Raw genomic sequence first — 288,358 nt, forward strand, 5'->3', positions numbered from 1 at the left:
AGCACACACTCAGTCACAGGGAACATGTGGTGCTCGGATGGAGTTGAAATCCTTCTCAGGTTAAACATGGTCAACTAACAACCAGTCATAAAATTACTTTTAAGTACTTAAAATGTGAGTAAAAGTATCTTACTAGAGTATTACTTCAATAGAAGTTGTTTGTGCTTGAGACGACTAGAGGACAGAGAAGAAGTCCTCCATGATAGCATCAGTAATGTGACCAACTCTTCTTCTTCTGATTTTATTTGGTAGTAACGGGTAATGAAGATAGTTGGGGGAAATTCTAACAGTCACAGTGAGCTGTAATCAGATCTCAGGGCAGAAAGCTCATGATGAGAATGACAGGAAACAGGAAGCAGAGAGAAATCAGTACCAGCAGGTTTCAGATTATTTCCGTGACGCTTCGTCCTCTCCGTCGTCATGACTGACTTTGGAGGGTGAGCAAATTCATTTTTAACGATTAAATTGCACGTTGTCACCGAGGCAACCACCTGATTCAGGTCAAACAGACAAGAAAAGATCCCAGGAAAGTGTTGGATTTCAAACAAAGTGCCAGCTATTGATATTTGGAAGACGCTGCTCCACCGAAATAATCACATTAGACTCATTTTAACAAGATTAAAAAGTGTCAGCATGTGTTGTAGGGAAAGAAGAAAAAGAAATCCAAATGAAATAGAAAAGCTATAGCTCACTTGCAGTCTGTGGCCATGTGGCCCCCAGTTAATTTCAAGTGGAGCCACAATTATATTTTATTTTCTGGGTTTATTCCTCCTGAACATCAGGGGGCGTAATGGTTTTCATTTCAAAATAAATGTGTTTTGCTATGGAATTATATTAAGTTGACAATCTGTATCTGTAAATACAAAGCATACAGAAATAATTCATCACAACTTACTGATATGAAGTTGTGGGACACATGAAATTGATTGGACCACATGTGGCCCACGGACCATGGGTTGGAGACGCCTGGTTTATTTTATTAGATTTCTGTCTTCATGTCACATTGTCTGTATTATTTTCATAAACATTGAACTTATTCATTGTCATGTTTTGATATGTAATCCGAAATATCATTCCACATCCAAACCAGCCATCGTATTCTTTATACCTCTATATTGATTATGATCATAATCTATAATTGATTATGTTTCTCTATATCTTTACTATATGCCCATACCTTCTTATATGTGTATATATATATATATATATATATATGTATATATATATATATATATATATATATATATACATATATATGTATATATGTATATACACACACATATATATATATAGCTGTTATCAATCCATAGCATTTATTCAGTTTGAAAATCCTATGTTCCTGAAATGACAACAGTGACATATGGCATATTACACGTTACATATTACATATCTGTATACAGAGTTTTCAGCACCTGTGATCAGGAGCTGCTGTCTGACTCCAGCAGACATTACTTTGACAGATTCCGAGGGAAAAACAACTCACTGGCTGATTTTCATCTTCCTGATATGTGACTCCATGTTCCGTCCGCTGCTGTGACTGTGGTTTCACTGCCGCGTTGTAAAAGCCATATTTACATCATGCACACTGATTAAAATGTCACAGGTTCATGTGTCTGTGGGAGAATTGTAGCTTTGGGGGAGTAACAATCAAACCAGTTCAAACTTCATGACCTTTTTCATCACTGACACCAGCCTGCATGCCTTTACTGCTTTACATGATGAAACTATATATCCTGAAACAACATCACACCATTTCGTGATAATAATAATAATAATAATATATGAACACACTGTTTATTGAGTTTTGATGTGCATGTTGTCTGTTCAGCGATGATCTTCATACCATGATTAATATGATTAGGATTTGTTGTAACACTAAGTGTGTGAGGGGTAAAAAAAATATATATTAATCACAATTGAAACAATTGAAATTAAGTAATCAAACTTTTTTTGTTAAGTAAATAATTTAAGTAAAAAAAATAAAATTTAAAAATAGATTCCATTTTTTAAGAATAGTGCATGCTACAACCATATACATATATTAGTGTATGTAAATGTATTGAAATAAATATTTTTTTGTTTTTTTATTCATGTATGATTGTAAAATCAGTGTTGAAACCAATCTGACCACTTTTTTTACAGTAATGTAATATTTTAACTAGATATATGTGTTGTGTTGTAAAGATCTAGATAAAATGTATTTACTTGTTTTGTTCATTTCAAATGAACGAGGTAAAAATTAGTAGTAAAATGGTGTAATTATTAGTATTATTGTTCTAAGGTTTCAAACACTGTACTCATTTCAAATCATTTTACTGGACTTATTATATCTAAAATGTGGCGTTTCCTTTAAGTGTTTTTTGATGAGTGCACACTGTCCCCGGGTGGCTGTCCATTGTAATTACAGTTCTTGAAAGTTTTATTTTGATAGTTTCAAACGGAAGTTTACCGCCGACGAGTGGTGACAGTGAGTAACTGTACAGATTTAAACAGCTCATGAAAGGTTTCCAAAGGTGCAGTTACTCAACCTGACCGCTAGAGAAAGCTCTTGAAGCGCCAGGGACTACCTCAGGCAAATGCAGCATCCACACGACTTCCGTTAAAATAAAATAAAATAAAATAAAATAAAATAAAATAAAATAAAATAAAATAAAATAAAATAAAATAAAATAAAATAAAATAAAATAAAATAAAATAAAATAAAATAAAATAAAATAAGATAAAATAAAATAAAATAAAATAAAATAAAATACAAATAAAATAATAAAATTTACCTCATACATATACATACATAATTGTTGTACGCAATAGAAATATAAATTACTTTTATTTCATATATAGTCAAACAAAGAGAACTTGGCTTGTGACCCAAGGGTTGCCAGTTTGAGTGCCCGCCAGGTCAAGGTACCCAATCATCATTGGGTCTCCTCGGTCCCAAGTCCAGATAAATGGGAGAGGCGCATGCAGCATAAACATCTCTGCCAAATCAAATGTTGAGATCATCTGCTGTGGTGACCCCCAGAGAGGGAGCAGCTGAAATACATACACAAACCTTTTGTTTAAATACATGACATATATATTTCATTTTTTAAATATTTTTTAGTCTTTATGACTTACTTTTATAGGTTTTTTCTGATTATTTTGTCTATTTTAGCATTGACTCTTGACTGAATTTCAATTTATTTCTGTTGGTAGATCACTCTCTTATTTTGAAAATGATATCAACAAAAAATGTTATTAACTTTATGTCTATGTTATCCATTTTTATACGGTAATATACGATGCATCATATTGGTGATACAATATGATCGTGATCTTTATCATTGAAATAAGAGGTTTCATATTTTGATTTTTTACATTTCTTTATTTTATTTTCATGGAATGATGAATAAAAAAGATCTGAATAGAAAGAGAGAAGCACAATTCCAAGTTGAAAATGATTTATTTTTATTTTCATTATTATTATTCATTTAAATTAACAAACACTGCTATACATATTGCTGTTTTTTATTAATTTTGAATCATTTTAAACAGTTAAAGCGTTTGGAAAATAAAAAATAAGTAATAGTAGCTGAAAACAGGCAACAGACAGTAGATGACATGTTCAGTAGAAGAAGATCTACAGTCAATGGCTTTCCTATGTGAGTCGAGGGGCTTCAGGAGATTTCCACAGATATGCCCACAGTCATGGTTTTGGTTATCATTTCACCCTTTTTTTTTTCCCCTCAGTCATCCTGCTGCCCGACTGATGCTGATGTCAGTGAAATAGAAATATCTGACAAGTAGCAGCAGCTTGAATCAAATTCCAGAAAGTCTGTTTTCTGCATCCAGCGCAACAAACGTCTTCCAACCACAACTTTGATAACAAGACAGGGTTCAAACATGACACCCACTTTCACCCCTGACATTATATTCATTAGGAATGTTTGAAGTAAAAAACAAAAACATTTATTTATTTATTTATATATATATATATATATATATATATATATATTTATCACTGTTGTGTCCTTCTCAGTGCACGGTCCCTCATCCCTTTTAAAGATACACGCATGTACAAATAATGAAAAAAAGAAGTGCTTCATAGAACTTCAGAAATATTACATCTCGTCTTCAAGGTGTGTCCTCTTTCATGTCAGTCCAGCTGTAGAGAGAGTCTTCTTGTTTCCTTCCTTTAAAGTCAAAAAACGTGGACTGTGTCTGGCCCTTGTTTCAAGCCGACTCCGCTTCTGCCCAGTACCTCCATGTTGGCGTATGTTCATACACCCATAAATTAGCACATCTGACTTGAATTTAAACATCATTTCTTGACTAAAAGTGACAGATTTACAAACACAGTATAAACAGGGTTGACATCATTGGCAGCTGGCGACAGTCTAGACCACAGTGGCTTTTTGAAATCTGAGCAAAAAAAGAAAAGAAAAAGAATAGGAAAAAAAGAAAAGAAAAAACAAATCCCTCCTTTTCAGACAAAGACGCACAAATTACAGGATTACGTGTGTCACACAAAGTCTTTTTGGCTTTTTGAAAACCTGAACCGCCCACAGAGGAGAGAGGCAGTGTTGGAAAACTAAAAAAAGAAAAAGAAAAGTAAAAGACCTTTATTTAGAAATAAAGAAATACAGAATCCAGTGCAGGAGGGAGAGAAAATGTTGACGTGACACGATAAAGCATCATCACCCCGACCATAGACATGTACCGACAGTAGCCTGCAGTCCTGTGACGCTCTTAACCACAGGGGTTGGACTACACCAGAGATGACTCCCTGACATTAATGTAAATCACATACACAGGTTGTACAGTTCAGGTACAGAATCACTGAGGAAAAAAGCACAGCAATACGACTATAAAGTCAAGCCACTATGGCAAAAATTGAAGGTATATAGAGTATTAGATTGACTGAGAGTTGGCTCGTGTGGTTCGTCCGTCGCCCTGCAGCTGACAGCTTTGCTTTTCTACATGCAGATTAAAGGTGAGGGCAACGTCTCAACCCAACACTCTGCACAAAGTGAATCAGCACAGTCCACAGATACAGTTAAAAAGATGGAGAGAACAGCAGAAATGTGCACACACACACACACACACACACACTCTCATGGTAGTGATCTCATCGGAGCGAAGACAAATCTAGATGTTAATAAAAAAAGACAAGAGGAAGTCTTTGCTCATTGTCTCCTTCTCTCCTCAGAAAGACCTCGTTCAAAGATTTATTGATTCGTCTTGGCAGAGTGCAAGCGTCAGCATGGCTTTATTCAACAGGTTCAGAAATATATATATATATATATACATATATATATATATATATTAATTCAGAACACACGCTCTGGTTTTAAGTCACTAACTCACAATTGTCTGGCCCGGTAAACAAGTTGACACTTGAGATTGAAATGGCGAAGGGATGACACGCTTCAGGATTGGTGCACGCACTTCTACGAATAATAATAATAATAATAACAATAATAATAATATTTAGAAAAAAAAAAAATGTTTACACTGAAGCAGAACAAGAAGAAACACGTAGCCCTTGTGGGTCTCCCCCGCAGAGGGGAAACAGCTCACATGGTCAGCTTGGTCTGGACTTTTTCAATGTGCTCTTCAAAGGAAACCGAAGGGAGGCGAGCAGTCACCCCGCCAACCACAGTGTTTGTTTTTCTCAGCCTTGCTGAGTCGAGTCGAGCCGCGCCGAGCTGAGCCGGGCCCTCGCTCAGAGAGCTAGGAGGGTGGGGGAGTTGAGGGAGTCTGAGGACTGGTCGCCGCTGCTGCTGCTGCGCCGGTGAGCCTTGGAGCACGACTCGGAGGAAGGCGACGGGCTCTCGGGCTCCAGCATGCTCGGGTAGGTGAAAATGAGGCTCGGGGCGTTGGGCGTGGCAGCCGGGGTGGACGCCGCCACTACCGGTGTGTTCAGGCTGTCGCCATCCGTGCAGTATATCCCGCCACCGCCCAGGCAGATGGGTTTGATGACCGAGTGCTGAGGTTTACCCATGTCCCCCTCATCGTCATCGTCGTCGTCGTCGTCGTCGTCCTCTGGCTCCTGCTTCACCACCACATGGCTCATCCGGCTGCCCATGTTGTGTCGCATGGTCAGAGGGAGTGGGTTGCACTGCTCCTGGTGATGCTGGTGTCCTGATGACTGGTGGCGGTCCTCCATGGGCAGCTTGCACACGGGATTGTGGGCAACAAGCATGAACTCCAGCTTGTCTTTCTCCTTCTGCAGGGTCTCAATCTCCTTCTGCAGGTCTGCCTTCTCCTCCTCCAGCTTCTCCGTCTCCTGTTGACAAAAAAAAAAAAGAAGAAGAGGAAATGAGCACGGGCATGTACTTCAGCTCAACTGACCTCACCTTATACATGCTTTATATCACTGACACATGAGGTGCTTGTCTACTTCTTCCTTGTTTGTGTCACCTAAAGAAATCTGTAATCTGCAAAATAACACATATGGATCCACAACCGCTGTGTGTTGTGATGTAAAATGAGTTTTGAGTCAGAAAAGCCTCATGCATTGCTGAGAAAAAGCAGGAAATATCCTTTTGTTGTTGGAGTTTTCTTGCAAACGCAGATTAGTGTCAGGAACATGAACGCTCGGTGCTTGAATGCATACCTTGGCATCTGACTGTGCCCGCGGTTCTCTGTTAACAATGTTGTCAGGCAGTGTGGCATGTGTGCTTCTGTTATGTTGTTCCTCCGAAGCGTCAAAAGAGGGCACTGTTTGTTTGTGGTGGTTTCCAGACAGTGGCACAAGCGGCACATTAAATCAAGAATTTGTCACGGGCCATTTAGACTAACAACGTGTAATCTCTGAGCCTTCTGCTCGAATGTGAGCTTTTACATAATGACTTCACTGTTTGTGTCTGTGACAGATACAGGATCGGCAACAGTGTGTCATTATTAGTGTGTCACATAAAAGAAAAAAAAAAGACTGATCCCGTAAAAGCTGTTTTTCAGGCTCAGACACCGGGCGGATAATGATAAGCTGACATGCTGTCTGAAGACTTTGACTCGTGGGCAAAAGGTATGAGGAAGTTCTTACAAGAAGAAGGAGGAGGAGGAGGAGGAGGAGGAGGAGGAGGGGGAGTCCAGTGAGAAACATATGTATAGGAATGATATCAGTAAATCAAAGAGGAGTGTTTTTGCTGGAAAAACTGCACTTCCTTCTTTGGATTTAAAAAAAAACTGGCATGTGAAGAAGGAAGGGGCTTTTTTTTTTCCAGTGAGTGAAGGCGTATGTGTGTGCGTGCAAGCAGAATTTCTTCATGTGCGATTGTGAGACAAGCAATTTAGCCTTTTTATAAAAATGTCCTGCATTCATGGAGACAGCTGCCTGCAGCAAATTCCATTCCTGGGGGTTTTTAATGCCCGACAAGCTCAACCTCACTGTAATTCGGCTAATTAGTCCATTTAGATGCCGTTACTGTCTGCCAGGCAGGGCCAATGAGACAGCCCTACCTCTGTCTACAACTACCCGAGACAAAAAGCTTTTCATCGCCTGTCATCGTCTCACTCAGACCTTGCACTCAAGCGACGCGGTGCGAGTCAAACCAGTAATGTGAGGTTGTAAATTTAGGTGTGGAGTTCAATCAGTCATCAGAAATCTGGACTCCTGCCAGGCTTCCAAATAAACTCGATCTCCTGAGAACTGCGTGAAAATAAAATCTGCTCATAAAATCGTTTCTTCTGAATTTCTGCGACAAAAGAGCAAATTTAGCCAAAGAAGAAAAAAAAAAGGAAGCAGGGTGTCTAAGTTTTTTTAAACACTTACAATAGCACCCATTGAAACTGGGTTTTTTTAGAGACCCACTGTTTAAAGATGACAACCCACTTGCTGCAGCCCATTTCACATTATAAATTGTTTTTTATGGCCATATTATTATTATTTGGAACAGGTTAACCAGCTTTTTCCAACAGATAAATGTTTCATAAACCAGTCCTAGATTCATTTGACGCACGTTATTCAGTTCTGGAAATGTATTCCCCGACCAAACAAACTTTATTCAGCAACCATGCTGTGGGTCCTGACCCAGACAGTGGGAAAGACTCTACTAAAAGACAGATTTGTTCGGGTAGCCTTGAATTTATTGAGATTGAGATTTTGGACTCACCCCTTGCAGCATCTCTGTGAGCTCCCGTCTGCGGTTGCGGCATTTGGCAGCGGCTAACTTGTTCCGCTCGCGCCTCACCCTCCTTTTTTCCTCTTCCTCTGGGGTGAGCTGAGGACAAGGCAGAGAAAGAACACGGGCAGGTAAGGTGGGTTGTTTTTACAGACATACTACCGACATTAAAAGAAGAGCAAGAATGTAAACAAGAGGTGGATGATACAACTGGTGTCTGCACAGAGAGAAGAACCAAAAAAAGTATTTATTTGTTGTCCTATGATCCCAGGTCTCTCACCTGCTCGTCCCTCTTGCGTCGGCCTCTGGTGTCCCCGATGGAGCGGATGACCCCGGGTCGGGCCAGCGTGTTGTGTCCCAGCAGCCCCGGCCCACTGGTCAGGTGATGGCCGTACGGGTGGGAGCGGGAGTAAGGGTTGGACATGGAGGTGATGACTGTGGGCTGCACCATCCACTGCAGGTCTTGGCTGGTTGTGATTGCATTAATGGTGGGTATGAAGGCACTGTTGGAGCCGGGCATGTCGACCCTGTACTTCTGCAGAAGACAAGGTAACCCGTGATGAGGCGATGAAATAAGATTGTTGTGCATGTAAAATACAAGCCGCTAAAACATCCACCATCTCAGACATCACACGTTCTTATTCGATTCACACTTTTTCCACTTGTCAAGTTTACAGTCATGTTTCAGTCCACAGGGGCAAACTACTGTGTGTGAAAACCTATAGAGTGGAACAGTGACACATGCTGTGAATCATGTGGGAAAAGCCCAAGGTGTCCAGTGCATATTGCTTCACTACAATAACCAAAAGACACCAAAGGTGTTACACTCATCTGGAATGGAAATGACAGGGTGGTTTAAATACTCCATATGGAATCTTTAAAAAAAAACAAAAAACACAAAAAGTACCTTGAGAGTAAAACAAAGATCCTGAACCCAGATTTGGATGTGGATTATCACCAAAGTCTATAAATGTCATCCTTGGGTCATGACCTACATCCTCAAAATCAGATATGTAATCTGACGTGCAACAATAATTATTAACTGCTACAATCAACTTTAACCTTTAAAAAGAAACACATATGTATATTGTGACGTACTGTGATGCAGAGTGTGGCTTCAAACCTCTCAACTGATCCATACAGATATGTCATTTATATTATTTATACACTATGTCCGTATGCTGAGAGTTATATTGCCTTATGTAACCAATGTGGTGATATATTATTATCATTTTAAAGTGCCTATTTATCCTCTGAAATACCCATAGTAAAACATGTGTGTGTATAGGACACAGATGCGCAGTTTGGACTGTGCAGTGAATTCTTATATTGTCACACGCCCTGTAACATAAATGCACAAAAACAATTAAGTTGAGAATAATTTAGAATCAAATTTAGAATAAAATCTGACTAAAATGAAAGTGCAGACGAAGAAACTTGTGTATATGTTCATGTATGTTTATATGATGAGACACCCAAGTCATCCTCAATCATATATATGTTTATAAATATATATGTACATATGTATGTATGTATATATATATATATACATACATAACACATATATATATATATATATACATATATATGATTGAGGATGACTTGGGTGTCTCATTAGGTTTACTTTAGGTCTCTGGCGTCCACACAGACAGACGGGTGTCTCTGCCTTTGTGCGTAATTTACGCACGTCCCCATATGCCCGTTATTCCCGACTTTCCGTCGGATATCCTGGCAGTCTATTGGAAGTTTGTTTATCTGGTGAGTCATTGTGTATGGGATTTGTTAAGCACATGCGGAACGCAGTCAGTTCCAGTAAAGGGGGAAAGCAGCCAGCTGCAACAAGCCAGTTAACCAGAATTATGAGAGGAGGTTTCCTCTATTCTTTTTTTTTGTTTGTTTTGTTTCCATAAGATAATAATGTAAGTAAAGAACACATTGATGTGATGTATAATATAAAGTTAACATACATCCAAGTAAAAACAAGACACATTCAGTTGCTCCAGTAAAAAGAAAAAAAGAAAGCCTTGTTTTGAAATGTCTCCATAAAACCTAACACAGAGGTCATGTTCCAGGCGGCTGTAATGGGAAACATGCAGGCAGTCAGTGTGTGATTACAGGGAACCGGAGTAATAATGATAGATACGAGCCAAGAGACGTTTACTGTAAAATGTTGCGTGAGCCTGACGCAGCTTTTCCACGGAATGTCTCTCTGCTCGGACTCAGTTTGCGGGGGAAGCAGCGTAAACACCTCCACCCAGATGTATATCCTATTATTGATGAACATGAGGACACATAACCTCACGGTGACACACACATAAACACGCAGCGCTCGCTGTGTTTCACTCTGAGTGTGTGAAAGCAAAAGCGTGTGGTGAAATCGAGGGGAGGATGTTCAAGGTACTGCGTTTTTTTTACGCAATGCAAAATTGTTGGCATGTTCTCGGCATGTGAAGAAATAAATAAATAAATAAATATGACTTCAGATGTTGCGCGATCCCCACTATAGTGCCAAGTGCTGAGCCAACCATCCTAAAATCTGTAACGTCCATGTTGCAGCTGCACATATCCAAGAATTTCGTCAAGCAGCGCATACCTGTTGCATTCACCACCTTATAAACTTTAGCGCTGCGCACTTTACGATCAGATTAAAGTGGATTCCGCTCATAAAATATGCGCTATAGACATGCGTCGTTCTTAAATCAGACGCGTAAAAGCGCAGCTCAGCAAAGACGTGACACCTTCACGCACGCAGAGGAAAAGCCGAGTGGAACCATAACAGATTATCTGGATGTCTGTCGCTTTGCACATAGAACCCTCTGCGTATTTACGCAATCCTGCTCCATGATGGATGGAATCCGACTCAGTGAATCAGGCGCACACGTTTGCGCTGTGTCAACTTACTGCTACACACTGCGTGGTGGAATGCACATGGCATATGAGTCCACAAACAATTGTGCGGAGATCTAGTTTGTCTCGGGTGTTTTTCTGACTGTGTCAACGGGTTCATCCGTGTTTTCCCTCAAGACGCGACCACGCAGGATTGAAAAAAAGAAAAAGGATTGTGTAATAAAAACGCGACATCACTGTAGAATAAACAAATGTAATACATCAGCATGTTATTTGTGAAGCAACGTGGCAGCGCTTCCTTAATTAGTCGTACCTGGTAACTTGAGGTAGAGATCGGACTTCCGATCGTGCTGCTGCCGCTCGTGAAGGAGTCTGGCTGGGCCGGAGAGGTGCTGCTGCCGCGGGACGAGGTGTCGTAGTTCCCGGAGTAGTCCTGGTACATGATCCAGGAAAGAGGAAGAGTTCAGTGGGTAGATTGAGTTTTTTTTTTGTTTTGTTTTTTTGTTTTTTTTTCAAAAATCCTCGCCGATAAAAAGGCACGAACAGGAAAAAAATAGCAAAAAAAATCCCCTGTCTCGAGACGTTGTTAATTTTATCCAGAGAAGAGTTGGCAAAGACAAAGTGCAATTACGCTCCTTTAAGACTAAATTAAAGCATGTTACAGATACTGCAGCTTAGAATCAATATTTTTTGCTGTTTTCTCTGTGTGTGTATTGTTATTGAGTCACAGGCGGTTTTTTTAAAAAAAAAGAAAAAACAAAAAGAAGCTGAACTAAACTAAAGATCCTCTCAGGTTGCGCAAAGTTCAGGCTAAAGTCAGCAGCTTCACACCTTCAGCAGTCAAATCCAGCCGAGACAAGTCACTCTGCAGTTACAGGAGTGAGTCAACCTCCGCTCTAAAGCCTGATGACACGCTCTTCTCTCTGCTCTGTCTCTCTATCTGACGATCACGGAACAACACTCCGGCGTTTTTATTTTTTTTTCCCCCCCTTCTTCTTCTTCTTCTTCTTCTGCTTCTTTCCTCTTCTTTTCCTTTTCACCACTCTACCAACAGATGACTCACTTCAATGGCACTATGTAGAACTGCAGCGGCTTTTCAACACCAACGACACGGCCTACGTCACGTCTGGGCGTTGCGACTCCATCTCGGGGAGGGGTCGTTTCTGAAGAAGGCAGAGGAAAATAAAAGCTCCGCCGCGGCCGCGCGTCGCTCGGCGGACACTGGCGATAAAGTGTGAACGCGTGGAAACGCTCAAGTCAGTCAAAATACAAAAACACGCGCACGGAGAGGAGTATTTCGTTTTGTTCCGGACGTCAGCGCCCGCTGTGGACTTCACTGTTTGTCTCACTTGCTTCGGTCCATTGACGCAAGTTTCCTGAAATGGGCAGTTGCGTCAGAGAGAGCGCGTGTGGGTTTCCTTGGTAAAGAGAGCGTCAGAAACTGGAGGGATTCCCTCCCCTCGCGCCGCGAGCTGCTGTTACTTCTTCTCTTCTCACCGCGCGCGCACGGCCGCGTCCCGCCCAGCACCGATCCCGGTCCGGTTAAGTCGCCATTAGAGTATGGGCTTTTGGAGGTTTATATATGTGTAGGGAAACACTTTGGCTCTGCATTGACAGTTTGGACAACCTGTCTGTGAATCCTTTACCCAGAGCTTCCCTTATTAGGACCAGGTTTGGGCCCACATTAGGACAAAGTCTGGTCCTTTTTACGAATACAGGTCCTAAAAAAGTAGCAGAGACACAAAACGTGGACAGTTTTACCTGAATAAGTGCGTATTTCTACCACCAAGGTCCTCCATGACTTCAGAGGACGTTACATTGACTTACATTAATTTCCTGTAGGGGCGTACTTTAATGAAAAAGAGAAAACACTACATGAATCAAAAGGAGAGCAAAATCGACGTGGTGGGTGATCGATTAAAGATCAGACACGATGCTCTGTCCAGAGCTGAGAGAGAGACAGAGAGACAGGGAGACAAGAGTGTTGTCTCTTGCTGTTTCAAACTATGTTCAGAAAGGTTTGTCTCACCTGTGGAGAACACGTGAGTCCACACTGACTGTTTTATCTGGGGTCTGCTGTGCATGCACCACGTGAGTCTATGGTAAAGATTTTTGCACCTCAAAGGAACAGGAAATACATAACTTGACCGTTCACACTAAATTTAAATACAAATTACACCTAACTTTAGCCATAACTACTGCTGGCCTAATCCTTACCCTGACATGTCTTGCATTAAAATGTAATAATCTATGTTCATAATGAAGACACGCCCCCATAATGTGGCTGTGTGAACAGATTTAGGTCCCCACAATATGAGTAATAACTGGAACACACACACACACAGGGAGATAGATGTGCACAGTTAGGTCTCTGCATTGAATTCCACTCATTTGCACAGATTAAACAATGTCTTATCACTAACCTTAACCATAACCACTTCATATCTAACCCTAACCTTGTCCTGGCTCTACCAATTCCTCAGAAATAATGTCCTCCCTAGGACCAGGTTTTGGTTTCCAGGAGGCCTACTGGTCCTGACAAGGTGAGCGTGACAAGAACAGGTCACTGCATTGCTTTCCATCCATTTAGACAGCAGCCTCACCATAACAATAACCACAAATAACATCACTTTCAACCAGAGCCTGTATTTGATGAGGACCAGGCTTTGGGCTCTTTAATTGTAGCTATCATCTTAAATTCTTATCCTAACTTTAGTTCTTAAACCTAGAAATGTGGTTCTGCTTCATTAGGGCCAGGCTCTGGTCTGCAACCTGGTCAGGACTGCTGGACCAGAATAGGACGAGGCTATGTTGAGAGAGAAAGAGCATCAATTCATCTCCGGAAAGTTTCCAGTCTATATATTTTCCCCACATCTGCACCTGTGCTCGGCTTGAAACCAACAACTCATTGTCTGCCTGCTCCTGCTGATGTAAAAAAGCGCCCTAAATGATTGGAAGATTGGGCACGAGCAGTGTGTGTGTGTGTGTGTGGCTGGTCGTTGCACAAATGAGGATGAACACATAAATCATGATCCAGAACTGTGGTTCAGTGGTTGTTGAGTGTGCACCGCAGTGTGTCTCAGTGAAATGTGGGCTAATTGTAATTCGGACGCAGCTCACAAACAAGGGCGCAGCGCCCAGAATGTGACATGTTATGATATAAAATGGTGCATTAAATGTAATCCAATCGTCCACGGTTCCTATTTTAATCTCCATCACCATAACCGGCTCCGCTGATTCTCCTAAAGCTGTTTGCCGCGCAGATCAGAGCCAGAGAGAGAGAGAGAGAGAGTGTCTCTGTCAGAAAGTTCCAACAGCAGCAGCAGCAGCAAAGTGACGACAGAGAAGTGGAGCAGAGAGGAAATCAGGTACAGGCGTGGGGTTTTCTGAGGTGACCACTCATCGTTCCTTCCTCTGCTCGCTCATATCACACGGGGGCGTTCAAAGGGACTGCAGGGGCCCCATGCAGGCTAAAGGGACCTGGGTGGCCCTATACATCACACTTTCCTTTTTCACTCAATGACTCATAAGACCGCGTTGAGATAATTATATTTAATTGTAAGAGAGCAATATCAATAATGAATTGAATTAAAACATGTTAAAGCTGTGTGAAACTTTTAAATGTTAATAATAAACATGACTCTTTAGTGGTGTTTTGAATCTCTGAGACATTGACCTGAAGGAAGCACAACAAAAAACAAAAGCAGTGATACACAGAACTGGACAGATTCATGTCTATGAATTTTAGTTCAAATAAAATAAAAGGACGGAAAGAAACACACCAGTTAGAAGTTGCAAAAGAGAATTCTACTGTTAAAAATGTCCTAGGTTGACGGGATAATCACTGTGAGAAGCTGAGCTGTGTGAGATTACCTGGACAGGTTTCTCAGAATTCCTCAGGAGGGTGACAGAAGTTATTAAATTAAAAGAGATATAAATAACAAAGATTTATCTGTCAATAAGTAGAAAAAAGTAAAATCCCTCTCTCAGATCATTTACACTGTAGGCACATGTAGCCCCTCTGACCTTTGACCAGTCACTGATCTGCCGCTGCGTCTGTAAAGCGCTGCTCTGAGCTTCTGGTTGCCCCACAGGTGACAGATGTTCAATCAATCTTTATTTGAATGACATTAATTAACGATTAATGTTTATCATATGCCAGCGGCACAGCTTGTGAGCGGCGGCGGTGTTGCTAGGCGACGCCGCTTAAAACTGCCTGAGGAAATCCAATCTGCCATAGTCCTATAATTAATGCAGCAATATAATTTGAGATGCACCCATTGGTGTCAATTTGGGGGAAAGCAAGGTATGGCACTGTGACAGGCTCTGTTTCTGTGTTGGAGGCCAATTTTCGTCTTCAAGTGCAACGAGATATCAAAGCAGAGAAATTGGAATGCACAACAAACAGTGTAATATGTGACGCCTGTCAGTCACACTCTGTTGCTCCCATAGAGCATGTATAAGAAACAGGCTTAGTCTTATGTTTGCAGAAGGAAGTCCCATTTTAAAGCCCTCAAGATTTGCGACTCGCTGAAATCACCGGCAACAAGGAGGATTATCACACTGGTGTCGTGTTTTATCACTTCTAATTATGGTGCTTTTCCATTATGCAGTTCCAGCACTACCCGGCTTGACTATACTCTTTTTTTTTTTGCTTTTCCTTTCAGGATGATACCTGGTACTTACTCTGGTGTGGTTTTTATCTGAGCGTCAACAGACTGCCGGCCACTGATGTCCAACTGAACAATGCTGAAATGTCAAAAACTCTTAAGAATCCTGAAAACATGCGTTAATCTCCAAAATTTAGCAAGGAATTTGTAAAATCTCAATATTTAATAGAGGAGTCTGGTGCATTTAAAGCCGGCGATCGTGGGCCAAATCCCAAACCAATCAATCAAATTGAATTGAATTGGTGCTCAAATAATGTTTGGTAAATGAATTACTTACTTATGTACAATAATCTCAACTAAAAGGTTCAGAATTTTCTGCAAATTTCTGCAAACCTCTGGAACCGTGCGCAAAGAGCGCGTTGGGTGCGCGTGGATAACGCATGCACAAACAGACACAATGTCAATGCCACATTACAGATTCATGGACAAAACGCTGCTGTGGTGCAGTGGTCAGGCAGGTCAGGTTGTGGGGCCAGTGCATGTCGTGTTGTTGCTGTCCCTCCATCATAAGGAGCCAGCTGCATGTGTTGCATGTGTAGAACATCTCCTCCAGCCTGGTGTCAGTGCAGGTATTATGTTCACCGACAGACTCTAAGAAAGAGGCTTAAACCCGGCTGTGATACAGGTGAGTGTGACGCAAGAGGGGACGCTTGGCACTAATGCCGCCTGCAGGGGGCAAATCCTGTGGCTAAATCATTAATAAGACGGCCTGTATGTATTTTACATCATGACCTCAATGAACAATGACATCATCAAACCTGTAGCCCATGTTCATGTCATTGTTTGTTTTACCCCAGGAGTGGCAGTCATGGAATAAAAAGGCTTTCCAAGGTAAAATAGACAACATCTGGTCAGCATCTGGTCAGCATCTGCTCAGTCAGCATTCACAAGTCACAAGGAAGTGGAATTCCATCCACCGTCATATTAGAGAATGAAATCTTATTGCATTTAAACTGTCACTTAAACTTTACTAATGTTTAATGTCTGATTACATTTGATTGTGTTTGTTCTATGGTTTAATTCATGTTAAGTAATATTTAATATTTTGCTTCTGGACCTTATAAGTTTCTATTGACCTGTTATTTCAACTTTATAAATCAGCGGACACACATTAGCTCTGGCACAACGTTTTTAAATTGCGCACTGTCCCTGCAAGAATGAACAAAATATAAATGAAACTTACTTTACAATCGGTACAAACCTTTTAGAGTACACACTACACTGATAAACAAAGATGGTTGGATAAACAACACGAAGAAAAAAGACTCTCTATTAAAATAAAAAAGCACAGCACAGTTTCATTGAAAATGTTAACCTTAGTTTGAATGAACTTCATTCATTATTGTGTTTCAGTAGTGAAGTAGTCACTGAAGTTTCCCTCCCTTATTAGTTCATGGTCAGTTCTTATTTTTAAATATAATTACTGGGAATTTTGTTGAACTTTGTTGAACTTCATCGTATAATGTAGTTAAACTGAAAATAGAATTGGTTTGTTCAAACGTAAATGCTCATCCTGCACAAAATGCCAAACCTATAATATTATAAGACAATTCTATTTTATTTTTCTGTTGCTGTCCCTGATAAAGGTCCATTCCGCTCAAAAGTGCAAAAAAAAACAACACTCAAAGACAAAAGGCGTTGAATATGATATTTTTTTAATAGTGTGTTTTTGATCAATCAATCAATCTATCTATCTATCTATCTATCTATCTATCTATCCATCTATCTATCCATCTGTCTATCCATTTATCCATCTATCTATCATCTATCCTTCTATTCATCTGTCTATCTATCTATCTAACACATCAGGGGCCTCAACAACACTTGCTTTATCTGGTGTAATGCTTAAATTTCAGTGGCAGAGAGGTTCTTGGGGCCATACAACATAGTATAGGCCATAATCTTGCTCGTGTCCAAGTGGAAAAGGAACTTGGCTTGTAACTGGAGGGTTGCTTGTTTGAGTCCCTACAAGGTCAAAAAAGTTCTAGGAGGGTTTCTAGTAGAGGATGGGTTAAATGCAGAGAAGGAACTTCCCCTGCGGTACTGATAAAGGACCAATTTATTTATTTAAATGTACCTACGTTGCACCAAAATCTAAAGAAATAGTCCAACAATTGCATGCAGTAGTTTAGACAAACTAGCTGTGTTTGTAAGCATTTAATTTAAAGTAGACTCTCACAGAATTGTAATTTTTATTGGACTGAAGCTTCTGTTTGTCAAAAAAATGTCTAGAGCATTCAGCGCTAACAGTTTCCTGTTCACACATGTAATGAAAACAGTGGGGTTGTCGGAGGTTTATTAATAATTACTACATGAATTCGTTATTACTGCATCATGTGTTAGAGCGCCGACATCTCTGCGTTTTTGCCCTTGTCCTCCCGTCTTCCTCCCTGCAGTGTCACTCCGCTGTCTCGTTGTAATACCTTAACCTGGATAATAGCTGGGCATGATCAGCGCGGCTAATCTCGCAGCTCAAGCGCTGCCTGCAGCAGGACGCACGTAGGCACCAAAGTGCTGACGACGGAGGGAAGAGAGAAAGAGGGGGAGGCACGAGCGACAGACCAGGAGGATTTATTGTTGTGCTCGTGGCCTGTTAACACAGTCACCTTACGTTTATATCCAGTGACTTTTATTGGACCCACCTGTAGACTTGTTTTGTACACTGATCATATAAGAGGAAATACACCTAAGTCTACCTAAGTAACAATGTAAGGAGAATTCATTTGAAAAAAATGCAGTATATTGGAGTAAGATTGGGGAAGGTAGTGGGATAAATAAAAACTCAAGGAAACTCCACTAATAAAGTATTATTGCTATATTAAAGCAGAACGTTGCAAGTCTGGTCGCTTTTTCACCTTTTCTCTACGAAGCGCCCCCTAGAGTTTTGGAGTACATATCTTTACGACACCACTGTAAATGTTTGTTTTCAGTAGAGATTCTGTGTTTTTCAAATCTCGCCGTTTGAAAAAAGCGGGTCCATTTACTCGCGTGGGGCCCCTCGCTCGTTTCCTCTTCCTCACTTCCTCCAACAACGGTTTTCTCTGCTTTTTTTTCCCACCGGCTCTGCCGTGATGAACATCTAAAATAACGCTATCGCTGTCTTGATCTTATAGCCAGTACCCGGCTTAGGTGTGTGTAGTGCCGTGAAGCAATTTGTGTTTCTCGCGAGACCCGAGATTTCACGAGACCTGATTCTGAGGCCTCTGGATTAGTGAACCCTGATCTTGCAAGGCTGGTTTTCCGCTAACCGACAGTATAGGGGGAGTGGAGACCGTCCCCAGTCTCCTCGCATTAAGAAATTTAACCGTCACAGTGACTCTGAAGCTGTTGATTTAAGGTAAAAACTACTGCATAATTCTGCTTTAAATTACTGGCAGTGATACTTGACCGCCGGAATCACTTCAGGGTACAAGAAACTGCGTCTATCCACCACTGATCAACACAAACCCTTGTGTCATTGTCACCAACTCAATGTAATCCATGCCATATGACTTAGGTTGGTGTGAAAATGCAGTGGAAAACACTTGCTCTCTTGTCCCAGTGTATTGTGCAAATTGGACCTCTTTAAAAGAAATCTAATCAGCAGTTTAATCAGGACGCCCCCCTTTGTGCAGAAACATGGCTATAAAAAGAGGTTGGATACCAGACTGGCAGACAGCTCCAGTGAATTAAAGTAACCATCCTTCACTGATTTCATTTACCGGTTGCCTCGGTGACTCCTGTAAAGCAGTCAGGCACAACAGTGCAGAGGCATAATGTGATCTTTCTTGACCTCTTGAGTGTGGGATTGTTGAGAGAAGAATACGACGTCATTGGCTGCATATCCTCCAATAAGGCCATTAACATTCAGGTATGAAAAAAAAACAACCAAAAAAAAAAACAGCTGCTTGACATTTTCTCATTTTTGGTCCCATTCAAGTCAGACAGATGGCAAAGTGTGTGCCCTCAGACTAAAAATGATTAATATTCAAAAGTTTAGAAACGTGAATCATGTTAATATTATCATTCCACTCATATATCTGTGTGTTTAATATGAAAGTCACTAGCTGGTTAGCTTAGCCACAAGCAAATAGAAATTAGGGGGGGGTTGCTGATTACGACACAACATTTCCACTAGAAAAGTGCCACTAAATCCTACATACTGGTCCTTTAATTATTTTCTATCCTATGGATGGAGGCAGCTTAGCTCTCCCTCCATTTTCCAGTCATTATTCTCGCATATAAAAAAGCTGTCTGCTGGATGTAGCGTCATCATTTTGCCAGCACAGTCAAGTACCTGCAACTATACCTACATATATGAAAATGAATATGTAGGCATACAATAGCAGTAACAATATTATCCTTTAAATGTCATCAGTGATGCTAATATGCACATTTTCCTTGTAAGTATTCAAGCACTTAGGTGGGAGACCGATTGATTTTCCCACAAAGGAGAAGAGAAGAAGGGAGGTTTATTTTAATCACGGAGCTGGTTGCTAAATATGTCGTGTTGCCGCAGCATATTGATTATGCTAAGAGGCTCTGCTCATTTAAATAACAGTCGACGTGGTTGAAAGAGAAGGTGGTGATTGAGAGAACGGCTCACTTTCCTGCAGGGCTCAAGTGCTGCAACCTGAAACCTGCCCACACATGAGGCCAGATATGAAGCTGGATCATCCCCTTTGAAACTAATACACAGAAATCTATTCCTTAACATGAATTGTTTGCCAAAGCTCACAGTAAAAGAAGAGCAGGAGTGGAGTTTGTTGGCAGAATCACATGATTCAATAATTATGTAGAAAACATGGCGCTTTCTAGCACCACTCGATATCAGACACGTTGTTTTCCATGACTATTCCTCCTCAACGGGTTCGTCGTAGCACGGCTTATACGCGAAACACGCAAATACACAAACTAGTAGCGACGAGCAAAACAGATGTTTTCGTGGGGGGTGCCGTGCCAATCTACATCGGGCGATAGGCGACTGGACTGGACACTTCGCCAGTCCATCGCAGGGACACACACACACATAGAGACAAGCAACCATTCACTCTCACACTCACTCCTATGGTCAATTTTGTCCAGTTTACCTAATCCCCACATTGCATGTTTTTGGACTGTGGGAGGAAGCCGGAGAACCCAAAGAGAACCCACGCACACACGGGGAGAACATGCAAACTCCATGCAGAAAGGCCCCTGTTCCAACCGGGGCTCGAACCGCTGCAAGGCGAGAGTGCTAACCACAACAGCACCGTGTGGGCGTTGGGCAGTGTTGTCGCTAAATACACCAGACTAAGCACCAGGTACTATCATAATGGAAAAGTGCGATGTTGTCTTGCTTGTTTGCTGCTGATTCGCAACGGGTGTTTTAGTGATACTAAATTGGCACCAGTTCCTCATTCGTCAGCATCATGTGAGTCAGTTTGATGTTGTGCTGCATTTTTTTACTCTCCAGGCATCATGATGGAGAAGCACTTGAAACTTTAGACTCATTATGCTAAATTTAGCGACTTTTAAAAAAAAATATATATATATCTTTTGGGCTTTTTGCCTTTTAATGGATAAAACAGTGAAGCGTGAAAGGGGGGAAGACACGCAGCAAAGGACCACGGGTGGAATCCGGGTTTCTGCGATGGGCCCTTGGGCTCTACCAAGTGAACCATCTGGCGTCCCCAAAATGCACTGACTTTTACGATAAATAGTCAGGCAGTTGCGACATTAACAACCTGACGAGCAAAGCTTGTGTTTGCGCCGCTCCTTATGTAACTGCAGATTTCTCTGTGCAGCCTCGCGGCTCCAACACTGACAGAGATTTGACTTGTTATGGTTAAAGGCGTAGTTCAGGTTTTTGAAGTGTGTTTGAATAACGTATTGACACATAGTATGAGCTGACATCGCCGTGCACACGCAGACACAGGGGCGCTCGTCCTTGCGGATGGCTGCCGCTGTGGATAGAGGGAAAAACTACAACAGTGTCTATGATATTATAAGGATATGTTTACTGCGTTATTACGCCGTTACACGGCCTGTTCCAACTGCAAACCTACATTTAATTTAAACCCACTCACTCTCTTTAGCAAAAGTCCATTGAGAAGATATTGAATGGAGATAGCAGGAGGGTTTACAACCACTGTGTGATGTAAAACCGCTGATTTTCTGTGTGGAATTTGGTGTGGGCAAAGAGAAAGACACAAAACATTCTGTGTCTCAGGCTGGTTTCCAACATTGATAGAGTGTAGGGTGTGCACACAGTATGTCAGTGCCTCATATAACAGCATTTCATTTTGAATGTAGACTCTTTTTTTTTTTTTGGAAATTTCTATTGTACAGTATGAAAAAAAAAAAACTTTATTCTAAAGGAGATTAGAATAAAGAGATTAAAAAAAAAGAGGTTATACACACACACACACACAAACCTGTCGTAAGCACACGGTGCCTTCCAATCGAGCGGCTTGACAGTAACTTCACAAGCTTTAAGGCATCAGTTCCTGATACAATGGAAGGAAGTGCGTCACCGACACGCTGCAGCTCAAGACAAAGAAGAATGGAACACTGCTTGCGCAAAAACAGCAGAGAGAGAGAGAGAAGGGGAAATGTTGGAGCATGTGGTGGAAGAAGAAGAAGTGAACAAAAAAAAAAAAAACAGGGGTCTGAGAGGAGAGAAAAGCGAGAAGCTGGGGGACTTCTGAGCAGGCATGGAGCAGTCGACACGGCCACCTGCAGCTCACAAACAAACAGGACCCCGGCGTTCCTTCCACTTTTACTGGACTGCTTGTTTTCAGTGGAAGAACACAAAAGTCCCCTGCACGATAATAAGGAAACCAAGGAAAGGAAAATGCTGGCCGTGTGACAAAAATGTGCTTCATATCTGTGCTGCAAATGATTTTGTTTTGGTCTGTGTGAGTGTTGTTTTCTTCGCTGTATATAGTGTTTTCTGAGACACGGCTCTGTGCGGCCAGAGTGCACATACAATGGACAAGTTTATCTCACTCCGTCAACAAGGTTGCCAGCGTAATTTATGAGTATGCTGGTCTGAGAGCAGGCTGAGGGCTGTGCAGCTTGGAATGTTAATGGGTTTTGGTTGAGGAACTGAGTTTTTCATGCTGGTGGTTGACCCGAAGAGACATCACCCTCCTCTATGAACCAAGCTGATCTGACATTCAGGGCAAACGTTAAAAAAAAAAAAATATGAAAAAGAAACAAAGTCACCTTTAAAACATCACATGTGAGATTTTTTGGTGTGTTTGAGTTTCACTCCACTTCCCAGAACCTGTCAAAGGGAAGGTGTAGGTGGCAGAGTGACAGTGACATCATCTTATCTTTGCTTTGGAGGTGTTGATGTTTGACTGTCACGTCTTTTTGTTTTTGTTGAGCTGCCTTTTCCCCAGAGGCCTGGAAACACAAACATCCATTCACTTCCTGTTCACGGTAAGAGTTTTCCTGGGAAGCGATTGGTCCAAAAATGTTTCGAAACTGGAAGGTGAGTCATGTCATTACTGTAAAACGCGACAGACACATCTTCCCGGCACAAAAATATGGACTTAAAATACTGCATTACTCATACTACTACTACTACTATTGCTTCTACTGGTTAAATAAAGAGATATTTTAATGTGGTTGTAGGACGTACACACATAGTGATTACTGTTCTACTCAAACTAAAAACAAGACTAACAACAAGGCCACTTATATCTGCAATATCTCACAAATGTCTTTGCTTAGTTATCTAAGTACATAAAGTACATAAAGTCTGATCACACCTGGATCACACAGTGTCCACACCACCTCATAAAATCTCTTCAAATTAAAAGTCTGAATTGAATTTACTGCGTGACTCTTCAAAACAGCACAATGTGAATCAATTATTACCACCAGTTTGGTCGTAATGACAAAGAAAAATCAGGTCGTCTTAAAGGAAATTCAATATTTACTCTGCTTCTCAGTAATTTCGCTCATCATTTAACCGTTGGGGAAAATGACAGACGTGGACATTGTGAGTAAAGAGAGACCAGATGGTTCCATACAGACCACTTTCATGAGTCTTTTTGTTATTTCCTTGCTGTGTCGACTCTCTATTGTTGCTGTTGACATTTGTCAATTTTTTTTATTTTCTTAACCCTTAGAACACAGAGCATTTCAGCTGCTTTCCTCCATTACTATGTTTAAACATACTGTTTATACAGAGGCTATAAGAATGTGCAATATAGAAAACTATATAAACACACCTGAGCAAAAAGTACTCAAAATGTTTAAAATCGGACTGAATCTGCGAAATATGGCAATAAGCCACGGTTCAAAGTTCACTTGGCTCATTTTTATGAACAAAAAGAAAAGAAAAACAGTCTATTTTGTGACTTCTGCACAAAATTGATTGTTACTAAAAATGCGATATAAAATGAATCATAACATCGACTCAACAACACATAAGAAAAAAAATGCATTTTTTAAAGCCTGAATATGTGACCTATATACACACCCCCTAAATGTCCATATAAGGAGTTGTGTATTATTCCAACCCCCCCCCCAAAAAAATCATACTTATATTCAAGGTTTTCCTTTTAATGACATCATGTGTTTACTCGTATTATGCAGTTGTAGCTAACATATACTCCTCATTGCCGCGTGTTCTCCTGCCAAAGCTCTCTCTGGACTACAGTTCCCATGATGCCATGCAACATCATCACACAAGGTTTCATGTTATCGCTTTGACTGAGTGACACCGAGCAGTATAAATGCCTTTAAAACAACATCTTCATGGAAGAACAAATATGGGGGAAGTCATGTATAATGTGAGAGTCTCACATCCCATGTGGAAAAAAAGAGAACAAATGTGGTCAATAATCAAAGAGAAATGTGGAATTGTGTGGAAGAATGTGAAGGAAGGAGGCTGCGGCAGTGGGGGATCTTCTTCCTGGGGTCAACTCCTCCAGTGCGTCCATTCCTTCCAGCTCGATGGAGGCTTCATGTGAGTGTGGAATAGTGGAAAATTTAATTAGGCTGCCAAGGGGGGTTTGTGTCACTTGGCACGAGCCCCCCACCCCCCCCACCCTCATGCTACCACCATCGTGTTGCTCTCTGCCTTTTTTCCTCCTCCTCCTCCCCCTCCTCCTCCTCCCACCCTCACTTGTCATTTGCTTCTTTCTCATTTGTTGCAACAGCCCCGGCGCGTGCGTCTCCTTCTTCGTATTTTCACCCACAGCACATTTTTGCACGACCCATTGGGCCAAAGGAGCAGACAGAGGTCAACAGTTTACAGCCGCACAGATGTTGTGCTGAGAAAGCTGAGTCCTGAGGAGTCCAGGAGAGGAGGGCCGATCACCAGCAACACCAGCCGATGCTCTCTATCATGTTTAATCCCAGTATAGAGTGCGTTTAGAAATGAGCGGAATCGAATCGTGAAATTAAAAGCAGCGTCAAGCGTCACCAAACTTCATCGCGTGTCTGTTTCGCTCGCATCCTGTTGCACTGCGGCGGAAGTTCAGACACATTCAGCTTGGCCTTACGAGCGCTGTCGCTAAATGACCCGACCCGATTTTCGAAAATTCCACGCTAAATGTTGGAGATTAACGCATGATTTTGGGATTTTTGCATATTTTTAACTGATCTACAAACGTCTAGCTCACGACTCTTCCAGTGACGACACTCTCCAGGTACTACACTCGTGTCACACATATAATGACGTCTATAAGTTTATTTATAATAAAATAGATTACATATAGTTTCATGTGGACTATGTGTGTTCTTACGTATGTATCATTACGAGGACCAAAAGACATATAAATCATAGGGAGGGAGGACATTTTGTCTGGTCCTTACAACTTTAACGGGCCTTTGGGGCTTAAGACCTAGTTTTAGGGTTAGAATTAGGTTAAGGTTAGGCATTTAGTTGTGATGGTTAAGATGAGGGCAGGGACTAAGGAATGCATTATGGCCGTCCTTCTTACTTGGTCACGTGGCTGAATCACATCACTTCAGTTTCAAACAGAAAACTTTCCCTCGACTCGTCAGGAAACTCATCCCTTGTACGCTCTTCCAACTACTTCTGATGCTTGGATGTGTATTTGTTTTTTTGGACGGGGGTTGGTTCGCAGCGATAGGGAGCGGTGGTCGTGGCGATGGAGGGATAAAAGAGTTTAGTCACGTTACATGTACCTGTCTGCGCATGTCTTCACGCATGGCTGTCATCACACCTGACAGGTCTATCAGTGTCCACGGCTGTTTAGTACGCGTCTCCCGGTCTGACAGGCTGAACTGACAGCGCTGCGATGCAGACTGACAGCTCCTCAGGTCGCTGGTGGAGGGGAGGAGGGAAGGAGGGAAGGAGGGAAGGATGGAGGGGAAAATAGAGAGGGAGGAAACTGGGCGATGAGAGGGTGAGAGTAAAAGAACACACACACATCACATGCACATACAAACAAAAAGCCATAAATTAAGTAAAGTAAGCAAGGAAACACTGAATGATTAATTGAACATAACTATACTTATTGCTGTTCTACTAAATGACTATTTATGGTCTAATGTGAGTGATGTGTTTTAAAGGTGATATATGTAAAAAAAAATATTTTTTAAAAAGATATTGCATGATGTAGGTTGCCAGATTTTCCAAAAATTAAAAGCTGACCTTGACCTGACCTTGACCTGACCTTGACCTGTTGGAATTCAAACCATCATCTCACCTCATCTCATCTTCTTCTGTGGTTGAGATGCTCTTCAGAGGGGTTCTGAGACTTTTTTAGATTCAGCATCATTGACCAATTCCAGCACTCGCAGCTACCTGCATAACTTGTGTGTCCTCTTCTCAGTTTGCTATCATTTCAATTCAATTTTATTGGGACAGGGCAAAATCACAACATACATTATCTCAAGGCACTGTACATAATAAGGGCAAAAAAACCCTTAACAATATTATAGAGCAAAGAAACCCAATTAATTACACAATGAGCAAACACTAGACATCAGTGGAGAGAAACAAACAAGCTATGGGGAAATTAACTGTTAAACGATGAATTATCAATTTTTCTTCATAGAAAAGACAGTTTGGGGAACTGTAAGTACATTGAGACTCATCTTTTATGATGATTACACTGAACCAGGCCAAAAACACCTGTGGGGAGTGGTTTAGTTAAGGTGTTTAAATCAAATATCTATCGAGATCACACCCTGGAGAAAGGAGGAGGGATCACACACACACACACACACACACACAGAGGCAGCAAATCTGCCTTTATCTTGTCAAAAAGCCAACAACAACATTACGACATTAAGAAAGCCTTGATCACAGAAAAAACTGGAAAAGCAACATGATCCAGAGCAAAGACTGACTTGATCGGCTTAGTTATGCGCTCCCCTGACTGCGAAGTGTACGAGGAGTAATTACCAATTAACAATCAGGGTTTAACTAGATCCAGTTATTATCTGTAAGCAAAACGATCATGGGAGCACATTAGAATTCCCATGTTTCTAGAGTTTGTTATGGAAAAAAAGAAAAAAAGTAAGAGAGTAGAAGTAATTCTCAGATTTTCCCGACATCCCTGGGCCATTTTTTTTTTTTTTAACAAATTCCCAGATCAAACAGGCTGTAACAAAAGGCCCCAAATCCCTCTCCACTCTCCTCCTCCTCCTCCTGCTCTCTCTTTCCAAAATTAGTTAAGCCTCTCAGCTCCATCATCCTCAACACGGCTCACATACACACACAGTCCAGGGAAGATCACAGTGTGTGGGGGAGAAAAAAGGGAAACTCCATATGTCACTCTGAATTTGTACTTACAGGAGGAAAAAGTACTCCACCGTCAGAGTTTATGCTTTCATGGTCTCCTCCCACTTTTCAACTTCTACTCATCTTTTCTGGGAGAACATTTTAAAATGTTGGAGTACAAAAAAAAAAGGTGATGAGGATGATCAGGTCGCCCTCCATCCATGACAACTTTGTCCACTTGACTTTTCGGCGAAGTTTCTGGCGACGACGTCAGGGTGAGAGACACCAAAAACTAACTCTATGGTTGTAATGCAAGTATAAGGGCTTGTTGATCCTGTTTCACACACTTGTCAATTCTCCAGACTGGCAACTCCTCACTGCCTCCAAGCTCGCAGCTTTCAGGGTTGTCACCATGAGCAGTTCATGTTAATCTAAACCTAAGACGCATGTGTGTCTGCTCCCTTCACGCTAAGGACACCTGCTCCTGACATAGTCCCCATTCCCCCCTTGTCTCTGGAGCTATCGAGCGTTAGCGGCTGAAACCTAACAAATGGGACACATCATCAGTAGTTTCTCAAATGGAGTCCCAGTCGAGCAAAGTGTGAGACCATTAAAAACCCTCATCGGTTTAATTATTTCCCAGCCACAGATTCCAAGCGAATTATTCCGGCCTTTAACGATTCCATCCGAATGCTGTCAAGATCTCCTAAAGACGTCCGGATTAGTGGATTTGGAGTATTAGCGCAGAGAGTTGGCAGACCTCTGCACTGTGATTCAGCGGGCTGAGAAACACGTCTTCAAAAGGTACCTTTAAGCAGCACCTTCACAGGATCATTACACTGGATAAATCCATGTTAAGTTGCTTAAACGCGTGTAAAGGTGAGCCATGTTTGGGTACAGATACGTCTGAGTGCGAGTGAGGAGTGAGGAACTAAATGTGACTTCAGTGTCGCAACAGTTTAAGACACTTATTTACACATTTCTTAAAGGCCTTATGTCAACTTGGGTCAATGTCAAAGGACAGAGGACAACTTCAGGACTGAATACTTTGCTTTCAGTGGGATCATTTAAGCTCCACTTGAAGGTAATGATTCAATTACTTTCTGTTATGTTTCCACTCATGTGGACCATCAATTCAGATTTGGAAAGTTTCGATTCACACATCCACTGCAGATAGTGCAGCCAAAGCTTTTGGGCGTGATTGAGTCGTGGAATTGTGACCTGGAGGAACGAGGCCTCGTGCTTCACTGGGACAATCGTAACATCTTTATTTCATCAAGAAATCTGGCGCATCTACAACTGACCTCACTGCTTCATTTGTCGAACCCACAGTTTATTTTATATTTTATAATCTTAACCTAATACATTTTGACTCATACCTCAAAATAACAGAAAATAACAGCAACGCTTGTAGATTTAATGATTCATGATATGTTTGTTTTTTTTAAAAGGATGTTATTTAAGTTCTTTGGCCATTTCTGCCTGGTGAAATGATAACTTTTGGTGTTTTTTTTTACAATAATCTGTTTCAAAACAATACAATATTTGGACACATTTGAACCCATGACTTTAAGTCGAGGAATGAGCTGTTTGTGACTCCCAATTTCTCCAATCTCCTCTCCTCGATTTCAGTATTACACCACAGTTCTAAAGTCACATGCCTAAAAGTTTGCTGTTCTCAAAAAAATACCATGACTTAAGTACAATTATAGTCCAATCCGACAGACTAATTGTGGCATATCGGCCCAGGAAAAAAAATATTTTAGTTGTTTTTTTTCTATTTTTATTTACTGATACTGATTATAATCTATAAGCAATACAAAAAACATCAAGACGCCAAAAAACTATGTCTAGACTTGACTGTCAAGTTAAACTATCGTTTGCTCGTGCCTGTTTAAGATGCTTCCCATCACGCTGCTGCTGCTCCTCCTCTGAACTTCTTCCCCTCTCCAACATTCCTGCTCGTCCCGCGGGTGACAACAGAGATGTTTGGAAAGCAGGTCAGTAAAGGTTAGAGCAAAAAACAGACAAAAACATTCTTGCTATTTTAATTATTTTATTAAGAGCCCTGATGCTGTTAAACGCCCCACATACATTCACTCTATAGTTCTCAATTAGACCTGACAGTTGCTGCATTACCAACAATAAAAATAGCAAAGGGCTGCGCCTGAGGGCGAGAAGAACCCCTAACTATGACCCTAATATTTAATGATGAAAACAAGCACACACACACACACACACTCAGCCTTGTTCAAGCACATGCTAGTGCACATCCATGCATGGGCAAGTACACCCATGTACACACATACCCTGCCTCTCCGTGCTGTGGCTCTACGTCACACTTCACATATCAGGATCCTTCCCAAACCGCCATCCGCCGACTGACGTCAACGCCACATTAAGACATTACGGCACATGTGCACACATGTGAGCAGAGGACAGTAAGGTCCACATAGTGGGGTAGCGGCTAGCACTGTTGCCCTCTGCGTCGCGGGAAATCGGGAAATCCGACGTATCGCTGGAAGTGGTTCTCATCCATACGGAGCTCCCAAAGTAAACACTGAAACTCACCAAGCTGTGTCTGGTTTCCGGATGGCGGACCCACACACAGCGGCGGTTTCTTCTCTGCAGACGTTTCCACAAGAGATCCACAAATGCAAAGAGCAACTTGTGTCACAGCGCTCCGGGTGTCCACACACAAGAACTATAAGTCTTTCCTTCATTTTCAGCTCGAGCGTTGGAGCGTTTGACGTGTCGCATCGATCACAAATCGCATTTGTATGTGAACTGGTGTGAACACAGCAGACCTGGTCCAACTGAGGGTCTGTCTGTATGGAGTTGGCATGTGTGTGTGTGTGTGTGGGTTCTCCGCGGTCCCCAAAAGCATGCAGAGGTTACATGGACACACGGTAGGTGTGACTATGAGAGTGAATGATTGTTTGTCTACCCTAGTTGGAATTGGCTCTAGAGGATATGAATGAATGACTGAAAAGAAAATGGTGACCACTTCCTCCGGAAAAAACAAAAAACCTTTGCCTGCCAGCCAGGAACCACGTTCAGGTTCTCTTGCACATGTTACACTCTCACAAGTATTTATTTTCGTAGTTTTCAGACATGAAAATCGTTGCGAAATGAAAGTAGTCATTTGCAATGTCCAGTTGTGCTTTCACACATGAACGCACAGTTCAACGTGGAAGAAAACGCGGCAAATGAATTTCTAAAACATGTTTACAAGTGCAAACAAATGTCTGTTCACAGCTTAGTGCCCTTTGACATTCGACTGTTTGAAGCCAGCATCGTTGGCACACAATAGGAAAACAATAAAACAACGCTATCCAACAGAGATAGTGGGCAGTGGGCTACACGTCAAATTAAGTTCCTGTCAGTTTTCAAAATAAAGGCCCTTTTTTTTAGTGCTCTATAGCAATGGTGATATTCAGGAATTGGTGCAGCCAGTACGGTGACTGAAAGACTAGACTTCTCCAGCTAAGTGGCTTCTCTCTACAAGTACGATAAAAAAAAGTGAAGGGACTGACTGAAGAGGTAATAACTTCAAGGCCAAACAACATGGAATTCAGAGTCCGTGTGCAAATAAGCACACTGTCACTCTCACTCTACTCTTTCACTCTGCACACTCTCATACAGTTACACAGTAGTATGCACACACACACACACACTCACACTCACAACAGACACACACTCCCACAGGCAACTCTCCAGGTACGTCATTAAGCTGGAGAGCACTACAGCTTCCCGTTGGCAAAGGCTCCCTCTTGGAACTGAGGGATGAAGCTCTTGAAGTACGCCCTGGGTGGGAGACAAAGAGAGAGGGGTGGTGTGGGTGGTGGTGGGCAGAAAATTAAATATCCCAATGTGACAATCATTGTTTACACGGCTTCAAAGCATCGGACAAACTCACAAGGTCAGGCCCATTTCCAGTGCCTGTCAGACCTGGTATTAACAACCCTTATTGGGCTAAGTACAGGTCTGAACACTCCCAATCTGTCCTGAATGCATCCTTGGATCGAATCACGAAAAAGCACATTCTGAGGTGGTTTGAGGACTCGTGTGGCGCACATTCCTGAGCTGCAATAACCCACTGTGTCCTCAGGAAGGATTAGAAATTGCCCCCCGAGCTGACATCCTCTGATCTGTGGCAGTTTTTTTTATTTTTTTACACTATGCTAACTTATTTGCAGCCACTGCCAGAATATTGACACTGATCCGATCATCACGTTTGTGATTAACACACATTTGTTTTTCACATACTTGCAATTTATTTCATGTTACAGCAGCGTGAGTAGAGCTAATCTTGTCTTTTACGCTTGCAAACACAAACACACTGACAGTAGAGTCACGATATCAAGTGTGTATTTGAATAAAGGGTGGGGAAGCCAGATGTGATCACATGTGGTCACAGGGTGCATTTTAATGACAGGTGTGAACCGTCCAAATTAAAGTGCGGTTCACATTTGCTGCAGCGCATCTTCAATGCAACTTCTGTGACGTTACACGCGACACAATCACACAATCACACAAACTAGTGGCGAGCAAAGCGGCTGTTTTCGGTGTAACTGAATCAGAATCAGTCCATTAAAAAGATCAGTTCACCGGAGCGCAGTCTCCGTCTGACACAGTCACTGAACCTGAAAAACAGCTGAACGGGTTGTGATTTGGCTCGCGATCGCTGGCTTTCGGCAGTGCTGTCGCTCCATGCACCAGAATCCTCTGTTAAATATTGAGATTTCAGACATTTCCTTGTTAAATGTTGGTTTTCAGGAGTTTTTTTGATCTGATCTACAGTTCGGCAACGATTGGACATCACGCTCATGACTCTTCTAACACATTTTAGTATGGGCTCAGCGAGCTTGGAGCCTTGGCAGGTAACAGGTACTCTCACTCATGGAAAAGCAAAAAAGACGAGTCGAGTCGAGTCGAGCCGAGCGAGAACTGTATAATAGAAAAGTTCAATGCTGCATATACTACTTACTTTGCCCTCTTAGCCATCTCTGCCGTCCCAGCGTGGGCTATAGGGATAAGACTTCTGCACTTGAGAGTATAGCTGGCCACTGCTGGTGAAGTGGTACACAGACTGGAAAGTGAGTGTGGGCTGGTCCCTGGGGAAGTACAGCGGCAGATCCACTACCAGGAGCAGAGGAACAAGGAACAGCGTCAGGTGGGATCCGGGCAGATTGAGACACAGACTATGGTGCGAATGTACGACGGGGTTTTTGTCATTTCCTTACCGTGCACTAGGAAGCAAAAGTCCTTCCACATGAGCAGAAGGGTAAGCTTAGTGAAACCCTCTGCATCGTACTCCACCACCCCCCTGCAAACCACACACACACATGCACAATCATTGCAGCCAAAGTGCCATTGTGTCTCATTTTCACAAAAAATAAAATAAAAAAAGAGGCACTAGTGACAAATGAATGGCCACTGAACACGTCCACTCACATTCCAAAGTGGCTGAGGAAGGCAGCGATATATTCTCTCCTCTTGTGATAACCTTGGATAACATACTGCACCTAGAGAGAACAAATTGGAAAGGTCAGTGCATACAAAGACAAATAAACATGTACAGTGGGGAGATAAAGGCGATCTGAAACTGAGATAAAGAGGTTCACAAATGCAAATAATTGCATAGAATGTTTTTTTTTTATTTCAGGTCAGACAAAACATACAGTATTATGTGCCTTAGCTTGCAAGCAAAAGCATTTTTTAACACAAACCATATAAAAGGATAATAACAGCTGCAAACTGCACTTTGTGTTGTTTTCTAAGCTGCTCACTGACTGCACTAAAGCTCATACAGAAGATCAGCACGCAGGAGATGTCGATCCACTGCTGCCTCCATCAGTGATTTCAAATGTGCATTCGAAATGTGTTGTTCCAATTTACATCAGTGACACAAACTTACCAATCAAGGCAGCAGGAGATCAGGAACTCCCATGTCCCCAAAGATAAAAACACAGATTTTGTCTATGGAGTTTCCAGTCTTATTCATATTCTATATATCGTTCTTGATAGACTTAAAATCAACCATATTTTTACTGAGTTTGTTGGTAAGTGAAAGTGGTGTTGATATCAAACATGTTTGATATAATATATCAAAGGTTAAAAATGTAAACAAGGCTTCAATGTGTTGGCTACAGGCGGAAACGGCGGTGGTGCTGTTGCTGCGGCTAACGTGACAGTAATGCCAAAACATTGAAACATATTTAATTCTGAACGGTCAAAAGAGCATGACTTTATCAACCTTCATGTACTTGATATGAAGCAGCTTTATTTATTTGTTACATAACATTTTAATTTGAATTTTTTACTGTATCATCCTACCATCGTTATCATGGACATAATGCTATTGTAGTGCAGTAGTGTTTCCTCCTTTTTGGTGCTATGGAAATGGCCACCCTCGCTACTGTGCACATTATGCTGAAAGTCTTCCTGGTTAAGAAGTTTTTTCATGGTGGCTTTCACTTTAAAACCAGAGCACAAAAGCAGTAGGATGTGCAATCTTTGTACAGGTAAATTTAAATGCCACAAAAGTGCAAAGTCTTTAGCTCACCGCTTGACAGCCAAATATACTTATCTTAAAAATCCATCCATCCATTATCTACCGCGGGGGGTGCTGTGCCAATCTCAGCTGCGATAGGCAGAATAAACCCTATCTTAAAAGTCTCTACCAAAAATTAGACATGGACTTGCTTAATTTTTTTGCTAAAGCGCTTGAAGCAACGTGAATGTTCGGTGACCTTGTGCATTACAACAGGAAGGAGGAAGAGCAGTGTTGTGTTTTGTTTAAGGTAGGACGTCTCTACGTCTTTGTAGTGTCTACACTGACGTTAACAGCCCAGAGCAAGTGCTACTCGTCAGCAATGGCCGTATCCCATCATTTCCAACAAAAATCCCACGCTGAAATACTCGCTATGAGGCAACAAGTTTTCAAGATCACCTGAAAAACACGGCGAGAGGGGAAATTCGACAGGTGGAGACATTGAAAATTCACCCTCCCCCACTGTCTTCGGTGTCTTAAGGCAGGTGTGATTAATGATTATCTTAAGAAGCTCGGGGATTGCTTGACGGCTGAGTATCGTGGGCAGGTGAGACAGCCTGCAGTAAGCCAGTCAACCACACTGGTGATTGGCTGTTCAGCCCTTACAATAGGGCTGTGTGCCCTAAGCTCAGGGCTGATTATTAAACAAAACAGCCTGTAGACTTTCGCCAGTTTTAAATGAGGTTCACAAGTATTGTCAGCACTAACTACACCTGTTTAGACTATAATATGTCTGCTGCTTCATCTTACAGTAAGATGGGCTTTCTCTGACTGGAAACTGAATTTTATAAACTGCTCTCTGTCCTGCACCAAAGTAAATAGAGAAAATCAGGGTTAGGGTTCAGCAGGTGTAGATTTTGTTAGCGGAGTCTTCAGTTAACTTGCGTCCCCACTGGCAGGTAAGTATTCACTAAAAGAGAGAGCGTGCGATAAAAGCTGCCACTCAGGCAAACTTGACTGGGCTGTTGCGGCTCTTTTTCGTGTGCCTAATTTCACCCAAACTGTGTTTCTCACAGCAAAAACAGAGAGCGCAGTTTCAGTTTCTATATCCGTCGTAAATCACAACATCCTGTTACAGTTTCAAAGCAAAAGAACGCCACTGTTTATGTTTGATGTGATGTTTGATGTGCAGCTTCATCATGAAGAGTCCTGGTATTTAGTGACAGAAGAGTGACACTAAAATAGGTTATTGTTATGATTTACAAAGGCAAACTCTTTCTGAACTACAGAGCTGGGTGTGACACGGCAGATCACTGCTGATGCAGTCACGCACAGCACGCGCATCCAGCGTGAAGCCGCCTCAGGCTGGTTCTCGGAGATCGTTCGAAAAAAGTCAGTGGTCAGCTGGTCTATCACTTTATTAGCAGGTCTGACCAGAGCCACAGATAGAGCTGAAGATAGTTTTTGGTTTTTCACTGCAACTGCATGCTCGTGGTTCCAAAGAATAAAGTGATAATCATTGATTCACACAGTGGTGTGTCTCTGTAAGAGCTGCTCAGCACAGACACACACTATGACTCAGCCGCCTGTTGAGTTAGGTTGACACTGAACAGCGGCAATGGCAGTTTATTGTCCTGAAAATCAACAAGGCCACATATTCAATACGCTGTTTATTGAGTTACACTGACAGTGTGTGTTCCTGCTTCAAGGGAAGTGTGGATGACTGAACATTCACACCCATACTGGGCAAGGCTTTCCCGCCCCCGTCTCTGTCCCTGAAACTCAAAACCAAGGCCTCCTATTGGCTGCCTGGAGGTTTGAGTGATGCAAGACAGGTGATGTTGCTCTGCAGGTATTCAAACCTGTCCATACCCATTACTCCCTCCCTCGCTTGCCCATGTACCCATTTATTGTGTTGATGTAAGTGTCTGCGAAGGCTGTGATGCAATAGAGCTGAGAGTGCTTCCTGCTGCGTGATTAAGAAATCTCTCCTCTCTCGCTGTCACATACGCATTCGTTCACACCACCCCCAGCTTTCGACAATATAAAGAGTGACTCGTCTGACATCTATTCATCAATTCATTTTAAAAAAGATGTAAAAAGACCCGTGTCTCATGAGAACCTGAACCTGAAGAGAACCTGTAAATCAAACAAGAAAAAAAATGAAACCATAACTTTAAAAAACAATTTGGAAACATGGAATACAGAATGTAATGACCAATTTTCTCAAAAGAACTATAGCCTTATGTATGTCTGTCCATCCATTTACCTGCCAGTGTGTCTGTCCATGTGTCCTCCTGCTGTCTGTTCTTCTGTCTTTCTACCCATGTGACTTTTTCGTTCTCTTGCTCTCTTTTTGTCATGACAATACATGTGTTTGTTTTGTGTTAGACTTTGCCTGACTCGATGTAATGTAATGTTCTTTATTCCTATAGATTTTACGGCATGTATCTGTTCTGTATGATTTTTTCATGAATTCGAAAGTTATTTTGTTTATAGATAAAGTGATACTATTCAAAATAGTATATGAGTGATCATTTAAATATATAAAAAAGAAAAAAATTGTTAATGTTACAACAAAATTTTTGAACCAACAGAATTATATTATAGTGCTTTTTTGGCACATGCTCTTTTAAATCTTACTAAAATAATTGCAGTGCCTTTTGATTTGAATAATAAATTGTCATATTTCAATTTTGATTATTTAGCAATTAATTTTGCAAACCTCGGTCACCTTTTAACTCGCATTTGACAAACGTGGAGCGCTGGTATCTAAAAGCAACACTTTTAGAGAGTTCTTTTTTTTCTTTCTATTATTGAAAGGCATGTACAAAGGCAACAATGGTGATGTGATTTTGAAAAGAAATGTTCTCTAAATTATGGAAATGATTTAAAAGGGCTGAAATCCCTTTTTACAAGTAATATCTATCAAGAATGATCTTAATTTTACAGCTTCCTGAAAAATGAAATGTGTTTGTCTAACACTTCATACATAATACATGTAAGTGAAGTGTCGGGAAGTGGTGGATGGAGAGTAACCTGTCATACAACTGCTACATTCTCGCTCTCTTTTTTTTAATCATCACTGATGACCTGTATGCCAACAAGTATCACACTCAATCCACATTGGCTGAATTCCTTGTCTGGTGTCATTTCATCACTTGTGTGCATATCACACTCGGAGTGGAGGGGTGAGATTCTCACGGGGCCTATTATCTTAACAAGCTGATTTCTGTGAGTAAATTCCGTGCAGGTGCCAGGTGCTGCCCTCACCCAGCAGTCACAGTCACAGTCACAGTCATGGCTGAGGTATGTGGCTGCATAGTTGTGTCAAAACAAACATCGCATCAAAAACAATTGAGAGGAAACGACTGATCAGAAATGACTGAAGATCATGAAGAGCAAATGCAGCATTTCTTCACACACTACATATGTTAGAACATGTGAAGCTCCAGTGGTCTTTTCGTGTCTAAAAATATGGCTCCATGACACACAGGAGCCATAGTTAGCTCAATTCCTCCTCAAACACACTCTCAGTGCCTTTAACAGCGGTCTCCCACTCAATCGTGAGTCACTGCACCTGCTCCTACTAGGGTGGCCACATGTCCGGATTCAGGGAGGACAGTCTGGATTTCAAATACCCTGTCTGACGTCCGTCAGAGCCGCAGCCGGACGCTCAGTTGTCCTCCTTTACGGAGCTGCACTGGAATGCAGCACAACTTTCAATGCCTTGATGTGTATGGTAAAAAACAATTGGCTGAACGTGGTGCTGATCAAATATGTTGTAAATCATTGGTTAAAAACGTAAACAAGGCTTCCATGCGTTGGCTACGCAAGGAAAAGTCTGTGCTGCTGTTTGCAGGCTCGGTTTAACCTGACGGAGATGAATCATCTTTTAATTCTGAATGGTAAAAAGATCATGGCTTTATCAGCAACAGTAGTGAGGACGACCTTTGTGGGTTTTACACTAGTTGTCGCTGTGACGCTGATGTAAGTACTCGAGGAAAAAACATTGAAAAAACATGTTTCCGCAGACAAACATAAAAACGACAGACACGCCGCCTGTGCCACTTCCATTATGTAATAACTTTTTGAGAAGCAGTTATTGAAACAGATGTTTTGTTGTGAATAAATACAAATACTGTGAAGAAATACTTTTTCCTGTTCTTGTATGCATATATCATAAAATAATCACTGAATCACTGTATCATCATACCATCATTATCCTGGACAAAATTATATTGTAGTGTAGTAGTGTGTCCTCCTTTTTGGTGCTATGGAAATGGCCACCTTGCCTTTGATTTGCATATTTGTCCCACAAATGTGTCTCACATCGATGTAAAAACACACAGAAAAGCTCTGACGCTTTATCTAAAGTTCCTAAAGAAGAGAAAGTAGTATGACGTAGAGATTTTTTTTGGCTTCAGATGTAAACAAAAATGTACAGAATAAAGCCTTGTGTCCTATTTCCACACAAACCAAATAGTGACAGTGGACACATGAGCAAGGTACCCAACCACCCTGCAGTTACAGGCCCATTTCTCTTCCACTCGACCATGGGCTCTCATAGATATAAATATCTATTACTGAATAATTCCTGTGAATTGCAAATGCCAAAGATTATTTTAGCCCATTTATTCTAACTACTGGAAACCAATTATTGTTTAATGAGGGCATTAATTATATACAGTGAAATAAGTGCTACATTTCTTTCTCATTTATTCTGAATTTGAAAAACCATATTTGGGAACATCAGCTGTGGGAGCGATGAATGAGGTGCGTTGAAGATGTCTTCCATCCTGCAAAAATGGTGACGATGACATTATGAGTAAAACTAGCTTTTCAGGAGTAGTAGTACACGTCCGAAAATCTGCTGTGATCCACTGCACATCTGTACAGTCAGACCATTTTGGCAAACAGTTATGACGTGAGTGTGTATTTGAATAAAGAGCGGGGACAGCAGATCTGATCGTACGTGGTCACAAAGGACGAATCCAAGACTCATTTTAATTCTAAGTGTGAACAGTCCTAATTTGTGCTATCCACATGCCATCTCCCAGAAAAGTGTCTTAAACAACCAGCAAGATGAAGGTCAGTCAGGGACAACGTGTTCCAGACACACTAGACGTACTGGTCAGAGTCCAGGAGAAGAGGAAGATATGAAGGGTATGTATGTGCAGCAAGTGTGTGTGGTGACTGCGGGGGAGGGGCATTTCTCCTGAGGGATATGGCATCAGGTTGCGTCTACAATTCATATCTACCTGTCAGCCTGGGGAGGACAGGGAAAGCTCAGACAGCCGATGGAGGTCGGCCAGTACGCCCACGAAGGCAGATGCCAGAACACACATACACATATTACCACACATATCCATCCATCCATCAGTGGACGCATGCTCTGCTGCACAGAGGACTACAAACATGGAATAAATGATTCATACACCTCACATACTGCACACGAGAAGTAAGGAATACATTCAAATACGAAATAATGTAAACCGACGCAAACCATTGCCGTTTTTTAAGCCTTAAAATGCTTTTTCACTCTACAGCAAAGGTCCCCAACCACTGGCCCCCGGACCGGTCATTTGGTACCAGGCACATTTGTGAACAAACCAGGTGCGTGCTAGAAGATCAACTGCTGGAGATTTCAAATGGCCTTAAAAGTATGTTTCAACAGCTCTGGCGGTGTTCTGGATTAAGATCGAAGCAGAATAAGCACTGAATACCCTGCTTACATTTAACCATACTGTATCAGCTGAAAACACTTTTACCTTGTTGGTGAGTAACTGGCACACTTGAGGGACGTAGTCAATTAGGCAGCCACCACTAGGGAATGCTGGGATATGAAGTGCAGATGAGCCTCCAAGAGCACTGTGGGAGAATGGGGAAAGAAAAGACAATAGTTAGCCCTTAAGTTATCAGTTAAAGGACTATAGACCTGTAATATATGTAATAGTAAACTATTACTACTATTTTTTGGACAATTAACTTAAATATGCTGTCCCATATGGTCCAAAAGATTATCCTGTTTAATATGCTCAAATTACTTGATATAGACACGTATTGCTATGTATGTCATACAACTACAAGTGCAGCGTGTAAGAGGTAGTGACACCTAATGAAACTGTACCCACTACCCTTTCCACACACACACACCATGTGGTGTTCTTTGTATATCAAAAAGGATATTGCTCTCCTTTGTTGAAGTAATACGCTTCAATTTCAACATACACAACACATGCTCTGTCTGGTTTGTCCAATCTGGGCTACTGTAGAAACATGGCAGTGCAAGACGGTGGCCTCCACAAAGCATGACCCTTGTCTGAAGTACATATGAAGATTCTATTTTAAAGCTCTGAATATTTAAAAAAATGATTATACACTCATACAAACATACTATATGGATCATTAAAGGTTGTTTTTGGAAGTGCAAGTGTGTTTTGGCAAAGAATAAGCAGTATATTAATATGGATTGAACTTTTGCTGCACTGCTACTAAAGGAAATGACATATTTAGTGTTCTTGTGATATCACCCAGCCCTCACTGCTGTGTACTGAAGTTGTGGAATGTCAAAAATGAAGGCGTGACATATGCCTCTGGTATATCATTTTATACTCCTTCGTTTTTTTTTTTTTTAATGCATACGACGTCCTGATTCAGTCCTGCAGCACAGCTCCATTAGTGATTAGTACATGCTTGTTTAATCATGCTGCTGCAGCTCCCCGATGACTAACCACCCACAGTAGTCACTCCCTCGTTTTTTTTTTTCCCCTGATCTGGGGTAAAAACACTGGGAATACCCCGAGGACAGGTTAAAGGTCTTAAAGAACCGCTTATTGGCCTTTTAATGCTCCTTTCTAAGACACACAGAAGAAGATTTCTGCGGCTGCTTTCTATTTTTATTTCCTTCTTCATTATAACGATGCAGTCTCGGGACATTTGGACATGCTATTGTGTCATTTTAGAAATAATGCTTGAGTGGATGATGGGGTGTTTACCAGGTGAAGCGTGCATGATGGATGTAAATAGTATACTTCCTGTTTGATTATTCCAAATGTCAAAGAACACATATGTTGCGATACAGGCCCCGGGGCTTGTACTTTACTTGATCAGAAATCCTACGATGTAAAATTGTATGAAACAGTAAAACATGATGGTGTTGAGCAACAGACCATAATTATTATTTTACTTTTCTATATATTTATACCTCCTACAAATTAGCACACAATTTCAGCGATTATTACTTGTTTATTTCGTGTTTTTTGTTTTTCTAAACAATTTTAAAAATGATTTTTTGTGATTTGAAGTCTTTTGAGATGACGTGATTCCATCATCCAACCACAGCCTCTTTTTTTTTTTTTATCTCTTGGTGTTAAATATTTTCCACATTTGGTAATTTTGACCAGCATCAGTCCAGAGAAATACACAATTACTTGTGGGAGTATTAAGAAAGAAGGTGGAGCACCTCCTTGACATTTTTTACTGTCATCAACAAAAACCCACAAAGGTTTACAGGAAGAATTATGTTGCAACAGGGGTCAGGTTATGGTCAAACGTGGCTGGATAAGTGTACAAACACTTGGTCTGTGGTGTGTACGGCTACCATCCATTTTGATTCTGTCTTGTGTTTAAAAATGCAAATATTTTACTCTGTACTGACCCTTACATTTAATTGAAGGAGAGGATAGAGGCCCTTGTGTGCTCAGATAACGTGTGATACTGGTACTTTTTTTTGTTTTGGGTACATGTTATGTTCTTTTAAGAATGAGATCTATGAGATTTTATTAAGTCAGATTTATAGAAATTGCATGGTCCTTAATAAAGATAATGTAAACAATGTAATGACTGCTTTTCTTGTTGCTGTTTCTTCCTGGATAACTATTACTTTGAACTTGTGGATGTGTATACTGTTAGATGCTGTGGTGTCATCTTTGTATAATCTTATAAGCACTTATGGGCTGGACACTATTAAGTACTTTCACTCTCACGCTCACACCTACAGTTAATTTGGAGTGTCCAATTTTTTCACCTCACTGCCAGTTGAAAATAAATCCTGTATTTACTTTTATTCATTGTTTTTGTTTAAAAGTGCTTTTTGAACAGGAGTTACAACTAGGGTAGAGAGAATCAACTTCCTGTTTACGCTGAACACCGTTAGGACATTTTTATGACACTTTTGTGACGTCTTTAATGTTCTATGCCACAGCCTGACGGAGCAGTGGATGTGCTGAAACGGACAGGAAAGGGTTGGGTAAGCTAGTTAGGAGAGCCGGCTCGGCCCTGGACCGCGCTCTGGACTTGAGAGAGACGAGGACACAAAAACTGCTCTTTCAGCAGCCGACTGGTGTGCCCACAGTGTAGAACAGAGCGTTTCCGCAGGTCATTCATCCCCACTGCCATCAGAGTGTATAACACCAGCACTGTTAGTGCTAAATATATTAAATTCAAATGCAATCCAACTTGCAGTTTTCTAATAAACTCCACAGCCGTCATCTACAGTACAGCTTTGTGCGTCACAATTAGCATTATCCCGTGAATTTTGCTGCACGCCGGGAAACGGTCAATTGAAAATAGCTTACAGCAACGAGGAGAGAAGCTTTTGAAAATGAAAATCTAAACGATGCCCATCTATCCTCCCACAGATCTAAGAATAGCTCCATATCATTCAGATGGAAATGCGGACAGAGGCACAAAGTGGATGTCAGCGTGTTCATCATTCATTTGTGTCGATGGCAGGCATGTGAACAAATGTGATGCACTTTACATTTCAGCGCTTTTGCCTCCGAAACACTAATTTCAAGGAAGACTGATTAGACACTGGGTGCTTGTGCTACAAGCAAACAAAAGGCCTTTCAACATCCAAAAACCGGACAAGTTCCTACACTGGCTAAAACTGGTCTACAGCCTCAGGGTCAACATGTTCCAGTCAGGTCACAGGCTAACATCCCGTCCTTCAGTGGATGCAGACCTAGGACCTTTGTGCTGTGGGAGGATAATGAACTATCCATTACTTTAGATTCCACAGAGTGAAAATGAAAAAAAAAAAAGAGGAGCAAAAAGATTGCTAAAATAAATCCTGCAGAGAGTGCAATTGGGCCTTACAAGCATCATTAAAAACAACAAAATCACTACGGGCATTTCAGGCTAAACTTTTACAGACCCTTTCAAGCTAATAAAAATGTAATTACGCCAATACATAAAAACAATGCAATGAGAAAAGCTGCAAAACAGATAAAATGAATTAATAAAACAATATTTTGACTTAGCTGTTTTCCGATATGAACTTGGAAGAATACCCTTAGAATTGGAACATTCTCTAGAACTTGTCCATAATATTTTATGTTAATTTTTACGTCATTTTCATGTCACGTGTGCCAAGCTCTCACTGGTGCGTTCACAAGACACCAACAGTGAGGTTGCAGCGCTCTATCAATAAACCACATTATTACATTGCATTCTATCGAGAGGAAGACAAGAATTAGATAATGAAAACAATAATGACATTTCCTTTACTAGAGCACACGTTTTTCATAGTCATCTGGACCAAAGGAAGTCAGTACAAATAGAGCACTGTTTACTGAAAAGGCGATTTGTTATATAAATAGTGCAGTAAAACAGAAAGTGAATTTCATTCTCATACTCATCAAGTTCACACATCAGACACAGATCTGTGTTCTTCTGTGTTAGAGATTAATCCAACAATCTCCGGGGCTAATGGCAAAGTTCTTGTGTATAATTGTGTACACACAGATTTTTTTTTCTTTTATTTAAATGATACGTCACATTGATAAGATTCTACCTCAAATGTGTGAAACCGTTGGCCACACCGTTGTGTATCATAAATATCTTTTATCATTCCAAAGCATTTTTACTGTGAAATACCATCATGGATATCTTTATTTGCGATATCATAATAAAATAAGCCATGAGCTTCAGCCTTTTCCCTTTTTGGTCACTACTTTTGTGAAATGTATCTTGAACAAATAAATATAATTAATTATTTTTCATTCATAAGGAAAGTTTCTGCTTATCATATGGAAAGTTTGAGAGTTGTTCCAGCTTTGGCAGCTTTTTTAAAAAAAATTTTTTTATCATTTTTATCATGAACTATGGATCCTCCACCTTAAAAAGACCTAACAACCTCAACCACAGAATGCCGATAGGAGAGATCATTTGTCTCTTGAACAGAAGCCATGTTTCATTGCAGCAGACTCTAAAAAATTGCAGTTAGGTGCCAACAATGAGAGTCAAACATTTGAGACATCACAGCTCTTTTCAAGGTCAAGCTGACATGGAGAATGAAATAAAGGTATGATAAGTTAGATAAGAGAGATAACAAATAAAAGAAAACATCGTGAATTCAGGTGTGCAAATATTAAGCAACTTGCATAACCACTGCCCTGTAGTTGCATGCCTCTGCTGAACAAATAAGTTACATACATTATACAAACTCAGTACACGTTTGTTTTTCCAGATTCATATATATAACATGAACTTGAAAACATAGCGGCAATTACACAGACATCTTGTTATAAATGACGATCATTCCTCCTGAGCCAGACATATCATCAATGTGTGAAATTAGCCAAGTTTACCTTTAACCCTTTCACTTGAAGCACTGTTGATCAATAATTCCACAATCACCCATTCAGTACGGTCTAAATCAAGTGATCTGAGAAAGAATCGTCTCCTCTTGGCTCTGTTTACAGCCTCATAACTAAGGCTGTGGTTCGGCTGTGTTGTCACACCACAACAGACACTTGAAAAAAATCAGATGTACTCTCAAGGGAGATGATGGCAGTCCCCTCGCACAGTGGTTCACCACTGGAAATAACTGCTCCTTTATGCCTTTTTCTGCTTTTTTGTGGTAGTTTTGTAGATAACAAGCCTTCGTTTATAAGGGTAGATTTTGTTTTGCAGCCACATCGGTATTGTCTGCTCAGTGGAGAGGTTGCTTTGTTTTTTGTTACTGTCAGATGTTTCTCTGCACTATAGTCTCCCTGATCTTTAACCTCATGATTTGAATCTGCTATTTTGTATGATGTTTAAGAGTACACAAGTCTCAGGGAACAGGATTCTCTCTCCCTCAGGTGCCGTTTTTCTCTCTGTACCTGCGCTGCAAGGAAGCTGCGCTCGGCCAGGACAATTGATCACAGACAGATGAGGAATAGCTTACTTTCACATTGACTGGTCGTTGTATGTTACATCGGTTCATTAAAGGTCATTTCCACTGCATTTCCAATGTCTGTAATAGGGGAATACGAGCAGTGATCATGCAACAGTGCACCAAAGAAACTCAGTGTAGCTTATGTAAATGAAGTGGTGACTATCACCATGGTTTAAACCAAGTTAAATCTTGGCCATGGTACATACATAGTGACTTCCGTGCTCAAATCCCTGCACACTTCATTCTGTTGCAGTTTTTCTAAATATGAAGACCTCAGGTATTCGATTCAATTTTATTTGTATAGCGCCAAATCACAACATACATTATCTCAAGGCACTAAAATGGGGGACAGAGGAGAGGTCATAAAGGGGGGAGAGAAAGGACAAGAGGGAGATGAGGTAGAGACAGAAGAAAGAGACCAGGATGTTTTCTGAGTCAGTGATGACATGTTTACACAACAATGATGTAATTTATATAAGCAGCAGCAGAGATTGTTGATATAAAAAATATATATAAAATATAGAAAAAATATATATAAAAAAAATATATATATATACACATATGTATATACACATACATGCATACATATATATATATTATATGACTTTTAATTGTAGCATACTAATGATAATGTTGATGATATGTATGATAATAATGATAACAATAATAAAAACAATAGCCTCAAAAAGGTACGAGAATCACATTGCTTTAAATTGAGCTTTCCGTGGGTGGGTTCAGAATCTAGACACAAGTGGCAACCTGAAGTGTCCTTGCTTCTGTCTCCACTGGTGACACAGCTCTCAACACTACCCACTCTCTCTCACACACACACACACACACACACACACACATTCTGCAGTCATCATGCTGCCTAAGACAAGCCCTCTGAGCAGTGTGACCTACTGTATGACATATTTACACTAGACGATGTACATGCAACACATGTAAACAAAAACACACGTGTGCTAGTGCAGTGACAGGGGACTGCCTGTGACTTCATCAAGCACAGAGATTAGCCTGCGTGACTCAGGTATATGGTGACAAAGCTCTGTTTGTTTGTGTGTGGTTTGGCTCAAGTGTGTGTGTGTGTGTGTGTGTGTGTTTGTGTGTGCTTATAACATTGCAGTGACAGCGTGAGAGCAGAGAGAGGCTGGATAAAAAGAGGGCAGACATGATTCATTATCCAAGTGAAAGATAAGGCGAAGTAGGACTGTTTGGGGGATTGTGATGTTTAGTTTCAAAGCAGGGACATTTCCATTCTGATTGCTTTCTTCATTTACTAAGGCCCTGAGACTACTCAGAGGCCCACATACCACTCTACCACACTAAATGACATCCGTTTCGACCTCTGTGACACAAAAGAAGACACTTGGTTGACAGTAAAAGTTGTCAGTAACCTCTGCATCCTGGTATAATAGTGCAGAATTGTGCTCTTTTATCTTTATTCAACACCCACTCGGTGGGAACCAGATAAATCAGAGCCACTGAGAGTCACTGCACGTACTACTGTACAGGTGGCATTAATCATGAAACTAGAAAACACATAACTTTGCTCACACATGAATCACATTTTAAGAATATTAATATTAATATAATAATTATTTAGTCAATTAAGTTACAAATTAATCAATTAAGTTACCTGGTACCAAGTACTAGGCTAGTGGAAACGCTACTTAAACCGTGCCATGGCGAGGCGAGTAGAGCCGGTGGAAATGCGCCATTAGTCCACTCTTTTGTGACCCTCTTATCTAATCAGCATGAAACTAGACTCCTCCCCCTTTTATACATGCCAGAGCTGTTGCTTTGTCGTCTTTCTCTCTCCACTGCTTGAAGTGTGGTATGAGTGATTGAGAGGCTTGTATCCTCCCACAGCTGCAACTCTGTGTCAAATTTCACTACCAGACCACGTCCCCTGCACTACCCCCCACTCTCCCTCATTCAGCTCTCAGCCCACTTGTTGGCATATTTCAAAGTTGGGCATTGAGCGGAGTTACCCTCAGAAAACTTTAACAATAACTGTATTTGTGTGAACAAATGTGGCTGGATAATATCATTTGTTTTTAGCATCCGTCAAGTTGTTTTGCAGAAACAAATAAATAGTAATGATACATGGAGAAGAGTTTGTTTGCAAAAAAAAAAGCAACAACACAAAAGTCAAAATGTAATGCTGAAGTGTTCAAGGCAACAAGGAGGAGGAGGTAAGAAGTGGGTGTGAGCTGCTAAGCTGAAGTGTCTGTTCTGGCTGACTTCTCCTGACTGCAGCGTTAGTGGTGAATTTATTCAATCAGAGTGATGATATCTTACTATGACAAGATGTTCACAAAACCTTGAAAAACATTATTGCAAAGCAAGATTTTCAAAGACTATAAAACACCTCTACAGACCAGGGAGAAGGGACACACACAAACTGTACACCCACACAGGCACTTGCATGCAGACACACATCAGCAGGCAGGCAGGCAGGCACACACTCATACATACATATACAGTATATGCAAGCACCTGAAGGCAAATGCAGATACACAAACATTAGTGCACTGCAGCCTAAAACTGTCTCTCTGTGTTGATTTTTCTGAGCTCCTAAATCTGGTTTGGGGGCAGAGACAGTGCCCACTCGATTCTTTTATGCAATGCAGCAGGTTTTCTGGGGGAAGGAGAGACATATCAACTCATCTCATGGGCACAGTACAATCAGGTAAACGAGAAGCAACACTGAAAATGAAAGGCACAACGAGCGTGGTTAAAGAAAATGCACAATGAAGAAGAAATCAAAACTGCACATGTGGCTCCTTAACATGACTGTAAATGAGAGGCTTATTTTCTCTGCAGCTGCTGCACAGACACAAACTTACGCTTTTCACAAAAATTATGTCTGGCAAAAAAAGAGAAATACTGTAACAGCCGTATTCATAACTACATTTGCATCATGGCGGGATTGAGTGTGAGCATTTTCTTTCTGTAATGCAAAAACAGCCATAAAAAAACAATATACAGTATAACATCAAAATGGTTCACAGGCTGTTGAGGAATCATAGAAATCACCTTAAAACAGGCTCCTATTGGACCCCAACCCTAACCCCAATACCGGCTGTCAATCAGACAGTTTTGACGGTGTCCCCTCATATGTGCCATGCTAATTGATCAAAATGACATAATAATCTATATTGTAGAAAAAGGACCATAACTAGTGACTAGTCTTATTATTTCGGCATCTTAAAAAATAATAAGTTCAGGTTTCTTTGATCGTCTAAGAACAATTGCTTTGTGGACACATTTTTACAAAATGCTCTGATTGAACGAAGTGTGAAATCATTCAAAGATTAATTGTTAATCAAATGAACAAGCATTTAACAGCTTTAATTAGTATGGTGTCAGCCAAACGGTCACTTTATTCGGGTTTTGGGTCAGCTGAACAGCTTTTGACTCAGTAAAACGAGAATTATGATGTCAAAAGTCATTGATACCAGCTTTAAATACAGACCTTTTTGCTCCTGAATGACAAAAATGACTATTTATTTATTTTTATTTAGAGAAAGATTTCATGAATACACATTATATCGATGTGTAATTCATTTCTGTAGTTGCAGAAGTCTACAACAGGTCCATTAGAACTTTCCTCGCTGTTAACAGGGTGTTAATCAGAGTGTGATTTTTTTCTTACACTGGATTCCATATCTCTGTCTACAATATCTTAAACTGGAGTGTGTAGGGACCCAAGTCAGAGCACTCCCAACTGTACTCATAACACCCCATTGTTAAATATATAATTTGGTTTGCCAACACTTTCTACCCAAAGATGCCTCCAAAACAAGCCTTTTTATTTAATAAATGATCTTAAAAGTCATTTAAGATCAAGATGGGCGATAACACATCAGCTTGCTTGGACATAGGTTGTGGGGTCCCACAAGGGTCAGTACTGGGTCCATAACTGTTTATACTATACATTAATGACATATGCAAAGAATCCAATATTCTGAAATTAATACTTTTCGCAGATGACACTAATATTTTCTGTTCTGGGGAGGACTTAAACCAATTAGTGGAAACAGTCAATAATGAAATGGCCAAGCTTCATGTGTGGTTTAATATAAATAAACTATCACTAAATTTAGAGAAAACTAAATATATGCTGTATGGGAAAAAGTAAGCTGGCCAGGAGTGTGTCCATACTTTGGAAAGCACAAAAACTATTAAACCAGAAGGCACTATACTACTTGTATTGTGCACTAGTCTCTCCACACCTGCAATACTGTAAAAAGGTTTGGGGACACGCTTACAAAACCACTACTTATCCCCTGTTTTTCAAAAAAAAGAGCCTTGAGAATTCTCCATTATGCCAATTACAGAGAACATAAAAATCAACTATTTATCAAATCAAAAATACTCAAATTATATGACTTAATAAAATACCGCACAGTGCAGATGATGTACAGGGCTGCCAACAAAAGCCTCCCTCACAATCTACAGATATTATTCCTGACCAGAGGGGAGGGACACAATCTAAGAGGGAACATGATGTTCAGGCAGAGAAGGGTAAGAACTACATTAAAATCCTTTACTGTATTGGTCACGGGTGTCAGACAGCGGAATAATCTGGATGAGGAGATGAAAAAAATCAGCAAAACAGAGTGTATTTAAAAAGAAGTATGTAGAGATGACTATTAATCGATAAATCTGTAGACACCGTGTGGAGACGGCAGTGGAAGCAAATGTAACCAAACAAAAACAAGAAGCGAATGTACCCAAATAACAGTATCCAAGTTAATAGTTAACCTGATGAATTGACGTCTATTGATTGGATCATTTTGTGACTTTTGGGAAGTTGAACATGCCAGGCAACATGTCGAGACTGTCACTCAGGACGGAATATACAGACATACATGGAGTCTGATTGACTGTCTAGAGCTAGACTGCATCTCTGAGTGCTACCTGATGCTGAAACATGTTTTTGTCAAAATGTCATAAGAAAAAGAAAAATTACGTATCGTACGATGAATATATGTATTCTGTGGGTAATGGGGGCGGGACTAGATAAGCTTTTGCTTCTCCCGCTAAGATGATGTGTGATCTAACTGACATGACTGAAATAAATATATATATAAATAAAAATAAAAAAGTCTAAATAATGTTTACAAGGACCTACACCATAATACACACAATGTAGATTTTACTCTAGGCAGCTGAGTAAAACGTTGGATAACGTATGAATGCTTCATCTTAAGCGGGTGACTCTGTAAGCCAAGTGAGAAACTACCATTTGATCCCAGATAATCAATAATTTCCACAGAATAAGAAGCAAATACAGCGGTACAGTCCTAGCAAAGAAAGAGGCTGATGCAACAGTCAATGTCAACTGTACATTATTGGTAAAAATGTGGGTGTCTGTCTCTGTCAGGGTATTTCAGCATCATTTTTTATCCCCATTGCTGCTCTGTAAGGCAGAAAACATTACAGTGATGGTCCGTTTGAAGACATGGGAAGAAAAGTAACAGAGAGACAAAAGAAAAAGAGAGGAAGAGGGAATAGGAACAGAGGTAAAACACTGTAGCTCAGGGGGTTTGTGAGTCTGCGTTCAGAGCTTTTAGATCCGAGCCCCTGCTGAAGAGGAAAAGTGAGATATCAAACAGCTCAGGAGTGATGGGAGAGAGGAGTGGAGAGGTGGAGGAGAGAGAAAGAGGAGAGCGAGACAGAGAAAAGCTCTCCTCTGTGTGTGTGTTGTTTTTTCCCTTGCTGCTTCAGTCGAGCGAGGGACGACCTTGCTGGGTATAGCACAACGCTTCTCTCTCTTTCAAGTCCCACTCACTCTCTCTGTTCCCTTTGAGGATCAGCCAGAGGGATCGGCAGAGGGGAGAGAGCGATAGAAAAATGGAGAAAGATGGAGAGAGGAGAGACAGGCGGCAGACATATGAAAAAAAGAGGCGGAAGGTGGGGGGTGGTTGGAGTGATATGACAGAGAAGACCAGCGTTGGACTGGTGGATAAAAAAACAAAACCTGTTATGATCGCAGGTAAGGTTGGAGGATGAATGGAAAGAATAAAATCATAATTGAGCAAATGACAGAAGCAATGTTTCCACCAAGTGGTACAGTTTGGTTCAGTTTGGTACGATACGCAACTGTATTTGCATTTCTATTGTAAAATATTAAGAAGAGTACCACAATAACCAATCTGTAGGTTGTACACCTCCACACATGGAACGTCAACTTATACTTACAACTTCCACTAAAATATAAGTCCCCTCCTTAACTTATGATCAGTTAGTCGCCAAGGAGAACTTGTCTGGAATTAGATTTGTGTCAATATTTTCAAACAAACAAATCACCCAGTGAGGTCAAAGAACAAATGGGCGGCCCGCCATTTAGGAGGCTACCTGCTGACTAGCTACTGAGTTTTGGAGTGACAGCTCAATGGACTGGAAGTAGCCACAGGCTTGGAGTCGCTGTCAGTCTGGAACCTATAATTGTAAGTATCTAATGTTTGTCAGATAATACTTCCAATTACTTGTGTCAATGGGGAACAAGTTCCAGACCGACAGCGACTCCAAGCCTGTGGCTACTTCCAGTCCATTAAGCTGTCGCTAAGAGAGGGCCTGATTCGATATCAAATATTTGATATAAGACTTCATTTCAAACAATGTTCGAGGCCTGGAAATCAGTTACTTACTGTTTACTCTTGGCTCACTTTACATCGTTTTTGCAATTTGTGAATGTACTTTGTTTTCAAAGGAGTGACAATTATGATGCGTGAATGTAAAACACAAACAAGGTCTTCAAAGCCTCAAAGTGTCCATTACATTCAAGTCATTTCCAAATGAGTTCACACAATGCTGATTAAGCCTATTAGCTACCTTCCCTGTTTCTAAGTATAGCAGTGTTTCGTTCACCCTCCGACATTCCCATGCTGCACAGAGGAAGCAATTTATTTTATGTTGCGACTCACAGAGGCAAGACGGAAGCTACATTGCGCTAGTATGGCTGCACACAACTTGAGTATGGGTAGGTGACCTTTCTGCTCTAGTGGAATTAGATATTTTTAGGGTTGCAGTTGCTGAATGGGGATGAGGTCTTGTCCTGGCTCATTTTAAGATATTCCAGTGGAGAAGCATCCGTGTGCATGTATGTATCTAGTTAAGCAGTTAGAACATAACAAAGATGAATGGGGAAAATGTATTGGAGTCAAAGTATGACATTTATTTAGTAGATTTAGGGGAGTAGAAGTTACAGTTACAGTTACAGTTACCAACACTGTAATTTTAAGGACGTGTAGCTACAGCACAGCACATTTGAAAAGCTTTGAGGTGACATTTTATGAGCAGGAATGGTTCCACTTCTTACGCTGGATTGAGGGATTTTATCTTCTAAAATCACAAGTTAATAAACAGGTTACAAAAATGTGAACTATAATTGTTTTAAGTGAGGCTATACAAAGTGATATAAGGCACTCTTGTCTCTGGAAACACTGCGACAGATGACCACAGGGACTTGTATTGTTTATCTCACATTGTCATTATTATATTTCTTTTTGTTTGGATACGGACCCATGTGTCTGTAATACAACTGATTTGTGGATTACAATAAAGACAAGGGAGGGACAGAAGGATGTAGGACCTAAGATAAATAATTAAACAATGAAATGACAGAAAGATTAGAAACACAATAAAACCCAGAACGTTCTGACACTGAATAGATGGAGTTAATTAGACAACACTGGAATCCAGTGGTGTCAAAAATAAAGCTGAGCCAGCTGCAGTAGCTATCCACGGCTGTGACACCCACCGTTTCATAAAATCAAAACTGATTAAAACAATTCCACAACTGTTTTCATATGGAGGTTTTTCTTGGCATTTCAGGATATTGTGAATATCTGTGGTAGCTCAGATTAATGCGGACCCTCGTGAATGTTTTTGTCTGTATCTCATGCTTGCTAGAAACACAGAATTGCGCAGGCACACGATGCCACAAATGAGTTTTCCTCTTCACTGGAGCCAATGCAGCTATAATGGTCAGCTACACAAGACCAAAGGACTAACAAGGGTCAGTGAGGACGTGAAGGAAAACTAACAGGGTAACAGATCTGCGTAAACACGTATAACAAGAGGATGGCTCGCACACGTACGCATGCTAAATTAAGTGGCATCCGATAATGAATGCAACGCAGATGCGCCGATGCACAAACTCGCACACACATGCATGCCATCGTTTGTCTTCAAACAATGGAAGGGAAGACAAGACATACATTCTCGCCTTGGGTCATGAATTAACGCACTCCCACACAGCTGACAGAAAGGTGCACAAAAGCATGTAGAGGAGTACAGCACATTCATACTCTGGGTTGATATGCATACGTGGAGAGAACGACACACTGTTTAACAGGAGAATTAGACTGGTAAATGAGAGCCGGGCTCAGTGCAGCACGGTTAATATTCAACATTTTTAGATTATTCTTTGAGGGTTTATGTGACAAGGGATTGTTTTATAGCCTCTCCTTCTTTATCACCCTTCCCCAGCACTGTAGCTTCAACTATTCCTGTTATTCCCTCTGCTGCCTTTAGCCACCATCTGTCTGTTCTGCTCATGCAGCTGGCAGTGAGCAGAAGAGCCTCTAAAACCACTGCAACAGCTTCACTTATTCACTGCGGTCCATCAGTCCCTCTCACACACCTCTTTTACACCAAAAGTAGGAGGTATAAGTAGGTTTTTTAAATGTGGGCAAATTCTCTAAAACTCCCTTCTTACTGCGCACAGAGTTCGTCTCCCTATGGCGTTCGACGTCATAAAACACGCCATAAACAAACAGACACCAAACAGAAGAAAGCACCATGGCTGTATAACAATGGTTGCATTATATCTTTTAATTCACTCTCTCTTTTGAAGTTAGCCGCACCTCAGTGATTTTTCATTGCTCCTTAACACATGCAAAACATCACGCCATGTTGGAAAAGGTGCAGACAAGATGGTCGAACTAAAGGGGAAATTACAATGTTGATGTGGCTATTTATATCCCCGCTGACTGGAGCCAGGCCTGATAAAAACCTGCATTTGTTCCAGAGATATCTGACCTGGGAGTGAATACTGATTGTATCTACTACGGCAAAAAAGCTAGATGTTAGCAGGTGTTAATGGTGTTTTCAAAACAGGGCTATGCACATATCCTCATCATGAAACATGCCTATCTCCCCAATGAGGATACATGGATGGTTATTTTTACAGATTACAGATAGTCATTTTGACACGGCTACTTATCAATGCTCATTTTGATATTAGTCCACAGTATTCGGTGCTGAGGATGCCTGGAGGTACAGGATTGGGACACCCAGCTCTACAATAACAAGTGTTACTTTCAGTCTTTTGTACTTGTAAGTGTTTCATTAAGTTGGTCGTCCTTACCTATTTCCTCACAACTTTCAAGTGCTAGTCCGCCACGACAACTGGACAGTAAAAAACACAGTAGAAAATGTCAAATGTATATGTCTGAGAGCAGCAGCTCTGTCATCATTAAGGGAAGATTGGGAATTTGGAAATTCTAGCAAAGTTGGAATACATTTTAACAAAAATGTCAACAGCAGAACCTTTTGTCAGATGTGTATTGATATTTCAATACCGACCAGTGAGAAACTGGTACCAATTAAATAGCGGTTCATGACACTCCTTAAAAGTCCTTAAAGCAGCCCATTCCATGCTGAACTGGCATGTGAGCCGCACACAACATAAACGCCACTAAAATAATACATGAATCTTGTTTATTTGCATTTAGGGCTTAATCCAATGATATAAACATGATACAACCACCTGGAGGTTGTGCTACACTGAGGTTAACGGCACTGAGCTTTTTTTTTAATATTATTGCTTTGATTTGCTCTTCCACATGCAGAGCACGGATAAAATGAGGAATATGTAGGACATGCAGCAGGTAGGTGACCTTTCTGCTCTAGTGGAATTAGATATTTTTAGGGTTGCAGTTGCTGAATGGGGATGAGGTCTTGTCCTGGCTCATTTTAAGATATTCCAGTGGAGAAGCATCTGTGTGCATGTATGTATCTAGTTAAGCAATGGACTTGGAGAAGGAGAGACACGCAGATAGATGAATATGCATAAAGTGCCATGACTGGTAATGTATATGAAGAGATGATGTGGAAACATGCAGTAAATATGGCAGGAGGAAGAATCTGAGTGAAAAAGGAAGGCAGGGAAAAAAAAAGAGGAGCTGCAGAAGAACATGGAAGAGGAACATGGTGAGACAGGAGGGTAAGAGAGAGCCAGAAAGAGTGGTGGTGGTTGGGTCTCTTAACCTGGTGCGACGGAGCATGTGCTTGTAAATAAACATCAGCCTGAGATTATTCTGAGCACTAAAGCCAGACCATGGGGCCCTGAGGTCAGAGTGGGCCTGTACCTGGCTCTGTCTCTCTCTCTGTCTCTAACACACACACACACACACACACACACACACTCGACATTCATGACATGAGGGGACATTGCATTGACTTACATTCATATCCTGGAGACTTACTCTAACCATAACCACAATTACTACTGGCCTAATCCTAATCCTAACCCTAACCCTAATCTCAATCTCAGCCTAACCTTAAAACATACCTTCACCTTAAAATGTAGTAATTTACGTTATGGGGACTTGCTTTTTGTCCCCACAATGAAGACAAGTCCCCATAATGTGACTGTGTAAACAGGTTTAGGTCCCCACAACATTAGTAATACCTGGACACACACACACACACACACACACACACACACACACACACACACACACACACACACACACACACACACACACACACACACAGGTTTGTGTAGCTATTCTTCTTAGGACACTGCATTGACTTCCACTCACAGTTAACCTAACCCCGATCCAAATCTTAACCAGTACCTCTGATGAGGTATTATTATTTACATCCATCCACACCTATAGAAGACTGTGTTGAGAGAGCAAAGCCCGTTCAAATACTGGGGAGTGAACACAAACACATTAAAACTCAAATAAGTGATATATAAAAACACACACGCTTGCACGCACAAAATACATACCCATTTGCACACACACCACACACCTAAATGTATACTGACAAGTGCACTTGATTTGATAAAAGAAAATACGCGCCACAGAACATCACACACACAAAGAACTGCTAACACCCCAGATGTCTGCAGACATCCAGTCATCCCGAGTTCAGACGCTGTGTGTCATCCATCTAATTTTTGTGTTCTTCCCATATTGTTTTTTGAGGAACTGACTGATGTGTCCAGACACCAGGATGTGGGATTATTCACAATGACATAATATGTTGCAAGATTCACAGCACGCTCACACTACCCCGTCCACTCCAACTTGCACCCACGAAATCAGGGGTGGGCCCTGCATTACCTTTGGCTGATCCCTGTGCTTCTCTTCTTCTTCACTGTGATTCTCAAGGTATTTACTCTTTATGCATGAGTATGCATCATACTTTTATTCAAGAGGCCTTCACACCCTTGCGCATGTCAAAGATGCACACTGGACACCGATCAAAGCAGCTGTACACTGTGGTGAACGCAAGAAACTGTACAAATAACACAGATGTAACTTCTTGCATGTTTAGGTGGCGATAAATGAGATGCATGTACATTTTGCAGCACTTCTTGTGTCAATTATGAGGTAATATGACTCTATAATAAAATATATTATTGACACATTTAGGCTGGGACTCAAATAAGTGAAGTTTGGGAGAGATTGGACTTGAGATACCACAACTTCCAGTTTCATGGCAAAACCAGCAAACAAAGAACCAACTGCAAGGGCAACATGGTAGAATAATATAGTATAATCAAGGTCCGACAGCTTCTCACCAATTCTGAGGTTAATCTGATCAGCCTGTTAGAAGGAGCACACCTGAAAAGTAATTTCAGGTCAATATTGGCTCATGTACTGCATCTCTTTTGTTTATCATGTCAAGTTGAAGACAGACTAAACAATGTACACACAGGTTAAATCCAAAATAGAGTTACTCAATATCAGTATCTGCCGATATTGGCTTTAAAATGTATTTTTGGTTTGTGGCAAACACGCCTAGACTGCCTGATATGATTTTTTTCAGTTTTATTTTATTTTATTTTTATTATCTCCATGAAAAAAAAAGTTTACTGAACTGAAAAATGGGAAATAGCTGAGGTGAATGACTGATGGTATGTACTTACTGTTCAATGCTGGGGGAAAGGTAGAGTTTAGGAAAAACTTGAGTGGCCTCAGCGTCCTCAAAGCTCACCGACAAAAGGGCCACATCCTCTCCAGGGTCCAGAGCTGTGTCCTGAGAAAGGTAATGGCAGGCTGTTAATGTAATGTAGAGAAAATATAACATGTCCATAAAATGCCATTTACATTTAGCAATGCTAGCTGTGAGAATGCTGTGTAATGCTATTTGGTCATTCCACAACTTTTGGGATAGACAACTCACAGAACATCTGAGAGATGGAGACCACTTTTTAGAATCCCTACGTTTTCATTCAGGTTTTTTAGTATGAAGTTAAAAATCACAATATTTGCTCAATGGATGGTTGCCAGAAGACAAAGCTGAACATTTTCTGACTGTAGGTTGAACATTTGTAGTTGTGATTAAAATGTCTGGACAAGTTTTCCCCATTAAATATGGTTCAGACATTATGTTACCCTAAGGATGGTGTCATAACCTTGACCTTGACCTTAACCAGGAGAGGTAAAGTGTCCTCTCCACCCTAGTCCACCCTATCACAGGGCAGAGACAACCAGATAATTCAGACAAGGCTTCATCATTGTTGGAAGACGCAAGTGCAAACACAGGCTTGGGTCATACCATCCATGTTCCATGTGAGTAGCTATGTCTGTTTGGTATCCAAAGCATGTGCCCTCAATCTACATTCCATTCTAATAGGAGTGATTCCTCGCATGTACTTCGCCCCATTTGTATGTCCTTGTATTCCTTAGGTAATGGTTTGTACATGGGTACAATCTGTACATTTGAAACTGGACTGGACCGAGTGCTACAGGGAGCATGCTCAGTCAGGACATATGGTCCGTGCAGGTCACAAAATGTGGAGGTGCTCAACGTTTGTCTACAAAGGGTCAACACGCACCTTGGTGGACTAAGGCAAATGCCGAGATTTATGTCATGTGGACCCAAGTGGACCTCTGTGAACATATGGCTGTAGAAAGTATAGATCACACTCATCTATGTGTTCACAAGTGTGCAAGTCTACAAAATATTGAGAAGAAGAGAACACCAGAAGAAACATCTGCTTTGTTTCACGCCACATTAGCTTCAACAGCTGCACCATGAGGCTGAGCCGATGACTGGAAGCACCAATCAAGTCATGTGTGAGATGGAGGCAGAGGCCACCCGGAGCTGCTTGCTATAAACCTCCTCTGTCTCTTCGAGGTTCTAATATCTCATTCTGTGATGGTTTTCCTAGAGCATGCCCACTTCAGAGGCACTGTCATTAGTGTGATTCCACATCAAGTACCATTCTGGGCGCTCTTTGCCAACAGAGGCTCGACAGCGTTAATCAAATGTCTTACAGATGGTTTGAACTCATCCATTTGTTATAATTGCTGCCCACAATGGTGAGAGGAAATCTAACCACCATACATGATGGACAGAGACAGAATGGAACCAGTTTGCAGCTAACACGTGTGATCACTCCTATTTACTAATTACAAAAGATTTGGTCTGTTAGTCACAAAACCAAAGGGACCATTGGTTTGAGAAAAAACATGACTGAGTGGGTGGAAATGAAATTCCTTCAGTGAACAATTCAGCGTCAAATGAAGCTGAATTAATATTCTCTGCATGTGATCTAATGATTTGATTACTTTGATTACACACTAGTAATAATTGGAATTAAAGTTATTAATTTAAAGGGCAAGGTGTATGACTAAATTCAGGAGCACAGGTGACAGTTAACAAGAGCTTTATCTTAAGTGTGTAGTGTTAAAATGATTGGATTATTTTGAGGCCTGGTAAATTAGGGTATGTTCATATTGTCAACATCACTGTAAAAATGGAAAATGTAGAAGACCAAAACTAATTAATTCCTTGGTTTTGATTGTGGGATGCCCTTGTTGTGAGGTGTTAATTCACTTCACTTCAATTAAATTCAATTACATTTTATTTGTATAGCGTCAAATCACAGCAGACATTATGTCAAGGCACTGCACATAGACAACATCATCAAGAGCAGAGAAACCCAACAATTCACATGATGAGCAAGCACTAGGCATCAGTGGAAAGGAAAAAAGCTCCCTTTTAACAGGAAGAAATCTCTGACAGAACCAGACTCAAAGATGTGCAGCCATCTGCCTCAACCTGTTGGGGTGAAAGGAAAAATGGGGGACAGAGGAGAGGTGGGGGACAGAAAGGACAAGAGGGAGGTGAGGTAGAGACAGAAGAAATAGACCAGGAGCAGATATACAACAATTGTATCAAGTTATAAGTTTAGACAAGACAGTTCTGAGTCAATGATGAGTAATGGGCTCATTCGTCTATTGGCTTCTCCCTTTAAGGGTCACCATAGTGGATAATTTTCCTCCATCTTGCCCTATCCCTTGTGACCTCTTCTGTTACAACAACTGTCCTCATGCTCTCCTTCACAACATCCATGAAACCTTCTCTGTGGTTTTCCTCTTTTCCTCCTGCTCGGCAGCTCCTTATTCAACATCCTTTGTCCAATATGATCACTATCCCTCCCCTGCATGTGACCAACCACCTTAACCTTGCCTTTTTGAATTTATTTCCAAACAGTTCAACCTCGAATATGCTAATTTCTAATCCTGTCCATCCTGGTCACTCCCAATGAAAATCTTAAACAGTGCCACTGCCACCAAGCCATACCAAATAGCAGGTCTCACTACTGTCCCCTCTCTTGTGGTCACAGGTGTAAGTCAAAAGTCACTTGTGTAAATCATTACTGGTAAAACATGGCAAAATGGCTGCTGTACACATGGTCCATAGTAACTAGAAATCTCACTCGTAATTTTCTTTTCCCACAAATTTGCAATGCTAGACAGGAAGCTTGTATAAATACTGGGTAATCTAATGAGGACAAAAGCTGACCTTTTACCCTGCCTGCCTTGAATGTATTACTCTAATTGAAACAGAGGAGCTTTTCCCTCTGTGAATAAAAATCCCCAAATGGCCATGAATGTTTCTGTGCACACGTACACAATTGTTAGCCTGTTTAATACAATGCACTTGAGGGCAACTGCTGCTTACGTCGGTTAATAGTTAAGAATGAACATTTAAAGCCTTTGCTCCACAGGCCATAGTTGTGAACTTAACGAAGGGACTTCTCCTGCTAAGTAATGAGCACAGCTCCACCTGGGTTGGAGGACTGCAAGTCAAGGAGGGCCCCCAGCAGGGATGTTAGTTGGACACTGAGGCTGAATGTACTACATGCCCTCAGAGAGAGTGACTCAAGTGCTCAGGATTAAAGCACAGCTATGTGTGTTCAGCCATCAAGGTTAGCGAGTGCCTTCAAGTCAGGTCCCTTTCACGTGGCAACTACCCCGCGTCTTCATGGTCCTTTTTCTTTCGGACATATGTGCATAAACACACGCATACCCACAGACACTTTTCCTTGTGTCCGTTCTAGTGTCTCCTGATGCCCTGGCCTCTGGCGTCTCCTCTGTGTCCCATGTGACAGGTTGGAGATGTGACAGCTGTCCTTATGCCAGACCAAGTCTGGCCAAAGTCATGACACACACATAAACACACTCATCTGCAAATGCTATACAGGGGCTGGACTGCAGGGCTAGCACGGAGGAGGTAAGGGCACTTTGTGCGCCTTCTTCGCCCAACTTTAAATGTCATGTCCAACCATAATGGGGCAATTTGACTGACAGCAGGGCTGTTGTGCAAGGACAAGTCCAGCTTTGAGGCGAGCAGCTTTGAGTGCCCCTGTACATAGGATGGAAACAGTCCTGCTTCACCTTTGAAAAACGGCATCCAGTAAAGATATTTCGACGAACTCTAGTACTCAAGTGCTAACAATATTCATTTATACAAGATGTTGTATATAAATACAACAAAAAACAATGGTTAGAATATATCCGCTATATCAATTCAAGGCGGATTGGGTGCGCTCAGAATTTTGCTTAGTGAAATCTACAGTATATGCGATTGGATACAGGGGAATAGGTAGAAAGCATGCACTGTAACATCAGAGCAACATGGTGGTGAAAATCTAGACTAAAACTATTGGCAAAATGTAACAGCTACAGTTTAGAAAAACAGAGATAGAAAACTAGTATCATGGTGCATTTTTAGCAACAAGTGCAGCTACAACTGTACTAATTTTTGATCAGACACATACATTGTGTATGGGTGTGTTTAGGGTCTAACATCATGGAAACAGTAGAGTATTGTTAAACAGTACATGTAATCTGCCAAAACTCAAAGATTAAAGAGTTCCCAGAGATCTCAATGACATGCTCTATCCTGTATGATTCACTTTGTGGTTTCTGGCAATGTAGCGTACCCATGTTTAGTCTTTGATGTCCATTATTCAAACCCGACTATTGCTGAATCCATTCACATTTCTGTTATGTCTGATAAAGCTTACAGCTTAATTTGTTTCCAAAACACTTTGGATTGTTATTTATTCCTATAAATCCTCTTCATGTCCAGACAGCCATCAATAAAAGTTAATCTAATGTAGGAGTAGGAGTGTGGAAAAGATTGCAACAGCTGCAACCGATACACCCCGCCACCTTCTGTCTGCTCTCTTATCAAAGCCATGCCCTCAAAACCCACAAAACCTGCATTGCTTGAAGCTGAGTGGAGGAGAGAGCCGTGATCGCATCATGTCTGACTTACCTTGAAGAAAAGTAATACAAAGGAATTGTGCCAGTAGGCAGGTGGGTTCATGAGAGGTACATTGGCAAATCAATCTGTAAGGTCCAAACAAAATAATTATGTAATAAGTCGTGTAATCAGTATTACTACAGTGTTGCCAGGACTACAGACACTGAATTATTTCTCCCCTAACAACTTTGTTTATTGATGCTATCAGGGTATAACGATTTCTACAAATAAGCTAAGCTTTATAACCAGACAAATGTTATTTGATTTGTCTGAAAAAGCAAATTGCTTGCTTTTCTGAAGTTCATGAGTCTGATGGTTTCTAAAAAAATGTACTGCTCCAGCTCATAAAAGCTCCAAAATTGTGAAAAAGAAAAATTGTTTTGTATACTGTATGTTTCATTATGCATGGATAACTTCTTCCTCGTTCATTGTGAACTCAAACATGCCTGACATACACAGTTACTTGTTTGTGTCAGTCTTTTCACTTTTGAATTTGACTGACTTAAGCCATCTTTCCCTCAAAATGAGAAGCATAGGGTTCAAAGTGGCAGCAGCCAAAATATCTCATTGCATGACATGAAATGTTCGGATTGAGAGAGAGAGAGAGAGAGAGAGAGAGAGAGAAGTTTATTGTTCCTAATGATGCGTCAGCCGTGCTGCTGCTTGTGGGTAGGGGGGTGTAATCAAGGGGCAAGGATGATCCTGCAACCGCAAGAACAAGTCAGCACTACCAAACTGGCACACATGTCTTAGTGTCCTGTTCAAAAATATCTGCCGTGACCCTTGTCTGTCTCTCTTTTCCTCCAACTCCAAAACAAACTCTCAGCAGCTCTTGCTCTACCTCAGGCTGACATAGGACAAGCATGGTGGATGATTAACCATGCAACTTTGTGTCGCCACATACTTGTACCCATGGACCAGGACTTAATTCTGTCATGAGGACAATTGGAGAGAGATTATGTGGCATTCAGGCTCCACCTGGGACCGTACTGTTGGAACAGCACCCAAACACACACAAACACTGCCCTGTTGCCACAGTCAAAAGCCTTTGTTCAAGGGGTGTGTTTGCAAACTGAAGAATAAGAGTGTGCTTATCCGTGTGCCTCTCTGTTGAGCATACAGGCCTTACAGAAAGATGGGTGTGGTAACAAATCATACTCTGTGTAGTTGTGAGAAATTTCCAGACCCAAAGTGTTTGTGTTCAGTACTAGAAGAGTTACAGACATTAACTTAACACTGTAGATTAAAGGCCTTTGCATATTAACTGTGACATGGCTAAGCAAAAATGAGATCAACTTGGAGGTGAATTTCAATACATTTTCAGTATTCTAGTTACTTAATGTATATACTATGTAGTGTATTTCACGTTTATAATATTAATCATAAATATCTTCTATAGTGTACATTCATAGATGTGAAAATGCATGTTTACTATTTATTAACTTCTTATTTACACGTCTTTGCACACATACCACATTGTGGGACCAATAGGATTATCTTATCTTATCAATGATGAGCTGATGTTATTGACTATATATAAACAAATGGATGTAGCCTTTTAGGTTTCTCCTGAAGCCAGCCAGGAAAATTAGGATATATAGGAGGTGACATTTGAATGGAAGTCTACGGGGAAATGTTCAATAGCACATGGTGTCAATTTTATAAATAAGAATCCAGTGCAGACAAAAAAAGATATATGGCATAAGGATGGGCAGCAAGAATGGGCAGAAAGAATTTAGTTATGCATGTTTGCAGATCAAATTTAGGAGATTTCTTGAATGCATCTTGACATTGCTCCTCTTAGCTTAACATGCTGTGAACCCTGCATTACTTAAACTAGCTCTCATGGGCCAGAATTTAGTATAAAAATTATAATTTTTGCGAGAAATGCCCACCCCTGGTGGACACCAGTGTGACTGACAGCTGGTATCATCCAATTTGACCCTGGTTGCAGATGACGTCCCAGAATTCCACTAGCAATGTGAGCAAATGTCTTATAGGTGATGTTGCCCATTACTCAGTCATTTATATAACATTTTGACTTTTTAAAAAATAATTTTTTTAATGAAATGTCATCAAAACATGCATTCCGATTGGTCATTTGAGTAGCTGTCCGAAGCAAAACTTTGAGCATACTGAGCATTCTGTCACGTCTTCTCGGCCAGAGAAAGAAACTTGCCTTCTCCACCTCCTCCAATATCTCCTTAGTAGTCTTGTGGAGTTTGGCTCCCTGTAGCCCTAGGTCTTTTTTGGGAGACGTGACGTTGAGCCCCCAACAAAGCCTCTGGCTTCCACCTCCACAGGATAAAGCTTCGCAGACCATCCGCCTTCCCTGCCCTCTGTTACAAAGTCTGTAATACTTTGCCCTCTTCATTTTGTGGGAAACCTCTAACCCCTCTTCCCATGGCACTGTTAGCTCTGTTAGAAGGGCAGAACTTCCAGCTGAAGTCCACAGACATAAATAACATCTACAAAACATGGGTCAATCAATGTGTCACTGCTAAGGGTACGTTGTCACTACAAATTCATACAAGTCAGAAGTACACCGTGTTGTAAAATAAGGATCCAGTGATCCCCATAAACCTTTACTGCTTCCATATATTAAGGTATTTATATTTGCTTCTTGCACTAAGTAGAGGCAGGTTGTGATTTCCTCATCAGTCCACGCTCACTACTTTCTCCGTCCACCATTTTTCAGTCATGTGATTTCCAAACGCCATCCCTCAAATCTTTTTCCATGGCACTTATTTGCAATAACCTTTTATCAATATTTTTTAAATCAAACGTTTATGTTTCCATTCACATTACGAGCACATATGTTTTCAAAAAATAAAGAGAAGCAGGATGAGATATTTGTAGCAATAACAGGCAGATGACCAAAAGAAGTGTGGGGATCACGTGAGTCATACGTGTGACTGTCAGTGTGACACAGATAGCATGTCGCTGCAATGATGTGGCCTTCACTGTCCCAATTGTCTGAATCTTAAGTGTGTGATTCTCGGGCATGAAGCCACTGAGTGACTCAAGTATGTTTGGATATGGATAACTGCACGTCTGTGTGTTCCAAAGAATGAATGAATGCATGAACTGTATTCTTCTACTGAATGATCACCAAGTCAAATTCCAGATGCATTCCTCGACCAAAAAGATCTAAAGTCAAAGGTATATCCTGTAGGGATGTGCCTTTTGTAGCAAAAAACTATAAATTCGCCTGGATAATTTGACGAATATTTGAATATTCTAAACCCTAGCACATGACACCTAGTGGAAATAATGCAGGTATCACAATGTACTGAGCTAACAGAAGCAGCAGACAGAATGCATTCAAAGATCCTGGTAAATGTCAAATTGAGCTTAGAGAAACAGCTACATTCAAAAAACCTTGTACATTTCATCACTGCAAACACAACGCTTGCTGCTGTTACCACCTTGTGATAATAGATTGACATTTTATAATGAAATACTCATGCCCATCCCTAATATCTTGTATATTGTGACATAACCTTACAATATTACTGCTATTACTGTATGTGATGAAATGTAAATTACTATTGATTTGCCATGTTGCCTAGCCATAGTTGCAAGACTACCATAACTGACAAAGTGCATACTAGTTCCTGGGGCTTGAAAATATCGTTAGACATTTATGACCATGGTCTGCTGACAGTGGCAGATTCACTCTTCATCTTTACTACTTTGTGTAATACACAACTGTAATCTATGAAAACCCAAGGGAGCCACAAAAACATAAAAATATCCCACACAACTTCCTTATTATTCCCCCAAGATGGTTAAAGTATCTGAATGGAATTAATGGGTGATGGAAAACAGTATCTTGTGTCTTCATTCATGGTTTACAATCATGAATGAAAGTAATTTGGATGCTTGATACACTCAAATGACTTGGGGAAAATATAAGACATCAGCAGAGTCAGGTTCATCTTCACTGCGGGATTTTTGAAGTCATTGATAAGCCAATGTTAAGCAAAGGCCAATACTTGTACAAATGAGCAAAGACAGGCAACATATAGAGACACAATTTCACCCTGAAAGCATTAATGTGTTAATAAAAGAGGTACAGGAGGCAGACCGAGGTGCCGAGGAATAGAAAACTGAATCAAAGCGGAATAACACCTGGGTTGAAGTGAGAAAATACACACACATACAGTGTTATGGAAAAACAATATATACAACAATATAATTTAATATAGAGTGAGGTCAGAAAGTAGGCCAAATGGAAGTAATTCCACGGAGGCGTGGAGAAAGTGTGGTGTGGGGGACGAAGGAAGAAGAGTGAAGGGGGGATGCTGGAAACCTCTGATGCTCAGCTGGGGGTAGAAGCAGGTGGGTGGGAATCTTCGTTTGGAGATTCAGTGTGGGTGGTTATGGGGAAAGGAGGAGGTTGTTGGTGGATCTCGTGCTCGCCGAGGGAGAGGAGGAGGGCGTGACCTTTGGTATCAAGGATTCGTATTGGGGTCACTCACTCGCCACTCGTCCTCCTCCTCTCTAACTCATCTTCCTCATCTCCTTTGACATTTCCTTCCACTCTTCAAAAAGGAGGGTGGCCGAAACTGCCAGTGTTACACATCTTTTGAGAAGAATGTGACATCTCATCACTTCCTAAGATAGAAAATGAGCACTTTATCTATTTGTGTATGTACTGATAGGGATGTAAAGAACATTGTTAAAATAGCGTAGGGAGAAATGTATGGAGTACCATTCCCACTGGTCAAAAACCCTGTTTAATTCTGCATTTAAATGGCATTTGGACCAGTAGAAATCTTAAAAATCAGCATTCACTCGCAGGACAAATGACAGAATGGATTTTATCGGCTTGACTGGCATAAGTGGCAATGCAAGAGCCGTGTGAATGTGCTATACTTTCTTCTAAGTCTGCTTCAATTTTGGCAGCACTGCATATTCCAGTATCATTCAGAGTTTGAACGAAGGACCAACGTGAAACAACTTTAACTTTGTGACTGTGCTCCATTGGGTTTCTTTTTCTTCTTCCTTTGAGTTGTTTAGTTTCTGGCTTGTTTGCAATGTTGCATTTCACGCAAAGGTGGTAGCGGTGATGGTGTCAGTTTTTGTCAGACTTTTTTCTCCTGGGTGTACCAACTCATTTTAGCGAGAACTAGGCTTAAGAAAACAAACATGACAAAGTAAAGCTGAAACACAAAGAACAAAAATGGGTTTAATAAAGGCCTCAAGTGTCATCACCATCACGATGACACATACTGAGTAAATACGGCATGCTTTATAACTGCATGTCATGAGGGCGAGAAGTGACTAAGTTACTGCTTGGAATAGTATGTTGTTTATCATGTGCAAACGATTATCAATTCACGTGCGTCAGAGGACGTTCTGTGATATTAGTCACTGCGTAAGCTCTCACACCTTGTAGTGATATGATAGAGTGAGACTTAATAGGCCAAATGTGTGTCATCATCAATGGGATGTAAGGGCACTGAGCTTTCGCCGATACATTTTCACCTCTGATGAAGGATGACTTGCTTCAACGCTACATGAAAGACGATTTAGATTTGAAATGTTGCAAGGGAGGCAAAGAACACAACAAAAAACAAAAAAAAATCAATACTGAAGAAAAGGGTTTAAAGATCAAGAGGCTCTTGTTTTCTCTTGTTGTTACCACCTCCTCATCATGTGGCGAAGCCCTGGTGCCACTAGTCATGTGTCACAACATGAAATGACGGAGAAAGCTTGACTCCTCCACCTCAGGGCATGACCTTTCTTACAGCCTGGTCTGTCAGTGCTGCACCAGGGTTGTTAGTGCAAGTGACGGGTAAGGCAGGGGAGAGTTTCTGAAACTACAAGCGGAATGAGAACAAGTGGCAAGTGGGCAAGATTTTAAGTAAACTGCCATTCCCTGGTTAAAAATGTAGTTAGGTTAACGCCAAGTTTACACTGCACAACTTGCAGAGTAGTAGGATTATTGTGTATCTTACATTACACAACAAGCTGTCTTGTGATCTTTGCAGTTATTGAGAGTTCTGATGCCAGATCTGTGACTGGGAGGTCACACACTACACAATCTTTCACCAGGACGAGCTTTCACCTGGTATCTCTAATCACAAAAACACATTGAGAAATAATGGAAGGATTTAACTTGGTTTCAGTTCTACAGGTCGACACCTGAATTATTTTGTGGCAGTATATAATCTCTGTCATGCGTTTTAAGAATTAAATGGTTTTACAGAAAAAATATCATGCTTTTTCATAGTGTCAACATCCTCTCTATAAAAACACACAGCATTGTGTCACATTGTTAAAGCTGCAGTGCCTAACGTTGGCCTGTTGTTGCTGCCTGTTTGTTTTTTTGCGAAGAGAAATGATGTAACATTATTTATATGCTGCATCCTTCATCTTACACAGGCTCAAGCAATACTCTCAGACCTGACTGAGGGAGCATTTGTGTGCATACAGCAGCAGCAGCAGCACAGAGGGGGGCAGTGACAAGAAGCATGCATCCTATCAAACTTTTTTGCGCAGTAGAATTCACTTCTTAAACTTTTTGTGGCACTTGTTTGGGGGAATTCTGCTGTTGCCTCCATCTGTTTTGACACAGAATGAAACACTTCCTGTGCGCAGCAGGGGGATGTTGCTGGACGACACGAGACCTAAACACAGCTATCCTAAGAAACACAGAGTACCCAAAATACAAAAAGTACACTTTAAATATTTTCTACTTGTGGACTGTTACAGCCAAGTAGCTGATGTCATGTTATTTCAAGTCCTGCCTGATTTTCCTGCTTAAGCTGCCCGGCCCTCACAGGTGAAAAAAAAAAAAACAGGAGAATGAGGAAGGTGTGTATCAGTCACAGTATGCCCACATAGTCTTCACACCTGATGTGGAATATGTGATCCTCTGCTCTTCTGCATGAACACATGTTCTGACCTGTAAATGGTTCTCAACACGTTCAAAATACTGTACATCTCTAGGTCGGTTTGCCTTGAGATGTTGCCATAGCCACCTCCTCAGAAACTAAAAACAAGTTGAGTTCAGCAGATGGGTGCTACTGGAGTTCAACACTGTTATATCATGAGTTCAGATGTTTACATTTGGCTTCTTGGGTATTTCAGGGTGTAGGCATCACTCACCACAAATTGATATTTACAAGAACATGGATAAAATACTTTCTGGTTTCCACAGGCTTTCTATTTGTAGGATTATGGTGAAGCCTGCAGCCTTTCCACCTGTCTACATGCTCAGTCATACCTATTCCAGCCAGTATGGTTGAGTCATACTGAATTTTGTCATACTGTCATCTCCTTGACTGCATGCTAATAAAGAATAATACTTACTTAACTTTTATTTAAAGAGAGGGCAGCAGCATAATTATATATATAAAAAAAATAAACAGATAAAGTTAAAGTTACACAAAACATTCGCACATAGACGAGGTAGACTGAAAGGATTTCACCAGAGCATTGAACTCATTCAATGTAACAAGGGCCTGGATTTGAGTACTCATTGAAAACCCTGTATATACACATGCAGCACTTAACTTGGGTTGTTTACGATGTCCTGGAAACATGCCCATTTGTACAATCCCCCATCATATTCACAACATTTTCAAGGTCCAGTATGTCAGAATTAGTTTCTAATTGTGAAACCATGTCAGGGAACTATGGTGGCCTTTGAATACCACAAACTCTCCAGCTCAGTGAAAACTGAGTAAACAAAGCTAAACATACAAGATGTTTTTAATTCTAGCCCCCTGACAAGGTCACCTGCCAAGTTTGAAGTCTGTCAAGACAAGGATGATTAACAGACAGACAGATGTTCCATGCATTTATAGATAGATATTCCTAATTTCCACCCAAAACAAGTGACCCTATGTAAAGGAAATAAGACTTGCAGGGGGCAGCCCATGGCCAGGTGGAAAGTAAAATTGGCTTGGCGTCAAAAAGAGCATCTGGCATTAAAAATCACGGCCAAATCAAATGTGCGGATCACTGAAAAAGCAAGTGAAGCAACCCCCTTGAGAGTAAGGGAGAACCAAAAAGTTTATTTTATATTATTAAATTATAGATAACACTACAGGGGATGGTGCATTAATCACACTAAATAACAAGTGTTTCTTCTTTCTTTTTTTTCATAGAACAAACTACAGCATACTTTTAAGCTTAAAATCTCTAATATCCATCAGGATTCATTTAATTTAGTTTTCACACCATCATAATTTAATTAAACTAACCCACAGTTCAAACATCAGAATACTTTATTTATTAATCCCCGGGGGGAAATTATTTTTGTTCCAGATGCTCCGTGCAGTGAAGTGGAGGCATATGCTCAATAAAACATAGAACAAACAAGAGTTTAGCATAACAAAAGTCTCACCTAACAAAATCTACAACTGCTTAAGTCTTAGATATTTGAAGGATATATTACTGCTGTAGTCAGCATTTTTGCAGCTCCATTATGAATCAAATGTTACTCCAACAGGTGCTTTTTCATGGCGAACTCAGAGATCAGATGCATTCCCTAATGACTAAAAACATTAAATTGTGTGCATTACTCCTGAATATGACTTGTTTACACGCCAGCTTGCAGGTGCCCTTTGATTTTTAAGGGCTAGAGCCACAGTTTGTGTGTCCACTTTCCGTGATAGTCTGAAACATGAGCGAGATGAAAGCACGTTACCATTAACAAGAGCAGCTTCATCCAGACTCCATTTAATTTTTTTTTCTCTGAAGGCTGGAAGCTTTGGTGAGCCAGATGTTGAACCACCTGGCACTCAGAAACACATCTGGCCTCTACACAGAGCTGGTAAGCAACACAAGTCAGATACAAGGTTCTGGACGAGGAGGACAAACAATGAGGCTTCATCACCATTGACTACGAACTTAAATTCTGCAGGTACTTCTTAAATGTACTTACATGTACAATAAGCAACATTCAGCCTAACAGGATACAAATATACTGTATTGTAGCATTATGTCTTGGGCAGACATCACACTCCCTCTGTGTGCTCTGTTTTGCTGGTCTGCCTGTTGCATTTACTCACTGAAACTGTTGAACCCTGTATATAAACATGAAGCACTTGACATGGGTTGTTTACCACGCCCATTTGCACAAATAATATTCACCCCATCATATTCAAAACAAGGTCCAGCGTGTCAGAATGATTACATGTTTTTACTTTTGATGATTAAAGGCGACATAGACCGGAAGCTCCAATTCACGCTGCGTTTGTGTGTGTGTATCTGCGTCATTACCTCGTTTATGAAACCCTAAAGTTTCAGAACAACAGTTCAGCCACTGCTGAGAAAATAGTGTTGTATTGTTTTCCTGGGCTCTGCGAAGCGGATCGGCACTTCCTTAATTTGATGTCGTCATCAGAAATCCTCCTGGTGCGGGCACTAGTCTGGGCACATCCGGATGCATACATTCAACCGCAGAAGAAGAACAACTACTCTCGTTGTAGCTGCTGAGATGCAGAGCATCCACCGTGCCAGAGGGGGAGCTGTGTATCTGAGGGTGTGGTTTTGGTCTGAAACAGCACGGCTGACGAGAGCGTCAGTGAGGAGATATTTTGATCGGCTCGTTTGCAGCGATTAGGAGGTTTTTAATCATGAAAACAAGTTAATATATGTAAGTAGACCTCCATAACTAACATATACGTGTGATACAAACATTCTATGTCGCCTTTAAAGAACATCATGAATGATGATTTGAATACTATACTATAACATTATTGACTATATAATATTAGATCACGAGATATTACATGCCAAACAATTGTAGGCCAAACATTTCATTTGATCGCTAATGAATTTTGTCATTTTAGTTTGAAATACATTTCTTAAAATGTTAATAGTGATCTTATATGAACTCAAGAAGTGATTTAACGATTTCTTACAATTTCTTACAACAGCTCAAAACCCACCGACCCACTCCATCCTCCTATTTTGCAATTGCATCCAGCATCTTGCAACAGAGGAGTTTCAGTTCGCTGTGTCAGCAAAGTAAAGAGAGTTCCCTCTACTTTCCTGCAGTCACAAGACAACACAGGGGCAAATATCAACCACATCCATAACAATTTGACAATGTCATTGATTAGAAAAAAACTATTTGAAATAAAGATGATCTAGCCGTAAAATCGGTCATTTCACTTTTGTTGTAACATTAACATAAAAATATCATCTTGAGAATGTAAATGAACACTTTAATACCTTCTGCTTTTCTCTTTAAGAGCTGTTTCATTTGACATTTAAATTCATCTTCGAGAGCTTTAACACATCCAACGTTTAAAAAGCCACATAATTGTTTATCTGCGTGGAAGCACTGGCTGGCCTTTTCAGACTTCACTCATACACTGCATTAGTGAAGCCCAAACTGGCAATTACTTGACAATGTCTTTTGGGCAACTTGCTTTCCGACTAAGTGCCACATCTCAACGCTAACACTCGGCAACAGAACTTTTAAAATGCACAATGAAAACAAAATGAATGCATTTTGACATAAGCCGTCTTAATGTGAATTCATTCAAAATCTACCCTGAAGTTTAGCTACGTGTTTGCGGACTTTGTTTTATGACTATTCCAATGATGGCATAAAGCGCCTTTGTTAAGAAGAGGAAACAACCAACTGCTCCAATATGCTCAACAAACACTGAAGAATTTTGGTCTCATTTTGGACAGTATCACTTGCCCTGCTCGTCGATGATGCCTCCTCTGCTGCCTAGTTTGAGCTAACAGCTAAACTAAGGTGTGTTTGCAGATTGGTTTGTTACCTTTGCCATGATTGGTGCAGAACCCGAAATACTCCCACACACACAATTCTTGTTCTGATAGCCAACCCAGGAGGACGGTTCAGTTTATGTCCTGGCATTCAAAAGGGTTCCAAGGCCAAGCTAAGCTCATAAAACCCTATATCTATTTCAGATGACCTGATGCGCTTCTGGGCTGTAGATTTTGAACTTGTAAAGGTTTTAAGGTTTGGATTTGAACTTCTCCAATTTCAAACTGCTTTCTGAACAAAAAGTGAGAGCCCAATCAATCACTATATTCAGTGTATGCTCTAGTACTCTGAGATGTACTAGTGTTACAGGAAAGCAGAGATAGTTCAAATTGTTCAGATTGTTCAATATCTGTTAGACTGATATATCGTCATGAGCATTCTACACTCCTCATACATTTTAGAGCCTCTGAAATGGAGAAGTATGAAAATGCTTCAACTTCTTTTTCCTGTTAAGGGCTATGGGGGAGCCAGAGCCAATCCAAGCTGGCATCAGGGAAATACGGCTTGCACCGCGTGGCCCTAGCTGTTGCAATAGCAGTCATTAGAGGTTACATTCACACTACTATGTGACTACAAGAAAGCATCAGAACCCTCACAGAAACACTACTATGATTTTGCTTTCAAACTAATCAACACCGATCATGATATGATTCCCGTCCACACCAACTTGACATATCAGAGTGCTTTCATAAATTAGAAAAGTTTGAAAAAGTTGCTAGCTATGTACTTTTAGAGTGCTGTGTGGCTGTGTTTTAATCCGGATGAGCAGAAATTGATAAAACAATGACACAGTTGTCTTTTATTGGGTTCCTGATTGGTTCTTATCAGTCGCAACTTGACTATGATGGGGCTTTTCCATTATACAGTTCTAGCACTACTCGTCTCTACTCGGCTTAGTTTGGTATCAGGCACATCCTTTTCCATTACTATATTACCTCCTCAATGTGGATGGGGTTGTTTTAGCATGGCTACACGGAACTGCCCTTACGTAATTTTATACGCAACACACAAAAACTAGTGACGTGGAAAGCGGATGCAGCATATCAGTTTCTTCGTTTTCTGGGCTTCAAAAAAACAAATCATCCAGTCCTTAGACCTAAGAAGAAGGTCTAAATCTCTACTCATCCCACAGTGAGTCTTTTCATTGCTTCCCAGGAGATATAACCAACCGTTAATACTTGGCCTCAGGTGACATCAGTGACTCTTAACAACTGCTGGTGCACTAAAATTAACATTTGAACACCTTAATTACAATTGATCTCTCAAGTGATTCCGAAAGTCTTCAACAACTTCACAGATGTTAAATACCCGGGGCTCAGTCAGCACCAAAGAAGTATCTTGAAAGAGAGGCGCAGCAATTTACAATGATCTATAAAACTGTTGAACACAACTCAAAAGCAACATGCCAAATAACCATGACAGAAAAGTATTCTCAGAGTATTAACATGGCAAGAAAAAAAAAGAGTTTTGCATAATGCCAGGATGAGTTGAACAACAATATAAAAAGAAACAGAAGAGGCAGAGTTAGGGGAAGGAGCAGCACACCACTCTGGGCATTATGGGAGTAACCTGCAATTATTTTATAGCTCTTAAGATTCCTGAGCTCTTAGTCAGTGTTTACCGTGCAAGGGCATGGCAAGGCCACAAATTACAACCACTTGCTTTGGCACCAAACGCTCAATAGTCACGCACAGACCCAAGCTTTCTCTCCAAATAGTAGTAAAGCTAAGAATAGACAGACAAGAAGGCAATGAACTGAAGGTGACAATTAGATGCAGGAATGGCATGATACCACTTGTGCCGTGTCCCATAGGATAGCATTATTGCATCCTTGAGTAACCGATAACAGATATCAGTCAGATGTTTGAACTGTATATATATATATATATATATATACATATATATGTATGTATGTATATTTATGTATATAGATCTATATAAAGTGGTTAAATACTACATCAGACCATAGACTATATCAGATATGGAGGTCGCTTTCTTGTTTGAAAAGGGAGGCTTTGGCATACATATATATACATACATACAGTATATATATATATATATATATATATACATATATATATAAATCTCAAGATTTTCAGTTTGAATACATCCTATTCCATTGAAGAAACCTGAAACTAGCATCTGAGCCCATTAACTCCTCAGGAAAGTGTTTACTGATTCATTCATGTGAGAAGTGGACTAATACCTCCATAAACCTCCATTTAGGTGGCTATAACTGCAGATATCAGTCCAACTGCCAAGGCCTCACTTTTCAAACAGGAAAGCTACCTCCATATCTGATACAGTCTATGGTCTGATGTAGTATTTAACCACTTTTAAACACCTTCGTTGTTAATTAGCCATGTTTGCGAACATATTTAACACGTACCTGTAATCAGCCATTTGAAAAACACGACACTTTGCCTTTTTTTTCCCCACAGCATGCTGCTTGATTATAATTGACCTTTTCATGACATTCACAGTTGATGGATCATAATGGATTTTAACTGTTTTTCTTTTTTTAAAAAAAATCTCATCCACTGAGCTTTTGGTATCAGACATATACTGATTTCCTGAGATCAGAATCTGATTTGAGGCCATGTGGTTAAAACCACTGCCAGTGGTCAAACCAACCAAGCACAAATGCACAGAAGACAAAAATGCAATCACATTTTCTGCCTTGGTCATGACACAGCATCTGACACAACAAAGAGTATTGACAGCACAGCCTGCTATATTGAGTGACTGACGGCCATTTTAATTATAGCCTAAATGGACCCTAAATGGTGGGTGCTGCAGTCACTCTCAATGACGTAAAAAGCCACATTCACATGTTGCAAAGGACAAACATATGTGCATGGGTGAGATAACATGCCTATGTGTGCATTCATGTATGTGTGGGTGTTAATAGGGTGGCGACAAGGTTGTTTTCCAGGTCTGTGTGCTTAGAGAATTGCGAAAGACCCATCTCGTGACGCACCAGACTATCTTCAGCCACGACTTCTCCAAAATCTCAACTGCCACATAGAGGCTGGACGTAAGCTGGACAGAAAAACCGCAACAACGACAGCCTCAGGAGCGGTTGAGAAAGGAGCAACAATTATGTGGCAACCGGGAAGCTAGGGTAACCACAGCTGCTGCAGCCTGATGAGGTTTTTCAATCATCTCTTGGGATGCTGTTGTAGCCACCAAACATGTCCTTTCATAAAAAAGTGCATTTTTACTTATCTGTGTTTAGCAAGAGTATTTAGTACTGGTGGTTGTGTGAAGTGCTGACACTCAGTCAGCGCTAACTGTGCTGTACAAGTCCCCAGACTCACTCCCTTCTACCTTCACTGAAAACATTGATGCCGGTGGAGGGACAAAATGCTTACCTCATAAAATCTACACCTGCTTAAGTCTATGACATCTTAATATATTCTCTTGTTTTCTGACAGGAAAGTGACGTTTGCAAACCACCTGCTCTGCTGCACCAAAGTTAGCATTTTTAAGCTTGCAGCGACCCAGGAGCTGCTGGTTTACTGATGCCTCACTTGGTAAGTTTGTGTCACTGAAGTAAATATACCTAAAGATTTCAAACCCCAAAATCACAAATAACACATATGAATTTACTGATGGAGGCAGCAGTGAATCAACAACTCCTGTTATGGTGTTAAATTGTGAATTTTCTCAATGGACTTTGGTGCAAGGAGTTGGTAGATTACAAAGCACAGCAAAATTCAGTATCCAGTCTGAAAAGGCTGCCCCAATGGCAAGATAAAATGGCATACATTATATATTCAACTAATTCTACAGATATCGTAGACTGAATCATATATTAGATAAACCTTTCGTCTAAAATCTGCTTTTTTCCCCCCTGTATCTCAACTGGTCTTATTTGATGATTCACTTTGGGCAAATTGCAATCCAAAACCATAACCATGTTGTTCTTGAGGGGCGTATGACTTATACACAGACATGTATTAACAATGTATTCCACTGAAAATGCCTGCAGCATGTGTGTGTTCATTTCACAGCAATCAAGTACAAATGTGTATTCTTGTAATTTATTCTAATACATTAATGAAATCAACCACATTATACAGCTAAAATGTGAATGATTCTCAAATCTGAACTGAAGGATATAATGCTTCCAATTCTATGTTGACCATGATTTGTCTGCTTCACTCTAAACTCAGTTAAAATGCATTACATATATTCAGCCACATCATTGATAATGAGATCATTAGTTGGCCATGGCTGGGTGCTGCTAATGGTTTTGATCTATTTTAAAACATTACTTGGAGACAAACAACATCAATATCAGCCAACGAAGAAATGCAAAGAAGTGAAGAGTGGGTTGGTAAAATCAGTTGTTATAAACAACACCCACTTAAACAGCCCTCTGAATTAATCAACAATGACCTCTCACTAACGCTGGCAGTTTGATCCCTTCATAAACCATTTAACACCAACACTAAAAACTGTTATGTGGGCTATAGGTTACAGGGATGTTTTTCTCTTTTTAGAGGTGGAATTGTGTGCAGGGAAAAAAAAAACAAAACATTAGGGTAAAGCGGCAGAAGCTTTAATCTTTCAAATTACATTTTAACTCTGATTTTACAAGCCCTAGAGCAATTTAGCAGCTTAACAACATGGATGCAGAGATATATTGAACACATATATTGTATATTTAAAGATAAACATAACATAGTTGTGGTATATGGGTAAACTCACCAATCCAAGCCAATTTAAAACAGATTTGTTAACCCTTTTACTTTTTGTGATTTTGCAGTTTTGGGGTTTTATTATTATTTGTACCTTTCTATTTTAACTTTAGTCTATGTATTCACTTTGATTTCTGAAAAGTTTGTCCTTTGGTGCTTCCTCATTAATTAAAATCATAGCACATTACATGATTATCCTAATTAAAAAAAGAAATGCATTATTGTGCAATCACAAGAAATGCAAGGGAAATGAACATGGAAAGTATATGCAAAAAAAAGATGTGGATTTCACATCAGTCAAGCTGGATAGTGCGCAGTGCGGAAATCAGGAGAAGAATACACAATTCACGCTATTTGCTTCAGTCACTCCAGTTTAAATATTACAACAACCTAAAACCTGAGACTAAGACAGCTATTCTTATTGGGCATTATTCATTTATCAAAAAGAAAACTAGCTTGGCTGAGGAATGTGATTCCTTCGCAATGCTAATTCCAACTGCTATTTGGATGAAAGAACATGAAAACATGATAAGAAATGAAAGGGAAGTACAGAAATAATCAAGTCACTGATGGCGCTGGCACCACAAATTAAAAGACGGACTGAAAGCCCGAGGCTCTGCTTCACCCTGACCCTCCTCCTGTCAGCTGCTGCCTGTGGAGCTTTTAAGGTTAATGTGTGTGTATAATAATTAGAGTACAAATAATTAGATGTAAGCGCTCTTGTTGCGAGCATGCACAGCTTGAACAGACAAAATGAAGTTACAGGGATGCCCAGGGCTCAATGCAGACGTCCCTCGGGCCAGTTCTGAAGGAAACAGAGATGACCTGAGGGAGTGGAATACCAGTTGCTAAGCAGTGGAGAAAAAAAAAAGATGCACTAATACAAACATGGTTAAATAGGAACATTTTGAGATTTTGGGAAACATTCCAAGGCAACATCTGTGTTCAATTGAAACCAGCCTTTGCAATTAAAACTGTCCAGCATTCCAGGTCCTTATAAGAAGTAACCTGCGTCAATATGAACTAGAGTGCTCTTTTATTTTTCAGTCCAAACCAACAGAGTCAGAGAGAATACTGACCAAACCCAACACATGTCCTGTATTTTGTCCGAGTTTGACAAATACCCGATGCAGGTAGAGTAAAGTGTACTCTGACTGTAATGCCAGTGATTGTAGCCTTGATCTATATTATGGGAAATGACATAAGTTATAGCTACAACCAGCAGGAAGTAACTACTAGCTCCATAAACACACGTGCAGATACACACACGTTATGAGTTATCAGAGGCACTTACAACATAATAAAAATGAAGACTCACTCAGATCTTCTTTATGAACTCTTGTTGAACTGTAACTACTGATAACTATTTAGATTCCTAACATGGCGGCTTATTTTGAGTTGTCATTGAGGAAAAGGATAACATTGGTTGGGAATCCATGCTCATATATTAACACACCTGAAAGCTGATTTTATCCTCTGTATAGTTGTTTGCTTAGTTTCAGGAGGTAGTACTATTGAAAAACAACAATGGTGAGTTGCAAATCTGTAGTTCATGACCTCAGAAATTCCAAGTTCTGACTACAAATGGAACGCACCATTAGGCTGTGACTGAAAGGAACCAATCACTCAGCAGCTGTGGGTAGCTGTGTCATGCAAAGGTCTCTGTTACTGCCCACTAAAATGCAGCCCTGGAGTTCATTCATTCATTGTCTACCACATTATCGTCCACATGAGGGTCATGGGGGCAGCCCTGAATTTTTCTAAGGAAAATGGAGCCTGGGGCATTTTAACACTTCTTTGATTTAGGGGCTCTAAAACACCAGAGTTTTCAAAAAGCTGCACAGTTTGCTTAGCTTAGCACAGAGGCTGGACAAAGCAAAACTGTCTCTATTTAATAATAATAAAAAAAATCCAACCTGCCTAACAGTGCTGCTGAAGCATAATGTGCAGTTATGAAAGTGTAACCACAATGGAAATAATTTGCTGTTTCACAGGGAGTTGTGTGCCAAAGTATTACTTGACTGGAAGCAGCATTGCTACATTCTGGATTCTCCCGTGGATGAATGGTAACAGCTCAGAGCTATTCCCAAGGCTTCCATTGTACAGTATGTAGGGCGGGAACAATTACTTGATTAATCAATTACTAAATGAATGATCAACTATTTTGATAATCGATTTATCGGATTGAGTGTTTTTTTTTTTAAAGAATTAAAACACGTTTTCAGATTTTTCAGCATCTTGAATGTGAATATTTTCTGGTTTCTTTGCTCCATTTAAGAAAGAAGTCATTAAAACAGGATAATCTGGGTTTGTAGAGAAAACAAGATGACATCATCATCATTGCATCAACACGATCATCATTTTCTGATATTTTATGGACCAATTATGGATTATTAAAATAATCCATTATAAAAATAATGGTTAGTAACGACCAGTCCATGTGTGAACATGATGACTCCTGTTCCCTGAACCACTAATTCACTTCAATCAATGTCACCAAATCTGACCCACTGAAACAACCATGATTGCTTATTTTATATCCATATCACCTGGCCCTAATTTCTAACATGCAAACTAACTTAAATGACAGGAAGTATAAAACCGTGCAAATATTTCACAATAAACCCTTGATTTACCAAAAAATCATATATCAATTAAAAAAGTCTTATGTTTATGACATATCTGACAGATAAAGGCGTAAAAAACATGGTCAAAGATCATTTTCACTGTCTATTTTTTACTGTGGACCGCACACAGCTTGTGGAGAAAACAGGTGAGTGCTCTGGACAAAAAAAGGGCAGTGTGACTCACTTACATGAGATGAGCTCATATAGTGGCTGCTTAAATAAAAAGCAAGAGGTTCCCCGCACACGTGTTGCACCCGCTTCCAATGTTGCCCACGTCTCGTACTTAAATATCCAGATGCAAAAGTGGTATTGATCCTATCAGCTAACTCTCAGCAAATGAGGCGAAATGAGTCAACACTTACAGTCCCAAAAACTAGCAATGAGACACGTACGCTGGGAGGCGCAGTGGAACAGTAAGTGTTTTTTATAGCTTTAAAATACACATAACATGGTGTTCATGAATATGAATACTTATGCTCTTCCATCGTATACATGGAAGAGCCAATGTGGAGAGAGAGATGGAAATCACTTTGGAGCTGGTGACATGGGTCAGCGCTTGTAGGGGAAACAAAGCTCAAGTGGAGCGAGAGACGAGGGCTCAGTTGCGAATGTGGCGTCACTCCGTGCTGATCAGTGTAGACATTTAGACACAAGCCGCCACTGCACATGTATTATGCGCTCTACGGGGCGAGGATGAGGACAAACAGACAAAATGGCCACAGAAGGTCACGGTTTGTGATTAAAAGGAAAATAAATAAATTACTTCGATCATGTTTTTCTGAAGTAGGCCTGAAGTGTTTGTTGATGTCAAATTGAAATTGCATAATTGAAACAATGCAATTTGCAAATACCTCTTTGTTTAAGTGTTTGTTGTTTTTGGGACTGAATTTAAAACCACAAATAAGCGAAACAAATCTGTTAACTATTATTGTTATCTGACATTTTATCATGATAATTATCATTTGAAACTGTTATATCATCATATGGTTTTATTTTTGGCCAGGTCACCAAGACTTAGTTCTATGCCAATTAATACATACATGATATACATGCTACATGTAGGGTAGTGACGGAGATAACATTTGGGACGGACAGGCTTAAAACAGATGAAAATAGAGTACAAATGAGCCTTTACACAGCACTAACTGTACTTCCTGTTACCTCAATATCAACTGTAATGCACATAGCAAATGTGCAACCACATTTCCATACTTCCGAATTACCTCCTATTCCTATTACCGAACCTAGCTTCCAAATGGATCGACATCCCCATCGACATCTGGACAGCAGAAAACCGCTAGATGTGTTCAGGCTTATCAGGAAATAAGATATATTATGTACATGTTGCAGGATTGGTGGTGCCTTGTTTTATTGCCCTCCATGATACACTTGAGTTTTCAGCAACCAACCGTATGACCAGACCAACAGATAAATATTAAATATTGGGAGGTCAAAGACCATTGCTTAATGAGAGGGCATGATTGAAGGCAATTTTAAACTGGTGACGATCCAAAGGTCAAGGTACAATCACTAAAAAAGAGCCCGAGAGAACTACATGCCCTTGAATGGGGGAAGAAAGCTGCCAACACACATCTGTGTGCATTTCACTTCCCTTCATCTCTGCTCTCTGTGTCCTTCCCACTCTCTCATTTTGACTATGACTGCTCCCCTTTTCAAATAAATAAATAAATGAACAAACAAACAAACAAACTCAAATTCCTCCCCCTCCCCGAGGCTGGGCAGTCCATGCAGGAAGGTAAACATGTCCACTGTGGTGAGCTCAGACATTGTGGACGCTTCGCTCCAGGTAACAGTCGTCCTCCACAGCTCTGCCTGCGCCCACCAGCAACATCTCAGCATTCACGAGCTGTGCTGTGCAGAGTAGCCGATGTCTGAACAGATTTCCGCTTCAGTGCCAAGCCCTCCCTCCTCAAGCAAGGACATCCATGGATTTGATGGGAGGTTGATTCAAATGAGGGTCAACAGTCTGACCTCTACCTACAGTACCTGGCTGACGGCTTAAACTCCATCAGCAGAGCATCTTCTCTTTTACTAAAAGGTTGTTATTATTTTTTTTTTTACTTGTAAAGAAGAGCAGCTATTTAATAGATTGCAATGTACTGTGAAGACTTAGATATGATTTAGACCAAAAAACCCCCTTTCTTTGGTGTTGGGAAGTTGCTCTCTGTGTCAGTAAAGATGAGGAACAGATCCATGAGTCTGAATCAATTGGCAACTGATCAGAACGCTGCGCATAAGAAGCTGAACTCCTGTTGTGAAGCCTCCAGAATCATGATTTGGTGTCATCTCCTATGTTTCTTACTTATGGTCCTTTATGTACTATTAAAAAGAAAATATTTACTGACATTATAATTAAACATAATTATAATTAAACATAATAATAAACTAATTTTCACAACCAGTCGAGTCACCCCCTTGTGGCTATTCAATATATTCTAATTTTTATATATAGGGGCTATGGCCTGAACCCAAAAATATGCTGTAATTCCTAAAAACAAATTCAGTGTATTGTTTCACAATAGTTGGTGTTTTCTTTAGCAATGTAATTATAATAGGGCCTCCAGATCAATATGAAAGAGCCATCGAAGATACAAAGAAAATCTTCCTTCCTTAGCATTTTTCTCCCGTCTCTCACTGACCTGTGTCTCAGATATTTTTCACATATCATCTTGAATTTAACAGGCATGCAGTTCCAATGTTGCTTGACATAGCATATCAGTACGTGTATGTGCCTAACCAGTCAGAAAGCATTGTAGGAGTGAATTAACTGCACATCAGTTGCTCTACAACAGCACGTATATGAAACTACAAGTGATGAAATGTGCCAAGGAAAAATAAATAAAAAAAATAAAAAAACACTGCACAAGCAGAACTAATTGCACAACAACTGTCAAACTGAAAATTTAGGTCATGAATATGGCGTATAGAACATTGGTGTTATTAAGAGTCCAGCCTATACAGTATGCTGCATAATCCCATTCCTAATGCGTAGGTGGACAAGGTGTGGGCTCGTGTTCATTACTTTCTTCTCTGCAAGTCGATACTCTTTCCTAAGTCTTCAAGCTCTGGCACGGTGATACTATGTATACCCCAGCTGCCAAACCCAGCACAGTGCTGTGACTGTGTGTGTGTGTGTGTGTGAAGTGGAGAACACAATATGATCAGGGTGACGGGAATGCACACTGACATCCAAGCTTTAGTAATGAAAAAACGAAATATTACAGTTCCTCTACAGACAACATTGTGTCAGTGGCTGCATGGCTACCACCGGCCGAAGGTGTCAGTGTGTCTGCCTTGTTTTTGGAAACCTTTGCATGGAAACCTACAGCAAGTGACAGCATGTTTGTCTGGAAAAAAAATAAAATGTCACCACTCGTGCTTCTAATCAGGGCTGAGTCGAGAGACTTTCCTGCCTCTGGACATGCAGGCAAAAAAATAAGAATTCTGTCATGAAATGAGGAGGCCGCTCAAAGACTGAGAGAGAGAGAGAGAGAGAGGGAGAGAGGGAGGGAGAGACAGGAGTCTCAGTGCCCCAGCTCGGAGAAACGTGGGGACAACTGGGCTGATGTGAGGCTGATGGTGGTTGCTGTTTCCCTTATGTTTACCATCATTTCTCTTCACAAACAGCGGCAAGGCTGGAAAAGGCCAGAGAGCCAGAGCCTCCAGCGTGTGCAGTAGTGATGGGGAGATTGAAAGAAGGGTATAGGCTGATGAGAGAGAGAGAAGAAGGGGGTGGAATTCGGCTAAGCTGCCTCCAGACAACACACGGCTCAGAGCAGATCGAGAGTGACGGCTTGCTGATTAGTCAACTCACAGCCCCCAAGACTGGAGACTACACACACACACACACACACACACACTCGTGCGCACAAACACACTCCTCTACATTTAAATAAGCCCTGTTGTTACCACTGCACACAGACACAAATTCACACACATGTAAACAGATAATATGTTATAATGTATGACAGAGGCATGTCATGATAAACTCTACCTCAAGACTAACGCTACATCCACACTACATTTTTGTTTTAAATAGGTATAAATCATATAAATCATCCACACTACCAGTGTTTTAGAGCCCCAGAACTGAAACTTTTTATTTGAAAAATGCAGGGGCTGTGTTTGAATGAGCAAAAACGATCCAATGCAGTAAGAAGCAGTTTGAATTTAGAATTAGTTTTATTTGTACGCACTGGTAAGATGTCGGTGAACAATAAAGAGATGTTCTGCAGTTGGTGTCTGAAGAAGTTACCAAGAGTGTTTGGTGACAAATCATAGGATTTAGTGGAGGCTGTACACAGAGGGATGCAGCAGTGCCCCTCTTTTGTCCCCTCATCAAATGACTGGAATTAAAGAAGGTGGCTTATATTTTAGCGGAATTTCTAAGTGATGCTTACAGTCAAATGCAGAGGAGAGAATCAATATTCTGTTTACAACAGCATGCGCTAGTCAGTGTCTTTGAATAGTCATATTTGTATGGACCCAGAGCTGATTGCTTTTATCTAGGTAGTAAGGATGTAACTTATACCAGGTCTGCCACACTGTCCGTAGCATGTACTGTATACAGTACAGTAGATTCACATGAAGTGAAGGAGGTGTGCAAAGCTTGAAACTAAGTTCAATTGTGTTTGTGTTACCTTGAGGAGATAGACGGGGATGTTGCTGAAGTCCACCGGGAGTTTAAGAAGGAATCGGGCAGAAAACTCTCCTGTCTGTAGAACAAGAAGGTGTAGTGTATAATATGAATGTCTTACATATGTACAAAACATTAAAAACCTCTGTCCTGAGAGAGTTGATGTAGTGTGTAGATGTCATTTTTTGTTTGCAAGGACTAAATTGCTTTTTTTTACTAGTCTGACAGCACAGATGTGTCTGCTGTTTATGTGTGTGTGTGTGTGTGTGAGAGTCTTTTTCTGTCTATCTGAGGTGGAGAGAGGAAGAGGAGAGATGAGTTTGCATGTATCATGCGGATGTGATATTAAATAAGATTTTATGTTGATTAAAGTTAATATTGTGGCAATGGCGACAGAACAATCAACAAATGTAAACATACAGGGAAACTGCAGCGGGTAAGAAGATGCCAGCTTCTGATTGAATTGTGGTCACAAATGTACATGAAGTGGCCACAGCGCCCCTCCCAAAAAAAATGTGTGGTTTCTGTGATCACTTTTCGAACACTGAAAACATGGCTGCCAGCCGGCATGAGTCTTGGTTCTGAAAACAAGTGGGACATCATGTCCTTACCCAGCTGTTCTTGCGTCCAGCATAGATCTCCATGTTGCGGCCATAGTTGGGATCCTCCAGCAGACTGTCATACTCAAAGAGCAGCCTGGAGCTCTCATGCAGACGCTGGCACTGGTAGCTGTGGTACTGTTGGAGAAGCTCCTTCACCAGCTGGAGCAAACATTCAGGATTCCCTGCATCCCACTGGACCAGGTGCTGAAGAAAACAAGAAGTGGCTTGAAGAAGATTTTTTTTTTTTTTTTGAGAGGTCAACCAATGATTTTAAAAACAATAAAATGGATTGGCATCAACTCAGTTTCTGTTAAAGTACATTTAGCTAGATATGGTGTAATTGGCACAGAGAAATTTGTCTAAATGTTATTAAATACTAATATCTCTATAACATCAAAGTTAGCAGGTTTTAGGTTTTGTAGTTTGTTTTTGTTTTAAATACAGATACCACTGCTAAAGTTGACCAACTCCCATTTCCTGTAGAGGAGTTTGCTTTTCTGTGGTTTTCCTCTGGTGAGTTGTGTTCAATGACACAAAGGTGCTGTTAACCATCGTGGTGGAGCAGAAGCTCAACACTCACCAAAGTAAAGTACAGTGGAGAGCAATGACAATGTTACAGTGGCTACACTTCAGTTCCTCTTTAAAAATGAACAATTTTAGATCACTGCTTGAATGGTGTGTGCCATAACGCCACAGTGAGAAAGGTGCACACTCTTGGACTCGACTACTGAAAAAGAATTAATTAAAATTGCAAAAGTAGCACATTCACCCTGGCATCATGTCACTCTTTCCAAAAATGAAGTTAGATCGAATGTATATGACCTGTGCTTCGTTTGAATAAATTCAAACACCGTCCCCCTCCCCATGCTGCCCTCCCTGCTGCCCTAATACACTATAAAAATCACAGTTTTCATTACTTCATTAACCATTTTAATTTTAAGTGTTACCTTATTAACAGTGACGCCAGCATTAGAATATTCATAACACTGAGAGTAGGATGTAATAAACTTGCCCTGAACAGGAAATCACTGACCTTATGTAAACCCTTTGTACACTCAAACGGGTATTTAAATTGGCACTTATGAGATGGCAGCATTTGAATTTTAAGCAGGGAATCACAGTTTGAAGGTGAACTTTACATACCACCACATGCAAAATATTATTGGAATTCGAATAAAAAGTGACAGCCCAGCTGATGAAAACTCAAATAAAAGCAGATGAAATTCATGTCCGCTGGAGAGTCATTGTAGTGGGAGTGAATGCCAATTGTGTCAATTTGCATTTCAGACAAAAGGACAACTAAGAGGATATTTTTATTAAATGTATTTTAATAGCAGCATCCTAACTCGACACACTGTCTACATTTAAAAGTAGTAGTACATTACTTAAATAAAAATGACTGTTTAGATCACACAAAGTGATTTGTTTTATGCCGTGATGGATGGAGTGTAACTGAAAATACAAAAAAAGTAACCACTGAAAGTTTTAGGAGTGAATTATGCTGCTGTATACATAAAAATACTCCCTTAGTCAGGTCTGATAGTATTGCTGGACAAGGCACATTTTCAGATCAAGTATGCAGTATACAAACAATGTTAGATTATTTCTGTTAACAAAGACCAAACAGAGGGAGGATAACATCACATTTTAAAAAAAAAGAATTACCAAAAGTTTTTTTTTCTTTTACTTTTTTCTTGAGAGTGGTTTCAGCTGTTTTTTTGGATTTGTTTTATAGGCACACAAATCACATAGAAAACTATGGAATTTTACTATAGTACTATAGTATACAGTAGCATAGGGATAGTTGATGATACTATTGTATGAGATAATGGTTGAGTCTGGAAGAAAAATGTTACAGCAATCTGAGAAATGGTACTTCCCTTGACCAGAACAGAAGGAAAAGGGTTGTGCTCAAGGATGTCCTGTTGCCACAGAGTGATTTAGGATGAAATGGAAAATTACTGAACCTGAGCTCTTCTATGCGATACACCTCTGACCTCTGCCGCCATACTGACTGATAGCTGTACGCAGAGATACAAATATAGGTTTGTTTTTTTTATCACGTGACAATCAGGAACAAGCTGATACCAATTTCTGTATCACAAAACAAGAAACCACAAACAACAATCACAAAATGGAGTCACAAAATGTCATCAAGTAAACAATGGACAGTCTATTTTTAATAGGAATAAAAGATGTCATATGCATTTGGTGCAGGGCCGTACTGAAACGTGACTTTTCACTAGAAAGAGTACAAGAGAGAACACAGCCTCTACAAGCTGCATACCTCTTTTATTTGCAGCTACTACTTTCATCTGAATCAAACAATTATAACTTGCACACACCGTAATTATGCCACAAAAACAGTCAAGTAGAGATTTTCACTCGCTATAAAGTGATTGCGGCTCCTGCCTTGTAAGTGAAAGGTTGTTTTAAAATGACTTGATTTCCTGTGTCTGCCGTCTATGTGTTATTTTTGAAGTTACAGCCCACTCAGTTTTTTTTTTTTGATTAGTTGAAATCAAAAGTTACTTTCAAGCATGAAAAGGAAAAGAACAAATATAGAATGTGCCCTCACTTTATGGCAAATGAAAAGCTATATTTTGCTGGTTGTGTTTGCCCTTTACAGGTATTTCAACAGATGAACAGAAGATTAGCTTCAATCTAGGGAATAACATGAAGTAATGCAGAGACATAAGGATAATTGCAAAGTGTCTGTGTTATTTGTGAAGTGTCAAAGTTATACCCGTTTTATTCAATAAAAGCAGCTAGGGAAGTACATCAATGGGGCAATATAGCTTTAAGAGGCTGCACAGGCTCCTGCTAATGGTGATGGGTTTCTGGTGGACGATCATTTTTGGGAACGCTGTTGGTAAATGCATATGACGTATTATCTTCTTGTTAAAAGGCTGGCGGAGCATTCTTCCAATCAGAGACCGCAGGAAAGGTTACTTCTCTTTCCTTAGAAGTTGGTGCAAAAACTGTGTGTGTTTGTGTGTGTGTGGTTTTAAATATATAGTTTGAGTTTCTTGCTGTTGGGATGTATGATGCAGTTGGGATGTATGACATATGGTGTTTTTCTACTGTTCCAGTACTGTTTTTTTTTTTTTGCTTTTCTATTAGGTATAGTACCTGGTACTTTTTTAGTACCTGCTCTGGTGAGGTTCCAAGCGAGCTGAGCACAATGCCGAACTGTAGATCATTTAAAAAGACTTAAAAATCAGGAAAATGTGTGTCAATCTCCAAAATTTAGCAAAGATATTTCTAAACGCTTAATATTTAACAGAGGAGGCTGGTGTATCTAGTGAACGCGCTGCCAAAAGTCTGCGATCCCTAGCCGAATCACAACCTTATTTCAGTTCAGCTCAGGTCATGCGGGAAGTACTGACCTAATCTTTTTAATTAATTGATTCTAATGATTCAGTACACCAAAAATAACTGCTTTACAAGTCACTAGTTTGGGTGTGTCGTGTATTAAACAACGTCATGGCAGTTTCATACAGTGCTATGATGACTCCACCCACATGGAGAAACAGGAATATGTTTGCTGCTTCATCTCATCATTAGACAGCCTTTAATGACTGTTGTGTTGATCACTCCAAAGCCATAGAGAAAATCAGTGACTATACATCTCCGCACACAGTAGTTGCCATCAGTAAGGTCAAATGTATTATTGTATGACTTCCGTGTTTGAATTCCTTATTCAGATTTGAATCAGTAACACAAACTTACCAAATGAGGCAGCAATAGACTAGCAGCTGCTGTGTGTAGTGGAATTTGGTGTGGCATGTTTCCAGTCAGAAAAGGCATAACCTTAAGCTACTATAGATTTAAGCAAGTGGGTATTTTATTGAGTGAACATTTTGTTAAGTGGCTAGTTTGTGTTTTTCCTTGTATTTCCACTGGCAGCTATGTTTTTTAATGATGGTGTCCGTGTCTCAGGCTGGTTCCCAGCAACTGTGACACAATGGGGGAAGTCTGCATTGGCAAAAACATGATTTACCAATTTAAAGAATTTATCAGCATGTTTGAACTTTAAAATGACTCCAACTGTGATCTATGCTTGGGATAAGTGACCTTTAAAATACACCACACACAAAGGTTGTTAATATAAGTATGACTAAATGCATGAGAAGTGTGGAAACTTTCTCTTTCCAGGTGAAAGTGGATGAAGATAATGACATCAACTATTACAACATACAAAGACTCATCTGTGGCTTGGCTTGGGGGACAAGTCTCTGGGCAGACCCAGAGAAGAAAAGTGAAAGCTATCCTTTTGCCCCAACTGATTCTGAAAGTGAAATAACTGCAATACCAAAGTAAATGTGAAACTACAGTTGTCTCGCTGCCGAGCTCCAAGCAGTTACACACAGGTCATCCCGAAGGATGAGTAAATCAGATAGTCATTCTAGTGTGTACTGAGAGGGTTAGGGTGGGTAGTTTCATAGGTAATGGATGCATTATAAGCATTGCTACCCACTGAACTGAGCTGTCAAAAGCAGGATGTCTATAACTTGCTTTAGCTTGTCTGTCTTTTTCTCTGGCAGTTAATATCAGCCCACTGGAGAAAGCTTCCATTGTTTGAAAGCAACACCCCCCCACTATGGAAGGAGGAGGGGGTGGTGGTGGTTGGTAGCAAGGGTAGGCTAAACGGAGACCGTGACCTCATCGTCCTGATCCACCACAGGTTACCAGCAATGCCGGGATTCCCGAAACGAGGAGGCGACGCAAACAAGGATGGGCATTGTCCAACAGAGGCAGTCAGTGCCCAGAGGAATGGAGCAAAGTGAAACTGAGGAGACACTCAGAAAGTGCTGTGTCAGGACTGTGACACAGAATATCAGTGGTACTACACTGTACAAGGACAGACAGGGAAGAGGTGGGAAGGGGGGGGGGACAAATTAAATCTAGAACTAAGACAAGTAGGTCAATGACAATGGAAAAAAACTGTCTCAAAGGTTTGTGTCTGTGGCAGTAATGACACTGTTAACTCAAGAGAACTCTTTCATTAAAATAAGTGATGTGACGTGAGCTGCTTTTCTTTGTTTTCGTAAGACAACAGTTTCCCAGAAAGAGCACAGACAGTACACAGGTTTATGTATGTCTATCTGACAGTGGTTTTGTGTCGTACCTCCCACCACTGGCTGGCAGCAGGCTTTTGAGCCATCTGGATACAACTCCAAGAAATATATATGGAGACATCTGGAAATTATTTTTGTGAGAGACTTCCAGTTTTGCATTTCCGGTCAGTAGTTGTGTAGCTTTACGCAGAAGGCAGGAAAACAACTTTGACAGATAACATTGCTTCTAGAAAAGAGGTATTTGAGGTCAGGGGTTGCTATAACAGAAACAGCACTTCCATGATTTAATTTCATTCATTCATTCATTCAACCATCCTCACCGAGCAACATCACAAAATAATTAGACACCTTCCTCATGTCTTCCCACTTCCCAGTAACATTACACATATGTAAAACTGACCTTATCTGGCTATAACTGTTTGTTATTGATTGTAAAAAAAAAGGCAACTCACTGTGTTCACAGATTCATGAAAAGTGCTGAAACAAAACATGAAGTCAGACTCCTAGTAAATTATATTGTACTGAATGTTCTGACTTTGCATTAACAAGGTGAAGCTTGAGTGATGCAAACGAAGAAGAATCATACTCCAAGGGGGGGAGGGGCCAGAGAATCACTGAGCCAAAAAGCAATGTCCATGTGTTGCACACGGTGTTGATGTTTTGTGTGTAGACATGCACGTCTGTACAGAGCCTTCACCGAATTGATTTTATACGCTCTGCTGAAGGCTGTGCTAAAACAGATCTACATGGTTTTGTCATGAATAGGATTAGCCCTGCGGGAAGTGTAAAGATTGGATCCAAAAGGAAAAATAAAAACAAAATATAGTTGCAATCTCCGCTATTTGAGAGCTGAGATTCAACATTTGATGAAATTAAATGGGGAAAAACGGAAAGGAACAACTTTCTTACAGATGCTTTAACCACAGGGGGTAAATATTGTAGCCTTCAATGAGACATTATTTTTGTCACACTGGCTAAACCTATGTTAAATGATTAAGCCTAAACATGGCTCATAATAAGACCCGTCACAAGTACATAAACCACTGATACATTATTTTTGACTTTTTTTTTAAGGAACTGGTTTATAATCATATTATACTGACATTAGAACTTAATTCAGTAAAAATGTCAAACAAAATATGTTGGATTAGCTTTAGGATTCATTAGTTTTGGTGTTAATGTAGCAGTGTGTCCAAGTCAGTGAAGATAAACATTACAGAAAATAGAGCACACAAAAACTTGTTGCGAAATAGCATTTAAGATATGTTTATGGTTCTTCTTCTTTCAGCTTCTCCCTTTAGTCCTTCTGGTTAAAAAAAAAACACAATGGCGATTTATTTTTAGGTTATGATTCCTCTAGAGGAGTCATATTATCTAAGAAAGACCAAGTGATTACAACTAAAACAATATGAAGCCATGACCTGTTAGTTACTGGTTTCTTGATACTATTTGATAGACAGTATGGACTGTTTGCTTTGCCTGTATCTCTGATAACTTAACATCTGATGACTCAATATTTTATCTGGTTATTAAAAGAGTTTAAATGACACACTCACTCATCATCTATGACTTTATTCTCCATGATTCAATTCGGAATGACAGGTAGATTAACTTTGTCTTCTTCCGAAACATCCATGTCTGGCTGACTATAGAGCCTATAGACATGCAGATAAAAAGAGTTGTGTTGCTTTAGGTGAAATGCTCATGTCAGCATGCTAACATATAGCTAATACCATGACTAATTTAAACTGTCTCTGGTATGAAGTTAATAATTAAAAAAATGACATACAAATAATTTCAGCATACACAGTTGGACAGTTCAGTCAGCGTTAAGGTGCAGTTTTAATCAAGTCTGATATGATGAAATTTACTTGAGGACAAGGGGCAAACTCAGATGACAGAAACATTGTTTTCATTTAAGATCAAAATGTGTTCCTAAATTAGGAGTCTTCACACTGAATTGATGCAAGTTGACAGAATTATGTCATCCTGTGCCATTCGTCTGTACCATCTTCGATCCAATGTTTATCTTTGGCCAATGACAGAGAGTTTGGCATCTGAAAATGAAAGATAATTAAATAGGCCAAGAGAAAATATTTGTTTTTACGTCTTAAATGTGATTTTTATAGATGCTGGCAACCTGATCCAATAAATCGTGGAAGACTTGAAAGTGTGGGGCATTAAAAAAAACTCCAAGTATTAAATTAATCTCTGTTAGTCTCTAATTCAAGTGTGGGCTCACACCCTGTTTTGCCCCCGGAGAGTGCCAAGTCTAAGATCACGCTAAATTGCTCTTGTCATGTGTTGAAGGTACTTGGCATTCTCAGCCCTGGGTTTTTTTCCACTGTGATCTGAATGGTTTGTATCCAACGTGGTACAACTTGTTGACAGAAATAGTACTTTTCTGACAACTTTACATGTGGCTCAGTAACTTCTTTAGCGTTCTCCAAAACCACAGTGGGATGATACTATTGTCTCCTCTTAGAATTGGCACACAAGTCTCTTGTTTTCTTCCATCCATCGACTGGTGTTAAGAAATTGCCAAGCCCCATTTCACCTAGCAAACAATAGCCTGTCCACTAAAAGCATTCCCAGACCTGTCAGTGAACACTGCCAATAATAAACTTTAATAAAAGCTGGAACATAGTATTCCCCAAAGCAGGAAGGAAACAGCAACAACAGTTGGTACACTATGCCCAGGTTGACATAATCGTGCTTTATGAGCCACCTGAGGTCCATTGTTAGAACAGTAACAGGGAATGAGCTGGAGCTGCAGATAGGAAGGGCTCTCCAGTGCTTTCGGGATTAGCGGTGGGTAATGTGAAGCCAGGAATGTATTCTTTTCCTTAAAGGGAGAATACTTCAGTTGGCTTTACATCCCGTTTTCTTAATGGAAGATGCTTCTGTGTCAAAATTGCATGCATTGTCTCTGTGCAAGACCCTAACAAACTCCTGTAAACAGAGGATGGAAATCCACAGTCGTTGGAATATGGTTAAAAGACATGAAAGCATTTCAGGACGGGGCAGGTGTTACTCTATTTCATAAAGAACAAATCCAGGTAGATAACCAAAACTAACAATGCTTAAAAATAATCTTTCAACACATGTAATTGGAAGGTGCTTCATAATTTGCATCTGAATTAGTTGCACCTTCCCCCCGTATATTTGAAACATGTCTGGTGTGCAAAGACCTTTACTCCACCCAAGGCCTGCTTTTGAAAAACTCCAAGAAGTGGGCTGAGAGCTGAGAGAGAGAAGGAGTGAGGCATCGTGAGGAGCATTGCAGGGGGGTGTGGTCCGGTATTGAAATCTGACACCAAGTTGCAGCTGTGTGAGGTGCTCAGTAAGATAAGCTTCTAAAATGCTCACATCACGTTTCAAGCGAGGGAGAGAGAAGGTGACGGAGGACACCTCCCGCATTTATAAAAGGGAAGGAGTCTGGGACAACAAGCCTCATACTGGTTGATGAAGAGGGTGATGGCAGAGTGCACCAGTGACACAATTTGAATGCAGTAGCTGGTGTTTGATTAGAGAGGCAGTAGATGTGCCAATTTTTATCAGAACATGTATAATTTTAATAAGGAGTTGGCCATTCAACTGATAAGGGGTGAGCAATATGAGCTTAAAACTATGTCACATGATACTACAAAAAAAAAAAAAACACATTTGTGAAAGATATTTCACAGAACCTCAAAATAAAAGTGTCTGTGTTGCTATGGAATAATATATAGTTAATAATAATATAAAAATGTATTTATTATACAAACAACTGTTATAAAAACACATACAGTATGACTTGATATTCAGTGGCCAAATGAAGTCAATTGGAGAGCAGCAACTTTGAGACCTCTGTTTTACACTAAACTGTGAAATTTTCACCTGGATCAGCAAATAGCAATAATAATAATAACAAAAAAATGCTTCTGGGGTTTAGTTACACTTTAAGTATAGGTTGATCATATATGTATATCTATACATATAGATATACATACATATTCTGTATGTATATGTGTATATATATAGATATAGATATGCATTAATAGTAAATTTATGTCTTATTCATTTATTATTTTAACAAAAAAACAGGTAAATAGTGAGATTTCTGGTTTAGACGGTGCGCAGATCCTGCTTCTGTGCCACTGACAGCTGAGAAGTTTAAGAAAGATAAGAGGGAACATGTTGATGCTGTATCTGGAGAAGCCATCAGGTCTAACTTTACAACTCAGTCACATGTACATTGAGACTGGGGAATTCCCAAAATATTTAATGCCTGCAGGCATCGGTGGACAAGTCCAGACCAGACAAATGATACGTTCCAGACAAAGACAGGGATGCAGGGGCAGATGAAAAGTAGTATTCGGAGTTAAGAAAAGAGGGGCACTTACAAACAACTGGTCTCACATACAGCACACTAGCTATTAGGAGCTGGAGAATAAAATTCTTCCATGGATCTGATATCTATCAAATGCTTATGAATCTACACAGAAAAGTCAGTAAGCAGACAGTGAAGAAGAAAACAGGTCACCTGTAACTATTTGTCTCAAGCTCAGTCATGCTGATGCCATGTTATAGTGTTAGCGTAAAATACATGATGATAAACAATTTTAATTGTTGATGGGGAATTATCATGATAATTATGTGAATGAAATGGAGAAAAACATGAATATATCATGTGATTATCACTGTACACAGACACACAAAACTTAGCGTTGAAGGTGGTTTCAGCCCCTTTAAGTCTTGTCGTGGTATGTGTGCATTTGTCACATGGGCTCCGTTGGTTGCATGTGTGCCCGCTATCAGTCTGACGAAATTCTGTGGGAAATGGTGCTGTTGTTCCTTTTCCTGGTTTCCTTAGCAATATGTTGTTGGAGTTGACAAATTTCTTCCATTTGACTGTCCTACGCCCTCTGATGCAACGTCTTTCTGAGATCATATCTGTGCCTTGATGTCACCATGCACGAACTAGAGCTCTTGGCCTTTTTCAACAAATCCTCTTCAGTGATCTAATGTTTGCACGATTTCAACTTAAGAGGCCAATTTGTTCAATACCACCAAGTGGCAACTGGTATTGGCGTCACCCATAAGAATCTGAACTTCTCTTTTCAAGCCTCCAGAATCTGAATTTGGCCAGCGCCATGTGGAGGTTTTGCAAGTGGAAGTTCAGACACTGGTGTCCACACCTATGTGCTGTTCTTTATCATCCATTTCCTCTTACATCATTCTCCATTGACTGACTGGAACTTAGTGTGTGATACAATTAACTTATCACGGAAACATTTACTAATGTGAATCGATTGAGAAGTAGGGTAATTTTTTTCAAACATCCTCTAGTGCCTAGTCAGTGTGTTGCTACCTCCAGGTTGGCTTAAGCACAGAAACTGTCCACTTATATGTACATATATAAATACACTACCAGTCAAAAGTTTGGACACACCTTCTCATTTAAAGTTTTTTCTTTATTTTCATGAGTATTTACATTGGAGATTCTCACAGGCATCAAAACTATGAATGAACACATATGGAATTATGTAGTAAACAAAAAAGTGTGAAATAACTCAAAACATGTTTTATATTTTAGATTCTTCAAAGTAGCCACCCTTTGCTTTGTTGACAGCACCACAAACCCATGGCCTCGCTCAATGAGCTTCATGATGTAGTGACCTGAAATGGTTTAACTTCACAAGTGTGCCTTGTCAGGGTTCATTTTTGGAATTTATTGCCTTCTTAATGGGGTTGGGACCATCATTTGTGTTGTGCAGAAGTAATGATGGACAACAGTCCAGTTTGCAATCGCAAGTTAACAGCACCTCTGATTAGAGCCCAGATGAATGCCACACAGAGTTCTAGTAGCAGACACATGTCGACATCGACTGTTCAGAGGAGACTATGCGAATCAGGCCTTCATGGTCAAATAGCTGCTAAAAATCTAAAAAAAACTAAGGAAAAGCAACAAGCCAAAGAGATTTGTTTGGGTCAAGAAACACAAGGAGTGGACATTAGACCAGTGGAAATATGTGCTTTGGTCTGATGAGTCCAAATTTGAGATCTTTGGTTCCACCCGCCTTTGTGTGATGCAGAAAAGGTGAACGGATGGTCTCTGCATGCATCGTACCGTGAAGCATGGAGGAGGAGGTGTGATGGTTTGGGGGTGCTCTGCTAGTGACACTGTTGGGGATTTATTCAAATTGAAGGCACACTGAACCAGCATGACTACCACAGCATCCTGTTTGCATTTAGTTGGACCATCATTTATTTTTCAAAAGGACAATGACTCCAACACGCCTCCAGGCTGTGTCAAGGCTTTTTGACCAAGAAGGAGAGTGATGGAGTGCTGCGCCAGATGATCTGGCCTTCACAGTCACCTGACCAAAACCCAATGATGATGGGTCAAGATGGTTTGGCATGAGATAGATCGCAGAGTGAAGGCAAAAGGGCCAAAAAGTGCTCAGCATCTCTGGGAACTCCTTCAAGACTGTTGGAAAACCATTTCAGGTGACTACCTCATGAAGCTCATTGAGAGAATGCCACAAGTGTGCAAAGCAGTAATCGAAGCAAAGGGTGGCTATTTTGAAGAATCTAAAATACAAAACAGGTTTTGAGATATTTCACACTTTTTTGTTTACTACATAGTTACCATGTGCGTTCATTCATAGTTGTGATGATTTCAGTGAGAATCTACAATGCAAATAGTCATGAAAATAAAGAAAAAACATTAAATGAGAAGGTGTGTTGACGCCTTTGACTGGTAATGTATATATACACTCACTTTACATATTTTTATTTTCCACATGACAGGCAGTGTCTACAACAAATCAGGACAGGGGACTGGGAATTGATAGAATCACATGTGAACTGAATGTAGTACTTGCAAATGCATATATCTGTACCAAATGTGTAGTTCTTTCATCATAACTTACTAAATTGGGGCAGAAAAAATGCTGATGTGAAGCAACAGTGCATCTTCCGCGTAACAGTTCTCTCCCTTCCTCTCACAGACTTTGTCATTTCCTGCTCTCTAGTCATTTTTCCCAGCAAGTCGTGGGTATTACTGCTGTTGTATTACTGTCACTAAGTTCACTGCTGAAGTTATTTTATACACATTCTCCTCCACCACATGAGAACAGTTGAACAGAATGGTTGATCCTGGTTTGTACTTTTACATTGGATAAAGGCAGAGGTTATGCTATGTGGCCTTTATATTTGTAATGGTGTGACTGTGTTGACCTAAAGTTACTGTTTGGGATGTGGTCTTCCTATAAACTTTGTGATTGCTTTGATAATTATTTAAAAAAACAAAAAAAACTTTTGGAGTGTTTGAATGGGTTTGCCTCATGAAGATGGTAAACAACCCAATATGAATGCAGTTTTATTTTAAAGGAAAATAATGTATAAATTAAACATTAAATACACAATAGGTAATCAAAAAAACAAAATGAACAAACTCAGATGAACCGGTTGAAAAATAAACTTAGCAGCATTTATCTCATGTCTAAGAATGTGAAAAATGTCAAAAGTAATAAATTGCCATAGTCCTGGCAGCTTCTCCCACTCTGTCTCTTTGTTTCTTTGTCTCTCACACTGGATTCACACAAACATGTAATGTTAACACTTGGCAGTGGGTGGGTCTGACTTGGTGCTCGAGGTTGTAATGTTAACTACACGGCAGGAGTTGGTAATGTTGCTACAGTGATGATGATGTGATGTCCGTTGTATCTCCCCACTGTTGGCTGCACTTTAATGGACAGAAACATTGGTACCGGGGAGTGTTTGGGCTAAATGGTAAACATGATTTGATTGGCTAGCGCTTGAAGTGCAGTAAGAGTACCTTATTACAGCACCTGCAATGAGAAGAGTCCGTCTGCAAGATGCAAGACAGAGGGGGATCTCAGAGGCAGGACTTGTGTTCATGAGGCCTCTACGTATACACACAGCGGGTACAGTTAAACTGTCAATGGCTCATTTCATCATCTATGGAGAAAACACACAATTGAAATAAAACTTTTTTCTGTGTCATTTGAGGCAAGAAATGTGTCATTTAGAATTTTAAAATGGTTTATTTATAGTTTACATCTGTAGGGCAAACTATAAATATGTAAAATAATGTGGACGTTTTGCGCTCACAGTGCCCAGCACAGAGCAGCGTTACCTTGGTACCTCTTGTGTGGTTTTGTGTAATTTCATGGGTCCAGCATCTGAGATCCACCTCCCTTGTGTGGCTTTGTGTGATTTGATGGGTCAATTCTACCCATGAGATGCAACTCCTTCATGCATACGGATACACTAGCCTGCAATGGGGATTTTCCTCTTAGCTGCAACTGGTGTCAGATTCACTACCAGACCTACCCCCCTGCTATGTAAAAGATTTGTACACTGACTGACACTTTGTTAGGTACATACACCTGTTCAACTGCTTATTAATGCAAATCTTTAATGAACTAATCACATGGCAGTAAGTAAATGAATGTAAGCATGTAGACATGGTCAAGAAAGTGATTAAAGTGACTTTGAACATGCCATGCCATGGTTGGTGGACTGAGTACTTCACAAAATGATAATTCACACGCAACCGTCTCTACAGTTTACAGAGAATGGTCCAAAAAACAAAACAAAACATATCGAGTGAGCAGCAGTTTTCTGAGAGAAAATGTCTTGTTGATGTCAAAGTAGAGTGACCAGACTGGTTTGAAATGATGGAAAGGCAACATTATCTTGCAACGGTCCGTCAAATATCCACTCATTATAGCCAAGGAGATCATCTGTGAGCGCACAACATGTTGAATCGTAAAGCAAGGTGTACTGCATTTGAGAGCATCATCATATCAAGGTTTCAGAAACACTGATCAACATTTTCTGACATTTTATGGACAGAATATAATCGATCAATATTAATTGATTATGAAAATAATTACAACTTGGACATTTTGACAAGTTAGGTTCACTAAAAATAAAAGAAATGATAGTTCTATTTTCTGTTCTGTACTGTTACCTTCATGTTCATGTTTAATAAATGAGTCTATGTTTCAGGATATGGTAACCAGAATCATGCAATTACATTACATTTAACATGTGTGTTCACTACATGCACATTTTTGCACTGTCCCTTTTTTCTGTCATGGATAAGAAACCTGTTCAAGGCCTGATGTGGCCCAGTGGGGAAAAACACATGTCTAAACAGAGAAGCTAATGATAGCCTTGGCTGGCTGTAAACAAGAGCAATGTGCTGCTGAGGTATCAGGAATTCAACCAGCCACGGACAGAGGATCCAGAATTAGCCCCAGCAAATAGATTAAAATAAAAATAACGCAGCCTGCTAATGAACTATGTTGACTTTTTATACATTAGTGGTTTACAATATTTCACTTGCCACTAAACATGAGGAATCATTTGTTACTTCAAAAAATAGTACATATAGGGAACTGCTCCATTAGTTGTAAAAATAATTCCTCACAGTGATGGTAACAGTGTTCCGTGGAATATGGGTATGTGTGGGTGTGTGTGTGTGTGGTGGTGGGGGGGGGTCTAAGTTATTGCTGGGAATTTAGACCTTTTAAAGGGGGATGTACAGGAAACCAGGAGAGAGTGGGAGAGATTCTCAGACAGCGAGACAGCCGAAGGAGAGTTATGAAAACCTTAACAGCAAAACACAGCTAGACCGTAAAGTGAGAAAATAAACAAGCAACAAGCTGCCAGGCACTGGCTCAGAAGAGGTAATTCCCCTCATGAGCACAGCTGGATTTATGAGAGGGTGAGCAATACTCCCCCTCTTTACTCCCAGACCCTGACACAAGCAGGGGAATTTAGCTTCTCTGTGCTAGTCTGCTTCAAAAATAGCACTGGTTAACTAAAATCGTACTAGCATAACAGCGACGACGACAACAATGAGGAAGTACTCTATAGATTCTCCTTGAATGCAGAAAAGACCAAGGAGATGATCATTGACCCGAGGAAGAAGACAGTGCAGCACATACCACTGTGCATATGTGAGACAGAAGTGGACAATGTGAAAACCTTCAAATTCCTCGGGACTTACATCAGCGAGGACCTCACTTGGTCTCACAACGCACAGCAAAGGATTAAAAAAGCCCAGCAGCGACTGTACTTCCTGAGAAAGCTGAGAAAATTTGGAATGTCATCCAAAATCCTCAGCAACTTCTACAGGTGTACGGTCGAGAGCATCCTCACCAGTTCCATCACAGTTTGGTATGGAAACTGCACTGCCCAAGACAGGAAGGCCCTCCAGCGGGTGGTCAAAACTGCACAGTCCATCTCTGAAGCAGCCTTCCACTCACTTCAGAACATCTACTCCACCAGGGCCACCAGAAGAGCCCACAACATCATCAAAGACAGCACACACCCACAGCACAGACTCTTCACGCTGCAATCTCCTAAAGTCAAAATATATACTTAGTCGTAGTAGTTGTAAGATCAGCCAGTAGTTGGTGCAGTGACAGCATTTCAGGTCAGACAGTCAAGATAACAGTCGGTCGATAAGCTTCCGACGGTGTTTACCAAACCTGGAAATGGTTGTCCACAAATCAAAATTATTCAGTTTTAATGATTTCTTTGTTACATGGAGCAACGAAAAAAAAATCTAATTGACTAATCGATTATCAATTGATTAATAATCGAATTATCGCTCCCTGTTAGTGACAACTAACCTGGCTTATATTTTAGTGGAAGTTGTAGGGGACATTCTGTGCATATGGTCCATTAGGTCAAGCTATGGGTGTAGCATACACCATTAAATGTGACTACTGTTCTTGTCTCAGTATACAGTAGTGTAGAAACTGATTTATGGAATGAAGTGTGCCATTTCGGGTTTATGTTAGCATACTGAGTGTCAATCTGAGGCTTTGTGTCATCCATTAACGTTAAATTTAAATTAGTTTAGCTAATCAAGCACAAAATTGGTCACATTGGACACATCAAGTTTTTGTTGGTGTTGTATTATTATTTATTTAAACTGGGAGTGAGAACTGGGTAGGTCCTTGGCCAGCTTGGGTCCGACTCTGGTCTAACAAAATGTAAACACGCAGTAGTAATTCGATTCCTGACCACATTATCTGGGTGTGTTAGTCTGACTTAGAGAAATTAGATTTAGTACTATTTAGTTATGTTGGACTAACATGTTAAATCCAATCCAACCCAAGCCAACTTTACATGGGTAAAAGTAACAGCCATACAATAGACCACAAAAGCCAATGAAAAGAGATGCGTTTTAAGAAGAGATTTTAAAACACAACCTGTCTAATGTGCGCAGATCATTCAACCGTTAAGCGGCTACAACAGCAAACACACGGTCCCCTCTGAGCTTGCATTTCATTTTTAGCGAACTAGGAGCAGCTGATCAGGTGACCTGAGTGAGTGAAGGTGTGTGAAGGTGTAGCAGCTCAGAGAGGTAGGGCAGGGCAAGGCCATTAAGGGATTTAAAAACAAATAAAAGTAAAATCCTAACATGTATGGGCAGCCAGTGGAGTGACGCTAAAATGGGGAAAATGTGCTCATATTCACGAATGCCAGCTTTGCACCATCTGAAGATGAGCAACCCAATAATCCCCACATAAAGTGCATTACAGTGATCCAGCCAAGGGGTGACAAAGGAGTGGATTACTGTTTTCAAAGTGCTGCTGTGAGAGAATTGGCTTTATTTTGTCCAGCTGCCTCAACTGGAAAAAGCTTGATTCCACAATAGTCCCAATCTGACTGTTGAACTTCTGTTGAGTCCATTTTTAATCCTACGTTATTGATGGTTGGCTTGATACACTAAGACATACGGGGGGGAGTCCCAGTACCAAAAACCATGACTTCTTTTAACTCACAATTTAAAAGGTTAAGAACCATACAGGCCTTTATGTCATCAAGACACCTAAGAAATTATTGGATGAAATAGGCTTTTTTTTTTCTTGTGGAGTGTGGAAATGACATGCCTCCTAAGTATAGAGCCAAGTGGGAGCAGATAGAGAGAAGTGTAGAGGGCCTAAAACTGAGTCCTGAGGGACGCCACACGAGAAAGGAGCAGAGGAGGATACAGTGTCCCCAAGGTTGACACAGAACGTTTGATCTGCCAAGTAGGACCTGAACCACTCCAGTATTGTAGGAGTACAGGACTGCCCACCCACTGCTCTAAGCGAGAGATTGAGTTCTCATGGTCCACTGTGTTAAAAGCAGCAATTACATCTAAAAGCACAAGAATAATACAGTCACCAGAGTCAGCAGCTAAAAGGATATCATTAAAAGCAGATTTTGTGCTGTGCTGCTTGAAAACCTTGAGAATAGTGTGCATATATTTTAAAGTACAAGTTTTTCTTTTCTAATGTCATGTAAATGTAGTGAGTGAAAAAATATGGATACAGTATGCATTCATATTAAGAAAATGTACATTATTATATGTGCAATGTTGATATTCCTTATATTTTGTAATTGCTGACATTTCCAAATGAAACAATAATAACTGAGAAAAAAAAATGAACATTTCAGTTTTATTGTAGCACCTTAAAAGATTACAACCCAACCCATGGGAACTATTGCAAATTGCTGAGTCAAACACTTCACTGCAAACTTAACTTAACTTTGCAGTCTCCCAACAAAAACTGCACGGCTGTTTTCAGTATATACGCTCATTAATTATAAATGAATTAGCTAATACCAATGTAACAGGAGGGATTACTTGTTGAAAAAGTTGACTTACAGCCCATCAAGATAAGATAAGATAAGATAATCTTTTATTAGTCCTGCAACAGGGAAATGTGCATTGTTACAGCAGCAAAGACAATCAGGGTAAAGGTAATACATAAAAAATAACATTAATAAATAAAGAATGTGGTTAGCTAGCCTGTGCACAAATAAACCTCCTGGTCGGTGAACACATATTCTAAATCTGATATACTGTGAGCAAATTTTGAAAAAATAAATAAATACATATTTTGTGAAAACTTTGTGATTGTGTGAGCCTTGCCCAGTGCAACATATGCACTGCTTTACTGTCATAGTAGCATAATGTTGACTGATTGAAAATGAAATGTAGGTCAGGCTGAAATGAGCATACATATAATTCAGTAACAGCCTTGTTGTTATGATTGCAGAGATTTTATGACTTGGCCACAGAGAGTGAGTTGCACTTTGATCAGTATAAAAGTGCCTTTTGGAAACGGTTGTGGAACTTCAAATTAAAGTTGTTTTTATGTATGCGTCAGCTGAACATTCCAGCAGTAGCAACATGGGGGCACATTTTAAGTTATCTTATAGTGTAATAGTGTATAGTGTAATGTTAAGTGAAATAAGGCCTAATGTTAAAGCTGGATGACTTTATTGATCCAAGATTAAGATTTCATTGGCCCAAACCTGATAATTACTTAACTTCATTTTCCACAATAACAACTTTTGTCTGACACTTAATAATTATGCCTTTGTAAAACTCAACGGCAATCACTTAACAACTCATGATCCCAAAACACCAAGCTCAGACTGTCAAAGTGAAAAACAAGAAGGCTGGAGAATGAAACATGAACACAGCTCATCTGGAACGTATCATCTCCTTGAAGCTACTTTTTTCTCAAGCAGCAACTTGTAACAGTATATAAACATTAAAACCACACCTTGTTGGAAACTTAACACTGCTGATGCAATCAGAGCCTGAAAACCAGTTCTCAAAGTTGCAAAGTCTGGATACAACTGACTCTGCATTTTCTGCTAAAAAGTTATAACACAATGCAGCGCTGGAAACACAATGTTAATGTTTTGAAGTTATGACTACACAAATGGAGGACAAACTAATGCCACAAATTTCCCTTCAAGGTAGAATTTCCTCTAACATTTCCATCTGAATGCTGGGTAATATTGCTGGTTTTTATGAACAGCCCTGCAGCACAATTCATGTGTTTAAAAAAATGTCCATGTGAATCACTGTTTCACAATTGAAGTAACAGAAAATAACTGAGTTCATGACGCGATGAAATGCAAATGCTAATTATTACACCTTTGTTATTGCAGCCTTCTAACACCACATCCCTAAAGCTGTTAACACATTTGCTTGCTTTGTCAAAGGGTGTGTGGCACTGCTTCATTCAGCTCCTCCCTCACTTGAGACGTGTAAAGATATGATCATTAATTTGAGGCATCTGTCTGACAGTTAGGATCACTCAGTGGCACTAATCTGACAGGATCTGGCTTCAACGAGCAGAAAGGAATAAAAGTGTTTTCATATAGTAATAAGTATTGTACATAATAACAGCAATTAGCCTTTTAAATTCCTCCTGGGAATAAACAGCACCCAATACCTGTTTTCAGATTAAAAAACACACACAAAAAAAACTGTTGCTGCACTTGAGTTTTATAATGAAACAAAAACAAATCAAAGCCTAGAATGTTTGCTATAATGCTGCATTCGAGATCTGTAGTCACTGTCACTGTTTGCCCTGTGCTGACTTGCAAATGATCTATTAAGCTTCCACATGCACTTGCTGCACTTAATTTATGGAGTAATTCAGGCTTTTGTGTGTGGCTATATGAGACAGTGGTGTGTAGTCAGGACTAACTACACTGGGCGTGCCTCAACAACCAGCTCACTCACACCATGTTGATCGTGATTGTCAATTTTTCTTTGATGTTAGACAGCCTTTTCTGGCTGGAGACTGCAGATTATGTCGCTGAGTAAAGTGCTCAGTCCCCAGAGTCCAGAGAGAAAATCAGATATGTCATTCTGCTGTTTCAAATAGATGTACCTTAGTGACACAAACTTACCAAATGGGACAGGTTTGTTTATCAACAAGGAAGAAAACAATGGTCTTGTTTTTTTCTTCACAAGTCCCTACCTACAAACTAAAAACATTGGTTATCTCCATGGACTTTGGTGCAGAGAGCGAACAGTTAAGAAGCTTCAGTGTCCAGGCAGAGAAGGCTGTCTGATGTTGAGATAAAATGGCAAATAAAATCCTAAGTTATTGTAGGCTTAGGCAGGTATGGATTTCATGAAGTGATCCCGATAAAATCTTATTAAATTTAGTCTTAAGCAATAAATCAAGTGGCTAAAATCAGTTTTCCTTGTCTTATATTCAGTAAGCATGATCGTCTGTGTCTCACACTGTTTCCTTGGTGATGTGTCAATAACGTCTGGTTAGTTTATATAGTTTCTCATGCTGCCTTCTCATGTGGATGTCGGAATGTGACTTCTGTGGACATTGGCCTTCTCAAATACAAAATATCCAGATGTGTGTGAAAGCAGCTTAAAATCATTAGATAAGGCAAGATGCTCACCGGTAGCTCTGAGGGTTCGGGGAGAAACTCGCCATCTTCACCAAAAATGAAATCTGGAGGTAATTCTGGGAACTGTGCATTGAATATGATATCCCCTGTGAAAAAGAAAAAAAAAAGAGAAGACAATGAGCTGGTTATTGTCCATCATCACTTCCTAAGTCTGACTTAGATTTCATCGGTACATTGGTACAGTGAAACAAGAGAAACTGTGGTGGCAACAGTTTGATGAAAGGCTCGTTATGGTAGTTTTTTTTTTCTTCTTCTTCTTTTTTTTAAGTGACTGAACAAAATAAACCAAAACATATTTGAACTTCAAAGCCATTCAGATCCTGACAAACAGGTCTGTTGTGTATAAACAAATGCATTTGAATCTAGTATACTTGGTTTTGCTTTTTATTCTGTCAAAGTAATACACGGAATAAAAAAAAGCTTATACCAACCAATTAAAAGAGCTGCACTCAGGTAAAATAAAACAAAAACAATAGCTGGAAATGGCCCTCACTGAGGCAAAGACAAAGAGTCATAACACAATTAAATAACACACATTGCTTAGACTGGTTCACAATGTTCTCTTATCATGTTACACAATTCTATTTATGTCTGCAAGACTGTTCTGTTCTGCTTTTTTTCTTTTTCCCTCATTGTTCTAGCGACAGCAAGAAGAGACAAACATACACATGTGGAAGTGTTTTCCCAGTGGAGAAGAGTCAAACGAGGAGAGGATGAGCTGTAAATCTGTTAGAAACTACTGGAACTTTGTCAGATATGTACTGGCACGGATCCAGACAAAAAAAAAAAACAAAAAAAAACAAGGCTCCTCAGTGCAACAGGTTAGAACATAAGACACCACTTTTCTTGTGCAGTCTGAGTGGCTCCATAGTCCACTGCATAACATGGCTTTGTCAAAGTTTGTCTTCTACTCCAGTCGGAGACGTTATTGAAGACATGGGGTCATAATATACAGTATAAAACAACAAAGGCTGCAATTTTTTTGTTTAGTAGAACCAGCTTCAGTGGTGAGGTGGAGGGAGCTTGGGCAGCATTAAGGGCCAATGGTTTTACTCTAAAGGAACTTTCACCAGAGTCTTATTTGTTTCTTACTTCCATATGTGAATTTCTGGTGAAAGACAAAGTAGCAACAGGTCGTGACATCACTCAAAATAATCAGAATATCCGTGTTCAAGCCTAGATTCACATTGTGGCTGGCGCTATGTTAACGTTTAGCAAACGGAAGCTCAGGCTGGCTCCTATTGGACGATACTAGCTATCAATCACATTGGTGTCCAAATATCTCACATACAACATTGTGCACCATAATCTATTAAAGAAGAAACCACAGATTGAAACCATTAACTCTTCAGGAAAATGTTAACTGATATTATGAAGCAAAAGAAAATTAGAAGCTTATTTTCGCATAGACCACTATTTAAATATATAGTAACTAGCAGTGTTGCTCTCGAGTGGCTATTCCATTTCTTACCATTTCCTGGTTGGCATCAGGAGGGAAGTGGAATACAAGATCTTTTTTTTTTTGAAATACAGTCTATGAAAGGGAATTAGTCAGAGCATTTGTCAAATCAGTAGGGCTAAACAATTTAGGTAAAGTCAAGCTTCAACAATTTTTTTTTTTGTCTTCGTACATATTTGATATGGCATAAAATGTTTTCACTCCTATTCTTCAGGGCTTGGGAACATCACTACAAGTATACTAAATTAACCCAATGGGGAGCAATGGGGACAGCCCTTGGCCAGTTGAGATTGAACCCAGCAACCCTCCAGTTACAGGCCAAGTTTCCTTTCCACTATAGGCTATAAGGTGCCCAACAAAATATTCACTATGTTAGAGGTTTGGTGGAGCATTACCACACCATCAAAATGGTAACTACTACACTCTAATACAAGGATGGGAAATTGTGATCAGTATTTTATAAACACCAAAGTTGATGATGTCCTCATAACCCTGATATTCAGTTCACAGTCAGAGAGAAGCCCCCCAAAAAAACACAAGTTTAAAAACATACGTTCTACTTTATATCACCTCCAAGGTAAAGATAGTCTCAATGACTTGGCTCAATCACAACAAACAAAATCCAGTATTTATTTCAATTGTTCCTGGTAAATCCAACCACCCATTAGAGTTCATGGGCTTTACAAGAACAACACTGGTGTTGAGGTAAAGTAAGGACTGAAATGTCATCCTGTAATCACCCCGATGTTGACAACCACTCTTACATGTCACTACATGACTGTGTTGCATTGCTTATTATTTACACCTGACATATACGCATTCCTCAAGTCTGGCCACAACATCCTGAGATGGGTCACAGTAATTTCTGCACAAATAGCGTTTTAGACTATTATGCAAACTAAGTTAAACAGCTTCCTCTTAGAAACCACAGGTTTTTTCCCCCAGTGCACAAGCGTCTTTCACCAAATACAACTGCTTGACACAAACGATAAAGAATGGGACAATATGAGAAATAGGCTTTAAATATGCCTTTAACTCTAAAATCTCGACTAGCACTGAATATGCTTTTAATTCTAAAAAGCTGTACAACACATTGAAATCACTTTATCTTACATTTTGTTTTTTTAATAGCAGAATCCACTTCTGAAACTTTTTCTACTTAATTTTTATACTGTAAACTTTCAATAAGATCAAGTCACAAGGTTGAAGTCACAAATGTGCCACAAACAACCAGAAGTGCAACACAAAATAGAAGAAAGCTGCATAGACGGCACTGACAATTATGTAGTAATATTTTTATTTTTATTTTTTTCTTTAACTATTGTTTTAGTCCACATGCATTTACTGGATCACGTGCTGAGCAATTACGGAATAAATTTAACTGCGTTTTAATTTTTTTAATTTATTTTGCTAGATAAGTCAAGGTTCAGTTCAATACACGCTGTATAGTAGATTAAAAATGTTAATGGCTCTAAATCAATTTTTCGTGTGCGATACCGACACAGTAATTTCACACCTTTTAAACTACAAAGCAGTTAAGGACACATTTGTAACATGCATTTTAAAATTCTGCTGCTGCTGATTTATTTTCAAGTCTGCAAGACGTGACTCGTGCAATAAATGGGATGTTCGGACATCCGATTTTGCATTTTTCTCTTTCCAAAAATCCACTGATCAGCTCATCCCTATTATTAAGCATTACGTGACAACATCAACACATTCACCACTCTGTATCCCATTGCAAGGATGATAACTCAAAGATATTTTATGTTTCAGTTGTTTATGTGTAACGTTTACAGGAATTAAACTGCAGCCTTTAAGCTTCATTAATGCAGTTGTTTCAAATTGTGATTTCCATTTAAAAAAGGATTAATTGTTCAGCCCTGAAGCTGGACACATTTCTTCCCATTGCAGACACAGATTGTAAGCAGGTATTTGGCAGGTTTTTTGACCAATGGAAAAGAGGCTTAAAACTGTATGTTGGCAAGATAGAAAGCATATTTCATAGAAAGCACATTTCAAGTTATTCATGTGAGAATATGAATAAGAAAAAGAAAAAGCGAGGCGAATCCTACGGATGAAAATTTGACTAAAGTGAAAAAAAAAAAATAATAATAAAAATAAATAAATAATATGATGCATTGCCCTCTATTGATTGGATTATTTGTGACTTTTGGGAAGTTGAATATGCCAGGCAACAAGTCGAGAATGTGACGCGCGACGGAACATCATGGACACATGAATAAACACACATGGAGTCGGAGTTGACTGTCTAGAGCAAGACCATATCTCTGAGTGCTATCGGATGCTGAAACATGTTTTCTTTGTCAAAATGTCATAAAAAAAAAGAGAGGAAACGAAATATATGATGATAATGGGGGCGGGACTAGTTAAGCTTTGCTTCTCCCGCATTCCCTTTCGGTTATGTATATTATGTGAACTGCACTGTTATGTTTAAATAAATAAATAAATAAATAAAAAAAAATAAATAAATAAAAAGAAAAGTTATTCATGTGAGAATATGAATATTTTACCCGATTCACAATCATCCTGATAAAAGAAATTCAATTTATTATGATGTGCAAAAAAGTTGGATATTGTCTCATGAGACCGTTTGAACACACATTGACTTACATTTAGTGTTTACATCTGCACATTACTCAGAGAGTGTTCAAAGAACTTGTGAACTCGTTAGTCATCCTCCACAAAAACCTGAATCACTTATGGAGCTGACAGATTTAGCATTCGCTGACAACGTCCTGAAGTGGGTTAAAAAAAGGGGGAAGACACTGTCTGAAACTGCACACAAATAATCTACAAGTGCAACTGACTACATGGCTTTACTATGAAAACTGGTCAGGTACATCAGGTACGTGAGCTTGACATGGTTTTGTAGGCCCTAAAATGAGTAATTTCCAAAGAATGACAAAAAAAACTTTGTTTCCAAAGCCTTGCACTTACATGACAAATGAATTCCTTTGTGAAAGAGATGAGTGTGTGTGTGTGTGTGTGTGTGTGTGTGTACAGATTGGTCTCGTGAGTCACCACAATTACAGTAAAAGTAAGTAAAAATCAATCCAAGTCATGATTATAGTCACTTAACAAGTTGGGCACCTTTGAAGGCACGTTCATGAGGAAAAGTCTCTGATGTGGGAACTTGATTCAGAAGTGAGCAAGTGTTACGGTAAAAGTTCAGCGGTACAAACAACAACATCATGTTACTGGTATAATTTCAGTGATTATGGCAGCGCCACCACCATCATCAGAAAATATTCTTGTTGTTTTAGTTTTGTCAGTGGGTTAGGTCTTACTGTTTGCCAAGTTTATGGTGCCAATAGGTTTGTTGCAATGAATTTATGACTAGGTGATATAAAATGTTTAATGGTGTTGATATACACAATCAGTCTTAATCTTGGGTACGTGCACAGCTCTACTACATACAGTTCTAGCACTACTCCGCTCGACTGGTCTCTACTTGGTTTACTTGTTTTTCCATTAGTGATAGTACCGGGTACTTTTTTTGGTAAAAATAAAAATCAGAGCCCACAGAGAAAATTTGCATTTTTAGCTTGTGGGAAAATGTGTCGCTGGTCTACTACTGCCTCATTTGGTACGTTTGTGTCACTGGGTAAATCTGAACAGAGGATTTCAAAGACTAAAGTCACAAAACAAAACAATTGAAACTACTGATGATGCAGGGGATCAAGAACTCCATTGTTCTGCAATGCAAATTATGGATTTGCTCAATGGATTTTAGTGAACGGTTTACAATGCAAAAATTCAAGTTTCCTATAAAGGCTGTCCAACAGGAAGGTAGTGTAAGTGGCTAAAATCAGTTTTTCCCAGTGTCCCCCTGGTAACCATGTTTTCACTGACAGTGTGCCTGCCTGTCTCCTGCTGTCTCTCAGCACAGTGTGTGCCTCATACAACCCAATTCCAAAACCTGAACAAGCTCTTTAATAAACATTACAAAAGATGATCATCAAATTGTTTCTGCACCAGCCTGAAAGATTTATTCATATTCATATCTGTATCACATCTTCAATCTTGTGTCAACAAGTATATGTTTATTTCCGCCAGAACAAATGCATCTTCTAAAAAAACACATATATATATGTATAAATAAAAAAAACAGAGCCGACAAGGACAATATAAATACCATGAAAACATTGTGTGCCACTTAAATAATAATATCCACTTACCACATTGAACCATCAGAACATTTAAAGTAAGTACTTCATATGACCCCACTTCAAAAATCACTGAATCACTTAAAACTGACCTACAGTGAGACAGAAGTGGCTCTCTCAAAACTAAACTGGCTAAACTTTGTTCATTTGAAATAACATTAATTCAGGATTGAAATGATTTCATTCTTGGCAGCTCATAGCCAAGAGGATAGGAAATGGACTTCCCAGGATGGACGTGCCCCTGAGCAAGGCACCCAAATCCCCCATCACTCCCCGGGTGCAGATAAGTACTGCCCAGTGCTCCTTCAGTTTCAGTAGAATTCTCCTGAAACTTTTCATGAAAGTGTCTTTGGGCTTTCAGTCATAGTCCAACCCGTTTGCAGTTCTTTCTTTTTACTAGCTCAATGTTGCTGTAGCTTCTGTCTGTCTTGACATAAAACAAATCACTTCCTGCCTGACTTTATTTAACCAGTATTAAAAACAGCGAGTGAGAGAGTGCTCACTTACATTTTAGAGTTTCTCCAGCATACGGGATATGAAGTTTGAAGCGATCACAACAGGGACCAGGGGTCAGAGATGTACATCTGAATATGAGGTAAATTAGGAAACGACAAAGAAAGGTCAGCAGTCAACCTTGAATATTCAGAGCAAAAGGTAAAAAAGGTATCCACATGGTTTATGTTTATTTAAAATACACAATATTACTGAACACAATATAAAGTTGGAAATATCTCACAGCACCAATACACTGCTTTCATTTAATACCAAATACTGTTTAAATGGAGTTATGACAACAATGAAATTCATTTAATGCATGGATTACGCGTGTTAAAATAATTCATATTATGCTCACTTAAATTGTATGCACCTGGTGACAGTGTTATCAGTGTTTTTTTTGTTGTTTTTTATATAATGAACTAATACCCAGCTAGCATGTCCATGTGGCCCCATAAGGTTTATATATTTTTTTTCTTCTCATGAGTATATCTTCAATATAAAATGTAATATTTTGATTGACACTGTGTTTAGCTATTAACAAAAACAAAAAAACAGGGGAACTACCCCTCACCCAGTTTTGAGGTCTGTTACACGGAGACAGTTGGTAGAGTCCAGTCCCACTCGGCCGTTCCGCACTACACTGCAGAGCAGGGGCCGCAGTTCAGGTGAGATGCGGTGCAGTGCAACCTCAGGGGACATGTTATTCATTTTATCCACTCCGAGGAATCTGTGGAGATACAGAAACACAGAAATGCTTTAACATGACTTATCACAATCATTCTTCTCAAAGCATTGATGAAACAGTCCTAAGTTTCTGTACCATTAAAATTAGATCTGCACTAGGGCTGGGTGATGATTAAAAACATTATCATGAAATGAAAAGAGTGAAAGCTTAGAACCAGTCAATTGTGGTTTTTGTTAAACACACTGCTGGTTCTCAATTTATAAACCTTATATTGATATTCATTATATGTTTACATCATGTAAAATGGAATGATAACACTTTTTTGTGTTATGATATCAATATGATACCAATATCTTAAACTCGAGTATATGCCAATATTAATATCAGTCCGATTTCATACCATAAAGCTCTTTAAAACACATTTGTGCCTTTTTAAGCTATTACAAAGACATAATTATCCAGCTGTGTAACACATATTATTCTCACATAAATCAGAATTAAATAGTCCACAACATAACTCAGCTAAAATGTTGTTGCTGATTTTGATTTACATTTTACAGTCTGTGTATACAGAAGCATGCGATATAAAGGATTTTTGGATTGTATCGGATTTAAACATTTTATCGGTGCTATATATGATCCAGTGATTTTGACCAGTATCAGACCAATACTAATCCTGAGTAACATATCGGCTCATCCCTAGGGTAAAGATATTGATTCGCTTTTGTATGGAAAAGATGATAAAAAACATAATAATACAAAGACGTGTGCTACTTTGTTATTATTTGTTTTGTTTATGCTTTAAATTTGTCAATTCACACTGGTGTTCCTGGAAAGTGGATTAAACCACATCTCTGTAAACGACCGAGAAGTGTCAAGAGACATTTATGCTGAGAATAAAATACCCATTTTCTTTAAGAGACAATCAAGCCTAATTTACCCAATTAACTTAGCCAATGAAGTGACTTAATTTGAAGTCGGCACAGTGCCTGGAAAAGGCATAATGTTACACCACTACAGACTGATATCTAACCCCTCAGTTATATCAATACGCTTAAGCATCGTATCGTTAGTCACTACTAGCCTGCCACAGGATGCGTCAACCCGCCACAATTCAAACACTTATCTCTCTTGAAATATGACATGAAATATGACCTGAAAGTACCTGAAAGAGCAGGAAATACAATTATCTCAGCGTTAACTCCAATGTTTACTTCATGCTCTCACAATTTCCGGTTTCTGATGTTTGGGTCCTTTCCATGGACCCTTACTTAGCTGTCTGTGATTCAGCCTGTTGAAAAAAGGAGTCATTTCATTTCCATAGACAAATTTCTAAGTTATTTATCGTCAATCATAAAGTAATTGTCATTAAATATAATTATAGATCAATAATGTTTCAATACTAAATGCGTTCGTAATGATTTAGTGACAATAATGAGTCTGGCAATGGCTACCAAATTATCCAGCTGATATACCGTGAACTTCGAACTTCACTTCTGTTGTCAGTTGTCAGCAGTCTTCTTCTAAAGATCAAGTTATAATTCCAGGTAACTATTATATATCTCAAATACACACTCAACACACTTTATTTGACATAACACATAACACATATTCCCTTTGAGTGGATGGCATTTTGTTTCTTATTTTCAGAGTTAAAAAAAGATCTTTGTCCGGCTAAACACGAGCAGCAGTTTTAAATTTAGTTTGCTATTCCAATATTCGCGACTTTCACCTGATAAAAAATGGATTTGTTACATGCACAATAAGAATTTTCCTGAAAAGCATATTGTATGATTCAGTTATTATTATAAATGTAGGTTAGGGTCATCAATGGTTGTATCTCACAGGTAAGCACATCAAAACAAATGCATTGTTTATTTTGCTCTGTTTTCAGCCTTTGGTAAATCTACTGTACTCACTAATAACAGACCTGTTATTATGTGAGATGGCTGCAAATAACTGCTGTTTTGATTCTCAGCTAGTCACTGATTATTGAAACACTTAATTGATTTATCAATAATAAATTACTCAGTGGAGCTAGCCACCTATCCATCTTCAGTTTGCGTACATACAATTGTGCGAGAGACCTAGTGAAGGGACATACGTAACTCTGGAAGGGTTGGATGCATTGCATTAGGATCACAGCTGTTACATGAAATACATTTTTTACATTAGCTGAGGAGATTACATTAGCTGTAATATGTAATCAGCCACGTTTGTGTAATCCTGACTACTGCAGCTTTAAGTACTTAAGTATGTGTAGACACACATTGTATCAGTACCAGCAGTCAGACCAGTGGTGTTTCAATTGAGAGCAGCTGGTCTGATTCACACGTGGATATTCCACTTTTCTGTGGGTGAATCAGAATCAGAATAACTCAATGCAATCATGAGCATGAGGGTTTGACTTGTTTGTTTGAAATTAAGTTACAATATATTGTTAGGTTAGGAAATGTTACTGATGGTGAAGGTTTGTGTGTGTGTGTGTGTGTGTGTGTGTGTGTGTTAGTGTACCTCATTAGGGCATTTTCTTGCATAAACACTGACCTTATCAGGACCAGTCCTCATGGAGACCAAAACCTGGTCCTAATTTCCGAGGAACTGGTTAAGTTTAGGGCCAAGATTTGAATTGTGGTTAGATTAAGGTTAAGTTAGGGGTTAGGGTTAGGCTATCCAACTGAGTGGAAATCAATGCAGTGTCCTAAGTGTAAACGTGTGTGTTTAAGTTTGTTTGTGTGTTTTGGAGGGGGTTAACAATTAATCGATTATTATTCGATTACTAAGTTAATTGACAACTGTTTTGATAATCGATCAATCGGTTTGAAGCTTTTTATCATGATTAAAACAAGATTTCTTATTGTTTAAGCTTTTTAAATATGAACATTTTCTTCATTTCTTTGCTCTGGATAGCAAAGAAATCATTAAAAGTTAGTCATTTTGGTTTGTGGACAAAACAAGACATTTGAGAACATCGTCATTTCCAGGTTTGGCAAACACCGATTAATATTCTTCAGCACAGCAGACGTCGGTTGGTGTTGTTGATCAATAATTCAATAATAACCTTTCAGCATAATGCAAATTAAGTGATCTGAGAGTGAACAACACCTCTGCACCTCCTCGTGCCTCACAGAACAGACAGAGACAGACAACACCCCTGTTGGCTGTTCTGCTACATCTACTCTGCATACAGATCCGTTTGACAGAATGAATTGTACTCCAGCAACAACTCTCTATGCTACATAGTTAGCAAACAAAAATAAATAGTCTAAAAGAGTGTCAGACAGTAAGTGCAATTAAAGTGTGCTGGATTGGTGGAGAGTTTCAGAGATGCAGAGAGAACTGCAATTTTGAAATGTTAGTATTTTAATAACCTACTAATCCACTCTTTTTTTATAGATCCAGGCAGCTTTAAATCATCATCTTGTTTATTCATTAGCAAGATAAAGTTTAGTGTTTTACTGAGGCTGAAGGAAACCTTTTGTTAAGTGGTTAATGTGTAATGATTAAACACATTTTACATTACACTTGCTTAGGTCGGTCAGCTGTTGCGTAATATTTCAGTTTTAAAGGGGAAACTTAGGAAGGTTTTCTGCTGTTGCAAATGGATGCACAATGCGGGACTGGTAATATTCTGCTTCTGTTGAAGAGTGGAGGGTTTCGAGGCTAGTTTTTCATGCCTGCAGAGAGAAAACAATATCCTGTGCGATAGAAGAGAGAATTGAGCCATCCTGCATTCCACGCATCCTACAGCCAGCAGCCAGGCTTTTCAAGTCTTCCTCTGCCTAGGAAAAGATTTAAAGAGATTAACACACTAGCATTAGCTCCGATACAAGCTGAGGATTGAATTAATTAAAGACTTTGCCGGGCTGCAGTGCGTTCATGTGGCGTCGCATTGAAATGCCTCCTATCCTCTTCCACCCCCAGTAAGACTGGAACCTTTCCAACTTAGCCAGCGATGAATGCTCTATTTTTACCCTCTTCCTTGTTTCACTTGAGCTCATGCTAATGTGGGAGATAAATAAAATCAATGATTTTTGATTGGAAGCTGTAGGGAAACTAGTTTTCATATTTTGCCTGAAATGCCCCACAACATTTTCCATGTGATTTAGATTTTGTCCTGGTTTGTTTGTGAGTTGGTTTCACAGAGAGTTGGATAAATGTTGATATATTAAAGACAAAAAAAGGCTTGAATGCTCAGTTGTTACTGTCAAAATAATAAATGTGTTTGTTTTTTGAGCAGATCATGACCACAGAAGCTTTTGATGTGATGGTGGTTGGCTCCTGTATGACCGACTTAGTGAGGTGAGTACATTTCACCCTTATTTAACCCTGTCTATTCAATCATTATTGGAGAGTTTTATCACTTCTCTGTGTCTGATCATGAAACAAACTTAGATTTTTAGAGGAGGCGTAGTATAAAACCTCCAGCTAGATCTGGTTCAGGAAACCCCTCTGCTTCCTCAAGTGCGCCCAACAGGAAGCAATGGGCATTTGTTCGTTGCCATATGAGGACATGTATTTCAGAAATGTAGAGCAGTGCTTTTAGGGATGCTGGACAAAATGTCTGAGACTGATTTGACTAATATGGTTAATTGATTTTGAAATGTGTATTAATCTGCGTTTATAATCATCTCCATATTTAATTTAAATTTTCATGTTTTGTCTCTGCCTTCACCATTTTAAATGGATGGCTGCGGTAGTATGACGTAGTAGTCGCATCTTATAGTGCTCCATGCACTCCTCTGTGCTGAGAAGCACAGGCACAAGCAGATTTTAGCCAATAAACAAAATGCTCCTCTTGTTAAATAAATGCCAGTGTAAGTGTTTGCCAGCTTAAAAATATGTTTGCCAATTTGTCTCACAGTTAGACTGCTTTTTGTAAAGAAAACATGTTCGGATTTACCTCAGGTGACACACTTACTACAGTAGACCAGCAACCTGTGTCCCAGCAAGCAAAAACATGCTGATTTTCTCTATGGACTTCGGTGTGGGGGATAGTGAGAGGCCAACAAATGTTTCCAGCCAAATGCAAGACATATTCTTATAGGTAGAAAAAAAACTTCCTGTGTGAGGTTAGATGGTAAAACAAGCGTAGGAGAGGGGTAAGTCATACTGATCAATTGTCTTTGTTTAAAACATTGTTTCCCTTTATTATTTTTAACTGTAACAGCCTTTACTTTCCGTCAGGGGTTTTATTCTGACATACACACTTGTGGAAAATATGGCTTAAGGGCTGAAGTGTGTTTTCCATCAAGGTTTGAAATGGACTGTGTTGCTCTGTCTGTTCAAGAATAGAGGAAGTGGTCTAATCTTAGATAATGCTCCTGTATTTTCAGCACTCCAGTGCTAAAAGCCCAAACTATTACAGGGAGAACATCTTTGGTCTAATATTGTTTGGCCCAACAGCTTTTAGACCATTAGACAATAATGGTGGGCAGATTGTCAGGTTTCTAATCCTTTGAATTAAGAAACACTTTATTGCCACATTTGCAGGAGCTGCCTTTCTAAAATGTTAAAATCGAAGGTCATAAATGAAATGACCACAGGTGTGAATTAGCCACAGTAACTTCCAAAGATCTCACTGAAATGTGGAGACAATCTGTTGTAATTACTCTTATGTCAGTGTCAGTGTTGCGTCATGTGTGTACGTGGTAAGATTTGTTGAGCCAAGTAGGATGCATTCCCACAAATCATTAGTCATCAGCTTCAGCACAATGGGTTAACTGAAAACAATACGTCAATGTAATTTACCCTAGCCTTAGTGAGGAATGACACAATCACTAAGTAAATACTAAATCCTGTGTAAGAAGTCTTCATGGGGTCAGTGTGAAGAGACTTGATTGTTGGGCTTGTGTTACAGTTTTTTTATCAAGGATTTTGTGTATATTATCGTTGAAGAATAGGGAAAAGAAATAACCTGGGTGTCAGCAAAATGAGAGCTGAATTAACTAACACAATGTGTTTGTGGGTGGATGGGTGGGGAATCATTCATCTGGTGTCAAGCTGCAATGACTAATCAGTGATTCACTGATTACTAAATTAATCACATGCTATCTTGAGTGTGATAATTAAAACAAGTTTGCTGTTTTCTTTCACCTGCTTCAATGTGAATATGTTCTGGTTTATTTGATCCGTATAACAAAGAAATCATTCAAGTTTAATGACTTTGTTTCGGGGACAAAACAAGTCAATTGAGAACAATATCATTTACAAACACTGATCAACATTTTGAAAAATTGTATGGACTAAACACCTAATCGATTAATGAAGAAAATAAACAGCAGATTAATCAATTATGAAAATAATCGAAAATCCTTTGCCACTGGTCAAAAAACCCACTAACACATTTTTGATGAGTTACATTTAAATGTGAAAGTTATAGTCATTTAAAGCCATATCAGGCAAACACTGTTCCAAGCAGTCTATTTTAATTGAATTAGTATTTAAATTGAATGCACCTGCTTTAGCACATCCTACTCATGATACATGGTTACGGCAAATACTGTGCATTTAATAATCTTATTTATGTGGGTTTACCTGTGTTTAAAAAAACGACAACTTTCAGTATAAAGTATTTTCTCTCAAACTGTTTCACCAGTTCTCATCAAAAACACATTCCTACTCCTACTGTTGCTTTCTTTTTAAATTGGTTTTAGCACTCATTAGCCGTTCAGCCAATTACTTTTTGCTTTGAAGGACAGAAGAAGTCAATTACGAATAACAAGCTAACGGGAATTTGGAGTGTGTGTTTGTGTGTGTGACCTTGTCAGGACCAGTGCTCCTCATGGAGACAAAAACCTGGTCCAAATGATGCAGAAACTCATTACTGAGGAAGTTCAGGACTAAGATTTAAATTGTGGTTAAGTTAAGTTAAGGTTAGGGTTAGGCCTGAACTGGTTATGGTTAAGGTTAGTGATAAGGCTATGTTTAGGCTGTCTAAATGAATGGAAGTCCCTGCAGTGTCCTGTGCAAACCCGTGTGTGTGTGTGTTGTGCACATGCCTGCAGCAGATTGTGAGGACATTTGCAGTGGTCCTCACTACCTATAATACCTTTGTGAGGGTTAAGACTTGGTTATAGGGTATCTCACACACACACACACACACACACACTCAGGTGTATCAAAGATCTCAGTCAGTCAGGCTGCATGGAGCTGATTTACAGCGTGTTGTAAACGGTTGTTTAATAATCTACTCTCCTGCACACACAGGAGAAGCAGAATTGTTCCGCCTTTAGATGTCATTCTTAAAGCCTACCAGTGCCCCCTACTGCTACAGTTTTCTGAGTGTAGACACTTCACACGGGCTCACGGAGCACAGAGTTTCCAAATTTATTGAGCAGGTGAAAAACAAAATCAGCACAGGATTATTTTACGTAAAAGTTCAGTAAGTTTTTTTTAATGTTTTTATGAGTTGCAATTAGGGTTAGAATGGTGTCATCATTACCTCACAATTCATTGTGTCAGCAGCGATCACTTAGTTGGAAACTAGTCTGCATCAGCTCTAATGATGAACACTTTTCCTTTTCAGTCCACTCTCATCTGCAGTTTTTATTATAATATCTGCCTCAGTTGTTTTTTGAATATTATTGCTATAGTGTCATGCTATCAGTATTATTGTCATAATTTCCCTACAAAAAAAACAGTTTTGTGTGCTAGATTATCAGCTAATTCAAATTATTTAAAATTTTAAATAATGAAAATATATTCATGTATCTTTTAACTTTTGTTATCTTTTATATATATATTTTTTGTGTCCAGCTTTTCACATATTTACGACCAGTATTTGCTGCTTGCCATGCTCTTCTGTGAGAGTAAAACGACATTTCATTAACCAAAAACTTTGGTGAATTGCCAAAAAATAAGTTCATTAACGGATCCTGAAAATCAAGGTTTGTTACATGTAAATTAGAAATTAGTAAGTTAATATATTTAAGAAACGATATTTCCCTCCTTCTCAAATTACAGCTATTAAGAAAATCAAAGCCACATGTAAGCATCACATTGTTGAATTTTCATTTTTGTTTTGCAGTAGAATTTGTGTGTACCTTGAGAGAACTGAATCTAAATATAAAACAAATATCATCAAAATGTATGGAAATCATATGAAAAACACAAGACAGTATAATGCAAGATCACCTGAAAACCATCTAAAGTTCATACATGACCATCTCAAGGAATAAACCCATAAAAACAAGAGAGATACACTGTATGTCAAATTCATAAGAAGAAAAAAATTAAACGTATATTTTTTTTAAAACTGAAAATTGTACAGTAGTGTAGTGTATATTTATATTTATAAGTGCACAGTGCAGTAATCACATCTAAATTCAGGCTAATATTTGCTGTTGCAGACAAAAGAGACTCTGCTCTCTGTCTGCAGGTGATGATTGGGATAAAATATGCTTGGTCTTCCTCAGGACCTGCTCAGAATAGAGTTGCAATCATTTTGTTGGCCTCTTTAACAAACTAACCATAGTGGCTACATTTATGTTTACATGTCCCGCCACCATACAGACGGACAGAACAGACAGACAGTGAAACTACTGAGGGGTACACGAGTGAGCTCAGCTCACTGTCTAAGCTTCTCAACATTGCTCTGACCACACTGACAGGACTCAAATTTTTCATCATTCCCGTGTCTCATTTTGCAAGTGGTACGTGCACTTTGGAGGCCGAGTTTGGAACTGGAAAGACAAGCTCCTGCTTAAACTTTTCATGGACAAACTTGTTTTTGTCCACGTCTACTTCCCCTGCTGAGGAATGGCTTCAATGGGGGCGGGAGGTGAGGGAAATGAGAGCCAGCCTGAAAGCAAACATTTCACGTCACTGAACACCTGCTTTGGCCTTTTGGTTCCGTGGGAGAAAATGCACTGAGGTTACACTTTAGCACATAACTGCGCTGTTTGTTTGGTGCACTCACCACAGACAACAATAGCCAAGTGTCTCTCTGGGAATGAAGAAACGTGGGTGGGTTTATTTAAGAATTTGGAAATCTGTTTATCTTACCTGCCAGTCATCCGGCCTCAGGTGGCTCTTAGCCAAGTTTGGAGTCATTAAGTTAAAAGTGGATGTTGATGACAGTGTTTCTATGACAGACAAAGGTTGTGCTGATCAATCGATGTCTTATGAATGTGTTAAATACTGAGCTATAGGCCTGTTGGTGTATTTTATCTTAATACTTTCAATATTTATGCTAAATCAAGCTTCCTCTCAGTCAGCGAAACACTTCATTTAATATATGTGTTGATTAGCTCAGTATTCGGAATATTCTCAAAGCTATAAGTCAGTACAAAGTTAGAGAACTTTGAATTATTGGGTTATAAAAGTGGACTTTTCAAATACATGTAAACGTGTTAGTCCTGAAATCCAATTTCTCAAAGTAGGACCAACATACCCATAAAAAAAGGACAAAATCCAGACTGGTGCATTTCTGGTGCTTGGTCTCTGACGTAATAAATCAAGAAGGAAGTGCCTTATATGGTCAACACTTAATTCAATCATATGAAACTTTCATGTCACTATTAACCTAACCATAATACTGTAATTGCATGTATAGTATAATCGTAGAAATTAGCTTTTAAAATGACTATAAAACAGACTGAAGTCACTTTACATGACACTCTAAAAATGGTAAGATACAGGCTCCATTATGAGGCACATCAAAATAAATCAATTGGACTGTACATGACACTTTTTGTGCTCACCACTGTAAAATGTTGCCAATATTTCACATTCATGATTTTCCCGGCAAAGGAATTTCCACTTTATAACTCATTGTGAGTGAATTTTATCACATAACATCAAACATGTGTCTAAACCCCAGCTGGTGAAACATAGTGCCCTAAAATTTGATTCATTTTGTAGTGAAAGCACAACTTTTCCCACCAACAGTCACACAGGGGTGACACAGGTGGGAATAATTTAGTTATACAGCTGTGTGTGTATGAGTGTGTGCAGGCATGCATGCGTGTCTACGACCTTTGTTCCGTTTCCTTCTCACCACATTTTATCCTGACTGACCCTACATCCTGTTTTAGCTTTGGGCATTTTTGTGTTTTCACACGCCGGTGCAAAAACAGCAGCATTTATAACAACCTCCAGTGTTTTGCCACCAGCGTCTCAGTTACTGGAAATCCTGGGAGTGAGTGAACTTACTGTAACAGCACACCTGACACACACACACATAGATTGTCACACACAGGCATAAAGAAGCATCAACAGGGTGAAAAACAAGTTTATGACCCACATTTTGCCCTCCGCAAAACCCCGATGGCCCTGGGTAGTGCTGGTGCGGGGCCAAACCACAGTGTCTCGATGTACGGTATGGAGCTGTCTGCATTCACCCCCAACCCCCGCTCCCCCTGTTACTCACCACACAGCCTGGCTCTGTGATTGGACGAATCAGGGAGCAGACAGCTCCTCCTGAGGGTACCCACCTGTGGGATATCAACCTTGAGGGGAGGGGCAGGACTTTACCTAACCCTGATGAGTCAGACGTTACTGTTGTTCTCTTGTGGCCAGTGTCAAGTTGAGACATCTGTGGGTTTTGCTGGTTGCATCATTGTGCAAATTTGGAGACACTTTATGGGTTTACCTGACTAAATGTTTGTTTCAAATATCAAATAACGACTTCTTAAGAGTTTTTAAGTGATGACAAGATACATGTTTTATTTTTAACCTGTCCTGTCTAGTACCCAGGGCATGTAATATGATTGACTGCATGCCTTTTGGTGTCGGACAGATTTGATATGTGCAGGACGAGTCTGGGATACTCATAACTGCAGTATTTTTATTTATTTGTTTTATGATTATGTGTTGCGGGCAGCCGGACCGGACAGGGGGACAGGGAGTGGACTGACAAGGGGATGGGGAGTGAGCGGAGAGGAGGAAGGGAGGGGGAGTGAGAGAGAGAGAGAGCGAGAGAGAGGGAGAAAAAAGAAGAGAGAAGGAGATCGAGAGTGAGAGAGAGGGAGAGCAAGGTGGACAACAGTATAATACATGGGTTAGTACCATTAAATTGAGATGATATAAAGTAGACAGAACATACCTGATAAGACAGAACCTAGGCAACTTAAGGGTGACATTAGTGTGTTAGTAACAGGTTAATAACATTGAACAGTTGAAATTATTTAGCGTATACAGAACATACTTTCAGGTACAGTTTATATAGTAATTGTTAATGACCACATCAAGAGAGTATGTCCGGGCTTACAACAGTTATATCAGTTAAATTTAATTTATCTTAGCGTGTTAGTGTGTGTGTGTGTGTTCGTGTATATCAGTGTATATGTGCAGGAGTTGTCATTAGGTATGATTGGAATTGGGGTGGGGGACCGTGCCAATGTCCGGTCCGTCCCCAGCGACGGCCGAAAATCATCCAGGCGCCTAAGGCGCCCAGTAGTCGTACCGGGCAGGAGAGGCCCACATCCACCACTCCCAGGATAGCAACGCATCCGCCCCGCAGGGGGCCCGTCGGAGGAATGCGGGGGGAAAGCCCCCCCCACCCAGGGTCGACCCGAGGGGGCCGGCGGCGACAAGACCACGGACAGAGGCCGAACCACCCCACACCCAGGCAGGCCGCAGAGGCCCAGGGCCTCCGCACCCAGAGCCCGCCAGCGCCCAAGGGCAAGATACATGTTTTAAACTACGAAGCACTTAACAACCCGTCTGTGCTGATGTATTTGCCATTTCAGAAATGAATAGTTGAAATGCTATTGCTGAACATTTATAATATACAATTGCTGTATATCCGCTGCTGGTCTCTTTCTTGTGTCTCTCTTCTCCCTCTTGTCCTTTCTCTCCCCCCACGATGCCTGTTGTTTGCTCATTGTATGAATTGTTGGGTTTCTCTGCTCTCGATGACCTTGTCTATGTACAGTGCCTTGAGATAGTGTATGTTGTGATTTGGCACTATACAAATAAAATTGAATTGAATTTGTACAGTGAGTACTTACTAAAGCATCTGTGTGATACGTAGGCCTTTTGGATCCTATTTTTCTTTTTCTGTTATCAGTCCAGCGACTATGACCAGTATCATACCAATACTGTTACTGAGTATCGTATTGGCTCGTCCCTATCAAGTGCCAACCATTCATAACATCACCCGTAGGAATCTTGCAAATGTGATCTTGCAACCAGGCTCCTATAGAGCTCTCGTAGCTGATGTCACGCAATCCCATCATGCAGCACTGTGAACCAAAACAACCCCATCTTAGTATGAAACGCACTGATCAAATCAGCTGGAGCTTTTCCTGCCAACATGGCAGAGTAAACAAACTCTAAGACAAATTCTGGCGCGCCAAATTGACTATGCTAGCTTTCAATCACACTGGTGTTCACTCATATTTACTGTACTGTATTGACTTCTTTCCTCTAAATGGGAATATAATTTACAACATGGACATCATGTGCTATTGAATAAGACCTGAGATTAGTGATTGAGAAAGAAATGAGTGAGAAGGGCTTATTTGTTCTATCATGGTAACTATAACTGGTACCATCCCCTGGTGGCTATTCACTATATTTTCGCTTCTGAATTGGCGTTCTCTTTTTAAACACGGTCTTTGATCTCTCTTTAAGAGTGGTGAAGCAGTTTGGTTTCATTTTCTTGTTTTAATGAAACAAAAATGGCACAGGGGAAAAACAATGAAGGAGAAAAGTTCTTCCTGCCCAATGCACAATGGACAGATTTGTGTTAACCTCTCCATGGAAGACCTTTATAAGACCAAAAGATGTAATGCTCTACAGACTGTATGTGTGTTTTTGCACATTTTGCAGTGATAAATAGCTTAACCAGGGAGGGATTTGGCTCTGAAGGTTATCTTCACATTTTGGCATCGCCTTCCTTAGTGTCAAGAACTCTCACATTACCAAAATAGAAACATTTTTGGAACAAGTTTGAAGGAGTTTGAAGGACAATGTTGAAACTTTAGCTACAGTTTGAAGTTTAGATTAATAAATGTGAACTAAAATTGAAAATCTGTGAGGAGCACTCTATAATTATGTATTTGAGCAATCCTTAGAGGGTCTTTTTATGAATGGGTACTTCTTTGTAGTCATTGTTGGTTTTTTTTCCCCTCAGCCAGGCACCAAGGCTACCTAAAGCAGGAGAAACCATCCATGGTCACAAGTTCTTTATTGGTTTTGGAGGAAAGGGGGCCAACCAGTGCATCCAGGCTGCTAGGCTTGGGGCCAATACTGCCATGGTCTGCAAGGTATGACAGCACAGTCAAGTTTGCTGCTAATGCACTGTATTAGTTTGTCTTACAGTCAGTACATTAACATGATTGCAGTCGTATGACTAAAATAGGACTTGTAAACATACATGTAAACATATCGTACTAAATCAAGTTTCCCAAAGTCGGACTAGCACACCCAAATAATCCAAACAAATTGCACTCTGTCAGTTTAAATAATTAAATATTTTGTAATAGATGGTAGAAATGGCAGTTGATATGGTACCAACTAGCTGGATATGGACGAAGTCTGGGACATATTGCACACTTTATTTAGTAAATCGATCCCCAGTCGAATTAAATGACGTACTCCACCTCGCGTAAGTGCATGTCTAAATCAAATAATATTTCTTGTCCGGCTTTTGGCTTCTTTAGGTCTTAGTCAGGCATGAGCTACAATAGTCCAATAACGAGTTAACTACTCAGTGAAACCTTAAAGTTCGTTCACTTCTCTATGCCTCATTTTGTCTTGATCAATACTATACAGTGTGAAGACGCCCACCTACGCTTGCACGCCTTCAAAAAAGGGCTATTCCCATACCATGCAACCCAGTGTCTCCAATCACTGCGCTCAGTGTGGCTTTTCACCCTGTGCACTAAAGCACCAAAGCCCCACCTCTGTCAGAATAAAGCGGCCCGATCGATAGCAACCCAGTGCGGGAGGAGTTCTCCGGGAATGGGGAAGACCCAAAAATAGACAACCCGGTCTTGTCAAAAACATCCAAGACAGAATGCTGCTCTTCAAAGAGAATGGGGGCCATGAAGCCAATACCAGTCCAACTAACAATCAACAAGCAAAAAGTGCCCGCATTTTGGCATGTTTTTTGAAAAGCGTGGGTTCGAAGTAGGCGCCTCGGGGCAAGGTGGGGACCCCTTCCACAACCCGAAGTAGTTACAGATGTGGACATCCCAGTGCGGATCAGGGGAAGAGTGAAAGGAGGGAAGAAAATGATAGCGAGGTTGGCATGAGGGGGCGTAAAGGCGGGGTTATCGTGTCTTGAAGGCTTGGCGCAGCTGGTCGTGTGTTTACGCACGTGTGTGCGTTTGTGGAATTGGTGTGTTCGTCTTTGCACATTTTTGGCGGCGGCATCGTGCCAGTATTCTGGCAGGGCACAGGAAAATCAAACCCAACTGAGATTTGAGTATAGCACTTTTCAAAAGTTGCCGCTAACCAAGTCTGACCCCGCTTGACACTCCCTTTTTTAAAATCGTTTCGCCTTCCATCTTTTTCTAGGTCGGAAAAGATTTCTTTGGAGACAATTACATCCAGAATTTCAAGGACAACGGTGTGCACACAGGTAAGATGGAGTTTCTGTTTGCCCTTCGTGCTTCATTGGTTCTCTTTACAATTGCATTGCAGAAAGTTCACATTCAGAGCACAGTGCTATTGTTGTTGTTTTTTTTTTTCTCAATAACCCTGGGCTTTTTCTTACACTGGAAAGTTTGTCTGTTGTTGTTGCCACTGATTAAGTTATTTGATTGTTATCAATTTGCTTTTCAAGAGTTGTTGTCGCGGTACACGCGAAAGATATTCAGCAAGTGCCAAACAATAGTAACCTGAACTACTCAAGAACTCTGAATTTATTTGCTTTGAAGTCTGTTTTGTACATTCAATGTTTTCTTCTGTCTCAGGCTTTGTTGGTCAGGCCTCTGATGCAGCCACAGGAGCCGCCTCCATCATCGTGAACGATGCAGGTAAATGCTTTTGCTTCCATGTGTTTGAGTCGTAGAATGGCTTTTTATATACACTTTACCAAAGGAGCATGAAAGAGCATAAAGACATTCATATTTGTCTGGCTATAACACACATGCACACACCTACATCTACATCTACAATGACAGCACAAAAAGCATTAACGTGTAGTGGGCCAGCTTTAAAAGCAGTGTACCCAAAGGTTCACTGATAGACAAACAGTGTTTGCTTTCTCTGCCCTGTTTCCTCCTCCACTTTGTCTGGATGACATGAGATTACTGTTTATGTTGTGTATATTTATTGTGCAAAGATGACAACACAACCTTTTTTTGGGCTCAAATTCATTTCATAAATTCAGAAACACACTCTTTCCAAGTGAAGGTAATACACTTCCATAGGCACCTGTGTGTGTGTGTGTGTGTGTGTGTGTGTGTGTGTGTGTGTGTGTGTGTGTATTGCTGATCCTACACTGTTTGCACAGTGCAATTTTCTCTCTTTTTAATGAATGAGAATTATGAAATGAATTCATGAAATTTCTTTCAGCAAAACTATCTCATATGTCCATAAAAAACAGCCATTTTTCCAAGTGAACGTGATACACTTCCAAAGGCACCAGTTAAGGCATTGCGGACTTTGACTTGGTTTTAGATAAGACATGCAAGAGATGTCAGTATATCTCTAAATCGCTTATCTATTGTAACGTTTGCTTGACAGGCTTCAAATTTGGCAGGTGACTTACTAAGGGCACCAGTGTGTGCAGTGGTTTATATGTATATACTATATATATATAGCTATATCTTTACTGGAAGTAGGGCATTAATGTTTGTCAATAAAGTAGAGTCGACAAGTCGTTTGGTGACGTCATCACACAGCGGAGGAACAATGAGCAACTTTTATTAAAAGTTCTCTGTAACATTAACAATCAATATATATAGTAAAATACATTTCCGAAAACCCCCCACCAAAGCTCAGCATCCCCGTCGTACCCACTCCCGGGGCCGATGGACTTGACGGTGTTGCCTCCATCCCCAGGTACACACCCACTCGCCCAGTGCCAAACTCAGAACCTCTAACCCCATTGCGGTGTGGTGACCGTGGCCCAGCCGCCCTCCACGCGCCAACCGGGTACCCAACTCTCAACTAAATCAGAGAGATTGCAGAGGGGGATAGCATTGTGTACACAAGAGCACACACAGGGAAAGGGGAAGAAAACATGGCACCTTTCGACTCCTTGGACAACTTGTCGACTTGTGTCACTGATGTCAACACGTCAACACATTGCATTTTCTGTGAATGCCCTACATCAGGCATATCCAAAGTACGGCCCACGGGCCAGTCACGGCCCTCAATGAGATTTAGAATGCCCTGAAGCTTCAGTTTTATAATGTATTATTTATGGCTAGGTACAGACTTGGACACTGGTCCAGGGTCACATGTTGCTTCCATTAGCTTAGAGTGCCAGGTTTGTTCACTACTGCGTGGCCTAGATGTGGTTACATTGACATTTAAAAATGTTAATTAAACTGTGCATTTGCATGCAAAAGTTACTGTTAAAATAAAGGTCTGAAGTTACTATTAGCCCCCGGACATCTTCACGTTATCAAATCTGGTACTCGTTGAAAAAAGTTTGGACATCCCTGCCCTGCATTGAAGACACAACTGTCTGTCTGTTCCTCACATAACTGTCTAATGTGTGCAGCGCTAACTTTGATGATATTTGGATAAGAAATGTAAGAGGTACAATCACTGCATTAGTTGAATGTATTAAATAATTTCAGCTACCTTTTTGTCTTGACGATGACTGAATCTGATGATTGACAACAAAAACAACTGCTTGCATTTATTGATCTAGTTGGAATTTCTAGTATCGCTATTTCAAATGTTTACAGTCTCTCACTGTCTTGGTCCTTATCTTCTTGTCATATATGAAAAACGGTTCTACACAACCCATACACAGTCTCCCGTAGCAACACTTCAAAAGTAGCACAATTCCGAAGGAAAACCACCGACCTGGCAACCCTAAATAATGTCACAATTTTTTTGACAACTTAATCCTAATTGCTATTATTGTCTGGGCAGGTGAGAATGTCATTGTGATCGTAGCTGGTGCCAACATGCTGCTGGGTAGTGAGGAGCTGCAGAAAGCTCTACCAGCCATCACTCATGCTAAAGTGCTCGTGTGTCAACTGGAAGTCAGTCCACAGACGTCTCTGCTAGCACTACGCATGGCTCAGGAAAACAAAGGTCAGTGAGCGTCTTTCTACCGCGTTGTTTCCACATCATGTGTACATCATGTGTTTCCACTGTGCATCATATCAACCTCTCACCTATGTTTATTTGTTTGCTCTTGAAAAGACTCCATCAGCCTTTTATTTGTATCAGTGGATGAGTTAAAGGTCCAGTTTGCAAAATCAGCCTTACAAAATGTCAGGAAACAAATAATATTTTAATATATGCCTTTATGGATCCAAGTGCTGGGTGGTATACCGGTTCGTGACAAATGGAACGTGGCACAGCAAAACAGCCTTTTCACTGCTGCATCACACATACTAGCTCAAGAAGTGACTGTGGTGGTGATTGCAGAAATTAGCATGATTTACTCCACCAACTTAGCAGAACACACGTGTACCAAGAATGTATGTCGTTACGTCCTAACCCACAAATACTCTCTTCACTTCTTATGCACTCATGCATAAAAAATACCGTTGTATGCCGTGAAACTGTTTAGATTTTGAAAAATGCTGTGATATGTGCATTGACACTTAACTCATTGCTGTTTTCATAATCTATTTTTCATAATCCTTTAAGTCTCTTCGCTGCCTGTTACACAAACCCTCAATAGTGTCATAAAATGTCGTTTTCTCTTAGTTTTAATCATGAAAGACCTGTACAACAATTTGACAGTGATAGGGAGATTGAAATTTTACTGGAACACATCGTGGCATTTAAGTGATATAACACTCAAACTAAAACTTTTGTTTAGAAAGCCTTATCATATGGCGGCTTCTTGGTGGCTGTAAAGTTTGGTCCATAAGGGAGAACAGACGCTGTGATCAGTGTTGTTGGAGATATATGGAATAGATGCATAGAAAGTTCTCAAACCACTTCTGCTATATAAGCCACTTCTATGCCGGCCATCTGCATGCTCAGTGTGTTCCAAACTCTCATGGTTTTGCCAAAAATATCTCTGAATCCTCATGAGCGAGTACATTGAACCTGCTCCTATTTCAGCTATTGGAGTGCTTTTTTTTTTTTGGCAAAAATTACATAACATAATAAGTATTTAGACTTACGAACATAAAGTAACATCAAACATTAAAGGGATTGTTCAGGTTTTTTGAAGTACGGTCGTAACAATGAATTACTCGTGCATGTCGTCACTTTTTTTTTTACTCTGCCTCTGTGGTAGCTCACCTAATAAAACATGCACCAGCTTAAATGTTTGCCTCTTTATCCCACAATGTTATGTTGTGGTTGTTAAAATCCATTGTTTGGATTCAATTAAGTGACACAAACCAAAGGAGACAGCAGTCGACCGGCAGCTCCGGTGTCCAAGTAGACTAAAAATGCAGATTTTCTCAATGGACTTGTATGTGGTTGATTGAGCGGTTTGCAAACGTCAGTTTCTAGTTTGAAAAGTTGGTAACATGTTCTTGAGAAATTGTGTAGTTAAGTGGTCATAGTTGCTCTTTGTGTCCCTGCTAGCAGCCATGTTTTCAATGAGAGCGAACCTTCCGTGTGGCAGGCTGGTTGTTGGCTCTGACTATGTCAGTACTCATACAAAAACAGTATTTAAAATGTGTATTTAAAAGGTTTCCATTTATTCTTCAATTCAGTTCAATTCAATTCACTGAGGGCTTTTAGTATTCCTCACTTGGAGCTCATGGATTCTATGGCAGAGTGTATAATGTGAGCTGCTCTTTGACTAAATTTACTGATTTGACATGAAACATTGGTTTATCTACTTTGTTTTCACCTTTGTGGTGATTAAGTTAAGAGTTAGTAAAGACACTGTTAACTTAATCACCAATCTGGCAAAGTTACAAAACAAAGGTGTGAATATTTCTGAATCTTCCAATTCAATTGTGATTCCTTAGGTCACAATTTAAAAAAACTGATTAAAAAAAACGATTTCCGATTCATCATCAATCTGAATAACTAACTAATAAACTAAAAGTTTTGTCCTCATGAAGTCAGAGTACAGTATTTGCAAGATTGGGTAGTTTGTTTAGTTTTCTTGGGACGTAAACACAAGCAAATCCAAGGAAAAATTAAGCTAAACTTGCATAAGTATCTTGGGTATAAAAGTATTATGTGAGGGTTTGACATACTGCGGCTCAATTGTAATAATAAAACTGACGCCTTGATTTTCTACTACACTGTAAGGGTGTAGGCCTTTTGAAATGAAATGGGCTATGCCAATCAAAACTGAAGCCGTATTTAAAAAAATATATTTTTTCGAGGGTTTAAATCGATTTAGAATCTTTGAGGATAGGAGTCACGTGTTATACATGAACTGACACCTCTTTTTGACACCTCTATTACATAGCCCCATGTGGTTTTATTGCAACCTGCAGAGATTTTAACTAACCTGGTATTTACTCAATATATCTCTTGATTGCAATCTGTGAGATTAAAAAATACAGGATCCCACATTTCCACTTCCTGTTATCAAGTTAAGTGTGAGTTTGCTTTTCTGTATCTCTCTCCCTGCTGCTCATATTCCACTTCAAGCACCATATCCTAAATCCAAATATCTAAAAGCCAATAAAATCCGTGTTGTCCTGTTTTTCGACCACCGTGTGCCCTCTGTCCTTTTTTTTTGTTTTTGATAATCAGGTTACTGAGCTAATCATCTTTAACAGCACTCTATTATTAGAAGCCCTCTGCGTCATTCAAGACGTCTGGGGAGCCTCGCGTCCGTGTCATCAGGGTGGTAAACGCTCGCTGCATGCTGCCAGAATGAAAGAGTCGCAGCCATAGCCCTGTTGCAGATGGGATACCCAGATGGCCTCACCGCCACTCCCCCATCCACACCGTGTCGATCCTACCAAGAGATCGGGCTTGGCAAGCGATGCCAGGAGAGAGGCAAGGCGCATGAAGACGCTTGGAAGATAACACCACCTTAACAGTGCCGCATCGAAGCGTTGCATAAATTGAGCTCTTCAGAGAAAATGGGTGTTAATGGGTTTGTCGGCAAAAGATTTAATGACGCGCGGGTGAAGCGCCGCTCACATTACGCAAATGTCACCAGCAAGCCACACGTACTGAGGGTGGCAGCTCTCAGAGATCCTTCTTCCTTTTAATTATTTCAGAAGAAAACATGTATATGTAATGTATTGTTATACTATTTGATATAGAGAAGCTGAAGCAATAAATCATGTGGAATTTCAGGGAGTAATGGATTTTTCACTCCTTTTTCCTTGTTCCGTCTATACCTCATCGTCCTCCCCCTCTTCCTTGTCTGAGCAAGAAGCCACTTCTCACCAGATGCAATTAGAGCCTCTTAAAGCCCTTTCACACACTCACTGATGACTCATTTGTTTTATGTGTGTGTGTGTGTGTCTGTGTGTTGACAGTGTACTTGTATTTGCCGCCTCTTTAGGACCTTTTACGGCATAAACACTAACCTTGTCGGGACCAGTAGTCCTCATAGAAATCAAGACCTGGTCCTAATGAGGCAGTAATCATCTCTGAGGAACTGGTTAAGTTTAGGGTTAAGATTGTGGTAAAGGTCAGGGATAACAGGATAACGCATTGGTTAGCCTGTCGAAATGAATGGAATTCAGTGGGAGTTCTTAAAAAAAGTAGGTACGCAAACGTGTGTTTAATTGTGTGTGTGTGTGTGTGTGTATGAGTGACCTCCGTCTCACTCTATTTCCCCACTTTATGGCCACTGTTTCCATACATCTTTGCTCCCTAAAGTGCACCGTAGCAGCTGTTGCTGCACTGTGAGGGCTGCCCTGGCAGCTCACCGTGCGGTCAGACGTCGAATCTAGGCAGTGAAAAAGTCCAGAGTCATGACACGCACTCGCGCCTATGTGTGAACTCAGCCAGACGTGACTCAGTGTGCATGCACCACTGTGAGGATGTGTGTGTTTGTGTAGGAGTTTCAGTGGTTTCACTTCACACCTGGACAGCGAAACAAAGCAACCGGACACAAAAAACACCACTGAGTGTGTGACGTCCACAGGAGAAGCCCCCTGCATCGTGGGGACAGATTCCTTCTGTATTAGAGATTTAACTCAAGCTGCTCTTGTGTGCATATTGATGAGTCTCACCTCAGCGCTCCTGTTGCACATTTACTTCATGAGCACAGTCTGCACCCTGGTTTGCTGTTTTACATTTATTCAAATCATGGTAAACATTTTTGCATTATGTGCAGAAAAAAAACAAAGCATTTGCACATATCATGTCACCACTTTGTTGTTCTCAGTTATTCAAAGCAAATTGATCACCCAGACATGGAGGGGTCAGTGATGGTGTATAATAATAATAATAATAATAGCTGGACCAGGCCTGACCATGGCTGACAAAAGACTCAGATTTAGGACACCACACAAAGAGGGTTGAGGCAATATTCAGCTTACTGAGGCCAAAAATACAGATACAATTCTTACTCTACACAATGTTTTAATAAACCTTGCTGTGAGACAGGCCTTTTAGAGTTTTAACCCTGTTATGAGGGCACATCAGTGTGGTTTATTTGGCATGTTTTAAACCCTGCAACTTGTTTTCTATGGCGAGAATGTTGACACTAATCTTTCCCTCGCCCATACTGTACCTGGTGCTTTTTATTACATTACATTACAGTACATTACATGTCATTTAGCAGATGCTTTTATCCAAAGCGACTTACAGTAAGTGCATTTAAACATTTGGGTACAAATAAGAGGTAGAAGTAAGTAAGAGCTTCAAGTAAGCCAAACTATGAAGTGCTAGTCATAAGTGCGATATATAAGTTTGTTTGTTTTTTTTTGTTTTTTTGTCGTCGTCGTCGTCTTAGTCAAGGTAGAGTCGGAAGAAATGTGCTTTTGTGCTTCACCTTAACCACAGGTTACTTACTCACTGTGCCTGTTACATTCATATCAAGGAAATGCTAATCATCAACCTCGTTTTCTCAAGGCAATCACATGCGTTATCACATTAAAATGCATGTCGGTACATCAAGTAAATCATTTACCTTTTGTTTAAAAGTTGGCCTCACATGTATCTGTGGATTGCAAAAGTGTACGCATGTGATGTGACGGCAGCAGATGAAAACGTCATACATCAGACTGATCGTGCACATGGCGACACATATAAATAGGATTATTGGCACTAATCTGAGTAACGCAACAGCATGAGTCAGCCTTTCCCCATGATGCAGTAATAGCCTACGTGACACACAGTACATGGCCTGTTAATGCCACTGAATTGCTCCACATATGTTTTGACAGTGTCTCCGTTTCACAGCGTAATCGAGGACAGGGTTGAAACGTGTCACTGTACTCATTGTTGTCATGTTTGACATTCATGCTTCGACAGAACATACTGGGAACATGTGACTGTTGTAGTGGTTCTAGTGGTCACTTCACTGGCTCCCGGTTTGTTTTCAGATTGATTTTAAAATCATTGTGTTTGTTTTTAAATGTCTTCATGGTCTTGCCCCACATTGTCTGTCTGACCTGCTTCAGTTGTACGCTCCCTCGCACTCTTTCAGGTCAGCAGATCAGTCATTGTTAGTCGTCCCCAAGACAAAGAGGAAGATTAGAGGTGACTAGAGTTGCCTTTGCACGTCAGACAGGCCGACTCACTTCCTGTTTTTAAGTCCTCTCTTAAAACACTCTCTCTCTCTCTTTGGCTTTTAACTCCAAAGAGATTTTACTGTGGCTGATGGCTGGTGTATATGATGCTGATTGAACCTTTGGATGAAAACAAAAATATGTAATCTGGCGATTAATTAAATCATGTGATTTATTTTTTTATGGCAAAAATCACCCTGAAAAATGTATTTTCAGTTCAATTTATTTGTATAGCAGGGTGAAAGGAAAAATGGGGGACAGAGGAGGGGGGGGGAGAAAGGACAAGAGGGAGGTGAGGTAGAGACAGAAGAAAGAGACCAGGAGCAGACATACAACTATTGTATCAAGTTATAACTTTGTACAGGAGTCAGTTTATAGAACTGCGACGTCATTTTAACTATTAAACAAAAGGCTCACCTAATAAAGTGTATATCAGATGAAGGGTGTGCCTGCTAAGAATGTGTTTGCTGCTCTGTGTTGCCATAACTGAAGTTTGTTTTGCTTTGAAAACCACTCTCACCAAATCACACATACATTTTAGTATGTATATACATTATAGCACTCCATACCTGGCTAATTTGTTTAACAAATCTCAGTCGCTCCTGTCCACCAAGATTCATGGAAACGCATGCTTTTCCATGATCGTCTTAATCTACAGTATATGACACCGTAAGAATAATAACCAGAGGGCTGAGGAAAGGTTCAGAGGAAAGACAGAGAAGGTATTTCAGGAGACGTCGCACTCGTCTCAGAATATGAAATGATGAGGAGGAATCCAGTGAACCCACAAATTGTGAGAAAGAGACTGTTAAAAAGTGTCAGATTTATAATGGCATGACCTTGACTCATGTGAGTATACATAGTTGGGCCAGTGTGTGTGTTTGTGTGTGTGTCTTAAAAAGAGTGAGATAATTTCCATTTCCCAATATCCAACTCAAAGCGCCAGGTGGCCAAAGCCCTGCACAAACCCACACAGCTGCGCTCTTGTGTGCCCACGCAAACACACACGTACACACACACACACACACACACTTTTACACCACAGACTTTGATGTCTCACACGCTGAACATATATTTCACACACATGCACGCATCCATGAGGCTTTAAATTGTACACAGACGTATCTGAATTAATCACGCCATCAAGCCGAGCTCATCTGCACACAGCCACATGAAATCATTGTATTAGATGCATAAATGCTCTATGCTCATGAATATATGAGAGACAGCGACGCACAGCACATACAGTCGCAATCACAAAAGCCTCGTTCAGACCTGGAATTACAGCTCCAGTGTGCAGGTTATGTCGGCAAAAACTGCCAGCGTCGCTACAGGGAGAATAAATAAATAAATAAGAATAAATATGAAGGAATGAACGGCTCAAAAACAAGCCGTTGGAAGTAAAAACAGGCATGAGCTGAGCGTTTGAGTGACAGAGGCATTGCTGTGAGGAAGGCGTGTCCTCTCCTGCCGCAACTGTGTCTCTCACACACACAGACATGCAGAGAGGCTGTCTGAACGAGTCAGGACTATAAGGATTAGGAGGAAACTTTTTTGTGAGCGCTTACTCGCACTTTCCGCCAAGGAGTCGAGCAGTGATATCATAGATCCTCTAGATCTAGATCCATATTCTAACTATTCGCTGCCACCTCATCTTCTTCCTGTACTAGCGTAGATCCGGAGAGATGGAAGCTCACTGAAGGACACGGTGGAAGGCAAGAGTTTAAAAAGCTAACAGTTGGTCAGGCAGTGGCTGCAGTTTAAACGAGGCCCAAATGTGTCCACATCACATACCACCATGTGTCTTTTTTGTGATCAGAACTCAGGACGCATTCAGTGACAATTGGGAGCTTTCAGACAGGATCTGGACGTGATCAGATCTCTCAGGACAGATGTTAATACCAGGTCTGCATGGGGTCGTACACACACCCACACACAGAGAAAAGGTCACAACTCCAATCACCCACACACTGACACACATGTGCCGTAAAGGCTTATGAGCCATGTACTTTCTCTTTTCAACCACACACACACACACACAGAGTAATGGAACTGTGGGGGTTACAGTTTACTAAAGAGAGCTACCGGATGTAAGGCCTTTTATTTTTCTGGAGGGTTATTTTCTAGGGAGTGCTAATTTAATCGTTTAAAAGGAGTCTTTTTATAGAAGCTTATCCACATGAGTTCTGCCTGTGAGTGCAATCCCCAGCAGTAGCCTGGTACTGAAGCCCATGTTCCTATTGCAGCTTTAATTAATGCAATGGCAGACCTCGTCAATGAGGCTTAGCAAATGGGGAAAAAAAAAACAAAAAAACATCACACCGTTTTTAAATGAGTCACTGAGGGACAGACACATAAATGTATCGTTTAAAAGACATGCCAATGACTGCACTGGGTTTATTATTGAGGACAATTATATTATTATAGTATATCGTAGCTCTAGCTAATGATCACATGTTGTGGTGAAGGTACGATGACAATGAAATGGATTACAGCCTGGTTTCTGTTTACAGTAAAGACAATATTCAACCCAGCACCAGACATTCCTGACATGGATCCAGAGTTCTACAGTCTCTCTGATGTGTTCTGCTGTAATGAGACTGAGGTGAGGAATCTCTCACACACACATGCATGCACACACAGCTATCCCTATAAGGACTCTCATTGACTTCCATTCATTTGGACAGCTTAAACAAAGAGTTATCCCTGACCTTATCCATAACCAGTTGATGCCTAACCCTAACTTTAACCTACCCACTATTCAAATCTAAGCCCTTAAAGGCGACATAGACCGGAAGCTTCAATTAACGCTGCTGTTGTGTGTGTATCTGCGTCATTACCTCGTTTATGAAACCCTAACGTTTCAGAACAAACAGTTCAGCCACTGCTGAGAAAACAGGGTTTTATTGTTTTCCTGAGATCTGCAAAGTGGAAAGGCATTTCCCTTCACCACTCCTCTCACCAACGTAGCGCCTCCTGTTGCGGGCACTAGTCCGGGCACATCCGGTTGCGTACATTCAGACGCAGAAGAAGAAGAACTACTCTCGTTGTAGCTGCTGAGATGCAGAACATCCACCGTGCCAGAGGGGGAGCTGTGTATCTGTCTATCTATTACGTCACTTCCAGGTACCTGGCCAATCACAGGACAGTGGGAAAGCTCTCGTTGGCTGGCCAATCACAACACAGTCTGCATTCTGGGGTGTGGTTTTGGTCTGAAACAGCGCGGCTGACGAGAGCGTCAGTGAGGAGATATTTCGATCGGCTCGTTTGCAGCGATTAGGAGGTTTTTCACCATGAAAACAAGTTAATGTATGTAAGTAGACCTCCATAATTAACATATATGTGTGATACGAGCATTCGATGTCACCTTTGACCTGTTCCTCAGAAATTAGGTTCTGCCTCATTAGGACCAGGTTTTGGTCTCCATGAGGACTACTGGTCCTGCAAAGGTCAGTGTTTATGACAGAAAAGGTCCCAAAGAGGTGAACATTACAAGCACACATCTTTTCATGCCTTCATAGTGATTCAACTCGACCTCACGGTTGATGACCTCCATTGGCCCATCAACTCCCTCTGTAGCCTTTGGCCAAACTCTCAGGTATGAGGGTGAGAAACTGTTTAACTCCCTTCTTTTACAGTAAAGCTTGTCATGGAGGCTTGTGTCAACTGTCAGGTGTGATGACAGACGAGCGTCGAGGCAGGAATAGATGGGAATCACAGTGAAAACAACAGGGCAGATGTGCTCTGTGGCTGAGTCAGCCTCTGCCTCGGGGAGAAGGTGGATGTGAGTTTGCAGAGGAGCTTGTATTTGATGTATTAACACAGGGGCGGAGAGACACCATCACCAGGTGTGGGGACATGAAAGGGAGAGTTGAGGAAAGAGTAGCATGTCTCTCTCCCTCTCTCTCTCTCACGCTCTCTCTCTCTCTCTCTCTCCCTCCCTCCCTCCCTCCTAACAGAGTCAAGTTTAGGTCGTGGAGGTAGAAATGTTGCATAGAAAGAAAACTAAAAATATTTTTAATTCAAGGACATGATAACTTCAGCTTCTCATGACTCATGACTCTCTCATGCACATTCTAGCAGTGATTAGATCGCACGTTGCCCGTGCACAGCACACAGGAAGTGATGCGCTCAATGTCAGGACTGACGGAGGCAACATTGAGCAAGTGAAGTGAGACGTTCGCAAACAGGTCGGCGTGTGACAGAAAACACAAAGAATCACCCACGGAAAGTTTCAGGAGTGAGTTCTACTGCACATTCAACAGTTAGATGGAATCAATTCATCCAGCAGTCCTGCCACTGTATACATGCAAACGCTCCCTCAGTCATAGTTTTGCTTGTTTTAACCATAAAAGCGCCAGAAAATGTCCTGTGAGTAAGTGCTTTGGCCCATTTTTCCAGAATAACTTTCAATATCTGGCAGTTATTTCCAATTTATTACATGTTAAAATAGTGTATTCACAATTTATAGTGAAGAATAGTGAAGTTTTTTTAACACTATAATTATACATCAACACCAGATTTTGCATGTTAAATTTGATATTTATATATATGTATGTATATATATACATATGTATATACATATATATGTATGTGTATGTGTAAATATATATATATATGTATATGTATGTATATATGTATATATATACATATATATATATATGTATATATATATACATACAAAACAGATCTCTGGGTCAGAGGTTACTAATCTGGGTATTTCTAAAAGAAGTGGTTATGGTATTTGTATTGGTTTTGTGTGTGTGTGTGTGTGTGAGAGAGAGAGAGAGAGAGAGAGAGAGAGAGAGAGAGAGAGAGAGAGAGAGAGAGAGAGAGAGAGAGAGAGAGAGAGAGAGAGAGAGAGAGAATACAACTGGACTTTTCTCATATTCCCGTACACAGAGGGAGATAGACTGATTCTCTGCCCTTGTGTTGTGTGTTGTGCGTGAAGCTGATGACTAACAACACAGCTTTTTATTCTCTTTTAGTATCTGACATCACCATGGATATGCTTAGCACTTTATTTTTGAACTGTGCAAGGTCATTGTTCACACTGACGGATCACAAAAGCTGAGGAGATCATGTCATCGAACCCTTATTCACCAGTCAACTGTCATCAGTGATTTGACCTTCTCGTGTTGGGGTTAAAGCCTGCACACATTCCACATACTGTGTGTGTGTGTGTGTGTGGTCTGACTGTACCACAGTCAGGTTGAAGGGTAAGGGTGGGTGATATGGGGGCTCAACAGTGACAACGTGCAGGTAACTCTTTGATCCTCAGGTCCTGCATACAGCGCTGAAGTGTTTTACAGTGAAAGGAATTATCTTTGATGTCCAGCGGAGGACCTCACACACCAAAATGGAAACACATTTTTTTATCATCCTTTTTTTTACATCTTTAAAAATAGTTTCCTAACCCAGAATTAAAAAAAACATAAATGGCTAAAAGAAGCAGTTACTAATGTTTTTTGGAAGTAGTGTTTTCTGCAACCCAGGGTTTGGAAAAGACATTTTTCAGTCTCATTTGAAGCATGTTAATTTGAAGGCTCACATTTGTGCTATGTCCTGTTTTTGGAGACTCTATCCTGAAATAGAGAGATTGTCCGTATATATAGATATTATTATTATTGTTGTTATAATTACTATTATTATTATTATTATTAATGTTAATAGTAGTAGTAGTAGTCAAATAACCTTTACTAAACCATTAACCATTGAGACTATAGGTGTCTTTTACAGTGTCACCGAATAATGAATTGCAGTAAAATGTACTTAAATTAAAATATTCATGAAATATTTCAAATGTTCAAAAACTAATTATCGACAAGAATAAACAATAAAATATAAAATTATACATAGCATTCAGTGTGAATCACATAAAACACACACAGCCAGATCCAGTCAGGCTGAATAATCTACTTGGGATTTTTCTGACATATTGTGATTACAATTTGACTTTGAGGGTTATAGTTTTTAAGTAGAGCTTCAGGTCAACATTTACCCTATTGTGGATTCAACATGAGGTGGAGCATTAAAAATATTAAAGAGCCTGTGAAGAACGTTCAGCGTTCCTTGTCTTCACACATTGTATATGTTAGAAAATAGTGGCTGAAACCACATGAACCATTTCCTCAATTCTGTAAAAAAAATTTAGAATAGAATAGAATGGAATAGAAGCTGAGCTGGAGCAAGAAAATTGATTTGGTCTCACAATGATGATATACTGTGCATATAAATATATATATCCATATATACTGTATATGGGTTAACTAAATTATAGTATAATAATAATGTATAGAATATAAGATAAAGAAAAATGTCTTTTTAAAATTTTTTTTTTTTTTCAGGATGTAGGTTCATGGATAAGGAGGTAGTAAATCCAAAAATGGCTTTATAGACGAGATTTTTCCATGAGTTTTTTCTGTTTTTTTTCTTCACTAAATTAACTCACTGACAGCAGCTTTAAACACAACGGGACCCGTGTTTAATCTCACACAAATAGTACACTTCATCAACTAAATACAAAGTCAAAGAAACGGGTTTCTCGAAAGCCTCTGCTTGTAAATAAACTTTCCATACAATTGCCTTTCAAGTACAGAAAATTACAGCCTGTGGATCTTTATGAGCAGTGATGTCAGTGACTGTGGAGAAAACGTCTGTGGTTTCCCTGTAGCTCCTCAAACATCAGCTGTTAAGTCCTGCTTTGTCACTCTTTAGTCATTGTGGAGCCAGATGACACAGTCTGACTCACACTAGGACCGTTAATAATGATAATAATAATAATAATAATAATAACACACAAGCAACACTGTCATGGGCTACTGATAAACCGTCACTACACAATAGCGGTGTGTTTCCATTTGAAGAAAACACACCCAAACCAAAGACGTTGCTTTGGTAATGCACAGTTTTCACACAGACTGTGGCGCTGGGTTTGTAACTTATTTATCCACCCATTATCCCACACCAGTGCTGGTTTTACTCTGCCTTTAATTTTAATTCCTAACCTCTGATTAACTTGGCTTCCTGAAGAGAGAGACACAGAATAAAAAAAACAAAGTCAAATAACTGTAAATAAAGAGTAATTATTTAGTAGATTTTTTTTTAATAGACTCTTTTTTTATTGAATCACCTCTTCTATCTACCAATGTGTTTGATGATTTAATTATTTATCTAATTTCATAATAACTTAGTTTACTTTAATTATATGTAATTGAACACTATAGACCATGATATGATTTTCTTCTACATCAGTATAACAAAGGTTCAGTATCAGTGTGATATTTCGGCAGTGTGCAACCACACAAAAGCAAAATGATACGTTTAGTAACACGTATTTGTGTGAACAAGCGTTTTATAAGGTCATATAAATGGTTTACTAGTTGTTAATTACTATTTTACAAGGACCTTAAAATGAAGTGTTACTGTAGAATGTTTCATTTGTCAAATCTACATCAAGTGTGACTGTTTTAATTATAATAATAGAGTCATAGAAACTGCACTACATGAGTGTTTTATTGACTCAATGTATTTTATACATATTTTTACAAGTCCTCTATTTCTGCCCAGTTGATCATTTGAACTTAATTAAAAATATAGACTGAAATCAGTGTAAATAATCAATTAAATTGACATGAGGTAAGTATGATTTTTTGTTTTTATGTATCTAAAGATAATACATTTTGGTTGATTATTACATATTGCACCATATGATTTCTGTTTAATCATAAAACAATGCAACTGCCACGTTTTCTAATACCCACTGTAATAAAAAAAAGTATTATAGAACATATATATATACATATGTATATATTATATTGTTTTTCTGGCACCGTATCATCTGATTGTGAGTGTATTTTTTTGATCTGTTATTGTTTTTACATTCTGATCCTACTACTATATATTTAAAAAAAAAAAGCTGCATCATATTTAATTATGATGATTTGAATATTTAAATGAAGGTCGCGTGTGTGATTACACAGAACAAAATCATTATGTTCCTGGTTTCTCTGCACAGGCTGAGCTGCTGACCGGTTCCTCTGTAGCCAACTTGGAGGAAGCGCATCGCGCCGGTCAGGAACTGCTGAAACGAGGCTGTGCCTCAGTCATCATCACCTTGGGTCCGCAGGGCTGCGTGGTGTTCAAGGCACAGGAGTCTGATCCAAAATATGTACCAGCTCTTGCCGTCACAGCAGTGGACAGTACAGTAAGAAAAACACATTTCATACGTACTATTACCTGTTAGACTGCTGTTAAATTATCACAATTTATAAACATTATATAAATGATCTGAATTTATGTAATGTTATGTTAGGTTAGTTTTGTTATTAAATTGTCTCTCTTGTTTTATTCAGATAAAACAAGTTCTCTGTTTTCGTATTCTTAAATGTAAATATGTTATGGTTTCTTTGCTCCTATTGCTCCATCTACATTTTTAATAGTTTATTAATAGACAGATTAATCAAGAATGAACAACAGTCATTACTTGCAGCCATTTTATCTTAAAATTAAACATTCATGGAAGGTGAAATCCTACTGATTTTGCTGAATCCATTTTTAAATATGTAAGATTAACTCAAATGTCCAGAGAATTAGCTTTGGACATATTCCACAGTTTGCCATTTCTAAATAACAGTTGCAGCAGGACATTGTCTGGGTCAGGCTCATTCACAGAAACAGCAGAATCTCTGAATCATCCAGGTGAGTGTGTGAAGCCTGGATTGCACTGGAAGAATGCGAAACATCGTCTGTGCTTTGAAGTTCAGACAAAAATGTCCAAATTTCTATAGCAACAATGCAGACAGTCACACAAAAATCTCAGTGAAAGCAGCATTTCTTTTCTTTTTAATGCCACCATTAGTGAAACATGTGCTTTTTATTGTCATGTCTAGACAACTATTGCATGTGTTTCCTTAATATGTGTGTCATGCATCGGTGTTTAGCTTAGGATGAATCACCCCGGTGAGTTTTGTTTTTTTCTTCTTCAGCCATGATCAGGTCTGATAGTTTCTTATGGAATTAGATTTGTGTCAGTGTTTTCGAACGACACTTTTTAACAAGCAAGTAGAATATTGATTTAATCATTCAAAAGTATTGCGTTTTATTCAATACTCCCTGATTTGTTCTTTGTGCCGTGGTCGGGCCTTAGGAAGCTGCTTGCTGATTGGCCTCTGAAGTTTTGGAACGCAGCTTTACACTACAGTTTTGCCATTCACCCAATTCACTCATTCACTCACACTTTCACACAGCGCATCTATGTGCGGCACATTTTCTGTCACACATCTTGCGTACCCAGTCACACGCTGTCGGCGCAACTGTCAGGAGCAACATGGGGTTAAGTGTCTCGCCCAAGGACACATTGACACAAGGCGAGAATAATATATTGATTTAAAAATGATTTAAAAAAATAAATAAACAATGTAATCTGGCCCACACTGTATAACAGACAATGTAAGGACTTTTATTTACAGCAAAAACATCCTGCAACAAAACAACGTCACAGAAAATCTTCATGACTGCTTTTACTTTTTGTGTTATACAGATCAGTCGGTTGCTCAAGTGGAACACTGTAAGAGCATTCGGGCGGGGATGTGGTGACCACCGGCTGTTTCCCCTCCCCGACTCTAATCTTTGAAAGCGGCCACTGCCACTTGACTCATTTCGCACCGGCCCGTGTGGTTTGATTTCGTCACCGGAGCCTCGGTTCCGCGTTTGCGTATCCGGTCTCTCAGGGTTTCTGTGAGGCCTATGTTCAACCGACCAAATGCGTCATTGCACAAAGGTGTTAATCACCTCTTTGTTATTACCAGGTTTTGATTAAAGCTTCTCGGTTGTTGGTGTAATGGATTCTTTGACTGAATAGTTCCCCCAGGGACTTTTATTGTGCTTTAGTATCCCAAAGAGTTGGCTATCAGGCTGTGTAGTAAAGGCTGGAGGGGGAAGTAGTTACGCGCATGCGGTCTGAGAAAAAAACCCACATTAGATATTGTGAAAGTGAGGGAAAAAAAGAGACACACACACACACATACACCAAAGGAAGTGCAGCAGCTAGAGCACACAGCAGCGTGTTATCTACGTGTTATTATCCAAGGTCACTTTTTGGCCTTTTAAGAACAAAGGGCTTGGCTCTCTTAGCGGTGCGTGACCTCTTCTCGTGCCCCCACGTTTCAAAGCAGACAGACATAACTTCAACATATTCACCCTCCTCTTAAATCCGTCCTCTTCCCAAAAGCCCCCAGGAGAACTCACCCACCACCCCCATCCTCTGCCGTGACTCACCTCTTGGGCCTGCATCAGTCAGCAGAAAGCTGTGGTCGGGCCTGCTGTATGTCCCCACACACACACACACACACACACACACACACACCACCCCTTCTGTTCTTTGATGGGCCCCATAAATTCTGGAGCGTTAAACTCTTTTGGACATCATAATCCTCTCTTCCAGTAAGGCCCTTTCTTTTTTACTGGTGAAAGAAAAAAGAAAAAGAAAAACACAGGTTGTTATCAAGGTCATTATTCACTTCTCTGAGATTAATCTACTTATTCAGGCCTCTTACGTGCGATTGTGCTTCCTCTACTGTTATACCTTGTTGACTTGTTACGTTTTTATTTGATTTTGTGCGACTGGCCTCAGTATTCTCAGCGCCAGGATTCCTCTCGCTGTTACGTATTTGGAAATTCTGCGGTTTTATCGGATCGTCAATTGAAGCCATTTTCTCCACTGTGACTTTTTCAATATCAACACAGTGAGTCACATGCGGTTTCTGGCTATTTTAGCTACCGTTGGTGCTGCGGGTGGCTTGAAAAGTGACTTCAATACAATTATAACACTTTACATTACAGTACAGTAATAATAAGGCAATTAGAATAGTCATTATGTTCTAAGAGGGAGGTCATTTCACAGTAATTCCATCTTGTTTTTATGGTAATCTCCATGTAATTAATTGGTAATAACTAGCAAAATATGTGTGGGACATAAGGGAGGATGACTTTCATGCAAAGGTATTATAGCTGATGGCAGCTTCTCATTACCAATTGTAGGTAGCATAATTATGCAATGGACCTTTAACATATAGCGTTTTGGTATAAAAGCCATCTTGTAGATGTGCTTGGGTGCTGTAGCAGGTCTGTAGCGCCTCCAAAAAAAAAAAATGAAAGAGAAAAAAAGAAAATTGCTTTTCGGTAAGGCTTCTGTAAACCATCTTTAAAATACTCTTTATAAATATCATGTGACTCCACTTTTCTGGTTAAATACTAGGGATGTCACTTTTTCCCAAAATGAATATGACGTGACATGCAATTCCTACAAAGATATTTGGATATCAGCCGCACCCATATATGACATTAGTTATTAGTCACACGAGTTTGAACACTCAGGTGGAGCTAACAGCTAAGCTAACGGGTGAGTCAGCAGAGTTGTTGTGTTACTTTGCACCCAAAAATGTCCACAGTTATTTATGTATGTAATGGATCTATGGCCAAGCTGCTCACACAGCGCCCTCTGCTGGACCATGGAGAGTAATCACTTCAGACAGTCTGCTGCATTTCTAGACTGCATTTTTTTTTTTTAAGGTTTGAGTTTAAACTTTACACCCCACATTTGAACAGATATACAAATCTTGGATAAATTGTGATACCTCTATTAGATACCAATTGAGGTATTAATTATCTATTTTTTTTTTATATTTTTTAAATATAATCTGGATTGGCTCTACGATTGAATTGTATTATAACCATTTCTTTTTTTCTCATTTTTTCACAGTAAATCACTTTTCCCAGATGAATTGTGTCTAATAGATTCATGTAGTCTGGGCAATGAATCATTTAGCTGTAGCTATTTCATCATCTGCACCTCCTGCCTCTGTCCCAATGACACATTTTCAATGGCACAGGCAATAATGGACTGAGTCAGGGTTGTGAATAACAAAGCAAATCCACTCATCTGCTGTGGGTCTCCCGCATCAACCCTGCTGTATCCACTGGTCTTCCTTTTGTCTTAAATTGAGTGCAGGCTTCCCTCGCTGAGATCAGAGCCTCGGCTGCTTTTGTGTTAGACGTTAGATGAGGTTACAATACACACACACACACACACACACACACACAGGATCGTGCAGCGATCCTTTTAAGGACTCACATTGACATCTATTCATTTGGACAGTGTTATCCCTCACCTTAACCATAACCAGTTCATGTCTAACCCTAACCTTAATCTAACCACAATTCAAATCTTAGCCCTAAACTTAAACTGTTCCTTTAGAATTGAGATTATGTCTCATCGGGACCATGTTTTGGTCTCCATGAGGACTACTGGTCCTGACAAGGTCAGTGTTTATTCCAGAAGGTTCCTAAAGAGGTAACAAATACAAGCACACACAAAAAAACAGCCTCACAGCCCCAGCAAGGCTTGGGTGGCCTTGCTTTCCACTGCTGCGGGAGGTCCACTGTGTAGGGGGAAAGGGTAGACGGTGCTTTCTAAAGCAGACATTACAGCTGTACGGTCAAATTACTCCCAGTCCTTCTCTATGACTGGATTGAGGGCCAGTTGCGTGATTCCTTCCTGGAAACTCAAACGAAGGGAATACCACCCGAGCACTGCATTCTCTCCCCATCTCCTTCCAACCCTCAGTCAGCATGATGACACAATGAGAAAACGATGGGACCACATCACCGTCATTTAATGGGCTGCACATGACCACAGCAGCTGCTGTTCAGCAGCACAGATGTTGTTTAGCCGCTTATTAGCACTGCACAGTCAAAGTCCTGCCTGCTCTAAAGACAAAGAGACTTGATTTGATGCAACTAACGCTTCATCCATAATCATGTGTTTTAATTTGAAAACAGCATTTCCAGATTAATAACAATCTGCGTTTCAGCTCTGTAGCAGAGGCTGTCACATGACCATCCAGGTACACTGGTGTAAACAGGAAGTTGCTTCTCTCTTCTGCAGTTGTTTGCTTAATTTTTTCTTTTCTTGCACTTTATTTATTAGTGATATTTTTCAAACCTGTATTTCACTGAACGATATTGTGACTTTTGATTTGTTTTTGTAAGTCTATGGTTGATTTTTTTTTTACACCGAACCAATCAGAACATGCTATTGAAGATGTTACATTTAGTTTAGTTGCATTATAAAGTTTAGACTCCCTCTCGTCTCCAGTGTCGCTGTACTCAGGTATTTTCTTGTCCCTTTATTTAGTAAAATGACTGAGCGCCAGTTCATCATCACCACCAGCCGACTCCACCCTTTTCTTCTTTTCCGTATATTTTTTTTTGTTTCTGGTCCCTATAATTTATTTGCTGAATCGCACCATACGCACAAAACTCACCTTCTTATTATTCGCAATCTTGTGCTGTTTATTCACATCAGTGTTTATGTGCAAAGGTCTCGGGTGTTAACAGAGCCTTTCATTCACAGCTGAAAGGTGTGACCAATAAGAACCAATGAGGAAGCAGATGTGGTACCTGTGTCATGATTTTAAAAAAATAGGCTCATAAATGATATCTGGATATTGTGTATATCCCAATATATCTCACTTATCCAGTGTACTCCTTGTGCCAGTCCCAAACCCTGGATAAATCAAACGTGTGGAGAAGCTGAAAGAAAGAAAAAGTGTAATTCACAAATGTATTCAAGATAGTAAATGCATTATTAATGCGAAGCTTGTCTCAGCCCTATTTCAGATGTCTCAATTTATGCCTCTCCACACTAAAATGTGCCATTCCCAAAATCAGGTGTATTCTGGAGCAGAATTTTCACATTTTTAAAACAAATTTTAAACAATGAGATTAAAATTCGGAGTTCGGAGTAGTGTGGATGTTGCCACTGTCACAGTTCCTGGAGGCTTGAAAGGATCAGTGGATGCAGAAGAGTGTAATTTCAATATCAACACAATACGTGGAGCTCCCTCTGCCATTTTCTGTAGGTTTTGTGTGTTTTTTTTTTCCTATTTATTTTGTTGTGTTTGTCACTGTGATGTGTCTCCACTGCACTTTACAAAGATCACTTGTCAATCAAAGTGCGTGGGCGCCGATGCCGCTGCCGCTGCCGTCTTTGTCCTTGGATTTTGTGTTGACGGACTTCACAGTTAGTGTATGCGTCTTTGTTTGTCTGTGCAGCCATGGCAGTTATTACTGTCTGTGTAAATTATTCAGCTCTACTGTTCATTCCAAACACACACCACTCACTCCTGCTGCTGTCATAAAAAAGGTCACTTCCCCTAGTGTTTTGACAATGAAGACTTACTGGAGAAAAACATGTTCCAAACAGAAAGTAAAACGCGTCCTTGATGGATTTAAATTTCTTCTTCTGGCTTCTCCCTTTAGGGGGTGCCACAGCTGATCATCTGCCTTCATCTCGTCCTCTCCCTTGTGTCCCCTTCTGTGACACCAACTGTCACTGTCCTCATGTCTTCCTTCACAACATCCATAAACCTTTTCTGAGGTCTTCCTCTTTTCCTTCTGCCCGGCAGCTCCATCTCCAACATCCTTTGTCGTATATAATCACTATCCCTCCTCAGCACGTGACCAAACCATCGATTGAAACTAATTTAGAATTTTTTTTTTTTAAATGCATCTCCAATTCAGATTCTAGATTTACTCTCCAATTGTGGAGACATTTTTGAGAGGGGTACATGGCAGCTTGTTGTATTTTTTTTCTAACTCTTGGGAACCTGGTTTTCAAATTGCGACAAGCTGCATTATTACTGGACACTGTAAATGAAAAATGATCCTGACTGTACCATCGTTATCAGTAATTCCATTATTCATTCATTAATTATTCTCCACATTGAGGGTTGTGGGGGAACTGGAGCCAATCTCAGAGATGAACAACCATTCACTCTCACATCACACCTACGGTCAATTTATGCTATTCCAATATACAGTTCTAGTACGGCTTGGCTCAACTCACTTTGACTTGATTCTACTTGTTTGTTTGTTTTTTTGCTTTTCCATTAGAGATAGCACCTGGGTATCTGGTGCTTTTTTTGGTTCCTGCTCTGGTGAGGTTCCAAGTGATACTAAAACGTCCGACACAAGAATCAAACGAACAAAGTTTAAAAGACTTAAAAATCGGTCGAAGTACTGAACAATTCTGTGATTTTTTTAAATTAACTTTAAATTCTAATGATCCAATACACTGAAAACAACTGCTTGCCGTGTTTGTGTCGCGTATAAAAGGACGTCACGGCAGTTTTCATACCGTGCTATGACAAGCCCGTCCACGTTGACGAGGTACTATAGTAATGTGAAGCGACGTGCCTGATACCAAAAGTAGCAGAGAGAGTAGAGCCGAGTCGTGCTCGAACTGTATAATCGAAAAGCACCATGAGTGTACAATTAACCTCTGTACATGTTGAACCTGGACCTTCTTGCTGTGAGGCAAAGGTGCTAGCCACTACCCTGCCCTGTGAAGCCATTATTTCACTTTTAAAATATTCCCTTAATCTATCACGGTCATTTTATGATTTAATATCACACATTTCGCACTTTATTTGACTGAAAGCATAAAAGCACATTCCCTCTCCGATCAAATGCCGGCATTTCAGTGTCTCACTGTAAGCACATCGTAGAGCAGAGGACTTGTTAATCCATCCTCTCCTCATTTGTCGAGCTCCGCGCAGACACGTCTGCCGTCCTAATTCCTAACCAGGCGGACGAACGCCACCGAGGTCAAGACGCAGCAGACAGCATGACAGCTCGTCTGCAACAAGCGCTTGTGTCACTTGACTGGCAGGTCTGTAGATCTAACCTTCACCACAGTGTGTTGAGGGCAGCGGCGGTGGGGCTGAAGGGGGTAGAGCCTGTCAGCCTCATTAAACTTCATTTATTAGATCCAGTAGCGTCACATGTCAGTCTCAGGGAGGGAGACGCTAGTAAGGCAGAGGAAGGTTGGACAGTGGCTCATACAGTACTGCTTAAGTGAAGTCTCTCTACTTATAACCTCCACCAAGGAGGGTATGTTTGAACTTTTTATTGGAAGACTGGGACATGAGCCAGGTTAGAAGTCTAGGGATGGCTCAGTTCTACCATTTTATAGTAAAGTACTATTTATTACTGACAGCTGTTTACTTTCACTTTACACCAAGGCCTTACATTATTGTGATTTAGCAGTATTTTTCGAACACAATGTACTGTATTCTACTATAACTTAACAGACGTTACATCATACAGTGTTTTACTGTGATATAGCAGTATTTCTCTTGCACAAATACTGTATTGTACTGTAACTTAACAGTAATTATATCCTACAGTGTATTACTGTGATTTAGCAGTATTTCTCTTGCACAAATACTGTATTGTACTGTAACTTAACAGAAATTATATCATACAGTGTATTACTATGATTTAGCAGTATGTTCTTGTACAAATACTGTAATTTGCTGTAACTTTACAGAAATTATATCATCTGTATCTTGACAGTAATTATATCCTACAGTGTATTACTGTGATTTAGCAGTATTTTCTTATGTAAATGCAGATTCTAATGTCGCCATCCAGCCAATAGGAGCACCCGCTCTCTCTTTTCTCGAAAGTGTCATTCTCTCTCAGATCATGTCATTTACATTGTGCTGAAAGGTTATTATGGAATTATCAATCAGAAATGCCAAATCATTTATGCCTGCTTTACCTTTAATGACATGATTTGTGCTAATGCATTGTTCATCTAGCCATAAATGGCCATTTCCTTTTTGCCCAAAAGAACTCCACAAAGCCATCATGATTACCGGAGCATGGGACTACTCTATATACACCCTGTGCTTATTGAAACATGCATGTAATATTTATGGATCTTATTGGATTTCACTTATTTCTTTATCCAATTTCTGATCCAGTTATTGGCACATACATAGAGTCGTCACATTTACCATGACCTCAGACCATCATCTTTATTATCAGGTATTCATTATTACTGAGGAATTGTTTACCTACACATGATCTATCAAATATGAAAGAAGAATGTTATAAAAGAGTATTTAATCGTAGGACGAGACAAGAAAAGATTATCAGAGCATTTATTGTGTACCTTAGTACCTTATTTTTGACCTTTTATTAATACCTTATCTTTGACATTCAAGACTAATTCATCCATTCATCCATCAACACAGTTATGTTTTACTTATAGAATCAGACGATGAAGAAAACTGACACCAGTTCATAATAAACATTGCACACATGTCCTACAGTTGAGTTTCAGCATTTTCTAAATATAGACATAACATCATGTCTCTTTTGCCACACCTTACAAATACTAGTATTAACCAGTTTGGCCACACCTAGTTTTAGTCTGACCAGACAACATCATGAGATGCTGTGTCTGCACAGATTTGGTACGAGATTAGCAGATGCAAATATGGAAGAAAAGCAAACTGCCATCATAATAATGTTAATACTGGGATTATACAAACCACAATCTATTTTTCTACCACTGAATACAACTGTTAATTGACTTTATACACAATGCGTCACTTACAACTGCTAAAATACAAGCCAGTAAACGTCTGCGCACTGCCTTCACTATATCATATAATTCGGCGATAAATACTCCTGGTAACTTCTGCAGACGACGACTGTCGAAACATCTCTGCAGTAACAGTTTATTTACAGATTATTGAAAACCAGGAAGTGACCTTGTGTAAAGTCCATTCTCAGCTCTGCGCTTCATCAGTCATTGACTGCCGAGCATCAAAACCCCAACACCCACCCAAACTGGAGTGGTATCATCGTTTCAGCTGCAGTGTGTGTGTGTGTGTGTGTGTGTGAACTGAGCCAAACCAGTGGAGCAGCTTCACCAAGGCCTCCTTTCCAAACACTGGCTGTGTCACAGCCCAGCCCAACTACCAGACAGGAGACATAAACATAACACGGCTTTAAACAGGGAAATCCAGCAGTCCTGTGAGATGTTTCGACTCTGATCTCACTCTTTCCATCGCTCCGTTGAATCCTGCAGTCACACAAGTGTGGTGTGCACTGGGGTGGGGGTGGGGGTGGGGGTGCAAACGTGCCCTTTTCAAATGTCAAATCCGAGCACTTTATTTCTTTGTTTGTAACAGTCCTGTCGCTGAACAAAGATAGCTTTACAGTTTACAGGGCCACATTTTTCTCTGGAGGGCCACACTGACTTAGATAAAGTAAGTGCAGAGCCACACATCAACAAATCCCACATTTGTTCAGACCAGATTGTTTTTTGTGTCTTTATGGTTCAAAACAAAACATTTATTTTATGATATGAAGAAAGACAACATTGTATATCTTAGTGATAATGTTACAGTGGTTTTACTTCAGTTTCTCTTTAATGGCTCGATGGTTTTGATTGATGGAATAAATGACATTGAGCTCTTTTCTAAGTTTTAACTAACTAAGAATGGCTACAACATGAATGGGCTTTGTCGTATAGCGCTGAAAATGGTTTGCATCGCTGGCAAGAAATAGAGTAGACGAATAAGAAATTAGTTTGGTTATGTACCCTTATGGTGCATTCCAGTTTAAGTCAAAGTCGGAGTTAATTTCCGACACTACAGTTTTTGCCATTCACCCATTTCACATTCTGTTGTGTGTGTTATTCTTATCGTGTGCCCTAGATACGTTTGTATCTACAGATTTTTCTGACTCGTCAACCGGAATGTAATTAACCCTGAGTTCGTGGGACCTGGGAATAAATGATTCCCACTGGTTTAAACCCAGGATTAACCATGATTTCGACCAGTGGGAATAGGGTAATGGACTGTATTCAGATTACCAAGATGAAGTGACTCATATCTGATTTACTCCAACGATGTGAAATCAGATCAGATTGTTTCAGGTCTGATCATCAATTCTGATTCTGAAAGTGTAACTAAAGCTCCTCTCCTGCAGCTTACTGGGCCCCATGGCTAATTTTGAAAAATGCCAAAGAAGTGGGCTGAGACCGGAGTGAGAGAGGGAAGGAGGGAGGGAGTGGTTCTGTTATGCGGAGAAGTTTGCTTGGAAACTGTGTTTTTGTTGCTTATACACAGGCCTTTTGAAGACCAGGTAGCGTGTAGGATGAGGTTTCCATGTCCAAAAAAACGATAAAGATAGATTTGTAGAATCACCTTTGTTTTAGTTGCTCGAAATACCCTTCTTGTTGCAAGTCCAGACACACGACGACAGTAACGAAGAGTTGAAAAATTATAGAATATAGAGGCCTGGTGTGGAGCCCAACCAACCACTCAGGACTACATCTGTACCTGCCAGCACATCTGGTGTCTACTAGTACACTTATACTCTTAATACTACTATTAATCAAGCTAAGGCCGCAGTCCGACTAAGACAGGCAATCGGACAACTTGCCTAGTTCGTGAGACTAATTACACGGAGCATGGCTCTTGTGGTTGCTGTGTTGTCCGAAGAAAAACACCGCCACCATATGATTTCTGGCAACAGTACTGCAGTTTAATATCCTTCTACTTCCGGGTCAAAGACCAGGGAGGACATTTTGGTGCATGTGCAGAACGCCTAAGCATATAGGCGTACCCAAATGTTTAAATGCACTTTTGTAAGTCGCTTTGGATAAAAGCGTCTGCTAAATGACATGTAATGTAATGTAATGTAATATACATGCAGGAGTAATCAGACTATGAATCGTATTATATAGGTATGTTAGTCCAACTAAGACTAGCTCTATTTTAGTCCCGACTAACGTGTTTACATGATATTAAGAAGTCCAAATTGTCAGATTGCATGTAAATGCATTGACATAATAGTGATAGTTCATAATGCTGTCTTTTGTCGTCTCATAGATCTGGTCCTGAGGCTGCACCCTGTTGCCCTTGTGTGGTTTAGGTGACAAACATGTAATCTGTGCCGTGCCCTGCAGACGCCTCGTCCAACACAGACTATGTTCGGCCCTCTATGCCCAACTGGGGTCAGTGTCAGGGGTTTTTTGTCACTTCCCTCTTCTTCACTCTGATGAAAGGGTTACTTTGAGGCTAAAGGTGGGGGTGATGGGGGTGGAGGAATGGACTCACAGAGGTGCTCAGTGCAGTGAACTCTTTCTGAGAGCCAAAGTGATGAGTAATGGAGCAGACTTGTGAGAACCGGTGTCAGGGGGGGGCATTTGTGGTTAAACATGAGCATGTCGCCACATACCATTGTGCCTCTTCCCATCAGCTCCTTCCCTCCACTTGGTGTCCCCTCCCAACCAAACCTCCCTCCAGGGCGTAGACACCACATTCCATCTCTATCAATAGATGAGCAGGAAAAAAAAGTGGGAGAGATTAATGTGTTCATAGCCAAAACCAGAGCTGCTGGCAGTTATGGTGAAGCCACTGGTGGGTGATTACAGCATGCATGTGCTATTCAGCTGTCTGTGGAAAACTATTAGGCACTTCTTTGTCTTTGATTCTTCAATAGAAGACATATTTCTGGAAGTAATAAATTGGTTTTAGTACCTTCATGAAGGAGAATAAGTCAGAAAGGACACCTTTTGATTAAATATATTAAATCAGAAGAAATGTAGGTCATTGCCCCAGGAACAAATTACTAGATTGTGGTGTTTATCCAAATATGGAACGGTCAAAGCCAGAGTTGTGCGGTGCTTTCATTTAAATGTAGTCATTATATTCACATCTTATATTAAAGTGTATATATATATATATATATATATATATATATATATACATATGTTCATTTTCTGTATACAACTTAAGTGAGTCATTTAAAGACATAACACCTTTTTCACAGTCAGATATATTCTTTTAAAATATTAAAGGATGTGATTGTAGTAATACATTCATGTAATGCATAATGACAGCTTTGTGAACATAATTACTGTAGAGCATTAAAAGATACTACAGATGTTTCTTTCCAACAGCTGACTGAGAGTTTCGCACAGGGCAGATGTTCAGGAACACATAGTTTGGATACAGCTGGCAAATGCCACAGCACCCCCTACTGTTCAGAGTTATTGGAATTTCAAAATGAACTCTCCCATGATGTCTTCATTTGGTTTCTACCCACACTGTGTGATGAAATGTTTTAAAAATTCCATCCCACTCATCACAGAGTCAGATGGAATGATTGTACTCAGTAGAAATGTGAGTTAAGCACTGTTTATATGATGTATGTTTTTTTACAGGGAGCTGGAGACAGCTTCATCGGAGCACTGGCTTTTTACATGGCTCATTATCCCACAATGCCTCTGGAGGAGATGGCACAGAGAGCCAATCGGGTGGCAGGAGTGAGCGTGCAGGCTGTGGGCGCGCAGACGTCGTTCCCCTTCAAAAAGGACCTTCCAGCTCAACTGTTCTGAGAACAGCTCATCAGCTGCTTCATCAGCTGCTTGGACCATTTAAAGCTGCTTTAGATAAACCATTAAACAGATCATATTACCTTGTTTTAATATGACTGACTCATTATCATGGATTTACATTTCTGTACAGATCTGATCAAAAACCATATTGTATTCTGTATAGTAACTGCATCGTATGGTGACTAGTTTGACAATAAATACTTTGTGGATGCTTGGCTGCATCCACATTCGAATCCAAGAACAAATCTTCAGAGTGCACAGGAGAACGTTGATCACAAATGTTGACTGTATGATCCACAAGAACAGAAATAGTCCCTTTCAACCTTGTAGGTTTCTGTCCATATATTTTTGCGTGTCGTTAAATTGATCTGATTTTCTTCTTCTCAAAAAACAGGACGTGTTTGTTCACTGTAAAGAGAGGGAAAAAAAGTTTTCAATGCAGGTCACAGAGTTTGAATGGGACATACAGTAAATACAGTGTAAAGCAATGAAAATGATCTATTCTGACTTCAATCTGCTGGAAAATGTGTTACTAACCACTTCAAAAAGTCAAAGTGTTTAAGTGTTTCAAATCTATCTGCTCTGAAACACCAGGGGCGCTTACACACATATATGCTTTAGAGGGGACCAAAGCAGGTTCATCTGTGTTTGTGCATAATATTAACGTAAACACTCTGGTATCAAACCACATGTTGAACAAACATGTAGAAAGCAATATTTTAGTCACAGTTTAACATTATACTGTTCACAAACGCAAAAGCATGGTTTAGCTACAGTACTGCTCTCCGTCTCCCCCCTTCACTTTCAGTGGTACCTGCAGCCTCACAGCAAGAGTCGGCTCTTCTTGCTGCTGAACCTGTCACTTTAAACTAAAAGCTTCGCCTTTCTGACATAAAACAGTGGTGAATTATTTAAGTAAACATCAGCAAAAATGAGAGAGAAATGACATTTATTTGGCAACGTTTTCCAGAGGAGACAGAAATATCATGTCCCAGTCAGTATTTTACCTAATGGATCGTGTTTACGCAGCACCAGTTTATCTCGGAGACGGTTCCTCTTGGTGTTGAAGACGTAACCTGTTCCTGCAGCGCTCATCATCTGCACCAGGATGGTTCTGACAGGAGAGGGACAAAACACTGGTGAAGACAAAAGCCACCACAAGACTACGCTGTAGATGAAGTGATTGGAGTTGCCCTGTGCTGTTCATTTCAAACAGTGTCGCCCACTTCCACTTACTTTGACTTTGCCTTGGCCACTGACATGAAAGAAAACAGAGGACATGTGTGTGAATGACTAAGTTCATCACTATGTTTGACACCACTGACACACACTGTACATGCAGACAAATCTAACAATGCAATTAGAATAATCAGGCTGTGATTACTAAATTAATTGCCAACTCTTCTGATCTTTTAAGATTGTTCAGCTTCTTTAATGTGAATTATTGCTCCATATACTTCAAGAAATCATTACAACTGAATCATTTTTGGTCTGTGGAGAAAACAAGATATTTGAGAACATCATTATTTTCAGATTTGAAAAACACTGATCAACATTTTTAAACATTTTATAGACCAAAAGATTACTCCATAAACCGAAAAAATAATTGACAGATGAATCATTTGTGAAATGAATCGTTAGTTGCAGCCCTAATATGCACTATATGTGACCTATGCTTTAGACCTTACTGTTAATGGATTCAGTAATATCAATTGAGATCCTGAAGTTCTCATCCTTGCATTGAAATAAGAGTTCTTAATATTATTATGGTGACATAAAAAAAACTCAGTTTTAGCTCAATAATTAGCCTTTTCCATAGCAGTCATTTTGACAGGTTATGGTGGGGAAAACCACAGGTGTAAATAATCAAATTATAGATATATAGATGATCTTTTCTTTGTTAACGCGACATAAATTTGTTTCCAATGATTTCAGCATGTATCAACCTGTAGACATGTTTGCAGATTGAATCCACCTACGCCACTCACACTTCAACAAACAAAAACAAAACATTAATAGAAATTCTTTAAGAAATGTTAAGGTTATTGTACTTTTCTTTGTCCCTCGTTTACGTCTGAGTGTTTGGAGGATTAGCAGTGAACGAACAGCTAAGGTTAACCGCTTTGCACGACAGAGGCTACGTGTGATTGATATCGCGTTTACATCTTTGAGTGCTGCACAAACATCAGTAAAATAAAGGTCTCTGCAGACACTGAAACATCTCGTGCACTGGTCACACACTGTGATGCTAACATCAGTTCATACCAGCAGATTTGAACGTTTAGCTCCGTCAGAGACACACTACTTAGCGCGTGCCACACTCTCTGAAGAATTCTTATGTTCACTATATTCAAAATACTCACAATTCACAGTCGTAAGAAACATTTTTGAAGACTTAATACAGCTACTTTCACACTGTTGTATACACACACAAGCAATGGAAGTCACATTGAGGATTTTTTAACATCCGGTTTTTACAACCACTTCCGGATTCTCTTAAAGGCGCAGCACAGAAAACCCCCGAAATGTTTTCAGAGAAGCCAGTGCAGAATGGAGAAGCACAATACAAATGATTGATTGATTGATTGATTTTTATTTTTATTTTTAAAGAAACTATTTTTATTTTTTATTTTTATTTTTTTAATTTTATTTTATTTTTTTTTATTATTATTATTTTTTTTTTTTTTTATTTCTAAAGGCTTCAGTGCACAATGAATAGTACACTAATGGCACTTTTCCATTATACAGTTCTAGCAATACTCGGCTCTACTCTATTCAGTTTGATATCAGACACATGGTTTTCCATTACTATAGAATGTCTCTTAATTACAGACTACTAACTTTTCCCAACAGTTTTGGCATCAAGATTAAAAGAAGGCATATCTAATACCATCAGTTTCTACAAACATCCGGTTTCCTTAAAGGAATATCTATCCATAATATTTATCCAATTGGTTTTGGATGTTATTGAATACAATCATGTAATACTCAGTCGAGCATGCATTTACTGTTAACACATTGAGACACTTGAATAAGTTTGTGGACAGGATCATTATGTTACACTCTCAAGTTAACTGCTGTGTTTCCCTCTCAGAAGACACATGTCCCAGATTCAAGGCAGAAAGAGGCATCAGACAGGGATGCAGCATCTCACCTCACACAAATACACAAACCAGTGACGTGATGGATTGGCGCAACCGGACTGTGAACATGACGGATGACGAAGTGAGCTAGGGATGGGAGCAGAAGGCGGGAAATATGAAGGATGGAAGAAAGTGGTTGGGATAAAAGCAAAGGAAACAATAACAAAGAGCACAGGAAGCAGAAGTAAAAAAGAGCAGACAAGCAATCAAAATGAGAAACAGAGCATTCAGGTAGTTGAAAAAACATCATTCATTAGACACACTAATCCAGTGTAAAAGATGTCAAACAATAGTTAGAAAAACTATGAGAACAACTAAACGTGTTGCTTACTGGGAAGCAACAAAAAAGCCCTCTGTACACGGGTATTTATGAGACAGGTCTCGCGGTGAGCTATATAGTGTATCCACAGAGTCTCTCTCATGTACAGTAGACTTGCAGCTGATGTTTTCCAACAGAAATACAGGATTGACTTTGTCTTCACTGATCTAGTGCAAACGTAGGGAGAGAGCGCCAATCACAAACACATTTGGAAGAAAGAGCAGCAACTGGAAACATTCTCTTACGTCATAAAATATTAGGAAATCTATTGATTGAAATGTGTAATGAGGATTGAAGTCTTTACCGCAACAGCGCAATTTTTCCGATGGCACAAACCGTCATGTAATTACGGTAATGCAATGTGCACTTGCACAAACGTGTCGTCTGCAATACGCTTGGTGTTAAAGGGTTAAATTAGCGAGACAGAGTGATAAAATACCTGATATATTCCTGACCCTACACTCTCTGAACAATCAGTGGCCGGCAGTCTGTTGACGCCACATTTTAGTATCGGCTCAGCTGGTTTGGAACCTCACGAGCTGAGGTACTATCCCTAAAAAGTGAATAGAGACGTGGAATAGCATCATCATTTCCACCGTTTAATGTGAGATTTATCATAATTATTTGAAATGTATACAATATATAGTTATTATTCTCAGGTAAATACATCAGCCCATACTGGATTTCATTCATGAGGTCAGAACATGGATGAAAATAAAACAGAAGTCATAGTGTTTGGTCACTCGGATTGAGCGGCTGTGGGTGCACTGGGTCCAAAGAATCCACACATTCTGGCCCCAAGAATCCGTGCTTTCTGTTAAAAGCCTTGGCTTGCACTTTGACGGTGCTTTCAAAATCAACAAACATCTCGGCCGTTGCCAAGTCAAGCTTGAACAAAGGCCAAACAAAATTGCCATGGTGAAGGTCCATCTCCCTCACAAGGTCTTAGCGACACTAATCCCTTCTTTTATAACATCTCGGCTGGATTATTGTAATTCTCTCTATGTTGGGTTATATGGAGGGCTGAAAATGCCAAAATTAAATAAATACATAAATACATAAATACACCATTAAATAGTAACTAAAATGTGTCATTAATTCATTTAAATTGGAATTAAATACAGAAATGTGTTATTAAATGTGTCATAATTAATTAAACGGCCAATTAATTTTATGTAAAAAAAACATATAATTACTCCACTATTTAATGAATTATCTCATAATTTATTTCATCTGTCAAACTCGCCCATCAAAGTCAGTGGGTGGATTTCTAACACCTGATTAGTTACCCTGCACATTAAATCAAGGCAAATTGATGCCAGATAATGGATTGATTGCTTATTGGACATTGCACATAGCTTCTTATTTCCTTTTGTATATGTAGTATTTTATAGTGTTCATGGTTCCAAGGCATTATCTGGGTAGAGTCCCTTATGGCTGAGGCTGCATGTTCCATCATGAGGGGGTTCCCAGATCTTTTCCCTTGGCGAAAAACGAGAGCCTTTGCTGTAAACCCTGAGTTTCTGTATTGACTACAATTAACCACAGTGATAAAATGACACTAACCCAATAATGAATGAGATCAAAGTGCTTTAGTGGCTGAGAAGACGAAGGAGACCAAGACAAAAATCCGACCAAGGACGATGCCAGGATCATATGTTGCCATTGTACGTGTCTAAAACCACAGCTACGCATGAGCTCATGTTTCTGAATCAAAAACGTGCATATCAGTGTGGTGGTGTTTATATTGCTTGTGGCACTTTTGGCTGAAGTGTGGGTGATTTCCAGGTTTATGAACCTACAAATAAATATGTCCAAATAAAATCTCAAACAAAGCATATAGAAGGTTAAAGTCTGAGGGCATTAAGTTATCATACACCTTTAGAACAGCTTATTTGTTGCATTTGAAACCACTGTGTATCACATCTTTGCATTGTTTTGTAAAAATGTATGAACACTAAGACAAAACATTTCGGTTAAAGTGACACTGAGACAGTTTGAGACAAATTTTTATTGCGCAAATAAGACATCAGTTGTCTTTTCATCAACCTGGTGAGCTGTTTTTAATCCTGTCCATGTCCCTGTAAACCTCATCCGTCTCCTTTGGGAGAGTGGGCACTTAGATCCTACAGTACATATTTGTTATTCATTTGTGATATTACATTGGCGGTTGCTATGAGAGCAAAACTAAGCATCTGTTGAGAATTTCTGACCAAGATTGGATCGCCTGATACAGCCCATGGTGGATGTGGTCATGTAACGTCAGCAGGGAGTCTGAAAGCAGGCTTCGTCAGTTCTACTATTTTTTCTGTTATTTGATGTCACAATTGTTGATTTCGTATTTAGTCGCATCAACAAACAAGCAATTCAACTGAGCCATCATGGAAAAAGATCAAAAAGATCTGACACATCAGCGAGGCAACTCAAATTTCATTTATGGGCAGGAAGGGAAAGAATAAAGGACACACTGGAATGTCCCTTAACCTCAGTGAAAGCTTGTGTCTCAGAACCAGTTGAATGGCTTGAAAAAAAGTGTCACTGTGGAATTCCCCTTTACCAGAAACGACACAGTCTTTTGTCTCTTCACAGTGAAACACTGGCGCAGGGAGAATGTATCTGACGGGTCCTTTTTCATGATGAGAGTGGCTGCAAATTTGATTAATAACCAAAAGCTACAGCAATTCTAGCTCCAATCCAGTGGTTCTCAAACTTTTTTATACAGAGTACCACCGGAGAAGCTCTTGAAGTAACTCCATTATCACCAACTTTGAAATAAAAAGAGCCATGTTCCGTCTAATTTGTCTCACGATGAAACATGTGACCCATCTCGCCGTTCACTGTTTGTCTGTGACGTAAAGGTCAACAGGAAACTGATATGACATCCTCATAGTTGAATTTGATTTTCCTGCTGTTCCTGTTCCATGCTGTTTGATGTGGTCAGTAAAGGATTCCAGCTCCTGTGTTCTAATCTTAACCCGGGTGTCATCCACATATCTAAACAAGTGGCTAGGTGCAGGTCTAGGCCAAAGCTCTGCTTCTACCTCTTCCATGTAGAAGTTGGCCACTATGGGAGATACAGGTGACCCCATAGCACACCTATGTTTCTGCTTTGTAATAATGGAAGTAGGTGGTGGTCAGGCAAAGGTCAAGCAGGGAGAAGATCTGGTCTGGAGTGAGCTTGGTCCTGTCAAAGAGAGTGGTGTCTTTCCATGAGCCAGATACTATGCTAGTTGAAACTAGTTTTTTCCATCAATGATGATTGATGGAAAAAAGAATAATCAGAGTGGATATAATAGACTTTTCCACTAAAAAGAAAGAAAAGAAAAATCAATCAAGCTGATGGCTTTGGCCTCAGTTCCTCTGAGGCTAAATTAACACTCAAATGTGAATTTGTTTTTCCTCATTTGGTTTCCTGACGATAGGCCGCCAAATCTCGGAGCGTATACTGAGACACTGAGCCCAAACTGCCCATCCTCTCAATGGCAACAAGTCTGAGTTGTGCTGAAAATATAACGGATTGTGTAAGTGACAGAGGAGCTGGCAGGCAGCAGGTTGTAAGGGAAAAGAGAGAGAGCAGGGAACGTGAAGTGGGAGAAGAAAAGAGTAGCTCACGTCAGGAGTGGCAGTGGAGAGTGTTGCTGAGTGGGTGGGGCGATGGAGGAGGAGGAGAAGGAAAAGAGTCGGAGTTTGTGGTCTCAGCCTTTTCTTTTTTTCGGAGCCGTCCCTCAGTGACGCAGGCTCGTCCACACACACATCCTGACAGCTGCTCCCTGCCTGGTTACAGCAGTGCTCCGCGGCCTGTCCAATAACATTCATGTGCATTTCTGCTTTTAAGCATGGCTTTTCCCCACCGGCTTCACCAATACAACTCCATTTGGGATAATTAGTACATGTTCCACTCAGCTACTTTTCATTTCCCATCTAATCCATGCAGCTGCGGGACCATAGTGTCGCTTACGCAGTCTTTTTTTCTTTCATTTTCAATTTTCTTTTAATGATACAGCGATAAAACAATCTGTGAAAGCAAATAAGCCTTTTTGTCTTACTCCACTCGCCTCAGACATTGTTCTTCCTGAGTGACGGCACGCAGACCAAAATACACCGGATGTTCCAGAGATAGTTTCTGGTCACAGAAACACACCAGCCCCTCTTTATATATCACTTAGCGTAGCACAGAAGTAATAATGACATGTTTCCTTTTCAAGGGCCCTCTTTAAAAAGAACACACACTTAATGAGGCCATTCGACTTAGTTTGACTTAGATAATGAAAGTGGATTAACACAAATGTACAATACACACTTGATTATGTTGACAAAATATTGTTATATTGATGGTTATATGAAAGTACTGTAAATACATACTTCAATGAAGGCTTTTTTATTGTGTCATGCAAGGAAAATACACTTTTATTTAGAAACACCAGAGTCGAGGACAACGAGGAACTCAGATTAGAATAATCATCGTAAAAAGGGATTAAAATGATGGAGCAATTGAAAACAGAGGTTTAATATCTGGTTAGGATAAGGGTCAGATAGATGATTAAAATAAACAAATAAATAAATAAGTCATTAAATAAGACAGGGCCTCAAGAATGACAATTCATTTATAGAGCACATTTAAAAAACAACAGTTGACCAAATGGCTGTACAGTAGTAAAATTAAATAAATAAACATATACGACAATAATAAACAACAAACAAAAGTGATTTAAAAGATAAAGCGGTGTTCTTTAACAGATGCTGGCGTATTTCCACCGGCTCTACTCGCCTCGCCTCGGCGCGGCAGTCTGACCACTCATCGCATAGTACCTACTCAGCACGCTTTTGGAACCTCGCCTGAGCAGGTACTAAAAATAGTACCTGGAAACGCTACTTAAACCGTGGTGCGGCGTGGCGAGGCGTGTCGAGCCGGCGGAAATGCGCCATAACTGTCTCAACAAAGGGTTTGAGCGCCTAACACCATCACAGTGGGTGTCATGATGACTCACACAGAGGCTTCTCCCCGTCTTACATTAGCTCAGTGCCCTGTTAAATACAATATCACAATCTTTCCAGTCAAAGTGAAGCTCCTCATATAGTTCCGTGTGTGTGGGATTACCCCTGGGGTTCTCGGGAGGAGGGAGGACAGTCACACGGCCTCAAACCCCCTAGCTTTGTTGCAACGCGTCATCATTTCAGAATTTATTCATAATTTCAACACAAGACAGTCGCAGGTGAGACCTTGTCGGTAATTCAGGGTCGTTTCTCAGTGGACTTTCCTCTGTAGTGGTTGTGACATAATGTCGAAATGTTTGATAACCTGGAATAAACCAAATGGAACATTTAGAGAATGGTCATTTAAGCTGCTGCGGTCTTTCATATCCCTTAAGCTGACAAAAGTTGGTCATTAAACTCTCGAGCTGTGCTAAAGGGGAAAAGGTCAAGAAACATAAACAAAGATAATTAAGATTCATCATCTGACAAACCAATAATGTACTCAGTGATCTAACTGTTGGTCCAGGTGACAAAAGAAAGATGAATAAACTCTTAATGAATCCATCTCAGAGAGACGTGATCTTACTGTCTGTGTCTTTAGAGTTTCATCCAAGTCACTGAAGGAACAAGTGATAGTTAAAAATTGTGCAGAAAGAGAAGATTAGAGCCACTTCACAAAAGGCTCACCTAGTGTTAAGATGACATTTAGACAGCCTTTTTTGATTAGAAACGTAAGTCGTTGACTTTTCTTTTGGCTTTTCTGCTCCACTGCTGCCTCATTTGATATGGTTGTGTCAATTGAACAAATCAAAATGAAGGATTATATTTCCTCTAGAGGGCGTATCTTTAGTACGTATATGACTATATTACTCATTGTGTCGCCGATGAGGGGTATGGATGACGAGCGGCATTCTCAATATTGACGTATGGCCTCCGTGACTTTGCGTCACTTGACGCTCTTCAAAACCGTCCGCCATTTAAATGCCCATCTAGACTCTTCTCTCGCGACTGATTGGACTATTAACTCTTTAACACAATGTCTGGTCATCATAAGCTCTCCTGCGAGGTGCTTAATGGGGGATGAAATGAAAGGAGGCTTTGTCAATTTCCGTCTTTTGCGTATAAATGTGCCTTAACACGTTTTTGAACTTGCTGACGAGGCAGCAGTGGTGCAGCAACTCCTGATGCAACAGCTCGGATTTACAAAGCAACACGGTGTTGATGCTGACTTTAATAAGAAGAATGGAGATTATATACAATAAAACTCTGCGTCAAATGTACAAGAACTGAATAAATTACCAGTATACAGTATGTATAAATGACTACAATAAATGAACTGTGTTTAACCTGCGTTAGACATTTGATTGAATGTACATGTGCAGCACGACTATCCACGAAAGCACAGTTTTTATATTTTAATATAGTACTATTGCAGAGCGCTCTACCTCAATTATAATAATTACAAAATAAAAGAACTCATCAGTGACTTCAGACGGGCTCCACAGAACCACCGTCAATGATCGAAGTTTCTGGGTGTGCCCTTCACAGACGACCTTCCGTGGACTCTAAACACCACCCGCATCACAAAGGAAGCCCAACAGTGTCTGTACTTTCTGCGTCACAGAGAGCATCCTCAGCAGCGCCACCACAGCACTGTTTGGCAAACTGCACACTAGACAGCACTCTTTATCTTCCCTTCAACTGCCTCACTTACTTTGCTAACAGCTAGTGCTCTGTCACAAGTCGTTTGGTCTGCTAGTGTCATGTCTGACTGATGTTCTGTCTGTCTGCTCCAAGCAGATATTGCACCTTCCGACTGTTTTCGTCTCTACTGTCTTACACTGAATGTTCAGTAGCGCCAGTGTGATCCTGTTGAAATGCTGTTTCCTTTGTTTCCAGTTCATCTGCGACGGTTGGTACCACGGACAGCTCCGTCCCTCCCTCATATACGAGGGCCGCGTGGATTTGAAGTGTGGTATCGTGTGGTTGTGTGCAGTCCTGACACGTAGTTAACAATGACTTTGTATGGAATTAGATTTGTGTCGAACAACACTTCTTCAGAAGCAAATCAAATATTGATTTAATCATTCAAAATGATTGTATCCTATTGTTTGAAAATACACTTTTTGTGCTCCCTGGTTTGTTCTTTGCCTTAAGGAGCTGCCTGCTGATTGGCTACTGAGTTTAATGGAGCTTAATGGACTGGAAGTCCTCACAGGCTTGGAGTCGCTGTCTGTCTGGAATTCGTTCCCAAATCGACATCCAACTAGTATATAAGTATATATATAAGTATATAAGTGTGTTATTTTTAAATATTAGAATTCTGATTTACAGAAATGACACAATCTTATCAAATGAGGCAGCAGTATACCAACAGCTCCAAAAAAATGCTGGTTTTCTCTATGAATGTTGGTGCACAAACTTCAGTATCTAATGGCAAAATAAAGCATAGATCAGATGAGGAGGATATTGTGCACTTAAGCTGGCAACATTTATTAGGTAAACCCTTTGTTAAGTGGCTCAGTTTTGTTTTCCTGGTACAAAGTTTCGACTGAGCCTCACCTACTCCTTTCAGGTTATAGCCTCTCCCCTGTTTGTCCTTGTGAGAAGTAAATGTCATCTTTGAGTTGCATTCAGGGCAGTGACTTTTCCAGTTTGTGTCAGCTGCCAGTTGCTTAACAACTCCGGTTCCGAGGGAAAAAGCCACACACGAATAACAAAATAATTAAATTTACAAATGCTCAAGATCCTAATAAACTCGGCAGCTCTGAAAATGCTGAAGTCAAGCTCAACTGTGGACGTACACCTCTGATAATTTGTAGGTGGATGATTTTGTGGACTTTTATTATTCCCCGCCCACAGCTTCACTTCCTTTGCGGCACTGGACCAAAAATCCAGCTCTTATGTCCCCACAAAACCAACTTCGGGTAAAGATCAGTATCAGTGAGGCTGTTCCAGAAAATGCAGCTTGATCCCATCACACTCGGGTCTCTTCTCTGAGTCTGGAGCTTTGGAGGCAACTTGCCCGTGTCTGTGTAGCTTAATCCAGCTGTCTAAAGATCCTTGGGGGGAAAAAACATGGGGATTCTGACCCATGTTTTTCTGACTGTTCATGTTTTGCTATTCCCATGAGGCGTTGCATTCTGTTGTTTACATATCTCATTTTCGTTTGCGTGCGTGTAAATCCACTTTGAACATGGTGATTTAATTACTATCCTCTGTTCAGTTGAACAAAAACAAACACCATCTGAATCTTATGTAATCCTTATTTAAAAGCCACAGGTAGGAGCCGGTGCGGGCACAAATAATAAGAGCAAAACGCTCTGACTTGTCTTTCCACTTGCGTCGACGATGTCACGCACTGATGTGCATGCGGTCGCTATGGTTACACCAATCATGTTTTAGTGGAGCCCCCAGATTGGATTTCCACTGAGGCAACATGAATATGAAGGTGAGCTCATATCATCCAAAAAGTTGGGTGACAATGATTAAAAAAAATGATTCGTCTTTATGTTGAAATCATTATGTGCATGTGGATCGTACAATGTTGTGCAAGACTTTTTTTTAGAGTAAGAGTAATTAAATGTTTCCCAAAGTGTGGGGCAAAATGTCCCCTTGTGACTTCCTGCTTGTCTAAAATCAACACAGGTCTAAATATAGGCCTGCACGACAAAAGACCGCTACTTTACACAGTCGCTCTAATGATTATGGTGTTGTTAGGAGTAATGTTATAAAACAGGCAGGCAGTGTGTCCTCCTCCCATCTGTTCTCTCTCCTCTGTCTCTATTTCTCCGTGTTCCATGACGCAAAGCCTGAGTGGGAGTGGACAAACCTTCTGCTCCCTGAGAGGACTGAGTGGGCTGCCGCCATCCGCTGTGCACGCACCAGAGATGGAGGCAGAGATGGAGGTATATGGTGGAAGAGAGGGAGGGGAGGCAATTAAACAGCAGTGAGTTTAAAGCTTAGAGAAGACGATGAAAAAAAGCCAATAATGTGGATGAATGGGAACAGGAAAGAGGAGAGTGAGCTGCAGCACAGATGATGGGATCATTGGAGGGAAGGGAGACGTGAATGAGTGAGAAAATGCAAAAAAAAAAAAGGAGGAAATGAGGGGGAGGGGAGGGGAGAAGGATAAGAGGGGGATGAGAGCCTCATAATGGTTGAGCTAAGGACAGAGGAGCGGAAGCAGGCGGACGAGAGACAAAAATGAAGGACTGGTGAACAAAGAAAAACACCAGGGATGATAATATGAGGCCTTTAATGACATCTTAATGGAAATGAGAGAATGAAGCCTTGTTCAAAACACTCAAACTGGTTACAGTGTCTAGTGAATGACTCCATTCACGTGTACAGCATAACCTAATACACCTGATTATTCAGGTTTTCATGGGCATTGCCTGGAAACTAAAGTCTGTAAATCCACTCGCTCTCCGGCACCAAACTCAACAGAGAAAATTTGCTAAGTTTGGGGTCACTTGGGTAAATCCAAATGAAACGTTTCAAACACAGAAGTCCCAAAATAACCGTTTTGGTTTGACTTCTGGAGCAGCAGTGGATCAGGAGCTCTGTATGTTCTCTATGGACTTGAATGTGGTAGTGTGAGGGGCATACAAAGTCACACAAAGTCCCGAGTTAAAGCGCCAAACATGTAAGATAATGTTAAGCAGGTGTATATTTTATAGAGTGAGCACTTTGTTAAGTGGCTAAAATCCTCTTTCATACTTAAATTTAAGTTAAAGACAATAAACACCATTACCATTGCCACTGGTTGTTCTGCCCTGCAGTGTTTGGTTGCAAATGCGTCAGAGACAAAACAAACCCGAGGAAGAAGAAAACAACAACACAACAGAGCTAAAAAGTACTGTTTGCACACCCATGTCCTGGACCTTGCATTCCCGTCAATGCAATTAGTAGCCGAAGTCAATCAAAACAGACTGCACTGCAGAGTCTGGTTTGACCTTGGAAGGAATTCTGATTAAACACATACTTCCCACTTGAAACCTTTAAGGCAACAGCCTACATTTTTATGTTTAATCTTAAATTCCAATGTGAAATATACATTTACATTTGACCAACTTCTATCGTTTACTTTCTGACATTATTATTCGTCATTTTTGTTGACACTGGTGCTTTTGTCCATGGAAAATCAATTCCTCTTATGCATCTTAAGTTGAATTTTTTTTGTGGCACTTTTCTGACCTTTTTTTGAAATTCTTACCATGTCATTATAAACTTATATCACAAACTAATAGTTTTTTTTTTTCCCTCCAATTTCCCCTTCCACGCCTCGGCTATAGAAGTGCTACATTCAAGCAAGCTTGCGAACCATGGCACACTTTATTTCCAATGACCTGTAATGTGCAGGGTGGTCATTCACTCTAGACTATGCCCTCGCGCAGGCTATTGAAAACAACAGGTTTCAGAGCACAGAAGTGCTGCTGACACATTCGCTCTGAAAGGGGCAAAAGGGTACGGAGGAAGTAATTTTTTTTTTCTTTTTATGCCAAAGATGAAGTGAAACAGCAAGATATGCCTTTGTGGATTCATACCTAAGAGCGACATGTCGTCATTTCTCCAACTGTTCATGCGAAAAAGGGCTGATATCTGCAGCTTTAAAGCCGCAGTAGGCAGGATTGCTGGGAGAAGTTTCATCTACATTTTTGGGCTCACGACTTTTATTTCAAACGTGACCGATGACTCAAGGCAATCACTTCTGAATCGCACGACACTGACACACATTTTGTTGCGCTTTTATTGTGCGCGACGACTGACTACATACTGTACATCAATGGACGACAAAGTCAAATGACAAATCACAGTCACATGGTACGCTATAATAACAAAGCACACTAACACACACATAGTGTATATTAAAGCAACAATCTGGATTGTACTTTGGCCATTGTATTATAAAAGCAGAGAAGACACAATTTCTTGCACCCTTTATCTCACTGCATTTCTTAAAATATGTCTTATACATTAACAAGAAATGTCTTTTTTGGACCTTTTTTCGACCAAACTCCACCTATGGCCATTTACTCTATTGGAACTCCCTCCCTCCCTCCCTCAGCTCTCAGCCCACTTCTTGGTATTTTTCAAAATCCGGCATTGGGCAGATTTATCTTCAGAATGGGGTGTTTAGTTACCCTGTAAGTGTGTTATTTCCTTACTTAGTAATTTATTACTATTATTACTATTACTACTTACTAATTAATTACTAATAAAAAGGAAATTGCTTGGAATAAGTAATAAATTATCAGCCACCGTGGATGAGTGTGACTAAGTGCATTACCACTAATAAAAGTGATTTCCTCCTTGCTGTAGTACTTATATTGTATTATGTTTATGCTAAATGTCTTTTCTTAGTTGTCCAAAATGTTTAATGACAATAATGATTATAGACGTATGTATGTATATATACGTATGTGCGAGTGTGTGTATACATATACTATATACATGTATACCTGATTTCAACACTATATAGCCATGAATGAGTAACTCTCTCATCCCTCCATCTCCTCCTGCTGCTTATCTTTAGTAACTCAACCCCCCTCATGGTCCGACCAGTGGCTATTTTACAGTCTGGCTAAATCGAGCTCTGAGGTAACAAGTGACACCTTCTGTTTCCAGGCTTCCGGTCGCTAGGCAACCTCAGCAATTATGGCGCCTGCCGAGAGAGGAAAGAGAGGAAGTGGCACCCAGAAGTCCCCCCCCCGCCTCTGATCATCTTGGCCACGGCCAGTGCGACTTCATCCTTCATCTTACCATAGCAAGGCAGTGACGAGAACTGCTGGAACATGCTGAGTTTCCCACTGCTCTCATTAAAGCAGCTCTATTTTCTGTATTGTCAAGACGCAGTAGTCGGGTAAGGACATCTCAACGACTGCACCAAAACACTCTGCTGCCCCCTGTTGTTCATTACCAAATAAAACGCACTCTCTACACTACATTCACCTGCCAGTTTCCAGCTTAGGATTTTAGATGAAAGCACATGATTGGTTTATTAAATATTCAGAGAAGATAAGAATGTGATGCAGTAGAATGAAGTAATAATACTTAAATATGATTACCCGTAGAACACATTTCAGCTGCTTTTTTCCATTACTGTGTTAAAATGTATATATGTACAGAGGCTATGAGAACGTGCAATATAGAGCATCTTATATGATTTTTTTACAGAACATAAACAAACCTGAGCAAAAGCTACTCATTTTTTTGTATTCGTAAAATATGGAAATACGTCAAAGTTCAAAAGAAAAATGTTTTTTTGTTGACTCAACAACACATAATATGCCTGAATATGTGACCTATTAACACATGCCTCCCATAGGAACTTGTGTATTATTCCCACAGCAATTTACCATGGGTGTGCCTGTGGCACAGATCCGTGCTGCGTGAGCACTAAGGGTTAATTACGAGAGTGTAGGCTGGATATTGTATTATATTATGAATACTATGGGTATGAATGGTATATATATATACACTGTATATACGTATATATAAGCATTCATTTTCCCTTCTCTGTTTTCAGTCATACTTCATCCCGTTGCCTAGTGAAGCGCCATCGCACGTCACTAGCACAGTGGTCCTGTTACCTTTTGGCTTAAAATGAATCACTTCCTGTGCGCAGTGCGGGAATGTCCCCAGGCAAAACAAGAGCTAACCACCGCTATATTGCAAAAACAGAGAGTCATGTGGAGCTGATACACTTTATCCAAAGTGTGTGAACTCATTGGACAATGGTCAGAATGAAGCAGAGATTATTTTATTTTTTATAATACTGAAAAGTTACACACTGTAGCTTTAAAGGCTTTGAAGATGTTTGTTCTGTTTTATGTGAAATAAACTTCATCCATCCATCCATTATCTACCACTTTATCCTCCACCGGAGGGTCACACAGGGCGGTAGACCCTGGACAGGTCATAAATAAACTAATACGTCTCAAAATTCTTTTATACTATTCCCTTTCATACTCAAGTTTAGTAGATATTTGGATACTTTTCCAGTATTATTTCCAGTCATTTTCTGGTGAGGCTCTTGTTTTCCACTTCTCCATACACCACAAGTGAAAGAGCGCACAAAGTTAGTTGAGCAAGTTTCCTCCCGCTGGCATGTTGGTGCATCAGTAAAAGCCTTACAGTACACAGATATGAGATACTCTATCACATAATGACTAATTCAGCTTTTCATACTTTAGGTAAACTTTGCTGTTAATGCTTGTAGACAGAATCAACAGTGGGCCAAACCTTTGCCTGAGGATCTTAACGTTAAAGTTCCATTGGCAAAGAAACTTTAATCCCTAAGGAGAATTTAAGTGATCCAACTCGTAATTATGGATAAAAGCCTGGCAGCTATGTATTATAAGATGGGTCCATGTGTACAAAATTGATGCATGATCTGCCACAGATGAAAAAAAAAGAGTTCCCTTGAAATAATTTGATAAATATTACAAAATATCTAAAAACTATTGCAAAAAAATTTATGTAATTATTGGATATTGACAATATCCGGCACATCGGGGCCATAACTTCCTTGCGGTTGACAAGTCTCTTCAAATGTTTAGTTCATTATCTGTTGACAATGTTTATTGTCAAGTCAACAATGAGTTGACAATTTGTTGCTCATCTGTTGACCGACTACCCTATAGTTGATAATCTCCAGACGATTAGTATTGCAACTGAATATGTGTTGATTACTGTTAGAAAGTCAACAATGCACTCAAAATAAAGTCTAAATAAAGTGATCGCTGGTAAACCAACACCTGATAAACACCTGATAAACCAAAAACAGCCTGATCTAACAAGGGAAAAAACACAGTTACTTCGCTGCAATGAAAATAGAGCTGTTGGTGTTACATTTGTTCATTCTGAACCTTGTTGTTATTTGGTGACATAACTCTCAATTATTTGAGGCAACATTCCCACACAGACGAGAAGGGTGTACGAGCAAGTGAGAGCAAGCAATTCACCAAGCAGCCAACACCAGGTCAAGAACAAATATCACTGTGTTTATTTTAACATTTTAATTCACGGTCTTTTAACCCAATAACATTTTTACAGTTTTTAATGGAGATTACATTATGGGTAGGTTTACTTCTTTCTTACCTTTTGTCCTACATTAACCAAAATAATACTCGATACACTTATAATCTTCGGTCTCGGGATTTGTTCTTGCTGTCTGTCCCAAAAGTCAAAATTGAACTGGGAAAGAAGGCGTTTAGTTTGCTGCTCCCTCTGCCATTGAACACTTTTAAGGGGAAATTGGATGACCTGGAGGCAGAAACTTGCAGTTTTGGATGCAAAGTGATTTTAATGTTGTTGTCCACCCTGTGTTTGTGTGTATGTATGACTATGCTGCTGCCTGTCTTGGCCACAACACTCTTGATTTTTAATCTCAATAAGTCTTTTAAATAAAAACGAAAAATAAAATAAGGTAACTATGGTTCAGAAGTGTGAGCTCATGTGGTTCACAAACATTGTAAAAAAGTGCAACACACGATGTGATGTAAGCCATTAATTAAGTCAACAGTGAAGATGAGCCCTGTTTTTTCACCCCAGTCTGTAGACAGAAGGTGAGTGGGTGCACTGTGCACTGTAATTTAAATAGGGGGACCTCACACCCACAGGTGTATAATGTTGACAGTAACATGTTTACAGGTTACTGTCTGCGGTAAACAAAACAGTCAGAATACAAGACAACAGTGTCCAAAAACATGCAGCGCAAAGAGGCATCATTCAGGGATGAAGATGAGATTGAACCCCCCCCAAAATAAAACAGGAAGTAGTAATGAAGTGAAGAATGCATACATTTATATACATTTTTAAGAATGAAAGAATACTGGAGTCAATTGTAATCTGCAAAAAACTGAAATATGCACTCAATCATTCACAGAGAGGAATAATAAAGATCTCCATTAAGGAGTCATATGTTATGGAAGAGGATTAGTACTACATGTTATTATAATAATAATAACAAAAACCGTAGTAATAATAATAACAACAATAATAATATTATTAGTATTAATAATAACAACACTAATAATAATAATAATAATAAAGTCAGAGATCTGAGATTAAAGTCAAAATGTTGTGATTGATTCTCAGAAAAAATTTTGGCATTCTGTTAGTTTTCTCGGAATGTTGACTTTAATCACAGAATTCTGACTTTAGAAGTGAGAATTCTAAGATTAAAGGAACAAAATACTAAAAATGTGACCTTAATCCTGTCCAGTATAACATTGTATTGGACTCTAATTTAAATAATGAGTGTTTCCCATGTGTGGTTTAAAGTTTCAAAAGTTCAAAATAGAAAAAATGTAAATGTCCAGCTAGTCAGACATTTGTCTCACAGTCTGAAATGTGCTGGGTTTAATATTTCACAGCAAAAAAAACATCAACGAGCTAAAACAAGAAGCAACGCAAGTATATTAAAATGTCAAACAGTAATATAGCACTGATGAAAATGTGCTTTAAAAGGCCAACGTGTTGCCGCTAACATCATATGGAAAAGGGTGCGCACTTATGTTGAAATTCTAGTCTTTTTCAGCGGAAAGTAAACATATCTATGAAAAAGTTCAATCTAAAAAGGGGCAATGTTTCCATGTTGGGTTTGCTGTATGACAAAAGGGAGTGACTGTTTCTCCCTCAGTGATGTCATGTGTTGAAGGTCACCATGGTTTTGACCACAAGACTGACTTGTGGTCAAAGCAGTTATCTTTAGCAACTGCTGTTTAACCTGTAACCAAGATCATTTCTGTTTTTCTTTCCTTTAGAATCATCAAAAATCTCAGTCAGTCACTCATTGTCCGAAGCCGTGACTTCATACCTTGATATGGCACATTTAGTCACCCTTTTGTGTAACAGTGTCACATGATATTTTACCCTGAAAAACACAGTTCATCACTTTATTTTAATCTACGACAGCATATTCTGTATTTTAAAAGCTTCAGGAGTCTTCATCCCTAATCCCTCCCACAGTGGCCAACCAAGGAACCAATATGTGAAAATGTTTTATGAATTAATAGATTTTATCTCGTGGATATGAACGTACATAACCATGTAAAAATTAATTTTTATGTTATAGTGGGGCCACACGGTTGGCGCTTTTGCCTTTGCAGCAAGAAGACCTGGGTTCCTCCCACAATCCAAAAAACATGCAACATGGGGATTAAATAACAGGACCCCCTAAATTGACCATAGGTATGAATCTGAGAGTGAATGCTTGTTTGTCTCTATATGTGGCCCTGCCTTTCGCCCTATGTCAGCTGAGATTGGCAACCCCCACGACCCTCCGGTGGACGATAAAGCGGTAGATGATGGATGAATTCAATGTATATAAATGTATAACATACAATTAGTTAAATTAGTACAATTATATGCAATTAGCAGCTCATCTTAACCAAGTTTACATGTTTGCTGCAATTGGATATATGATTTGACAATTAATAAAGTGACCAGCAAGTGTATTGCTGGGAAAAACAGTGCTGGATTGGGAGACTTTAATATGACCTTCAGTAACTTATCAGAAGACGTTATAGCACAGTAAACTATCTGTATCACTGAAAGTGTATAGTAATGCTGTAAGGTAAACGATATGAAATGCTGGTTTACAGATATGTATCAATATGATGATATACGGTAAGCAGCGATTTGCTATTTTATATCAGTTTTCCTCCATTTATGATCATCACAGTCATTCTTCCTGTCAGGCTGTGTTGCCACAGGCCAAGTCCACTGTTGTGTAAACCAGCCTCTGTGAAGCAAGGCAAAAGAGAGAAGCGGGGAGTGTTGCGTAAGCCAGTCCGTGTTTTTTTCTTTGTGTGTGTGTGTGTGTGTGTTTAAAAAACCACACAGTGAAGAGAAAATAGCAGCCTGCGAGACTAAAAGTAGCCTCTCCATCACAGATGGCCCCCACGCTTTTCCGCCAGTGGGTCAGTGGGTGAGGGAAGAGTGGAGGGGATTGGAGGCAAGAGGAGAGGAGGCTGTGGCTGTCCGCCGCCATCCCGGGGAGAGAGTGTGGGCGACGCAGGCAGCAGGAAAGAGAAAGACAAGGACTTCCAAGGCCAAGTGGGCCGAGGTTTTGCAGTATGTGCTGCTAAAAACAGACACGATGACGCTCACAGGTCGGCCGGCCTCGTTTGTCATCAACTATTTCAGCAATGTTAAACAACTGATGAAGGAGCAGGAAAAATGTTGACATCATGGCCGCATGCTCACATCAGGTTTTAGCCCCCACATTCTTCCTTCTACAGTTATCAAAACAGACAAAGCTGTTTCCTGGACATAGGGTTAAACCATATATGGACAGTCAGAAGGCAAACCTGGGCCAAAGTGGCTGATGGATGATGTCAGAGCATCACCTTTAGTGTCTTGTCTGGTTCTGCTCCTGGTTAGAGTAGTCTATTTTCTTTTTTCTTGAAGGGTTTCACAGTGTCCAACATTCATTTAAAGTAAAAAACTAAAACAAAAAATAAAACCTGAATTCAATAAAGCACAGAGATTCAGAGGATAGTAGAGAATGCATTTAAAGCAATGGTGATGTGGGAAAAATGGCATTTGTTATTAAATAAAATGACATGATGTTAATTTGAATTTGCTGGTGTAAGTAAGTGTTTAATTTGTTCATATGATATAATGAGTTTAAACAAATGTTCACATATTAGGCAACCTAACATTCTGTGTTGAAACAACATTTTAATTAAGTTGAGTTTACTAGCATTTTTATTGTGTTTTCAAACAAATCCCCAAAAGTTACCCACTGCTGCTTTAAGTTCTTTCTGAAGTCTAACTTTTCCTTATCTTTTTTTAATTCTGTGTTACACTACATTTGTTTTATGCACTGAATTTGTGTTTTTTAACACCCTTATTTATTTATTTATTTTATGACCTGTCTGTTTTATCTGTTGGTGCTGTGAAGCGCTGTGTAATGTGAAAGTTTTAAAAGTGCTCCATAAATAAAGTTTATTATTGTGCCACTTGGTAATGTACAGTATGTAATCTTAGAAGAAGAAGAAAAAAAATCAAATCACGTCCAAGTGTCACAAAATAATGTTCAAACACCACATCCCACACACACATCTGCTCCGTGCAATATCACCGAGTTGCCAGCAGAGAGCAAACAAGATGACAGCTGACTCAGGAGCTGTGTTTGCTGTACAGCACATGCTGCAGTCATGATGTATAGTATTTCCTATGGAAGTATAAACTTCTTGTATTTATATAATTAGTCACACCAGAACATGTCCAACTATATCAACACATCACTGCAATTCACACTGTCAATAAAATCACATGAATGAGATCCTGTCTTCAAACACTAGAGACTGTGTGCGTTTGTGCATGTGTGTGTGCGTGTGTGTGTTCTTGTATGGGTACCATTGTGAGGACCAAGAAAACTTATGAACCATATGGGGACATTAAGGCTTAAATGGCTTATTGGGGAATAGGGTTAAACATTTAGTTGTGATGATTTAGGTTATAGTACAGAAATGCATTATGTCTACGATGTCCTCAGTAGAATGCTGCATGAGAATGTGTGTGTGTGTGTGTTCCAGGTATTACTCATATTGTGCGGATCTAAATCTGTTTACACGGTCACATTATGGGGACTTGTTTTCCATATGGGGACAAAAAGCCCGTCCCCATAATATAATGATTACAGTTGAACGTGAAGACATGTTAGGATGAGGTTAGGGTTAGGCCAAAGTAGTTATGGTTAAGGTTAGAGCAAGTCTCCAGGTCAATGTAACGTCCTCTGAAGTCATGGAAACCATGTGTGTGTGTGTGTGAACTTGTATGTATATATTTATAAGGACTGGGCACAGGATGAGGCTCTCTGTCAGATCCCCAAGGTGTGACAAGGTCTTCTTGCTTGGGGACTTCAACGCTTGTGTGTTGCAGAACCGTGAGCTGGGACTGGTCAGGCCAACTCAAATGGCATGAGGTTCTGTGCTGAGCACAACCTGCCCACAACCAACACCATCTTCCAGAAAAAAGAGTTAGGCATTTAGTTGTGGTTATAGATAAAGGTGAAGTCCTCACTAAGAATGCTGTACAAAAAAAAAAAAACCCAAACCCATATAGATTGCATGTGTTTGCAATTAGAAAATTGTCAAAGTCTGTCCTTTTAGTCTACATTTTCTACAATAAGCATAATACTAACTGAAAAAGAGTTTCCCTACAGGGACATTTCAGTTTTTTTTTAATCCATCTAAATTAATCTCGAAGTTTACTGAGTTAATCTCACTTAATCCTTTCAAACCATGAATGCAAAAACTGGAAAGAGGATTCCCTGAGACATGTTTGCTGTTTTTAGTTGAGCTAGTTATAAATGTTGATTTTTTTTTTTTTTTTAGTCTTCTGTTGTCTTTTATGTCTGGAATTAGATGTTTTATTGTGTTGCTATCTGTCTGTCTTGAGTGTTTTTTTTATTATTTAACAATAAAAATGTCAGCGATTTCAACTCCTTAAAGGTGTGTATGTAAGATTTTCTTTAATAATAAATAATATTATGATATGACATAAAATAATGTATCAATGTATATGTATATATATATATATACATATATATATATATATACATTGACCATGACAATAATAGTTATGTGTGTTCCCAGTTGAGAATACTAAAATTAAAAGGGCATGTTCAAGGACAGAATGCATGTTTACCAAAATGTTTAAAAAGTTTAAAACAATGGATTTTATATGGATTTATATGTTCAGTTAAACCCTTGGAACTCATGTTCCTTTCTCAGTCATAATACATTTACCTCTAAAAGAATGCAAATGCTGCCCTCTTGTGGCCAAAAATAATCAAGTCAGAGAAAAGAAAACAAAAACAAAAATGAAGTGAGTCTCCTTGGTAATTTGACAAGGGCTGTTCATGATCATATAATGCATGTTTTCTCTTCTCCTTAGTGAGACACTTAACAGGGTGCATTCAAAAAGACACACCCTCACAGCTCACACAGGTATTGGATATTGTTGCTGACTTGCTGGCTATATTCAGAAGCAAATAGGATTTGCAGTGTCACAGCTTCCTTAGAGAGTTTAGTAGGTCACTGACCACAGAGGGTTTGGATAAGAAAGCCCTCTCTCACACCAACATTTGCGCCTTTAAAATCACCTCCTATTTGCCGCTACTGTGCAAATAAGGAATATCATGTGTGTATGCTTTTCCATTTGAGTGTAAAGCTAATTTTGCTGTTCTGTTAAGGACAACGTGGCCAGTGGCAGTGCTGCAGTTTGCTCTCATTTACTCAGTGTTGTGTGAGGACAAGCTTTTAAACATCAACATTGTGTATACATGTGTGTATACATGTGTGTATACATGTGTGTACATTTCAGTATATAGCCACTGTGGCCTAGATAAAAGTGTTTATTTGGCATCTATGCAGTAACCTGCTCTCATTTTTCTCAGCGTTGATTATATTAATATTATCAATACAACGACCACTACAGCCCATGACCGAAAGGGAATTGGGCTTGTAACCAGAGAGTCATCAGTTCAAATCCATGAGCAAGGTACCCAGCCCTCCATTGCTCCCCAGGTGTGCTGCCCACTGCTCCTGCACCCAGTTTGTGTGTGTCCATTAAATTCAGTAGTCAAATTCACTATCACTGATCGATGTGTAATTCTAATTCTTCTACTAATTGTAATCATTTAATTTAGTCTATTAGTAGATCTAAGTCTACTTTGTCAGACATAGCACCTAACAAGATACTCGGGGACAGAAACAAGACAACATTATGGCTCAGTAGGCAAAATAAAAGTTAAAAACAATAGAACATTACACAAGTGCAAGCGAGAGGAAATAATAAAAAAATAAAGACAAAAAATAAAATGAAAGTAATAAAAACAGAGAAACCAGAGATGCATATGGACATTTTGTATTCCTCAGTGAACTTTAAGATGATGGAGGTTGTTATTGTTTGATCCAGGAAGAGGGAGACCAGAAGAGGGAGACCAGCTTAAAGAAATGAACTGTTTGGTGTTTGGTTACCCATTATTTTAAAATATTTTGGGTACAATTTAAAATAAATGCTGCTGCAGTGCAGTAATATGTGTATATGTGTATGTATGTGTGCAGCATGCACTTATGCATTGGCAGCTTAGAGAAGATTGTGTCTGCAGTGACATCATTGAAACTGGATGCCCCACTTACATCAATTACACCTTTGCCCACACCCACTTACGCACACCCTCCTGCCCTCTGCAATTACAGCGCTAGGAAGGAAAATGATGGAAAGACATATTTTACTTTACACAGCGGGCACGAGTGTTTACAATAAAAAGGATTTGAATGATTTCCAGTTTGCTCTGCTATGTGATTGTAATGTATCTGCTTATGGTAAAAAGAAATGATAAGAGCCAGATTTAAGCTCCAATGTGTAAAATCTATCTATCTATCTATCTATCTATCTATCTATCTATCTATCTATCTATCTATCTATCTATCTATCTATCTATCTATCTATTTTCCATTATACAGTTCTAGAACGGCTCAACTCAGCTTGACTCTACTTGTTTTTTTTCTCCATTCTGGATAGTACCTGTACCAGTGGCCACCGATTGGATAGAGGGTGTCATAAGAGTCATAAGCGTGATGTCCTACTTAGTGTTTGATGGGGGTGACTTATGCATTCACACGGCAGATGCCAATGTGCTTGGTGTGTCTGATAAAGCACAGGGCTTCTCAGGTGTTGATGCGTGTCAGACAATGGTGGCGTCTGACGCTATTTGTTTTCAGGCTGAATTGTGTCTGTGTAAGCTTAGAGTGTTTACTGACACTATAAGGGTTAATTGCTCAGGCTCAGTTGTCATAAGTTCATATGAGGGAGTTAAGCTGGTAACGGCTTCTCTCCTCATTAAAGTGTTTTAATGTTGACTCTATTCAAACATATCTCACCATGCTAATTATACCAGCTCAATATTCCCATGGTTAGAGCCCTTGGTAAACTACAGTGGAGAAGTTAACTGCAAATAGAAACTACTTAATTTGACTGTGTATTGCATGCAATGTTAGCTCTCACCTGCAGTTTACTTAGGGAAATGTACAAGTACTTTTGACTCCATAACATTTATTCTGTGAAATTGAGATGGCGAAGTTGTGTGTTGCAGCTAATTTCCCCCAACCTCACCATTACCCTTCAAAATATGTTGGAGAAACTATGAAGCCTTGAGTTAGCACCAAAACTCCACACATGTTTAGTTTGTCCATTGTGGGCGATTGTAAAAACATGGCAACATCAGGTGATTGTAAATATTTTCTGCCAAAAGCAAAATGATTTTAATTATGTTTTACACATTGGACCTTTAAAGATGCAGTTTCATATTTACAATTAAGATTTTGTTTGACAAATAATACATAATGTTCTGACATAATGCAATGATCTCATCAGTAAATGACAAACCTGAAACTGGCTGCATCTTAAACAAATACACCCATAAACTTCACATCATGTCATTAATCTATTAATAATATTGCAGGACTGGTGCTATATTTTTTCTTTTCAAATACTGCACTGATACTACACAAAGGATGGTGCAACATTTTGGTAAAGAGTCTCCTTAACTGGGTTATAAAACCATAAAATGTCAACTTTTGAGGCAGCGTTGGATGATGAATAATAATCATTTAATGAAAACTTTATGAAACACAGTTGTTATTAATTACATATAAGATTGTTTTTGTTATTATTATTATTACTTTATTTAAATTTAGATTTTTCTAAATGCTATATAGATAGCGTTATAATTATTACAACAACAGCAATAATAATAATAATAACAATAATGATAATAATAATTTGACATTTGTGATATTCAATTTTTTAACCAATTCATTATGATTTTTTGATTTCACCTTTTAACTTATTTTGTCTTTTTAAAGTTTGCTCTTTTAAAATAAATTGTTATGGGCTGCATTTTTTGACTTTGTATTGATTTATTCCATCTTTGTCACTTTGCTGTTTTAATTGTCTTTGGACAGAACTTTTATTCTAACTTTGTGTATGAAAAGTGCTTTATAAATAAAACTACCTTGTCCTGTAATGTGTTTATTGAATGTTTATATCACTTGTAAGTGCTAAACCAAGGAGTTTAGCAGTTGATTGATTGATTCCATCCTGACAAATTACATTCGATTTTTTGAAATTTGTTGACAAACTTTTACAGTGGTAGTCCCGACCCAGCCTCTGAGAATCAGTGTTTCAGTGTGTATAAATAATGTTTTAAAACAGGAAGTAAACAGAGAAGATGTGGCTTTATCTCCCAGCCATACTCCCGGAGTGGGGGGGTGTGTGACGTCACTTAGTGGTGCAGCCAATCAGAGCGCAGTACGCTCAGGCTCCGGCAGCGCTGCGTGTGTCTGGCTGTGTAGCTGCTGCACAGTTGGCTGTGTGTATGTGTGTGAGTGTACGTGTGTGTGAGTGTCTGAATGCCTGCGACTTGGTTATTATGATTATGAGTATTATTTTGAGTTTTCTTCCCCCCTCTGAATGAAGCTGTGGGAGTGAAGTAGCGGTATGTGCGGTGAGTCCCTTTAGAGGAAAAAAAAAACACATGAAGAAAAACAGCAACGTAGACTCCAATGAACTCGAAAATAACAAGTTTTGCTCCGCGCAGCCTGTGAAAACAAGCCACAACTACGCACTTTCACCGGTGTCGCCGTATCATGTTTGCGACTCGAGCTAACTTTGGGCTAAGAGTGTGCAGCTGCTCACCGTTTTTTTTTTTTCGTCGGCAGTTAAAAGTCAGGTCTTAACAACCCCGCGTGCCTTCTTTTTAAACGTGTAAAAGTCGCGTATGTCACCTAAACAAGTTGTAACGTAGTAGTAATAAGAATAATAACAGAATAGGATAAGCCATAAGCTACTCAAAGAAAACATGCTGAAGACGCTGACGAAGAAGCTAAGAAGACATTCCCTCAATGAGATTCATCCTTTCCAGCTGAAGGTAAGTTGGACTGGGTTTATTACGTTGTCATATTATTATTGTTATTATTATAATATTATTATTTGTATTATTATGAAAGCACAATTTAAAGGCATTCGATGTAGTTGTGAGTACGCCTAAAGCTGCATGTAGCGTATTAGCCTTTGACTTTGTCTTGTGACTTGGTCATTTGTAGGCCAGTTGACTGCGCAGCTTTAACACTACTCAGCTCGTACGTTTTAACCTTGCGGCGAACAGGGTTATAGTGAGTTCATTAACACACACGTACACTCGCTCGCTCTCTCTCTCAAACACACACATACGCGCACACACACACGCTGTAACTGCCTAACCCCAAACCACAGTTCACCGCTAACCATGACCAAATCCTCAGAAATTAAGTTCTGACCCATTAGGACCAGGTTTTGGTCCCCAGGAGCACTACTGGTTTATGTGGTTATGCCAAAAATGTCCTAAAGATACAGTAAAAGACAAGTCCCCTTAATCCCCTTAATGTGTCTGTATAAGTAGATGTAGGTCCCCACAACAGGAATACCTGAAACACACACACAGGTGTTCACAGCTATTCTTGTTATGATACTATATTGACTTCCATTCATTTAGACAGCCCTTTGATAGAAGGTTTTGGTTATGGTGTACTAACCCAAAATTATTAACCAAACTTCCAACTTGTCTAAGTCCCATCATACAAATTCCAAGTTGAAATGCTAAGTAAGTGTCCTATGGGCTTTACACTTTCATTATTGGAGCGAGTCTATGTTAAATTGGCCAATATCTCGAACCTTACCTAAAACCTAACCTTAACCAAAACCAGTTCATGCCTAATTTACTCATCACCTCTTATCTTAACCAGAGCCTCAGGAAATGAGGAAAAAAATGCTGCTGGTGTTGTTTGTTTTTCCTTTCCATTCCTGTTGTCTTGGAGTGAAAATTAATTGGTTGTAATATCTCTGCCTTTGATATACATGCATGTGCTGTGTGGAGACATGTCTGCATCTGAGAATGTCAACCCTTTCATTTAACATGTTAGAAGGAACTTACTCATCGTGGTTGACTTGCAAGACCAAGCCAGTTGTTTACCAGAAACAGGAGATCCACACGTTGCCGTACAAACCCATCAGCATGTGGCGTGACAACACTCTCGCATATGGACACACCGCGACTCATAAACAGTACCTTTTTGTTGTCATTTGAGAAAGTAAATCTAGAGAAAATACATCCACAACTTTGGTTAGGTACAGTTCACATTTGAATTAATATCAGCACCAGTACTGGCACCATTCTCTTTGTAATAACAAAAACATGTTGCTTAAGTTGTGTAAATTAAGTTAGACATGAAATAAAATAGGCCTTTGCAAGATCATATTAATTGCATTGAAAACAGGGTTGTTTTAGATTAAAGAAAAAAACTAAACAGAAAGCCTGTTGGGTTGATGTTGGGCTTGGTTTGTACTCACTTGGACTTAATCTGCTGCTGGAACTGGAGAAGTTTATGATTCTCAAAATGTGTCTCGGATAAATTTAACGTGAATCAGAACTCAGTAGCAAGGACATAATTCCTTTGCTAATATTTATTTGTTAGTTCAGTCCTCAATCTCACCTGTTTATACTAATCAACAACTGAAGTTAACAAAACCCTTTACTGTTACAGCCTGTAATTATCTCATCATCTAGATTTTCACACTCCAGATTTCCACAATAGATTTAGTGTCAGTGCCCCTCAGTTGTTATGCCTTTTCAGTTTGCATAATGCCACTTTTTGGTCAGTAGAAGGGTGAATTGTATCCTTCATGGGTCACTAACTCACTCCATCCAAAACACTGTTGTGCGTCAATGAACTGTATAGTCGCATGGCAGCCATTTAGTGCCAAAGCGTTCCACTTCAAAGGCCTGGCCATGGACTACAGAGGAAAGTGTGCCATCCTCATTGTCTACCTTTGTTTTTTTTGTTGCTCTGCTCAGTGGAAGGATTCTCTCTGCTGGAAGTGGTTATTGTAATGTTGAAATATGAATAGTGAATGAGTAGTGAGCCATCTTTACCCTGGCACAAGATGTTTTCTGAGTCATACAGAATTCCCATTGGAAAAAGTCCTGATCAGGTTTATTGTTCAATGTTATTATCAGCTGTTAGTTTAAAAAAATGCATGCAACTTTAGTGTTGTCAGTTGAAGTAAATGACTGCATATAAAGCTGGACAACATGACCATATGGAGACAAAAAACAAAAAAACAAACTAACAAACTACTCCCAACTATTCCCAGAAATGTTAGTCCATAGAATTGAATCATCAAACTTCAAATAATCATAATACAAACTCAACGGGAACAATAGTCCTCACACTTCGTGCCAGGAGCCGTTGGCTTTCATGCTTGGGCCCTAAAGAACGCATCAGTGTGTATCATATCACATCCACATGTACAATCTCATCAGAGTATGACATAACATTCAGCTGTGCATAATTTCCTGGTATGCTTGGTTTGAAAGTTGCAGTAGGCAGGATTGCTGGAAAATAGTTTCATGTTGTTGAGTTTCATCTGCAAAATATTAAAATAGTGTGCAGCAGTGGTCGTTGGCTGAAGGCTGAATGATAGGATAGGGACTTAAGTACTCTTAGACTAGAGTTACAGTCACTAGTAAAGATTACTTAGCGAAGATTCACTGGAGTGTGAGGGGGAAGTAAATCAGCCCCCTTGTGACCCCGTGCTGTGTGTTTTTATGAGACGGGGAATTAAATGTGTCAGTGTCTGTGTGAAAGGACAGAGCCATGCTGAAATGTGTGTGAGCTGGGCAGTGTGTGTGTGCACTGTGACATTGTCAATGATCCAGCTTAGCAAGCAGCTCAGCGTTCCGAGGAACTGACAAGGATTTCATTGAACTGTTGTTGACACACAAACACACAACTCTTTGACGGCCTTTGCATGTTTGCACAAAAGCAGCCTTGCCGTTTCATGGAGTGTCACTTTCACTTTGCTTAGGTGTATCAGCCGAGTGAATGTATCACACAGGCTGCAAGCTACTAGCCCTGATAAAAATGATGAATCGTCAACTTTCTCTAAATCATAAGGCTGTGATATTAACTCAATCAACTGTTACTGCACATGACTGAGATTAATATGCAAGTTTGGAGAATTGTGAACACAAATATACCATTTGTGGACATTTTGCCCATACACAAATAATAACAAACTGTATATTTGGTCACTGTATTAATGTAATTAGGGCTGCAGCTTTATTATACCGGTATGCCATATCACAATATAAATTTTGGATACATATATGTCACCTGCAGGATCCTGAGCATGTTGTATCTCCTACAAATTGCTCACTATGGCTGCCTCTTTTGTTAGGTTTGTGTTACTCTGGTAAGTCTGTAAATGCTGGTTTTCTGTTTGGACTCTGTTGTGGGTGAATGGGTGATTTACGAAGCAACACAGTAGGGATGCACCGATCTGATCAAACCTCCAATACTGATATCTGAGGTTTAGAACTGGCCGATCCCGATCCGATACAGAAAAACAGTGTGGAATTTTGGTAGCAAATGGTAGGTCTCATTGTGTGAAAAAGACTGGGCTTATTCTTTTTTCAGACTTGACTTAAACATTTATTTCATATTTTTTAAAAACATATGAGCAGATAGAAATGTACGGAATTACTTATTTATTTAATAACTGTGCACCAGTACAGCAATCTTAAATAAACCAATAGCTTCACAAGCTTGATAGACATTCAAAATAAACAGTACAACAATTATTTTAACAATTATTTTAACACAAAAGCAGCTGAATAAATCATAGCTTCTAGATAGGTGTCCCTCGTTCACAACGTATTGTATGCACAACGCAGCCTAGACTACGCACTCTCATGTTCTCCGTCGCCTTTCGCATGTTGCTGGTGTTGTCCCTCAGAATCGCATGGACTTTGCTCACAGGAATTTGACACTTGTCAAACATTTCCATTAGGGTAACTGCAATCGCATCACTGGTGTGACACACGGAGGTTTGTTGCGTCTAACATTGCACTGTGTGGCACGTAACTCTCATCCAGCCATCATGCTGTTAAACTTAAAAGTGACACAGGGGAAACGTCAGAGCTCCAGATATCTCTAGTTAAACTCAGAGCTTTGACATATTTTATATTCTCTAATATGTGAATGTATACTTCACTGCAGTTCAGGTAGAGCCGTCTTGGACAAATAAATCCCCTGTCCCCGACAGCTTGCCTATCCATAGCGATGACCACTCCTTGGAACATTTACTGCGCAGGTATTGCAAGTAGCCGTCAAGTTTGTAGATCGGCCGCTATGGATCCGCCCATTGTCACCGATACCCGATCTAGGATTTTCTTCAATATCGGGACCGATACTGATACAAATATGGGATCGGTGCATCCCTTCAACACAGACCTCAGTTTCTTTTGGAAAAGGCTGTCCTTTTGCGACCCTACTGTGGCAGTTTTAGATTTCAGTCGAGGCTAACAAACTGGTAAGAATCATCAGTTATATTTAGTAGGGTAACAAACAGTACACATGGGATAAGTTTAGTTTATGCTAACAGAGCTTAGAGGAATGGCTGATAGATGCGTTGAAAGAACCCTGTAACACTCTTCCACTAACACAAGTAAGCTCTGCTATTGATGTCACCTCATGTAATAGATGCAGTACTAAGTAGATAGTCATCAGCGCCCTGGAAAAGTATGGGGACACACATTTTTGTATACTTACATAAATAAAATATAGTTATTTGTTCTAGAGGGCCAAAGAAAAGCAAAAACATTCATGTTTAAGATGTTATGATGAAATTATTTTAATAATGAAAAAAGAACACTCAGCCAATTAATTTAATTCTGAAAATATTTGGATTCATTTAGTAATTGATTAATAATCAATTAAGTGATTGATTGCTGTATCTCCTGCAGAAATACTTTTCGTAAGACACCAGCACACAGCAGTCAGTTTTAGTCCATCTGAGATACCTGGCTTTTTTTAATTATTTCACCTGTGCTGAATTGATCAAGTTTTGTAGCTGCAAGAAAATGAAAACATTACTGATTTCTCCTGAAGAGTGCAGTACAACCGAGTTATGCTGCTCTTTATCTGAAAGCGATACTTTGGAAAGGCAGTATTGATGTGTAGCTAAAAAGGATTATAATATGAGGCGGCCTGTCCAGGTTGCAGTGGTGCAATCCAGGCTTAAGCATTGCGTTATACAAGAGCTGCAAATAGAATGAGCTGATACATCAAATACAAAGAAATCTGTCTGTAAACTTTAATATGTGGAATACAAGTCAAATGTAGTGCATAAGTGTAGCTGATGACTTGAAAAAAATCCTTGATGCACGAAAGTATCAATTGTTTGGGGTCTAATATGATGGTGGTGAAATAAAAACTCTTAAGAAAACCTTTAGAGCATTTTTTTAGCATTTTAACTTAAGAATATCAGGTTCACAGATCAATGGAAAGTAAGGCTGAACAGCTAATCAAATTTATAACAAGACAATTAAAAACAGCAACTTAGGATGTGGATATTTTATGTAGAATGTTCTGTAAACAATCTACATATTTTTGCAGAAACAGATTGTTTACAGAAAGTCCTATTATTAGGGTTCGAGCAACAAGGTTGCAAGAACCCTATTGAATTTTGCTATTGGAATTATACCTTACTCATGCTTTATTCAACTCTGTCACAGACTTTGGTGTAACTGCCCCAGTTCTGATTGGTCTATTAATGACGTAATACATGCATTAGGTCCCACATCTGCAGGTCTGCACGTTCTTCATTCCCACAGCCATTAAAAACCAGTCCAGCACTCTACAGGACACGGTTACACAGTCAATTTCCATTGGCAGTATTCCTTACATCCTGCAAGAAAATTTATGCATCCACTTTTTATCACTGTAATTTCTGCAATAAATCCTGTTTCACTGCACTTTCATTGATAATAATAACAACAATAATAATGTTTGAATACTTTCTCATATACTTTATCATCCTATATATTTTGTAATGCTTAGTCTATTCCCGTGTTGCAGTTATATGTATATAGTTTAATGTTTATCCTATTTAATAGCTTATTTTTGTATTAATGAGTATATTTTTCTATTTTCTACTTTAAATTTACTAGATTTACTTATCTTCTATCCATTTGTGCTGCTGAGCATTTGCTTTTAATAGGATTTCAGCTGCATCGTGGATACTACACCACAATAATTCACTAGAGTGTACCATGTAGCTGAAGCCCTGAGTCAGTCACTCAGTTTAAAAGAATTAAAACAAGTTATCTTGTTTTTTCAGCTTTTTAAATGTGAACTTTTTTGGCTTCTTTGCTGCATGTAACAAATATATTGTTAACCCTTAGTGCTCATGCATCGCAGATCTGTGCCGCAGGTGCACCTTCGGTCAATTGCTGTGGGTATAATACACAAATCCTTATATGGACATCCTGGGGGGATGTGGTAGATAGGTCACCTATTCAGGCTTTAAAAATGCAGGGAATTTTTCGTCTGATTATGTGGTGTTGAATCAAAGCCATGATTCATTTTATATATATATACATCATATATGAAAATTTTCTGTTTCTTAATTGCAGCCCTAGTTAATACTGTGACATGTGACAGTTGATACTAAATTAGTGAAAAGAAGTGAGCCAGCCACAGTAATGTGATGTAGACATGATAAGGTTAGCTAAGGTGTGTAAAAGAGTAGGATGCACTAATGCAACATTACGGATGCAAACTGTTGTAAGAATACAGAAGAAGAAGACACCATCAGGCTTTGGCTACATTCATAATTTTACATTTTCATTTGAAAAACAGCATTTATTTTCAAACGTGCTTATTATCAGAAAGTACTGCTAATAACAAACAACAATGGCGAAAAAGTTTTGGGACCACTGACATGGTGAAACTGACATTAACTTAGCCAAGTTAGGGCTACTAAGAACCAAGTAATTCTGAGTTTTTATACAAAAACAGAGCTAGCAGTGTTTTCACACTTTTGTTTTGCTCTCAAAAATGTACTGTAAATGAAAACAGTAGTGTGGATGTAGACTTTGATTTATTTAATCTAAAACTTTGTAGAATTTAGACTTCATATGAATTGAACACTGTCTATTCTAACAGGGCTTTGAGGCCCTGGCTCCCCTCTTGCTCTTTTTAGAGAGTGAGCTTTAGAAAGAAGAGGTTTGTGTGTGTGTGAGTGTGTGTGTGTGTATTACAGTGAACACTGTAGGTTTGTGTGGCTGCATGTGTGTATAAGGAGCATACACACATGCACAGATGGCAGCTGCTCAGCGAGGCCTTTCGAGTGGTAATTACAGAGTGTGAGGCGCATTACTTAACTCTTAGTGTTTGAGTCTGCAGGGTGTCTGTATTGTTTCTACTGCTGTCGACAAAAAAAAAAAAGGTTGGTTTAGACTGTGCAAGAAAAAATATGTCTACAATTAAGAGAACACTGCAACTCAATATAGTGCCAGCCTTTACTGAAAACCCATTATACATCGTGCAGTTTGTTTTTATGCATTTTATGTATTGAAGTTGCTCTACATTGCCAGATATCCTTTACTGACTTACATAAATTGAAAACAGGTTTCTTGAATATTCAAATTTTGACTTGAAGAAAAAGGAGGAGCGTTGTGGGAGGCATTAGGGGTTCAGTTAACTTATTGCTATCTGGCATATTTGACCTACAGCGTAGACTCTTTCCTCATTCCAGATTTCTTACCACGGTGGTGGAGAGGGAGTGGAGAGTGATGACTCGGAGGGGGAGAACCAGGAACTTGCACAGATAGACAGAGGTACGTTCACTCTGACAAACACATGATGATCTGATGATTATTTGTTTAACCACAAATAATCATGACATGTTTCAAGTCAACAGAAAATCGGCTTGAGGATAAGAGCATTTGCACTCTTTTGCAGCCTTCTGCTCTGATATTTTCTTCTCATCATCTCCTTCAGAAAGACGGAGAAATTGTGCCCTCACCCCCTTGGCCACCAGCCAGCAGCACAACCAGGGTCCCCTCTCTCCAACTCGATTACGCCGCCTCCGCCTCCTCTTAGATGCCAATCTGGATCATCACTCTTCAGAGGAAGAGCTTGAGCGAATCAGCCGTGGTGACAACAGGAAGTGGGTGTCTGCACTTCCACAGCGCCACGGAGATCACCTCAGCAGTGCCTCCAGCGATGAGGAGGTGCGGGACCTCTGTGGCTGCGGGTCCCCTGCTGCCTCTGCTAGGCAGCTGGTTGAGCCAGGCGCTTGCTTGGTTGCATCCCCAAGTCCCGTGCTCTTTAGCTCCAGTCCGCCACGAAGCTTCAAGCCACCTCCCATGCGATTTCAGCTGCAGGTGGTTCAACCAGTGGCACGACCTATTATTTTGACCCACTTTGACCAGACAGCACCTTACAGAAAGCATCGGCACAGCTACGGCGGGGAGCCAGGGAGGCCCAGTCTGGACCTGGAAAAAATGCAGCAAGTTAGTAGTTATCTTTAAATGCTTCATGATGTTTTTTTATTAGCACTAATAATGAGCATTTAGACTAGTTATCATGATAATCACAAGGTTGGTTTATTAGCCCTTACTTATGGTGGTACTTGGTATAAAAGGTTTGAGAACCACTGGATTAGAAGATATTCAATTCAATAAATTAAGATCAGTTGAAGTATTACACTTTTTTGTCTAATAATCTCTGTTATCCTTAAGATATCGATTCAAATTCTGACACATTTAACATCTTAAACTTTCTGATAGTGTTGAATTCTGATTTGAAGTGATCACTACACAAGGGGAAATTGTGCAGTTTCCCATAGCTTGTCTTTCTTTGCTTGCTTCAAAGCGTGTTTTATGGCAGTGATCCACCTCTGCTGTCTCTTGAGATCTTTGGTGATCTGGTAAAATGTTTGATATTTTATCTTCACTTTTTTATGAATACAGCCGGCGAAGAGATGAGTTACTTGGCATAGTGCCTGGTATATACAGTATTTTGTCTAGATTTGAATGCATGGGATTTTTATTCCAAGTGTTGCATGGTGGGATTGTGTGACCAGAGCTCTATATCCTTATGCGTCTCAATTATTCTGATGAGAAATCCTAATTTAGTTCCTTTCGTTACATATTATTATTATACATTAGATACAGTTCCACTAACATCAACAGCAACACAGTTACCCTCTTAAGTAATATGACCATTTGAAAAGTACCAAATAACATACTAGTCTTACACTCACCCCCAAAACAACACATATTGTGATGCTGGGCTGAAATGAGTTCCAAAAATACAAAGATGCCCCCCCCCACACACACACAAATGTGCACACTCTCACAAGCAAACAAAGTCTACCCTTTCCATAGCTGGACTCTAACCACCATGGTGGTCTGGCTGGAGAGGGATGAAGGAGATGGAGGCACGGACGGCAGATGTCCGCCCCCGTTTCTCACAAAGGCTGGCAAGCGAGGGGAAACGATGGAGGGGTGGAGGCAGAAGGAGAGGATTAAACAAACAACAGAAAAACGTCAGCCACTAATGAGTCATGAAGAAGCCAGTCCACTAATTATTAAAATCAAATAGACTTGTTGGCCCGTACCATGGAGGGGAGAGAGAGTGTGTGCGTTTGTGTGTGTGTGTGTGTGTTTGCACAGAGAGAAACTGCAGGTTTCAGAGGTCCATATGTCCATGGTTTTTAGAGGGAAAGAACAGATGATGAGAGACAGCGGGCAGCAATGAGAAGGGTGAAAAAAAAAGGTGGTGGTGGTGGGGGTTTCTATCATCCTGTCTGTCTTTTTGTGACTGCTTGTGTATATCCTACTGTTTGTGAATTTCTTTCTGATTGCACGTGTGTGTGCGTGTGTGTACCCAGTCAAGTGGAATTGGGGGGTGCTGTGGGGAATACAATGGGGGGCCTACAGAGGTAGCAGACACAGATTCAGTCTCCCATTAACCCTTTAAGTGGACTTTAAGTTTGCCTCAGCTTCCACACTATGTGATTTGTTTCACAGATGCTCTTCTGGGGATGACATTAAGATGTTAAGATGTTAAATCAAGTTTGGTTGGTCAAACATTTTTCATTTGTCAGACTCCACATGCTACAATTATTGTGACTGTTTCCTATTCAAACCTCTTGTGAGAAGTTTGGTATTGTTTTACAGTATCTACAGTATAAGTTGCTATTTTCATGTCTATGATGTTGTTGGAGTCAACCCGTCTAAACTAATGTGAACGTGAGTGTTCAGGCAGGTCAGACCACAGTAAGTGAGATTGTGATCATGTGCACAACATAAAAAGAGACCATGAAAATAGGATGTATACATCATGTTAGGTATGACAAGACCTAACAGGACAAGAAGGGTTTTAAACTACAGGCTCAGCTTCAACTGAACACTCTGAACTACTTTCTGCCGCTAATACTCAGGTGTTAACTGACCATGTCTGTTGCTGCAATCAAGTGGAACACATGAACTCTTAATGGCATGGGAAATTGTGTGCAAGACAAGCTTTCAAAAACTTGAAAGTGGGAGCAGGTTGTGAATTTGACAGGGGGTGTGTTACAGTTTGCTTATCTCTTGAAAACATTCAACAATCCCATTTGAGCTCATCATATGTACAGTACAACTGTTCTAATGGTTCTCAAATTCATCAGGCAGACCAGCAACAAAACTAGAGGCTTGATAACAAAACACAGGGACTGTGAAGTCACTCTTTGTTGAAGAGACTGGAAGTCGACTATATATTTACATAAGTCATTGTGACATCTTGTCAACCTGATAGTTTAAGGTTTGCGTAGGACAGCTGTTTTTTTAAGAACAGTGTTTATTTATTTTCTTGGGAGAATGTCAGAATCCTGTTCTGTTTGCTCTACAGTATCTGAAGTCAGTTATTTGTAAGCTTGCCAGGCTGCTAGTGTGACCAGCATGAGCTGCCACTTAAGTAACACAATTACACATCTCTTAACTATTTTCAAGGCAGGATTAAATGAGTTTGTTTTGTTTCAGTCTATAATAATCCATCATGCCTGCTCAGGCTAGAGCAGTGTTTTTTCATATTGTAACCATATTGTTGCTAGTTTATCCAACTTGATGTCATTTCCTAAGCATAACATATTTTCTTCAAGTTTCCCCTCCCTATTATTTCGGTTTCCTACTATTTCTAGTTATTTCATTGTACTATGTAAACAAATTTTATTTAAGAAAGTTATTATTATTTTCTTTTAATAATGTCGTTGTGTTGCTTTTAGATTAGTTGAAGCTCCAATTTCTAAGGTGATTGTACAGAGGCTACATTGCAGCTTTTACAAGAGAAATGGTTTTGTATAGTAGTATTCATATATAGGCATGCACATATACAGCACATGTGCGTTGGTATTCCTATTAGAGTTTGTTAAAACAACAGAAGGATACATTATATGTACAAACAAAGACTAGAACTAACAACCACAACACAGTCATTGAGATAAACTAAACCAGATTCCTGTGAAATCTCTGCACTCCACAGTTCCAAATCTCCAAATCTAGAAACACCACTCAAAACAGGTGGCGAGTCATGACGTGTGCATGTGGAGTGTAGTGTTGGGTGGTGGCAAGTAAAAGAATGAACAGATCAAATCAGTTAAGGAAAAATGCATCTCCCAGACTGATGGAAAAATCTGTAGTCAACTGACTGAAACGTGTTATCCAAAGTCTTATGATCATGTTTTTGATAACCTTTAGAATTTTATCACACAAAAAAAACATTAAAAAACATTTTGTTTAGCTGCCAAATTCAAAAATGCAGATTTCCATTTTGAACTCATCCTCAAGCACCTTGCACCCAAACAGCCCGTGGTCCTGTTGACTATAAAAACAGATAAGGGCTGGCAGGAGGTGAACAAGAGGGCAAGTGCACACCAGCTCTTTCTCTCCCACATCACAACAGCAGGAGTCTTGTGTTTCCATTCTTCCCTGAGTTCCCTTCCCCCTCAGAATCTACCTCCCCTACTCGAGACAATTCGATGATTGTGTGGTCCATCCATCCCTACTGTGTCTTTGAGTGGAGCTGCGTGGACATGGAGTGAAGTGAGAGACAGGATATTGCATAAGCTTCATTGACCGACTGTTTAGTTTAGTGGACAGCTGGACTTGCCTCACTTCCTTGATCCCCTATGATCTAATGTTAATTGACTGCCACTGTTCACTTCTTGTCACATCACTCAATATGTTACTGGCTCTGTAATATGCTCTGCTAGAATCAGCATCTGAGTGCACATGGGCATGGCGGGACAACGCTGTGCAAATAATACATGCAAGCAACTTATTTATATTTTTCTGTGAAGTTGCTGCTGAAGTTTGACTATGCGTTCTTGTTCTCCACAGAAAATGCTGCTAAAGAAGAACTGTGGAGGCAAAACACGGACGATAAAGATTCGGGTAAGTTAGTATCCCGCAGCCAACTGTTTTGTCATCATTAGGGACGAGAAAAAGCACTCACAATAAGTCGTTTCCATTGTAGAGAGAGTCATGAATTTGGAAAATCATTCATATTCTATTTGTAGGACCTTAAAATTAATCATTGGGACTATGCGATAGCAAGTAGATAAGTGCCACAAAGAAGAGGGTTAGCATTTGTCCAGTCTTTCTTATCATTCCACGACCTCATAATTTGTAACAATCCTACTTCAGATTCTTGTTCTTTTTTTAATAAAAATATATATCCAATCAGAGATGCATAAAAGTGAATAATCGTGACATGATATTTTCAGTTTTTCCCATGGCTGTAAACAATAGTAGATGACAAAATGCACTTGATAAACCTCAACCCCTCCCAACACACATCCTTTGATAACATAAGTTGTGTTTGTGGTAACTGTTGGAGCCATTTATGAAATAATTCTGAATGTATTTTGACTAGTTTCAGTTGAACTGACCTAGCCCCGTCGCTGCACTGCAGCTTGACACTTATTTGAGTTTCTTATTGATAAGTATCAGCAACTTAAACTATTCAAAATACATTCAAAACAAGGCAATGGCAGACTTCAACCAATTCACGCAGCCTTCACATTAGCATATCTGTTAGGGTTCTAATTTTATAATATTTTCTGAAAGTGTATAGATACAAAAACAAAAGAAAAATACACACAGCTCTGCCAGTTTTTGATCAAAACAGCTAAATGTAATGGTTTTGTGTTTTCAGTCAATTTTAGAGCCATTTTAAAAGTTTAAAGGGGATTTTTACAATCATCCCGTGCTCTGTGAATTTCAAATAGCTCCATTCAGATTCATTAGATTAGATTTTTTCAACATCTGTATGTGGTACAAGGTCAGCTACATACAGTATCTGATGTGTGGCCACAGGGACAAATTAACTTCAATAGCTTCTGTTTTTGATTTTCTCCTACACCTTGTCCTGTTCATCATTTCAGTTCTAAGTGGTCTTACAAATATGAAGTTTTCTGGTATGTTAAAACCCATTTGTGACGGCTTTCATTAAGATTAATTGTTGCATAGATATGGATTAGTATGGTTGAGTTGGTTTGATCACGTGCAGCAGAGGGACAGTGATTATATTGGACAAAGGATGTTGAAGATGGAGCTGTCGGGAAAAAGGGGAAGACCTCATAGAAGGTTCAATGATGTTGTGAAGGGGGACAGTTGTAGTAACAGAAGAGGACACAGTGGTTACGATGAGATGGAGGACGATTATCCACTGTTGCAACCCATTAAGGGAGACGCCGAAAGAATAGTTTTTATATTAGGCACTTGAGATCAGAGTGTCCATTATGGCATTGTTGAGGTTGCCATGGCCTTTCTTGTTGCCATCTCCTTCTTGTCCATTGTCCAGGTTCCTTTTTGCAAACCGCACACAAAGTTTAACTGCAATTAAACCCAAGACAAAGCAAGGAAAACCTTTTTCAGGTGTGTTTGATCACTTCATCTCACTCAAGCTTTCCACTTCCACCAGTTTTGCTCCTTAGAAGTGCCCAGTTATGCAACTAAACACTGTAGCTTTGTAAACAGAGAGGTATTTTCCTCAGATGGTTTCCCTCTGATCTTCCTGTAAAATGGTTATTTTTGCTCAGACACTTATGACCAATTATCATCCACTAACTCAGCTCTGGAACTGTGTGTTCGGGCTGATCTTGTTTGTAGTGGGTGAGGAAAGCATGTTGGCAAAGCTAACTGGAACAGGCCTGGACATCTTGGCACAGAGCTACGCACTCCAGAAGGATGCACAGTGTGGTGAGAGAAGTGACGTCATTGTCACGTCGTGTGGGCTAGTGTCAGTGGAGCCTCGTCACACACTTGTTTACGCTCACACACTTGCTCTGATCCTTCCTGTAGTTTTGTATGATCAGTGCAAATATGGACATAAAGTGAGGATAACTGTTTAGAATAACTGTTTTTATGAAGAGCAAGTGAGTGGAAATGAGAGGTGAAGCTGAGGAGGAGGAGGAAGAGGAGGTGGAGTGTTGTGTGGTCCCTTGTGGTGTAATTCCAGGGATGAAGTCATTTTCCATTTATAGCCTGGCCGGCTGCTATCTGTTCCACTGATACACAGAGATATTGCTCATTATCCTCAGTTCTCGCTGGTGTAGTTGCTAGCGTTTATTTTCCCTGTCAGTGACGTCTGTGGGCTTTGGGTACCTTCCAGTTCTTAAAAATGTCTTGAAGTGAAGCACACAGTGAGTCTCTGGATTGTCGAGCCATTCGGAGGCGAGTGTTGACTCATTTGACCCCTTTGTGCTACTTTATACTCATCTCTCCTTCTCTGTTTCATCTTTTCTCTGCTGCACTGTCCTCCCTCTATCCCTTTATCCCCCTTTTATCACTGAACCTCAAATTTCCTGGCCGGGATCCAAAAGAGACACTGGATCTGGATGGGGCCCTGGCTTTGAGACTCAAGCATTCAAGCATGGCAGTTGTTAGGAGAGTTGGGGAGTTTGAAATTGTGTTGGTTGTGTTTGTGTATTACAGAGGGGGGCAGTAGGAAAACATAGCTGTGGCTGCTGTTGCTACTGCTCAAGCCTTACTTCCTTGGGGTTGGAGGTGAACAGGAGAGTGGTGAGAGCTTCCCAGGCTGTACGATGTGACAGTGATGGCGTCTGTGTGGAGGGTGAAGATTGATTGAGGTGAGGGTAATGGTGCAGGCAGATATGGAAAAGAAGGAAACTGTTCTGCATGGCCCTCTGATTTTTGATTGAGGTAAACTACACGGCTTCGATGCAAGTGAAGGACAAATGTGGTCTCTGCATGAGAACAGATGTTTAAGGAATGGTCTGACATTTCTGGAGAGCAAACTTTCTTGTTAGCAAAGCTACAATAAGTACGAGCTCTTTTTTGCAAGTTAACCTCGCAGTAGCAATCTTTTCCTCTGTTTTTGCAAGAACATAGACAAATAGACATGGGTCCCTGGGCACTGATGTGAAAGCATCTTTTTCCTACCTTCCTATCCCTGCTGCTTTGTTTTCATTTGATAAGTGATTGTGACCAGATGAGGATTTTCTCCACCACTGAAATGTCAGTGCAAGAATTTCTGTTTTCAGACCAAAAAAAGGAAGCTGAAACTAGCGTAAACAGAGCTTTTCATTCACAGCTGTTAGTCAAGTTGCTGCTGGTAAAAAAAAACAAAAAAACACAGGAAGTGAACTTGATTTTATTCTATCCACAATTTGAGTCTGTCAAACTATAGAGCAGCTCTGTGGGGAGTGCTATTGTGGACAGGTAGCCACCCTGATGTATGACTCTCCCCAGCAGTGGACAGACTCACATCTTAACCTAACTATAGTCACGTTTTGCACGTCTGTATCAACATTGGTCGATAAAACAGTGGTGGTGGGAATTGTTGCTGTGCTACTGTGGCTCAGTTGTTACTGCTAAATCCCTCAAGATGACTTCCGAAGTCATAGCAACACCTGTAGCTTCACATGCATTATTAACAAGGCTTTTTTTTTTTTTTTTTGTTTGCAGTGATGTCACTTGGTACTTTTCCAGTGACAGTGAACATCTGAATGGAATCATTCAGTCACAGGGATGCATCTGTCTAAGTCATTTGGCACTGAGAACATACAGCCATCCACGTAAAAACACTTATTCCACGGGATCAGTTTCTAAATGCAGTTACTTGGTCTCGGGGTCCTAATCTTTCTCAGTTCACCCTCTCACAAACTTCACTCCCCCTCAGCAAGCTGTGGAGAAAGTGCTGCCTCATTGCCAAATCCAACAAAGTCATTTCCTGCTATTTCCTGTAGGGAGGAAAATGACCAGGGCTAATTTTAGACTGAGGGCTTGCAGAGCTACATGGAGTTCTGTGAGTGGAAAAGCATTTGTGTCATCGCACCTGCAGTGTGAATGAAAAATGTCTCATGTTCTAATGGGGCACACTCATTTTCCCATCAGCGTCTGATGTTCAGTCGCCTTCCTCACTGTCATGTACAGGCAGGAACATTTCATGTCATGATTATCCTGACTATAATATGTGAGATTAATGATATGATCGTAGTAACTGTAAAACTATGCTTCCAACTCTCAAAATGGTTGTAAAATCATACTGAAATCATTTCATCTTACCTTTTGTTAAAGCACAATACAAACAATTTTTAACCAAAATGTTAATAACATAAAACATACATATAATACATGGAGAAACAGATAAAACAAACATTACTTATGTTACAACATGTTGTAATGTAACACAAACTTGTTAGTAACATTACAAAAAACACAACTTCCTAGTGTTTGACACAGGAGCTTTGACCAGAACAGGAGCAGGTGTTATGTATCAGTTGCATTTTGTCAAAATGTAGGACGATTGGACGATATGAAAATTTTACAACATTACAATATTATTATATTAATCATAACAATCTGCTTTTAACTTTTACAATGTCTCTGAAACACAAAAAAATGCATAGATATGTGAAAAATAACAATAACTTCAATAACGTAATTATAAATTATGAGAGATGCAGGCTAAAACAAATCACTTAACATTTTCAAATCACTCACGTCACATATCAACGCTCTCATAGACATGGTCACTCTCGCGAGAGTGTGATGCGCTCAGTTGGTTTGACAAATCACGATGTCGGTGATCCCTCATCAGATGCAGTCGTTAAAAGTGTGATCAGTGATCGCAGTCTTTCAGTCGTCATCAAAAAAACCTGCTGAAACCAGTCGGTTAGTTCGGGACGTCAGGATGCCAATCCCAAATTTTGTATCGAGCCAATCGGGGCATCAGCAATCATCAATTTCCACCATTTTGGTCCCATTTTAATAATGATTTTAATACACAAACACACAGAGCTGCTCTCAGTGGTACCCGCAGCTTCACTCTGTTCTTTCTCTCTAAACTTCAGTCAGGAATATTATTCATTTTACTGGATTGTTAAATCAGTATCAGCTATTCAATTGTAAAATACTTCTTAACAGACTTGTGTCAGAATGATACTGAATATTATATATTACATAACAGACTTCAGCTTTTGCATGTGATAACGCACAAACACCCTCTCCTGACAAGTCTCTTCCTCTGTGTCCTCAGAATCTGACCGGCAGTCGTCCCGCGCCCAGGTACACTTACGATCCCTCCATCTTCGCCTTCCGCTCCCTGAGCACAGTTCCTCCCTGCAGTCCACTGACCACATGTGAGGACCCTCCCTGCTCTTAAGACAAAATCTCATCCACCACCACAGCATTCTCTCTTTACTCTTTTACTTCATTCCCAGGAAACCTTTTATTTTTTTTTTTGTGTGTGTGGCTTCTGCTGCAAGACCAAGGAATGACTCTTATGAGACTGACCACTAGAAAAGACTTTTGTTTGATGGCTGAACTATTGCACACTCAGGTAACGCCGTCACTTTTGACCTTTGCTCTGCGACAGAAGTCATCAGGAACATCTTGGAGAACAAAAACACATCATTTCTAAGGATTCTTCAGGTATTTGCAAATGTGTTTCTGAACAGATACTTTGATCAGAGGAAGTAACTTAATATGGACTGTGGACCAGAGCAGCAACACGAGGTCAACCAATTTGTGAAACTTGAGAAAAACTTGGACCGGTCTAAAGGGAAATGATGCATGTGAGACAATCAAATAATTCCACGGTTCCTTCCTTCCATGGGAATTCTGCACATGTTGTGAGTTTCTTAGTAACTTCATGTACTAAACATGGTGGGGTGAATCGTCTGGTATCAGTGGTCGCATTAGTCCGTCTGAAAAACCAAGTGTTATAGAATACGCAGGTCATGAGGACCAGCTATAACAAACATGTATGACTGTAGCTGATTAACAGACCTCTGATGATGATGTATGATTCTTCACGAGCTCAGAGTTGAAGTACTTGTATCCTCTTTGCATGCATGAATCCCACTGTTGTGCAGAAAGAGAGTTATTGGGAGTAAAAAGGAGTTGTGAGAAAGATTTGCTGCACATTCAGTTTGTGTAACTGGTGCTGTGTTATGCATAGCCTACTGTGTGTAGTGTACCATTTAATATTTTGACCTCCTTACTATGTAGGTAGAAGTGGACCACTGGTACAGATAAAACATCCCAGTGTTTTTTCTGACGATCTCTTAATGCCTTTCAATCACATTCCTCTTGCGTTTTTTTTCCGATGAAATAGCTCTCAGCTCATGTTCAAGCACAAAGTCACCACTTTAACTAACATTTCTCCGGAGTGAATGTACCATTGCAACATATTTCTGTCCACTGTTGCACAAAATGAATCAATAAACGCCCTGTGGCCTCTTGGTTCGGGGGATTATTCATTTTCAGTTGACAAAATAAAGGAAAAAACCCAAGTACTTTCGTTTTGCTCCATGTGTCAGCCGTTTTAAGACAATTGATGTGTCATTTTCCTTTATTTTGTCACCCATTTGTTATTTCACAACATAGTTTTTTGCTATGGTGTAAGTTTATATAAATAGGGGCACTGGACTCCTGTTTTTAGTGAAACCAGAAATAAATCTTTACTCTTGTTAAGTTGTACTGAACAGTATTGAATGTGTTTGTGTCTTTTAGCTCTTGTAAGTGTACATGGATGTTTCTGCTTGAGTATAATAGTAATAATTTTGTACCGTTGACTTCACAAGTGCTTGGACAGTCAAAGCAAATGCAGGTGATTTATGGACAGAAAGAAAAGAAACAAGAAGACACAAAAAGACAAATAAGAGGACGACGACTTCATGTAAAACCAAGTAAGAGCCAATAAACGAATGGGATGGAGAGGATTATATTAAGCTGTATGTACAGTATCTATATTTATATAAACTTCATCACATGTAAAGGCAAAAGTGTGTACAATTGGTTTTATTTCTGTCACTACAAGCTGGCTCGTAAGCATTAAAATATGTCCAAAAAAAACATTTCTAAAAAAAAAAAAAACACAGGAAGCCAGTGGAGAGAAAGCAGGAAGTTGATAAACCAGCAGCAACAGAACTCCCCAGTCCTGAACTAATCAGAAGTAAGAGTGACTTTTTGTTTATATAGTGTATATATGTGTATATATGTATATATGTGTATATATACATATATATATGTACATACATACATTTATGTACATATATATATATATATATATGTTGATTTTTGTCAATGGACCTTAGTGCAGAAGAGTCAGCAGTTTACAAAGCTTTCACTGAGTCACAGGAAACCACTCATATTTACAGACATTTTTTATTGTACATTTATATAACAAAATACACTTTTACTTTAAGAGACACCGGGAAATAAAGTGGACAGTATGGAAGCCAAGCAAGAGAACAGCATCGAGTCAGATTTAACGGAGCAAAGTATATCCCACACAGGCGAACACACCAAGAGCTGGCTCACTCATGAAGACAATCGTGTTAAAAAGAGAACTTTGAGAGGGTTTGTGTGTGTTAGTGTAAAACACACACACACACACTCCACTTAGCTTGAGTCATTATCAGCTTGCATTTCATCCAGTAATCCATCCAAGAGTCCAGATGGTCAGAAAAGCTGCTCTCCCTCTTTCTCTCTCCCTGCTACATGCTCTCCTTTGGAGAAAAAAAAAGGTTATGCCAGCAATTGACTGAGGCCAAACTGGGGGACAGATTGGATGTCAGGTGGATTCAAATGCAAGAGGGAGCAGACAAAGACCATAAAACTGAATCTCCTGCTCTGGAACCTTCCACTTTCTCCTGGATTATACCAAATTCAGGCCTTTTTTTGGATTGTTGTTTTGCTTTATTAAAAAAAAAAAAAGGACATGAATCAGGTGCGACCATAATCTCTTAGTCAAGTGCGAGCAGGGTGACCACACACAGAGAGCCAGGCCTGTGAGGGCTGCTTTAGTGTGAATCACAAAAATGGGCTTATTTTGTTTATTACAGTCTGCTAAAGCAATTATCCCCTAGAGGTGGTGAATAAAAAGTACAACAGTTTTATCTCTGGAGCTCCAGGCTCTTCTCAGGTGATCTACACTCAAGAGGGACTGGAACCACGAAGCTGAAGGAGAGACACAGGCTCCGTGTGCCAGGTATAAAAGTGAAGAGAAGACTGAAGAGCCTCCTCGTGTTTCCCCCCCCTCAGTAGCCGTACTTGTCATTGAGGTGTGTGCGTCCGTCTCCACTCTGACCTACGAGCAAAGGAAAGAACACAGATGCAGGTTTTATTAAAACATCGAAGAATAAAAAAACTACCTGAATAAAAAGCCACAGACACAAAGATAGAATCCCAATGTTACAGACCAGTGTCACTATGAATCTTCATCAAGAGTGAGTGTGATAGTTTTGCTTGACAGAGCCTGTTTTAAAGATGAAGGATGGAACCAAAGAGAGGCAGAAAACCCACTGAGGGTCTTTTTTTTTACCTGGAAACACCATTTACAAATGAAAAAGTAGCTGAATGTAGACCAGGTGCAGTCAAACTCACTTTCCACCCTTGTGTAAATTCCATCCAGTTCTCATCAAGATTAAGGTACATTGGTTAGGAAAGGATTTAGGCCATAATGTGCCTGCAGATTTCTACCCACAGTTCATAGCGTGAGGAAAACAAACCAATCAGCAACCTACTGTCAATGTTTAAAAAAATCGCATTGAAGGAGCAATCAACCCTGATGTTGACATTACTAGAAAAAAAAGGTTCCATGTAATTAGAGGACAGTATGAATAATTACACACACACAAGATCCATTTTTTTGGCATTGTCAAGTTAAAATAATAGAGTTACATTAATTGTTATCTAATGTCCTGCTATTGTCACGTGCAGCCTGTTGCACTCAGGCAGCAGGTGACAGAGGCGGTCACTGGAATAGATCCAGATTCTCTGCTGACTCGCGTGTTGTCGTGGGCTCATTATTAATCTGATTATGGCACTGAGATCATTTAGTCCCGAGACTGAATCCAAACCCAGCCTGGCAGCCATTTCAAAGTCTCAGCTTATCTTATCGCATTTTGAAGCAACTTTGATCTGCATTCCTCGGCGAACAATGAAAATGGCTTCACGAATGGACCATGAGAACCTGTTTACATCCTCTCACAATCACATTAAATAATAGCTCCGCCCTACATTCCTGAACTTAGCAGCTCCCAATCCATCAATGTCAATTTAGAAGAGTATTTCTTTGTTGTAGAAGTATGGGAACAGAACTCAAGTGGAGTCCAGCTGTCATTATTAAAGCATTCATCTAGTCTCCAGACATGTCTGGATTTCAGAGATTATCCGCGTTTTAAAGCCAATTCTAGCAAAACAAAAACAAAATGTCTTATGAAAACTCAGTTCTGCGTTGATGTTACATGAACAGGATGGGCTGACTCAGTTTACCTGTAGGAGGAAGCCACACGGAATAATCAGGGTCGTCCTCTGGATACTGTCCTGAGAGCTGCACTGGTGGCTGTGGAGACAAAACCATGACCATGAGACCATGAAATTCAGTTTGTGTCACATTTCAAACCTGGTGTTAACGCTGACGTGATCGAATCACAAGTGGATGGACTGAAGAGCGACTGTCCACAGCCGATGTTTACATGCATCGGAAATTCATCCACATGCTATTGAATCTCACTTCCTCTCCTCTCTATGGAAATACACACAACCCGTTTCTTTTCAAGGTGTTTTTAATGATTCTGGCTGAAAAGAATCGACTCTACACATTAGAAATTTTAACACAGTGACCTGTGTTAATATTGTGAAGCATATGAGCCCTGAAAAGAGGTCAGAGGTCACGTTTAAGGCTGTGGTCACATGCTAAAGGTAGATGTTAATATCAGGTTTAGTCTATGATAGATCTGATAGTATAATAGTAATAATTATAATTATATATGTATAGGTAGAGCTGCAACTAACGATTATTTTTTCGATTAATCGTTTGGTCCATGAAATATCAGAAAACCTTAAAAAATGTTGATCGTTGTTCGGGAAACCTGGAAATGCTGATGTTCTCAAATGTCTTGTTTAGTCCACAAACCAAAATGACTCACTTTCAATGATTTCTTTGTTATCCAGAGCAAAGAAATGAAGAAAATATTCACATTTAAGAAGTTAAAACAATCGGAAATCTTGTGTTAATCATGAAAAAAGCTTCAAACCGATTAATCGATTATCAAAATAGTTGTTCAGCTCTATAAATAGGGATGCACAATATTGGGCCAATAACCAATACTGATACATATACATACATACATATATATATAGATATATATACACATATATCTACATCAATATAGATATAGATAAAAAGTTATAGGACAGACAGTCCTTGTCCCGGTATACAAGCACAAGTGGGGAATTCACGAGTGGAGTGCTTCCACCTCCACTCCACTAGGGGGTGATGCACCCCTTACAACTTCCATCCATCCACTATTTACCACTTTATCCTCCACAGATGTCTCTGTTGTCTTATTATTATTATTTTATTATCTATATTATTGCGTAGCAGTCTCTTCACAAAGCGCCCAGACTGAAGGTACATGTGCTCTAGTATTTCAGCTCTGACAGAGAAATTAAATTTACTACCATTGCAGCCGGACTAACAAGTTTTACAAGTATTTTAAAGGGCCTATTTTATGCCGGGATCAGACTACACTATATATTTCTCTTTCACCATGTGCATGTCAAGATTATCAATCACAGTGGCACGGATTCTTGTAGTGTCTTGTTCAGGGGACACTAAAAGTATGCCCACGACCAATGCACAGGTTTATAGGTCATCAGGAGGGCGGGGCAAGTAGTTGTCAATCATGGCTACCAAAAAAAAAAGATGGCATTATGGACTGTCTGTCCTTCAGAGAGAACTTGAGGTAAGTGATGTGTACAGTCCATGTTTCTGTCTGTATGTTACGCCATGTCAGAGCACTCGGTTATGCTACTGCAGACTAGGATTAAGAAGATTCTAAAATGTTTTTGTCGTCATGTAAATGTACACTTTGATTCAGTGTTAGTGTGAGTAAGGAAGCACCTTGCTGGGACCCATCACTCTCTTCTTGTTTTTGGGACTGGGCTCAGCTGCTTTGGACTCTGTGAACAGGTAAGTGCGACACGTTAGAGACAGGACAACGAACGTCAATTAAAAACCACGAAAAACAACACTCAATATTCATCGATACGATCCTGTTCGCAACACGTACTTGCTGTGAATGTTTTGACTCAAATTTGTGAGATGGTTTGTTTTTAACAAGTCTTGATGGTTCCTGTGTATTAAGAACTTGATGAACTTTTTCTTAGTTAGTCTTGGTTACTTAGTGTCTGTAACATTCACTGTCATTTTACTCGGATTTTTATAAATATCATTTGAAACATTTTTTGTGACAACAAGTGACAACAATGAAACAACATTACACACTTGGACTGGATGTGACTGTAGCCTTGTTGCTCTGGTGTTCAGGTTCTTGTTCCACCGCTTCAGCACAGTCTCCACCTTTTCTGGATGTGCGGCTGTGCGCTGACATTAAATCATACAAGCAAACAAAAGAGTACAGTTATGTACACTGGAATGTGCACCGACCATTAAAGGGATAGCTCAGTTTTTTTTGTTTTGTTTTTTTTAACCACGATCATGAGACATGGACGCTGTCTGCACTGAAAACAAAGGAATACATGGAAAAACTGACATTAGATTAAAATCTACTCCTGCTTAAGGCTACAACATCTTAAAAGGTATGTTGACCGCTTTATCTCACTGTTAGTTATCTCGTGTGTTATTCTGTGTCTTGCAAAAAAAACAAAACAAATGCATCCTGAATGCATCACAGTGTGCCACAAAGTTCCGTTTCCAGAGATGAAAGCATGCTTTCTTTTCTTATGTGGGTTCTAGGAGCAGTGGGTAAACACAGCACAGTCAGTGCTCATACGACCACGTTAAAAAAAAAACCTCCCCTTTAAATCAAACCACAAATCATGTGATAAATAAAACATGGGAAAGCTGCAATTTGATGTTTACACTGCTTGTATATGAAGCACATAATATGTACAGAGGATATACTGCCACCTAGTGGCTTTAAAACACATGATCATAATTATTATTACAACGAGACGTAGTCATTTCTAATGAAACATGTGAAATGAGAAAAAACACAAAGTCCTAAACACTTGTGTCTTGTTACCTTTCCTCTCACTGGACTGTACTTCCTCTCTTTGCTGCTTGGACGACGTGCTCTCGTCACACTTAGCTGCACTAGACTCTTCATCGTTGGACGCCTGGGAGCTCGGACACAGCTGATCGTCTTTATCCTCGGTTTCCTCTGCCTCTTCGTCTCTTTCTTCCTCCTCTTCCTCCTCTTCTTCTTCGCCAGGTGGAAGTTCCTTCATGTTGAAGAGCTCCGCGGGCAGGTTGGGCCGCTTAGGAGGCAACTTCTGAAGACACGAGGAGAAGCATCATGAGCAGAGAAACAAGAGGCAGGAAGAGGTGTCAAATTATTTGACGGACATAAGAAACTACACTGACCCCGATGGTACCGGTCTTCAGTTTGAATTTGCTTCCTCCCTTCATGGCTCCAAACAGTGGTAAGGTCTTCTTCGGCTTCTCTGCCTCCGAGCCACTACGGAAACACACAGCAGCGTATCTCATCAGTGTTTACATGTGATCAAATATAAAGAGACTTCTGCATGAAATCCAACAGTAAAAGCTGCTGTTAGTGAAATGAACGAGTTAAAATCTGTGTTGAATATAATAAAGAGGTATTATTACTATGGCAACCTTTGTGATGTTTTGCAGTACTCCTGCTTTCTGGGATTTGTCAAGAATTTGCCTCATTCATTGAAAGAAATCTATTGAAAACATCCGCAGTGGATTTCAAGCTGACCATATGCAATTTGTGTCAAACGTGGCATCTCATCTGTACAGAAATATGTGCGTTAAACACGGACATGACACAACGCTATGCAAAAATGAGGCTTCAAAGGTCTGACGGTAAATCTAGGAGAAAGGTTTACATCAGACATCAGCACTATCCAATCAGGAACCAGAACTCCATAAAAAGGCAGTTCTCCCTGCTTGTTTGACTCAATGTCCCCAGTTTCACATTTCCCAGATTTCCCTCTTGAATCAGAGAATCCACATTGACGGTGGTTCTGTCCCTCACCTCGGCAGCAGCGACGGCATCTGCGCAGGCCGCGTGAGCTCCACCAGCTTGCGGAGTCGCTGGGCGTCTTTGCGCAAGTCGGCGACGTGGACGTGAAGCTTCCTGCGCTCCACTGCGTCCATCGCCGCCTCGCTTTTCACCGCGGTCATAAAGGCATCCAGCGAGTCCTCCTTAGAAGAGCCAGAAGAGTCTGACAGAAGGGATAAAGCATGAATGAATAATGGATGGGATGCAGACAAGCCAAAACTCAGGTGACTGTGACTCACCTCCCCTTCCAGCGTTTAGCTTTTTCTGGGTTTCTTCCAGCTCCTTCTCCACCTCGGACAGTTTGGCCACCTGCATATACAACATAGTGATTTACATTATAGTACAAGTGCATTTTACATTAAAGTGTTTGTTGTTATAAAGGTGGGGGAGTGTCATTTGTGTCACTATATGTATGTTTACTGTCGTTAGTGCAACAAAACAACATGTTGTTGCTACAGGAGGTGCTGATGCCAATGCTGCTAAGGCAGCCAACAAAGTAAACATTAGCCCTGCTATTCATCAGCAGCAACACTTTAAATGGTTTTCTGGAAAATGGAGATGAATGCACTGATTTGATGAACTAAAGCAGCGTTGTGTAAACTTTTTAGACGGGTACCAACTTTTAATAAAAGTGACAAACAGCGTTTCACAATTCACAATAGAATTACGATCTTTTTAACCCCCCATTTCTAAGTATTTTGAGTTGGTAAACTGGCCACTTCCGAGATATGTTTGATAAACGAATGAGTGTAATTTCATGTATGTGTAATTAAAAATATATACACATTAGAAACGTAATAAATCAGAACAAATAAATGCATTTAGCTAGAGTTAACCAGAATATCTGATTGTTTATACAGGTGCATGTGACTTTTACCGACACCTTGTTATTGCAAGTGTCCAGTAGAGGAGAGTGAAAAGTGCATATTTTTTGTGAAAAACAGAAAATTGTACTTAAATGTTGCCTCACAGGTGATAGTTTGTCTAAATTTCCATGAATGAATCTATATATTGTGTCTCGCTGCAGGTGGGTTTTGTAATTAAGATTTAAATGATGGTGTTGTTTTTCGTGACCTAGTACAGCACGTGTCACCGTATTTGTAAAATCGGCACCACATTGACGTCACTCAGGGATGAGTCTGTCTTTTTTCTTTGCATCGCACTTGATATTAATGCGAGGGTGTGTATTTGCGACGCGTCTGGTATGCAAAGGCCTGCTAAACACCTCAAATATTACACCGAGTCCAAGCTGCGACTGATTTAAATATGTGCATCACATTCATGTGTTTGAAGGATAAGCAAGTGAACGCCATGATTCAACTTTCTGTCTATTAAAGGCTTCTTCGTGTTGATGTTGGGTTTAATATCGTGACGTTTTATGTGTAAGTATCCAGCGTCAGCCAGTCAGCACACAGGCCTCACATTATTAATTTGTTAATTTGAAATTGTCATTTTTGTTGATGGACAATTACACACTTGTTGTGCAGCTAAAATGTTCATATATTACATGAAGCCCAGCTGTAATAACTACATGTACGTGTAGAAAGATATGCAAGTTCAGAAATAAAGTGGACTGATTATTAATCTGTAATTCATTTTTGTATCCCCATGTTCACATGAAACAATGATATATACAGTATATGAATGTATATATCTATATATTAATGATGCTAGTCTCATGTGTTGATCATAATTAAAGGTTTGAGCGGAACTCAGAGGATCTCAAGCATGGGCATGGCTGATGTGGTGGATTACAATTTGGATATTGTTCCTTCAAATATGAGGTTTTGAGTATTTATTTTTGAAAGATTATTGTTTGAAGTGTCCTTCTTAAAGTGTAGTAAAAAAAACACAACCTAAGGCTTCAGTTTTAGGATTACAAGTGAGCCAAGGTAGGTCATACCCTCACATCACTTCACGTTATACCCAGGATACTTGTGCAAATTAAGCTTAAATACATTACATTAGCAGCCCTATGCATTGAATCCCTTTTTGACCCAGGGGACCAGAATCTAATCAAACCAAGCCACATTGAACAATAGGTAACATGTTCTATTCCCTGTTCTCTCACATTCCTGTCTCTCTAAGACCAAACTAAATATTCTTGTGGAAAAAGCTGCCAGTTGTTTACCAACGACTCATAGGTCTCAGGCCGCTCTGAAATCTTTCCAGCCTTTTTCATTCGCTCCTGCCTCTTCCTCTCCACGGTGCCTGTTCGATCCAGGAAGGTGTCATCATCACTGTCGTAGTAGTCCTCGTCTTCCCAGTTCTTCTTCTTGCGTTTGCGGGAAACTGCAAACAAAATGATTTAAAAAAACAGGAAGAGAAAGATTATCCCTGACAACTATAGGAGAGAATCGCCCTGGGAATCTTGGTGGGATCATTTTTTTTTTAGACATTTTCACCTGCTTCCTGCCGCAGGAGCCCTCTGGCTTCCAACATTCTACAAGCCTCCAGGCAGCACTGGACGGCTGTGTCTTTCTTCTTCCCTGTGTGGGTCACCTCAGCAACTAGTTGTCGGCCCAAGGCGTCATCCACTGGCAGTCTGACAAGAAGAAAAAAAAATCAACACAAACTCAAGAGGTTTAGACCTAATGACCTGTTTGATGTGCCTTACTTTATTCTGCAAAGCCACATGCCATGACTCTTGTCTTCATACTCAAACTCCAGCTCTTCACCTGAGAGAGAGAGAGTATCAAATCTGATGTCAAGTCAAGGAAACATGTTTCTTCTGCATCTCATTCATAATATTTGATGTTTTCCCATTTAATTACAGATAATAATTTATAGCATTAGCTTTTCTCTGTCATTCATTTGTAGAAAGTGCAGCTACAGCTTTTGGACTAATTTTAATCACATTGGTATTCTTCATTTGTTTCCACTGGCGTTCTTTATATTTTTTGTGTTTTGGTTATTTTTCTGTTATTTATTTATTTATTATTGTCCCTCAGACAACCGTGTGTGTGTGCGTGTGAGGGAGGTCGGGTTGATTTTTGTATGAGCCTTTGTCTGACACTGAAAATCTGTCAAAAATAATCATAATAATAAAAATGTTCTTACTGTATGGTTTCTCTGAACCTCACATGTAATTAAGTTTTATACTAGCAGAGGGTGGTTATCAACAAAAAATCCAGGAACATGAACTTTTTAATGAAGGCAATTATTTTTGTTTGTGATTCTTCTCTGACACAATTTTAAAAAAAAAACAACTATTGATTATTAACCTGTTCAATATCAATTTAGGAAAGCACAACATTTGCAACCATAATTCTCACCTTCCCTGTCATAGAAGCCCTGCAAAGCCTTCTTGGGGTCTTTCAGGTATGCAGCCTCTTGGTCCTCCTGGAACTCTGTCGAGAATGGGTTTTCCTCATTCTCATCTTCCTCTGGAACAACTTCCTCATCTGCAGCAGAGTGAATTTAAATGGATAGAGTGAGTGAAAGGGAAGGAGGACCGGCCTGGGTTACTCGAGGTTTACACCAGCTCAGTGAGGATGACAACACAGCAGACATGTAAACATGAGCTCACCCATTCCCCAGGAACAGCCTGAATCTTCTTTGGATGGTTTGCCCTGGTGCTGGTTTTCACCTTCATCCTTCTCCTCTTTCTCCTCCAGGTCATCATCATCTGAACCATCTCCCATCATCCTTTTCTCCAGCAAATCTTTCTGTTTGCGGGCGCGCTCCCTCAGCTCCGTCACGGTTAAATCTGACTCCTCCTCCTCATCAAACTCTGGACCCTGTTGATGCAGAGTCAAGAAGACTAAATTTTTCTCTCCCATTTGTATTTGATACATGGCAACTTATCGATTATACTTTTAGGTCACTCGTATGGAGTGTTAACAATGAATTAGGAACACTGTAAATAATCACAAGATGTAGCTCTTGCATCTGGAAGTCTGTCTTAAATCTAAAAGGAGATGACAGGCCAAACATTACAGTTAATCAATAAATTGATTATGAAATGAATCGATCAATATGATCTGTTTGAGTAAATGGTTTGTATGGTTTGAATTTTATATAGAGCTTTTCTAGTCTTGATGACCACTCAGAGCTGCTTTGCTACAGTTTTGCCATTCACTGATTCATACCATTCACCCACTTTCCTGCGAGCTGTCAGGATATTATTTGATATAAACAAGTACTTAAACATTACAAATTAATCAAAAATAATCGTTAGTTAATTGTAGTTAATCATACAATAAATATTTAATCAATAGCTGCATTCAGACATACACAGACTTCAGGATATGACTCACCTGCAGGATAAAAAGTCTCGTGCTCCCACCAAACTTCAAAACGTGACCCACGCGGAGTCTGATGTAAGTCTTAGGTGGAATCTTGTTCTTGTTCACCACGGTACCGTGTGTGCTGCCCAGGTCATGGACGTAAAAGCCCTTCTCCTCCCCGACACACTCCTCCTCTCCGGCCTGCCCACGGTACTGGATCACGGCGTGGTACCTGGAGATGGACGGGTGCTCCAGAGACACGTCACACACGGGTAAACGTCCGACCACGAAGAAACTGTTGTGGGTCAGAGGCACCGTGTCCACTATGGTGCCATTTTTGAGTATTTCAAGCGAGTAAGGAATATCTGAAGCCCGGCCACCCCACGGTGGCTCTGTGTATGGTATAGGGGGAAACTTTCCAGCTATGGGTCCTTTGGGAAGCACTCTGGGTTTAGCGGCAGGCTTGTTTTTGACAGTAGAGATAGAATTATCATTTTCGCCCCCCTTATCCTCTTCTTGGCGTTTCCCCACGGGTACATTTTCATTAGGAAGCTGTGGTAAAGTGTCACTGGTAGTTTCAATTTTTTCGACTTCGTTGTTTTCCTTCACGCTTATTGTTTCGTCTGTCTTTGGTTTAGACGAAGAAGCGACGTTACTGCGTTTGCTGGCCACAGAAGGTGCAGCGAAAAGAGCTGGTTTCTTAAACGGGTCATCCGTTTCTGGTTCAGTTATGGTCGGGTCTTTTTCTCCAGGTTTGTCACCATTTTCTGTCACAGAACAGTCTTCAGTTTCCACTACAGAGCTCATTTCTTCATCTGTGTTTTCCATGCTCATGTCTGACGGCGGGGAGGCGGCCATGGTTATTTGGTGCAACTGTCAAAATGGCCCGGGTCTTCTAAGTTGTAACAAAAGTGAAAAAAACAGATGGTCATTTTATAATATATCATATAATATTTGCCACATATACATAATTTAAATATAATTAAAAATATAGATGCGACACATAACCACATAAGTATAATTGTATCTCGTTTAAAATGGTTTGGTTTGTTGTGGAACAAAATAATCATACAGCTATTTACCCGAAGGTTTATCGTAATAGGACAAGGTTAGAGCGTAGTTCCTGTGCAACATCCTTTTCAAAGGACTGCTTTGAAAAGCTTTTCGCAGCCTTTACATACACACATTTCATTCATCTCTGAACAATGTAAGTCACAGTTATGATTTTAACTTAACGGGTATACTTATAATTCGTTACACGTGCATGTTACGTACTTTTAGTTATTTAGCTAGCTAACTGGTGAGCATGTTATTTTGTGATGCGTTTTTCACTGGTTATCTCATGTAGTACCAAACTCCATTAAGACACTTGATATTTTCTGTTGGCTTGTTTTGTTGCAAGACATACATTGCCCTTGCACAATGATTTTAGATCTTAACGAGTACAGTGTAATGTACTCCTACATTCGGCATGCATCAAATACATCTAATAGCCGTCCGGTTGCTGTTATAAACACTGAAACGCAGTTCCCGTTTTCTTCCTCATTAATAAAAGCAATAAATTATTTTTAACTAACTACTAAAATATTCTTGAACATGCCAGTGAAATATATGCCGAAATAATTATGAGGCAGGTTTAGAGCAAAGTGCACGGACAGTGAATGTTTGCCAAGTAAGGCTGGTCAATATGCTCAGGTGTGAACTTTACATTAGATGTTAACGTTATGGCGGAATTTGGAGTTCAATTGCCAGCTAGCCTTATAAACTACCTTGTAAAAAGTCTCTTAACACTTTTCAATTAAATTCCAGGTGATAAGATGTGAAACAGTGCACTGAAAATATTTACGTTTGATAGCCAATTTGAGATAAATAGATTATGGTAAATTTGTCATTTTTAATTTGAACAATCTTCAATCAGTGATAGAAAAACCCATATCAGTAATGTTTCATCTTTTTCCCTCTTTACAATTTCCAGACTTGATGCTAGTTTAAATTGAGTCCTTTGCTTACTCATCATCATGATGCGTTATTGGGGAGAGATCCCCGGACCCGCGGGTGCACCTCCCAGCCGCAGCTCCTTTGACTTGCTCCAGCGTGAGTTTCGCTCAGTGGAGATGCAAGATCCTCCACTGCACCAGCCGTCAGCGCAGCGCCCACGTCCCACCACGATGCTGGACATCCCGTCAGAGCCCTGCAGCCTCACCATCCACACGGTGCAGCTGTGTCAGCATGCCAGACGTCTCCGTGGCCTCCTGGTAACAGCACAGGCTCAGGGTCAGAACTCAGAGGGCAGCCTCAGAGAAGGCGGCAACAAGATGGAAGAGACTGATGTCAACCTTCCTCAACGTCCTCCCACCCCACCTATCATGCCAGATGATCTGCTGCCTGTGGACAGCAAAGCCCCACGGCAACCCTTCCAGCTCCTTCACAGTGATCCTGAAAGTGACTTTTATAAGTAAGTTAATCTGGCTTTGTAACTGAGTTTAGTTTAGTAATCTCTCTTTTTTTAACTATTTGGGAATGCTGAGTCAGTCAGTGCTCTGACAGTGTTTGGTTGTCAATAATCCATTCATTGAAATGTTGAACTAATTTGGGACATTCTGCATCAAATGTCACATTTTTTCAGATATTTATTCCTTTTGAAATATTTAACTTTTTCTAAGAACATTCTCCTATGCAAAATGCATGGAGAGGGAAGATCAAGGCAACAACATGAATACTAATGTTTGACCCTAATGACTTTTATTGCAGAGAAAACGTCGTTCATATCAGTAGGTTAGAATAGCTTGATTCTAATTTCCACAATATGAATGAATCAGGGTTGAATAAAATTCTTATTTAAATCAAATAGTATTTTATTTGTTATCCACCTACTGCTTGGCCACAGTATTGATAAGTCAGTGATTTTATTCAGTTTGTACAAATCTAACAAACATGCCAGAATAAAAGGTCCCAGTCTACAAAATGAAATGTCAGTGGCAGCAGTGGAGAGATTCTCAGTGTGCAGCATTTGATAATGTAAAAGGAACTACTGGTCCTCACAGCACAAACTTGGTCAGTGAGTCTGTGGCGTCTCCAACACCATGACCCAGCATTCATGACTAACTTTACTACATACTTACAAATACTCTGCATCTAAGTTACTTGTGGCATTTATCTTCCTCCATCTCCTCTGGTTCATCCATCATTAGGGGTAAAGGTGAACCAGTCACAGAGCTGAGTTGGCCTTCTTGCAGGCAGCTCCTCTACCAGTCAGTGGCCACTGTTCTGGCCCACGCTGGCTTCGAATCTGCTCAGGAGAGTGTGCTGGAAACTCTGACTGACCTGGTCCATGAGCATTACCTGCGCCTCACACGCCTGCTGCGCGTGGCAGTCGACCGGGAGGCACGGCTAGGAGCGAGTCCCTTCCCAGACGTGGTGGAACAAGTGTTCCATGAGGTGGGCATCGGCAGCGTGCTGGCCCTGCAGCGCTTCTGGCAAGTTAGGATCAAAGATTATCACAGCTACATGCTGCAGGTGAGTTTGGCAATGGGTCATAACTATGTTATCATATAAATTGATTGTGTTTGTAATTCTGTTACTGTGAAACCATCAGAATTGCCTGTGGTATACAGTTTCAGTGTAATTTATTTAAAAAAAAATCTTTACAGGGCTGAAAATTCTCCATCTTCATCCTGTGGAGGGCAGTGTTACACCTTTCCTTGTACAGCCTGCTAGAAATAGTTAGATATGATACAGTCCGTACTGTCCATAGGTTTAATTTTGGGTTGTCAAGGAAACCCAATGGATAGGAATAATAACATTTGTAAAGATTTGACTTCTATGTATTTATTCAAGAAAACAATAATATAATAGTCTCAATGCTCAGATGATTAGGTCAGAGCTGTAGTCATCATTCAAAGTGAAAGATCTGACAAAGAATAGTTTCTGCCGTTCAGTATTTATAGCATGAAACAGACGCGGACAGTAACATACCAGGTGTTGTATTTTTCTTTTGGACTGAAAAATGTTCATGTTATGATGTCAAAGTTAACTAACTGTAATCTTTTAAATGAGGTATATTTAGTATTGTATAAGGCCCCCAGTATATAGACATTGCACATTAGTTTTGATTATATATATAATATATATGTGAGCTTCATGGCTTGGTCAGAAGGAAGGAGGAGTCAGCGTTTTACAAGACATCAGGTTTCAGTGAAGACAGAATCACAATTGCTGTGCACTGCCGTCTCAAACTGTCCCCAAAAATGCTGATCACTGGCTGATATCCCCATCATATTTATCAATTACTAGTTTAGGCAGTTTCACATTCATATGGCACATGGGGTCTGCCTTATAAGACATTACGGAGACATTACATCTCCTTGAGCTGAATCTTGTGCTTTTCTTATCGCTCTCTTTTTTTATCTTCGTCTTTCTCAATGTTATATGTTCTCGTGTTATATGTTCTCTTTCTCAATGTTATATGTACTCGTGTCACTTCATCTTCCAAGTCCTCAGTCTTTCTTCCTTCTTCTACTTCTCTGTCCATTTTGTCCAAACATTCCTGTTTTGTCAATAGCTTTGTCAACAACTCGTCAAGAATGTAAGGATCGCTCTTTCGCTTAAGTTCTCCATCAATTTTACTTTGTACCTTTGATACAGCTGCGCGGATTGTAGCTTTCAGCCATTGTGCGTCTTTTTCTGTCTTCGTGTTTGTCTTGCAAACTAAAAGACTTTTCGTCTTTTCATTTCATTTCTTAATTTTCCCGGGTTTGGCCACCAACCTTGACAACTTCTTTCAACTTTTACAAGACATAAGGTTTCAGTGAAGACAGTATCAGGATTATCACATTATTTCATATTCCATTACACTGTGTTTCTAACTGTTTAATACAGATGTATTCTGATGGTTGTAGTAATCAGGAAAGTAAAGATGAATGTCATGGCATGAATTTGTGTTTATAGTTACTAAATACTCATGTCACCACGTCTGTGGCGGTGAACATATGTTGAGAATTGATTTGCAACATGAGGCAGTTTAGTATGTAGAAATAGCAGCCAAGACACAGACCAGCAGCAGGTTTCTCCAATCCAATTCTCTCATTGATTTAATGCTGTAATGATTAGTCAGTCACTGAACAGTCTATTTACAGCAAATTCATTCTCTGCGGTTGTAGTAATTGATGAGGTTTATGCCATTCATCGATCAAAAACACATTTTCTAGTTCCATCTGCTTCAGTGTGAGGCTTGTTTTGCTTCTCTCTATTGTGACATTTTATAGACTGATCAATTAGTCCCTAAAGTAAGGTGCAAATGAATCGTTCTTTGGAAATAATCACATTTGGCACAATGCTGCCTGAAACCTGTTTTTCTTTCTGTTTAAATTGTTGTGGCTTCATGATGGAGAGAGGGGCAATGCAACCAAAAATTACTGAAATATTCGACAGGATTATAAATCAAATATTCTAAACTCCAGTGCATGAGACCTAATGGAGATAATGTAGGTCCAGAGTATGTTGAGCTACTAGAAGCAGCTCCTGACTTGCATTTAAAGTCCTCAGTTTCCTCAGATCTGCACTGTGTTGAGCTTAGAAAAGCACCTTTTAAGAAGAACACACAATATCACAGAATTTGCTTGTCGTGGGTAAATAAAGCAGAATAAACTTTCAAATACTTCTCTTCCGTGATGGTCGTATAGGGAAAAAAACAGCGTAAAGTCAAAATTAATCGCCTGGCGAACATTTGGCAATTGGACATTTCTAGTGCAGTTAGAAGAAAAGCAGCATAAATATTGATAACACTGCAGTTTGTCCAGTACTTTTTGATATTTTGGTCCGGACCAATGAGGAAATGGTACCAATTTAGTAAAAATGTTTGCACCCATCCCTACTGACCTCTTCAGATTTGCTTTATTATTTAACATGAATTATATATCTGACCTATCTGTTTGCAGAAGCTTCTGACTCGAGCTGGACGATATGGTCAAAAACAAGATTTTCATATTATATTTTAAAAGGAAACTTATAAATGGTTTAAACTTATAAAAAATCTTCTAAATTATATTTTGATATTGTCATAGTATGTATATTATAGGTTAGAAGAGAATAATATGTTCAGAATAGAAGACGAGATGATCCGGTATCAGTTCTTACATTGTCTTACACCAGAAAAATAGCACTGATAGTTTCTCTTCTTTCAGGTCAGTAAGGACCTGTCGGACGAGTATGAGCGGCTTGTGAACCCAGAGAAGGCTCTGGAGGACTCCAAACCCCCGAGGATTAAGGAAGAGCCCATGAGTGACATCTCCTTCCCTGTCAGCGAGGAGCCTGAGGCTGACCTGGCCTCTGGGGACCAGGCTCTCCCCATGGGGGTCCTCGGGGCCCACGGTGAAAGGCTGGCTGCAGGCCTGGACGGTGATCATTCTCCTCACAACTCAGGTAAGACGAAGAGTTTCCACTCCACATTTATATTCTGCATAAATGAATAATTTTCTGGAGAGAGTGAGGAGTGAGTCATGCAGAGTCCCAAGTTAAATCCTTCAGTGTTGAAGGTCTGCTGTTTGTGAACACATGGAGCTGTTTGTGGCCTTGTGGCTTCAGTAACGCCGAGTGGATTGATTCCCACCTTTTTGTTGCTTAACTAGGAAATCATATTTATCCTGAGGTGTTTTTAATCGGCTTGATAACATGATCTAGTTTTGATTTGCTCTCCTTTCTGTTTAAAGTTAATGGTAGAAGTCGGTAAAGCTTAGTTAAGGCCCATTTATACCAATGTATATACATTTCTGGTGGTTTTGCTCCATCATTTAAGCTCTCCCAAGTTGTACACAATGACGTACGAAATTAACGCAAAATTGTTGTAAATAATAGGGATGTGTCCATATGTTTTGGTCAAAATCAGTGGATCAGATATCAAATAAAAACCACCTGTGCTAAATGTATTCTTCTCTCCTGTAAGGTGGAGGCGGGGCCAACCACTCCCCTCTGTGGCCACAGGTAAAAATGGAGCCGCAAGATGGAGAGGAGGGCCAGGGCTCAGGACATCATCATCACCACCATCATCTGGGTGGGGATGTGTTCGAGGAGGGGGGACCCATGTCCACCATGAGCGAATCCGGAGGAGCCATGGCACCCTCGCCTGGAGGAGCAGCGTCCGATGGCAGCTATGCCTCGCATTCACCGGACTCCCTGATGAGCTCATCACCCGTTTTCAACCAGAGACCCAAGAAACGGCCGAAGAAGATGTGAAAGGAGAAGCAGCTCCTGGAGATGGAGGAAGAACAGTGGACTCTTTAACTCCACAGCTAGTTTCTTATCATGGACGCAGTCATGAGCGAACTTAAAGGAGGGGGAATATATTTTGTAGTTTTTCACGTTCGTCTTTTATGTGTGAGTGTAGTTTATCTCAAATGGCTGAATATTTTTCCATTAACTATCAATGAAGTTAACTGGTAAAAAAAAAATCTATTTTCAGTTATTCTTGCTTTTCACTTTCACTGTAAAAAAAAAAAAAAATCATTTAAAGAATATCTTTCTGTAAATGAATGAGAACACAGGAAATGGCTCAGGTCTAAAAGCAAATCATTTTGTTAAACAGCTTAATAATTCAGCAGAGTGGTTTGTTTTTTCAAGCTATTAACTCACTCTGTCCTCGCATAGCAATTACAGTCTGTGCCATTCATTATGATTAAAAGAGGCTTCACCAAACAGGAGAATATTTGGACATATTTTTCCTCATGAATTCATTATGCTGTATTTTTAACACTCACCACCTTGTTTACCTTCCATGGTAGACTTTTCATGTAACCAAACAAAGCAGTACACACACACACACTGTTCCCACACCTGTCAACCTGAAGCTGCTCGGCAAATTAGCATCTGTGTCAGTAATGAGGCAAATCTCTGAATGCAACACCAGAAGCAATTATGGTTTGATCCTCTGCATCACAACAGTAACATCAATCCAGCCTTAATGGCAAATTAATTACATCATGCATAACCGTTCATGCTGAATGTGCAGGTTTGATGAGGATTTTTCGCTTTGTGTAGTCCTCTGTCATTTTCACAACCGGTCAGGTAGTTTTCTTCCTAAGGGAGGGGCTGATGGGGTCATATGTGTTGATATTCAATTAGCTGCAACATTAACTTGATTCATCTTTTTATTTGTGACAAAATCAGTGTTCCAGACATGGGCTTCCCTCCATGTTAATGACGGTAGGTAGCATCGCCTAGCCCTAATGTGAGTTCATTTCCGCCCTGTTATTCTGTTATTTTGTGGTGACTGCAGAAAACTTAACACTGTCTGTCTTTGAGGAATGGTCTCATTTAACCCATTTAAAGGTACACGTTGTTGGGATATATAGCAGGGTTCCCACGGACCCTTAAAAAGTCTTAAAAGGCGTTGAATTCTAAAAACAAGGCCTTAATTAGAAATAAAATGTCTTAAATCCCTCTTTCAAACGTCTATTGTAGGCTTTTATGATTATTTTGTAAATGAAAAACTCAAAAAAAATCAGACTAACATTTAGAAAATATATATATATATATATCTACACAGTATGTATATCTATAGATATAGATATATATCAAATGCCTCTTGCAGTAAGATCAAGCAGATTAGGATAGCATAACCAATAAAACAATTTTGGGCCAGGATGTCGCAAACACCAGGAAGTGGATATTCTCACTTTTGCACTGGACCAAAAAGTCATGTTTTATGTTGAAACTGTTTTGAGCAGCTTTGTTGTTTCAAATATCAAATAAAAGTGGCATTTAAAAAGTCTTGAATTAAGCTTACCCTAAATAGAATCTATCTGGTTCATAATCAAGTCAAGTCAGCTTTATTTTCTAGAGCACATTTAAAAACAACCAGGGTTGAACAAAGTCCTTTACAAAGTAAAAGGCATAACAACAAGATATAAAACATAAAAACAATAAAAATCTTCAAAGTAAATAATTAAATAATAACATGCTAAAAATCGAGATCTAAGTGAGTATTCTCATATTGAATGAAGGTCAAGGAGAAGAGGTGGGTCTTTAAAAGTGATTAAATGGGTTCAATGGTGTATATATATATTCAATGGTGTATATATATATATATATATATATATATGTATAGTTGTCAGAAGAGGAAGAACAAAGATGTGTTTAATCATGCACATTTTAAACCTTTCTCTGGTACCACAACAAAGGGAAAAACACAAATCAATGTACATAAATGAAAGTAGCAGGACATGACCTGCTGTAAAGTAAACTATTGTACAGGAAGATGCTCATTATTTTTGTTGCTAAGCAACTGTCGAGTTTGTCCCGTTGCGAAACCATTCACGTTGGCAGAAGCTAATAACTGAAAAAATAAAACCTGTTCTTGCTCTTAACTAAGGATTACTGTTATAACGTCACGTCAACGGCTCTCACTGTCGTGATATCGTCTGAATAACCTTCAGCATAATGTGAACCAATCGATCTGACAGAGAATGTCACTTCTGCACTTCCTCTGGGCTCCATGGGAGGATTTGACCAATCACAAGACAGGTAAAGGTTTTCCACTCAATAACCTCTTATGCTGCAAAGAAACCCCAAAAAATGAAAGAGATCCAGACAATAAATACAATAAATCCTATGTCAGTATCAGCAGAGATTGTCCCGTGTTGAATAAAGGAGCAATGGCATTGGGTACCCTGACCTTTGACCTGGTGGAGATTCAAACCGGCAACCCGCGGGTTACAAGCTAATTTCCCTTTGCTGCCCATATTAGTTAGCACACAGCTTCTCCACTTATGGTGTAGCACCATGGTCTGGCTAGTTTATTCTGTCAAACAGCTGAATGTCCAACTTTTTTTTTCAGTAGAATTCACTTTCATGGATTTATGTTTTCCGTCAAACTCCTATTGTTGTCTCACTTTACTCACGCAATGTTTTCTTACACAGAGAGAGTGAGAAAGTCACGTAGAACTGATATTGCGTGAAACTTATTTGATAAGTTTGAATGAAACAGCTATTTTTATGCACTACAGCTTTAATTCTACTACCATGGAAATCAAATCTCTAGCCTGGGCTAGAGATAATGGTAGACAATTTAACAGTGGTCAGTGTTTAAACAATTAAATGTATTACCAACAACCTTATTGTATTCATGCTGTGGTAATAGACCCTTAGTGATGACCCTTCAGTTCGTCAGCAGCTGCTTTGCACTGGGGAGAAAAGGTGTAATTACAAAAATGTCAAGATATTTTTTCTTTTTTTTTGGGCAGGGGTTTGTGAGTGGGGGCCAAAATGTGTTGAGCGCCAATGAAAGAACCCAACGAATGATTAATCACCTTCCTCTGTCTGAGTCATTAATTTAGAATGAAACGTAATCTCTCCAGTCGTGTTGTGAGTAGAATGAGGAATATGTATAGTTTTTTTTTACGGGCGGTTCTTTAGGGCACTCATTTGTCCATTTGTGAACAAATCACAGTCGACCCCAAAGTAACGTCATTGATGGATTTTTTTTTTTTTAAAGACTTCTATTTATTGCGCTTATGTATGAGGAGCTGCCTCTGCGGAGGAGATAAATAATGAATTATGAGGTGAGAGGATGAGTCTAACAGAGAGATGAATTGCCACACATACGGGATGTGACGGGAACAAAGGGGCCCTTTGCTGCACATACCAGAGTTCAGAATTGATTTCAAAGCATCCGAGTCTCAGTCTAAAGATTTTCTCTTGGGTGATATGACTGAATTTGTATCGATGCAGCCACGAGATACTTGGAATTAATTGGGGGTGGGTCCAAAAAAGTAATAAGCACTCAGAAATGAGAGTCACAAGAGTTCATCAGAAAGCGTGAGTGAACTGTGAAATGAGCCTGCGTGAAAGTCAACATTTGTCACATTGTTGTGTACTTTTATCATATTTCACATAGGTATACACATAGGTATATTTGCATAAGTGTATAATCGCCATCTAGTGCCGCCATGTTTCTACAGCCTCCCGAATGAACAACCCAGACAAAATGTGCGTTTCCTGTTCAGTGTAAGCGTAAGCCTCCTCTGTTTGCTATAACCTGCAGTCTCATTATATGTGGCCAACACGTTCACATTTGACCTTTGTGTATTTCAGATTCGTGTCCCTTTTGAGAACAGTGTTTTTTTTCACTTTTCAGATTAAAATGCCGATTAAGAGTTAGAAAATGCCATTTATAATCACATTTTAATAGTTGAATTTCTTAGACTAGTCTTGTCAATAATTGGTTATCAAGAAAATAATTTGTGTTAAGATTTAATCCAATCAGAAATATAAATCTGAAACTGAATGAAGGTATATTTGTTCTATTTTATTTCAAAATATGTTTTTTTTTTGTTCTTAAGGGATTGTTTTGTTTATATTATTTATTTAAATCCATATTGAAAAACACATAAGTGAAGGAGTTTTCGCAACATAATAACGTTGTTAGGTTTACTAATCAATCTTCTCAACTTGAATCAAATGTCTGTTCAAGGCTCAAATAATCTAAAACTCTGAATTATTTCCCTGAGTAAAAAAAAAAAAAGGTTTCATAATTGAATATAAATGTGGATCACTTCAGAAGTTCTTGCCTCAGACCAACAATCCATCAAAAACATGACAGAAAAAAAATACCTCAAACGTTTTCACCCCATTATCAGGCCACATTTTCCTTTAGTTGCCTAAACAGTGCCAGCCCAAGCCTTTATGGGGTCCTCAGCAGAAAAGTATTTGGGGCCCCCCTCCCACCACCTGGAGTAGCCTGTGCTTGACTATTATCAATGTAACTCTACTTGTTTCTTTGATTATAGTTGTGTTATTTACACCAAACCAGTGTTACTCTTTTTTTTATAACCATTTTAAACCATTTTAAGTGCAGTGAAATCACAAAAGTGACTTTGTATTAATTTGCACTTTCATATTCAAAGTGATGCCTCGCCTCGGCACAGTATGGTTAAGTCGCAATTCCACTAGCATAGTATCTGGTAGCGGGTATATTTTTAGTACCCGCTCTGGCGAGGTTCTAAGCGTGCTGTGCAGATACTATGCGTGACATCGTCAGACTGCCGGCCACTGATTGGCCGTCACAAGAAGAGACGTCCCACAAGAATCAAGCTGCAGTGCTGAATTGTAGATTGGTTAAAAAGACTTAACAATCCTAAAAATGTGGGTTAATCTCCAACAATCTCAATATTTAGCAACAGCACTATTGATCGGGATGAGCAGTGAGCGGCATCACAAACCCTGCAGCTGTATTTCAGTCCAGTTGGAGTCTGTGCTCCAGTCATGGAGGAAGTACTAAACAAATAGTTTTAATTAACTGATTCTAATGATCTAATGATGATTCTAACTGCTCAACAAGTCACTAGTCACTCGTCTGTGTGTCGCATGTAAAAGCTTCATGCAGCCGTGCAGTGATGACTCCGCCCACGTTGAGTAGGGGAATTAAACAAGTGAACCAGCAGTGTTTTTAAAACTTAGACCAAATGTGCTAATGTGCATTCTTCAACTCCAAAATAAAACACTATTTAGATATTTAAAAATCTATTTAATATATTTAATAAAATGTTTTATTGACTTCATTTATCTTCATCATACCCTTTGTATTAGATGCATTAGATAAAATGTTTACTGTATTGGTGTTATTTTTATTTACTTTTAAAGTAATGTACTGTATGTTATTATTATTATTCTATTCCAGCTGTATTTTGGTCATTCACTAATAATAACAATAATAATAATAATAATAATAATAACAACAGCAACAACAACAATAATAATAATAATGGTAATAATAACATAATAATAATAATTCCTCTCTTCCTCACGACAGTGGTGCTAGGACCTATTGGAATTTCTCACTACATTTGTGATATATTCAATTTTATGTCTTGGTAGGGATGAGTGATGAGTCGAGTGGTTGTGACCTGTGTTATTCTCCTCCCGTGAAGCACTTTGTAAGTTGCATTGCTTGGTATGAAAGGTGCTATATAAATAACATCTGATTGATTTAAATGATAGCTTTCATCTTCACAGAGTAAAGCGGCGTCTGGAAATAGAGCCACTCTACAGCAAATCCATTTTACCGGAAATAAAATAGATCGCTTGAAAACGACACGTTTCTGTCCTTTGGATTTCTTTTATCTCAGCTCATGATGCCTCCACTGGAGGGCAGTGTTGCACCACATTATAACACCATGGCCTTCTGTTTAAACATATCATTTTCCCAGTGAGTTACCACAGAGTCGGCTATACTCCCATGTCCTGTTAGTGAGCAGTCATTATATGTCATCAGGGCGCTGCAGAGTAGTGCAAAAACGGTATCCTACATGGCAATAATTAGCTTGCTGCTGCCTTTGAATACAATCAACATGAATGTCTGGATGAGAGTGCATCTAAACAAACAAATGAGTTCTCTAGAGCAAATGACTGCGATCAATTTGTCCCTACATCAACATACAAATGTATTCCCCCCACTGTGGTGCCAGCTTTTTTGATTTATCTTCTTTTATTTTACTTTAAAACCACAAAAATCGAATTGCTTGTCAGTCATGTTGTTCAGCAGGTGACTGTCTCACATCTGCCGCTGCAGCACAAGGGTTATGGTTACTAATTAGGCCTTTTGTGTCTACATATAGCTGGCAGCGCACGAACAAAAATAGCACCACCATTTTCTCATTCCGTCGCACCCACAATTGATATGGCAGTGGGTAATGTATTCACATCAGGTGCTGAAAGCACTTTAGGTGATGGTGCTGATATCATAAAGAAGCCTTCAATCCCCTCCCACACCATCTACTGTAAGACTTGCTCTTAGTGTTCGTATTCATTAAGGCGGCTTAAATGTGAATGCGCTTGAAACTGTGCCTCAGCATCAATCTGAAGAGACTCGTCTTGTTTGTTTTCTTAGAGTCTGACACCGTGAACTCTCTCACTCATTATCTCCGTGCTTTATCCTCCACATGAGGGTCGTGGGGGAGCAGGAGCCAATCCCAGCTGACGGAGGGAGAACGGCGGGGTGCACACCCTGGACAGGTCATCACAAGGCCAATGTTACGACCAGGCTCAGCGGAAAAACCAAATCACGACATGAATCATGGGACTCCCTCTTCTCAACTCCCAAGAAACCGCCTGCAACAAGTCAATCAAACCATTTTCGAGGTTTATTAAAAATCAAGCACGAAACGTCTGCATGCAGTCTGGCTGTGAGGGGTTTGAGGAAGTCCGCTGCAGCTGGGATGTTCAGGCCTCTTATTGGGATTCCTTTCCTCGGCAGGACCAATCAGCTCCCAGGATCCACCCTAGACTCACTCACACAGGTCATTCACACAAACATGCACACCTGCAACCCATCTTACACTCACATGCAGACACACACACACACAAAGACCAACATAGAGAAATGAACAACCATTCGCTCTCACCAGTGGCGGCTCGTCCATAGAGGGCACTAGTCTCACAAGAACAAGAAGATAGGAATCATCTAAAATAATTTATGAAAACATGGGAAATCGAAATAAACAAGCTACACATTATACAGTCTGTGACCACCGTGTGTAAAAAGTGACATATTTCCAGTTCCTTTAGGGCGCACAAGTCTTTACCATGGACTCTCTCGCGATAGTGATGCATGCACACAGGAAAACTCCTGGGACTCTTGAAAACTCAAGCTCCGAACAGAGCGTCATGTCTGTAATCGATCTGTGTCTGCTGTCTTTTTGTTTTAATTTGTCTAGTGCTTTTCTTTTTTTTTTTTCATTTTCCATTGTCCAATTCATTTAATCACCAAACTGCATGTTTTTGGACTGTGGGGAATTCAAACCAGTGACCTCCTTGCTGTGAGGAAACGATGCGAGTCACTGCGCCATCGTGTGGTGTGAACATTTAACAAATTGAAATCTAAATTTGCACAATGCGGTTTGACTTATTGCCTCTTGTAGCTCTATCTTACACCTGGCACAAAGCGGCGCAAGCGTCATTGCAAGTTTCCAACGGTGTTATTTTCACGTCGCGTAGGTAACAAATGCACTTGCATTCATCAGTGCGTCCAAATCTTAGAATGATTCCACCACAGTAGCATTAATAAACTAAATCCTGGTTAGGATTTCTGGTCGAATGTCGGCACTCTAATAGAGTTGGTGATAAGACAGAGCATCGGTCGACAGCCAAGGACCCATACTGCCGGCGCTGCTGCTCCCCCTTTAACAGCCCCTGTTAACAATTCCAATAACATGGGCACGAGAAGTTGGATAATGAGATTTATTCTAAGTTCACTGCTGAACACTGCTCTTTCAGCTCTTAATTTTTATTTATTCTGCATTTGTAATCCTCCATCCCATCTCTCCTAGTTCATTCACTCGCAACTACCCGCATCACTCACTGCCCAAACAGCCCGACCACTGTGAAGTGCTAGCGAGAAGATCCGTGTCCTCAGGAGAGAATTGTTCACTTCTCCAGTTTCCTGATTTCGCCCATTGAAATAGGAAACCATCAGGCGCTTCTGGCTGGAATGAAAAGTGAAACTGATTGCCTGAATTGATGTTATGCCCAAAACACACCTATAAATAATTTACACACAAAATGCACCCTCTTTGCACCCCCTAATCTCACCGAGATTACACGCCTTGTATCCAGCAAATTACAGTTGGACACGCCCTAATGCACTTGTGCCACCCACTTTAGACCATGAGCTATAGATTGTTTAAATAGGGCCGTTAAATTTGATGCTTATTATTATTAATTTGGCAAGAATCACAGCAGCCCCTTTAAAGCCTGTATGTTCTATATAATATTTTCAGCATTAAACAGTGCGTGGGGGAGGATAAACGCATTAAAAGTACATCTCCAGAAGAAAAATGACTACAGTCAAAGTCATCTATTAGAATATTAGTTGAGTAAAAGTCTTAAAGCATTGAATATTCACAGTACATAAATATAATTTGAGTTCAATGTTAAAGTTAAAGTAAGAAGTTTGAGAATTCTCATCTCCTTAATTGTCCAGAATGTAAGAATGAATGACGTAATGATGAGACTGCAGATTGCAACAAATGGAGAAAATACTCAGCTCGGCTCTTTCCCATGAGGGAACGACATGGCCTTCACTTACCAGAAGTAATTTAGTTCTGCAAATGGCACACTCTGACTGGTAAGTTTTATTCCAAGCCTAGGAAAACCAAAATATCTTATTTATTTTAAAGCCTTTATGAACTCATAGAATCATAAAATATGTCTATAATATCTGCCCATAAATCCTCCTCCTCTGAACATACATATTGGACATTTAAACATGGGACATAAACGTAAAAAATGTCTTCGAATACCTGTACTTGATACTACTTGATTTCTTTCCTTCCCAACCTTCTCTCATTGTCAACTCTGTCAGATTAGACCAATTTTTTTTATATATATTCTTAAATGCTTAACACATTTATTAGACCATCTGTCATTAAAACAAGAAAAGATAAACATTTTTTGAGAAATCTCTCAAAAACTGACCGTTTCGTACCCAAATTTGAGTGGGCGTCTCTGAACACAACATTCAACCCCAAAAACAGAAGTAAATAACTATAATTTGACACCTTAATCAAGAAATAATAATGTGCTTTACTATATTTTTGTAAAATAGTAAATTTGAATATTTATTTTACCATTAAATAAAAAACAAAAAATACAATTTGGGTTAAAGAGCTTTTACACACCGTATTAACCGAGGAACATAAATAATTACCAATGCTGTTCATTTGCATGGACCTTATGTTGTGTGGTGGTCTTATAAATGTGTTAACCATTGTACACATGTATTCCACTCATTCCACTAGGCCCAGTTTCATATACAGTATAAACTATTTTATACCTTGAGATTCTCCAGCTGATGTCGCGTCCAGCCAAGCCAGACATGATGGAAAAACACATCATCTCTGTGTGGTCACACATGGAGCTCCGTCTGGTCATGTTCACGAAAATGATCTTGTGAATCCTTGTGGTCTGTAGCAAACATATTCTCCGTGGCGACGCCTGTTTGCACTTGTACGTTTTTATTTTCCATGCAATGATTTATTTAGGAAATATGGTGAAGTATAAGTCCCAGGAAAGGGCTCTCCCAACACAGATCTGACCATCACCCTGGACAACTCTGTGGTAGCTACTTCTCATACCGCAAGGAACCTGGGTGTGACACTTGATGACCATCTCTCCCTCACTGCCAACATTGCTGCAACAGCACGATCTTGCAGATACATGTTGCACAACATCAGAAGGATACAACCTCTTCTAACCCAGAAGGCGGCACAGGTTCTGGTCCAGGCTCTTGTCGTCTCACACTTCACTTCCTGCATGTGCCATACGACCTCTGCAACTCATCCAGAATGCAGCAGCTCGACTGGTCTTCAACATACCAAAATTCTCTCATACAACACCGCTCTTCCGCTCCCTTCACTGATTCCCTGTAGCTGCTCGCATCCGCTTCAAGACTCTAGTGCTTGCTAGCCATGCTACAAACAGATCCGGTCCAGCCTACATCCAGGACATGATCAAAACCTACACCCCAGCCCACCCTCTGCCGGTTTGCATTGGTAAACCGGCTTGCTGCCCCCTCACTGAGAGGATCACAGAGGCATTCGCAGAACTCCAGACTGTTCGCTGTCCTCGCTCCCAAATGGTGGAACGAGCTCCCCATCGACATCCGGACAGCGGAAAGCCTCCACATCTTTCGCCGCAGACTAAAAACACATTTCTTCCGACTCTAAAAAAAACAAAACAAAAACAACTTATGACATCGCACTTCATAGTTTGGCTTACTTGAAGCTCTTACTTACTTCTAGCTCTTATTTGTACCCAAATGTTTAAATACACTTATTGTAAGTCGCTTTGGATAAAAGTGTCTGCTAAAATACATGTAATGTAATGTAATGTAATGTAAAGAAGTATAAAAGCTCCAACATTTTCTATCTTTTAATGAGCAGGTTCTGTTTTTGATGCAAACTAGCAATCAGACTCTAATGGATTAAAGTACCCATAATGCATCCTGAAACAGAACACCAGCAAACACCACATCTCTATACATGGCATTAGCCATTAGCCCCAAACCAAGAACGAGTGCAATAAAAGGGTTTCATCGTTGCTTAATGAATTTGCTACAGTGTCAGTTTGACATGCAGTGAGGCTTTAGCAAGATACTGTTTCTTCAAGACCACAGTTATTCAGGGAACAGTCGTGGAAGAAGAAGAAGAAGAAGAAGAAGAAAAAAAGGAAAAGCAGTTGCTGGCTTATTTCACCTTCTACCTCGAGGCCCATTCTTGGAAAGCACAAGTGTGGAAGTCTGAGCCTCCATCAGTTTGTCACACCACAGTTGTGAAGCTGTGACACTTTGATTAGTCCTCAGTGTCAAATGTACCAAGTGCATGACACCATTCACACGCGCCCTCCGCTGGCACTTCCTCCAAAAACTGTCAAAACAGTTTCAAGACCGAGAAAAAGTAAGCGCGAGCAGCGGCGGAGCTGCCAGACATTTTAGACGTGACACCAGTTCTATCTCAGCTGTTTTGTGTATTTGTTGCCACATCCTCCAAAACCGTCGAAAGCATACGTGCACATGAAAGCCTGGCGGAGAGATCTGTTTCACTTGGAAATGGGGTTGGAGAGGTGACCTGACCTTTCTGTCAAATCCTCTGAGAGCAACATTCCCGGGAAACAGTCTGATTCATTTCTAATCAAAAGGGCAGAAGGAAACCACAAGCAGTTACTTGAGAGAAAAGTTTCAGCAATAGCTTCTTTTTTCTATCGTCTTGTTCTTGTGGAAATGTAGTATAAAGTTACAGTAGGTTGGATTGTTATTATTATTATTTTTTTAACCCTTTAACACACCATGAGTTTCTCTCCTCTCATACCATCCATGAGTTTAATGAGTTTAATGAAAAACAAGAGATTTAATCTTAGTGACACTTAAATACAATGTGCAACAATAATTTGGAACGCTGTGTTAACATGTCAAATCTGTTGTTCGTGTACAACCCGCAGTGTTTTCCTAAATAAACCATTTTGTTTTTCTTCATTTTAAATTGTTAATGCACTATTTTACCGTGCAGTAAATTGTAAATAACTGCCAGATATTTATTTTTGTTGTTGATGTTAATCTGCCTCTGTTTGGTCTTTATGAGCAGAAACAATGTCATTTATGCAGCATCCTTCATCTGACCTGACTGAGGGGGGCGTTTGTATACAGCAGCAGTGCAGGGGCGGGCGGGCGGGCGGGCGGGGACTATAATCCTATCAAACTGCTTCATGACGGTGTTTTTTTTTTTTTGGAGCAGTAGATTTCACTTCTGACACTTTGTGTTGTGCAGCATGAGAACGTCACCAGGCATTACAAGATCCGAAACGCGAGTATAATGAGAAACACGGAGCAGATGGGCTTAATCAGCATTGTGTGAACTACAGTGACAACGGTATGAATGTAACGTGTTTATATTAAATAAGATATGCCCTACAATTTTGAGCCTGTAGTTCACACTATTAGATTTTCAACATGCTGAGAGCCTCTGACCCCCCTCCCATCCCATCACTGACCCCAATCTTGCTTCCTCCTTACACCTTCAGTAAATATCACAGTGATACAGAGGTGATTGCTCTCAGACAGCGAACTACAAACTGTATCTACATTTCTAAACGTGCACTACAGCCACTCAGCGACGCGACGGAATCACAGCTCGTCTTCTCATGCATTCTCTTCCCTTGACGTCTGCGAGACAGCACGGAATAGCTCAGCGTCTCTGGGAGTCAATGGAGCAGTGGGCGGGCACAGATGCCGGGCTGACGCATGATGATTGGAGGAAGTGTCTGGAAGGCGGAACCACTTTTTGATTGACAGCGTTGTAGAAATGTACACATGGGAGACCTTTCTGTCTCAGTCCCAGGAAGATTTCCAAGGCAAGTGTCGAAAACAAATAGCAGCGGGTTGTGTGTTATTTGCTCGGCGATGTAGTCGTGGAGCATAAAAACACAACAATAACATTTTCCTTGTTCCAATTATTTGTTCGTTGGGGGTGGGGGTTTCCAACAGTTCACCTGAAGACATGAAACCGAGTCTGTGCCTGAAACCCTGACGACAAAAACAGTAGCTGGTCGTCGTCAACTCGTCTCTCTCCTCTCTCAACCAACCACCTTTTGTTAGATTTAGTGTTGTTTGTTGTTTTAATTGGTTAGAGAAGTCGGGATGTTCTGTTGCCTGTGGATTTTTGACCAATTGTTTTACCTTTTTTCATTCCGAGAGGGATGTTTTTTGTAACTTGGTGTATTTGTTCAGCTAAAATGTGTTACTACTCAGTTTGATTTGTTTTCTAAGCCATGTTTTGGTTCACCCTGCAGTGCAGCTATTTCATTTCATTCAAATGCGTTCATTTCATTGTGTGAATAAACACCTTTTTTTGTGACATTGACACTGTAGTGTGTGACTTTGTTTTTTGTGTTGTGTCACTCTGACACAGGTCATAATCATAGTTATTTTTGACATAGTCAGAGTGTCAAAAATAAAGGTCTAATTATCCCTATTTATTTTTCTTCACATGTTATACTTTTACTTAAATAACCACAGTTCAGGTTGAGGTTTTATTCACTCTTCTTTTGACAGAGGTTGCTCATTTCGACGCACACATTTTCAGTTTACTTTCTGTCGGTTTTCTGTTGTTTTCTCATTGTTTCCTGATCTGACAAAATAACTCACTCCCAAGAGGCCACAGAAGACTCAGAAGTGGGCGTCACTACCTGATTTATACCAGTCACTCAACTTGCTCTGTGCATGTGTAAAGTATGACTAATTCCTGTCAATTTCCAGGCATTTTAAGAAAAATAGCGTTTTTATGTTATCTTTCATTTTAGAAGTCATTCTTAGAAAATGCAGCTACTAACAAATACAGAGACATGGAGGATCCTTGCATGGATCAGCCAACCAGACTCTATTTTCTTCATACACAACAGTCAGCCAATATGTATTACTTTGCTTCTTTATATTTCAATAATGTTTACTAAAAGAAATATGTTATTTTACAGCTTTGACCTCTTTTTTCTTTTTTTTGCTTGGTCCATAATACTGTTCGTGCCACAATCCTGCGTACTGCAGCTTTAATATGTAAAACTGAACCTTGTACCTGAAGTGACACTCAGCTAAATTCAAAATTACCTTTTACATTCAATGCTATTCCAGTCCAACCTCACAGCTCATTTGGAAGCAGTTTGGAAGTGTTATGCTTTCCGAGGTGTTTCTTCTTTGTGCCAATTATTGTTACACATGCATAAGCAGGAGTCAAGCAAGCGGCTGATGAAAGCTTGGTGCCACTTCATGCGCCCTCCCTTGTATTTTTGCGGTTATTTGAAGCAAGCGCCCTCTTCGTCTTCACTTCCTTGCTCGAGCGTTTCTGTGAAACACACGGATTTTTCCAGCTGCAACAAATGTGTTAACCTTGCCGTCTTTTTTCCACGGCCAAATCACACATCAGCATGCGGCTTCACTTTGTTTCGGTGTTGCCTCGTGTTGCTGATGCTAAGACAATTTTACTCTTGTCCACAGCGACTTTTCTCAGGAAACACACTGTTGGAGCTCCCTTGATATTCCGAGCAGCTCGGGTGAAAGAACACATTTTGCACAGACAGGAACGGTCTTTGAAATGAAAATTCTCCCGAATAACTATCGTGTGCTTTGTGTGTTTGCCACACTATTGTCAAGCAGCGTTGCAGCAGGGCACAGCCTGACAATACTCAATGCTTGGCAAGTATGCTAATTTACCGTGGTGCCCAGAGAGATAAGAAGCGATGACACCACTTTTATGTTTGTACAGTAAATAATGAATGAACAGTGGTTGGGAATGTTGAAAAACAAGAATCAGTCGTCATTACACCTTGCAAGTTAAAAAGTTATGATACATTGTCACGCTTTTTATGTTCTATATACTATTATGTTGTATAATTTCTTTAACGAGCTCCAATGTCACATGTTTTTATGTTTATTATTCTGTATTTAAAGGTATAGTAATTATTATGCCAAGTGCCTGCACTGCCAGGCTCACCTTATAAAACCCACATCTGGTACTCACAATATTCACAGTATCCTTGTGGTGACAGGGGAGCTGATGTGTAAAATTTGTGTCACTTATGCGAATACAATTAAACGATTTTTCGAAAACACCAAAGTCACAAGACAACATATTTGAAGGTAGCAGTGTTTAACAACTCCTGTGTGTTGTCAAATTTCAGAAAAGCCTTTCTAACAGTGAGGAAAAAGCACTTTAAATATTCCTAAGACAGTCCCTGGGACATCAAAATCAACATTGTAGTGATTTAATCACGTACGTGTGGCTTAAAATGTCAACTAGACACCCATAAACAGCCTAATAATATCAAAATATCAACGTTTTAAAGGTTGCTGTGCCCTCAAAGCGGCTTCGGAATGTCTGATGACTAATTGTGTACCCTGGGTATTATTGTGCTTCAGTAACTGACTTCATGCAACCATGGTAACAGCATCAGCAAAGACGCTGTCAGGCAAGGCCACACGGTTGGTGTAGTAGTTAGCATTGTTGCCTTCACAGCAAGATGATGAATGAATGACTATGCCAGGCATCGCGTCACTTCACCAGCTGTTTTTATAAAAAAGTGAAGATGGTGGATACATGTTATGTGCGACGATGATGAAACAGTTCAGGTACTGCAGGAAACTTAAAGAAATGTAACTTAAAATGATCTTTGCGTTTTTACACTTCTCACTGACGTTGAAGTGTGTGTCTGCAAAGCCTTTTAAGACACATTATGACATCAATAAAACCTTTATTTTATTTAATTTGACAAAGTTAAGGGTATGCTCATTGTAAGTTAAGTTTCCTTTACATTTGCCGACTGGGAAGCTATGAGCCTGGATGTTAACTTCGGCATCGTTACAGACTCCAACGCTAATTCATTTTACTATCTTGTTTGTTTTACATGCTATTATTGTGAGTTGTAGGTGTTCGGTGGAGTAGAACGATCAGAAAGCTGAAAATGTCACAATGCTGCAGGTCTGAAATAAAGTCCACTCTTGCAGTTTCTGTGATATATTGCTTGATCTCTGTGGATTTAATGTGCACAGTTAACACTTAATGCTTGACACTGTCGCTGGTGACATTCAACATGGCACTGGAGATCTATACAAAGTTCCAGTGCCAGTTTTTGTACGTTTCACTAATACCGAGTTCTATTGACATGTCCTCTTACGGCGTGTTTCCAGTCGCAATAGTACCAGGTATTTTTTTTTAGTACCGTATAATGCTTGGTTGTAACATAAGACATGACTTTATGTGACCTTGAAAAACAAAAGTACTTCATAGTTATTTAAGGTTAATTAAGCTTCGTCACCTCCTTAAATGAATCAAATCCATATGTTGTTGAGACATTCCTACTGTGTGATTAAAAACCATGTGAACGTAAAATGCCTTTGCTATACAATTGATTCAATTACTCGTCCTTATAAATGTGCCAGCAGAGATAATGTTTTGCTGCCAGAGAAGAGAGAATGAAATTAACCCCGGGCCTCCCCACTATAGCCTTGACACTCATATCACAATTTTTCTATTAAAAAAAAAAACCCTTAATCTTTCCTGTAATGATTTCAGTCCTTATACAGAAGAGGAGTCCCACTGTTTGCACAAACTAATTTATGTTCGTGTTCACGTGAACTCTCAAATAAGACACCAGTGAGGTACGGAACGCCATGAAAGGCCTTGTGAAAATGTTTGGAGATTAAAATAAATGAAAATAGCATGAGCCAATGAGACACAGCAATTAATCTTTATCTTTATTATCTTTACATGCTTATTTGTGACATTACAAGTCAATCATTTGGCTGCGGTGCTCGACTTCATGGATGAGGATCAGGACAATATGTAAATTCAGCCACTTTGTCCATGAGGTTGTGTTTGGCAGACAGGCTTGTCTTGGTATTTTTCTCAAACTGCTGAGCTTCTGTTTTTTATTGAATATTTTTTTTTTTTTTCACTTTTGTCTCTGGAGTTTTCGTTCAGAAACGTGTGGGATTTATCCAGCGAGCAGCAGTTGTGGATGGAAACATCTTGTTAAATGAGAGAGGTCAGAGGTTAAGACTGGTTTGAGTTGACCTCATTTATGGTTCCACATTGTTCCTATGAGTTGTTCTCTGCATAGCTACAGACCCTGTGTGGACCACATGCAGTGTCTGACACCTACCTCCACGGAAATGTAACTTCATGTTGCAGCAATGCCAATTGATTGCTCCTCTTGGTGGCATTACGCCCCTGAGGCTAATGTCTGGCTGAGTCAAGTGCAACAAAAGATGGAGGGAATAACAAGGAGGGTCTGATCGATACTGTGAAAAGTACATTTGTATGACTCGCCGTCTCCCTATTACAAAGACACACATAGGGCAGCAAATTTGGTTGTTTGATGGAATAAGTGAGTGGAAGTCAAATGGTGGAACTGTTATTGCTGCCGTGCCGAGACACACAAACAACAACCCAATGGCATAGAGTACACCCACTAGTCATCCAGGTCATGGTATTCTTTAAGTGCTCAAAGAGTCAAAGTTTGGAAGCGTATTCCCAGAGATCTGTGAAAATATGCACCTCCAGCATGGTCAATAATTTAATCCCTTGAGCTTTTTTTTCCCCTCAAACTTTTGCCTCTAAATCTCCACAAACTGAATGTTGGTGAATTAATTTGCTCAAGATGAAGGGGTGGATGATTTAAATTCAGTATCGACATGGGTCAGATGTATTGATCTATCCTCTCATGATGTAGAGTTTAAGGTTGCAGGTGGCTGGAGTGGACCAACATGCACCTGTCAAGGATGAGACTAAATAAAGTGCACGTGTATGCCTCTGCCCCCGGGCTGTTTTCCATGACTTATGCCAGACTCCGTGGATGTTGTCAGAGGATTTGTAAAAGCAAAATATGCTAATTGTTTTCTTACTCAAAGAAGACGGAAGAATATTGATGCCACACTCTTACCTGTTTGCAGTATTTAGCTGAAGCAAGGAGGCAATTTATGTAGTTTAGTGGAAAGTGTGACCACAAGTTTGTTTTGATTCAATGTGGCAATAACAGTCTGATGTAGTGAGAGGTTGTGTTAACTAGAAATCTGAATCCGACCCACCAGAGCCATAAATTTATGACAATGACCCACACATTTAGACTTTATTTATATCTTATTATAGTAGTACAATTATCAGGAGGTCTCACTCACATAAGGTTAAATAAATAGACAAAATAAACAGAAATAAACAGCAAAATAATACCAATATGTTCTTTTAATTTAAATCCATAATTTGAACACAAGAGAAATGAAGTTGTAACCTTTAACTTAAAAAGCCTCATCTTAGTAACTGAACATTTCTCTATGCCTTGTGTTTGGCTGCACTGTGCTGCACAGCAAACCCTTTAGGAAAAAATGAAACACAGACAAAGTCTCACTCACTGTGTGTATGTGAGAGTGAGTGAGTGTGTGAGAGAAAGAGAAAGGTGGTGGAAACAATACAGTTTATTTATAATCGTGCTATCTTTGCCGTCATTTGACTGACCAACCTGAACCTTCTGTACTTTCTGAAGTCCATCCAATCCATTTTCTTGTTGAGTGTTGTCAGGTCCCACAACATGCCTCTGACAATATCAGCAACTTCACAGTCTTTCATTCAGGCAATAATTGGACTTTCATTTTGATTTAATTTGACTTTAAACAGGATAGTTTTTTTGCACTGCGTTGCATTTATAACTTTCCTGAGTCGACTAATTACATTCACAACTAGTTTCAGGACATCAAACTCACAAGCACCTTCAGGCAGCCAAGCATCACACAAAAGAGCACTGCCTTCTATTGTTGTGGCACAATCTTAATAAGACCATGGTGAGTGTAGAAACACAGAATCACATAAGAACAGCAGCTGCCTTTGTGCAAGAGGAACAGCACAGCAGATCAAGGCTATCTGTGCAGAAGCTCTGGAGAAAGGAGTCACTGTTTGGGTTTTTATCACCCGAAACACCCCCCACAACACTATGGACAGCAGATGGTTGGTTAGACAGAGTCTGAGAATCTGGTGATACCAGACACAGAGACATGGAACCTTGAAAGAGAAGCCAAGGCACATGTTGGTATGTTACAAGGTTATATGGAGACATTATTGTGATTATACATATCAATTTGTACTGCGATTTTGGCATTGGCAAACAACTGTCAACACTACAAAGCAAACCAAAAAAATAGGAGGAGAGTTGGACAATAAACGCAATGTGTGAGCATTGGCAGAGTATTTTAGAGATGATGTGTGTGTTCCAATGATGTGTGAGCGTCTCTCTGTGATCATTAGGTGGGAGGGGGTGAGACTTCTATGTCTCAGAGTCTGCAGAAGTCTTCTATGATTTGTGTGATGATAATGTCATCATCTGCCATGGTACAAATGGCCACTTTGCAAATGCATTCAATAACCCCAACAATTTGTGACCACGTGGCTCTTACGGCAGAAGGTCATGGGCGGCCGAGGCTCGTTGATGCACGTGGAGAGCGATGGCTGGCCTGTGTGGTCCCATCCAGCAGGTGAGCTACTGTTGTTCCAATTGCTGAAAAAGATACTGCTGGTTCTGATAGACAGGTGTCAGACTACACAGAGCATCACAGTTAGTTGCATATGGGGCTGCATAGATGCAGACCAGTCAGGGTGCCCATGCTGACCCCTGTCCACCGCCGTAAGCGTCAACAATAGGCACGTGCGCATCAGAACTACACCACGGATTAATGGAAGAAGGTGGCCTGGTCTGATAAATCATGTTTTCTTTTACATCACGTGGATGTCCGGGTGTGTGTGTGTCGCTTACTAATGGAACACATGGCACTAGGATGCACTAGGAGGTAAGCCGGCGGTGTTAGTGTGACACTTTGGGCAATGATATGCTGGGAAACCTTGGGTCCTGCCATCCATGTGGATGTTACTTTCACACGTACCACCTACCAAAGCATTATTTCAGACCATGTGCATCCTTTCATGGAAATTGTATTCCCTGATGGCTGTGGCCTCTTTCAGCAGGATAATACGCCATGCCACAAAGCCAAAAAACGGTTCAGGAATGGTTTGAGGTGTTGGCTTGATCTCCAAATTCCCCATATCTCAACCCAATCAAGCATCTGTGGGATGTGCTGGACAAACAAGTCCAAGCCATGAAGCCCCCACCTCACAATTTACAGGACTGAAAGGATCTGCTGCTAATAACTTGGTACCAGATACCACGGCACACCTCCAGGGGACTGGTGGAGTCCATGTGTCAGTGGGCCAGATCGATGTATAATTAATAAAATAATAAAAGAACAGAAGGTCTTACAAATGCGGACAAACTTCTGAGGACAAGTGGGAATGTGTAGTAACTCAGACACAGACAGCGGAGATTATCATCCCATCATGCAACAGTTGGAATCAGAACACCACTTTGGCAAAAAGCTGTGCCGTTCAAATCCAATGTCAGGCAACTCCTCTCTTCATCAGCTGCATTCATTAAAAATAAAGATTGTGGACAGATGTTGTGCCCTGGGAAGCCAAAACAGGGATGAGGCAAAGACAAGAACATTTCACCGGATCTCAGCGGCATAAGTGGATCCCTGCCATAAAATGCGCTCACGCATAGAAGATGAAGCAAGAGGAAACCACAGGCAACGGATTTACTTCATATCAGTTACAGAAACCAGCGTTTTCTGGCTTTGATATCTTGTTTATTGTGTTCTCTGGAGTTGGACGAGGGAAGGTTTATGAGGAAGCTGAAGATGTCGGAATAGCGTAGGTATTGTGCCAGCAGCGTATGAATGGGTATGACAGATGTATGAGATTATGCCACACATGTTGATGTTCATGTAGAGAATGGGTGTAAATGGGTGACAAATGTTGGGTGGTCATCATGACCATTTACCATCATACCTTAAAAATACCATAATGTCTTATTTGTATAGTAATTAATAGTAGTGTGTGGGGGTATAAGGGAGGATTTCAACTTTATATTAAGGTAATTAATGACCTTGGTTTAGAAACATTTTCATCTGAAGGTATTACATTTCATTACCAAGCTGCTACCTGAATATTACTTTGGAAATACCATATTTCTCTAATAATATTATCTACACTGATAATATTGTTACTACCAATGCAAAAAATACATTAGTTTTATGATGTATTACAAAATATTACAAAATAATTCTGTTACCATGTTATTACAGTAGTACTGTAGTATAAATATTATCCCTTCTTGCACCTATTTACAAAACCATGAAGATCTGCTTAAAAATGATGTGTGGCTCAACGATGGGCTTAATAAATGACTGACTGATGAAGACAGGGAATAGAGTTTCTCGTGGATCCTCACAGACTCAAGTTTTTCCTTTTAAATGTTCTATTTACATGCCCCTTTGGCTGTGAGGCATCAGGGGCTGAAGAACTTGATAAACAAGATCAGATTGCACAGACAGACGGGCGAATGAGCCGTTACTATGGCAACCCCCCTACACCATTTTCTCCCCAGAATCAGTATCCCTCATTCCAGATGCAGGCGATACAGGGAGAGTGTGATCCGGCAAGACTTGGGAAGTGACAGACAGACAAGTCACTTGTCACTGTGGGTAATCCAGGGAGCGTGTCACGACCTGATTCTATCTATACTGTACATCCTTTCCTTCCTCCCTTCCTTTAAGAACTGTGATGGCTGTCAAAGAAGCATCTAATAGTGAGAAAAACACCAGCAGAGGACACTTCATGCATTTTCAAGCAGATGATGAGCAGAAGGAGGCAGTCACCAGTACGGCTCTGCACATGTTTCACTGCACAACAACATAGGTACACACATCAGAAATATACACACACACAGATGTACCACCATGCATCACAATCACCTCAGTTCTTTGTCTGTGTGCTGTCATGCTGCTGTAACTGAGACACTTGCATGCTCTTGGATGAAAGCTGCCCTGCTTGAACACTTTTAAACCGATGCAGCCAATTTATGTCCTAATCACGAGTCTTATGAGCCCCTTCGCTTCAATTTCACCCCATAATTTTTCCCTCTCAATAAGTCTCACTCCAAAAACTTTCCCTCTGTGTTAATTGCTGAGACAGGAATGGTCTTTCCAACCTGTTTATGTGTGAACAAGAGCCTAACTAATCAAAAATAATAATATATGAGGTATGTATCGTGGATTAGGTCACTGGCACTGGCTCACAAAAGAGCAGGCAATAATTCTGCTGCACTGGGAGACATAGATGCCAAAAGAACAATGGGAAACATGTCTGTTGTTCTGTATTCAGGAGCTTACCTGTGGTCATATTTGTTAAAGCTACACTAGGCAGATTTTGAATTATTGCTCAATAATTCCATAATATCCTTCCAGCATCATTTATTATTCTAATTATAAACTTTTAACCAGAAATGCGTCATTAGCCATTAGTCATTAGAGTTAGTTCAGTTTAGTTCAGCAAAAGTCCATATCAGATTATAACGAGGGTAACAAGGCGCCAATAGCTGTTGACACATGGTGTTTCATCACTGTTTCAATTCATTATTGTAGTGATATTTGTTTCTTCCACAAATTGGAGAATTTTCTCTCCAGTCCACATATTGTTCTTCTCAGCTGGAGGGAAGCTGGAGTCTAAACACCAACTTTTCCATCTCTCAAGAATACATTTCTTATGCAATATTTCAATACTTTTCAATTTTACTTTCAATTTCTGTGTTTCCATTCAGGTTTTTCTATGCACACATTGAAAAGAACAAGAGGGTGCAGGCCAAGAGTGGCAACAGCAACACAGACTGACAACAAATAATAAATAAATACATATTTAGATATAAAAAATATCATAATATTCATACATTTAAAAAATAAAATAAAATACAGAATGATAGAATATAAAAATACAGTATATACCGTAACATTTTTGGAAGTTATGAACAGTGAACAGTTATGAAGTGATAAAACAGGACAGCCCAGTTCATGTGATTCCAACATTATGTGAGACCAGCTCTTTCAGATTCAGCTGTTTTTGTCAATTATTCCAAGGTGACAGAGAGCTGCATAATGGAACACCTTTTTCCCATTTTGGTGTGGATCACTGAGACATTTAATAATAATAATAAGTCCTGTGAGCCCAGGCCATGATTTCTACCATTTTCAAAAATAATGGAGGACCCTACATAAGGAGGTAATGCAGCCATCCAACCCTGACATACAGAAGGCAATGGTCTGAAATGTATAATAAACATCAGCGCCACTTGACTGTCTGTCCAGTACATGTAGACACTGAGATGATCACCAAGCATCATCAAGCACCAACATGAAAATGGTAGTAATACTTTAATTCCAAAGTAAAAAAACAAATTTTTTCTTAGAACATTTGCTGAATACGAGACTTAAAAGAGAGAGAGACTCATCAAGAACAACACCAAGATTTTTATAATGAGGAAGACATTCAATATAAGAGCCCAGCTGGACCATGGTGACAGTTTCCATCTGAAAAATCAATATTCTAAAATTATTTTTATGAACCACAAATACAAAGTTGTGTTTCACACATCCACCAATCACTCAGATTATAACATAATAATTCAGACCACAAATAATTGAACTGAGTATTTATTTACAATATCGTTTGAGGAACAGCCGTCCCGCACAGATCACAGTCTCTGGTTCAGCAGTCTGATTGCTGAGGGAAAAGAAGCTGTTTAACAGCCGTGAAAGGGCTTGATCCGACACTTCTGGACCTTTTCCCATAGTCTGCATGAGAGTGAACATGCCATGAGAGGGATGAGTGGAGTGTTCGCTGTGTACACAATTTTGGTTCTTGTCCGTGTTCAGAATAAATTTCAAGCTTCTTTGAATGGTATTACAAGCTAGTAGACGCAGAGACAGAGAGCCAGGTTTGGAGTGGATGCTGAGCTTCACGTCACGATATCAAGAGACGCGACATAGAACGACACTCTTGTGCCTCCTTCTGTCGTTATGGGACGATTTGACCAATCACGGAGCAGTTTAGAGGGTGCTCTCATTGGCTGTTCAACCACTGCATGAGAAGTCTGCTACGCTGTACAAACCGAGTGACTTTGGCAAAGTATCGAAAGCACCTTGGAAATGCAAAACTGTGTAATATAATAATAATTACGTGTCTTTATAAGTTCAAACTTGATTTTTGTTTTAAGTGACAGCCCTACTTCCTAGGCTGCAATGAAACCTGAAAAATAGGTAAAAAAAAAAAAGCACCGAGTTTCAGAGATTGCTGTGGAAAACAAGCGCACCTGTCAGTACTCAGCTGATAAGGAGCTCAAGACAGAAAGCTGTGACTCAAAAACATGCGCGTTAAATCGACAATTTTTCCAGCAAACTTCCTGCTGCAGCTATAAGTTCTATTTTTTTAGATGCAAATTGGCAAAAACATTGAGGACCCTAAAGGCAGAAAGTTTTTTTTAATAAATCAACAGCACAAAATGGCAAAAATAGCAAAAGCAGGAGGGAGAGACAAAATAAAATGAAACAATGAAAAATACCTCAAACACGGGACAGAAGAAACTAAACAAGAATGAACCAACACAGACACTGGGAAGCACAGTGTTGGGGGACAGTACCCTGTATTAAATGATGCACCATGAGAACATGAGAACATTAACATTGAAAATTGTATTCTATTAATGACTTTAATTAATATTAATATTAATATAAAAGTTTCACAGGGCACCTGTTTCAGTCTCATAAATTCAGCGGATTACCAATTTGGATTATGATTGATAATTCACTTAAAAATTGGCAGCAATAATGGCTTGAATGGAAGGATTGTAGTTCGACTGGGAAGAGGTTGGCAATATTCACACGTGTGAAACAGGCACAGACGAGACTAAACAATGTCAGTATGGACACACGCAGATCGGATCTGATCACAGGCATTATACTGTGAACAGTAAGTCCAGAAGATCAGATTCTGATGCTTACAAATCCAATTTAGGCTGCATTCTCCACAAGGCCTAAATACATTAGGGAAGCAGGAATAACCATAAACAAGTGAGACTAATACGGCCATGACGGAGAAGTGAAAAAAGTCCAAACAGAATAAATGTCGCCTGGAAAAATCCATGGGTCGCGTCACACACGTCTCGACTTATCGATGCTCATGAGAGTCAAGTGATATTTAAATTTGAAAAAGGGACTAATTTGTCACAGCCTTCAAGAGAATATTAGAGAACATTCGTCAAAAGTGGCAGGTGTACCTACTGCTGGATAATTAGAGTCATATTTATGTCAGAGCAGAGAATGGGGAATATAATATAGGCTCAATATCACCCAGTGGAGGCCGTTGGAAACATGCGGCATGCGCTCTGTCGACACCACTCTCTTGGTTTCCATTGTGACAAGACAAGTGCAACTGCACGACATTTCCAGTTGGAGTGAGCTCCCGCATGCTCGTCATAGTTTTGACTGAATAGATGTGAGGCGGAGGTCATCTTTGCACTGACAACCAACTGTGCAGCACGGATGGTGCATCAGTCAACCTTTCCTCCCCCCTCCCGCAGGGCACCACCGCTCTCCTTCACTCTCCTCTGTGTGCTCTCTTTTAGAGGAATTCACACATTGGAATGAAAGAAGTGGGAGCCAAAATAAATGCTGCTTCTGGTGCCAAATCATGGCCCGTACTGGATGGTGGATGGAGGAGAGGAAAAGGAAACAATCAGAGGGCGAAAGAGACGAGCAGACTGCTGATTTTAAAATATATGCATTGAATAAGAGGCTGGGGCTGTTAAATTGTGAAAAAGGTGGTGGGAAAGGACTAATATATAATACATATGAAAAAAAAATATTTATAATTAATATAACACAATAATGCTGCTCCAAATACATAGCATTTTCACAGTTATTTTTTTTTTTTTGGCTATCTTGACTGTGGCTAAAGGCTAAAGACCCTGGAATACTTCCGTGCACATGCACCGAAGTGTTAGGGTCCTGTAGTATCTGACTTCACCATCAGGCTCGGATGACTATCCTTGGCGACGACTTCTTCCTTATTCAATTAAAAAAAAACTAAAAACTTTATTGATCAAGAATATACTCATGCACACAATGCGCGTTGGGTACCATACCAGGGCCCATTGCAGTTTTCACACAATGCAATGAAAACCATGTCTCTTTCACATTAAAAATGAGCAAGTATTCATGGGATTCATGGTTTTGAGTCACGTGCTAATTGTGACATCATGGAAACACGAGGCGTCGAGTGAAGGAAACAACATCCTGTCCCTCAGCAGTAATGTTACAGCCTTACTATTTTGCATCTTTTGACTTAGCTCTCTCTTTAATTTGATTGTTTAGATGAGCCAATCAGTGAAATAAAAGATATGGAGTGCTGTGCCCACATGTGAGTTTTTGTCTATGCAGAATATATAAATCGCCACACTTCTCCTAGAGAGTGTTTCTAAGAAATGGGTTTCTCTTTTTATTCAGCGATATTCAGTCATTGATGGGAGGGAACAGCTACGTCACGGATACAATCATGTGTTGTTGTAATGCAGAGAAAAATAAAGAATTACTTTAATGACGCAGCTGTCATATAACAATAATTGGAACTACTATGAAATAAAGATCTGAAGAACTTGAAATCAAGAGCCCAAAACCAGACTGGTATATGTATGTAGATCATTCATTATCATCTAAATCCTGGCATTAAATATTTGTCATCTATGGTGGGAAAAACTATTTTAAAATCTAATGCATCAACCCCCCCCATGACATTTGAAATATAAATAATCACAACCTGACATTTGGGAATGTGAATCTTACCTCCCTCTTTGGATCTTCTGTGGGAGAATCGCTCAATGAATGCTTTTCTTTAGGCTCAGGCAATCTGACACAGAACATCTGAGCGGATAAATGGAAGCAGCCAACACAGCAATGCACATTAAGTTCCGTGCTGAGGCTTCTGGAAACCACATTCACTTCCAAATGCAATTTCCCATAAGGATATTAGAGCCAGTCGAGGCTGCTTTTATTTTGTGTAACCCACTTTTAGATTCAAATCAATGTCTTGCCCCTGTAGTTATCAGTAAAAAAAGGTTAATTCACTACAACTCAAATTACCACAACAACAAGGCTTTTGTAATTAACAAAAAAAAGAAAACTTTACCTAAGCAGAGAAAGCACTCAGAGAGAGCAAACATTCACTATTTCCCAAAGAATCAAAACCCTCCTGAATTTCTATATCACCACTAAAATCAAATAATTGTTTTCCTTTGGTCAAGATCTGCTTCCATATTAGTAACTTGGTTCATGTGTTCAGTTACACAGAGAAACAAAATGATATTGTCAGTAATATATATGTATAAAAACACATTTTCAGTGGTTAACCCTTTAACACCTAAGTGTCAGTTTTTGCTTATTTTAACAATAAAGGGCCAGAAAATGTCCGGTGAGTAAGTGCTTTAGCCCAGTTTTTCCTGTATAACCTTTAATATCTGGCAGTTGTTTACAATTTACTGCACGTTAAAATTGTGTTTTTATTTAGAAAAGAACACCAGAGATTGTGTGTGTTAAATTGGAAATTTGAACAGCATAACACAAAATACAATTTGTTTGAGCCTTTGTCTCAATGTTCAATGTTGTGCATACCCGTCATCTGCGATACGCTCGGTGTTAAAGGGTTAAATTAAATATACGAGCACACTTTAAATCAGTAGATGACAATATTATATTATGAGAATATTATATTATATAATATATAATATTATAATAATATTATATTATAAGTAATATGGTCCTCTGTACTTGATAAAAATGCCAGGAATTTTTAGTATGAAGCCACACCTATGCTGGTCCTGGAAATATTTCACAATAAAAGCCTTGTAGAAAAAAATGAATTGGAACAAGCACCTGAAATGCTTTTACTTTGAAACGGGTACAGGATATGTTTTTGTGATCAGTCACTTAAGTTCATGATCCTACATTGCTCTGAGCATCAAACTCAGCCTTTTGTAACTGTTTTAACTGAAGGAGAGAGAAAGACAGGGACTTCCTCTGGCATAAATTGCATACCGTGCATTTAAGATACTTCCATGCCCTTACCCTCTTTGGGTGAGACTTCTGACTCATGTGAGTGATGCAAAAGAACAAGCTGTCTAAACAGTGAGCCGAGTAAATGGGTGAGAGAGTGATCTACCACACAGGCTGACACAACAGTCTGCAGCAGAGAGGATGACGAACGCTGGGTGATTTATCTATTGAGGTGATGAGTAAAATTATTGCATGGACGGGTGAAGGAGAAGTTGACATGATTGCCACACACACACGCTGCAAACCAGAGGGAATGTGCATTTGCATATAAAGTACAGGGGAAATGCTTGAATAAACACTATTCTAAATTGTTTTCATGACAACATTTAAGGCAAAATGGTCACCAGCAGTTGGAGGGATCAGTGGTGACACATAAGAGACAAGTGGACATCCCGGTGTGTTTTTCACTTTTATTATTTATTAATTATTTTATTTACTTTATTTGACCTCAGATGTGTTAACGAGTCCCATTTTAGAAGTTTAAAACCACAATTTATTGTGACAATTATTGACAATGACTTGATTTTTTTTTCTCTGTCATGACAATCGTCCGCTAGTTTTATCACAATGTGCTTTACTTTAGCATTTATGCAAACACAATTTACAAAACTAACATTATCTTCTTTTGACAATCTGAAAATCATGATGGTATAAATGATGTGAGAAGTAAAAGCTCATCTCCCATAGACTTCCATTCAAAATTATTTTATTAACCAGTGGAATCACCCTCTGGTGGCTATTCAATTTGAATCCCGATTCGACCGTGGGCATTTCTGTATGGAGTTTGCATGTCCTCTCCATGTGCAAGTAGGTTTTCTCCGGGTTTTCCAGTTTCCATTTATGGTCCTTATGCAGAGGCTACATTCAGAGTGAATGTAAGAGTAAATGGTTATTTGTCTCTACCCTATACCTTTCACCATGTGTCAGCTTGTACTGCTTCCAGCTCCCTGTGAGGATAAAGCAGTAGACAATGACTGAAACATCATATGAATCTATAGTCCATGGAAACATCCTTGAGACTGGGATAGAAAAAGCTAAACACAAGGAATAAACAAGGAGGCTAAGCCGTGACTGGTAAAATCACAGTAATGAGATATCGGTCAGCTGTTTTGATGAAAATGTGCAATTACATGTTTAGCATTCATTTTCCTGCTCTAATTATGTCCACCTGGTGAGTGTAAGCCCAATAACCACAGTCCATTCCTTTTGAATGGCTGACAAACTCCTGAGTTAATTGTGGCTCTTCAGCTGCTGAATGCTCCCATATGTTCATCAGCTAGTGGCTAACTTTGTCTGCCTGATGTTCGGTTGTTGGCAGGAAGTGTGTTGTGCTTTTTGTTTTTCCCCCTGATCAGAGCTTTCTCAATGAAAACAGCTGGCTCCTGCATCTGGACACAAGGTTGGTGACAACAGAATTTGCCAGCTGGAAAACCAACATGATGAGATGACTGAGTGCAAACCTTTGGAAAGATGAGAGGACCTGCACAAATGAAAATAAATACAATCTATTTATTTTTTTTTTCTCAGTACAGATCCAATCTCAACACTTTATTCAGCTGGCAAAACTGATGGTGTACCCACAAGTTTAATAAAACCAAATAAGTGTACCAAGCACACTTACTACATTTGAATTTAATCGTGCATAAACTGTACATTTGAAATTTAGTGTCAAGTGTTTCCATAATTCTACCCTCCAGAAAAACCAGCTCTTCAGTCAGTTTTTTTGTCACTATATTTTTTAAAGTATTGCCCTTGAAAATGTCCTAAGTGTCCATTTATTTTAAAGTGAAACTGTATCTAGCTCCCAAATGGAAATTATAAACACATTCACAACTTCAGTGAAGGACTTCTTCATGGAGAGAAGCGGGAGCAGACATTTTTAAAGGCTACATTTTGTTTTACAAATGTAGAAATGATGGCACAGAATAATAATAATAATAATAATAGTAATAAAAAACAAATCTGTCAGAACTGCTTCTCCTCCATAAAGCTGCATTTACACTGCAGGCTGCAGTGAGATTTGCTTTTTCTAAAAGTGTGTGCTCTGCAGCAGAAAGTTCTGACCTGGCCTGAACCTCCTCCATGTCATTTTTTTTTAGAAGTGTGACATGGATTTAAAGCATCACTCCAAGTGCTATAGCATTTTCACTTAGTCTACACTGTTCTCAAGACTCTCCTCCAGGAGCTCCTGCTTCAAAACCTGTTCCTGTTTAGCTCCGATTTCAGGGTGGGAGCTGTGATCCATGCAAGTGCAGGAGCAGCCTGACTTGGCATTAAAGATTGTCTGAGATGTGTCTAACCGAAGGAGAAGCTGTAAATTCAGCCTCTCTTCGCTGGCATCTACCAATAACAAAGTCGCGACAAACACCACTGACTCCAAATCCACGTTTTGAGTTCCAAGGAACCGTTTGAAAGAAAAAAAACGAAAAAAAAAAAAAATAACTCACAGCCTCCGTCTCTCTGGTTTTATTTGCAGTATTGCACAGAGAAATTTTTATCTAGGGTAAAGTTTTTGCTTTCTTTCTTGGAGGCAGAGTTAACTTTTATGACTTTTCTTATAGCCTGCTGGTGCAGAAAATACTTGTTAAAGGTAGCTGAAATTGCCAAGGCCTTGCAGGAAGCATGCTATTAGGCTGGTGTACTTCTGTATTTGTGTGTGCATTTTTTTTCTGAATACAAAAGGCCACATATTCTCAGGGGGAGAGAAAACCAGCAAAATGCAGGGAAGGAACAGACGCACTGTTACTTAAAAAAATATAGTGTTAAGAATTTAGAGGAACTTTAACTATTGTGTTATTTATTACAGAAAAGCACATGCAGGTATTTCAGTGCATTCTTAAATCACACTTTACAGTCTCTACAAACAACTGATGATTACAGATACACTAAGTTTGTAACTGTCACAATAAATCTTCAACCAAACATTAGCTCAGTAAAGTATTTATTATAGCCACTACATTATGTTATTTAGCCAAACAATAACATGGGAGAATATACAATACAATATATACTGTACAAATAGAGACATTCAAATAATAAATGCAAAAGAGGTAAATAATAGAAGTAACAGTGTAAATGGGGTGTAAACAAAGGCGTTATCTTTAAATCAAAGGTTGATATAAGAAAGAAAATGCTTCTTCTTCATGTTTTGTTATCATGTAGTAGATAGTCTCAGAGGTCAGAAATGCTTTTCAGCCCTAAACTGTTCAGGACCTTATAAACCAATCAGAAGTATTTTGAGGTCAGTTCTTTGACGGACTGAAAAAACAATGTTAGGATCTGGGAAATGGACTAATGTGATCCACACTCTTGGGGTTGGTGAAGAGTCTGGAAGCAGAGACACATTACTCTAGTCAAGTCAACTGAAATTAATGTGCAGACAGGTTTTGCCAGAAATTCTTTAATTATTATGTTTTATTAAGATAAAGGTAGACTGATGTTACTGCATTAATGTGGCTGTTTAAAAAAGTCTGGCTTGGTCATAGTACATTTCAAATGTACTGACTGAATCTCTCTTTTCCCTGTTTCTAAACGAAATTAATCGTATGCACGGAGCGTCCCTTTACGAGGCAGCCAGTACATATTCAGTCAGATGTTGCTATGACAAAACTCGACTTTTTTAAGGCAGCATTGGCAAATTAAAACTTCCAATATCGATCAAAAACATTTAGATTGCCTTTTAGTGCTCCTTGAGGGATTCAACATGGCCTAGGAGAGCTGCTGCATCCATCTGTGCACAGCTGTAATTCCATAATTCAGCCCTTAAAAAACTCTTGGTAACCCACAGACACTGACTGTGACACCTCTTTGCACCTTTAAAGGTGACATAGACCAGAAGCTCCAATTAACACTGCGTTTGTGTGTGTATCTGCGTCATTACCTCGTTTATGAAACCCTAAAGTTTCAGAACAAACAGTTCAGCCACTGCTGAGAAAATAGGGTTTTATTGTTTTCCTGGCCTCTGCGAAGCGGATCGGCACTTCCCTATGCTGATGATGTCATCAGAAATCCTCCCCACTCCTCTCACCACCGTAGCGACTCCTGGTGCGGGCACTAGTCCGGGCACATACGGTTGCATATATACAACCGCAGAAGAGGAAGAACTACTCTGATGCAGAGCATCCACCGTGCCAGAGGGGGAGCTGTGTATCTGAGAGCTGGCCTACCAATTATGTCACTTCCAGGTACCTGGCCAATCACAACACAGTTCACGTTCTGGGGGTGGGATTTTGGTCTGAAACGGCATGGCTGATGAGGGCGTCAGTGAGGAGATATTTTGATCTGCTCGCTTGCAGCGACTAGGAGGTTTTTAACCATGAAAACAAGCTAATATATGTAAGTAGACCTCCATAACTAACATATATGTGGGATACAAGCATTCGATGTCACCTTTAAATGACAGCTCACCAGAGATAATCGCTGTAGCTTCGTAAAAATCAGGACGTGACCATGGATATAGTCAACTCCATCACTGATTTGTTCAATGCATGTTTCAATTTGTTCTTACTCAGAGCCCCTTTGGAATCCTAGCCCTCTAGTGATATACATCGCTGTGCCATCTGCATAGTTATAGTGACATATTTTGTTGTTTTTCATTATCTGTGCTAATGGGAGGATGTGGGTGTGAAACAAAAGAGCGTTGAGGTGCCACACATATATTTTCATATAGTGATTGAAACACTGTATAAATTCTACAGCAGACTCGAATCACAAAACATTACATTACAGTAGCTGTTGTTGTTATCTGTACACTGACATGTTTGATGACTTTTAGTCTTTTTTTGGTTCACCACAATCTGTTCCAAATCCAACTTCCCTGCGTAGTTGTTCTTCAGTGCCATAAATAACCAGTCTGCCAATCTTTCTTGGTCACTGCACTTCAGCAAGGAATGGACTGTTGGTGTCACTGAGGTGTGAACCCTTATTCAGACCAAAGACTCACTGATCCACACACAAACACTGGCTCTCTCCCCCCTTTTTTCCTCTCTCTATCTGAAAATAGACTCATATTTATACCGCACACAACACCATCTTTCCTTTGTAACACATCTGACACGACAGTTAAACTTTCCAGCTGTTCTGTAACCCATGTAATATTAATCGGCAAATGTTTTTTTGGAATTTAATCCAAATCTACACATTTTTATCACACAAAATGGCTGACATTTGAACACCAGATGGATTGATCGTGATTGGGCATTTAATTGTCATTTATCGTGTTTTTTTTTAGTTTTTTGTAATTGTATCTTTAAATATTTGTCAATGTGTGTTCTACAGAACTTAAAAAAGCCAGGCAGACGTGCTGTAACCAGTAGATTCTAAAGGAGCTGACTGGTTCATAACACCAGTGCATCGACTTAAATGGAGCAATGTTTGTCTAATATTGCTTTTCCACGAAAAAGGCACTTCCCAATTAAAAATGAAATATGTTAAAAACTCAAGAATCAGTTAGAGACCGACTTGTTCAACCATCAGCCCACTTTTTACACAGTCTGACCCAATTAAATGTAAACAAGAGCAAATTTGTCCATAATTCAAATTGTCAGTCTATTTTTTTCTGCAAGTTACAGAAATGTTTCAGACCGGATATTTGTTGTTCTAAAGGTCTCAAACTTTAAATGAACTCAGGAAGGGGCTAGTCAAGTAATCAAGTCTAACTGTTTAGGGAACATAAATATTGTCCAGTAAGGATGATGATATATATATATCAAGATATTTATATTTAATAATGATATTCATCATGATGTTTCACAAATGTGTGTGTTTTAATATGGAACAATATATAGTTCACAATAATAAAAAAAAAGTCATTTATGATGTAAAATGAATCTATAAATAACAGAAAGAAAAAAAGTTTAATTAAATGGCAATTCCCAATCTAATTCTGTATATGTGTTATTTCAAAAATCTAACGTGAAAGGCTAGAAAAACTGAAGCAAATGTATTTGGCGACCCAGAAAGTATTTCCAGGAACCCACCAATGAGTCCTGACCCAGGAAATGTGTCACCTCTCAGCAACTGTAGACAACATAGAACATTTTAGATCATTATAATGTTCACTCACTTTATAACACATACGTCGCAAATTAAGTGGACTTGTTAGGGCAGTGCCCTATAGCCCCCTATTGACAAGCCAGAACTGGTCAGAGCGAGTCCTAAAAGTGACAGCCTCCTACTCTCTTCTGGGATCTTAGTCACAGCTGGTGTGGCTCCACCAATGTTCACACACTAGTGATTTCCCTCTCGGGGATCATTGTGCGCCACATCTCTCCCCTTGCTGAGCATTTGGTAACGGTCACAGCTGGTCACACCTGAGTGAGTCAGGGCTTCTGCAGTGTTGATAAGCACGCTGAGGTGGAGGCGCTGACGAGGTGAAGGCTACCTGCCTGGGAGTTTCACTTAGGCTTGAAATAGAAGGTAGGTGTAATGTTCACCATTATGTCACGCAAGCTGCAAATGCATAATTTAATGTGTTTTGTGTGCTGGCCCTGAAAGCTGGACTCACTGTGACGGAGGAAATCACATGCAAATAGACAAATGTGCTATGAAAACAGCTTCATGAAAAACACAGAAGCACACACACACACAATTACACATTTACAACCAAATTCAGATACACGACTCAATACAGGAAACAACACACACATACAGAAAATCGAAAACATTAATAGAAATAAAAAGGGAAAAACTACAAATTGCAAACAAATAAATAAATAATATGGAAACACGACCAACACAATCATACACAAACTCTGGAGTGGAACGATCTGCACAGAACATACAACCAGGCTACAACGGCTTATAGCTTACAACAGGTTGACAGGCACAGGGCCATGTTTGTTGTTGCCATGGTGACTAAAATATCCGTCAGTGGTGTTGTACTGTATGTTTTGTCTTGGTGATATTGGTCTAGATATCTGCATCTATGTCTAGTTGTGTTGTCTCTACAAATGTGAATTTGGTGATGCCTTTCCTTAAATGACATTGTGTTGCAGATTATTTGTTAGTCGATATTCGTTTACACATCTTGATTGTTCTAAAGATATTGGTTATATTGGTTTGTCTTGAAGCTTTTGACTAGTACTAGTAATCGTGGGATTACTGTGCTTGCCTGTCACGCTCTCAGACCACATTCTATACCACCATAATACATGAAATCAAACAGTAGCTTCACAGGCTAAATATATGAAACACAATAAGTTTATTTTCTCTTTGTTGTCAGGTTTTCAGCTGGGTGTGGTGGAGGCACCCTGCTCCTTCTATCTTAATCACTACATTGATTTCATTACTGCTATAATTGGATGACTCTCTGAAGGAATTCATAATAGCTGAAGGGCTGGGGATGGTTGATGGTCTTCCATCTTTCTGCAGGGTGTTGATGGATTATTGTTTCCTCATAATGTTGGTTTATTTACAAGAGGAGGCTCTACCCTTCATGGAAATACAAAATGGGCACACGAGGATAAGGGATAATTTATACAGCAAGCAGCCTTTTTTAAGCTTTTTACCGCAGGCAGTCAGTCAACGATAAGTTAGTAAAAAATGGAGCCAAAATCTGAAAGAAGATAATTAAAAAAAAACAACAACAAAAGCCAAACACCTTATGGAGCTCCCAAAGTGTCCGGCTCTGCGTGGTGTTGTGAAACCACACAAGACGACGGTTTCTTCTCTCTAGACGTTTCCACAACAATAAAGCTTTGGTTGATGGTAAAAATAAATGCCTGTTAATTCTGCTTGAAATACGGTGACCTGCGTCCTTTACTCCTATCGTGTCACAACATGTACAAAATGAATGAACGTGACGGACACGATGGGCACGAAGCGTCGCGAAAAATCGCCATCCCTTTCTGCGACTCACCGCATCCCACTCCCCGTGTGGATGATGATGTGCTTGGTGCCTCGCATCATTCAGAAGGCGGAGTTGCCTGCCCGCGATGATCTCATCAGTGCAGGCTCCGTCTCATGCGGATGATATGACAGGCACCTTTGCGTCATCAAACATGGCTCCATGTCCTTGCCAATATGGACCACTTGGTAACAGAATTGTTGAACCTAGCAGGCAACTTGCATGCCTGTCACTAAGGTGGAGGGTTGCACTGACACTCGATGCCGCCCAAATTCATCCACTAGGTCTTCCCAGTTCAAGATGGTGATTATACTGACAATCCAACAATATATCACTGTGTGCAAAGCTCCAAGTATTACAAAAGCTCAGACAAAGGACTCAAGAGCAGCAGGTGAGAGTGAATTCACTATGTCAGTATGGAAGAGCAAAGCTATCCATAAAAGGCCAAAGGTTAAATCATAAACAACAAAACTGGGTCACAGTAGAAACTAGATGCTGTGGCACAAACTCGCAAAAACACACTTAAATACACAAGGAGGAGGGTTAACTAATGTGTGGCTCATTAGGGCAGGACAGATGATCAAAACAGGTGAGGAAGACACAGGAGGGCAGGAAATGAAGCGACCTGAAATGAGAGACACGAGCGTCCAGAATCAAAGAGGAAATAACTAAAAAATGGAGAGACACAGAGAACACGACTTAACTCAAGAATGAGCAGCTTTTCCATCACAGTGTGTAGCTGCATCTCTCCCCTCTCTTCTGGACAATATTGAAAAGGAACTGATGTATGGCCTCATTAGCTGGTAGGGTTTTCCAGGTTTCACCTTCAGTCTAGTATAATGTATCCATGTTTCCATCAAGTTTGTTTATGCTATGTAATGATAGCCCTGTGGTTTTATTAATTGTATTCATTAGGGTAACATACTGGAATATGACCCGCTTACTAATATTTATGTGGAGTGATATGCAAAGTTTCTTCAAATACAGACCAAACATTTCAGTTACACACCTTGACATTAATAGCATTTAACTAGTGAAACAGAACCATTCTTATTTTGAAATAGTCGCAGGAAAGGAAAGCATTTTTACTTTTACCATGTAAATACAATGTATGTTACGTATAAAATGTCTTTGCTGGGTTAGTTTTCTAGCATTCAGACACACACATAGGGCTCTAAATGTGTTTTATTCAAATAATAAATGGAAGAAAAAAACCTTTTTGTTTCTTTTGTTTTGTGTAGAGTCACACAACCAAGACTCTTTAAAATAAACTCTTTTCAGGGAGTTCTGTTCTCTTCTAAAGGTTATTCATTTCTGATTTAACAATACCCCATCCCCTTTGTCTCCATTGTTGTAATTTGTAAGCTTTAATGATGAGCCCAACAATGAATCATTTCTATGAAGCGTAAGTGGTTTTGTGTTGATTCCCCTTTTTCCTATAGAGCTGGATTGTACTGCCCCCATCAATCAATAGTGTATTGATGATTCAGATTTAAGGGTCACATAATTTATTAGAATTCCCATGGTGACTGAGGAGAAATGACCTCATACAATTTAATTTTTTAAACACATAATGTGTCTTTCACCTTTGGCAGATGCCTCCAATAACTCAGTGTTTTTCCGTGACATTAGAAAATAAAAAAACTAAAATAATGCACAGTGTAATTTTGACTAACATTGGTCTTTTAAGATCTCAAAGATGGATTAATACATACACATAACTATTTTTTTTTTTACAATTTTCTGCTCTGACAGCCCTAAAAACTTGAATATTTTGACGTTTCATGGATGCTAACAACTCGCCACAAGGTAAAGTGTGCAGCCACCTACCATTGCCGAGGTGGACACACTTTATTCAATAAATCCTGACCTGCAGAATAATTACTCTCTCATTTGACAACGTGTTTAGACACTTTTAACCTTGAATACAAGGGTAATTTCAATATGTATATTCAGTAGAGGCAGTACTCTACAGTTATCAGATGGACAACATGCTGTGTAAATCACCACCACTTATTGGAGGGAGGAAATGACAGAGAGGATATGTTGGAGCTGTGGGGTCTACCTATTGCACCATTTACTTTTTAATTTAAAGTGTGTCTACATGGTGTCATGAGTGATATAATGTCCATCATTTGTTTGCAATGTACCACACTAAGGCTTCATTGTCAGTACAACAATAACCAGTCAATTGGAAACTAACTGTGAAGTCACAGAGAGTCATGTGACTCTGTGTTGCTCTGAAGGTCCACCAATCTGTTGTTAAGGTCACTAAATCTGACCTCTGATCCCAATCACAATATCATACATGGAAGGAAACACCTTTGTAGTAAGATGTGACCTGCTTGGTATTTCATAGCGGGGTTCCATTAAATGTTGAAATCTAGGCTTTTTCACCACTGAATAAGGTCACATGTCTGATGCTAGAAACACGCCCATAGCACTCGTTATCGCTTTGTCCTTATGATGCATGTGGAGATGTCCTTATAACATAACACAGCTTACACACTGTGATTTTCTTGTATGTAACAAGCAGGTGTAATAGAACTTTTTTTCCAGATGATATTCGTCGACTGGGTTTCACAAATAACATTAATTAGGGTTCTACTCCAGGTTGAAGAGAACCAGGGTTGTGTTAATGTTCAAGTGTAAGGTTAAGTGTTATTTAAAGCTACATACATGGTTCCAAATTGTGTTTATTTTGTATGGTCAATACAGCGTTGCTAAAACTACAATACTAATGGTGGGACTTTTGCACATTGCTGTATATATACATATGTGTTATATTGTAATGTACTTTATTGTGTGTCATTTAAGATGGTTTATTGACAAAAAGTGAATACACTACTTTTAGATATGTTTGTATAACTGTATTATCAGTTAATCAAACAAAAACACTTTTATTTTGGCCTTAGAATAATCTTTTTATTTATACTTAAAATACTGGCCTTGCTTTTTTTTACAGAAGTCAAGAAGCCGTGACTTCTGGGGCCCCAAATCGACTCACATCTCACACTTTGAGAGGGGCGATAGGAAATGACAAACGATGGTAAATAGTTTCGCCCACATATAAAGCTGATGCATGAATAAAGAAAATGGCAAAGAGGGAGTGGGAGAGCTGCAAGTTCAAATATGATTCTGGCAACTCGGCTGGAGAAACTGTAAAAGAAAAGCAGTGTACTCTGTGAGCTGCCAGGATTGGGGTAAATGTTTTTAAGATAAATTACAAACTATTTTCCCCTCTACATTTCTAAATAGTTTCTGGTAGGGTGGGGAAAATGTCCTGAGTAATTTAACTATCTGCTCACACGCTGTGTCTTAATTGTCATAAATACAAATAGAGGAATAGAACGACAGAAAGCAAGAGGAGGCTTATCATCCCTCTGAAAGACATTTATCCCACAGCGCTTCCATTATGTGGAGGCAGTGTGACGCTTGTACATATCAAGTGCTATATTTCAGAAATGGCAGCACTCATCAAGCGATTTATCTCATATAACAGAGAAGGTCTGAAATGGAGACTATCGCGCCTGACAAATAAGCGTGTTCAGCACAGTTCTGTTACTCTTCAAAATCTGTCGAATATCATATTGCATGTTGGTTGGTACTTGTATTGGATAACATTAACATCATTAGGAGAAAGTGCTCATTACACATTATATTAATGTGTTTGTTGTGCATTAGCTCACTGTGACATTACATTTAAAAAGCAGGGAAGGAAAAAGGAAGAGTCGCTGTAGATTCAAACTTAGGGTAATATGATTTTGAGCATCTTTGCTGACCAAGCACACAAAGCAATATTCTATAAGTGTTGGCGAATTGGAAAAACATATGAACTGTTCTTGACTTCTGGAAACAACTGCATTTGAGACTGCTTAGCTATGTCTAGATATGTAGATAAGGAAATGTAATTCATCTTTCTGAACTTTATTGTGATTACAATGTAAATGGGCAACATTTATCTTCAGAATTTCAGGTATTATCACAAGTTTCTACATGAAAAATCGCTTTTTGAAAGAGCTCTTTGTTGTTTGTCTCGGGGGCTTCTTTGGTATCGACTTCAGTCGTTCACTGTCACGTTGCAACCGTTGGAAGAGCGCCCAAATGCAGTCCCAAATAGAGGTCGCTTGGTAGGGTTCAGTACACGGGAGATCAGTCCAACGAGGCAGAAGTAAGCGGGGTCATACACACAGGAAGCTAATCTGGCTGAAAATCTAAAGTAACAAGACAAATAAAGATAAACACAGAGACTATACTCAGGGGTGGGCAGATAACAGGAAGCAGGTGAAAACAACCAGGAACAGGTGAAGGTAATCAGGAATGCAGGCAAACAAGCATGGAGTAAAACAAGGAGACCAAAACTGCAAGATAAGGAGATGACAAATACCAAAATGGCAGTAGTTTTCAGTCCTGTATCCAGGTTAACAGATTTCTTTGAGCAATGGTACAGTACACTACACTAAATGACCGCTTGGAAGTGGATGGACTTTTGTTGATGACCCTCTGTACGAAGGTAGTTATTTAAGGTCAGAAAAAGATTTAATATTAAAATGCCTTTGACATTATGATTTCAGCATATTCAATGCCTTACAAAGAAATACCAGCACATTTTAACCTCAAGGCCACACCCTCAAGTCCAAGTGGAACATTCCAATTTTGTGGAACACAAAAAGCCAAGTGATCATAGATATATTCATTCCAGTATTCAACATCAACATTGGGAAAATATAACTGGACCAAATCTCTGTTTACGGTGCAGAAACGATAGCGAACATTGTGGGTCTTCAGTGGGTGGAGGAAGTCAGAAATGATGAGGTCATGTTTTGTGTCATCTCCTTAGCGGCTCTCCTCTCAATCCAATCTATGAACTCTAACAGGGAAGAGCTAATGTTCGAAACTCAGATGACTCTATTTAGACTGCAGAGGTCTGGGGTTGAGGTGAGGTTCAGCTGGGTACCGGCTCACTCAGGATGAAACGAAGGAGGGAAAAAAAGCAACAAAGGCAAAGGAACCCATGGACATTGCATATGGCAAAGGAGAAATCAAAACAATAGTCAAGGCAAGCATAATGAAGAAGTGGCAGATGGGACAATAATAACAGGGGAGGATTTTTTTCATTATTCATAAATGCATAAATACATAGGGCGTAGTTTTAACCGGCTGAGACTGGATCTTACAGGACTAAACAAAACACTACATCTGCTAGGGAAGAAAATGTCAGATATACTGTATGCCAAATATGCAAAGTCACAGAAAATACACAACACATAATCGTGCACTGTGGTAAATACAGAGAGGAGGGGAAAGGACCAAAGCAGAGGGCCGGTCAAGAGTGGAACCCCAGAAGCAGGATTCTGGGAACAACAGGAGAGGGAGTGGAGGCTCTGAGGGATGTCATTGTTTTTTTTTGAAAATGAAGGGAGTATACTTTTTCTCTTACATTAATGACTTTATAATCTAATCAACAGATCTATATACTCCTATACAGTAGGTGGCAGTATGCAGAGGTCTGTTTGACTCTCTGGTGAATGTTTGAGGCTGAGCCATGTCGATGTTTGCTTGTTTTTAAGGCTTGAAATATGAGTATGACATGATATCAAAGGTTTTATTCATGTATTCATTCATTTCCAACCACTTTATTCTCTTCAGTCAGAGTCATGGGAGAAGCTGCAGTCATTCCACGCTAAAATAGGCCGAGGAATGACAACGCTTAATCTCCACTAATGTTTCGATATCTGAGAACATTTGCTGTTACCCATGTGCAGCTCCTGTTCTAACATGCTGTAGTGAAAAGCCTCCATGAGTGCTGGGATTTTTGCATGATTTATACAGACAGCAATGGAGATGATGGGCGTCCGTCAACACCACAGTCTTCAAGACATTTTCCAACAAGCAATAACTAGCCAGGCGTAAAAGATCCTATGATAGACTTGATTGTACAAGGGGGAAATTGGTTTTCACAGCCCGTGCAGTCAAATGAGCACAAACAACAACGGTAGCCCACCGCCGAGCACCACACAGCAGCTGCACAATACACACTACATGAAACAAACATGTCAAATAATGTGCGGCAGAAAAAAAGTGCAGCTGTGACAGACGGGACAAAGCTCTTGCTTGAAGCGAGCCTGTTGCCATTTCATGGACCTGTATCTGTGGCCTGACAGCAGCAGTGCAAAGTGTAGATTGAGTGGCTGGTGGAAATAATTTGTTATTGTGAGTATGAGCCATATGATGGATTTGTGATTGAATTCTGAGAGGTTAGTTGTGGGGGAGTGGGTGAAGTTGTATGTGTAATCCTGGATAGTTTGTTTTTATTGTTGGTGGAGAGCATGTTATAGAAACGGGGCGTGATACGACTGGATGGATCAGATAATGCTTTTGTAAAGAGGGATGTCATGCAGTGCCTGCTTCGATGATCTTGTGGATGTCCATGATGTGTTTATTAAATGTGTTCTTGTCTTGGCTCTTGTCTATATTTGTGACCTTTTAATTCCCTATGAGTCTGATCACTGCCAAAGATCCCCCAGTAGGGTCCTACTGAGTGTTCCAAAATCCAGGCTTAGCATGAAAGTCAATGAAGCGTTTGCTGTTTGGGTCCCTTGGCTGTGCAACTCTCTGCCTGAGGATCCCTGGCAGGTGGTAGTATCTTTTAAATATCCTTAAAACTAGGGATGGGAATCAGTATTGGTCAGTATCGGCATCTGTCCGATACTAGTCCAAATCACTGGATCGGACAGATACAAATGTAGAATCCACTGCAAAAGCATTTTCGCTGTCATGTTTGGGCAGTTTATTTCTTCTCTTTGAGAGAAAAAATATTTCTTACAATGTTGGATAATTAACATGATAAATGGGTTCTTAACAGCATCATAAATGGTCTAAAATAACTGTATCATACTAGTATTGGTAGATACTCAAGTTTTTGATATCGGACACAAAAAAGTGGTATCGTCTCATCCTTACATAAAACTCACCTTTAACATATGCTGCAAAATAAATTTTACAGCTTTCTTTATATTAATTGCTGTAACATCTTGTATTTTGTGTGTTTTTGGCTACATTATATGGTGCCATGTTTCGATTGTTTATTTTGAATAATAGAATAGAATATATGTGTCAGTGTAACATGTACAACATACAGATATTAATTGACTTTGAAAGGTACTGAGTAAAGTTAGTTCATTCCAGAACAATCTCTGTCAATGGTTGCTCTGCCCTGAGGTCATTTTCTTTGTTGTGTTCTGTGTCACTGAGCCAAATGATGAAATAAATGATACTGAGTGCATTCCCGAGTTTAAAAAATTAAAGGTCACTACGAATGGCTTTGATGATGAATGTGCATCTCTGAAAAATAAATGGATGAAATAGAAATTAGCCCAAGTATTAGTTCCCACTGATGCCACTTGGAGCTTGATAAAAAGGATGGCATGGTGGCATAGTGGTTAACACTTTTGCCTCCCTCTCAGAAGGTCCTTGGTTTGAACCCTGGGCTGTCCTAGGTCAGTTTTGTGTTGAGTTTCTATGTTGGTGTGGGTTTTCTGTGGCAGCTCCAGTTACCTCTCACCATGGGACCGCTCAGTGGCTGCCCACTGCTCCTACAGTATAGGAAGGTTCCTACAAGAGGATTGGTAAATTACAGAGGATGAATTAACCATAACCTTAAAAACCTGTGGATTGCAGAATCATATGAGTGAATGCTTATTAAACACATTTCCACTGCGGTAACCTGTTTAAACCTGGGAATAAACACCTGGTTAGTTTTATTGACCAACGGAAATGGGGTGCAGTGCTGGTGAGTGTCCTGTTGCTGTGTTAATGTGATATTGAGTTAAAATAAGAGTTGGAGAAAGGCAGTGATAAAGCTACCTTTTTCACGACTCAGGAAGTACTGGAAGCCCCAGTTCAGTTGTTAAAACTGACTCTGATTGTTTATCATATTAGCATGTAGACTAGCAAAGCCGGGAATCAAACCCACAACCTTCAAGCTGAAAGACGACCAGCTCTGTCACTGAGCAATTATTTGATCTCATTTATTCAAATCATTTAGTCTGTGAGTATCCCTAATTATAAACCACAGCTAAAGCCACAGTTCTCTCTCGTGGTTAATCCTAGACTCAGGTTGACTCAGATGAAAGGCAAATGATTAATTATCATTAACAAGGCAACAAATTGAAGCACAAAGCGCGTGCGTGGCTTGCTGAAGCCCAGACATGTCAAAAATACCTCAACAACACTATCCTGCCTAATGGATTATGGATATCAGTTTTTTTTCCCCTGTGAACTCCAGTGGATTTCTAATGCAAGATGTCCTTTGGGAAAAGCATGCCTTTGTGTCTGTTGATGAGTGTTGTACAACTGCCGGGAGAGTGCCGTGCACAAAAAGGGCTGTCACATTTAATACAGTGCTGCACACAAGCAGGTGGGGTCGTGTATAAGGGATGAGCCTTCACAGAGGCATGTGTTTTACCATGCCCATTTATCCTAAATGGATGAACCAAGCCCAAGAGGAGAGATTTAAAGGGTTTCCCTGCAGCCACTATTACAGCTAAGAGGAGGATGTCAGCTGTGTGGCAGCAGCCGGTGAGGTGAGACAGGCCCAATGTGCTCAAGCCCCAAACCCTCAGGGACGTTGATGGCATCACCTATAAGTGTCTGAGTGTGAAAGGCTGCAAAGACTTGAAACACTAAAAATATTTGACAGAAATCCTTTCTCCTTTCATCACTGTCATATCCTCGAGGAAAAACAACATCCTCAGTTTTCATCATAATCTTGTTTGCTTGGTCACTATGTAAAATACTACATGGACTTGCAAAACCCCCATTAAGCATGGATATTAAGCTAAAAGCTAACAAATCGGGCTACTGCCAAAGGGAACGCCACATTTGGGCAGTCTGTGCTTATATTTAAAGGTACAAAAATCAACAGCTGCTTACTGCCCACACGCAATATGGAAAAGCACAGCTCCTTCAAAACCCCACTTACAACAAAACTGCAACCACAGATAGGCAACAAAGGCAAACAGCACAAAGCATTTACAAACTTCTTGTGTGGTTGATGTTAGCAAACAACATTGTGACGCTTTAATGATGAAGGTGAAACGAGGAAAACGAGACGATATGGATTGTAGGTCAGCTCCCGTGTTTTTTCCACCAATTGTGAAGAGAGAGAGCGAGAGAGATATGTAATCAAAAATAAGTGCCTCTGAAAAGTAGTCAACTTTTACAAAGCCTGAGTTGAATATGACATGCACACAATACACTTGCAGTCATGGTGTTTGTCAGGCCAGTAAGCATCGGAGATTGTACTACTCATGGATCTTACCATCTACTGACAGGACATTTAAATGTATTTTCCTGCCTTATATCCTTTGTAATGTTAAAGTAGTGTAGTCGGCATTACATTATGGTCATAACAAGGTCCAACAAAGTCTTTGGAGGACACTGGCAGTGTAGTGGAAACAAGGTTTTTGCCCAACATCTGATAATATTGCCCAGCAAATGTTTCAAAATACCCTTGAAACATATTTCATCAGGGCAAAAAAGCCCATGTTATAGTTATCCTGGCTTAGTGTTGATAAAACAGGGAAGGAGACAGGGCAGTAAAGTTTAACTCCTGGTGTAATTGCAGTTATTTGTTTCCACCGTAGAAAACACTGAAACTTTCCATGTTTCTGCTTCTGAATTGGAGTACCAGGTACCAGGTTTACATTCTTGAATATTGCCAGTACAGCTTAATGTGATTTCTGACCACTGCACCAAAAAAAAACAACAAATATGAATGTTTTGCAAAAGTCAATATGATTATGTTGATGAAAACACATTTAGCCTGCAGCAGAAATACATGGATGTATAAAGGATATACGCTATTTCTCCACAGCAGAAACAAACACATACCAAAACTGAATGTCAATAGAAAATTTATGATACTTTAAATTGTGCTATAAGAGTAACAACTGTTAAGAAGCCCATGCATCATATACAGCTCGAAAAACATGCCCGAAGGCTGGAAAACATATTAACAAGTAAGTGATCTCAAATAAAGAATGATACGCCACTTAATGGTCCACACTTTCCTGTGCACGAGTGGTGCACATCATTCTAAAACCAGGATTTGTCTAGCTGATGATAGCTGTATTGTTTACTGCCTGTCCAAAACCAATATCACACTCGTATTAAATTGTAGTTTTGATGAACCTGCAGTGCAGACGACCTGGAGGTAGACAAACTTTAAACTGATCTGGATTTAATGCAATCACAACAGCTCACGCTTTTGAAGCAATGTCACGTTACGTCGTCTGCTGATGAGCACATTCACATGATTTACTCATCAGTCATTACTCACAAAAGAGGCTGACGATATGAATGTGATTGAGCAGGTTATAAACTACAAACGCACTTCATTAAGGCAAGGAAAATACTTTAATGCAAACATCCACTCCAAAACTTAGACCCACCAATGTTCTTGTAGGACTTTTTCCTCATGAACGTGGTTGTTACAGGCACAAAAAGCACCTGGTTAGGGCTTTCAAGAGACCGTCCTCTCCATAAAAAAACACAATAAGTTTTAAAAATAAAGTTGTTCAACTGTTGAAATGGGAGAGTAAAAACAGCATTTATGACTGACCTTACTACCTTTTTTTAATTTTATTTTCGTGCAAACCCTGGCAAAGGAAACAAGAAGTTGAATCAAACATGTTCAGCTTTATATGTGCCATGTCAACATGCGTAAAATGATGTAGTTGTCAGGTATTTGAGGCATAAAACAGTTCACCCAGAGGAGGAGATGTCAGTGGTGATGAGTAACATCCACAGACCACAGTCTCAGACTATAGGTCAAAATTATACTGGTGTTTTTGCCTGGAAACACAGTGTTTTTTAAGGCTGTTTTGAGGACATGTTGGTGTGTTTTAACCCTGTGACATGTTTTCTTCTTTTTAATTTCGATGTTGACGCGTGGTGACACTACCCTTACTCCTGAACTCCATTTGTTTTTACTGTACTTATAGTATGAACAATTGCTGGATAGTATTTAAAGATTTTAAAAGAAGCTCAAATGTTACAATGTTTACGTCTAATAGTTATTGCTGAATTGAAAATAACCTAATGCACTGTTGATTTTAGCTTTTAACCTTAGATAACTGTTGCCCTGTTGTTTGAATTTCCAACATTTCCAGTTGTCACAATTGCCATTTGAGAGAAAAATGTTTCCTTGTTTTCTCTCTGTCCACTTCAGTTTGAAAAGTGTAATGTAATGGCTCCTTAGATACATTTCTGAATTTAATAAAAAAGGTATTGTGGAAGTGGCTGCCAAATCAGAAAGATATTATGGACAGTAGCTCTAAAAGGGAGACACATTTACACAGGTCAAAGTGGCACCATGTTTTCTGAGCACAGGAGAGAAGAGTGTCTCTGACAACAGACTGAACCTTTTTCAAAGTCCTCACCAAATGACACGGATTGATCTTTGCGGTTGTGTGGATTTCTCATGTCGCCTTCATCTTCTAAATCCACCACAAAGCCGCGGTCTGTGGTGTCTAGTGCTTCCGTTGTGGGTTTTTTTTTTTTTAAAAAAGCCCCCTGCATCATGAGTCTGTATAGTGGCAGCTTTGGGAAAATCGAAGGTGCCACAGTACGTTCCTGCAGATTTATTGAGAAAGTGCAAAATGCTGCCATGTTGTCCACTACTAAGATGAAAAATTAGAAGGTGGAAACGTCCTGGAAAAGATGAATCAGTCTTTGAAAACTGCTGATGTTAGGGAGTAGATTCGGGGACAAGAAAAATGTGTTGAGGGCATAAAGGGAATGATTAGTTACTCCAGAATGTGGATTATACGCCTTATGGGATCTGTCCCTGCGAATGTGTCATGTTAGAAGCCTCCTAACATTTTAGCACAGTAATGTGTGATCTGAGTACATTTACAGTATTTATAACCACCAATCAGTGCTTTAGGGACACTTAGTTTTAATAAGCTTTAATGCATAATAATAATAATATCAAAATCTTTCCTGTAAGTAAGAAACATCAACTCCTAATTAAAAAGCAACCTGAAGGGGGTGCCATAAGAACATGTTTTTTTTCCACTGTAAACTACCAGTTTATACCTGTATACTCAGCTTTTTTGCTGCATGAATAAGCAAGAGTTGATGTTTAGGGAGATGAATATGCACTTGCTTAATGAAGATTCCATTAAAAAACACGTGAAAGGTGTCCAAGAACAAACGTGTTAATCCACTCTCACAAATGAATTCACAAAGAATTATCTCTTGATTATCTCCTCGGTTTATCATTTTAATTTTATGGTCCAGAAAAAAGCAGATAACATCATCAGGTTGTAAACACTGGTACAGTTACGGGGCCAGATATTTCCCTCAGGAGATGGTAGGACCCAACACACAGCTACAGTCTTTCTGTCTATATATTGTACTGTATATGCTTGGTGGCCACTGGCAGGGGCCAGACCATGTCTTTTACGTGGTCCGAAGTTTGCCCACCAACTTAAAGCTGCAGTGTGCATATCTTTTGTTGTTGATGTTATTGTTCTTCCTCTGTTTGGTCTTGTAATATTTGTAATATTTGTATGCTGCGTCCTTCAACTGTACATTGAAACTGAGACTGGGGGAGCTGTTGTGTGGGAGTATACGGCAGCAGTGCAAGGTGGACAGGGACAAGAAACATTAATGTTGTCCAACTGTGGTTGGTGGAATTGACTTTTTTTGTTGGCGTTCGTCCACATTTTTGGCACAGTTTGTGGCTGCCTCGCTTTACTAACACAATGTTGCTGTTGCCTCCATTTGTCTTGACATAAAACAAATTAATTCCTGTGCGCAGTGCGAGAAGGTCACTAATCCCCACTATACTGGGAAACACACAATATGTTAGTCTGACTAAAACAGCACATTTAAAAAAAATGTGAAAAACATAAGTCGGACTGAAATTGTGCTAAATCAAACAACCAGATCTTGCAATTGGGATTTGAATTAATATGGCATGTATACCTTAAATCTGTTAATTTCCCAGAGGGAACCTTCCAAAGGGATCAATAAAGTCGTCTGTCTGTCTGTAAATCAGACCAAAGTCAGACTTAATCTGGCCTGGATGCTCTGCACATGCACCACAGTTGCAGAAAAGATAGACTATAGCCACCAACTAAACCGGACATCGCTTAATACTAACAATCCCAAAAGGGGCCATAATGCAATCTAGCGTAGCAGAGCTGGTTACACACATTCAATAAGTCAATTCCCCTATAGTGCTGGTAGAGTGGAGGACAGTACTTCACCTGAATGGTGTTGTCGGTGTACAACTGTAGCTTAATTTAACTGGACATGTACAGTTGTGTGGAGCTGATAGGCTGTGTTTTAACTGAAAACAGTTTAAAATGTAGCACGTTTGTTTGTATGTAAAACCACACACACACTTGTTTTATAGCTGACGGATGACTCGAGGTAATCTCTCCATCTCTGAAAGAAACTCTACTGGGGGCGACGGTAGCTCAGTGGTAGAGTGAGTCGTCACATGGAAGCACTTTGTGAGTGTGTCTGTAGTGTAAAGCAGCTCTGAATTTTCTAGTCATCAAGACTAGAAAAGCTACATATAAATGCAGACCATTTACTGCATTTATTGTCCAACTTTATTTGGGTCCTTTTTTACAGATTCTTTGCAGCTTAGGCAGCTGGTGCTGGTGCTGGAGATGCAATCTGCCAACCGAAGGAAACTTTGTGCAGAGTAGTTGTAGTAGTAGTAGTAGTACAGCCAATAGTGTGTCCTGTCTCTTTGAACCGATGATGGTTCAAGACCATAAAGGCTGTTAAGAGACGACAGTGGTGATCGGGCTGAAAATCATGTGAACAATGAAAATTGCTTGTCCGTTGTGAAATAAACATGAAAGGACAAACATTTGATTTTTTTTAAAGGTTGCCTTTAGTGCTAGATTTGTCTGGAAAAGCAAAAGCTTGAGCTACACACACCTAAAAGATATCCGTGAACTGATCTAAGAGCTTTCTCTTAACGATGGGAGGATCAAGGCTTATATCAGAGTGGATAAAGACCAGTTCCGCCATCTCCTGAGAAAACTTGGCCCAAATATCAAAACAAACTGAGCTTTCCTTGTGAAAGCAGCTTTCCTATGCACAGATGGTTGAGCATCTGTCAGAGGTAATCAGTAGTCACATGACCTGTGGAGCACGTGCTGCATTTGGAAAAAAAAAAAAATACGATGGAAAATGACATGGCTAGTTGCCATGATAATATTTTATGCAAAATATTCTACAGCTAAACCAATAGTGGATTGTTGAGGTTCATTTGCAGGTTATTAAATCACTTGGGTGACAGTTCTCTGGCCTTAGATCCTCTCATTTGATGAGCTCAGAAGACACACTTGTTGCAATATCTCCATCTCTGAAACACTCGGCTGATACTGACACGTTATTGCGTTTATTTTTTTTGTCTCCAACTCTCTTATACCCTCTTTTTTTCTTTGAGATTATTTTTTTGCAGCCCTATTAGAAATAAGCCACATATTCTAAATATTCTCTCTTGAGTGAAATGTTCTTGTTTTAAGAAAAATCATAGTAAAATTTGCTTGACCAGAAATAATTAAAACTAGCTTTTGAATCTTTTGTGCCTTAAAAATAGGAAAAAAAGTTGGACTTATCACAAAATGATTGTTTTTTTAGGCAACAATTTAGAAGTGTGGAACAGCCAATGTGAGTGGTCAAAGTTTCCTGTGATGCTACAGACTTAAGGGCAGAGAAGTATTTTTCATTTTTCCTCTTTCAACTTTGAAGGTTATGGGTTCAATCCCCGGGTCTCCTAGTCTGCATACAAATGAAAATACAGTAGATGCTCTCATGTCTGACAGATGCTTTGTTGAGTATGTACTGTAGTATGATTTTTTTTTTCTTCCCTTATCATGATTTTGAACTAAAACATAAAAGCTGCAATGTTGAATCACCATGTATGTCAAAGGTCTGAATCAAACTCTGATTTAACCACGGCTACTCTTTGTCTCTTATTTGCGTCAGATCCATCATAAGCATAAATAGCTCATTTCAGGCGACGCAAAACCCTGTCCTTTCATAAAAAAAAGAAAAAAAAAAGCATGTAGGTCAGGTCAAGCATTATTTTCAAGCAATAGTTTTACAAACAGCAAACATGAATCAGCCTCGGGGTCAAGAAAACTTCATTCAGAGCATTGGTATGAAAGAAGTCTGCAAGCTTTTTCCAAAAAGCCTCTGTCACTTCTAATCACTGACGTATTGTGAAGGCAGGGAGGAAATTTGTGCAATTTTATGCACAGTCACTTCCGATGATCATCCGCTCTATTGTCAGTGTCCGTGATGCTGAAATGACAGCATAATTATTGTGTCTTCGAGCAAAGAAACGACATGGCCTTATTCCCCATGGCCTGATGAAACAGAAGCTATTGATGACAGTGGTGGCAATGATTGACTCTCCCTCTCTCTCTCTCTCTGTTTAGGCACAGTCATCTCTCATGGTTTCCTATTATGCTCCCATGATGTGAGAGCACACCACCCACAGAGCATTAAACTTCCTCAACAGGAAACCAGAGACACAAATACTCCAGTGGTGTGTTTAGTTAAAAAAAAATGAAAGAAAGTGAAAAGCAAACACGAATATTCACAAAAAAATCTTCAACCCTCAATCTGTCAGCAGACATATTTATACGCACACAATGTTCTAACATATTTGCAGAATGAAACTTCTTGTTTTTCCATGGGTGCTGTTTTGGAATATGTTTTTGCTGTATGACAGGCTTGTTGCATCTGAAAATGTCACTCTGAAAAAGATCAGACAGCGTGGTTCCCCAAATGATTTGAGTTGTACACAGTGACCTGAGTGTGCGTTGGCGTTTGTATCTCGACAAATTAATGTACCTTGATATATGGGCTGTCATTTGATATGATTTTTATGATGTGATTTGATCCAATTTGATTCATTTTCAATTACACATGAGAATAATAACTCCTTCAGTTTCATTAGGCCAAATAATATTATATATATATTTATAATAATTAGCTAAATCTATGAAATTATCACTGCTCTACTTACCATAAATCCATTTTAATGACAAAAAAGAGGGACAATGATGCATGTCATTATGTTTGTTACTCGAGGTGTAATAAATGAACAAACTTTAGCGCTTCTTGGCTCAACTTTGTGATGTATTAACTTTGCATGTTAATACATGACAACACAAAAATGCGACAACAGAAATCAGCCTCTTTCCTGAGCAGCTGGTTGATTGTGTGTCTGCCTGTGTCACATGTGTTGCTGCTGTTTCTCCCAACGTGCAGCTCCAATTTAGTTTCCTGGGTGAAGAAAAACTACATTCAAAAATGGATATAACACAGAACTTACCAAAGTACTGAAGAAACAATGTCAGAGGACATTAATAATTTCTCTTGTCTCTCTGTCGTTCTATAGTTTGTTCTTCCTCCCAAACTGTGACATCATCAGTGAAAGCACTATCTCAACAGATGTTGTTGCTCAGATGAGGTGCAGATATGTTCTCTCTACGATCACTTGATTTGCATCACGCTAAAAGCCTTAAAATACTACTTACTGCACCTTTTAAAACCATTACCTTCAATTCTTGCCTTAAATACAGTTGTGTTCAAATGTCTTCATAACCATCATAGGAAATACATTTTAAACTTTTTTTTCCCCACACATTTATTTTACATGTAATTTCCTGTAAGTTCATGCATCATTTCCTGTCATTCTCTTGTACATGAGACATGAGTCCCCCACCTGGGAGAGTATGACTTCACTGGCAACTATAACACATTTCAAAAAATACTTGGGCATAGATATTCATGCTTAACCCTGGAGACACATTGTAATAATGGCGTTGCATAATACAGTGATGTAAAAGACTGACACAGTAGATTAAATAGCTATCATCTTTGCTCTTATGTCTCTGGATTCTGCGATGTTGTTAGACTTGTTAATGAGATCTATGAGCTATGTGCTCTGGTGACGACTGCAGTAATTGCTTCCTCACCAGTGCAGATCCTGTTGCTTTGCTTTTTGTCCAGCAGCACTTGTCAGTAGTACCACCCATGTATAACTGCAGGAATTCAAAGGTCTTCATTAAAATGAGCAGAGGGCTCCTGTTTCTTTACACCACTGCCTCTCGCCCTCACTCCCCATCACTTGCAACAGGTTAGTGTGAATACATCCATTAAATTGGATTCATGGCCTGCAGGGAGTGGCATGCAGAAAGGCACATTTGAACTGGGGAAGAAGGATGATATGCATTTTCGGGGTGACGGGGGAAAACAGCCGCTGTCGTAATAACATGGCTATTTGGTGGTGCTTAAGTCCCAATTTCCACAGTCCAAGCCACTGACGTGTTTCAGACACAGTCAATTTGGGGGATGGCTGATCACAACAAACTGAGAGCTGTCCAGTGTGGAAGAGAAAATGTTCCCCATAGGAATTTGGTTTGCAAACAAAGAAACGATTATTTGTGCTAAAATGCATGTGTCACTCTCTTCCCTCGTGCCTTTCCAAATCTTCAACTAGTTATCCATTATCCATCAGCAGCTGAACTGTCAATTGTCAATATCTGTCGCTGCCTTTCTGCCTCTGCTTTGTCCCATGAAGCAGCCGGATCAAGCATTATGGCAGCAACACAATCCAACCAAGACTGACTCGGCTTCCCATTTCCCTTGCCAATGTCACACTGGAGTTTAGTCAGTGATTTGTGCTGAGGAGTCATATCATTCACCTCATGCTTCTCTGGAATAGAGCAGCTGAAGTCCCTCCAGTCCATTAGTTTGGGATTAAAATGGATCACAAAATGGTTAGAATGATCATTTCACAACTGTTTTGGCAGGAGGCCATTCAATTATCAGCTGATATCCTAATTGAACTTGAGCATTAAACAAATCCATCTTGTTTCATGAAACTCATATGACTCTGATGTGTGGATTTTACATGCTTGGATATTGCTGGACACATGAGGTTTGCTCCATGTGGGCAGCAAAACAACAACAACAAAGACAGCAGGGCCTTTCAGTATGATTCATGCAAAGTCTTAAACAGTGGAACATCTTTGAACTAGATTGTTGTTGCTTTTTTCCAAACACTGACACATGTAACACTTGGCTCAGATAAACCTGTAAGAGCCAATTCATTGCGTTACACTTGTCATTATAATGTAACAACTGATTGCAGTGTTCTCTTGATTAAAAAAAAAAAAAAACCTGACTTTATGTAGGTCTCCTATAAGCTGTGCTTTCACCGTTATTCTCTTTGACAACAGGACAGCACAAAGGAACTGCATTATTCAGTATGTACAACACTGCAGAGAAAAGCGGTCACCGGGTTTGTGTCAGGCTTTTCATGCAGAAGTGTTTATTAATACCTGGGTCCTTATTTTGCTACCGCTGCATCTTTATGACAGTGACCAAACGCGAACTGCAGGGGACAACAAAAGTTGTCTGTGGCCTCTTTAGTGGTACGGTCACACCAGACGTGGTGCATATTTTTGAACAGCAAATTTAAAAAAAAAGTCAGTGCACAGACGAGAGTAGACTTTAATTTTTTTTTTGCGTTGGCCAGGATAGGCGGCGCGAGTGGCACGAATGGCGAAAATAAAGTGGCACATTTCCCCATTCGCTTGAGTTGAAAAGGTTCTACCATGGCGAAAAAAACTTAAGATTCTTTGACTGCTATCATGTGACGTCAGCCATGTCTGGTGGACCAGCCAAACAGTTCACGATGGAGGGTCTACGACACTAGAAAATCTTATCTACAGAGACTGTTTACATAAGAAAAAGTTTGTAATAAAGTCAGCGGTGAAGTCAGTTGACCTGGTAGACACTACGTGGTACATACACAAAAATTATCTTGCGGCACGTTTGGAGGAAACTGCGGCCAATGATGCAAAGATTTTTGCTTGGTATGACCGCAGCATAAAGATGCTGTATGCAGGATCATTAAAAGAAAGACAGACAGTTTTCAGTTTCATCTGCATGCATGACCTTAAAAAACAATTTTTTGGGGATTTTCTGACGGACTCTTACAATGGACAGACACACTAGCTACATGAACGACAGAAGACTGGGGAAATCTCTTCTGTCACCTCTGGTAATGGAGTAGCAACATTTCCACTTAAGGTACCTGTATGCAGACCACTTGTAGTAGAATAGCCAATTGGAGCATCCTATCTCTCTTAACTGCTCTGTGATTGGTCAAAAAGATTCTCTCAAGGCTGGAAACACAGAATAGAGTGGGTGCAGAAGTCCAATCGTCTTCCTCCCTATAGAGTCTTGAGGTTGCCCGGTAGTTTGAGGATCCAGCATGAATCAAATAATCAAAAGCCAAATCAACAAAGAGCATGTTCCTTAACCATTACATAAATGGAATTTGCAGGCTATAATCATACTTTTATATTCTGGTCAATGAATTTACTCCAAATGTAACATGTTTCCTTAATCTTTGGGGACACCTCATGGTCATTTTATGACTTAATACAATCCATTTCTTTCATACAGCTCATTTGAATTATAAGATATAAACTACTATGTTAATAAGTAAACATGTTGGAATTTGTATTCCAGGCCTGCAGCCACTTTCTGCAACTTTGACTGCATGACTGAAAAATACTGCCTCATAAACACTGTGCAAACACAAATGATGATTTGGACACTTTCTTTTATTTATTTACTTGGAATTAGCATAATTGGTAAGATTTTAGACAACCTGTCTTTGAGCTCACTAAGTAAACCTTATTGGTGGTAGCTTTGTATAGATACGCTATAAAGGGGAGTGAGTTTTCTCATCTTTCTTTTCTCATCTTTATCTTATTTTCAGGCAATCTCAGTACTCCTTCTACGTTCTGGACAGTCTTACTGGCAAAAACCTTTCCAAGATACACAATGAGCTCAGCTTCTCTCTGAGACAAGTGATAGCAAAGCTGCCTGATGGACTGACACTGCTGAGCGAACAAACAATGTCACAATATTGATTTTTCTTTCTTTCTTTTTTTTTACACATCCTGATGCAATTTCCAGTGCTCCCCTGGTCACTGCAAAGCCCGGGGCTGGCATCCATTCTGCGATGTTTATATCTTATGGTACAGTTGAGCCCTTATGGGATTTACAGGCTCTGTGCGGCTGAGGATATCAGAAGTGTGGCTGCGTCCGTTGCCTCACACTCATACAGAGGGAATGAGCCAGTGTGGTAGCTGTCAGTTTTACAATCTCCCACCTTACTATGATTCAGGGTGGACAATAAAGACTGGGAGACTGTTTACAAGGCAAGTAAAAAGTCCATTTAAGGCACAACATGTATAAAGTTATCACAACAAAGTTAGTTTAATGTTTACCAACAGACCAAATAGAAAGAATGTAGTCTTCCATTTTGATGGTGAAGCTAATCAGGAAGAAAAAATAAACTGAATAGCCTTCAGGGAGCGACTTGGCTGGTTGGAAAAATGTTATTATTATATGTGCTGAATAATCCCAGAAGTCTAAACACGACTCGACAAAACTGCTGACGTCACAGAGCTGTTGCTCAGTTTATTATTAAAAGTCCCTAACTTCGCTTATCTGCTGATTTTAACAGAGGAGGAAACATAATAACAATAAATGTGTACAAGGATTGAAATGATCAAAAAAGTGAAAAGCAGGAGTGACAAAAACACTACATTTTAAACTAAAACATAAATTAAGTATCTTTCTCTCAGCTCTCCACCACATCTGTATAATTATAGAAAAGTATCAATAAGTATTGGTACCAATAAACGGTATTGACATCAGTGTTGACATTAATAATATCCTAAAAATCCATAGTTTTGTCTACAGTATTATTTTAAAAGGAGGTGATTTAAGTGTGCTGGGACTTTTTTAATGCGATATATGAGGAGCAGCCTAGACTATGAGCATTCATACTCTAGCTTCCCCAGTGGGAGAGATGTCAAATGTGAAGTGGTAGCCAATTTAAAGGTTCATTGGTCAGGACTTGTAATGTAAAACAGACCCATATTACAGAGTAAATCATACAGTATGGCTACAAGGAGGTCCCTAGCAGGGTGTCCTCCTCTTGGACCAAATTAAAATCTGATGTTGGGAATGGACACAAGGGGATCCTTTGATAAACATGAGCAGGCTGTCTGTGGTTTCCCGACATGCCAGTTGGGCTCTGTGCTCAAAAGCATCTCAGCAGGGCAGATGTTTGTGCAAAGAAATAAATAAACAAATGCTTCTTCAGCTCGAGTCTCTTCGTTATTGGAAACCTGCGATCCAATTATGTGGAATTAAAGTGTCACAGCTGTGTGAAGTTATGCCCCCCTTTGTATATTTAACCATCTGTAGTTTTTAATGTATACACCCATAACTCAGTGTATCAGTGATCCGATCGAATGTACACAGTTACGCATGTTCACACCTGACATTAACCCTTAGAACACAGAGCATTTCGGCTGCTTTTTTTCCATTACTATGTTCAAATGTACAGTATATACAGAGGTTATAAGAATGTGCAATTATATCTTTTTTCTTCAGCACTACTTTTAGATAATCTGATGAAAAATGTATTTCAGTTTCGCCAACTATATATAAACACACCTGAGCAAAAGAGTACTCATAATGTTTGGAAATTTGGAAATATGCCACAGTTCAAAGTTCACTTGGCTCATTTTTTTCTGAACAAAAAGAAAAACGTGGAATTTGTGACTTCTGCACAATTATTGCTACTTTATATCACTACTAAAAATGCAATATAAAAGTCATATTCAAAATTTATTCAACAACTCACTATTTTTTTTAAAGCCTGAATATGTGGCCTATAAATACACACATGACAAGATGTCCAAGTAGTTGTGTATTATTCCTACGGCAATTTGACAAAAAAAAAAAACAACAAAAACTTATCTGCCAAAATTATATCATGATATTTCATCATTATGTAGCATTAACAACATTTGCGACGATATTTCCTCCATCTATCCATCCATTTTCTACCACTTTATCATCTACAGGATGGGTAGCAGGGTGTGCTGTGCCAATCTCAGCTGCGATAGGCGGGGTACACCCTGGACAGTTTGCCAGTCCATCGCACAAGGAGAACATGCAAACTCCGCCCAGAAATGCCTTTACCCATTGTGTGGCCCATAGTATTTCATGTAATCTTAAAATAAAAGTGTTTGCTTTGATACGGAATGATACATAGCTCACTGTAAAAAAAATATTTATGAGGCAAAATGTGCCTGTAAACATAAAAAACAGCGATTGGCGAGTGTGAGACCCCTGACTAAACGCGTCATAAATTGATCAAAGTCATAAATGTGATATAAACCTGTAAACTTGGAGGAGAAACAGATGCCGATGAAAGATTAAAGTCTTTGTGGCGCAAACAGCTCGACTCAATAGCTTTCCTCCATGGGCAGCTTGAGCAGGTGAGTCTGAGAGGGAAAGTAACCTGCTGAGACTGAGGATGTTTGCATCACTGATGAGCTCACTCGCCTGTGGGGGCTCTCAGGGCCCAATAGAAGCCATAATGGAGTTAAACACTGAGGGTTTATTGGGGAAACACACACACTGAAAGCATCATAAAATGCCTAATGAATGCATGTTATTGTGTTAGTGTAATTAGCATGAATGAATAACAACAGTACAGAAGGAAATGGCAACTACTTTATTCCAGTTACACTAATCTAACGATATGGAGTGTGAATTTAATTCTGAATTACCTGAAAGATTGTTACCATGGGACTATTTATTTTCCCCTCATAAGTTTGAGTCTTGTTTTGCAAGTGGCAGGCTTTTATTAGCGTTATGGCTACAGTTTGCAAAATGGTGACCCAACACAGTGGTCAGCAAATTTGGACAAGTGAAATGACATTTTAATGCTTTAAAATAAAAAAATAAAAAATAAATAAAAAAACATTTGTACTTTAGGCAAGGGTTGTGCTTTAACAGTCTGCCATGTTTCTACTGCAGGGCTAACAAACAAACCCACCAGAGTTTTTGGCATTATTGATCAATAATTCAATTATAACCTTCCAGCAGAATGTAAAACAGCCAAAATACAAACTCAAAACATAAACAGATATTGTGAGCCACAAATAAAAATGCAAATTGTGAATATACTCTGGCTGTGGGCCACATCGCGGCTCACATTGTTGCCTCACAGTAAGAAGGCCAGAAATTAAAAACCAGGTTCGGGATGAATGGGTGAATGGTGTTGGGTTTTTCAGCTCTGAGGTTTGGCCCTGCAATAGACTGGCAGCTAGAATTATTGCCTCACAGCAAGGTCAGCGGTTTGAATCCCAGTTTGGGATGAATGGTGTTCGGTGCGTTGGCTCTGTGATGGACTGGCGACCTTTGGCCCTACGTTAGCTCTTTGGCTCAGCCTCGCTACGACCCCCATGTGCAGGATAAGGCAGTGGACAATAGATATACTGGCTGTACTGTTATCAGTGAAGCCAGTGTTTCCTTTTCAGGTCGCAGTTTCATTGTTCTGCATGTTGATGCTGTGGCTTCGATCCCATGTCGCCTCCCAAAAATCACACCGGTGCAACAAAGATCCAAAACAGATACAGAAATATTACTTTCTAAAGCCCATTTTAAAATATGAAAGATTACAGACTACATCCTAAGGCTGTACCATAGCTTTGGCCTGCTTTTGAGCAAAACCACAGAGGACAACCAACTGAGGGCGTCCTCCTCAGTGGCCACTTAAAGACATGCCAGCCAGCTATCTCTTGTACCGAGGACGAGAGGGAGCGTGTTGCAAAATGCTTAGCAGGAATTAGGCCCGTCTGATAAACAGAAGAAGTTTACAGTATAGGCATGGAAACACTAAATCACGCTTATGAAGACAGCGAACACGTCCACTTTTTGGCGACACAAATTCCACTGTGGACAAGACTGCTGTGCGAAGTGCTTTGTACTTGTTTCACTAATGGGGGAGATGAGTGCAGTGCATGGCAGGACTCGCAGGAGCAGGGACAGAGAGCGGCGAACACAAAGGACATGTGAGACTAAAAATAGAACGAAACCATGAGCCAGCATCACAGCTCTTAAAGGAAAGGTCAGATTGATTTGGCTGTCCTCGTTCCCACAAAACAAAACAAAAAAAAAAAAAAAACAGCTGCTCCGAGGGTTCGACACATGTTATTTTTCCAGCATGACTTAATTAAAGATGCCCGAGATGGTGTACGTTTTAGCCATTATTTCTCGGAGGAGGACGCGGCGTGCTTCACATCAATGCATCATCCAATAGATAATCCTCAGGTGCACGACGTCCTCGTTCATCAGGATCGTGGCAAATAAAGACCATCTGCTGGTTTTATCCATCCTTGATTGAAATGACAGCCCTTTAATGAAAAGATATTAAGAGGAGAGTTTCTCTGCCAATAGGGAGCCGTGATAAAATGTGACTAGAAAACAAGCAGAATGAGAAGCTGAAATTGGGATTTAAAGGGGGTTAACACAAAGTTGATCAAACGGTTTTTAAATGAATAGTTTAGGGATTCTTGAAGTGTGGGCTTATGAGGTACTGACATGTAGATAGTGCTGACCACACTGCAAATGAAAATGAAAACACATATTCCACCCTTACTCTCCTGCAACAAGGTCTACAGAGAAAATCAGTGATTTTACATCATCGCACACATGTATTGTTGATCCAATGCTGCCTCCATCAGAAAGTTCAAATGTTTTATTTTATCACTTTGGTGTTTATATCCCTTTGTTCAGATTTCCCTCAGTGACACAAACTGAGCAATTGAGCACCTACTGTGTCCCCACTAGCTAAAAATGCAGATTTTCTCAAAGGATTTTGGTGCAGGACAGTGCACAGTTAAAGGCGACATCGAATGCTTGTATCACACATATATGTTAGTTATGGAGGTCTACTTACATATATTAACTTGTTTTCATGGTTAAAAACCTCCTAGTCGCTGCAAACGAGCCGATCAAAATATCTCCTCACTGACGCTCTCATCAGCCGCGCTGTTTCAGACCAAAACCACACCCCCAGAACGTGGACTGTGTTGTGATTGGCCAGCCAACGAGCGCTTTCCCACTGTCCTGTGATTGGCCGGGTACCTGGAAGTGACGTAATAGATAGGCCAGCTCTCAGATACATAGCTCCCCCTCTGGCACGGTGGATGCTCTGCATCTCAGCAGCTACAACGAGAGTAGTTCTTCTTCTTCTGCAGAGGAGTGGTGAGGATTTCTGATGACGACATCAACCTATGGAAGTGCCGATCCGCTTCGCAGAGCCCAGGAAAATAATAAAACCCTTTTTTCTCAGCAGTGGCTGAACTGTTTGTTCTGAAACTTAAGGGTTTCATAAACGAGGTAATGACGCAGATACACACACAAACGCAGCGTTAATTGGAGCTTCCGGTCTATGTCGCCTTTAACAAAAACAGTGACCATAGCCATTTAAGTTAATTATTATTATTATTATTATTATTGTTGTACTGGAACAGGCCCCTCTCCCTGGACTGTTTGCAATATGTATTCAGATGATTGCAATATGCAACTTCTGCCTTAAATGCCACTAGATCCCACACACGGACTGTTTAAATACCAAATCAAACCTGAGAGTAATAACAACTTCAATGCTGTCGTATCTCACAGAGAAGTTATCTTTCCTCTCCTTTCTCTCTCCAGACTATGTCGCTGTGTCTCAATCCAGCGGTTGGATTTTTACGAGTCTGCTGCCTCTATTGACTGCACACATTGAGCCATATTCCAAAGAACCTGACTATTGGGACAGCTCACATTGTGGTGCTGGGACGCATTTTGACAACATCCAGGCGACAAATCCACTCTTGGGAGGATTCAGCTTGTGATACAGCTTGTGGGTGATCTCGCACGTCCGTGTTTCCCCATGTGACATTACACTGCACACATTTGTATTTATTGGATTCAAGGTATGCACATACTCCATCACGGACTGAAGAATCTTGCTGTCGTGACAAAGTCTGGCTCTGTCACACACGTTTAGTTGAAGAACATTTACAGCTGGAAGTGCTCAGCAGAATGTCCACTCTAACTTCTTGTGGCTGTTCAGTGTATCTATGATAGGAATTTCAGTATATATATATATACACTCTATCACAAAGAACAAGTCACTATTGGTTAAGTCTTCAGAGTGGGAGGGATGTAGCGCCATGTGGAAAAGGTCAGGCTTCTCTGACATGTACAATGTGACCAGACCTTGATATTCCAGTCCTCCTCAGATTACCTGCCTGTGATAGCATCAAGTCCATGGACCTGTGTGGCTCTGGGTATATATCCAGCCAGCCACGAAGAAATGATGAGGTCCCTGTGTGCACCGGCTGCTGTCGCAACCAATAAATCTTCCCTGGTGAGAGTCAGGGGCTGGGATGTACTAATTGCTTTATTGATTTGTAGTTTTGCTGCACGACAGCAGCTGATAAACACATCAGGGAGACAGGGGAGAAAGCGTTTGGGCCCACAGTGCTTTAGCACTCACCCCGTCATCATTTCTAAAGGCCGGGCTACTCGGCTTTAGGGAGGTGACTGGCGTTTTTTTGTCTGAACACACATCACTGACTATAAATGTCCACAAAGAAGAGAACATGCTGTCAGAGCATCTGCTGATTTGTTTCTCCAGGTGATGCTGGCAGGCGGAAAAACCGGAGAGGAAGCATAAACATATCACGTAATATCACGGTGATGTTTGTCTGGAAGGCCTCATTCTGCTCCCCTTGTGCTGCAACAATGGAGCCGAGATCCACTTCGGTGATTTAATTAAAAAAGGCTCAGGCATCATTTGTCTGCTTTAGTTTAGTTATGCATCAAGGAAAGGTGCTCAAGGAAAGGTAGAACTCAACCAGAGTGGAGTATCAAGCATGGCCTCTAACTTCATTATAATACAGTATTTATTTACTTTATTTTTCATGAGAACCACAGGAGATTAGTCACCGCCTTCAGGGCAACAAACAAACAGCTAAAGAGCAGCACCTGCTTAGAACAAATTATGTCTAATGTCAGTTAAAAAAGTGAACTGAACTGCTGGTTACATCAGTGACATGTCTCATGCACTTCATTAATATTAATAATCAACTCATAATTGTACAGCAACTCACTATGTCTGATTCAAACCATGCACATAAATCATTCATTATCCTTTTTATTTGAGATTTGGTGTTTTTCTGCATGTACACACCTCATGATGACAGCCAGCTGCGTAGTTCTATGTTTTTGTAAAACCAGTGTTTAGGGTGAACAGTGAGACAGTTGTGGTGCCATAGGTTTTTCAAATGTCTCTCAAGTCTCCTCTGTGGTGTGAAAACAAGTCACGGTTAAAGTCTCTTCGGGTAAATATGAGATTTAATGATGGTTAAAAATCATAATCTGTGGACATCATTGTCAAAACACAATGTAAGTTACATGCCTCTGGATGGATGCTTACCATGGCAGACTGACATTAGAGAGACGGTGTTGCTAGGAGACTGACTGGAGCCGTGTAGACTATGAATGCATTTACAAGACGACACCCCCAACACGTCCATTCCATATACAGTTTGTCATGTACACCATGTGGTTCAAGCCGAGAGACCCATCTTGTGACAAGATTATCATATTACTTTTATAAAAGATGAATAACAGGGGTTAAACCTATCTCTATACACCAACACTGAACCAATGAGTGACTAAATGGGGCCTCTGAGACATATTCAAAGTTTATGTCTGGTGCAATATGTCCACCCAGCAAAGGTAATAGATCCAAAATACAAACCCCTGGGGGCAGAAATTGCATACCGTGCTTCAAAAGTGATCGGGAACACTGGCCAGGTCCCAGTCAGCTTAAAGGCACCTCAGCTACACACCTGCAAGAGAATCATAGGTTGTTTTCCCAATAGCCAAATATGATTGGACTACATACTCAGGTGTTCACAAGTATGATCATTGCAATTGGAACAGCAGCGTAACTCCTTGTTCAGCTGGTGGCGCCAAGCACTTAAAGGAATACTTTAAGCTTTGTATCATTTAGCTTTGTATTTCTAGAATAGGGGTAGTATTTTTGAAAAATGGTGCTTCCCAAACACAGTTTCCCCTGATTTGAGAAATATCTTCATTCTTTTCTTTGTTACGTGCCCACCAGTGACACTCGGTCCAGTTCGCGTAACTGTTAGTGAAGCGAACACTGTTTACATTCTGGGAATGAGGTCCCGTCATCACCCTATGAGTGGGTCTAAAAAGTGCAGAATTAGCGTTGCAGTTTCAAGCCTTGGACCATGGCTCGGACCAAGTGTCACAAAAAACAAGAGACACAACCACAATTGATAATATCAGTAAACTGCATGTGAGGCTGTTAGCACTTTGTTTTGTTTCTTTTGCAACTGTTAAACATCATCTGCTCATTGGACTTATTCGTATTTTCACATTTTGAGTTATTGCAAATATGGTCTTTCTTTTGTGAAAGAAAGAGAAGTTGGGAGTGAACCAAATAGAAGTCTGTATTGAAAGACATTGCTGTTGTAATGTTGATAGTATCATGAACAAAGGGAAATGACTGTGTGGTAAAGATGTAGAAGAAGTAATGTAATGATTCGGCTAATGCCTAAAACCTTCTGGGCTGTTTTTCTTTTGTCTTCCTTCCTAAGTTCTTCGACTGAGAAAATCTAAAAATAATTGAAGATGAGAAGATTCCAAAGTGAAATAATTTGCAGGCATTACTTTCATGAAAAACAAATAATGTGGGTTTAACCCTTTTTCTATTACACACTGCGATGAGACTGGGACTAAAATGGAGGCTCTGAGACAAATTCAAAGTTTATGTTTGGTACAAGGGCATTATGTCCACCCAGCAAAGGTAACAGATCAAAAAAGGCTGAGTCAAAATACTTGAATGAGATGCAGGTTTGACACCTTAAGGCAGGTGCAGAAATGAAATGACATGAGATGATAAATGACTATCGAAATAAAACATGAAAGGTGGCAGGGGGTGTGACAGAATCTCAGGAGGTTGCAGCAAAAGTCTGAACAAGTACAGTGAGGTTTCCTTTCCCTTCTCCTTTCTTTTTTCTCCATCTCTAGGAACATCTTTTTGAAAATAGGATGACTTGAGAATTGCAGACAAGAACAATCTGTAATTCAGAAAACATGGAAAAAAATTGTGACACAGAATTTAAACGTGGGGCTGTGTTGAGGAATGCATTCCAACAAAGACTCAGGAGAACACAAGGAATAAAGAACAAACAAACGAGAACCAAAGGCTAAATACACCATGAAAACAACGAGACATCCAACAATCCATAAAAATACTAAAACACTATCATACGAGTAAAAACTGAAAAAAACTAGATGTCGTGAGTCTTAAAAGTTTAAAACAGTGTTCGCTTGGTGGCGAGCTCCTTGATTTCTATCATTGTTAATGTACAGGAAACTCTGATAGCGTCACAATTTCATGGCATTAACACATGAACCCTGAAATAAATTTGCCCCGTCAAAAAAGGGAGGAAAATGAAATGCATAGTGGAAAAGTTTCACAAATGGGTAATATTTGGTCAATTTCAAATTGGGTTGATGGTTTGTTTTCGTCGGTATAGTGTCTCCAACTTTTTTTGACACGCCGCTGGTTACATATAACTCTTGCATACTCTGCTTGTTCTACACACAGACGACTGCTGCACAAGGGCAGATATGTCTCCTCCGTAGAGAAGCATTCTGTCTTACTATGCCCAAGTAATCTGCCACAGTGTGATGAAGTGTAGCTGACTTTTAAAAGGGGTGGGAGACAGCACTCTGATTGGTTTAATATAGTCAATGCTGTGTGGATAAAGTAGGAAAAGTGGATTTGGACATGGCAATCTGTCTTGGTCATCCAACCAAGACTGTGGTGACCGTCTTGCAAAGTCATGCAAATTCCTGGCAATAAATGCAATACACATGCATGCACACATGCATGAAAATTCAATCTGCCATATTATAGCTGGGATTTCATTTAATGTTGATTCAGTGGGACAATGTATAGTAGATATGTTATAATTCAAAACACACCTGAGAAACTTCCTCAGCCAATCCTTAAAGGGGATGTATGTATGATATGTAACACCATGCTATCCAAATTCAGAATAGATTGCCAGATAAATTGAGGATGCTGTACAAACTGAAAAATGGATCTTCAAGAGATTACACTTTTACCCCTCATTAACTGGCAGCAGGTGGCACAGCATGCCAAAACATAAGAAATTGTGAGGTGTAATTACATTTTTAAAATGTCACTGTACGGCATCATGGAAATCCCTGAAAGAGTCCCTTTCACCGCGTCTCACACAAACAGCACAGCAACAACGGACATTCTGTTCAGCCGTCTGTTAATCACACATCTTTCGACTGGGTCACGCAACAGTCTTCAAACTTACTTGGCAGGTGCCTTACAAAGGTCACCAGTGTGTGCAGTCTCAATATTGACATTGTTTGTATAAGAAACGCAAGAGAACAGGTGTAGGTACTGCACTCCGACATATGTGACCAGCCAGGAACAAGTAGGCATGAGGAACATACAGTATTTGAAGAATAGGGAGAATTTTAGCCTCGAAGATTTACACCTACTGGGAGCCAAGAGATAGTATCATCCCATTTACATAGCCCAACCCCCTCCTGGTCTAAGATGTCAGTGAAACCACACCTCTCTGTTTGTGCTACAACTCATCACAGAAACTTATCACGTACAGGACTGGACGCAAATGCAGGACGGTAGTAAATAAAAAAGTTTATTTTTTAAGCAGTCAAAAACAGGTGAACAGGCACGAAGATCCTCAAATATGTGGCAAAGAGCACAGGCGCGAGATCAACGTGGAACAGGACACCGACTGGAACAGGTAAGAAGAGATAAATAAATAATCCCACAAAACTGCAAACCACAGAAAACAGAGGCGAGAGCTCAAAAAACACATGTAGCCCTAGTGACGGACAAAGACGAACTCACAACCAGGCAAAGGAAGGGGGAGTGGTTATATACACTGAGGGATCAGGGAGACCACGAGCAGCTGTGACGAACAAGACACAGGTGAAACGGGTTGGGTAATCACAGAGGGGAAAAGTGAAGTGCACACAGGTAAGGGACGAAAAAGACTTCAAAATAAGAGGGAATTTCACAATAAAATGACATTGACAATGACAAAAATGGTGCACAGATAGCTATTTTGTGAGCTACACTGCTACATAATAACCTCTTAACAGAAGGGGGGTGGCTTATAACCTCAAGGTGTCCAGTTATTCTCATGTCCTGCCACTCTCTTTCAGCCACTAAATAATCCATCAATGTGTATAAACTCTGGAGAAAGTCCGGTAGCTAATTCAAATAAAAAGTTTATATATAATATCATCATATATATAATAATATAATATATAATACTATCATTTGAAACTTCTTCAAAACGTCAATATGCATCATTCTGAAAAAAAAAAGGTCATTCAACACATTTCTCGCATTCAATTCTATTAATTACAGCTGCTAACAGTTGCTGAGATAACAGTCAGAAATAGCAACACCAAGAACGTGTTTATCTTCCATCATATTATTCATGATTTTCCTTTAAAATAACAACACAGGGTCACACAGACAATGACAGAACACTAGTGTCAACTGTATGAGGTTGAAAGGGAAACAAGTAACATGACATCCTTCAAATCGTGGCCACTGCTCAATTTATCTGCATAGTAATGCATGTTGAAATACGAGTCGATGACATAATACAAATGGATTTAAACAAGTGCTCAGAGCCTCATTTTTTAAACATATATTCATAGTCGCTGAGATTTATGACATTTACTTTCAGCGTCGGCTTTCTAAGTTTTAATGCTTTTTTATATTCTCACCTGCCAAACTACATCGCTATCCATACAGACCATGTAACAGTGACAGAAGATGAATAAAAGTAAAATAGCGCCGCCAGCGCTGAACTGAATATTTCCCACCATAAGGAGGAAATTGACATTTGTATAAAGTAAGGACGGCATAACATTACTCTTTGTGTTGCA

General features: G+C 39.8%; 7 protein-coding genes across 8 annotated transcripts; 3 read left to right on the forward strand and 4 right to left on the reverse strand.

Moving 5' to 3' along the window:
- Window positions 1-5,165: 5,165 nt before the first annotated feature.
- Window positions 5,166-11,991, reverse strand: fosl2 (FOS like 2, AP-1 transcription factor subunit). Its single transcript, XM_044047884.1, has 4 exons — window positions 11,266-11,991; window positions 8,386-8,640; window positions 8,097-8,204; window positions 5,166-6,268 (listed from the first exon to the last, which is right to left on the reverse strand). Exons 1-4 carry the CDS (start codon window positions 11,392-11,394, stop codon window positions 5,705-5,707), a joined length of 1,056 nt encoding a protein of 351 aa, XP_043903819.1. The 5' UTR covers window positions 11,395-11,991; the 3' UTR covers window positions 5,166-5,704.
- A 17,344-nt stretch (window positions 11,992-29,335) lies between these two features.
- Window positions 29,336-113,541, reverse strand: babam2 (BRISC and BRCA1 A complex member 2). Its single transcript, XM_044047821.1, has 12 exons — window positions 113,477-113,541; window positions 112,198-112,353; window positions 111,636-111,712; window positions 105,471-105,565; window positions 85,147-85,341; window positions 84,540-84,614; window positions 57,144-57,253; window positions 39,564-39,663; window positions 32,754-32,824; window positions 32,543-32,625; window positions 32,287-32,438; window positions 29,336-31,103 (listed from the first exon to the last, which is right to left on the reverse strand). Exons 2-11 carry the CDS (start codon window positions 112,332-112,334, stop codon window positions 32,296-32,298), a joined length of 1,086 nt encoding a protein of 361 aa, XP_043903756.1. The 5' UTR covers window positions 112,335-112,353; window positions 113,477-113,541; the 3' UTR covers window positions 29,336-31,103; window positions 32,287-32,295.
- Window positions 113,542-113,792: 251 nt separating this feature from the next.
- rbks (ribokinase) lies at window positions 113,793-156,370 on the forward strand. Of its 2 annotated transcripts, XR_006362013.1 has the most exons (10): window positions 113,793-113,858; window positions 116,552-116,613; window positions 125,393-125,525; window positions 126,781-126,844; window positions 127,179-127,241; window positions 129,319-129,483; window positions 137,537-137,628; window positions 143,041-143,229; window positions 154,781-154,905; window positions 156,118-156,172. XR_006362013.1 is itself a non-coding variant. In XM_044047955.1 (9 exons), exons 2-9 carry the CDS (start codon window positions 116,555-116,557, stop codon window positions 156,289-156,291), a joined length of 939 nt encoding a protein of 312 aa, XP_043903890.1. In that variant the 5' UTR covers window positions 113,793-113,858; window positions 116,552-116,554; the 3' UTR covers window positions 156,292-156,370. The 2 variants fall into 2 exon arrangements, 1 of the variants encoding a protein (XP_043903890.1); XM_044047955.1 differs by lacking the exon at window positions 154,781-154,905 and having other exon boundaries at window positions 156,118-156,370.
- Window positions 156,354-158,750, reverse strand: mrpl33 (mitochondrial ribosomal protein L33). Its single transcript, XM_044047957.1, has 4 exons — window positions 158,655-158,750; window positions 157,528-157,546; window positions 157,299-157,405; window positions 156,354-156,699 (listed from the first exon to the last, which is right to left on the reverse strand). The coding sequence occupies exons 1-4, from the start codon at window positions 158,674-158,676 to the stop codon at window positions 156,650-156,652; spliced, it is 198 nt and encodes a 65-aa protein (XP_043903892.1). The 5' UTR covers window positions 158,677-158,750; the 3' UTR covers window positions 156,354-156,649.
- A 24,409-nt stretch (window positions 158,751-183,159) lies between these two features.
- On the forward strand, window positions 183,160-202,935 carry si:dkey-16j16.4. The gene is made up of 5 exons (XM_044047883.1): window positions 183,160-183,682; window positions 191,392-191,473; window positions 191,637-192,151; window positions 196,022-196,075; window positions 201,186-202,935. The coding sequence occupies exons 1-5, from the start codon at window positions 183,614-183,616 to the stop codon at window positions 201,309-201,311; spliced, it is 846 nt and encodes a 281-aa protein (XP_043903818.1). The 5' UTR covers window positions 183,160-183,613; the 3' UTR covers window positions 201,312-202,935.
- Window positions 202,936-203,303: 368 nt separating this feature from the next.
- Window positions 203,304-214,301, reverse strand: LOC122783350 (solute carrier family 4 member 1 adaptor protein). The gene is made up of 14 exons (XM_044048096.1): window positions 213,471-214,301; window positions 212,741-212,951; window positions 212,487-212,615; window positions 211,829-211,889; window positions 211,617-211,756; window positions 211,343-211,503; window positions 209,451-209,520; window positions 209,185-209,374; window positions 208,548-208,641; window positions 208,207-208,456; window positions 207,447-207,545; window positions 207,063-207,121; window positions 205,430-205,499; window positions 203,304-204,242 (listed from the first exon to the last, which is right to left on the reverse strand). Exons 1-14 carry the CDS (start codon window positions 214,296-214,298, stop codon window positions 204,193-204,195), a joined length of 2,412 nt encoding a protein of 803 aa, XP_043904031.1. The 5' UTR covers window positions 214,299-214,301; the 3' UTR covers window positions 203,304-204,192.
- A 248-nt stretch (window positions 214,302-214,549) lies between these two features.
- supt7l (SPT7 like, STAGA complex subunit gamma) lies at window positions 214,550-221,725 on the forward strand. Its single transcript, XM_044046740.1, has 5 exons — window positions 214,550-214,647; window positions 215,416-215,895; window positions 216,632-216,956; window positions 219,623-219,860; window positions 220,381-221,725. The coding sequence occupies exons 2-5, from the start codon at window positions 215,459-215,461 to the stop codon at window positions 220,668-220,670; spliced, it is 1,290 nt and encodes a 429-aa protein (XP_043902675.1). The 5' UTR covers window positions 214,550-214,647; window positions 215,416-215,458; the 3' UTR covers window positions 220,671-221,725.
- The last annotated feature ends 66,633 nt before the right edge of the window (window positions 221,726-288,358 follow it).

This window comes from Solea senegalensis, linkage group LG16, assembly GCF_019176455.1.
Source record: "Solea senegalensis isolate Sse05_10M linkage group LG16, IFAPA_SoseM_1, whole genome shotgun sequence".
Taxonomy (NCBI): Eukaryota; Metazoa; Chordata; class Actinopteri; order Pleuronectiformes; family Soleidae; genus Solea; species Solea senegalensis.

Bases quoted from the DNA above. Each gene is read 5' to 3' on its own strand.
- LOC122783350 (XM_044048096.1), bottom strand. From the start codon at position 214,298: ATGGCCGCCTCCCCGCCGTCAGACATGAGCATGGAAAACACAGATGAA. The intron at 208,642-209,184 runs GTGAGGGACAGA...GTGTTTCCGTAG, and splicing joins ATGCCGTCGCTGCTGCCGAG to TGGCTCGGAGGCAGAGAAGC. The intron at 208,457-208,547 runs GTCAGTGTAGTT...TCGTGTCTTCAG, and splicing joins TGAAGACCGGTACCATCGGG to AAGTTGCCTCCTAAGCGGCC.
- fosl2 (XM_044047884.1), bottom strand. From the start codon at position 11,394: ATGTACCAGGACTACTCCGGGAACTACGACACCTCGTCCCGCGGCAGC. The intron at 8,641-11,265 runs GTACGACTAATT...TGTCTTCTGCAG, and splicing joins TCTCTACCTCAAGTTACCAG to AAGTACAGGGTCGACATGCC. The intron at 8,205-8,385 runs GTGAGAGACCTG...CCTTGTCCTCAG, and splicing joins GACGCAAGAGGGACGAGCAG to CTCACCCCAGAGGAAGAGGA.
- rbks (XM_044047955.1), top strand. From the start codon at position 116,555: ATGACCACAGAAGCTTTTGATGTGATGGTGGTTGGCTCCTGTATGACC. The intron at 125,526-126,780 runs GTATGACAGCAC...ATCTTTTTCTAG, and splicing joins ATACTGCCATGGTCTGCAAG to GTCGGAAAAGATTTCTTTGG. The intron at 127,242-129,318 runs GTAAATGCTTTT...TTGTCTGGGCAG, and splicing joins CATCATCGTGAACGATGCAG to GTGAGAATGTCATTGTGATC.
- babam2 (XM_044047821.1), bottom strand. From the start codon at position 112,334: ATGAATAACATGTCCCCTGAGGTTGCACTGCACCGCATCTCACCTGAA. The intron at 39,664-57,143 runs GTAAGTACATAC...ATTCTCCCACAG, and splicing joins CTTTCCCCCAGCATTGAACA to TGCTCTTGGAGGCTCATCTG. The intron at 32,626-32,753 runs GTGAGTGGACGT...TGTGGTTTGCAG, and splicing joins TTCCTCAGCCACTTTGGAAT to GGGGGTGGTGGAGTACGATG.
- mrpl33 (XM_044047957.1), bottom strand. From the start codon at position 158,676: ATGTTTCTTACGACTGTGAATT. The intron at 156,700-157,298 runs GTAAAATACTGA...CTCTCTTTACAG, and splicing joins GCGTAAACACGATCCATTAG to TGAACAAACACGTCCTGTTT.
- supt7l (XM_044046740.1), top strand. From the start codon at position 215,459: ATGATGCGTTATTGGGGAGAGATCCCCGGACCCGCGGGTGCACCTCCC. The intron at 216,957-219,622 runs GTGAGTTTGGCA...CTCTTCTTTCAG, and splicing joins ATCACAGCTACATGCTGCAG to GTCAGTAAGGACCTGTCGGA. The intron at 219,861-220,380 runs GTAAGACGAAGA...CTCTCCTGTAAG, and splicing joins TCATTCTCCTCACAACTCAG to GTGGAGGCGGGGCCAACCAC.
- si:dkey-16j16.4 (XM_044047883.1), top strand. From the start codon at position 183,614: ATGCTGAAGACGCTGACGAAGAAGCTAAGAAGACATTCCCTCAATGAG. The intron at 191,474-191,636 runs GTACGTTCACTC...CATCTCCTTCAG, and splicing joins ACTTGCACAGATAGACAGAG to AAAGACGGAGAAATTGTGCC. The intron at 192,152-196,021 runs GTTAGTAGTTAT...TGTTCTCCACAG, and splicing joins ACCTGGAAAAAATGCAGCAA to AAAATGCTGCTAAAGAAGAA.